We start from the raw sequence: 274750 nt of genomic DNA on the forward strand, positions 1-274750 counted from the left end.
TGCTGAATAGTGTATTGGCCAAAAAAAATCAGTTTTGGAATATCAAACTATTTGAGTTTAATACCTCTTCGTAAACGAAATGATCAGATAAGGATTTTCCATTCTGCAGTTTGTATCCCACAATTTTGCTACACATAAGATGTAGGGAAAGATAAGAGAACAGACAGAAGGAAAAAGGGAAAAACCCTCCCTTTTACAGAATTGCTCAAAAGGCAAGGTGGTATTACTGGATAATCTCATACAGCAGCTTTCTGTGGAAGGAGACCTCTGTGGAAGACAAAGTCCAATAAAGTGTCTGATAAAGGTTTTAGCCAGTGATCATGTTGCTACTTTGCAGATCTCTGTGGTGGAAGTACATATTCTTTTGACCCACAAGGTCACCATGGATCTTGTGGAGTGTGCCTTGATTCCTTCTGGGACAGGAGTGTGCCCTCAACCATAGTCTGATCTATATAGCAAAAAAGAGCTTGGAGATGGAGTCCTTGACACTTCAGATGGAAGAAGACAAAGAGGGCACCTGACCTCCTTGTAGATCCTGTGTGCTTGATGTAAATCTTCAGTGTTCTTCTGACATCTAGTGTGTGCCACACTTTCTTGATCAGGTGCTGTGGCTTTGGATAGAATGAAGAGAGGACTGTCTCTTGCGAGACATGGAAAGGAGAATTCACCATTGGCAACAATGTTCTGGAGTCCTTAGCACTACCGTGTCAACCGAAACTGGGAGTAAGGTTCCTGCAGAGAGAACTCTGACAGTTCTAAAACTCATCTGGCAGATGTAATGGCCACCAGAAAACAGGTTGGATGGAGTGGTAAAATGGTGATACAGAAGTCAGGCTTTCTAATAAAGGATTAGTGCTTAGGGCTTTCAGCATGAGTGGTAGATCCTATTTAGGGAAGATGACTACTGATCGGGCCAGTCTGACTTCTCTGAGGCATCTGGATACCAGAAGGTTCTCAACCAGGACCTCACCAGTAGCTGCAAAGGTGGTTTCAGCTATAGTTCTGTCAGGTAAGAGAGACTGTCTTTTTGGCCGGTGCAGAGTTAACACTATCACTTTTTTTGCTTCCTCTCACCCTTTTTTGGATCATTTTCCTTCCGAGGAAAGGGTGGCAATGCATATAGCAGGACTTCTGACCATCTGTTTGACAAAACATTTGCCCCCATAACTTGTGGTCTGCTTCCCTGGTGAAGTATTTTGATGGCTTTGTATTCTTGTGATTGGGAAATGGATGGACTGATAGAGGACTGAACATCTGCAAGATCAGGTTGAAGACTTTCTGGTTTAGGTACTATGCTGAGTTGCTGATGTTGCACTGGCTAAGCCAGTCTGCCTTTTGGTTCAGTTCTCCTTTTATGTGGATTGCCTTTGGGGAGAGTTGTTTCTGCCTATTACATTATTTCCATTGTTCCTCCATGTAGAGCTGTGCTCCTTATCCCTCCATGGTTGTTTATGTATGCAGCCATTGTCCTGACATTTTCTTTTAGGGGGCTCTGGAATCTTGGAAGAGCTTGTTTGGCTGCCCTAAGTTCCAAGAGATCAATGCTGTGGTCCCTTTTCCCCCGGGCTCCAGATGCCCTGTACCGTTTTGGGATCCAGGTATGCTTCCCATCAGGCTGGAATCGGTGAGAACCCTGAGTTCCAGAAAGCATATAGAAAGACCCCTATGGCTAATTTTCCAGACTGTCCACTATCTCAGTGAGTTAAGAACCTGTTTCGGGATATGTACCTGAAGTTGCCTGCACTCCAGGGAGTGGTCCCATATTTTCACAAGAAAAACCTAAAGGCACCTGATGTGGAATCTCACCCTTGGAGTGACCCCTGTGCATGAGACCAGGAGGCCCAGCAATGAGCAATGGTTGGGATCCTGCGCTTGACCAGCATGGATATCAAATTCTGAATCTTCTGGAAGCTGTCTACTGAGGGATCGATATGTCTCTCTAAACCCAGGTGCATGATCCTTGTCGAGGGGTTCAAGGAACTATTCTTTGTGTTTATTATGAATTGTGCATTTACAGGAGCTCCACATTCCAAGTCTTGGGGCCATGCCCTACAGCCTGGGATAAGGCTCTGATTAAGGTGTTGTCCAAAAAAGGATACAGGTAAATGCCCTGGGACCGGAGTCTGGCTGGGATCATCACCAGCATTTTCAGAATGAGAGGCGAGGGCGATGAGACAGAATGGGAGAGTTGAGTACTGATAGCGATTCATGCTGTAAACTAATCTCAGAAGCTTGCGGTAGCAGGCGAACACTGGAATGTGACAAATGTCTCTTCCAAGATCACTGAGGTAAGGAAGTCCCCTTGAGACTGGGATGTCATTACTGAACGTAGGATATCCAACCGGAACTTTGTTTTCTTCATCCATTTGTTCAACCCTTGGAGGTGGAGAACTTCTCCAGTGCACTTCTGAACAATGAAGATGGAGTAAAACACTGAAAAATTCTCTTCTGGGGGAACTCCTGTTGTTCCCATGTGGGAGATCTCGTCCTGGAATAGCTTGTACTTGGTGAGATCGGTGGTGACTGAAGATGACTGGATGGAGGAGGAGCGTGGTGAAGCCCTTGGATCGAGAGTATCCCTGACATGCTGACTCTCGCACCCACCCTATCTGTGGTTGAAGCAAACCATTCATCCAGAAAAAAAGAAATCCTGCCTCCCAGGCTCTGGTCCTGGCGAAAGCATATTCATTCATCATAAAGAGCTTTTGGAAGTTGCATGATCTTCTAGGTTTTCTAATTGCTGCTCGCTTCCAAGGTTTTTCCTTGACATGTGATCTTTCCTCTAGAACTTCGGTGGGGAAAATAGTTGAAAGGAGCATCTCTGTCAAAGTGAGTTTGTATTCCCTTCTTAGCTCGCTAAGTGGATCAGGGAGGGATTGTTTGGTTTAAGCCTAACTTTCAGCCACAATCTTATCCAGTTTTTCTCCGAAGAGGAGAGATCCTGTTAATTTAGAGGAGCACAGGACCTCTTTGAAGTGAGTATCAACTTTATAGGGATTAAGCCATGTGTGTCTCCTGGCAACGGAGCTGGATGCCCTTGAAGCATTTGCCATGAATGCTGTTGCTAGGGTGATTTTCTTAAACATAGACTTAATTGGTTTGGTTTCTACCTTAAGGGCTTTAAGGTTCTCCACCCATGTCATTGGGCTCAAACAAGGCAAGTGGCTGCCATGACTTGATGCTGTCTCAGCCACTCTGAGCAAAGTCCCTTCTGAGGGTGTCTTCCACCTTCCTATCTGATGGACACTTGGGAAAGAAGTCTCCTTTGGGTGGAATAACCATATCCCTTGCTAGAGATGCTACTGCAGCATTGACCGTAGCCACATCAGTGATGGCATTTCTTGTCTTCTGGAGTTTGTAGAATTTGAGCGTGCTTGTTACTGTATTTGCCTTTTTCAGGAGGTTCCCTCTTCTCCCGATTATCTCAGAGGATAGGTGAAGGGGAATTGCTGCCTCAAAGGTATTTGCTTTGAGGGTTGTCCTCAGGGGCCTGCTCAGGTTGGAGCTGTATAAGGGATAGTCTTTTTTCAAGTGGTTTCAAACATCTCAGGGGGCATTTTGTCTGTGTCCTGCTCAGAATCAGAGTCTAATTACACTCCTGGAGGGGGAGGGGTCGATCAAAGGATGAACCCTTTTGGACCCTTTTTTTTTGGGGGGGGGGAAGACACTTTGCAGGTGTGGCTACCTAGCTATGCTCTGGGTGGTGTCTTTTGCAGTTTGCCTTGTGCAGGGCTTTGAGCCCTAGGTACATTTTCCTCAAGGTCATCCCTTATAGACTCCCACTCCCCAGCTCAGGGTATGGGAACTCACCGCCAGAGTTGCATGACTCAAGCTTGGAGAAAGGGGGGTTCATTGTGAGCCCTGCTGCTTTCCCCAGAGACCCTAAGTCCTCAAATGAAGTCCCTAGGAATGATCCTTCCCTCAGCCCGTGAGTGGCCTGAGGAATTACCTCTTGGGTCAACTGAATGAAGTCGTCCTCACGCTTAGAGCCGCTCCCGGTTCTGTTCTGTCTCCTTGTTAAGCTTTTCGGTGGTAGAGTCACAGCTTCTTGAGGGGCGGGGGGTGGTATATGAGACCCAGCATGCCTGTCTGTTTCAGTGCTCTGTGCCCTAAGCAGTGCTAGGGTCAGGCTGGCTGAGAACAGGCAGAGCATAATTTCCCCTCTGTGGAGCCTGTTTAAAGTTGCCTTGCAGCCGGTGCACTGTTTGGGCTTAGCCCTGTGCTCGTGTGGCTGCTCTGCCATCCTGAAAGGAGACTGAAGAGCTCAGTGGGGAGGAAGTGGAGTGGGGAAGCTGTGGCATCAGCCTCTGTAGTGCTGAATACTCGGTCCCAGAGAAGAAAAGGGAAGCTGCTTGCTACTATCCCCCCATGAGCAAAACAAAAAAGGCAAAGGAAAGGGCGTGAGAAAAGAGAACCACAACTGACTACTGTCACAGAAGCTGGCGACCCAGAGGTAAGCTGGAGAAAAGGGGCCTTGCCAGTGTGAGCCGTGTGTCAGCTTTGATCCACCTCTGGAACTGCGTGAACACGATTGTGGGTGACACTGGGCTTCAGAAAAAGCTCTGCTTCATCAGAAACCGAGTCTGTGTGGTTCTCAGAGTCCCCAGTAAGGAACTAGGACATGTAAGATGCCTTCTCATACCCAGATTAGTGACCTGGTTATGAGGATAAATTATTCACTGAGCTCCTGGTAACTGACCTCAGCAGAAACAATCACTGACATTTTTAGCTACATAATACATGGACTGTGATGGTATGGTGGGTGAGCAAAAGGGAAGAGCTGGGATAAAGGTTAATGTGTAATTCATATGGGAACAACACAAGACAATGTGGGAGAGGTGGTAATATAAGGTACAAAAGCTGAGAGCATAAGGATTAGTTTAAAAAACCAATCCTTTCTTTACTTCCCCTTCTGAGCATGTTTGAGATTGTAAATTCTTGGGAGGTGGCAGTTCACTGTGGGTGACGATAGCAGTGTTTTCCTGCACTGGAAATGTAGCCAGCGTGAGCTGGGTAAAAAAAGCCCTATGCCCAAATGGGGATAGTGACAGTTGGTACTTTAAAGAGTTTCTAATGTTTGGGGGGGAGGTTAAACTGTAACTGTTTTACAGAGTGATATATTCTTAGTTTTAAGCTGTTTTAATGGTGCTTGCTTTCCAAAGGAATATCTGAGTGTGTAAAACTAGCTACTAGCAAGTATAAATTGGGCAACTTGTCCCACCCCATTTGGAAAATTCATCTTGCAACTCTATGTGGTAGTAATGACCACAAAACTTTTCTGGTGTGATTTTATGTAGAACACTGTCCTCCTGAGGACTAACTTGAGACTCACCCTGAATAAATTAAAAATATAGTGACCCACTGCTTTCAATTGTAAAAATTAATGGAACTGTAACTACTTGAAAGTCCAAGCAAAGAATTCCTGTCTGGCACTAAGCTACATTACCCCTGTCAGAAGGAATAGTCAGTCTTCTGAAACAGGTCCTGTCCCGGCCCACAGCAAACTTTTACTCCTCCATGCTGAAGGTGCTGGTTAACGCTGTTTAGATTTTCAAAGAAGGTAATTTTAGAGTACAGGAACTACAACAAATGGCTTAACTGAATCAACGTCCCCATATCCTACCAGTTTTAGCACTATGCAACACAATCACTACCAAGCCTGAAAGATTATGGCATTTTTGGAAGAGAGTGCTCTGCTCAGATACTGTAAGTTATTGACGGCACAACAGCTCAATAGCCGTGAATTTAAGATTATATTAAAAAGGTAGTCTAACAGGGACATCTTGTAGTCAAAATTTAAATACCCATCCTGTTACACAACAAATCTAAAGAAAATGCAGTCTCTTGAATGGCAATTTAATATGTTCATCAAATTTAATGAAAGCACATCATAAACATATTGTAACCACAACTGCAGACAAGTTCAGTTAATAAACAATAAAATGTGAGGTAGACGGACTAGTGAAGCTAAATTCACCATGTTTTGGTTAAGAAAATTTTACACTAAGAAAGCAACATTTTAACCCCCTTCCAAAAGTCACAAAAAGCAATTGCATAAATTACAGCAAGATGCATCTGAATATGATTTTCATTCAAATCTTAGTTTACATTCAGTATTAACCTGTGAACTGTCAATCATGTCCAGATTTCACATTTCAACAGGTAAAATATTATGCTGGCCTATTTAATACATTCATAAGAATGGCCTTGATGATGAGGCTTAAAACCAAAACAGAACAGTTGTACTCTTGATGTCGAAGTATGGTCTCCTTCTCATCTCTTCAAGGACTATGAGCTATAGTTTACTTAAAAGAATCCAGGGTCAGTCTGCTTGAAAAGATTTATAGTGATAGAGTCTTCAAAAGAAAGTGTTGCCAAAAACCTTCCCTCTCCCCTGGAGAATAAAGTGTTATAGAAACCAATTGCTTGTTTGATAATGGAAGGCAGATACACTAGCTTTCTGATTTAGTTCTCAACCATCAGGACAATTTCGCACCACTTTACCACAGGGCTAAATAATCATCAAAATAGTCTTAGCACCTGGAATTTTAAGAACTTAGTGCAAACATCAAGTACACAAACATAAAGGAACCCACTTGTGAACATTTTAAATCCTCTGACTTACAGAATACCGGTAACGTTTCTAAAATTTTGACCCCAAACTAAAATTCAAAAGTTATTCCAGCAGCCTTGAGCCCATCAAACCAGAAGTATTGAAATGCATTCAGGTGTAACAAAAAGCTTCAGAGTATACCTGCATAGCCCCACACCTGCTAAATTAAAATGAAGATATATTTTAAAACATAAGGCTGTATGAAGGACAATTAAACAATTTAAATCTAGAGAAAAAGAAAAGGGTTGTTCATTTGAAATATGTTACATTGACATCCTCACAGTTGAGCTACATTAAAATCAACAGATCTGCAAACCATTATTTTCCTTTTTAGCTTCAGTCTAATATATTATGTTTTTCATTATCTGTAAACATTCGTCTTTTCACAAGGTAAAAAAGCTGCTTGATTAACACTTTGTTCAAAATGCAGTTTTGGCAGGCCCTTCTCAGGTGACTTGCAGGTCACATATAAAGGATGTGTTAAGAACTTCATAAAAACACAATGCAGGGAATATTATTGATTTTTACCAGCTTGCAAAGGAGGTTGCATTTTTTTTTTTTCAACGAAGGAGGTGGAGAGAGGAGAATGTGTGGGGGAAGGGTCTCTTTTATAAAATACGGAAATCTCAATTGAGTAACCAATATAAAACCGTGAATACTTCTAAAAATGTTAACTGCACTAGTAAGACTGGTGAACACCTCTAACCCTGAAACCAAGTGCTTGTGCACCAGGTTAATTCTATAACAGAACAGCAATTATTTTAAGAGAACACAGTAATGTGTTTTAAACCAGAACAACGCATAATCACTACAGCCCGTATTTACAAAAGTTTAATATTCAAAATGAAAGGACCAACCTGTTCTAGGTACTGTATTTAAACAGACCTTTTTGATTATGGGCAGATTCTCTTGGGATTGATTCAAGCTCACTTGTGAAGTGATTTTCAGTGGGCTACGGAAAAGCCCCAAACCATTGTGCCTCACCCCATTTTAGCTCACTTTAGATATATCAAATTCAGTTCATAGCGGCTGCCACATTCTTGAACGTTGTCTTTCTACTTTATGATTCACTTCTGGGCAGGGTACCTAAGTTTTCAAAAGCAGCAGCAACAACAAAAATCTCACCTCAGGACTCTACGCACTATTGCAGGTGAATGAGGAAGGATACTTGGAGCAAACTGCATTCAATCAAACCTACACTTAAAGTTTTTGATGTACAAGTAAATTGTACCCGCTAAAAGGTGATGTTTCACAATTTTTAAAACCTTTGACGGCTATAACAATCTGAAGTCATTTTGCTGGTGGTTAACTGCTCTAACTGAAGGGACAGTGTGCATAAGAAATCTTTTTCTCTTCTTTATGCTGGCCAGCCAGTTACTCTTTAATTGCGGAGCAGAATTTTTGTTAAAGAGAGTGAAAGAATGTTACTAGGAGAACCTGCGTGCTCCATGCCTGCCAAGCATTTACTGATTTGTTCAGGTTTAAGTAGTAAACTTCTAACTCCTGTGGAAATTTTGCCAAAGACACAGTTTCAATACATATACAATTACAAGTTTTAAAGTAACACTGCACAGAGAGAGAACAAGACTACTTTTAATACAAATATCTAAGTTACTTTGTAATTTCAAACCCCTGAGTATTACTGTACCAAAGTACAGATCTGAAGAGAAACGGAGGAGTTTCCTCAGCATATTATCTTCAATGGTGTGAGTCTGGTGTTATGCATTCAGGCTAGTGGATGCTGAAGTTAGTTTCGTCCCCTAGCTTAGCATAGTACAAAAAAACCCAAGAGAACTCTTCATCAACCAAAATATGTCCTCCTCCCACTTCACAGGAGACAGGTGGTAGGCTGTGGTGTTAGTTTCATTTACTGTGACTAACGTGGAATTCACTTGAATCCAAGCTCCTGTAATCATAACTGAAGTGATAAACATATGCCTAAAAACAAAGCCTACTTCAGAATTTTGGGGAATCCTTTAGAGTAGACTAGATAAATATTGGTTGCACTTTGCTCCACAGTGATTGTACTTTGGTTGTTTCTTCTCTTCATTCCCCCCCCCCCCTTCCCCCAAAAGCCAACCAAACAAAAAAACCTCTCAAGTTCTCTTCTTTTCCTTTGTTATTTGATCTCCTATTAAGTTTATATGTGGCGTCCAGTGAGAAAATAGAGTGGTTTGTCGTCAATGCAGTTGGCAGTCTGAAACTCATCTCGGAGACGAAACTGCCACTCGTCTTCCAGCTCTAAACGGACTATTGTTTGACGTAAAGAGCTTCTGTCTTGGCAGATGACACACAAGGTGGCACCTTAAATTAAAAACAAGATACAGCTTTAGATAACATGTAAGACTTCAATTTTTTGCCTCATTTCCAAAAAGACAAAAACAATAAAAACTACTACTTAGAGGCCTTCCCCACACAAAACCGTCATAAGCTCCCAAGTGTCCGTTAAGGTGTCTGACATGAACAGAGTACCCAGTATGATCAGTCTCAGATATGGAAAGTAAGCCCTGAGAGAGTGGACAAACATCTCTACAAAAATGACTGAAAAGAATACAGGTGTGTGTGAACAGTGGGAAGAAACTATTGCAAAATGTGTTTGACATTCAGCAGTCTCAAGTGAAATAGGGATTTGGGAGGAGGGGGGAAAGAAGTCTCTCTCTCTCTACAGTCCAAGCCTGAAATCATGCACAAGATGTCTGACAAAGCCACTTCAAATGAATGAGGATTCATGGCAGGACTAAGGGGGCATTATTTATTTATTTATATTGCAGATGCTCCTAGGGCACTAGACAGGGCTCAGAGCCCCACTGTGCATATATCTACACTGCAGAAAATGGTAACTAGGTTATCTAACTTGGGTTAAAATAGCAGTGAAGACATGGCAATTTGGCATTTAACCTGTTAGCAGTTAAAGCCTACAAGGGAACCTGGGGTTGAACTTGAGTTGCTGTGTTGGGGTGTCTTCACTGCTATTTTAACTCAAGTTAAGAACTTTTTTTTCTTTTGCAATGTAACTATATACCCTGTGCTAGGCCCCTTACAAACGTGAGTCCATGACTCAGCAAAGGTTTCCACTCATGCAAGTGTGGGTCACCCATTCATCCACTCCATAGTCAGAACTCCTGGGATTTGCTTCCTCCCTCACCCCACTCAAAAAATTAAAGTATGCCCTTTTCTAAGTGGCTGGGCCTGTATACAACCTGGCAATGATTTTAGAATAGTGGACAATTTGCTGATGTAAATATGGGTTATGATGATTAACCTGGACTTTCAAAAAGCCTTTCCTAAAGTCCCACACAAAAGGCTGTTAAGGAAACTAAATATTCATGTGCTGAGAGGCAAAGTACTGTCACGGATTAAGTAATGACTAAGAGAAAGACAATAGATTAGGAACAAATGTTTTATTTTTGAAATAGCAAGAGGCTAACAAGGGGATGCCCCAAGATTGGTGCTGTTTGATATTGTTTCTTGTCATGCCCATGACATGGTAGATGCTATCCAGCCTTAGCAAAAACAAACACACACCACATGACTGCCACTCTTAAAGAAAAGTCACAAAATGTGCAGACGATGCAAAATTACTGAGGTGAATCAACAATAGAGAAACCTGTTAGGAACTTCAGAGGAGACTAAACAAAGCTAGGTGCAGTGGCAGCATGATGAGAGAGGAAATTCAATGCTGACAAAAGCAAATTTAACCTACTTATACACATTACTGGGTTCTGAGTTAAACTGTGATCACTCAGGAAGAGAGACCTGCATGTCATTGTGGACAGGTCAATAAAGATCACTGCTTAAAAATACAAAAAAAAAAAAAAAAAATCAGGATATAAAAGAACGGGACAGGAAATAATACTTTGAGGGGTAAAGCTGCATGCTAAGTATCCTTTTTGTGCTCAAATCTAGGAGGCACAATCCAGCCACTGAAAATATACCATATGAATTGATGGTACACCTCACCTGTAATCCTGTGGTTCAGTTCTGGTCTCACAGGAATATAGCAGAAATAGAAGGTATGCAGAGAGTAGGCAATGAAAATGTTTAAAGGCATGGAAAGACATCCAAATGAGGAGAGACTGAAAAGAGTAGGACTGTTTAGAAATGAATAAAATGAGGTACTTAAAATAATGAATTTTATTGGGGGGGGAGGAGTCAAACCCTCCTTGTCACTCTCTCTCATAACCCAAGAACAAGTGCACATTCAATGAAACTGAAAGGCAATACATTAATAACTGATGAAAGGAAATACTTTTCTACATAATGCACATTTAGCCCTCAGAACTCATTGCTGCAAGATATCACTGAGGCCAACAGGTTAGAAAAGTGAGACTTTCTATGGACATCATCATCATCCACAATTGCATTAGACCAGGTTTTTTTCCCCCCTCTTTTACACAAAATTAGTAGTAAAACCCCTCAGTATTGGGGCATAAGACAACCACTAACAGAGGGAGGAAGAAACTTCCTCAATGAGCAGGTTACTCTGTTATTGTTCACTGCAGGATTTCTTGCACCTTATTCAGAGCACTGGATATTCACTATCATCAAAGACAGTTTTGGAATGGATGAACTGCTTGTCCCATCCATTATGGCAATGTCTATGTTCTGAACTCTATTTCCAAATCATATGTTAGTGCTGCATGCTGCACTGACTGAATTCCACATATACCATACCTATTTCCATTTGATGCCACTGTTAATGCTATTTATCAAGGCTTTTCTTCACTATAGCCTTGCTATTAAGATGGTGGGAGCTCTACACAAATCGAAAGAGCAAACAGAACGCATTCCTTGTTGGAGCAACACGAGCACCGATTATGAAGATGGAGAAATGTAGGGATTCATTTCTTCCTCTATATTTCATTTTGCTTGTGAGCCATTACTTTGTACTGAATGCAACAGGAGAAATTATTACCTTTCAGGAATTTGAACTTCTTAAGAAGGTCTGCACCTACGAAAGAGTCACAGAGATACAACAGGAGTCCACTGAAATACACCCCCTCACAGTTGACATTGATGGAGTGTGGGCGGGAGCTGACATAGCAGATCGCCACCTGAAACCAAAAAGCAAAACAGAAAATATGTTTTGTTTTAAGAAAACATCCCAGAGGGACCTAATATGGAGGTTGAACATAAAATAACTACAAGAGGCCAGAGTTATTTGATGTGAGTTTAAAAAAACAAAAATATCCACAAACTTGGATACAGTTTGCACATTTGGGGGTTCTATTAGGCAATCTTCCTGACTGAAGTCTAATTACAGTCACAGAAAGTCCTTAGCTCATTTGTTACCTTTTCAAGTTCCTAGCCAGAAAATCTCTGCTGTGAATCTTACTCATTCTCTCCTTTTAATCCCTTCCCTTTACTAAAAAAGCTTTATACGGTAATAGGATTTTTCTGTATTTTAATTCAAAAGATTCATCTGCAATGCAAATAAAATGGTGCATAGACTAGCACTGGCATTCAATCCTAGGTGGGATGATCTTCTGATACTAAATCTTCTGATGGGATGATTTCCAGAAGAAAAGTGATGCCTGCAGCTAAGGTGAGATTAAAAACTATTGCATCAGACTCATCTGAACACTAGCAAATAGATTCACCCTCCTGAATGGGCCCACTGTAGTCTAATTTAACCCCATGCTTCTCCATTACTTTGTTGACTTGATCTAAACCTCTGTGGTCTGTGCTTGTGTAATAATCATACAGTGACTGTAATATCATTTCATTTGTTCCAATGACATGGCATTTGAAGTATATCCTATTAAGAAGGAAAATGCAAAGGTGGTGTAGAGAGGGGTACATTAAAGAGGAGGATAATTACACCGTGCTTTGTTGGAGTGAGCAATCAGGCTAGTGCAGCAGTGTAATATCAGAAACTAGCTAAGCAAGAACAAAGTTGCAACAAATGTGAATCAGAAACACATGACAAAAAGTAGTAAAGATTTGGGGGATGCATGTCTTAAAAAGTATATGGATGAATATCAGGGTCTGTATAGATAGCTAAATGGCAAACAGGCACCCAAGAATAAGGGCTTTCACTACAGACAAATTCTTACATTATTATATGTGATAGATTACAAAAAGATTAAGGATGACTATCTTAACCTAATAACAAAAGCTGGGGGAGGGAGGGAGGGAGAGAAGAGGGATGACATGAACACTCAGTGAGCACAAAATCCAGATACTGAGAACAAAAATCAATCAATCAACGAAAGGACACGAAGAGAAGAAACACTTCGATAGCCTCTACACCAGGGATTCTCAAACTTTTGTACTGGTGACCCCTTTCACATAGCAAGCCTCTGCGTGCAACCCCCCCACCTATAAATTAAAAACACTTTTTAATATTTTAACACCATTATAGATGCTGGAGGCAAAGTGGGGTTTAGGGTGGAGGCTGATAGCTTGCGACCCCCCATGACCCCCTGAGGGGTCCCCACCCCCAGTTTGAGAACCCCTGCGCTACATCAATGCTAGGAGCCAGGGTAATAAACAAAAGGAGCTGGAATTGCTCACTTATTAGCATAAATTCAATCTAGTTGGTATTATTTAAACTTGGTGGGATGATTCCTATGATTGGAATGTTAAAATCAATGGTTCTAACCTATTTAGGGAGTATCAAGTGGGCAAATGGGAATACAGTGTGGCACTATCAAAAATGGTATTACCTGTTTCCAAGTCACTGATAACTTGGAAGAACATGATCTTGAATGCTTATGGATCAATATCCTAACAGGCAAAGCATAAGACGGGACATTAGTTGCCTCAAACCACCAAATCACACTAGGGAACAGGATGTCTGCTCCATTACACACCTATCTATAATGTGTATGGACAAAAACTGTGTGATCATGGGAACTTCAATTTGAGTATTATATGCTGGACTTTCTAAACATTATGGATGAGAATCTCATAACTCAAAAAGTGTTGCATCCAACACGAGGAAATTCTATATTAGGCCTTGTCTTGACAGATGAAGAGGATCTGATCACAGAACTAAAAATTAATGGCAGCTTAGGTACAAGTGATCATGACTTAATCACATTTATATTGTGCAAACAGAATAAAGTCCAGACCAGTGATCTATATATACTTGGTACTTTGAAAGGGCCAGTTTCACAAAGCTGAACACAATTATGAGCCAAATCAGCTGAGAGAAAGAATTTATTCAGAAAAATGTGAAATGATAATTGGGACTTGTTTAAGAACAAGTTACTAGAAGCCCAAAAAGCCACAATCCCACAATTGAGGAGAAACAGCTGTACTGTTTAAAAAACAGACCTAGCTTACGGGGGAAGTGAAGGCCGCTGTTAAAAATAAATATATATATATATATGAAAGAAAGGGAAAGTTGATAGTAATGAATATAAACCAGAATCTAGGAATTGTAGAAAATTGATAGGGGAAGCAAACAGACATAAGCAGAAATCTATGGCCAGCAGAATTATGGACAATAAGATTGTTTAAAGTATATCAGGAACATAAAGAATCTTAACAATGGTATGAGTCTACTACTAGATGGGAATGGTAAAATCATCAATAATAATGCAGAAAAGGCAGAAGTGTTCAATAAATACTTCTATTCTGTCTTTGGGATAAAAGAGATGATGTAGTCATATCATATAACAACACTCTTCCCATTTCACTAGTATCTCAGGAAGATGCTAAACAGTATCTACTAAAGTTAAACATTGTTAAATCATGAGATCAAGATAACTTGCATCCAAAAGTTTTACAAAATCTGTCTGAGGAGCTTGCTGGACTGCTAATAATGGTTTTCAATGAGTCTTGGAACATCAGGGAAATTCCAGAAGACTAGAAGAAAGTTAATGTTGTGCCAATATGTAAAGAGGGTAAATGGGATGACTCAGATAATTATAGAACTGTCAGACTGACATCATTCACAGGCAAGATAACAGAGTGGCTCATATGGGACTTGATTAATAAAGAATTAAAGGAGAGTAATCCAATTAATGCCAATCAACATGGGTTTATGGAAAATATATCCTGTCAAATTAACTTGATTTTTTTTTATGAGATCACAGGTTTGTTGATAAAGGTAATAGTGTTAATGTAATATATTTAGAGTTCTGTAAGTCATTTGACTTGGTACTACATGACATTTTGGAAAAAAAATTATAATATAAAATTATAGTGGCGCACATTAAATGAATTAAAAACTGGATAACTGATAGGTCTCAAATGTATTGTACATGTAAACAGGGAATCATCATTGACCGGGTGTGTTTCTAGTGGGGTCCTGGAGGGATTGGTTCTTGGCCCTAAACCAGCGTTTCTCAAACCGGGGTCCACAGATTGCTGGGGGTCTGTGAGAGTACTCCAGGAAGTCCGTGGGCCCCACTGATCAACTCCTCCCCCTCTCTCCCAGCACCTCCTGCACGCAGGGGAAAAAATGGTTACTTACCATCTTGTAACTCTTGTTCTTCGACATGTGTCACTCATGTCAATTCCAATAGGTGTGTGTGCGCGCGTGCCACGTGCACGGTCGTTGGAAGGTTCTACCCTCGCGGTACCCATCGGGTCAGCTATGGAGCCCCCTGGAGTGGCACCTTCATGGCCGTGTATATGGTCCCCTGCCGACTCGCCACCTGCTCAGTTCCTTCTTGTCGGAATACTCCGACATAGGGGAGGCGGGCGGGATTTGGAATGGATATGAGCAACACATCTCGAAGAACAACAGTAATGAGATAGTAACCATTTTTTCGTCTTCAAATGCTTGCTCATGTCCATTCCAAGAGGTGACTCCCAAGCAGTTTCTATGGAGGAAGGGTCGGAGTTCACCAAGTTGCTGACTGAGGTACTGCCCTGCTGAAGGCCACATCGTCTCTCGCTTGTTGAGTGATGGCATAGTGCAGCATGAAGGTGTGGATGGAAGACCATGTTGTTGCCTTGCATATGTCCTGAATAGGGACTGGCGTGAGGAATGCGGGGAAGAAGCCTGCACTCTTGTGGAGTGCGCCATCAGTGTCAGGGCTGGAATCTTAGCCAAGTCATAGCACGTTCTGATTCAGGATGCGATCCACAACGAAATGCATGGAGATGAGATGGAAAGCCCTTTCATCCTTTCAGCGATTGCAATAAAGAGTTGTGGTGACTTACGAAATGGCTGTGTGCGTTCAATGGAGAAGGCTAGGGCATGCCTGACATCCAGAGAATGGAGTACTTGCTATCTGTTGCTGGCATGAGGTTTAGGAAAGAATACCACTAGAAATAATGGAAGTGGGAGACTTTACATGGAAGTGGGAGACTACCTTGGGTAGGAACTCTGGGTGAGGGCATAGCTGCACCTTGTCTTTATAAAGACCCATGTAGGGGGGCTCGGAAGTCAGCGCTCTGAGTTCAGAGACTCATCTGGCTGAGGTTATGGCCACCGGAAAAAAACACCTTCTAGAACAGGTAGCATATGGGGCAGGTTGCCATGGGCTCAAAGGGGGACCGCATAAGTCTGGAGAGAACCAGGTTGAGATCCCACTGGGGAACGGGCTGCCACACCTGCGGATAAAGCCTATCCAAGCCCTTGAGAAAATGACCAACCATGGGATGTCCAAAGACCGACCTACCCACCACAGCTAGGTGGAAGGCCAAGATGGCAGCCAGGTGCACCTTAAAAGATGATACTGCCAACCCCTGTTGTTTCAGGTAGAGAAGGTAGTCTAGCACAACGGGAATAGGGGCTTGCTGAAATATGTTTCTGTAGGGACCAAATGAAGAAATGCTTCCACTTTGCCAGGTATGTTGTGCGAGTGGAGGGTTTCCTGCTCCCCAGTAGGACTTCCCTAACAGGTCCCGAGCACTGCAGTTCAAGCTAGTTGAGCCATGGAGTTTCCACACCATGAGGTGGAGGGACTCCAGGTTGGGGTGCTGTAGTTGACTGTGGTCCTGTGTGATGAGGTCCGGGAGCATAGGAAGGGCTACTGGCCTGTCCACTGATAGGTTCAGCAGCGTGGTGAACCAGTGCTGTTGGGGCGACGCTGGTGCTATGAGGATCACTGAAGCCCTGTCCTGCCGAACCTTGAGGAGGACCTTGTGTATGAGGGGGAAAGGCGGGAACGCATATAGCAGGTGACCCGTCCACAGTAGGTGAAAAGCATCCGCTCTGGAGCCTTGGCTGTGGTTCTGAAAGGAGCTGAACAGCTGACACTTTCTGTTGCTCTGTGTCATGAACAGGTCCACGTAGGGATAGCCCCACCTCTGGAAGATCGAAAGGGCAATGCCCGCTCTGAGTGACCACTCGTGAGTACTGAACGAGTGGCTGAGGTGGTCCGCTAGTTAGTTCTCTGCTCCCAGCAGATATGAGGCCTGTAGCTGGATGGAGTGTGCGACGCAGAAGTCCCACAGTTGGAGAGCTTCCAGGCACAGGGGAGAGGAGCGAGCACCACCCTGTTTGTTTATATAGAACATCACTGTGGTGTTGTCCATCATCACTGAGACACACTTGCCCTGAAGATGGGCCTGGAACGTCTGGCAAGCCAGTCAAATGGCTCTCAGCTCCCTGACGTTGATATGCAACGATAGTTCTAGTGACCACAGGCCTTGAGTTCTGATACTGCCCAAGTGTATTCCCCAGCCCATCTCCGATGTGTCCATGACCAGCAACAGTGAGGGCTGAGGCTTAGCAAAGGGTACTCCAGCACAGACCACCCAAGGTTGTAGCCACCAGCTTAGGGGACTTGAGAATCGGGGTGGGAGGGTAACGAGTCTGTCCAGAGGGTCCCGGCTGGGTCTGTATACCCTCGCCAACCAAGCCTGGAGGGGGCAAAGGAGCAATCTGGTGTGTTGTACTATGTACGTGCAGGCCACCATATGTCCCAGAGCTTCATGCAGTTTCTGGCTGTAATTTTAAGGAAACTGGCAGAGGCTCTCTGATGCTTTGGAACCGGGACTTCGGCAGGGAAGCTCTCGCTCGAGTGGAGTCCAGGAGAGCCCCAATAAATTCTATTTTTTGGGTTGGGGCTAGGGTAGACTTGGGCCTGTTCAGAATGAGCCCTAGCCTCCTGAAAGTGGCATGTGCCAATGCCACGTGCTCTTGCAATTGTACTCAAGAATTGCCCCTGATGAGCCAGTCATCCAGGTACGGAAAAACCTGTACCCTGCCTTCGCAGAGGAAGGCTGCTACAACTGCTATGCACTTTGTGAACACACAAGGGGCCATTGAAAGCCCGAACGGGAGCACAGTGAACTGACAGTGTTGGCTGCTGACCACAACACTCAGGAATCATCTGTGCACTGGAATAATTCATAATGGAAGTACACATCCTTGAGGTCAAGGGCAGCATACCAGTCCCCCAGATCCAGAGAAGGAATGACAGTGGCCAGAGAGATCATATGAAACTTCAATTTTCTTATAAATATGTTGAGGTTTCGCAGATCCAGGATAGGCCTGAGCCCCTCTTTGGCCTTAGGGATGAGGAAATATTGGGAACAGAATCCCCTGCCCCTGAAGTCCTGAGGAACCTCCTATATCACCCCTGTAGAAAGAGTTGCTCGTGAGGGGTCTCTGAATAGGGACAGGGAAGGTGCGTGGTAGAGCACAGAACTGGATAGAATATCCCACCCCCACCATGCTCAGGACCCAGCGATCTGAAGTAATCTGGGCCTAGGCATGGGAGAAGTGGGACAGACGATTCACAAAGGGAGGGAAAGGATCTGAGACTTGGGCTGGTGCTCCGTCCTTGGGCGCACTTTCAAAAGTTTGGCTTTGAGCCGAGGGACTGCTTGGAGGAGCCCTGGCCGGAGAAGGACTGTAGAGGACGCTTTCTGTTGTTTCTGCCCCTCCGTTGACTATTGGGTCTTAGTCCTCCACAACCTCCACAGTTTACATGTTGAGGTTCTGGGCCACCCTCCTAAGAAGGCCCTGGTGGGCTTTTACGTCCATTGCCGGGAGGGATGTAGTAGTGCCAGCTACTGCCTCGTCTGTTGAGGAAGAAGATGAGGCTCAAGGTGGGACAGGGTCTTTCTGCTCCTCTGGTTCCCTGGTGACATGCTCAGGGACATCCACCACTGCTGCGACTGGGAGCTGCGGGCGTTAGTGGCTCTGACAATGCACCCGATCCGGGATGCCCAGGGTGTGGACCCCGAGGTGGGTCCTCAGGAGCCCTGGAAGTGTCGGGGGCGACCAACATTGCGGGGCGGGGGGAGAGGGGCACCACAGGCAACGGAAACTACTGATGCCGCCCTGGAACTATGCCCTTGAGCCTGGTGATAGGTCCAAGGTGTCCAAAAGGGCCATTGTGCTTGGCCCTGCCACTGGGGTGGCCAGGATACCATTGGTACTGAGGGATTCTCCGCTCTATGGTGCGAAGACCAGTGCCGGGATCTTGAGTGGTACTGGCTGTGTCAGGACACAAATGACTCCACCTCTGACTCAGAGGAATAGTCCAAGCCCGACCAGGGAGGAGTGGACCCCGAGAATGCTGGGAAGCGGTACCGAGGCGATGGGGAACGGCGCCGCATCATGGTGCTCTTGCCCTTGTGCCACATAGGTGGTGCCGCCGTCGGTGCCCCACGTGGTGTCTGCACCTGAACCAGTGCCTGGGAATGCAAAGTGGAGGACTGTGCCATCATGGCCATCAAGTTCCATGCTGCCTCAGAAGCATCTGGTGTGGAGGGAAGGTCCAGGTCCTCCTCCAACACCTTCCGGACTGGGGAGTCCACCGACACCAGACTCGATGGACCTCCTCTCGAGGCCGGAGTCGACCGTGTCAGGACTGATTTGGTGTCCCAGCATGGGACGCACCATACTGGTGTCCTGTGTGCTTTTCTTGGTGGAGGAACGGTCCCCTCTCTGCCTTTTTCTTTTTATGCAGCCCCAGGGATTGTGATGGGTGTTGCACTGATAAGCCTGCCTTCTGCACCAGGGACCAGTGCCCATGCTCCTTATGCAAGTCCTTCCTTGGTGCCCCTCACCGAGGCTGGTGCTGCCTCTTGTGCCAGTTGAGGCAGGAGAGCGGACTCCATTAAAAGGAATTTCAAATGATAGTCTCTCTGTCTTTTGGTTCTGGGCTTGAAGCCTCTGCAAATACTACATCTGTCCTGCAAATATCCCTCTCCCAGGCACTTCAGACAAGCAGCGTGTGGATCCCCTTTGGGCATAGGCTTACCAGACCTATCACATGGCTTGAACCCCTGAGGCTGCAGCATGCCCCAGGTGGGGAAAATCTTAGCTGAGGGAGGGGGAACCTCCCAACTTAAACTTACTCACTCACTAACTACTATGAGAACGATTAACAACTATGTACAGGAAAAAACCACTAGGAAAGCACTTGCTAAAGCAAGAGACAAGTTGTTCCAATGACGATCACTGGCGGTAACAAGGAATTGAGCAGGCGGTGGGTCAGCAGGGGACTATCTACATCGCCATGAGGGCGCCACTTCAGAGGGCTCCACAGCCGACCCAATGGGTACTGCTAGGATAAAACCTTCTGACGATCATGCACGTGGCATGCGCACACACCTACTGGAATATACATGAGCAAGCACTCGAAGAAGAACAGCTGTTCAGCGACATGCAGGAGGCACTGGGAGGGAGGGGGAGAAGCGGGGATGGGATGCACTCGGGGGAGGGAGTGGAAAGAGGCAGGGAAGAGGAGGGGCAGGAATAGAGTGGGGGCAGGAAGGGGGGACGGGGCCTGGGGTTGAACTGGGGGTCTGCAAAAAATTTTAAATCAAAATGGGGGTCCTTGGGTTGTTAAAGTTTGAGAACCACTGCCCTAAACTATTTACATTTTTATCAATGACCTGGAAAAAAAAGTCATCACTGATAATGTTTGCAGTTGACATAAAAACTGGGGGAGTGGTAAATAATAAAGAGAGTTGATACAGAGCAATTTGGATTATTTGGTCAGCTGGGCACAAGCAAACAATGTGTGTTTTAATGTGGCTAAATGTATATATCTAGGAACAGGGAATGTAGGCCATACTTACATGATGGGGGGGCGGGGGGGAGAGGGACTCTATCCTGGGAAGCAGTGACTGAAAAAGATTTGGGGTCATAGTGGATAATCAGCTGTACATGAGCTCCCAGCGTGATGCTCTGGTCAAAAAGGCTAATACAATCCTTGGATGCATTAACAGGGGAATCTCGAATAGAAGTAGAGAGGTTATTTCACCTCTGTATTTGGCATTGTCGTGACCATTGCTGGAATACTGTGTCTACTTCTGGTGCCCACAATTCAAGAAAGACGTTGATAAACTGGAGAGGGTTCAGAGAAGAGCCACAAGAACGATTAATGGATTAGAAATCCTCCCTTATAGTGGTAGACTCAAGGAACTCCATCTATTTTGCTCAACAACGAGAAGGTTAAGGGATATCTTGATTACAGTCTCTAAGTACCTACATGGGAAACACATATTTAAAAATGGACTCTTCAGTCTAGCAGAGAAAGGTACATGTTCCAATGGCTGGAAGCTGAAGCTAGACAAATTCGGACTGTAAATGAGGCATACATTTTTAATAGTGAGAGTAATTAACCACTGGAACAATTTGCCAAAGGCTGCAGTGGATTCTCCATCACTGAAAACTTTTAAATCAAGGCTGGACTTTAAAAAATAAAATAAAATAAATAATGCTCTAGGAATTATTTTGGGGAAATTCTATGGCCTCTCTTATACAGGAGGTCACTCTAGATTATCACAACGGTCCCTTCTGGCCTTGAAATTTCTTAATCTATTAGCACAGTATGGATCTTCGGACCCCACACTCCCAATTTTCCAGGCAACATAAGAGGTTTGCTGCTACTCCTTCTAAGCTAATAGAATTAGCCCTTTAGTTTGAGTAATAGAGAGTCATGGTTTTAAATCAAAGTCCTGGGTTCAATACCCACCCCGATGATTGTAAGGAGTCATCATACAAAAAGAAAGTTTTAAAAAATTAGAAGTAAGAAATACAACAATTTGTATTTGCTAGAGAGCCCATTTCCCCCTAGAATTATTTTGTACCTCAGGTCCAATGTTCAGGTAGCAGTCAATGGCCAGTACAGGGTTCTTGAAGTTATGGATGGCCTTTGGAAAGAGTTTGTATGTTGCATGCTGAAGGAATTTCTCCAGAAGGAACTGAGCTGGGGCTGCCAGCAGTGTGTGTTCACTGTCTGGGGCACAGACATACTGAAGAGGTATTATTGGGGCCACGCTCTCTGATACCTACAATGAAAATGATGGAACCTCTTTCAGTCAACACTCTGTAGGTTGTATCTTCACTGAATGTACAGTTTGCCTTCTTGTGGCTATGTTACTGTAATTCCCACTTGGTAAATAAGCTGCAAAACCCTAGAACATGCAACCCAGTGGTACCACATGGAAATAGCAGAAACTGTGATTTTTTTGTTCTTTGATTGTTAAGCACGTTTGTGAATATCTCAATGCATAAGGACAGAAAATAAAAATACAAATAATTTAAATTCAAAAGCAACACTATTTACTACAATGCCCCTCATTCACCCTACACCACCCACACAACCTCATAGATTCAACTCTCCCCTTATGGCCCATTAGGCAAAAGACTTTATATACAGAATGTCACACAGTACAATTAGTCAACTAGTTCCAACTCTGTTGGATGCACAGAGAATAATTAGCCACTACCCCCTAAGCATTCAAATCTGGGGGGAGTTAGCGTCAGTGTCCCATCTGATCTGAACTACAGGACTAGGTATGAACAGTAGCAAGAGAGAGTTTAAAGGAGTCAGGAAACCAGACCAAGATAGGATTTCAAGATTCAAACCAAACACCTTGAATTATACCTCATCTGAAAGCTGATACAGTTCATCGAGCACAGGTAAAACGAACTGTGCATGAAACACCATTTAGTAGCAAGCAGCACATTCTGCAATAGCCAGAGTCTGCAGGTGGATTTCCAGAGTACTTTGAAATTTCAAAGCCTGTGTAATATGTTTCTTCTTATCAACAACAGCAATGACTGAAGATCACCATAAACCACTAGAGACTGGAAATGACTACATATATTTATCTATCCCACATGAATTTAGAAAACCTTTAATCTTGAGTTTAGAAAAATTTATCCACTTCGGATTAGAATTTAGATTTGAGAGTTCCTAATTCAAGCCTTACTCAGCCAAAGAAATCCGTGAATTAACTAGTAATTATTTAATCAGCTTTCAAATCCCAGTTTGTTCTTGGTGTCTCCATTATAATGGAGGAGTTGTGACAGACTCCCAGGATTACTGCTAGTGATAGAGAAATTATTAATATTTATTACTACTTGCATTGAGATAGTACATAGCAGGTCCAGCCATAGCACTAGACGCTGTTCAAACACAGAACAGACTTTCTCTGACACACTAAGTAAACATCCAAATCTTGACCTTCATGGAAACAATGGCAAAGTACCAGTTTTGTCTCCTGCACATAGCTCGTTTTCAAACATGCAAAACTCACCATGATTTTTGGTTTAATGGCAAAGTCCTTTTGCCCTCCCACCTGGATGTGTTTCTTCATGAGACTGAAGTTGTTAAAGCGGCAGATGAGAAGGCCACTGCTATTTGTTCTCAGGTTAAAATCTACATCTTCACAGAAGTACCTAGATATTAAACACAGATTCACTAAAATGATTGTAAAAAGAAAAGGAGTACTTGTGGCACCTTAGAGACTAACCAATTTATTTGAGCATAAGCTTTCGTGAGCTACAGCTCACTTGACTGTGAGGTTAGGAATAAGGGAAGTGTTGGTCACTATGGCATTAGGAAACTTCACAGTCTTTCACTGGATCACATAATTCCATTGTATAATTTCAGTATGGGACATTTCCTCTAGCATTATACCTGTAGGGGTGATTTAACTTTCTAATTCCAATCTCTTCATGGAGTGCTGAGTGAAAAAATGTCCTGCAATGAAACATACCTAACAAATTACAGCACGACAGTTTGTGTATAACACGACAGGCCCCTGTATTTCATAGCTGTGTGCTGCTTGCTGTAACAGCAAGGGAACATACTGTATATTTTAAAAGCCAAATAAATCTTAGGCACAGGGTTACTTGGACAAAAATCAGGAAAGGGACTCTTCCTGTTAAGATTGGTTATTTCTTTGCCAATCAGTTAGCAACCAAGATTTTCCAGTATTATGAAGCATGGCTAGTGTAGCTCTCAGATCACTGGGAAATCCTGATTGGCCAGTGAGGTTTGTTTTCATACAGGTTTGATGTTCCATTCTAGCACTTGTTAAAGAAAAACTGTACCCCAAAACTGGAATGATTTATAATGAATTAATTTATCCCTGGGGTGGAGGAGAGAAAGGAGTGTTCTCTGTTATGGTACAAGAGGAGCAGCTGACCAAGGTTGTGAACGTTTGTCAACATTCTTCCTATTCTCCATTGTGATGTGCCCTTGCATAGTGCTGGTGCAATTCAATAGGACTTAGCATTGCGCGCAGGGAAAGAAAAACAGTCAGTGCATTTTCTGCCTCTCCTTTTCTGATTTCTTCTTGGTTCTCTCTTGTATTTTAGGTCTTCTCTGTGTGTGGTTTTTTTTTAAAACTCCTGTAGCTTCAATCTGGCCTTTTCTCTCCTTCGTCACCCACCCACCCACTGTCTGTCTTTCCATCTTAACCCTGGTGCTCACTATCCTGACTCCATTTTTCCAGTCTTCACTCAGATGAGTCCTTACGTGGTATAAAAACAGCACCTGGTGGGGAGGTGGAAGCCCTGCATCTAGATTCCATGCACTGACTGTTTTTCTTTCCCTGCGCGCAATGCTAAGTCCTATTGAATTGCACCAGCACTATGCAAGGGCACATCACAATGGAGAATAGGAAGAATGTTGACAAACGTTCACAACCTTGGTCAGCTGCTCCTCTTGTACCATAACAGAGAACACTCCTTTCTCTCCTCCACCCCAGGGATAAATTAATTCATTATAAATCATTCCAGTTTTGGGGTACAGTTTTTCTTTAACAAGTGCTAGAATGGAACATCAAACCTGTATGAAAACAAACCTCACTGGCCAATCAGGATTTCCCAGTGATCTGAGAGCTACACTAGCCATGCTTCATAATACTGGAAAATCTTGGTTGCTAACTGATTGGCAAAGAAATAACCAATCTTAACAGGAAGAGTCCCTTTCCTGATTTTTGTCCAAGTAACCCTGTGCCTAAGATTTATTTGGCTTTTAAAATATACAGTATGTTCCCTTGCTGTTACAGCAAGCAGCACACAGCTATGAAATACAGGGGCCTGTCGTGTTATACACAAACTGTCGTGCTGTAATTTGTTAGGTATGTTTCATTGCAGGACATTTTTTCACTCAGCACTCCATGAAGAGATTGGAATTAGAAAGTTAAATCACCCCTACAGGTATAATGCTAGAGGAAATGTCCCATACTGAAATTATACAATGGAATTATGTGATCCAGTGAAAGACTGTGAAGTTTCCTAATGCCATAGTGACCAACACTTCCCTTATTCCTAACCCCACAGTCAATGAATAGGTGCTGATAACAAACAGAGAACTGGGAGATAAAAGAACTCCTGCAATACCACACCCAATATGCACACCCATTACAGTGCAGTAGCTTTGCAGCTGTGGGTTACCATGATGTTATCAGAACTGCTTGATATGTTTCTTTTAGCCTTTTAATACAGACTCTCTTTCTGGGTGACCACTCTTTCACAATGTAGTAGTAGGTTTGTGCATGGATGTTTTGTGATGGCAACATAACACTGTTACTCATAATCTGTATTTTTAGATTTTTGTGGTTTTATTTCTTGAAATCACATACGACTGGTTTTTGTTAAAATCATATACAAAACATCCATTTGTTCCCTATGCATGCTTCTTTTTTGTATGCAGTTCCTATGTCATAGAGAGAAGGGGGGCTAACCCTCACTTTGAACAGCTCATTTTGATGCAACACGAATGTGACATCAGAAGTAACTCAACCAATCATACAGTTGACTTTAGTTTGTTTGGATACTGCAGTCTTATTACAATGCTGAGCACATCATTCTGTGTTTTTTTTAAAGTAGTATTTTGTGGCCATGACCTCACAGCCATGAAAGTACCACTCTCTGTTTTTACTATGGCTATGAAACATGACTATTAGCTGGCAGGGAGATTTTTTACTGTATTTGTTAAATCACTTTTGCATACCTGTTTAGATCATATTGCACGTTCTGAGTCAGGTCTACGTTGAGCAGTATGAAGTCATGCACATGGCACCTGGAGAATGGAGGTTTTGATCCCCTGGAATTCAACTTGCTGTTCCATTTCTGAATACCCAGTATTGCATAATGAACAATTTTTGGTGTGGCTTCAATGTGCTGTAGAACACTCTTCAAAGACACATTCTTACTGGTACTCCCTGGCTCCATGGACTGGCTATGAAATGTAATCATGTATCACATATGTGTTTTAGATCTCTGCTACTATATTATTGTGCAATGTTTAGATAAGGATCCTTTTTTGCTAGGTGCTGTACAAATACATAATTGTATATTCATGCACACACATAGAAGGAACATTTACATTATTATAAATAGCTAATGTAAGTGCCACCCTCACCTCTACCCCTCAATCCAGTCATTGTAAGCATACAGACTTTCCAAGAGTGGTGGGTATTACTGGTGAGATATATGGAGAGGCAGAAGGAAGTAGCTTTATGAATCAATTCAGGAAAGGCATTTCCTAAATAAAGTGCAGTGTGGGAGAAGGTAAAAAGAATCGAGTGGCATGGCATAATGCCTTCTAGAAAATTAAGACTCCCAAATAAAGAATTTTAATTGAGAAACAAAAAACCCCCAGAATAGTCAAGCCGATAAAAAACAAACAACCAAAATGTTCTTTCCCACTGGCAAGTCAAGTGATAGAAAGGCTTAGGTAAACTCTATGTCAAAAACTGATCCGTTTTACAAGAGAGCAGAGAAAGTGATCGAGTCAATCACAACACTAGCTAATGGACAGAAAACACTAATTGAGATGAAATAATTGGAGATAAAATGTCTGCAAAATGACATGCAACTGTTAATTGTGAAGCTATCTGAAATGTCATGCACACAACAGTAACAGCTTTGAATCATTACTTATGTCTACACTGCAATCGGAGGTGTGCCTGCAGCATCTGTAGACATTCCTGAGCTAACTTTAACCTGCTTAGCTCAAATAACAATCGCTGCGGCACCTGGATTAGCTGCTTGAGTACCTGCCCAGCAGTCCTGGGTGGGTTTGTACAGCACTTCACTGCTATTATCTGAGCTAGCTAGACCACAACTAATTCGGGCATGTCTACATATGCTGCAGTCACATCTCTGATGGCAGTGTAGACATATCCTAAGTGATAAGCAGAGTATAATTTTTAAATTCTGCTTTGACTATTTTAAGCAGCCATTTCTTTTATTTATCACCAATTGCTAGAGATGGGTGCAAGCTACAAAGTGTGCATTCAGATTGGAATACTGCAAAAGTTTGGGGTGGGCTGTGGCTTTGGCTGGGACCCATCTGACTGTTCCATTGTTCGTGAAAAGTTAATTTACCTGGACTGTTCTTGGACACTGTGAATGTTCCATAAGACACAAGAGTCATCCATGACAACAATGAACGGCCAGACACACTGACGTTTGACTCCTAGTTCTTCCAAGCGGTTTCTCTCTAGTTCTAGATTGTGGTAGGAAAGTTCCTTAATAAGGAATCTGGCAGCACCTGGGAGAATACATGGCACAGAACAACTTCTGTAGGACACTAATGAGAACTTTACTGCAGCTACTGTTTTCATGCAAAAAAAGATATAATATTAAAAAAGAAAGCCACCAATATTATACAGCACAGCACCTTGAAAGTTACAAGGTCAGAAACACATCTTAGCATGTGTACATTTTCAAATGAATTTACCAATCCAGGCCCACCTAGGAGGGGTAAGTGGCATCTTCAAATATTATTTATCAGTTTGGCACTGCATAATCTACAGAAAGAAAGATTATATGCTCTTTGGGATAGGGACTATGTAAAAGACAGATATAGGGAAGGTAGAACACACTGGAAAACCAGAGAGGATGATTTAGTGTTGTTGATTTTTCTATTTTTATTACACATGTGGACATCAAGAAAAATGGGGCATTTTAAGAGTACTTAGAACCAAGAGAGGATAGTGGCTTGACCATAGGCGGCGCATGAGTCTTCCGTTTGGGAAGGCTTACGCATGAGCGCCGGAAGCTCCCTAGAATTGGGGGGCCACTGGAGACCGGACCGTGGCCCTGCCCCCACTCTACCTCTTCCCCTGATGCCCCGCCCTTGCGCTACCTCTTCCCACCCCCTGCTTCACCCCCTCCCCAATGCCCCCTGCCCACTGCTCGCTCCTCTCTGCTTCTTCCTCCAAGCTCCCCCCACCCAGTGCTCACTGCTCTGTGCCCCCAGCACCTGCTCCTCTGTGCCTCTTCCCCCGAGGCCTGCCCGCTCCTCTCCATGGTGCGCCTCAGGGCACGAGGCAGAACAGGGGCGGAGTCACAGTCCGGGCACCGGTGGGCCTCTACTTCTAGGGAGCTTCACTTCTAGTGCTCCAAAGGCAGGGGGCCAGCGAGTCTCCACAGGGAGGTGACCCACATCGCATCCATGGCATTTGCCCACCTGCATGGCCAGCCTCTTTTTGGGTAGCCTCCCCCAGCCTCTTATACACACCCCCATGGACTTCACCTTGTGTGAGTTGAGGGAACTCAATCCCTTGTGGGAAGAGTTTAACCTCGAATAGGATTGGACCCAAAGTTCAACTATAATTGACCCTCCTGAACCTACAGCTGCAGTTTCATCTTGTTAAATAGCGACATCACTTGTAAAGTGACTGGACTAGGCATTCAGGCTGCAGTGCTGAAAAGATGAATGCAATTTGCCTACAAATCAGCAGTTCTCTAACTGTGATTTCAAAAGCTGTTGATTAATAGGAAACTGAATCACTGGTGGAACAGGAGCTGCTGGCAGGTTAAGAATGACCATGTAAGAAGGCAACCGGACAGAGGGTTCTGTGGAGTATGGAGGGAATATGACGGAACAGCAGGGAAATGTGCAGGGGCAACGAAAAAAAACAGGCCACAGGAAAAAATATAAAGACATAGGTTGAGAAAGGGCCCAGGGAGCACAGAAGCAAGTGCCAGGAGCAAACAGAGAGAGGAGAACAGAGAAGGGTGTGACTGGGGAGAGAAGAAATGAAGAGCAGAAGCAGATAGCTAGATTAACTGTGTTCAAAAAGGATAAAACAATTATCACATTAAAGGGAGTTAAAAGATATTAAATACTGCACTAATATCCCTTTCTAAACAATCATATGTACGTGACTACTGTAGTTATCACGTTTTATGCGATCATGACCAGGAGAGGCAGGTGTTCAGGGCCAGTGCAACGATGTTTCGCGCCCTAGGCGAAACTTCCACCTTGCGCCCGCGCCCCCTGCCCCAAGCCCTGTAGCGGCTCCCCGAGGCGCCCCCCCCGCGGCAGCTCCCTGCCGCCGCCCCTCCCCTCTCCTCTCCCTCGGCCCAGAGAGCCGTGCGGCAACTCCCCGCCGCCCCCTCCCTCTCCTGGGCCCGGGGAGCCATGCGGCAGCTCCCCACCCCAGCTCACCTCTGCTCTGACTCCTCCCCAAGCAGGCTGCCGCCACTCCATTTCTCCCGCCTCCCAGGCTTGCGGCACCAATCAGCTGTTTGGCGCCACAAGCCTGGGAGGGAGAGAAGCAGAGCGGGGCAGCGTGCTCAGGGGAGGAGGCGGAGCAGAGGTGAGCTGGGGCGGGAAGTGGTTCCCTTGCACAGCGCTGCCGCCCCCCCCCCCGTTACTTGCTCCAGGCAGCCCTCCCCGCGCCCCCCCTACCCCAGCTCACCTCCACTCCACTGCCTCTCCAGAGCACACTTTTGGCCGCCCCCAACCACTTGGCGCCCTAGGCGACCACCTAGTTCGCCTAGTTGTTGCACCTACCCTGCAGGTGTTGAGCTCTGAGTTAGAGAAATCCTGCTTTCAACGTAACACATCGTTAGTGCCTCTTACCAACTCCAGCATTGTTGAACATGCCTGGCAGGACCAGCATGATGTGGTTGGGCCAGTATTTACGGTACAGTGGCATTTCATACTCCTTGACCACTAGGAGGTGAAGGTGACTGATGCCTTCCATAGCATGATAAAGGTTCAAGAGGCCATGCTCATGGCGGCCACTTGAAGGAGTGAAGATAGGACTCTTTACTGCATTCAAATTCTGCTGAAAGATCAAACAGGAAATGGTTAAACTCTAGAAAGACCGTTCGGTCCTGATTGACTCTTTCCATCAGAAGAAACAGAATAGCTCAAGTAACATTTATTTTTATTATTATTTACACCTATGACATGCTAGTTGCTTTCTAGATAGTCAAGATGGGATGGTCCTTGCCCCAAGCAGCTCACAGTCTCAGGAGAGTCCAACACAAAGGTCACGAGAAGACATCAGACAAATAGGAATTTTTTTCAGACAAGCCAACTAGATTCATGGTAGGCAGCCAGAAGGAGGATGTAAGAGGCATACACCCACCTTGTCCGACACAAGAGGGAGACGCATGCTTTCCAGGTGCTTTCCCTGCTTGCTGAAGACAAAGTGGTTCTCCTTGGACTTGGGGATTATAAAATGAAGCTGAACCTCTTCTCCTAACATTGAGGAGGAGAACGTAAATGCATGCAGGGTGGAGTCAGTCATCTGTATTGAAGAGAACAACAGGAGAAAATGGTCAACGCACTAATCAGATAAAGAGGCCACACACCAACACAAACATGTGGCACAGCAATTTCAACTGCATTTTGAAATGATGGAAGCAGCTGGAAACAAATGGAAAATATATTTTCCGATGGTAACTGAAGGTGGCTTTGTTATAGTCACATTTTCCCCTTATCCAGCAGAATTAATTAGGTATGCAGCTTGTCAGTCTAATAATATAATCACCTTCCTGTGGCCCAATTGTGCTCCTGCTGAAGTCAGCGTTAGAAATTGCTCACAAATGTACACAGAGCACTGGAAAATGAGTCAGGAAACAACCTACCCTATCAAAGTCTGCCCAGGACATTCAAAAACATATACACACATACATATATGAGAGAGAGAGAGAGAGAGAGAGAGAGAGAGAGTGTGTGTGAATGGCACAGGCCTATAAATGCTTCTTATAAACATATACCCTACAGAACATGTTTCTATCACAAAATATGTAAAAGGCCAAGCTTTCAGAAAATCTTTGGGATTCACATTACACAGGTATGTAAAATAGATTACCTTTAAATTACTGCCAGTTTCACAATATGATGAAACTTCAGAAAATCACAACAGGTCAGTATTGTAAACACCCCAACAGAACACATTATAATTTATATACAATATATCCACATATTCCAAGCTAGTCAGGGTGCAGTCAAGGGAACCCTTCCTACCTTGTAATCAACTAAAAATAATGAACTACATCAGTCTGCTACAAGTTGTCTGAAAAGCAAAGGAGTAAACCTAAAAGCACTTTCTGCAGAAAAGGCTTGGTGAGCTTCTTCCATTTTAAATTATGCCTCCCTGTTTAGCAATTGATGGCTTTAACTCATTCCTTAAACTGTTAGTCAGAACTGTTACAATAAAATGATCATCCGCATGAGTTAATATCCTTTTCATTCTTCATTTTAAATTCTCCATAAGTGTTTCACTTTCTCTCACGTTTCATTCAGCAAAGCACTTGAACATTTATTGAACTTTAAGTATGGGCTTAAGTCTCTCTGAAGTCCATGGGACTTAACCAATGCTTAATCATGTGCATACACTTTAAGCACATACTTAAGTGCTTTGCCAAATCAGGGCTGAAGTGAGGCCAGCTGAATGACTTCTCTTTATTGTGTGCCTAGTTTTGTGTGTGTAATTATCACAACAACTATATGTGCAATTCAGGCATGCACAAACTGGCATTTAGGTGCATGAATTTTATTTGCATAAGCAAATACCTGACTGAGCATACAGCTGCTTTGACTGCAGGCACACAGCAGGTGGCATGACTTAGGTAAATTAGACAGGCACGTAGACCTTTTGTTGTATCAATAATGTTTTTTCTCTTCTCATATGGTTTATTCCTACTGTTATGATTAACCAATATTTTGTTTTGAAAAGGCTGTCTGGTCACTCTATTCACCACAGACTCCCACAGGGAAGAACTGTAAGTGCCAAGCTCAGATACATCTGTTGAATAACTTCAGTTGATCCACAGGGGGCTGTAACCTAGGGCCTGGTCTGAAAGCAGGAGAATCACATGATTCTACTGCAGGAAAGGTTAAGGCCCAAGGCTTAATACCTGTGGGAGTGCACTCTGAAAGACCACAGAGGGGTTAAAGGTGCAGCTAGTCCCATCACTGAGACACTAACCTGTGCTGCAGGATTAATATCCATGTACTGATGGCACTGCTCACAGTGGTGAAATGTATTATAAGCTGAATATTTGGTCAACATCATGGACACTGTCTCTCTTTTTCTGGGCTCCTCAACTTTGGTTTCTTTGCTTGCTTCTGTGTACAAAGAAGATAAATGACATGAATTTTAAAACAGCCAACAAACATGCAGATAAAATGTAATTCTGTAATCACTTTAGAGAAAAACTGAGCACATCTATAGTGTTTTGTAGGTTAGGCCTTTCCTGAGCATTATGCCCAGTCAAGCCAATGTAAAATCTCTTGTTCTAAGCAGGAAAATGGAACGAACTTTACTGACCTTGTTTTACTCTTGACAATTGTTCTGTGTACACTGGACTCATAGAACCATACTTGGTATCATGAACACTCAGGTCAAAAGTTATTTTACTGAAGATCTCAACGTCAGGCCAGTGGTCATTGCTAGACTGGGTGATCTCACTACTTTCTGTAGAATCTGGAATACATTTTGGGTAAGCAATGGAAGAGAGCATGTGAAATGTGTTTCTTTGATGTCTGTATGTTTGTGCAATTGAACAGGGATTCAAAAATGGAAGAAGTTTCTATGTCAAACATACAAACAAAAACTAAAATATTAACTCAGACTAAGCCATTTCAAAAAAATGAAAATTCCTTGGAAACTAAGCAGGTCTGAATCTCAATGTCAAAGCTTTCATTCCTTTCACCCACCAGAATTTCTAAAGTACCTATCCCTACGGCATCTAGGTTTTGAATAAGGATGACAAAAATGAAGAGTGGTCTCTGTCCAAGAGATATAGTTAATTCTCCAGCCTCTCTTTGATTTAGTCATCAGCTTCTATCTTTCCTTCTCATGTAATCAGGGGACAACCATGCCCCAAAATCTCCAAACCATTGGGCATTACAATTTTTTTTAAACTCAATTATACCAGTTTCTGAGCAGAATCAAACCTTACTCTGTTGAGTGGTTAGTAGAGAACTACACTTTTGAGTGCTGGTACATTGGTGTTAAGGCTTACACGTCAGGAGACACCCAAGGGGATGTCCCATAACCACAACTTTGTTTGTTATTCACTACATAAATTAATATCCTAAATAGAACTTGTTTCTTTAAATAGGTTCATACTTCCGCAGTCTAGTTCCTACAATATGAAAATTATTAATGGATTTGTGTCACCTGATAGTCAACAGAAATTACCATTTTTTCCCCCAACACAAAACTTGTAAACTCATGACGTTACGCAACCTCTCCTAGGAATTTGGTATCTAATTTATAACAAAATCCATCAACAATAGCAAAGTTGCAGAGGAAAAAGCTGCATTATTTAATTGAGCTTGATTGCTTAAAAGAAAACAAAGACAGAGAATGAAGGAAAGAAAGAAAAATACTTTAAAAAACAGTAGGTATAGACATAATAGACAGATCCAGCCTCTTCATGACTTTGATCTATTTTGCCTTTGCAATGTTGTCCAGATGTAGCTTTTCTACATAAAGAAGTGTTCAGCTGATCCATTTAAAATTATATCTAGCATAATAAAAGAGAAGAGTATGTTTAGAGACCTGCCGGAAATCTAGCTACATATTAACATACAAGTTAAAATGACACACCAGTAACACGGTAATGCCAGTTTTAATGTACAAAATGCCTTTATGCTCCCAAGAAACTGTAGTTTTATTTTATGCAGTGTTGTCGTAGCCATTACATTGGTCCTGGGATATTAGAGAGATAAGGTAGGTGAAGCAGTACCTTTTATTGAACCATCTTCTGCTGACCTAAAGAAGAGCTCTGTGTAAGCCTGAAAACTTGTCTCTCTCACCAACAGGAGCTGGTCCAATAAAAGATATTACCTCACCCACCATGTCTCTCTAATTTTCTTTTCATAGAATTGTAGAACTGTGGAACTGGAAGGGATCTCTAGAGATCCAGTCCCCTACAATCAAGGCAGAACTAAGTATTCTCTAGACCATCCGTGACAGGTGTTTGTCTACTCGAACCTGCTCTTTAAAATCTCCAATGACAGAGATTCCACAACTTCCCTAGGCAATTTATTCCAGTGCTTAACTATCCTGACAGTTAGGAAGTTTTTCCTAATGTCCAGTCTAAACCGCCCTTGCTACAATTTAAGCCCATTGCTTCCGTCCTATCCTCAGAGGTTAAGAAGAACAATTTTTCTCCCTCCTCCTTTTAACAACCTTTTATGTACACGAAAACTGTTATGTCCCCTCTCAGTCTTCTCTTCTCCAAACTAAACAAACAATTTTTTCAATCTTTCCTCATAGGCCATGTTTTCTAGACCTTTAATCATTTTTGTTGCTCCTCTTTGAACTTTTTCCAGTTGATCCATATCTTTCCTAAAATGTGGTGCCCAGAACTGGACACAATACTCCATTTGAAGCTTAATCAGCATGAAGTAGAGCAGAAGAAATACTTCTTTTGTCTTGTTTACAACACTTCTGCTAACACAGTGGTCATCAACCGGTAGATCGTGATCTCCGGCCGCTAAAAGTCCAGCAGCACAGCGGGTTTAAGGCAGGCTCCCTGCCTGCCCCAGCCCCACACTGCTCCCAGAAGCAGCTAGCACACCCAAGGCCCCTGGATGGGGCAGCAGGGATCTCCACACCCTGCCACTGCCTGCAAGCACTGCCCCTGCAGTTCCCACTGGCTGGGAACAGAGAACTGAACGAGGGTAGAGAGAGCGAGTGACGGAGGGAGGGGGGATGGAGTAAGCTGGGCAGGGCCTCGGGGAAAGGGTGGGGTAGGTCCTGGGTTGCACTTAAATTCAAAAAGTTATCTAGTGCGTAAAAAGGTTGGAGATCACTGTGCTAACACATCCCAGAATGATGTTTGGGTTTTTTGCAATAGTGTTACACTGTTGACTGATCCCTGAGAGACCCCACTTGATATGCCCTTCTAGCTTGACTGTGAACCACTGATAACTACTCTCTGGGAATGGTTTTCCAACCAGTTATGCACCCACCTTATAGCAGCTCCATTCTATTTTATTAAAGAGAATTTATGCACATGAGGTACTGAGAACTACTACTTAGTACTTACTAGCATTAATCTCTTCTTCATCATACACATCTACCTCCAGTAATCTGATCAGCATGCGAAAGAGAATCCTAAGGAACTGCAAATAAGAGCCAGTTTTTCCCACCTGAAGCAAAAATACAAAACAAAACAAAACCAACCCTCAGAAAATTTAGTATTAAAGCTGGGTTACATTTTAGACAGATGTGTGTTGGGTTTTTTCCTCCTGTTTTGCTATTCCAGTCCTGGGCCAATTCTGATAAGACACTGCCAAACAGGAATACATGCCAACCTATAGCATTAATACACCATCAACAGTGGGACAAATTCTCCTCTCATTTACACTGTCGCAATCCCGCTGACTTCAATGGGATAGCAGTTAACCATTTCTCTATTTGATCCTTTTAACGTAGCTTTATGCCAGCCATGGCTTGTGAGCAGATATGAAAGCATCTTTTAGAGGATAATTCCAAATGCATGCCCTGGAAAGCAGTCTTGGGAACCACTGCTGCTTGTGTCTTGACTTTTAAAGACTAAAACAATGTCCTCGGTTTCTAGCTAACTTTGGCTCTCTTCACCTTCCCTAAAACTCTATACTAACATGACTAGCTAAGATGGGGACAGCTCTCTTACCTGTGGGGGTCCTGTCAGAAGCAGCCGTCGCGGGTGAAAACTCCTTAAGCCTGCACTTTCGCTCTGATTGTTGTAATCTACATGGTGTTGCCTGGCTGTGGTCCATTGCCTGTAGTACAGAGACTGCTCCTCACCGTTCATGTCTTTGGGAAGCAAAGGTCTCAAAGAGCTCAACCAAGACACATCAGCATGAGGCAGAAGAGAAGACGAGGAAGGCAAGTGCCCACTTTTCTGTGAGCCAAGGAGACAATAGGCAGCTTTAGACATGATGACAATGCGTGGCAATGCTGCATGCAGGGTCTTGCACTCCTTGACAGACTGGCTGGGCCACCGGAATGTCCGGGCTACAGATGAAGATGATAATTTAGAAGTGGTGCTGCTTGCCATCTGGTTACCCAGAGAGTCGCACTCTTGTTTTAAGGTCTCTCCAGCAGTGGATCTTGGATAAGTACCTTCATCGACTGAACTAACTGCCACATTCTGAAAGTTAAGGGACACTGGTTGCTTCTGAGATTTGTCTACAGCACTGGAGGAGCTCACGCCATTTTCAGCTATTGAACCTGGTGGAATAAAGCAGGAAATAAACAAACAAACAAACAACCCATTGAGACTGCTTAGCAAATACAAACTAAGGTGTGAATGCTGTCTGATGCAACTTTAAGATTGCAAATATTTCTGTTCAGCAAACGCTACGGTGCCTAGAAATCCTCTACCGGTTGAAGTTCATGTAACTCTACTGAAGTCAATAGAATTACAGGGTTATGCCTCAGCTGAAGGATCTGGACCTATATATCTTCACCATAACCAAGGGAAAAAAAACCTTCTACCAAGTCAAAGGTATCAGTAGCACTGCCTTCTTAACACCAGAATACATTCTCTCCTATGGGCCGTGTTCACATTTTGGGACTAGAAAAGGTAAGTCAGCCTTAAAGTTAGCATATGTGGGGAAGACAATAGTTGGCAAAGGCCCCACTCAACAGACTAAAGGCAGGAAAACTGATAGGGAGAGGGAGGGAGAAGGGGATGACAGTAGAAGGACACATGGTAGGGAGGGTTGAGATTTTGCCCTGGGAAAAGTTTCTAAATTTCACCCAGTAAAACGATTCTTTGGAGTGCCTCCCCTAGCTGGGTTGAGGCCTCTGGCCACACCCAGTTACCTCCACAGGGTTGGCCCAGTTCAGGCCTGAGCCTCTTAGTCCTTGGAGTGGGCGTCACCCTTACCTACTTTGTTAAGGGTGGGTAAAAGCAAAAGTTCAGACTCAGAACAAGTCCCTCCTGGGATCAACGAAAAGCAAAAACGGCTATTGGAGCTTTACTGGAGTCTTTACGGGCAGGTAGCCAGGTCAGTTTCTCCCTAACCGGGCTTACCTCTGGGTTCATTGGACTCCTCACAGAGCTCAGGAATCTCTAGCATGGAAGTTCCTTTTTCTGCTTCAGGAGCCACTCCCTTCTCAGGGCTTCCCTCTTGCTGACTGCACCTTCCTCCTTTTAAAGCCTTGTTCCCTACCATGCATGATTTGGTAGGGCCAGAGGGGTGGGGTTACCTTAGCACAGAGCCTGCCTAGCCCCTTGCCTGTCAGTGCAGGGTTTATACTCAGCATCACATATCCATCACCCAAACTGTAAGAGGGAAGGATCCCTGTACCTTATGCCTATATTCAGGGCCAGCTCTAAATGTTCTGATGCTCTAAACAAGCAAATGTCCATCCTTTGTAGCACACAGCTACTTCCTCAGAGTTATTGAACACTGTGATATTCCTAATATTGTACACTGGTAATTTTATTTATTTGGATGTTTAAGATCTTCAGATTCCCCCAAAGCTCAAGGTGTAGTGACAAGTAAAATTATACTTAAAATAATCACAACTGGCTCACAAGGCTACATTAACTGAACTTCCCAACCTAGTCCCTTCCCCTCACCCTAGTCAGGGAAAGCCTGGGAGAACAGAGAGGGGCCTTTCAGTGTGATGTGGCATGAGACTTGAAATTCTCAGGTATGTAAGATGTTGCAAACCATGTCTTTATTCTCTAATCTGAAATCAAACATAGCTAATCGCTGACATTTTACTTGATGCTTCAATGTTTGTGTTCAAATTCTTACAAAATGTAGGTCAAGCATTATGCTCCAGAGCAACTCTAAAAGCAATGACTGACCTGAGGTTCCAGTGACCGCACTGCTGTTACTCTGAGGTCTCTCCAAGTCTATCAACAGTTCATCAGAGTCATTCTCACTAATATTAGCCTTCTCGTGCTCCTTCTCACTCAGGTCAAGAGCTACAATAGACCCTCGAATTGCCCCCTTTGAGACATAGCAGCATGCCAGACCTACTTCTTGCTCTAAGGCAGTGCGAGTTAAATAGCTTGAGTCAATAAGTCGGAGGTCGCAGTATTTCAATGACCTAGAGAAACAAACCCAAGAAAGATGATGTTTTATATTTTCTGGCCTTCGAAGAGTCACTCTCAGTATTAATTGTAAACAGCTTATACAATGTCTATTTGCAATTCCATTAATCACTGGAAATATAATTAGTTTAAAATACTCAGCACATGAGCTGTGTTCCTTGATACTTAGTACAGCTATTCAGTTCATTATACAATGTAGAACCTCCCACTAGTACTTTATCTTTCACAAAGCCATTTTTTCTTTTCACCAAGGAAAAACTTTACCAAAAAGAAAGTCTTCTAAAACAGCATCTTTCATGCAACATTAACAGCAAGATTGTTATTTCCAGTCAGAAGCTGAAAGTTTTACATTTGTTCTTACAAACATGTGACTGTTTTTCAGACATTTGCACTGTACAACAGTTCAAACAGTACCTAGGGAAAGTTTCTCCTAGGGTGTCCTTGCCAGTCAGGATAACAATACAAGGCAGGCCTTCTAAATCCTGATAGGTACGAGGGACCCAATCCTCCTGTTCATTTCCCCTCCAAGCCTGCAAAAAGAGAATATTAAATCAAGTCTGGGTTCCATTTTTTAAACTTTAATTTTAACTCAGTACTGTGGGTCCTATTTTTGTTCTCTGCACATTATTCATTATATCAACATCCAACAGGGGGGACAATCTAAGAGCAATTGTGAATTTTGCATAGTAGCCAACTGCCAGCAAAACAATAAAAGCATAACCAAGGGCATGTTACTGAGTTAGTAAAGTATACCTGGGTGTGGCATCTGTCCTAGATTTCTTTTTTGAACAGACACAAGATGTCTGAAAGCAGTTTATGGCCAAGGGGAATAATTTCCCCTATTGTATGAAAAAGGATTCAGAACTACTTCAATTTTTGCTTTACTCTTCTACTTAAGGGAACAGAAGTACACTGAAGGCTTGTCTATACAAACAAACACTACAGTGTTACAGCTGCAGCCACTGTGCTGCTTTAGCATGGACACTACCTATGCTGATGGGAGGGGTTCTCCCATCAGCGTAAGTAATCCACCTCTCCAAGATATGGGATGCAGGTCGACAAAAATTATTCTGTCAACCTAGCACTGTCTACACTCGGTCAGCATTTTCTTTTATACACCCCTAAGAGACGTAGCTATGCCAATATAAGTTCCCCTAAGGGGTAAATCTTAGATTTTATGCATGGACTCCGGGGCAAAGAATCCTCACATGTGGATCACTTCATGGCTGAGCCTTCTGGGCTTCACACTCTCCCCTCCACAGAGTGAAATGGCTGGTAGTTTCAGCCCCAGCTCCGCCCATCCCCCAATCCCTGTGTGAAATGGGGCACAATGATCCCCGCAGAGCATAGCTCTGTTATGTGTATTGGGTGCAGCCTCCCAGGATCTCGCTTCACATCATGCAGCAGAAGCTTGTTGGTTCTGCTGCATACTGTGTGCCCTGAACCTCTTGAGAATGGAGGCCAGATGTGGCCATATAGGCTTTACAACTTTAAAGCAACGGTTTAAATGGAAGCCAGGCCAAAAGTAAAACCTAGCATAAAGTTTTTATAATCTAGTGGGTGTATATTGTCTGGATAGTAACTAGTTATTGTTTATAGAGAGAGGTGGAGAAAATCCACTGTGTCACCACCAAAGAAGGTTCTACAACAGAAGGGTTTTTTTAAGGTTCTACAACAGAAGTTTACAGATATTAGTTCTCAAGCTGTATTTCCACAAGTGATGCTGTTTGCTCATGTACAGAGCCATCTTGGTATAAGGTGCACTGATATATAAAGGATGAAATCGCTGTATTAAAATAAAAAGAAAAACATATACAAGGCATACTAATTTCAGCATCTATTATTTATTACAAGTCAAAGGCAACTGCTTTAACGGGAAGAGAAAAAGAACTATTCTGCCTCTGCAAATGCTGAAATCACAGTATAACATTTAAGTGCAAAAGTGAAGGCTAAAATCTAGCTCCTATTGCCAATATGCTATGGGTACCATTTGAGAAAATTGATAACTTAGATCAGTTAGATCACTGGTCAGTCAGACAAGGTTATCAGCTAGGAACCTCTGCACCAGTGTGTCTTCTCTTCATAAACACTAGCTGGAGACTCAAAATGTTCTTTTCTGGATGATTTTAAAGATGAAGGTCTTTCTCACTGTGGAAGGACAAATGAAAATTAAGCCTTGATGCTTTGGAATCAATACTTATTAATACTGCAGAATATTATTAAAGCGTTTCCTGCATCTTCTTAATGATGGATGAAGAATCAACTCTGAATGAGATATTTATAACTTGGCCTTGCAAATCTTCATGGAAATTTACCAGCTGAGGCACAAAATCTGCTTTGCTGACTGAACCAGGAATACGATTAAAAAAACCCAAAAAACAAAAATCAAACCAGTAATATTGTAATTGCTCATAAAAAAAAGGATTCTACTCCTGGAACTAGGGGGCTGGCAGAAATCTGCAAGGCTGATATTAATTTACATAGATGTATCTTAAGAGGGCACCTAGTTATACGCAAGCTCTGTGGAACAAGGAGGATGTTCTGTATAGCAAGGAGGAACTTTTCAATGACATTTTCCACCCAGCTTTTCTCTATTCTCCTTCTGTATATGATATTTGCTCTCTCTCTTCCTTCACAAATGTCATGTATTATGAGTAATTTCTTCTCAGGCAAAAAGAACAGGCTTAAAAAGGAAACACTCTATAGTAGATCAATGACTCAGTATGGTGTCCTGCTTTTTAAAATTTTCCACTGTGTAAAACCTATGATTAATGTTTTTCCCCTCAGGGTTAGGAGTAGCACATCTCTTCTACTCTAGTTCTATTTACTTTCCCTATCCCATCAGCCTGCTGCTTTTGGCACCCTCTGTGCACCATATTTTTGGGAACAATACAAATTGTTCTGACTACTTACCCACCTCTCTGTATTAGCTCAGTTAGCAGGTTCAATGGCAGAAATGTACTGTCCTATTCAGCAGGATTCAAAGATGTACAGAGCAAGGTGATGTATTTACCCTGTAGCACATAACCAACTTTGGAGGTTTCTGAGAAAGTGCAGGAAAGAACACTGGAAAAACTGGGACCAGAGGAAGGAAAGCAACACCATCTGGATCAAAAACCTCACCGACAAGATCAAATCCAGTGGGTTTATGTCTTTGGGCTTTGTTTGTTTTGTTTCCTTCCAAGGTGAGGAATCAAAGAGCAGACCAAGTCACTGAGGCTAGGACTGAAAAGTCATATAAGTAGTAACTAGAGTAGCACCAGATCATCAGCACACAGCTACTGCCAATCCTGTGCTGCGCTGCTAAGCACTGGTACCTTGATGCTTAGGGGAAGGACAGAGTTAACTCCAAGCTGGTGCCACTAAAAGATACTCCACAAATTGGTCCTTCCTGGTCCCATTGAAGTCAATGGCAAAGCTCATATTGATTTTGATGAAGCCAGGATTTCACTCATAGTTCTTAAAAGAGGAAACTCAATATCCCAAAGCTGCTCTCTCATTCATCCAAAAAAAGATAAGAAAAAGGGGAGGTTACTTAACTGTTCTGTAACCAGAGATCTTCAAGATGCATGGTCCCTATCTATATTCCACTCTGGGTACACATGTGCACCATGTGCCTGAGATCAGTTTTCAGCAGTGTTCATTGGTCCACACCTGCGCCACTCACCTCTTCATGTTCTGATTTGAGGGCATAAAGAACAACATGAACCAATCACCTCTCCAGTTCCTACCGCAAATCAAGTCATGATCTCAAGCAGAGGGGAAGGAGGGCAGGTAGTGCAATACAGATAAGGACCACAATCTCAAAGAACTCTGGTTACAGAACAGGTAAATAACATCCCTTTCTTCTTCAAGCGCTGGTCCCTGTATGGGTTTTACTCTGGGTGTCTGATGAACAGTATCTATTGTTAGGTTTCAGAGTAGCAGCCGTGTTAGTCTATATCTGCAAAAAGAAAAGGTACTTGTGGCACCTTAGAGACTAACAAATTTATTTGAGCATAAGCTTTCGTAAGCTACAGCTCACTTCATCGAATGCATTCAGTGTTTATATACACAGAGAACATGAAACAATGGGTGTTACCATACACACTGTAACTAGAGTGATCCGGTAAGGTGAGCTATTATCAGCAGGAGAGCCGGGGGGAGGGGGGCGGAGGGTTGGGGAGGAGGGGAGAAAACCTTTTGTAGTGATAATCAAGGTGGGCCATTTCCAGCAGTTGACAAGAATGTCTGAGGAACAGTGGGGGAAGGGGGAGAATAAACATGGGGAAATGGTTTTACTTTGTGTAATGACCCATTCTCTCCCAGTTTTTATTCAAGCCTAAGTTAATTGTATCCAGTTTGCAAATTAATTCCAATTCAGCAGTCTCTCATTGGAGTCTGTTTTTTTGTTGAAGAGTTGCCACTTTTAGGTCTGTAATCGAGTAACCAAAGAGACTGAAGTGTCCTCTGACTGGTTTTTTAATGTTATAATTCTTAACGTCTGATTTGTGTCCATTTATTCTTTTACGTAGAGACTGTCCAGTTTGACCAATGTACATGGCAGAGGGCCATTGCTGACACATGATGGCATATATCACATTGGTAGATGTGCAGGTGAACGAGCCTCTGATAGTGTGGCTGATGTGATTAGGCCCTATGTTGGTGTCCCCTGAATAGATATGTAGACACAGTTGGCAATGGGCTTTGTTGCAAGGATAGGTTCCTGGGTTAGTGGTTCTGTTGTGTGGTTGCTGATGAATATGGAAGTCAGTGCGAGCACAAGTTGGAAACAGACAATTAGAGCGGTACCCAGACAAGCGTCCGCTGCCGAGGCCTGAACTATGGCATAACATCTGGAAAAGGTATGCATCAAGTTCCATGCAACAGTTTTGCAGATTTTGCCAACAGGAACATCTTTCAACGAGGCTATTAGAGCTCACTCCACCAGAGCCCAGACAGCTTGCACACCTTGTGGTGGTCTAGTATTGGCTGCAATCTCGCAGCACAGCAAGATGCATCCAGAGATCCATTTAGAGAGCTTTTGGGATGATACCGCTACCATTCTCATCCATTCTGCTAACAAATAACCTCAGTAATTATCTGAATGATTTTGCTCTATGCAGACAGAAAGCCACTGCTCTGCAGACATCTGTCTTAATTAGAAGTGTGTAGTTTTAGAAAGAAGGTAGGTAAGTTAATGGTTTGAGTGAGGAGAATGTCCAAAATGGCTCTGAGTATAAATTTAGGATGCAGTCTCAATGTGATGCTATCTTTGTGTAAGACCATGTATGGTTGATCTGCCATAAGAGCTCCTAGTTCTCCACCAAAAGACAAACTTTTATGGAGAGATGGCATAGTAAGCAGGTTGCCAATGGTTCAAAGAGAGCTTTTGTAAGCACTGATAAAACAAAATTAAAGGTCCCACATTGGAGTTGGTTTTGCTTACAGATGGAAATGTCTGAAGGAAGCCTTTGTGAAAGTGGATCATTACAGGATGGGCAAAAATGGAGCAGTTATCAATCAGGGTTGATAGCTGACAAGAAAACATGTATTGAGAGTCCTGTGGTCTTCAGGGATAGAAAGTAGTCCAGGATACCAAATATGTCTGATTCTGCTGGAAAAGGGTGGTGATTATGAGCCCAGATAAAAAATCATTTCCACTTGACTGCACAACGTTTTCTAGTAGACTCCTTTCTACTATTGTTGAGAATAGCCAAGATATCTCTCCAACATGCACTCTCGAGACTTGATGCCCATCCAAATAGGCTGACAGCTATAATAAGCCTGGACTGAATTGACTGATTCTGCCTTTGTGCTGTGTCAAAAGGTCTGGGAAGATCTGGAAGGTGATGTTTGGATGAGCCGACAACTGAGGAGACTCGGAAACCAACAGTACCTGGGCCACTTGGGAGCGATCTGTATCATGCATGCCTTGTCCTGCCAGATTTTCCTCAGGACTTCAAGTAATAAGGGGATGGTGGAAAGGTGTACATTGATTGCCTAATCAGGAAAACAGAAGCACATCTCCCATGGAGTTCAGACCCAAGGCCCTCCTAGAGCAGTAGTTCACACATTGTGTTCTTGTGGGACACCAACGATGGAATACTGTCTGTATCGCTGAGTTATGAAGCTCTTGAGAGAAGCATCTTTTGAAGCTCTCCCTTGGGGCACTGTGTACTCCCAGAATGTGACAGAGTTATCTTATGTTTAATACACCAGTTCCAGAGTTTTACATCTTCTACACAGAGAGGGGTGGATTGCTCCGCCCTGTTTGGTTATATAGAATACTGTGGCGAGAATGTATGAAGGGGAGAAACTGTCTGGAAGCCGCCCGGACTGCTCTCAGTTTGAGCTGGTTTATGTTCATTTTGGTTTCTTTTCTGACCATATCCCTTGCCTCAAGTGTTCACCCAGGTGTGCACCCCATCCAAACATGGAGGCATCTATGATGAGAGCCTTCTGTAGTAAAGTTGGAGAGAATGGGACTCTGTCACACCCTGTGCCCCACGTTCACCACTTTTATATGGTTATGATATAGTTTGTATATAGCATGCCTTGTGAGGTATCATTTGAAACTCAATCTTCTGAATATCATTGTCCTGTATCAACATTGCACATGGAGCTATTTGACATTTTACTATATGATTGTTACTGAAATATGCTCTAGTTCTGGGTGAGTAGACTGAGGGAAGCCAGACCTGTAGACAGTGAAGATGCAGTCTCGCGAATGGGGTTACATAAGTACATGACACCACGTGACCCAGGAAGATGAGAGGAGCAGATCTGCATCTGAGAGCTCTGTCTGAGTTGTGCAGCAAGTTGTTTGATAGCCTGGAAAGTGTCCTGTGGGAGGAATGCCTTGGTTGTGTTCGAGTCCACCGTCTCTCCTATAAAATCTGTGGACTAGACTGGCATCAAAGTGGACTTTTCAGTGTTTGTGCACACTCCTAGCAACTGCAGGAGGTTGATCAGGCCCTTTGTTGCTGACAGCGTCTCTTGGTAGAAATCCCCTGTTAGTAACTAGTTTTATGGGTAGAGGAAGACTGAAAACGGAAATAAGCTGCCACACCCAATGATCTAAAACGATATTTACAAGTTGAAAGAGAAGAAGAATCTTCAAGAACCCTGGAGAATTTCCATCTCAGATCACGCAGTGGTATGAAGGAACTGGAGAGGGGGTCGCTCTGCACCAGACTGCCCCATATGCCCTCAGATCAGAACAGGAGGAGGCAAATGGCGCAGGCATGGATCAGTGGACACTGCTGAAAAAATTTCCAGTCTCAGGTGCATGTGCGCATGTTTCCCCACAGGGGAATTCACATAGGGATCAGCACACTAAGAAGAACTGACAGCTCTTACTAGGGGCAGCCCCACAAGCAGCTGTCCCCACCACAAAATAAAGAAAAAAATGAACAGTGAGGAAACTAAAACAGACTTTAACCGCAATTTTGCTGCCCCAAGTATAAAACATAAAGGGGAAGGGTAGATCCACAGAGCCGTGCCCTAGGAATACTAGGCATTACATTTGCTAGTTATCCAACATATCTGCACAGCTGATCACCACCAGAGGGAAGATGAGTGGTGTGAGACAGCACTTATGCTGATGCCAGGAAGGTGACCCACCTTAACCCCTGCACATACAGTTCTCCTCAAGGATGGAGTAAAGAAAGCACTAGTCTCCACTGTGACCTGAGGCCTCCCAAGAGACAGGATCCTCTCCCTACCCCTTCCCCCCCCCCAACAGAAATGAGTGAGATATTGTGAAAGCACGGATATACATACCCTAGGGAACTTTCTTCAATCTCTGTTCTCCCTTTTCTTGCCTCCCCCCACTGCACAAACACCAGGGAAGCCAGAGTCTGGTGGGGGTGGGGGGAATAGAGACAACCATCAGAGTGGAGGACAAAGGGAGGAAAGAGAAGGTAACTGCTTCTTTTCGTTTCTTTATTAATCCTTCCCTTTTCTCCGTATGAAAATTTTAAGAGCAAAGTACCAAATATGAAGAGAGAAACAAAATGAAGTTGGAGAGAGGAAAAGTCAGCAAAGAACAAGAGAACTGAAGAGAAAAGAATGGTATTAGAAAGAAAAGGTATAAAATAATGATATTAAATATAGAAAAACAGAAAATGGGAAAACAGATACTGAAGAAGGCACATGAAAGATACACCAAGATGTAAAGGAGAAGGGGACAAGTGATGCTCCATTTGAAGAGACTGTGATATCAAAATGGCTAAAAGACTCATATGTGTTTGATTTTACATCAGTTGCAACAATGGACAAATTAGTGTAGGAGGAAAGTGGGGGAGGGGCAGCAACGCTTGGCTGTGAATGGGATGTGCTCCGGAGCTCTGCATTTATACACGTGGGGGAGACAGGGAAACACCCTCCATTTCTTATATCCCCAGCCAGGATAGGATATGTCTACATAGCAACTAGACACCTGAGACTGGCCCATGCCAGCTGACTTGGGCTGTGAGGCTGTTTCATTGCCCTGTAGATGTCTGGGTTCAGGCTGGAGCCCCGGCTCTAGGACCCTGTGAAGAGGGAAGGTCCCAGAGCTTGGGCTCCAGCCCAGGCCTGGAAGTCTGCACAGCAATGAAACAACTCCACAGCCCAAACCCCATAAGCCTGAGTCAGCTAGGATGGGCCAGCACCAGGTTTGTCTTTGCTGTGTAGACATATCCTTAAAGTTTGGAATGAATTAGAATTCGTGATTTGGAAGCAAAGGGAGGGAGTGCATGTTTACTGCCCGTATGCACGTTTCAGCGCTGGTATTGGGTTTTTCCAAGCACCTGACATGAAATAAGAAAACAAATTTGAGGCCCTGAAGTTTTGTTGGCTTCCAAAAACATTTCGTCTTCCACCATGTGGGAGAGGAGTGAGAAAGTCATTTGGAGGTTCTCAAGCCTGGTCTTTTCGTTCTCCACTTGACTGTGGTTCTCCACTCAGTTTAATACAACTACAAGGATTCCCTTAAGCATCAGCTGCCACATTAGCAGTTTTGATCTTGATTCCTACTGAGGCCCATGCGCTGCTGTGGCACACAGGGGCTACAAATGGCAACAGGCCAATGGAGAATTCGCATGACACAGGTTGTGTAGGATCGCTATTACAGGGTTTTAAAGGGGTGGAACCAGCCTCTAGGAAATACTCCTGGCATAAGGGTGTTCCCTGGGTGGCACTGAGCTACTGAAGCAGCTTTACATTGTCCCCATTGCAGCTTCTGGGAATGTATTGTGAAAGGTTAGGGTTGCAACCAGCATGAACTGCACTTCTGCTAATTTTTTCTCCGGAACAGTCCTTCAAGGAGGCTGTTGCAGCCAGGCCTAGGTTAAAGCAATCTCAGTGTTTAAAGTGCTCTTCCTGTGCCAAGAGCAACTTGGCTAGAATGGCAAATGTCGCCCTTAGGATCCAATTGTATATGGCTGTATATCACTGAATGTCTTGCAAAGTAAAACAAGTCAGAAGAAGAACCTTTGAGCTTAAAGCAGGGACTTGGACCAGATAACCCAGGAAATTCCTTTCCACTTTAATATCTACAATTCTATAAAAGGTAGTCACTCTCCAGTAGTTTCAATATGGGTGGTAAAGTCAGTGTGGGAGATAGACTTTGCTACTAGCATCATGCACTTGTAAATACGGAGTAGCTAAACAGTGTCATGCACTTACAAATACATACTAGCTAAAGAAATCAAGGTCCTAACCAATGTTTTTCGTGTAGTGCACATCAAGTTGCAAAGAGGCGGCCTTTGCCATGCAATGGACTGAGAAAAGAATTAATTCTATGTCTATCAGAATACTTTACCAGCTATAGGCAGGGTAGACAATGGTTGTAAGGACAGAGTTGTTGACAGATAAATGGACAGAACAGAATTAGTTCATTTGGTGGGATTTAAGCTTGGCTCTCAGAGAGTCAAGGAAGTAACCAATCTGGTTTTTAATGAAGATTGTTTCATACTGTTTGTTATTCAACTTGGAAAAGTTAGATAACATGCTATCTTTTACTTCTAGGACCAACAACAACTTAGTATTTTTTCCTGCACCTTAAAATGGTTATGATGACCGAAAGTAGACTACACCCACACAGAAAGAACTATACTAAATATGCCCCTTTTCCATGTAAGATCTAACACATATGTCCATAAATGTGTAGGTACACACAAGATTTTTACTAGAGCCCTGCAGTGGGACTGGGATCCCACGGGTCCTGTAGGACCAGCTGTCATAGTAGCGGAAGTGGGATAAAAATTCAACAAACTATGTGGGAGAGGGTGGGAGAAGATATTAAGTGGTGAGATGGGATTAAAAATTAGTCCCTTACAGGGCTACAACATCATTTACACAAGTTACAGTCTTGCACAGAAACATTTAATTCCTACTAACCTTTAATCGTGTCACAAAGTGCTTAGCAACAGTAAATTCTGAAGCTGGGTTCCCAAGAAGGATCTCAAAACGATACTGCAGACCTAATTTGTCTCTCACTTCTTGTAACCTCTCTCTCGCCAGCATTGCTAACTGCACGGAGGGAACTCTAATGATAAGCATATGGCCGCAACCATTCCTATTCTTTCCTGGTGCAGTGATGAGGTCATCCATTATGCTGAGTGTCTCAGGGGTGCTGTGGTCTCTGAGGGAGGCCATGGTTGTGAGAGCCATCAGAGCTTCAGAATACTGCTGAATAAGAAGGTAGCAGCGAATCACCATGCTGTGCAGCCTGGGGTACCTTCAAAGGATTACAGTTATATGTTGGTCAATAAATATGTTCAATAAAATCATTACACGAAAGTCACCTCAGACACAAGCAGGCCTGGATGGCAAGAAAAAGGAGCTCATTTTATGTGTAGTACATAAATACAGAAATCCTCAACCTCTATTAACAATTATGAGCTATAAGTGCATCATATTATTTTTATAGGCATATATGGCACGTACAACTATGGAAGAAGGTACAGTCTAATTCAAACACTGTTAATATCAGTACAAACACATATAGCACAGGCTGATGATCCAGTCTCACTTAATTGTCCACTTTTTTCCCCCCCTTTTATCAAGTTTTGTAGAAGAAGGGAGTTTTGGGGTGGGGTGGGGCAGATATAAACTTACACCACTCATCCAATTCATGAAAAGACTAGACTTGCCTATGTGGTAGTGCAGGAGCACACTTTGTTGGATCTCAGCCACGGGCAAACTAAGAGTTTGGCTTTCAAGCAAGACGGTAACAGTCTTTTTCTCATGTTGGAGCTAAATTCAGTGACTATAAATCCAAACAAGTAGGACCAAATACTAAGAAAAAGTGAAAACCTACGGAACTAAGTGAAAACCATCCTATGTCTAGTCATTTTAACAATCTACTACTATATTTAATAAACATGGAAATATAATAGGAGTAAAAGTTGGTTTGAACAATCACAAATGACAACATATACAGACAGCATGCTGCATGGATGAGATCAGCAGTGTTGAAAATGATAGTACTGCCTTATTTCCTGTGATTAGCTTTTCTTGTCTATATGTGACAACACATCCAGCCTCGACTCTGTGGAACTGGATTGCTTTGCTGCCTATAAGGGGATATGGAGCCATTGTGAGTTATAGTCAGGTCCTGGTCAGCACACACCAAAAGTTGTCACTGTAAAGAGGCTGTTCTGTGACCCACATGAAATTTGTTGAAATTCTCAGTTCATTTGCTAGTGGATGGTGTCCACATCTGGCAAACTTCTTTTCACTCTCTGCAGAGAAGCCACAGCATAGAAAATGAATTACCCACTCAGCCTTCTAGGTCAGGACTAAGGCAAAATGGTAAAACAGAATGGGCAAGCCTGGACCGCCACTGCTTATGCCGTATTGATTACTTGGATAAGCAGAGGACTTCAGTTTGTAAGGCTATCAATCTGACACCTTACATCATCATTAAATTCATTATGAAATTAAAAAATGGAACAAACCCCTGGAATTCCAGTATCAAGGGGCTGTCCAAATTCCAAAAGCACCATGTTTAAGCCTAAATAGACTGGTGCATTTTTGGAACTCTGTAACTGAAATGCCAAAAAAGTTGTAACATCTACATTTGGTTTATTCCAGGTTGTGCACATGTAAGAGTTGTGAGACAATGCTAACTTGAAGCAGGATCCATTATTCTAACTTCCTAGAGGATTACACTAGATAAAATTGAAAAATATGAAGAAAATATCTGTGTGAACGTTGACCCTTCTACCAAATACCTAGTGTTGCATATTGATCCGATTCCATTTATGACAGAGTAACTGAATGCCAACTATAAGTAGTACATGTTTGGACCAAATTTTCAATATTGGCCAGCTAAATTGCACTCACATTTGCATCTGTAAATTTTTGAGGCAAGAGGCAAAAGTGAGGCAGCCAGTTTTTAATATATGGCACTTAAAAGATACCCAGTTAACAAATTAAAGTGTTTGTTCAGAATGCTACCTAACCATTTCCTGACAACCAGGAGTGGTAGCCATGTTAGTCTGTATCAGCAAAAAGAACGAGGAATACCTGTGGCACCTTAGAGGCTAACAAATTTATTTGGGCATAAGCTTTCGTGGGCTAAAGCCCACTTCATCAGATGCATGCAGTGGAAAATACAGTAGGAAAATATATATACACACACACACACACACACGAAAAAATTGGTGTTACCATACCAACTCTAACGAGACTAATCAGTTAAGATGGGTTATTATCAACAGGAAAAAAAAACTTTTGTAGTGATAATCAGGATGGCCCATTTCCAACAGTTGGAAGAAGGTATGAGCAACAGTAGGGGAAAAATTAGCATGGGGAAATAGTTTTTACTTTGTGTAATGACCCATCCACTCCCAGTCTTTATTCAAGCCTAATTTAATGGTATCCAGTTTACAAATTAATTCCAATTCCAATTCTGCAGTTTCTTGTTGGAGTCTGTTTTTGAAGTTTTTTTGTTGGAGAATTGCGACATTTAGGTCTGTAATTGAGTGACCAGGAAGGTTGAAGTGTCCTCCGACTGGTTTTTGAATGTTATAATTCTTGACGTCTGATTTGTGTCCTTTTATTCTTTTGCGTAGAGAGTGTCTGGTTTGGCCAATGTACATGGCAGAGAAGCATTGCTGGCACATGACGACATATATCACATTGGTAGATGTGCAGGTGAATGAACCTCTTATGGTGTGGCAGATGTGATTCAGCCCTATGATGGTGTTCCTTCAATAGATATGGGGACAGAGTTGGCAATGGGCTTTGTTGCAAGGATAGGTTCCTGGATTAGTGTTTTTGTTGTGTGGTTGCTGGTATTTGCTTCAAGCTGGGGGGCTCGCTGTAAGCGAGGACTGGCCTGTCTCCCAAGATCTGTGATAGGTTGTACATCCTTGATGATGCGTTGGAGAGGTTTTAGTTGGGGGCTGAAGGCGACGGCTAGTGGCGTTCTGTTACTTTCTTTGTTGGGCCTGTCCTGTTGTAGGTGACTTCTGGGTACTCTTCTGGCTCTGTCAATCTGTTTTTTCACTTCAGCAGGTGTGTATTGTAGTTTTAAGAATGCTTGATAGAGATCTTGTAGGTGTTCGTCTCTGTCTGAGGGATTGGAGCAAATGCAGTTGTATCTTAGAGCTTGGCTGTAGACAATGGATCATGTGTTGTATCCTGGATGGAAGCTGGAGGCATGTAGGTAAGTATAGCAGTCAGCAGGTTTCCGGTATAGGGTGGTGTTTATGTGACCATCGCTTATTAGCACTGTAGTGTCCAGGAAATGGACCACTTGTGTGGATTGGTCTAAGCTGAGGTTGATGGTGGGATGGAAATTGTTGAAATCATGGTGGAATTCCTCAAGGGCTTCTTTTCCATGGGTCCAGATGATGAAGATGCCACCAATGTAGTGCAAGTAAAGTAGGGGCATTAGGAGACAAGAGCTAAGGAAGTGTTGTTCTAAGTCAGCCATAAAAATGTCAGCATACTGTGGGGCTATGCGGGTACCCATAGCAGTGCCGCTGACTTGTATATATTGTCCCCAAATGTGAAATAGTTGTGGGTGAGGACAAAGTCACAAAGTTCAGCCACCAGGTTTGCCGTGACATTATTGGGGACACTGTTCCTGATGGCTTGTAGTCCATCTTTGTGTGGAATGTTGGTGTAGAGGGCTTCTACATCCATAGTGGCCGGGATGGTGTTTTCTGGAACGCCACTGATGAATTGTAGTTTCCTCAGGAAGTCAGTGGTGTCTCGAAGATAGGTAGGAGTGCTGGTAGTGTAGGGCCTGAGGAGAGAGTCTACACAGCCAGACAATCCTGCTGTCAGGATGCCAATGCCTGAGATGATGGGGCATCCAGGATTTCCATGGATCTTGGGTAACAGATAAAATACCCCTGGTTGGAGTTCTAGGGGTGTGTCTGTGCAGATTTGTTCCTGTGCTTTTTCAGGGAGTTTCTTGAGCAAATGCTGTAGTTTCTTTTGGTAACTCTCAGTGGGATCAGAGGGTAATGGCTTGTAGAAAGTGGTGTTGGAGAGCTCTCTAGCAGCCTCTTGTTCATATTCCAACCTATTCATGATGACGACAGCACCTCCTTTGTCAGCCTTTTTGATTATGATGTCAGAGTTGTTCCTGAGGCCGTGGATGGCATTGTGATCTGCACGGCTGAGGTTATGGGGCAAGTGATGCTGCTTTTCCACAATTTCAGCCCGTGCATGTCAGCAGAAGCACTCTATGTAGAAGTCCAGTCTGTTGTTTCGACCTTTAGGAGGGGTCCACACAGATTCCTTCTTTTTGTAGTGTTGGTAGTTGCTAATTTTTCCCCTACCATTACTCACACCTTCTTGTCAACTGTTTGAAATGGGCCATCCTGATTATCATTACAAAAGTTTTTTTTCTCCTGCTGATAATAGCCCACCTATCCATCTTCCTACTGTATTTTCCACTGCATGCATCTGATGAAGTGGGCTTTAGCCCACAAAAGCTTATGCCCAAATAAATTTGTTAGTCTCTAAGGTACCACAAGTACTCCTCGTTCTTTTTGTAGTTACACTGTGACATTGTCTCTGTCCATTTATTATATGGCATGTAACCTTGGATCATGGTTAGGAACAATTCAAAACTCTTATTATTTACCTTTCTAAGAGTGTGTTCACCATTTTTTCAAAGTTTTCATCACATCTCAGCAGAGGACTTGTGATTCCCCATTGTAGAGATTTGCTGTATTCATTCAAGCCAAAATACAACTTCTCCTCACTGCCCATTTCCTCCTGTTCCAAACAAAGATACCACAAACATAATGAAAGTTAAAGACAATTTACATTTCTCCTGTATTATGAAACAAAGTATTTTTCCTGAGAAAATATCTTTGATTTTCATTCTTCCGAGTAATGACTTCTTCCATTGAAAACAAGATGTTAAATATTTGCTGCTAATTTAACATTTGATTAAGTTTGTTAGAGAGAGAGAGAGAGAGACACACACACACACAAATTTTTCCAGCACATTATTCCTAGTCTTAGCAGCAAACACTTGGGATTTAATATTATGGATTAAAAGAATATTCAGAATTATCATAATTAATGCTAATACAAATTTTGGAGGTGACATTAACCCTCATGAACAGGGCGTAAGCCAGTATTTATTAGAGGTCAGGATAAGACGAAATGAAGGGGAAGGTTATCCCACCTATATCTACTGGGGGAGTTCTTACACCTTCTCTGAAGGATCTGGTGCTGGCCAGTGTTAGAGACAGGATAATGGACTAGATGGGCCCTGGGCCTGATCCTGTATGGAAATTCCTGTGTTCCTATGGGATATGGGATGATTTACCTATTACAAAACAAGCTTAATCATGGGCTGCTGTCTTTTGTATTTCCCCCACCCCCCTTAAGGTGCTTTTAGTTTTAATTCTGGATGCAGTTCCTCCCAGTAGAGCTAATGTCAGGAAGTCTCCCTGATATAAGCATTAGTTACTAGCATTATGGTGATTGCCTGCATACAAGGGCAGGATACTAGGATGACATTAATAGTAAGTGCTAGCACCATAGTACCAAGACTATAGACTGGTTATGGGCAAAATCAGTTTGCTTTAAACTCACTCTATCATTGGCCTACTGATATTCAGGTCTAATAACTAAGGGCTTGCCTTCACGTACAGTGCTACAGATGCACCAGTGCAGCTGCACCACTCTAGGGCTTTACGAAGACACAACAACACTGCCAGGAAAGCTCCTCCAGTCAGCATAGTCAATCCACCTCCCGGAGAGGCGATAGCTATGTAGACAGGAGCTCTCCCATTGACATAGTACTGTCTACACTGAGGTTTAGGTTGGTTTTCTCACACCCCTAAGTGATGTATTTATACCAATATACGACCTGGCCTAAGAAATACATATTCTTAGCTTATATAGGTCTGTAATATTGGTGTTTTTCAAGTGACAGAATTATGTAATGAGTATACATGGAGCACTTACTGATGTAAATGCACTGCAGTTATTTCTCGTGCAATGCAGGTACAGTGTAATTAATGTATGGGAATTTGTCATTATGTACATGGATTCAGAAGAATAATAAAAGGGTACAGTGCAGTACACCTATAGTGTATAAGGCTCATCAAAATATTCATTCTTTTTATACCTAAAATTAGTTCAGGAGGTTCAACAAATTTCAAACTCGGAGTTTGCTCATCCCTGTAATAGACAAAGCTTTATCCGGTCAAAGGAAAACGTGCTATTTCTAAGTCTAAATGTCAGTGCCACCTCAGCCTCCAATGGTCCCAAGGAGAAAAGGGCTGGGATTCCACTGTAACTTCAGGTAGTCAACAATTTCCAGTGTGGAAAAGAGATTTCTCCACCGGTTTCTGTTTATACATCTGGGTTGCGCATTCTAGAATGTGGCAAATATAAGAGTACACTACAGCTCTCAGCTGAACAGTTACACACTCACCATATTGTCAAATTGTATCCAATGTACCTCGTTGCTAGAGCTTATTCTGGACTGCTGTGTTTGCAGGGCATAGGGGAAAGAGCTGACTTGAAGGACCAGGAGATTGAAAGCTTCAGTGACTTCTCTGCAGTTAATAACTCTATCAGCCAGTCCATGACTGGGTTCACCATGTGATAGAGAACTTGAGATGGCACTGTGGAAATAAAAACACACAGAAAGGCTTTATTGTCGCCTTCAGATTCAACTGGTAACATTAAAATCTCTAGATTTACAGAGAATCAAAAGCCCCAGGTCATCAGACTTTCTGAAAAGGAACAAGAGATGGTAAAACCAGCAAGGTGCTTTGCATAGAGAAGTCCAAGAGTGTGGGAGAAATAATGGAGCGAAGTCCCACACTGGGAAGCAACTAAATCAGCCTGCCAATTTAAAGGATCAGAACATAGAAAAAAGTTTAAAACAGGCTAAAAAGAGAAGAAAGCGTATCAGCTGGACTGGGCTGTTACATGAATGGGGAGAGGGGAGAGATGGGGGAGCAGGCACAAAAATTAACTGGATTGCTCAACCAGAAGCAGTCCTTATATAGGGGACTTTGAGGGCATAACATTTGTTTGATTTCCTGTCTCCACTTGCTGGTAGGTGGACATAACACTCACTTGTCTCAATAAACCTACAGGATACAGGAGAATTCCATATTTGGCACCACAATAAAACCATAATACTAATTTGGTTTTGAGAAAACAATAACAAGAATGCATTTTGTTTACTAAAATTCGACAGTCCAAATGTGTCCCAAAACCATACAAACGGTACCTGAATACTTGAGCAGTGAAACAAGGAGGAATATATTTTGGTTTCATGGGTCAAATTATCTCTGTCTTTACGTAAGTAAGAATTTTTGCTGATTCTTGCATGGAGCAAGGCAGTATAATGTATAGCCTTCATTTTCCAAAAGACGTGTGATGATGGGACTTCACATGGAGAGAAAGTCTCTGTGTTTTGTGCCACTCAGATTAAACATTGACACTTACCTTCCATGCTCATGATGCTTTATCACTATTTCGAATGTAAGTAACCACGGTTGTATTTAAAGGAAGAGAAAACAAATGACTCTCGTTATCTCTCTGTAGCAAATAGTTATTTTTTCTGTACTACTCAAATAAAAACAAAACAAAAATACTCAGGCTTAAACAACCTGACTAACTGGGAAGATCACAGTAAACTATTGTGCTTGCTAACACGGGGAAGGTTTGGGTATGTCAGGACCTTGGTATTGAACCCAGGCTCACTAGGTCCTTAAGCAGCAGCCTTAGCTGCTATACCACAGCGATGCCCTAAACAGGCTCCCACGACCAACAGCCTTCATACCAGAGGCCTACAGGAGTCACATCCCAAACCTCTGATTGGATGGACAGGCAGCACTCTCATTGTGTACCTGGACTATACAAAGGAAGACGAAGCTGTCTGAGCAATAGACTAGTGCCAACTGGTTGCTCACCAGACCACCTTGCCTTGTTTCACTTCCCCTGCTGCCTCAACACGTCATCTGATCTCACCTTCCCAGCACACTGACCCAGTCCCTTGGATTGTATTTTCCAGCTGCTGACCTGTCCAAGAACTCTGACCATTGCCCCACACTTCTTCTAATACAGATTGACCTGCTGGCTACCTGACCACCCATGCACACTGGACTACTGCTCTGGATTGCCCCCTAAACGTGCCGTGGCCACCGGGCATTACAGTAAGTGGTTTGTTTGTGCAGTGATGTACAGGTAGAAGAATGGAGACCAGTTTCCTCCCTGATGATCTCATTCGGTAGGGGGGAAAAAAAAACCTTGCCCTTTCCTTTGTTCTAGAGTACTGGTTTGTGGCTACAGGTGGGATCGGGGGAAGGAAGATTATCATTTTCTCTTCTACTCTGCTCAGTTACAGATGGGAAAGAAATGGGACTGGGAAAGACATGAGAAGTTGGATGAGAATGGCTATGCAGAGGAAAGGGAGAAGGATGAAAGAGGGAACCCTAGGAGCATTCTTGCTAGGGATTGAAAAGTCTAAAGTTGACCTCACCGTAAATCTTAAAATGAATCTGAATTATAGTTTTAAGAAATATCTAGGACGGACAAAGATGATGACTTCTGTTATGAATTTTTAAATGCCTGGGGCATAAGGAGACATCAGGCTGAGATCATAATTTTGATTTATTAAAAATCCTGAGTAATAATATATAGTAGAATAAATTTTGCCTTGTTATGGTGAAGCACTTACCTTGTTAAATCAATGTGGGCATTGTCGTGAACCAGCACAAACAAGGTGTATGGATTCTGCTTCACCCGTCTCATAAAAACTTCAAACTTAGTTTGGATCTCATTATCTAGCCGTACTACATATTTCTCAGCTCTTTGATAGGCTGTCCCATTCTCTTCTAGGCCCAAGTCAACAAGAACACCTTCCAAAAAGAAAAAAAGGAAAATTCCTTTGCCTTTATCTACAAATAAGGCCTTGTCTACACTACAAAGTTTTGTCAAAAAAGTTGCCTTTTGTCAACAGAAGAGTGGAGATATGTACACACTACAGTGCTACTTTTGCCAACAAAACTCTCCTGTTTTGCCGACAATATAAAACCACCTTGACGAGAGGCATAGAGCTTTTTGTGGGAAAGTCATATTGACCTACTGGCAGATTTCCCATGGGTTTTGTGAGAAGAGCTACAAACAGGACATGGTGCAATGCTGAGCAAAGATAAAAGAGCTGAAGCAGACGTACTAGAAGGCAAGAGAGGCAAACCATCACTCCGGTGCTGCGCCCAAGAGCTGCCACTTTTATCAGGAGCTGGACGCCATCCTCGGTGGTGATCCTACATCCACCACAAAGGACACTTCAGAGAGGCTGGAGGCTGCGGACAGTGGACCTAACCCCGAGGACAAAGTTGTGGATGAGGAGGTGGAGTTGGAGGACATTGTGGAGCCCACGAAAGGGTCATGCAGTCTTGTGGTGAGTCAGGAACTCTTTTCCACTCCGGAGGGGTCTAGCCCACCCCAGCACTACATATCCGGTCAGCATGATGCAGGAGAGGAGACCCCTGGTAAGTGATCTTTTTGAGTTGATGCTGCTTCATTATAGGATATACAGCTGTCCTTTGTGCTGTATACTGTAGAAGCGGGTAAAGGGACAGCAGCAAGGAGCACTTCAAACATAGGCTGAGAAGGTGCAGAATGACTGTGAATTGTGCGTTTGGCAGATTAAAAAATCTGAATGAAGAAAACATTCCCATTGTCATAGTAGCCTGTTGCATGCTCCAAAATCTTTGTAAGGCTATGAATGAAAAGTTTCCCCAGGGTGGAGCACTGAGGAAGATCGCCTGGTTGCTGATTTTGTACAGCCAGATACCAGAGCTATTAAAGGGGCATAATAGGGGGCAATTCAAATCAGGGAGGCGTTGAGGCAACATTTTGATAATGAGCTCCAGTAATGCATATTTCTATAAAGCAATCTGCATAAATTTCTTCATAAATTTCTGTTATCTTATTTTGCCTAAAACTTGTGATGATTCCAGAGTGTGATTTGTAGTAAGCGAATTATTAAAATGCACGTATGTTTTACTACCAGCAGCAATCACTACGTGTAGGACACAAATAAAGATTGGTTATCTTTCAGAGAGTTTGTTTTTATTAAACACCAGTTAACAAACATAAAAGAGTTGAAGCAGGGAGATAACAGGATTGGGCAGGGCAGGCTGTCATAGCTGTGCGTAAATCCAGCTATCGTTTTGGAAGCTGTCCTAAGGGGTGAATGGGATACCGAGATTTCCAGGAAGTTACAAGGAATGTGCGGGAGGCGTTTGGGGAGGACATGGGAAACAGTTCTTTATTGGCTGCAAGAGGGGGCAAGCATGCATTTGTTCTGCCTGCAGTGTGATTAGGGACTTCAACATCTCTGTTTGCTCCTCCATCACTTTTATCATCTGCTCCTGAGCCTTCAGAATGTGCTCCACACTGTCCTTTCTGTCCCACCTTTCCATTTGTCTTAACTCCCTGTGTTCTCTTTTTTCTGACTCAGGAGGATTGGATCACCTCTCGGAACATGTCCTCCTTGCTCTGCCTTGGTCGCTTTCTCATCTGGTAGAGGCACTTCTCCGGTTTGTAGGGGGTTCCCCTGAAGGCCACATCTACAGTAACACAAGAAACAATACATAGAAGCATGATTGTTAGTTCACGCACAGCATTGAATCATTATAGTAAAATACACCTCTTAACATACTAATCACTTTCTCACTGTCCCTTGGCATGCACACATCTCAGTGAACACCCTAAACATGGGGAGTTTGGCCCAGGTGAGGGGTGGGTGTTCAAGATGGGGCAAAGGATATAGGTGATGTTTTCAGAGGATCAGTGAAGGCGACAGGACAATATTGTAAATTCTACCACCATTTTCCACAGACAGCGGTCATTGAAGCCATCTCACTCCTGAGGGTCAGCAAGGATGAAAGGATGCATCGCCTGCATGCATGCAGCTTCAGACCTGGTCCCTATGCTGCTCGCCTGTGTGCCGCTTTGGTCCCTGCACAAGTTTCTGAGTGCTTCCAGGAAAGTTTTCTAAAGATTTCTCTGGAGGAGTCCCGTGAAATTTCGGTGTGCATCAACACCCTGTTCTGTGCAGCTAAGTAGGGCAGCAGAGGAATGTGAAGCACACTGAAACACAGCTAGTGTTATACATTTCTCTCCCTTCACCCACTTCTACAGTATACAGAGCAAAGGACAGCTGTACATCCTATAACGAAGCAGCATCAACCCAAAAAGATCACTTACCAGGGGTCTCCTCTCCTGCGTTATGCTCACCGGACATGGAGTGCTGGGATGGACTAGACCCCTCCGGAGTGGAAAAGAGTTCCTGACTTGCCACACCACACGACCCTTTCACGGGTTCCACAACATCCTCCAACTCCACCTCCTCATCCACAACTTTGTTCTCGGGGTTAGGTCCACTGTCCGCTGCCTCCAGCCCCTCCAAAGTGTCCCTGGTGGTGCAGGTGGGATCACTGCAAAGGATGGCATCCAGCTCCTGAGAGAAGCAGCAGCTCTTGGGCACAGCACCAGAGCCATGGTTTGCCTCTCTTGCCTTCTGGTATGCCTGCCTCTGCTCCTTTATCTTCGCTCAGCACTGCACCGTGTCCCATTCGTAGCCCTTCTCATAAAACCCAAGGGAAATCTGCCAGTAGGTATCGAAGTTCCTATAACTGGAGCAAAGCTAGGACTGGACAGCCTAGTCTCCCCATATACTCGGCAGATCCAACTGCTTCACAGTGGTCCAAGAGGGAGAGTGTTTGTTGCATGGAGCCGCCATGGTTAGCTGGGAAGATGCGATGTGAGTGCTCCACGCTGAGCAAACAGGAAGTGGAATTTCAAAAAGTCCCAGGGCTTTAAAGGGGGAAGGGGAAGGGTCGTCCACCTGATGCTTGTTTACCTGGCTGCAGGGCAGTGGAGTTTGAACTGCTGATCAGAGTGGTCAGGATGGGCATTGTGAGACACCTCCTGGAGACCATTTACTGTGACAAAACCAAGCGCGGTGTCTACACTGACACTTTGGCATTACTGGGATAGATTTACTTTCACCGTGGTGGGTGAAAATCATTTCCTCACTTCTAGATTTCCTCCAAGGGGATGGATTTATAAGCAGACTGGAGACTCATAACATTACTAGAAAAAAATAATTTAGATCTATATAAGAATCTTCAATATGGCATTGAGTTGGGTCAGACTCAATGACAATAAGTTTAGTTTCCCTGTACTTGGCTAATACATTCTTCCCACTAGATGGATACCTGAGGAAAAAATACTTGTGAATCCCCTTCAAAAATTCATAAGTTTACATATGCCTCTTCCCAATATTGGGTCAATCTTTTCTATTCCCCTCAAACAAAACTAAAATTACTGCCATATTCCTCCAGCCTACTCCAATGGGAAGGAAGTACAGTAGCAGCTTGCCTGCAATCCCTGTAAGCTGTCTTGGAAATTATTATATTCAACCTGAGCATAAAGAACAGCTGAGAGAGAACCTCTTCTCAGTGCACAGGAGCAGCAAAATAGGAAACCTAGTGTTAGACTGTATGAGGAATGGAAGAGAAAATAATAATGCCATTATATAAATCAATGAGGCACCCTCTTTTCAAATAATGTGTTAAGTTGTTGTCACCTTATGTCAAAAATAATATCAAAGCAGAAAGAGAAGGGATTCAGAGATGGACAACCAAATACATTAGATGTATAGGAGGCTTTCTTTATCAGGAGTCACTGAAAAGACTGGTTTCAGAGTAACAGCCGTGTTAGTCTGTATTTGCAAAAAGAAAAGGAGTACTTGTGGCACCTTAGAGACTAACCAATTTATTTGAGCATGAGCTTTCGTGAGCTACAGCTCACTTCATCGGATGCATACCGTGGAAACTGCAGCAGACTTTATATACACACAGAGAATATGAAAAAATACCTCCTCCCACCCCACTGTCCAGCGACACTGTGGGGTGGGAGGAGGTATTTTTTCATATTCTCTGTGTGTATATAAAGTCTGCTGCAGTTTCCACAGTATGCATCCGATGAAGTGAGCTGTAGCTCACGAAAGCTCATGCTCAAATAAATTGGTTAGTCTCTAAGGTGCCACAAGTACTCCTTTTCTTACTGAAAAGACTGCGACTGTTTTAGTTTTTATGGGGAAAATAAACGAGAAGACTTGATTTCAGGAACGCATGACACAGTTCCACATGATAGTCTCATAAGCAAACTAGGGAAATGTGGTCTAGATGAAATTCTATAAAGTGGGTGCACAACTAGTTAAAAAAAAAACAGTAGTTCTCATGATTCGCTGTCAAACTGGGAGGACATATCCAGAGGGTTCCCACAAGGCTCTGTGCTGGGTCTGGTACTAGTCAATACTTTCATTAACGACCTGGACAATGGAACGGAGAGCGTGCTTATACATTCTGGAGATGACACCAAGCTGGGAGAGGTTGCTAGAGCACTTTGGAGGACAGGATTAGAATTCAAAATGACCTTGATAAATTGGAGAATTGATCTGAAATCCACAAGATGAAATTCAAAAGACAAATGCAAAGTGTTATGCTTGAAGGAAAAATCAAATGCACTACTACAAAATGGGAAATGGTTAGGCTGTAGCACTGTAGAAAAGGATCTAGACGTTACAATGTATCACAGATTTAATAGGAGGCAACAATATGATGCAGTGGCAAAAAAAGCAAAGTATTCTGGGGTGTATTAACAGCAGTGCTGTATGTAAGACACAGAAGGTAACCTCCCACTTTACTCGGCACCGGTAAGGCCTCAGTTACAGTGTTTTGGGGCACCACACTTTAAGGAAGATATGGACATACTGAAAAGAGTCCAGAGGAGAGCAACAAAAATGAAAAAAGGTTTAGAAAATTTGACCTGTGAGGAAAGGTTAAAAAAATTGGTCATGTTTAGTCCTGAGAAAAGGAGAGGACGACAACAACTTGAAAACAATCTTCGAATATGTCAAGGGCTGTTATAAACAGGACTATGATCAATTGTTCTCCATGTCCCCTGAAGGTAGGACAAGAAGTAATGGGCTTAATCTGTAGCAAGGGAGATTTAGGTTAGATATTAGGAAAAACTCTAACCATACGGATGGTTAAGTACTGGAATAAGTTACCAAGGGATATTGTGAAATCCCCATCACTGGAGGTTTTTAAGAACAGGTTAGACAAACACCTGTCAGGGATGATCTAGGTATACTTGATCCAGCCTCAGCGTGGGGGGGGAACTGGACTAGATGACCCCTCAAGGTCCTTTCCAGTCCTACATATTTCGATGATTCTGTGGTAGGCATATAAAAAAATGTATAGAGAAGTTGCATTGGAAATCCCTCTTTACCTTTTCATTATATGAGAGCAAGAGCAAGGAAATATCAAATTAATTAAAAGACAACATGTTTAAAATTGATAAAAACTTTTTTTTTTTTAACAGAATGCATAATTATCCCATGGAACTCATTGCAACAAGACAGAGGCCGAGAGCTTAATAAGATTAAAAAATTATTAGCCATTTATATAAATAATCCATAGTTATACTAAATATGACAATTTTTAAAAACGATATAAACCCTCATGCTTCAGAGCATAAGCCAACCACTAACGGATAGGGGGAGGAAGAAACTTCAATAGGCAGGTTATTCCATTAATTATCCACTAAGGGGTTTCTTGCACCTTTCTCTGAAACATCGGCTATTGGCAATTGCCAGACACAGGACACTGGAGTAGAGAGACCACTACTTGACTTAGTATGGCAATGCCTGTGTTCCTATGAATATACTATTGTGGGGAAAAAATGAAAAGCCATTTGTTCATCCCAGTTCTCTCATTTCAACTGCTAGATGTTATAGCTCAGGTCATAGCTCTTTCAGTCTTTAGGTAAATATGGCAATGCCTATTGCCACCTACACAGTAAATGCAGTTGGCCCAATCTTTAGAACTTACATGTGACACTAAATAACTGAACAAAGCTGGGACCTCCAGAATAATTTTTTTTAACAGTTTACTCTAGCACTATATAACAGGGATACATACATACCCAGGTTTGATTTAATACACTGCTTTCCTCCCCATCCCATTACCTGATTGTCGAATCCGTTGAAGGGTCTGCTGCACCAGAACCTCTGAACGAGGGACTATAACGATGAAGTCTACTTTGCTGAAGTGGCCCAGATCCAGGCTTTGATTGCCACTGTCTGCTATAGCACATACCTGGGACAAAAGCTTTCTGGCAACTGTAAGCTGTGGCTGATAAATTTGGAAGGTGGCAATATCCAAATCTAGTAAAAAAAAAAAAGGCATCAAAATTTAAATTATTTTACATTGAACAGCAGCCTTCAAAATACTCTGGTTTACATCATCAAATAGATGTACATCAAACAGAATAAATCCTAGATTTATGGTGAAACTGGTGTACATCACCACCACAGAATCTACTTTTCAGATCAAAATTTGGTTACATACAAGATACTCTCAGCAGGGTAGTGGCCATTTTTTCATTGCATGTAGTGATTTGAAGCTTTACAAGGCTGCAACTCAGTGAAACCTCAGTGCCTAACCTCAATGCCTGAATTGCAACCATTAAGGGAAGCAATGCATGTAGTTCTAACCTTCTCTTGCCACATACAGTTCCTTGAACATGCCAACACATGTGGAGCAACCATACGCTGCTGAGACTGCTGTGCTCAGGCCCCATTGAATGACATCTACTGCTCTGCTGTGCCGACATTGAAACAATTCTCATTTACTGGGTGGCAAGCCAATTAGTGAGAACTTACCTGAAAAGTCAAACCATCATAGTTTCTACCTTCTCGGTTGTGTGACCATGACAGCATCAGACTGGCCACTTGTTTATGGAAATGGACTGGAATGAAAGGTTGAGTGAGAGACCAAAGACCCTCAATCAAGAGGTGGAGCAGAAGTCCTGATTTTAAGGCAGCTTAGTCATGGATGTACATGGAAACCTTAAGGAAGGAGTTGCGTCAAAGCTAGCTACGAAAACTTTGGGGCCTGGAATTATATCATTTAGAGAAATGTTTTCTCTAAGCATGTGTCAATGTTCACATCTGCCAAAGAGCAGGTACAGTCCTAAACTTAAAAATAGTTAGTGGGTATATTCTATGCACTTTTATATACACTTCGCTAGTCCTGAATAATTTAAACTCTTAACGTACTACTACCAAATTTTACCTTGTAGTAACATTTTAGTTATGGCTCTGTCTGTTTTCCTATTACAAAAACCAGTGCGGATGGATGGAAAACTTGGCTCAAAGATGTGCCTGGGAGAAAATTATTTAAAAAAACAAAAATAAAACCATTTAAAAAGATAATATATAGTAATAGTTTGTTTATTTTAAGCAATATACAACTAACATCTTTGTATTTTAAGTAACAATTTGAAGATATTTTGGTCCAAATGTTGAGTGCCAATTCTGCCATGCTTATGTTATTGATTTCCATGCAGCTACTTGTGGAGTAAGGCATTACACAACGTACGTAAGTGGGGCAGACTGGCCTCTCAGGTTTTATTCAGTCTTTACTAAATGAATTCTTTGTATCAGTATTCACTGCAGAGGATGTGAGGGAGATTCCCACACCTGAGCCATTCTTTTTAGGTGACAAATCTCAGAACTGTTCCAGATTGAAGTGTCAGAGGAGGCTTGGGAACAAATTGATAACCTGAACAGTAATAAGTCACCAGGACCAGATGGTGTTCACCCAAGAGTTCAGAAGGAACTCAAATATGAAATTGCAAATTTATTAATTGTGGTATGCAACACTATCACTTAAATAAGTCTGTCTACCAGATGACTGGAGGATAGCTAATGTAATGCTGATTTTTAAAGAAGGCTCCCGAGGCAATACTGGCCAATTATCCTAACTTTAACACCAGGCAAATTAGCTGAAACTATAGTAAAGAACAGAATTATCAAATACACATGAATATGATGTGTTGGGGAAGGGTCAACATAGCTTATGTAAAGGAAAATCATGCCTCACCAATCTATTAGAATTCTTTGAGGGAGTTAACAAGCAGGTGGACGAGGCTGATCCAGTTGAGTTAAGTCCAAAGCTGACTGCAAAGTGTTAAAAAAGGGATCTCACAAAACTGGGTGTCCGGGCAAGAAAACAGCAGATTAAATTCAATGTTGATCAGTGCAAAGTAATGCACATTGGAAAACAATCTCAACTATACATACAAAACTATGGGGTCTAAATTAGCTGTTACCACTCAAGAAAGATCCTGGAGTCATCATGCATAGTTCTCGAAAAAACCTGTTCTATGTGTGGTGGCAGTCAAAAAAGCAAACACACTATTAGCAACCATTAGGAAAGGGATATATAATAAGACAGAAAAAATCATAATGCCACTATATAAATCCATGGTATGCCCACACCTGGAATACTGCGTGCAGTTCTAGTCACCCCATCTCAAAAAAAAATATAATAATTGGAAAAGGTACAGAGAAGAGCAACAAAAATTATTAGGGGGTGGTACAGCTTCCTTATGAAGACAGATTAAAAAGACTGGGACTGTTCATCTTGGAAAAGAGCTTACCAATAAGAGATATGATAGAGATCTATAAAATCATGAATAGTGTAGAGAAAAAGTGTTATTTATTCCTTTACATAACACAAGAACCAGTGGTCACCCAATGAAATTAATAGGCAGCAATCTTAAAAACAAACATAAGGAAGTACTTTTTCACACAACACACAGTCAACCTGTGGAACTTGTAGCAAGGGGATGTTATCCCTAAACCTCTCACTTCCAGAAGCTGGGACTAGACAAGAAGGGATGGATCACTTGATAATTGCACTGTGAAGAGTCTGGTACAGGCTACTGTTGGAAGTCAGGACACTGGGCTAGACAGACCATTCGTCTGACTCAGTATGGCCATTCTTATGTTCCTATATACTCAGGCAAATTCCCACTGCCTTCATTAAGAGTTCTGCCTGAGTAAAGGCTGAGTAAAAACTGAGAAAGAATTTGGCCCTAAATGTACAATTTAAAACTCAAAAATAAACTCTGAACAGTTAGAAACAATCAGTTAACTAAATACTGAGATTTTAAAGTGGGAGGGGGGAAGAGGACCCCAGGTCCCACTTTCCACTGTTTACCCTTCTTTTCTCCCTCAGTTGGCGGCCCTTCGGGAGCTCTCTGAGAGCACCTGCCTGCGGGAAGGAGGTTTACTACTCCTCTTCCCTTTCCCTTGCAATAGAGGAGGATCTGGTTGACACAGCTGTCTCCTCCTCAGCTGGACTACCTCTGTTACCAGCAGTCACTGGGTGCGGCAGCCTTCTTCCTGTTCACCGCCCCTTCCTGGGGTAAATTCCCCCCTTTTAAGATCCTCTCCCTCTAGGCTGAACAAGCCTTGCAGGTGCATCTCATTAGTTTCGAACTGGCCCAGAGGAGCTTGTTAGTCTCCTCCATACAATGTGAGGGTGTGTCCCTTCACCCATCCCACCCCTCAAGACAGAAAGGCTGTTCAGGGGTGGGTTGTCTCCATCCCTAATCTCCCATGAAAAGAAATCAGTGTTTGTATGGTCCTTTCCCGCCTGGTGTTGTACTTGGAAACTATAAGGTTATAGTGCAAGGTACCACTTCATTATATAGGGGTTCATATCCCTCGTGGTCTGGATCCAGTGTAGGGGTGTGTGATCAATGATCAGGGAAAAGGGTCTACCCAAAAGGTAATAGCTGTGGGCATCTACCATCCATTTGATAGCTAATGCTGCCTTTTCAATAATGGGGTATGACTTTCCCTAGCAGATAGCTTCCTGCTTAGGTATAGAACTGGGTGTTCTTCCCCTTGGAAGTCTTGCGAGAGGACGGTGCAGATGTCAGAAGCATCTGTGCATAATATAAATTCCAAAGAAAAATCATGGCTGAAGAGCATGGGTGCCTGGCAGAGTCATGTTTTCAGTTCCCTGAACACTTCCTCATACTTCTTATCCCAAGGGATCTTCTTAGGGTTGCTGTTTTCTATGAGGTTCATTGGCGCAGGGGAGGCAGGGATTGAGGCAAAGCTGCGGATAAACCACCAGTAATATCCTGCCAGGCCAAGAAAACATCCAACTGCCTCTGTCTGGTGGACAGGACATGCTTTGAAGGCCTGCATCTTACTGACCACCAGCTCCACCACGTTACCTCCTATGTGGCACCCCAAATAGGTTACTTTACTCATAGCCACCTTACATTTTGCTGAGTTGGCCAGAATTTCTGCCTCCTGTAGCGCTTTTAAACTCTGCTCTTAAATGCTGAAAGTGATCTTCCCCGGGAGGGACTGTAGACGACAATATCATCAATGTAGGCCACCGCATACTGATGGTAGGAGCTGGGGATCTTATTCATAAGTCATTGCAAGGTAGCGGCAGCTCCACGGAGGCCAAAAGGCATGGTCTTAAATTGGAAGTGCCCAAAATGGGTGGAGAAAGCAGTTTTCTCTTGCAAGGAAGGGGATAAGGGGATCAACAGTGCTCAGGTGCTTCGCCGGTCCCAGACATTCTACTAACTCGTCCATCCTTGGCATTGGGTAGGTGTTGAATTTTGTGATAGTACTGACCTTCCTGAAGTTGATGCTGAACTGAACCATACTGTCTGATTTGGGAACGAGAACTATGGGGCCCCTCCATTCACTTCTGGATTCTATAATCATCCCCATCTCCAGCATCGCTTGAACTTCCTCTCAGACCATATCTACATCTTTTGTGGCAATGGTCAAGGGTTCTCTCAAACTACCTGGCCTGCGGTAGTCTCTAGGTGATGTTGGACCAATCACATTCTCCATGGACAGTTGGAGAACACTGTTGCAAAGTCCCCGATTAATTGGAGGAGTTGTTTCCTTTGTGCAGGGGACAGCAATTCACCCCCAGTATTGCTCCTGGAGCTTCATCACTGGGCACCTGGGGCCTCAATTCTGGCTCTGCTACAATAGGAGTTATCAGCAGGGCCTGCTGCGCCCTCCAAGGTTTGAGAAGGTTCACGTGGTAGACCTTGGTTTCCTTCCTCCACTCAGATAGTCTGATCTCAGTCTACAGGCCTTACCTACCTGACCACTTTGAATGGACCCTGCCATCAGGCTATTAATTTGGACTCAGATGTGGGCAGAAGTAGTAGAACATGGTCACCCACCCGTAGCCATGCCTTCCTATTGTAATTTTGTTCCTAGGTGTGCTAGGCCTTCCTCAAATTCTCCCTGGCGACCCCCCCTACCCCACCTATGTTTCCGAGTTGCACCCTTAACTGCAAGATATATTGGGTCGTACTTAAGGCCCCCATGTCGTCTTCTTCCAGCCTTCTCACAGCAAGTCCAAGATGCACCATGGTTGGCAACCATCGAGCAGTTCAAATGGGGAGAACCCCGTAGAGGCTTGTGGGACCTCCCTTATAGCAAACAGGAGTATTGGGAGTAGCCGGTCCCACTGCTTGGGGTTGTCATTGACAAAGCACTTCAACATCCCTTTCAGTGTCTTATTAAGCCACTCTATTAAACCATTGGTCTGTGGTGGTACACTGAGGTCTCCAAGGACTTGACCTTTAGGAAGGAGCATAATTCTTGTATCAGTTGGGAAGTGAATTTAGACCCTTGGTCTGTTAATATTTTGCAGGGAAACCCTATGTGTGAGCAGAGCTTTGAGAGCTGTGGAGCTATGGCTGTCACTTTTGGGTAGTGGAGAGGAACAGCTTCCAGATACCTGGTTGCATCACAAGTATGTACAGATGCCCTGCTGCAGTTTTTTTCTAGAGGTCCGACCATGTCCACCCCTATCCTTTCCAAGGGGGTCTCAATCAAGGGCAGAAGGACTAAGGGCGCCTTAGGGATCCCCCTGCTGCTGATTAGCTGACCTTCTGGGTAGGAGGAACAGCATTCTCTCACCTCATAGTGTGCACTTGGCCAATAGCATTGGGCTAATATGCAAGCCAACGTATTTTCTCATCCCAAGGGTCCTGCACAAGGGATATCATGCTCCAGCTGTACCACGGCCTGGTTGTACTGGCATGGTACTAGCAGCTGGTTCCTCACCAACCCAGTTTGCTGAATCTTCTCGATTCGATACAAGCACCCCTTCTTGAGTGCAAAGTGTGGGTATCGTTCACCTCCCTGAGACTCTGTCACTTCTCCATTTATGGGGTCCAGTTGCTCACATGCACAGTTTAATATAGAGTTGTTCCTGTGTTCTAACAAAAAATTCCTGTCCCATAGGAGAGCTTCCAGGTCCTGATGGCCTGCCTCTTCCTCCCCTGTGGGGGTCTGTGGCTGTGTTGCTCAGGACATCCCTTCCCCGGGGTTGTCAGCGTCTCTAAGACTTTCCAAGCTCTGGGGAGCTGGTATCCCCACTTGACCCCTGTTCTTGTTTGCACCTGAGAGCTGGGTATTAATGACCTGCCAAAAAAAAAAAAAAGCACCCATCTCAGCCTGTGATCACAGCATAAGCCAACTTTTCTGCTACAGTTACGGTGGTGACCGCAGTATGGGCTCCCACCATCAGCTGTAGCTGCTGGCTGAGATAGGACTTGACATCGCCACAGATACATTGAAGGTGAATCATGTTCTTAGGAGTAGTGTCACTTCCCACCATGAAGGTCTGGACCACCATCTGGCTGCAGTCAGAGTCCAAAAATCCTTGAATCAGCTTCCCGTTGACTAGGACAGGTACCATCAACTTAGGGGGAGTTTTTTTTCCAGGCTTAGGCATATTCACATTCCATCAGCATTCACTCCCTCTTAATGTACCTTGTCTGTCCACAAGAATAGAATGTTAATGGGCTGGGTTGCCAGCCTGTTTCCTAGGTTTAGGGAAGCCTGCCTGCAGAGTGCTGGTTGGACCTCCATCTGTGAGCCATGCTTCAGTAGTCTAGGGTACCCCGTGATCCCTCTGGCAGCATTGCATTTGCACTCTGCCTCCTTTTCCCCAGGGCTGCCTTGGGCCTAAGTGGCAGTCTGTCCATCTGAGAGGATACCATTAGGACTGACTCCCTGTGGTAGACAGCTGTGGGCTCTGGCTCACCTCCCTCCCACGTCCCTTGCCCTGCTGATGTCCAGCTTGATTCTGCCTTTAGTGACCCTTCAGCTTCTACGAAGTCCTTCATTAACCTGACTGCTTTTGATAGCGTCCCTAAGTGACGCTGTAGTACCCATGCCCTGTCCCCCATGAGCAATAATCTTTATAAACTCTTGCGTTACAATGGCCTCAGCTACTTAGGTCCCTGAGTATTCCTCTGGGTGGAGCCACTTCCAGCAGTGTTCTTTCAGCTGTTGTGCTACTATTCAGGATCACGCCCCCTTGGGGTATCTCTTGTCCATAAACCACTGGCAGTGGGTCTCTTCTGAAATATCCAAATAGTCCAAGATGGTGGACTTCACTTGCTTGTTATCTTTCACCCACTCCAAATCCAGATTACAGGAGGTGGACTGTGCCAGACCCATCAAGTAAGGGGCCAGGATTGGAGCAGATCGTTTTAGAGGCCACTGGGCTTCCAGTGCCACCCTCTCAAACGTGACTAAAAAGGCTTCAAGGTCATCTTCCATCCCCATTTTGGTGAGCTTTTCTGGTGCAGGTGAAAGAACCCCTTCAGTGGAAGCGTGACGCTCCCGTCTCCCCTTGTGGGCATAGGGTTGGTACTATCTGCTGTAACATTTCCTTTGGGAACTCTTGCTGCTGGGTCATCAGTTGCCTCAGCAGGTATTGTTTTGGGTGGCTTTAACCTGCTGCTGGGCGATCCACTGTTGAAGCAACTGCTGTTGTTGGGTACCTTGCTACTGCCTCTCCGCTACCCACTTATACTATGCTCCAGTTCCAATGTGTGTGGAGCAGCTGAGCTCAAACACCTCAAAGCTCCCCCCTTTTTTTTGACCCCTTGTATCAGGCATAGTTTACCCATGTTCTCCCCCCCAGGTCTCACTGTCGTTTGTTCACCCTCTCTTCTCCCCCAGTTGGCGACCCTTGGGGAAGCTGTCTGAGGGCAACTGCCCACGGGCAGGGGATTGGCTCCTCCTCTTCCCTTCCTCTTGCAAGAGGAGGAGGATCTGGCTGGCATGAGGACCAGTCTTTCAAGCAGCCCCTAGAGATACAGGGGTAAGGGCTCAGTCTCTCAGAGTTTATTGCCCCTTTGTGGGGTTTACCTTCTTCCCCTCTTCCTAGGGCATATTGCTTTGTTAGTGCATCTCATGGCTGTCTCTGTGGTACATCTCATGACTGTCTTCTCCTCAGCTAAACTATCTCTGTTACCAGCAGTTTCTGGGTGGAGGAGCCTTCTTCCTGTGGTAAGTTTCCCCCCTTTTAAGCTCCTCCCTCTCCAGGCTGAACAACCCTTGCAGGTGCATCTTATTAGCTTGAAACAGGCCCAGAGGAGCTCGCTAGCTTCCTCCATACCAGTGTAAGGGTGTGTCCTTCACAAAAAGCAAGTTACTGCACACGAACAGTAACCACAAATAAGAATTGGCCCAAAACTTTGTTCATTCTTCAAATAAAACCCAAGCTGAACTTTTAAGGTATTGTCTTCACTAGACAGCCTACTTTTTAACTTGAACTGCTGTCCTCTGCTCAGGCTACAAACTGCTTTGTCTTCAGTAGGATTTTACCTTGTTAGCTTGCTTGAGTTACGAACACACGCTTTTTTCCCAGTGAAGGCAAGACCTCACCAAGGTTTCAAATTTATCCATCACTTGCCTTATTACTGGCCCCAAAGGAATCTCAGAACTCATAGAAAATCAGTTTTACTTATTTTGCCAATACTATTATATAAAAACGAATGTTGAATGGTAATGTTCTGAAAAGGTAAGAGGTAATTAAATTCAACATTAAGACAGGGAGTCCATCCTCAGCTCATCCATTGTGACTGTATATTACATATCACACTGAACAATATAATTAAATAATAGTGGTATTTGTACTTCTAGAGCACTTTTGATACAAGAAACTTAAAGCACTTTCAAACACTGATTAAGCCGCATAGCACCTGTGTGTGGTAGGTATAATCAGCATTTTACACGTATGGAAACTGAGGTGTATCATGGCTAAGTTGGCTAAGACACTTGCACAAGGTCACATAAGCAGTCTAGACACAATCAGAAACAGAACACAGATCTCTTGTGCTTTAAGCTCAAGACCATACTTCCTCTCCAGGCGTAACAGGGTGCGATCAGTCCAGAGAGTCAGCCATAAATGGCAATTTCTGTATGCTCCAGTTAGTTTGTAGCACAAACTTAGAGCAAAAATATTTCAGCTTGAGAACTGTCAAAGGTAGAAAGAGGAAGCTTTTTGTGCTGTAGTAAAGTTATTATGAAAGAACCTTGGCCAAGATTATTGCTGCTGTTTTCTTTTTGTTTTCAGCCTGTGATATTAACAATTTTGGCCTGGCTGAACAGTGTCCTCAGACTACTTTGTGGCACATGCATTTTGTGAAATCCAGCAAAGAAAAACATTACCCGAGTCTTGTGCTGAAACCATGGTAGCTGCCTCCTGAGATGACACACATTCACTAACATCTCCATTAAAAGGGATTACAACATTGTCCCCTCGTTGCTGCTGCATTTTCTCTAGCAATTTGTCCAAATCATCACCTATTTAAGAATTAAAAAAATAAAATATGTCTGGAAGGAATTAAAGATAAGTGATGAAAATCTTTATAACACATGTTCCAATATGTCACATTGACTATCCTCAGTTTTTCTAGTGACTGGGCATTTGTATAAAGTTCAACACCAAAAGAAAACCACAGTTGGATGTTTCATATTTGCTCCTTTACAGCCTGCAGTAAAATTTGATGATCGCAAAGGAACAAATACCCTGAAAATATGTTGACTGATTAGCACACAGAAGCCGCAAGCAACTATGGATGCCCCACAATCAGATTCAGCCTATGAAGTGGTTAAAATAGATTGTAACAGGATGGGGAGCTCTCGCTGCCCAGCCGAGGAAGAGAGAAAGAACATGCCTTCATGCTCACTACACCAAGGCAGTGAGAGAAGGAGAGCTCTTCCTCGGCTTTTAATAGAGGATGGGGAGCTGCATTTTGCTCCCTGCACCTTACATTAACCCCTGAATAGAAGAAGATGCACAAAAGAATCAGGAGATTCATCCGTTAGTAGAAACTTCAGATCCTTAAACTCACTCACCCAAAGACGTGTTTTTGAAATGTGATGCCAAGAAACTAACTTTTCCTGTGATGAGCTCATAACTGATCTCTTTTAAAAACTCACTGGTTGTCAGCATGCCTTCTGCTAGTGCTCTAGACTGATACTGACCTAGAGAACAGAAAGGACAGATCGAGGTTAAATACAGTGCATTCTCATAATAAACTCCCCAGTACATAATGGCCTTATGGAAGTGACGTGCTCTACTAATTTTCAGCGTTGGGTCTCTCCTGCCTTTTGCAGAAGAGATTGGGGGGTATCAACAAGAAACACAGTCAAGTCTTCTCTGATAGGAGAATATATTCTGTCATTTTAGCACATTCTTTGCAAGCTACTGTTCACAGACATGTGGGTCCATGAGCTATTCTGTACCAAAAGGAGGTATACAGTATAAGAACTTGCTCCTCAGAAGGGATGGAAAATTCTGGTAAAATATGAAGAGGAAGTTGTCCACCAGAGTGAAAAAAATGGGACAAGACTAATTTGTTTACATAAGAAAGGGAGGAGTGTAGTCACAAATTCATCTTTCAGGCACACACATACACATGTGCACACAACTTTATTATAAAAGCCTGTTGTGGAAAAAACAGCCTGGCAGAAACAGTGCCCTATATTTTATATTCTTATGCAAAATAATTGTAGTCTAGTCATTTGGATCAGGTGGTCAGCATTGCAATGTAAAAATAGTATAGTTGCCAATGTAAACTAGGGAAAGATATGCACACTATTTTGCATAAGGGACACTTTGGGCCCATTCCCCAAGGCAGCCATGCAGAAGAGCAAGGTTTCAGGTATCCCAAGCGCAAGGACCCTGTAAGGCTAGTGAATCTGCTTCAGGGAGGAGCTGCTGGAAATCATGCAGCTATTCTTCCCTCGCCAACCAATGTCCCTGTAGACACTACTACACAAAGTCCTAGTGGAATAAAAGGAGAAAGAGAAATATTATTGCACAAGTGTAAAAGGGGAACAAAAACTATTAAGGAGAGGTTAAAGATGAACCACTTGATCAAAATGCATAATGCGACTGCACATGTAACTGCATCATATTGTAAAGTTACTCACCTAAGACTACTACACAGAACTCATTTCCTCTATTCTTTGATGCACAGATTGCAACAACATAATCTGGTAGCCTTTGCTGATGTTTCATTTCATTGAGAGATCTCAGAGTTTCTGAAATGCCTTCAGCCAGAGAATTCTGGGTAACAACCACATGCACCAGGTCCTGAGATACACTGGTGATTAACCTAGCAAGCCAAGGGAGTTGACCTGGTGACACTGAGATACACTGACCACTCATTTGCAAGGATCGCTCTCTCAGTGTGAACTCCTGCATAGCTTTCAGCATGATCTGTTCAAATTCCTCCCTGAGAGGTATCTGGTCAGGACCTACATTAAAAAATAACATCATCTGTCATCAAAAAGTTGTCACACCAAGATCAATCATTTGCTCATCTAGTTAGGACATTCTTTTAACATTATATAGCATTTTTCACATTTTTTAAATGGATACTTACCAGCGTAAGCATATTCTCCTCTCTTCATTGTAGAAGCCATTTTGTTTTTTAGATAACAAATATGGCATCTCCTCCCCAGCTTCTTTGCCCTCAATAATCAGAAAACTGTAAACTAGATACATCTAGCCTCCAGGCATTCAGAGATCAAAAATCTCAGTGCTCACTCTCAAACCTTAATCATGACTATGCAACTTGCCAAAGATACCAGAAAGTCCAGCATTCTGCTTTTTCCCCAGTATTTCTACAAGTAAACTGACCATGTATACTTGATTCTGATTTTTTCAATAATGTAATGTAACAAAACTTCAGACTTCTAATCTTAAGAGCTGTATATATAATGCTGGAACTTGTCTGTTGGACTTTCAAAATCTATGTCATGAATTTGAACTGCTGAGTTTGAGGTATAAGGCTTTATATCTCAGTATTGATCCCTAGAGTTACCCACTTTTATTAACATTTGCCTTACTAAAATAAATCTAATGAGCACTTTCCAAGGACATAGAATCATAGAATATCAGGGTTGGAAGGGATCTCAGGAGGTCATCTAGTCCAACCCCCTGCTCAAAGCAGGACCAATCCCCATCTAAATCATCCCAGCCAGGGCTTTGTCAAGACTGACCTTAAAAACCTCTAAGGAGGGAGATTCCACCACCTCCCTAGATAACCCATTCCACTACTTCACCACCCTCCAAGTGAACAGGTTTTTCCTAATATCCAACCTAAACCTCTCCCACTGCAACTTGAGACCACTACTCCTTGTTCTGTCACCTGCTACCACTGAGAACAGTCTAGATCCATCCTCTCTGGAACCCGCTTTCAGGTAATTGAAAGCAGCTATAAAATCCCCCCTCATTCTTCTCTTCTGCGGACTAAATAATCCCAGTTCCCTCAGCCTCTCCTCATAAGGCATGTGTTCCAGACCACTAATCATTTTTGTTGCCCTCCACTGGACTCTTTCCAATTTTTCCACATCCTTCTTGCAGTGTGGGGCCCAAAAGTGGACACAGTCCTCCATATGAGACCTCACCAATGACGAATAGAGGGGAAGGATCATGTCCCTCAATCTGCTGGCAATGCTCCTACTTATACAGCCCAAAATGCCATTAGCCTTCTTGGCAACAAAGGCACACTGTTGACAACAAGGGCACACTCATATCCAGCTTCTCAACCACTGTAACCCCTAGAATTGGCAAATATCCTAGAACTGGCAAAACAATATTCATAAATGTAGAACAAGAAATAGCCATACTGTGCCACAATTCCTCCCCAGTGCCACAGGAGTGAGATTCACAGATATAGATTTGGTATTTCATCATTTTGACCTTCAATACTAAAGAGCAGCCATTAGACAACAAAAATATATAAAATGTCGAATTTCACTTTATGGTTATTTGAAGGCAAAAAATCCTCGGGTGAGGTGGGGAGAGGAAAGGAAATGGAATGTTTTTCTGAGAAGTGGAGAAAGGAATTGTTAAGAGACAATTGCAAAAATCTGGAAACAGTTTTTCATGACAAAAGCCTACAACCAGTCTACTATCATCCGATGAAGTGAGCTGCAGCTGTAGCTCACGAAAGCTTATGCTCAAATAAATTAGTTAGTCTCTAAGGTGCCACAAGTACTCCTTTTCTTTCTACCATCACTGCTATCCAATACATATATGTGCACACCACATTAATATTGTATTATATCCAGCATGTAGGCAGTTATATTAACTGAGTTATCTTCTGTATTCCCCCTTTTGGTAGATCTATGTTTATACCTTCCCTTCAGAACTGACTCAATTTCTGAGATATACCAAAGTATTACATCTCAGATCTTTGAAGAGCTGGTTTAGGGGGAAATAACTGGTAATGATCTGCTGAAAAAATTGTTGAACTGGCAGGGGGGAAGAAGAAAGGGAATGATCACCATAACAACTCCTGGGGGAATTCTGCACCAAAAAATTAAAAATTCTGCACACAATATTTTAAAATTCTGCAATATTCTGCATATTTTATTTGTAAAAATAATGCAATATAATTACTCGTTTCAATTATTTCAGTAATTTATTTAAACTACAATACAATGGATGGAGAATGGGAGTAGAGAGCACTGGAGGAAATCCCCAAACCCTCTTGCCTAATAGAAACGTAGCTAGGTTTGACCCTTTATTTCTAGTTATTAGTCAACAAATATATGCAGCCATATGCTCAGTGTTACATCATAGGCAACTGAAGACCAAATGAGGGTTTGGGAATCACACACTCAATTTATATTGGCTACTGACCATCTCCAGAAAGGTCAGTAGGAAACAGTTCATGGCACACATTTTCATAGGAATTTTTTTTCAGTCCAAAATTTTAGACCAGTTCTAATCACTAAAGCACCGTAAGCATTTATAAGGCCATACTGTCCTTTACACCACTCTGGCAGTGTAAAGGAGTCTTAAAACTTTTACACCTGTTTTATACTCCTGGGGGAATTCACAAAGACAATAGGAACAATTCACTAAGCAGGCAGGCTGCTACATTCTGCTCTGAGGGAAACAGAGCCTGCCCTATGCTTACCTCCTCAGAAACATTCAAAACCCTTCCCCTCCATGGAAAGTTGCCACAAAAGTGAGTAATAGGGTTAGAACGTATGTCTTTCTCTGTTACATGACTGCCCAGCCTCACCCGCCCCCTCACAGTTATTTACATCTCTACCAGCTGCTCCAGGTGCCCAAACAAACCTGCCTGCACTGCCGGGGATCTTCGCGTGCCTTTTCCTTTGCTTCCCTGTCAGAAGTCATTTTTCTGTGAGGAAGCAATGAAATCTGTGGGGTACATGAATTCTGTGCAAGTGTAGTGACACAGAATTCCCTCAGGAGTACATAATGAGAGACTACATAACATCTGCAACATACTACAGAAAAAAACCTAAAACTATCCAGATACAAAAGCAAGACAGGCTGAAGGAGATCAGTTAGGTAGGACACAAACTTTGGAGGGCAAAGGAGTTCAAGCAAACCCAAGAAAGGTGGAAATAATTATATAAATGGAAAGACCCCAAAGTAAGGAGGCCTTACTGAGATTCGAAGTGATGTTAATATACCCTATCAAATTCATCCCCAATTTGCCACATGTTAAGTATTCCACTTAGAATGCTGCTTAAGAACAAGACAGAACTGCACTTGAAAGATTAAGAGAAAAACTTTTCAGAATTAAATACATTGTCAAAGAGGCACCAATATGGAAATATTTGCAGATTAACAAAGAGCCTGTTATCACAACTGATGTGTGATCACATGGTCTCTAGGCCATATTTCTTCATGGTGATAATCTAGTGGCACATACTTCCAAAGCACTGATCAATATTCAACAGAACTATGATCAGATGGAAAAACAAATGTTAGATATTGATTTTGTTTGTGAACATCTTTATGAATATGTTTGTGCATAAAAAATTGTCAAGGTAAAAACAGATGAGAGGTTGGAAGCCTCAGTACAGAAACCACTGTGCAAGACACCATTTAAACTTCAGAAAATGATAATGAAATTTTAAAAATGCACGTTAATTGTGAAATTCAAATTTGGTTAGGAGCTTCTTAATGTGGACATGCTTTCAAGAGTACCCGTAACTGAAGAAAGCAGGGAGCAGCAGAAAGAGGGATTTGAAGTAAATTGATTCAAGTGCTACCAATTTCTGAAACAAGTTTGGCAAGCACAGGTGAGAAACACAAAACAATTGAACCAAACAGCTTGAGAGAATAATTCTAAACATGTGGCCAACAAAAAAAAGCCAGGTATATCTCCTAGAATTAAAAAAAACCCACACACAATTTATTGGGATTAAAGAGATTAAATTGCTACATATGGTGAGATTCTGTTCAAAGGGCATTGTATCATACCACCACAAAACATGAGGTTGGAAATAGTATGTAAGTATAACCCACAGTGCCCATCTGGGTATTCTATGGTGTAATAAAAGAGTTCAAGGTGCCCCACACTTGTCACCCATGAATGCTGACATCAAAGACAAGGTATCCAAATGTGAAGTCTGTAATATATACTTCAAAAAGAATGCAAAGGAACCACTGAAACCACACAGGTTTCCTGATCACTTTTGGTCTGGAAAGATTACAACTTCTTAACAGATTACTGCTCAGTTTTTTTTTAAATTGAGGTATTGCACAATTGCATATATATTGCAATATAACAACTCACTGTAAATTTCAGTTTTCTATAGATGAAACAACAACTGAAACTGTCCCACAACCACAAATGGATTAGTTTTGCAATACTCTTTGTGGTATCAGTTCAGGCACATTATATAAAGCCTTTCCTATGCACAGTCAAATGAGTTAGCAGAAAAATCAGCATAAAGAGCAAATAACTTGATTAAAAAAACCCTGAGGAGTCCAGCAGGCCGCAGCATATTACCACACAACTCACAATATTCTTTTTGGGTCCCCCATTCAGAGAGATTCATAGGCAATAGGGCAAAAACCATAGTGACAATGCCTAACAAGTTTCTTGAGCCAAAGGCAATTAATTCTGAAGTAATAATAGAAGAGTTACTGGAACAGAAGAAATGTTATGATAAGAATGTCAAACAATTAACCACCAACGCTAATAAGAGAGACTGTTAGATGGCAACCTGCCAAAGTACCATCTGCACCAAGGTAATGAACCATAAATCACCCCAAGCATCAATAAAGAGGAACAGGAACCCTAAACAAAACCACGGGAGACACTGGCTCTGTTTTTTCTAAGGACATCAAAAATGCTAAGACAGTACTCCTGTGCTGATCCAAGAAACACATGCCTGCCGAGTTACTGACAATGAAAAACACCAGGAGTAGTAAACACAAGAGAGGTTATTTTACTTCTTTATTTGGCACTAGTGTAACTGCTGCTGGAATAGCGTGTTCAGTTCTGGTGTCTACAATTCAAGAAGGATGTTGATAAATTAGAGCAGGTTCAGAGAAGAGCCACAATGATAAAAGGGTTAGAAAGCATGCCTTATAGTGACAGATTCAAGGAGCTCAATCTATTTAGCTTAACAAAGAGAAAGTTAAGAGGTGGACTTCATAACAGCCTACACGTACCTACATGGGAAACAAATATTCAATAATGGGCTCTTCAGTCTAGCGGAGACTGGTACAACATAATTCAATGGCTGGAAGTTGAAGCTAGACAAATTCAGACTGGAAATAAGGCGTAAATTTTTAAGTGAGAGTAATTAACAGTCCAAGTCAACATATCCATAAATGATCTGGAAAAAAGGGTAAACAGTGAAGTGGCAAAATTTGCACTTGATACAAAACTACTCATGAATAGTTAAGTCCCAGGCAGACTGTGAAGAGCTACATTAGAATCTCTCAAAACTGGGTGACTGGGCAACAAAATGGCAGATGAAATTCAATGTTGATAAATGCAAAGTAATGCACATTGGAAAACATAATCCCAACTATACATATAAAATGATGGGGTCTAAAATAGCTGTTACCACTCAGGAAAGAGATCTTGTGGACCGTTGTGGATAGTTCTCGGAAAACTATCAAAAAACAGTCAAAAAACTAACAGAATGTTGGGAATCATTAAGAAAGGGATAAATAAGACAGAAAATATATTGTCTCTATATAAATCCATGGTACACCCACATCTTAAATACTGCGTGCAGATGCAGTTGCCCCATCTCAAAAAAGATTTATTGGAATTGGAAAAGGTTAAAAAAAAGAGCAACACAAATGATTAGGGGTATGGAATGACTGTCATATGAGGAGAGATAAATAAGACTGGGACTTTTCATCTCGGAAAAGAGACGAGTAAGGGGTGATATGATAGAGGTCTATAAAATCACGACTGGTGTGGAGAAAGTAAATAAGGAAGTGTTATTTACTCCTTCTCGTAACACAAGAACTTGAGGTCACCAAATGCCATTAATAGGTAGCAGGTTTAAAAGAAACAAAAGGAAGTATTTTTTCACACAACACACAGTCAACCTGTGGAACTCCTTGCCAGAGGATGTTGTGAAGTCCAAGACTATAACAGGGTTCAAAAAAGAATTAGATAAATACATGGAGGATAGGTCGATCAATGGATATTAGCCAGAATGGGCAGGGATGGTGTCCCTAGCCTCTGTTTGCCAGAAGCTGGGTTTGGGCAACCAGGGATGGATCACTTGATGATTACCTGTTCTGTTCATTGCCTCTGGGGCACCTGGCATTGGCCACAGTCAGAAGACAGGATACTGGACTAGATGGATCTTTTGGTCTGACCCAGTATGGCCATTCTTATGTTCTTAATTAATCATTGGAAGAACTTACCAAGTAGATTCTAAAAGATCTGCTCTAGGAATTATTCTGGGGAAGTTCTATGGCCTGTGCTATACAGGAAGTCAGACTAGATGATCACAATGGTCCCTTCTGGCCTTGGAATCTATGACTCTATGAAAGCTCCAGGTGGTGGATCCTGGGTAAGTATTCTAAGAATAAGAAGTGGCAATGTGATCAGAAATCCATCAAGATTCAGAGATAGTTGTTAGCAGTAGAATTGCGCAAAAAACGTTCTGTACCAATAACAAGCCAATACAACTAAGGCAGTCTCTGGATGTAGCATTCTTCTATCTACTTCCCAAACCTCTCTGCTTCTTACTCTTTTGAAATCAATTTGCTCTAGATGAAACTATGAACATTCTCAATGAAATCATCTTTTTTTGAACACTTTTCAAGGACCCAGTTAAAAAAAAAATGATTTTACCAGTGGTCCAAAATTTTCCTTATCGTTAATTCCTGATATCAAAAAAGGGAAAATTCCACATGACTTTTTATAGGAAAATCCTACAGAATTTAGAAGGGAAGCATCCAATAGAGCTGTAAGAAAATTATGCTAAAAGTATCCATAATTTAATTGAAAACAATAGTCTTTTTTTGTATAGCAGTGAGAGAATTTTCTATCAAGCTCTATAAGATGGTTCAAAACATCTATGGAAAGGTTATCTTTTTCTACTGGATTTTTGGATAAGGAAAGAAGCCCCAGGAAGAGGCATGCTGGGGGAAACATTTATCTAGTGTAGAAAATGCAATGCATCTCTTACAAAATCACCATGCATCTCACTGTGATTGGTGTCTCTGTTCAAGGGTGACCAAGGACTAAAATGAAAGGGAAGATGCAGGTCAAGACTGACACAGCTGTGGGAGAAGGCTTACACAGCACTTGCCCACACTATTCTCTATGCCTTTAATATCTTACGTTTATGTTCACTACATTTTACACTAATGTAGGGAAAGTGGCTATCCACAAAGGCTTAGAAAATCTGCAACTCACTTGACTACCCTAAATTCTGTCTAGAGCACATATTAAATACATTTAAGAAAACAAGAATTTGTTGTGTACTAAATAAATTGCTTTAGTTTGCACAACAGAAGTAGTTTTCATGCAAATGTTGCAGTCCCCAAAACAATGGTGACAACACATCTGTAAGCATCTGTCATGAAACTCTGAATGAAAAAAGGACTGGGTGCTCTTAGAAACGGTTGTGAAAACAGGTGGTTTGATTCCCTAAGCAAATGAAGTATTTGCAATGCAGAATTATATTTGATTTTCACAAAGGTGACCTTGGTCACAGGGAGGACAGAGAACAATATCACCCTTCAAATTCACCTCCTTTTCAAGCAGATTTACAAAATAGCACTGGCACTGACTCTAGATAGAGACTAGTCATCTCTTCGATCTGCTAGACAGACAGAAAACTGGCTACCAGCAAGAGGTAGGACACACTGGAGATGAAGGGAGAAAACAAAAGTCGTAAACAATAAAAACTGGAATGAATATGAGAAATGGCTTACCTAATCGGACAAGATACTGTATCGTTAAAAGAATCATGTTCTCTACACTTAGTAACTGACCGCCAGTCAATCCCAAAAGATCCAAATCCTTGTTCTCCAGCTGTGGAATCTTGTAGCAATTCACCAGCAAGGGACTTACTACAATATCACCAACATTGCCATAGAAATAGGGTAAAGTGCCATAACCTTCAAAAACAAAAATAAAAATACTCAAAACAAACTATTACACAAAATCTTGCAACAGTTATGTTCCCTTACTTCTGCCTAATGCTACATGGCAAAAGATGGGAGGACAGTGACCAAACTGACATTATTACTGTCTACAGAAGAAATCAAGTATGCCAATAGTGTATTACCCCGTATATGTCAATATCGATTTACCAAAAGTTACTGTGATGGTCTGCCCAGCAGCAAGATAGTAATTATTTATTCAAAGACAAATATCAAAGTAATCCGTTCAGTTATTACCATGACCTTTAAATGCATAAAGCTCACATTACCAATAATTTAGCGTGCAAAATCTGCAGAACTGCAGTACAGAAATCTTAACCTGATAAAAGCAGCACAAACTGAATCAAATGTGCTTCAGACACTGCTGTACTGTGTACTGTTTTGATGAGCATCTTAAAATTTAAACGCAGATAGAAAGTTTTATTTTCATGAATGGTTTCACTAAGACATCAATTAATAACAGAATCTTTCTGGTAAGGATAAGAATGACAGAGATAGAAACAGACTACTTTTTTCTCATGTAATTTTTTCAAGTACATCTGGTACTATACTACCAATAGGACACTTTTTCTCCAGGGACACGAACATTGGGCCCACCGGAGGACTGCACTGCCAACTTGCCAGGACCCTCATCTTTCATAAGGAAATGCAGTTATGGAAATTATAGAACTGTATGCTAAGGCCTAGGCTTTCTCTAGGCTGAACTTCCATAAAATAAAAAAAAATACAAATTAAGTGTAATCCTAACCTTGCAATCTTTATTCACGTAGGTAGCCCCATTAACTCGAGAGGAACTATGTATAAAAACCAGCTGTGTGAGTAGGGATTTAGAGCAATTTTCCACTACTTAATTTATGATAATTAATTCCAGGGGTCATATGGGTAAAAATGGTTCCCTAATACGCAGGGTGCTTTATAAAAAGGGGTAATATTGCACTGAATTGAACAATGATGGAATTACCCCTTCAAATAGTGGCACAACTCCCCAATTTGAGTAATTTTCTTTAATTATTATTATTTTGCAGTAACACACCTCAAAGGGACACTTTCACATTAAAAGTCATATTTTTAATGTAACAGCAATGTCCTTACACATAGTATATTACTAACACCACACTGTATACAGGTGAAATATTTTAATATTCTAATTTATATTTTATTATTCATGCTGGCTGCTTACTTTTTCCATTTCTCCTTGTTTAGACACGGGGGGGGGGTTGTGGGAGGGGAAAGCTAGTCAGTTTTGATTGGTCAGTTCAACATCAATTTCACTTTCTCGGTTTCAGGCAGTAGCACAGGGCTATAAGGTTTGATTGTAAACACAGTAGAGGAATGTTTATTTGTCTTGGAAAACTGTTTGTATTGGAAAGTTGTTTTAATTCCAAGGAAATAAGTCTATTCTTAGATTTTATACAAGCCTTGTTTATACAAAACCCAAATTTGAGGTCTAATCTGATCTGGCCAGGACCCTTTTGTATGTCAGGTCTTGGCAAAAATCACCCAACTTCTCATCGTAAATATTGCACAATTAACACAAGAGGCTGCTGAAAGTCTTACAAAATACAGTGACCTTCAGTTGTGCTTACGGGCTGATCACAAAAGTGAATTTCATTACCTCAAAAAACCTCAAATCTTTTGAACATGCAGTTATTCAAGAGGTACAGTGTTGCTTATCACAATGTGAAGCTTACCTATAAGAATCACTGGTCTGATTCCTGAGTTATTCAGCAGGTTTTCAGGAACTATTACAGTCTCCCCTGCAGGGATGGGCTGAGGCTGTAAAATTCCAGTTAACATGGATTGAGGAACTGGGACTGACAAAAGGGGCTCTATAAAATAAAGAAAGAAAAACTTTCATTACCAAAAGGCTCATACTGTGATTTGGCCCTATGAACAAATAAACACTCCTGCAAATCACTAACTGCAATAAAATTCAAAATACCTTTGCATTTCCTATTACAGTTTTAAGGAATTTAAATTAAGACCCAATATCCTTCCCTGGCCCCACCACTAAAATAAAGCTTTTCTTTAACTACTGTATTGTTTCGGTGAGAGGGAGAGGAAAAATCCAGGTTTGAATATGCATCTTCTAACAAAGCCAAGTACTAGGAAAAGTGTTCACACAGGTCACTTTTCAATGCTACCTGTCAGCACAAAGAAGGAAGAGACCTCCCTAACTTCTGACCTACACTATGTAGACTAAAATCTCAAAGCTGTTTGCATACCACTTTATACTATTCTGAAGCTATAGAAAGATGAAAACTACACTTCAGTCATGAAGGAGCAACAGCAGCTTTGAAAACAGGAAAAGAAAGCACAATGCCTCAGTATTATAATCTGTCAGTATAATACATACTTCATAGGGATATTATGAGACTTCCTTAAATTGTTCATAAAGAATTTTGCAATCTTCTGATGAAAGGTGTTAAAGAAATTCAACTTATTAATTGTGGGAACTTATTAATTGTGGGAACAATTAATTAATTGTTATTAATTGTGGGAACTTTTCCGTTTCTAGAAGTTTGTTTAATTCAGAACTTTCTCTCTGGAATGCAACATGGGCATGCAATAGATCTATGCAAGTAAACGGACAACAACAACAACAAAAGAGAAGATGGCTTCTGACCCCACATGCAACTGGTTTGAAAACTTCCATGTTTAAATGATAATTTAAAAATGTTGTTCAAGTGTTTTGTCAGTAAAAGTGTATTCACAGTTACCACAAAAGGACGGAGTGGTCGAGCGAGAGGGCATGAGTCTGAGAGTCAAGAGATCAGGGTTCTAACTTTCTGTATTACCTTCAGCAAGTCATTTAAGACAAGGTCTTCGGAAGTGGCTACTGATTTTGAGTGCATGTAGACACACAGAGGGCCACGCTTTCAGAGTGCTGAGCTCTCCCCCTGTGGATGCTTAACCTCTCTGAAAGTCAGGCCCAAGGTATCCCAAACTGAACACCCAGAAATTGAGGCATCTAAAAGTCATTGGCAGTTCTAAAAATGTGGGGCTTAACTTCTTGTCTCAGTTTCCCTTTCTGTAAAATGGGGATAAATGATGCTTACTTTGCTTTGCAAAACACCTTGACTGCTATAGCTTAAAAGTATTATTGCGGTAAGTAGTTATATGATTTAAATTACCACTTTAGAATATATAAGTTGTTAATATACCTTTTTATTTAACCCTAACTCTTATCTCAATATGGATGCCAACATTACATGGTCTTGATGGAGTCCTAAGGATTCTCAATCCCCTCACTTTCAATGCCCAATATCATTGTCATCATCCTTTGAGAGCTAAGGATGACTTGATGGGATTTTCATCAATGCCATTTTGTTCTGAGTGGCCAAAGTTAAGCTATGCAAGATCCTCCCTCCCGTGCAGGAGCGGAGCATCCGCATCATGCTCTCCCAGTCTGGGAAGTTCAATCTCAAGCTGAGAGCCAATGGAAATTACATCTATTTATTTTTATATTTGTATATACAACATACCTATACAAACAATTTTGGAAGCACCAAGTTATGGATGGTTAATCATGTGTTTGTATTACTACTATCCTCACTTCTCCCCCTCCCCATTAACTGTCATGCTCTCATACTGCCTCATTTTAAATTAGATTGTAAGTTATCTGGGGCAGGGACCATATCATCATACATGTTTATAGAGTGCCTAGCAAAACCAGGCCCCAACCCGAGTAAGACCTGAGGTCATTACTTTCCACAGAAGTAATCATATGTCCTGCACAATGGTTCAGAGAAGCACTACCATGCTACTGAGCTGGAGGAGCAGAAGTTTTAGTCATGAAAATTCACATAATTATTCAAGTTTTACCTGTTCTTGTAAGAGGCCGAATTGTCGGAACAGGTACAACTAAACCAGGAGGTGGGACTGGTGACCCAGGAGACCATCCCCGGTGTCGTTTCTTTGGTGGCCCAGAACTAGACATTGATGCTGAGGAGAAATAAATAAAAAGATCATTCAAAATACTCTTCTTCCCACATCCCTTTTACATTCAGATACACAAACTCTGGGCTGGATTTTGACCTCACACCGTTTTTATGTTGGCATAGCTCTACTGAGTTTAGAGTTACTCTCAATTTACATCAGGCCACATTCTGATCTGAGAAACACTAATATCTATAATGAGGTGTGTATCATTATCATCAACACTCAAGCCAGCAACACACTACATCTCAGGGAAGAGTTGTGGAAACAGCTACGGTGGAAAAGAAAACAAATCTACAGTTTTCAGGCTCAACAGTATATACAGTAAAGAGTTTAAAATAAAATAATAAAAACACAGATTTTCTTTTACCTTGATCTACCGAAAAACAGGCAGGGCTGGGGGAAGTTGAGTGTGGCATGGGCCGAGAGAATGTAGAGCTCAACACATTATTTCTTCCTCCACTACTGTTTCCATTTGCAACATCGCAGTTACGCAGTGTAAGTGGAGCTGAATACAACAAAATACACAGAGAAAGCCGCTTTAGACAATCTTTAAAACAAAATAAATCATATTTCAGAACGTAAAGCAAGAACAGAACAAGACTGGTGACTGAGTCAACTTTCGTCCTGGGGCATCCACTGGAGAATAACTCAGGCACTGGCAGCAAAATTATGATCTTTAATTAGGGCTTCTGTATTTCGGGGGGGGAAACAGAAAAAAACAAAGCCAAAAACACAACCATAAAATCTAGTAAGAATTTTGAAGCATCCTTATTGAAAACTGGAAATGAGAAATGTGTGTGTCATTAATTTAGTTTCTAGGAGATCTGTGGCCTCTTTATACATCTTTTACCTCACTTCTTAGGCTAAAAGTGATGAGAGATACAAATTTTTCCAATAGGCAGCATGGGGAGATTTACGTTTAGCTTGGTAAATTTTAGATTTCTTCTTCTGACTCTTATAATTTTTGGAATGTTTACCACAGAGTTTCATCGTATTAGTGGGCAGTGAGGGTGGGAGCAATTCAATTTAAATTTATATTATTCTGCAATAAAAGGGGGCCTTACTTTACCTACAGAGTCCTATCTTCAACCATAGTCACCCAACAGGACATCATAATCCTGCACAAGTGTCTTAAAATTGGCAATTCTCAAATCTGGAACCAGTATTAATACCTAGTTTATATGCCTGATTACTGATTTCATTGTCCAAATGAGGTGTCTAGATATCCCACTGAGATTAAGGATTCACAATTCAAGCAATGAAAGAATACTAACACTAGCCCTCCTTTAAAGGAAGGTAAGTTTCATGCAACATCTCTGAAAAGGCTACATAAGTCATTCATGGAGAACAACATGTAGACAGATTAGGATTCTTACCTCTTTTACTGAGAGCTATTTAAAGGTGCCATGTCACCCAAGGTTGAATCCATGGGGTTGTCGTCTCTCTTATGGAGCTCAGCCAGGGAAATAATTGGTCCCCTTTAAAGTATAGTGACCAAACTGTCAGGTTTGAGAACCAGGACACTATCCAGGGTGGGAATACCAATGGTAGTGCAAGATGTGCATGCGCAGAGTATTGAAGTGGTACACAAATTTGGGGTATGGATAACAAATGTACCCACTACTAGACAGACAGCTCATTATCCCACTTGGCTTTCTGTAAAGTAAATTATTACCTGTGGCAAATGTCTTTCCTACAAGCTGCACAGACAAAGCCAGTGGTTTCACTATGTTCTTGTTCCGGGATAGGTCTTGAGTTCCACTTATATTAACAGCAGAAGATGATTTTGCTGGACTGAATACTGAGGAGTCTGACAAAAAAATTTGCTTGATTAAACAACTATCTGAAATTATCTATAGACATACACCCCTAAGAAGTCATCATATAAGGACTTATCTTACAAATAACTAGTACTACCTTAAATTTATATACTGTTTTTCATCCAATGATAGAAAGTAAGAACGAGTGAAAGCGAGAGCAAAAGCAAGAGAGTTGAGATTTTGTTTATCACATTAGCAAAGAGCAACAAACAGTTAATCATTTACTATACATGGATGATCTGATACCGTATGGACTGTCACAAAGGAAGATACAGCAGTTGATGACACATGTAGAAAATTTTGATGAACATATAAAGCTACAGGTTGGTTTGGCTAAATGTGTGCCGACATCTGTAAAGAGGACAAAATGGGTACAATCAAATGGCACACAAGTTAAAGAAGGTTCTATCCAAGATCTCTCTCAGCATGATGCCTACAAACAAGTGAGGACAGAATACTACAGATGAATAAGAACTAATTTCCGAACAAAACTCAACTTGAAGAATTTGATCCAATCCATTAATATGCAGGCAAAACCAGCAGTATGGTACACTGCCAGAATGATAAAATGGAATCAAGAGAAGAAAAAATTTAACATCCAAACAAAAAAAGCTCCTAGGGATGCACAAAGAGATGAACATCAGTCAAGACATGGGCAGAATGTATGTTCAATGATGTGATAGTGGAAAAGGTTTTCTATCTGTGGAGGAGGACAGTGACAATGAATGACGACATCAAAATATATGAGGAGTCAGTCGCAGTAAAAGATCATCTGGTCATGATAATAAGCTGAGGCTAAGTGTGCATCCCAATTCAAGAAAGAAAGGAAAAAACAAATGGTCAAAGAATGACTTGAAAGATTTACATAGCAATCATTGCATGGACAGTGGCAGAGAACAAGCAAATCCATTAGCGATAGAAGATCAACAAGCCATGAGTTTGTTAAAGGATACCTGAAAAGAGAGACAGGAAGCCTCATTATGAGCACACAAGAGGAGTCCTTAAGGCTTAATTATGTTCTAAACAAAATTCACCAATAGAACTGCATACCAAACTGCAGAATATGTTCTGAAAAGGAAAAGATGATGGAGCATGTGCTGAGCATCTGCAGGAGCCTGGCTGCGAGAGAATATATGAACAAACACAATGAGGTCACCAAGTGTCTGCACTGGAAACTCTGTGGCAAGTATGGAATTAAACAAACCATGTGGTATTATGACCATCGAATCAAAAGTGCTCTAGAGAATGAAGAAGCTAGATTTTATGGGATCTGGCAATTGTCACAGACCAAACAGTGCAGGAAAACAGGCTGGACATAGCTGTAGAGAAGAAGACAAGCAAGGCCATGTTAATTGATATTGCCATACCAGCAGACAGAAATATTAAAAAGGAAGATGTGACGTATGAAGAATTGAGCCACAAAGTGGAATGATTATGGAAAACTAGATGATCCCAGCAATAATTGGAGCTCTTGGAGTGGTCCCTAAGGGCATGAATGAGTACCTCAAGAATGCGTTAGTAGTGCAAGACATCACGACCAGTGCTTTTAGGCACTGTGAGAATTTTAAAGAAAGTTAAAGAAGAAGGAGTACATTCTGAGCACCTAAAACACACGAATTCTGTGGAGGGTTTAACAAAACTCCTGACTACCCAAACCTACAAAGTTGGATCATAGTCAGGATTTATAGGTGACTCGTGGTAAATTTTAGACAGTGTCTTTTTCCTTTTTATGCTTACAGTTCTTGTATGTTGTGAAGGCTATTTGCATAAAAAAAATCCCCATGATGTAATACTGAGGGATGATGATACTACTACTACTAAAAACAACTCTTCATCATGCTTAACATTTACATAATCTACATAGCATTTTTCACATTCAAAATGCTTTTGAAATATTATCTAACTGTTCTTCATAATAGTTCAATGGGATAGGCAAGTAAACATCATTGTCCCCTTTTATAGACTGGGAAGCTGAAGCAGAGAGGTTAAGTGACTTGCGCACACAACAGAAAGAGTCTGTATCAGAGCTGGGATCAGAATTCAAGGGTTCCTGATGCCACGTCTTGTGTTCAAACTACTAGAACACACTTCCCTCAAAGCACTTCACAAAGGTGGATAAGTATTCCCATTTTATAGGTGGGGAAACCGTAGAACAGAGTTTAAATGAATTATATAACAAATCAGATATTAGATTATATAACAAATCAGCAGCAGAATCAGGAGCAGAACCCAGATCTCCTGACTTCAAGTCCCCTGCTCTAACCATTAAACATTTAATACCTGCAACTTTATTCAGATCAAATTCTACACTTTGGATGTTGTCACACAGGCAGCTCTAAATTCTTACAACATAAGGATGAATTTTTCTGAAAGAACGTTAACTGGATTTCACTGGATAAATTAATCTGTAAAAAGTAAGCAGTTTATGTGAGGTTCCACCTACACATCTCCATACTCAAACAGAAAGAAAACAGAAGGCAAGGATATTACCAGCCTGATCTGCCAAACTGATATACCTTGAAACAACACACCACTCCGGGAACAATGGGAGGAGGAGAGAGACTATTTTGCCAGCTGGAATAATCAAGGTTGAGAGTGGTCACAGGATCTCTGACTCCACTCCAGCAGAATGACTTGTCCCATTTTCACAAGAAATATGCCAAATGGCTGATCAGTAACACAAGGTCAGAGGCTCTGGTGAAACCTGATAGTCTATTATTAAATACACTGTGGCAAATGCATCTGCCAATGCCTCCTTCAAGTGGGCAGTGTACGAGCATATGGAAGTTGTGTCTCTCTAATTAATATTAATATATGTATAGTCTATAACCTATATACACACAATTGTGTATTTGTGTGTATTTTCATATGCACTCACACAAAACACAAAAGTGTATTGTATACAGGGCTGGTAGCAACACCTGTTAAGGTTGCCCTACACTTACCATTTTAAGACCCTATAGTCAGTTGCTTATAACTTTATGAAACTCACTGCTTGGGTTGAAATTTTCCATGCTGGGTGTCTGCCTCTGGTTTTGGTAACTTTCAGAAAAAACAGTTCAGCCATTTCCAAGAACAAAACGAGGGGAAAATACATTTTTCCCATATTAAAAAATTCCTGAGACCTTCTCTGCAAAATGCTAGCATCCCTATGCTTTGAAGAAGTGTCCTGAAATTTGGCAGGAGAGTGTCCTTTGTGTCAACGATGTGCTTTTTCCCATCCCTATGAAAATTCTCCCAAATTTGGCCCAGTTATACCTGTATGAAAAACTGCAGTTCGCACATGCTTATTAGAGACTTCTTGAATATTTGCAGCTAAAATCTCCAAAATTCTAACCTCACTGAGCATGCTCCATCCCCTCCCAACCCCTAGTGCTGACTGGATCTATGCAAGTACCATCCCCACACAGCGAATGTGCATGCTCTATCCACTCATAGCTCATCCATGTTGACAGGACGGTGCATACGCTATCCCTACAGAGTGACTGAAAATTGTTCAGGATCAGGCTAGAAGAGCTTATTTGGACTTTCCCTGTAACAGCTGTTATGAGGTACTGTAGGCCAGGGTGGGCTGGGCTGGGCACTGGAGCTGAGAGCAAGGAGCTTATCTGTCCTGTCCACTCCGTGACAACCCAGGCAGCATGGAGGAGGAAGCCATCTGCTTTTAATGCAGAGAGGGCAAAAGATGGACTGGAGGGAAGGGAGAGAAGTAGACTGAAACAAGGAGTCTGATGAGACTGGGACTGGAAGGGTTGGAGAGAAACAGAGACTAGGAGATAGAGGGGGAGACTGAGACTGGCTAGACTAGGAGATTGGTATTTGGCACCAGGGGAGGAGAGGCTGGGACTGGTTGGGCAAGAAGGCTGAACTGAAAGCCAATTGGGGCAGGGAGTGAGAATGGGGTAAACACAGAGATCTGGTAAGGAGCTGGGGAGAAGGACTAGGAACCAATGGTGTGGGAAGAGGAGACAGAGATGGCAAGGAGTTGGGGTGTGGTGGAAGAACTAGAACTGGCTGGGCAAAGACTCTGGGACAAGAAGAAAGTGGAGGGGGAGCCAGATTGGATGAGGAGCAAGACTAGGATTAAGAGCCAGCAGGGAGAAGGAATAGGGACTCAGCCAGTGAGCCTGGAGTAGGGAGACTTGGACTGGCTAGACCAGGAGACTGGGTTAAGACGAGAAGCCTGGGGAGTGGAGACTGGGACTCTGTGTGTAAGGAGAATGGAACTGGGACAAGGAGCCCTGGATGGAGAAGAAACAGGACTGGGACAGTGACAGGTTGGAAAAAACAGAGCTTGGGGGGGAATAACAAGCGGAAGAGTCTATTCCTACTAGAGAACCTGCTTTCCATAGCCTGCTGTCCACTGCTGTCAGCACATATATGGAAAAGCCAGTGGCAGAGGGTGCATATCAAGCAGCACACATCTGTCTGGTCCATCTAAAGGGTCAAACCCTGCTGATGAACCACAAGGGTGACCATATGTCATCACATAATGGAGTTTCTGGTTTTTTCAGTTTGCTTTCATAAAAATCCAGAGAATTACTCAAAATTATATCAAATAGAAAATTATTAAGGTTGCAGACTCAAACACTAAAGTTAGGAAATGCCAGAATTAAGGTTGCTTGTCTAACCTTAATTTGGGCCCCTGTGTGTAAGCATTATGATATAATATTTAATTACATGATCACATACTGATTTTGCCACAAGACTCTTGCCTCTCTCAGTGCACAGGATGGACCTGCTCTGGGGATGAATCAGGGCTGTGTAGTGAAAAGAGGCTGTTGTCTATAGAACTTCTGTCTCATCTGTTGTAGGTTTGAAGGTGCGTAATGAACAAGGCAGAGGACTATATGAAGAGAAAGTTGGTCGCACGGAACACTTCCCTGGAGAACTGTATTCGGTCTCTGAGATTCTATCCATGTTTTGGCAACAGGGTCCCTTTGTGATGTTGGGCAAGTCACTTAATCCAAACTTCTCACAGGAGGTCGCTAATTGTGCATTCCTCATTTTCTGCATGCCCAACTTCAGATTGTAGGGCTTGATCTGCAGAAGTGCTGAGCACTCACACCTGCAAATGAAGTCAATGGAAGCAGTGCTTCACTATATAAAGTGCTACATAATACTAAGTACTGTGAAAAAAATCAGGTCCTACACATCTCAAATTCAAATATTGACCGCAGCCTCTCTGTGCCTCAACTGTCCATCTGTAAATTGGGGACAATACCACCCCTTCACATCACAAGGGTTTTGTTGAGACAAATTAATTACTATTTGTGAAGCACTTGGATATTCTTGTGATGGGTATCACAGAAAATTTCCCATGAGGAAATTAATAATTGTATCCTCATAGATGAGTTTGAATAGTGTGCAGTAAATAAGGTCTGGGGGCACCCAGTGAACAATGAGGAGAAAAAAAATATTGGATAGCTGCTCATTGAGCACAGTCCAGCCTGTACACTCAGTGAGGAAGTGGTCCTGTGGAAAAAACAGTATGTGCTTATATAATTAAAGACTTATCATAATTAATCTTTGAAGAATTAGATTTTATTGATAAATGGCGGTAAATGTCAATTTCCCCATGCACACACAAATCAATGAAAAGGTATTTCCATGGATAATAATCAAAATTTACAGACAGGTAAAGAAAGAAAAATGTTGCTTGAGAATTTATTAGAGTTTGATTTAAGGATATTTACTTTGTATACTTTGACATATGATGTTGACAATTTGTGTTTTAACAGTTATAAAGCTTTACATTTTTAAATCTCAATGTCTCCTGTCATGAAATAATTATTGCTTGACCAGCTCCATAATTTCCCACAACTATGAAAATTTAACTGGATAAAAACTGAAAAAATGCTTACAAATAAGCATTGATATGTCAAAAATATAAAAATATACAATTCCACTTATTGTAATCATAATGCATACACACAATGGGCCCATACTAAGGTTGCACAGGCAACCTCAACTCTGGCATTTCCTACCTTTGAAGTGCTTGACTTTGCAACCTTGATGTTCTTTTAACATGTGTATATAGCTATTTGTATAATAGTTATATAACTTCTAAGGTAGCTAGGGCCTTGTACTTTAGTTACAAAGCTAGACAGAGGGAAGTACTCAAGTCCATACCTTAGGAAAGAAAAATGGTGATAAAAGGAACATATTTTCAGAAAGCAACCCAGTTTCATTACACCTACCTGAAAGCAACAGAGAAAAGTAGTTCACCTCAGTGTATGACTAGCTATGGAGACTTCCAGGGAGAAACCTGAACTTTCATCACAGGTGGTTTGCAACAGTACTTATACATTACAAACAAATATGGTGGGACTTTTTCCCCCTTGTCAAGTGGAATTTGTATTATGAATGTGGCACTATCTTCACTGGAAGGTAACAATGGTGGGAGATAAAAGGGTTTGATAACTGTGACCTGAGAGAACAAATAGTGATACAAAAGGACAAGAAGAAAGAAAATCATGGTGAGTTGATAAGGAGAAAGCAGTCTATAAAAGGTGTATCTATTAACTTGTCAGCAGCAACCCAGACAAAGCTGTGTAAATATTAGATTACTTGTTATGCCAAATAAAGAGAGATTCTCATGTGCCTGCATATTTTTCATGCAAGGACCTGGAGGCCAAGACACCACAACATTCTCATTCCAGATTAGAAATATAGTCTCTTAAGTAGGAATAAAATCCAACACCTCCGGCAACGTGTCCCTGAACATGCTGACTAACATTTGCAACACCAATAGGAATGCTAATATTCCATTTTTATTGTTCATTTATTTTCAGCATCCCTTGTAAGCAAAAGAATTATTGAAACAAGTTTTTTTTTTAAATTTTGCACTTCAGATCCCTCCATATAAGCTTATATTCTAAAATATATGTGGCCAATTAAAATTCCTGGATAACTGAGATTTTCAGACATGACAAATCCTGTTCTGTTTTTACATCATTCAGAGACGGCAGAGATGTGCACTCCATTCAATCATAGCTCAGCTGAATAAAAACTTTTTGTTTCTAAAATCTATCAAATAAACAAAAGAACATGAACTGCAATAAATCAACTTCAAAAATTGTATCAACCTACAAAGCACACCAAAGAAAAATCACCTTTTGAGTCCAGAAGGAAAGCCCTTCTAGGTGAAACTGTTATGGTTATTAGAAAACGTCTTTATTTCTACTTAAATCAATGCACAACTCCACGAGATAATAATTTCAAAGCTTTGGAAATATGGCTATGATGTGTCTTAGCTCACTTAGAAAACCACTGCAGTTTATCACTACTTTTACCACACTTCAATAGTGGGAGTCAAACATCAAAAACAAAAGGCTGCTTTTTCTCCAGTGAGGAAAAACATGTCAATTCAAGGTACCCATTCTGTTTAGGATGTTCACTATAAAGGAGTATTTCACAACATCAGCAAAAATAATATAATAAATAAATAAAATGGATTTTTAAAAAAACTAACACTTTTCAAGCTACTATTAAGAGCTAAACTTATCCCAGTCTCATCAGGTCCTTAATACTGACAGAATAAATTTTGAAATATGTTTTCTATCTTTAAGTTGTAAATGATGCATGCTAAAAATCTACTTGGCAATCCTATGGAACATGTGAGGTACTTTATCTCCCCCAGTGGTCATTTCTACAGCATGCAGCACTTTCAGCCCCTACCTGTCTGAGTGAACCCTGATTTGTATCCATTAGCTCTTCCGCTCTCTGGGGCCGTGGATGGTGACACTGAAGAATTTGGTTTAGCAGAATGGCTAGCAGCAGATGATTGTCTGCTTCTACATTCTGGAAGTGAAGCAGCTACAGTACATATTAACAAGGCCTGGCTTTCAGTGCAACAGTTTAGTGCAACGGTGTTAAACATTGACAAATGTTAAAAGCACATACGGTATGACATGCAACAAATAGCAAAGTTCAGCTAAAACATCTCTCAGGATTTAACCAACCTAATTTAATTATTTAGTTACAAAAACCCTCCCCATAACATTCATATCAAGGGGCCTTCAACTTAAAGCTGAAGATATTCACCCTAGGTGCACCCAGGGTGCAAAACAAGAGAGCAAAACCTGAGTACGTGATCCCTCTTTCCATTCCCCTGAGATCAGCGTCCCCAGCTTTTATCTTAGAGTGCAGTTTGCGGAGTTAGTTTTTCTATGCTAGCATGAATTTATAAGTGCTAGCATGAATTTATAAGTGATTAGATTGGCAGAGCAGTCCAGGAATTGTGGCTGGAGAATAGGCTGAGAGCCACTCTGCCAGATCCCGGAAGAAAACACCCAGACATAGGAGGCGATTATCGGGCTGATGGACCGCTTTATTTCTGCGGAAGGGGGGATTTGAGGCCTCCTCTGGGGATGTGGTGAGGAGGGGATAGAAGAGAGATGGATGAGAAACTCTCCTTTTACCTAAATCTTTAGCCTCTTGGGTGAAATCCTGGCCCTACTGAAAGCAGTGAAAGTTTTGCCATTGAGTTCAATGAAGCCAGGATTTCACCCCCTAGCTTTTTAAATACTTAAACCCAAAACTTTTAAGGTTCACCCAACACTACATAAAAATTTTCTAAAATCTGTAAACATGCTTCTAGCAAATGGGTTATTCTTTACCTTTCCAGCAGATAAGGGGTCCCTTTGACAGTACACCTTGGGAGCTTCTTACCAGGTAGTACTTTAAGTGCTTCTGCTTCTTTGGCTGAGTGGTTAGTTTCAAGTTAATGTGGTTGGAAAATTCCGTGAAGTATCGAAATCCCCTTTCTCCACAGCCTATACAATTCCCAGAAAACCCTGCAGGAAAGGGTGGGGGAAAAGGTACACAAACAAAATAAATTCCTTTTGAAATATACTGGGAATTAGGCCATTTTAGCCTTACCTGAATCTACTACAGTAACTGGGTAAGCTTCACACATAGCATAGGAATGACAGGAAGACAGACAAACAACAGAGACAGACTTTTGCTGCCTCACACCACTTTGTTTGAAAATGCCCTCTCTCTAGCTGTTACTAAGTTAGGCCCAAAAACTATCCCCCAATCTTCCACACTGTACAGTTCCTCAGAAGGGAGCAAATTCTCAGAAGAAAGCACAATAGGTACATGAAGACTGAGAAAGTTATTCACAGGATGATCCAACACCCTCCATGTCAGTACCTTTCACCCCTGCTCCTAGCACAGAGTGGAGGACCGGCTCCAAGAAGCATGCTTCCTTTCCCAAACCTGACTGATCCACAGTTTTGTGTATAAAGTTAATGCTGCCTAAGGCAGCCTTAACTCCCGGGGCACTGTGAAATTCCCCTTTGGTCTTCCTGAAGAAGGAGCCTTCAAAAAGCAGGGAAGCGGGGGGCTAAGTAATACCTTTGCATTATTAAGTTCTCAAATGTAAAAGTGTAACACACGTCCTGATTACTTTCTTATGACTTATGATTTTCCCCCTTATTAGGGTCTTAAAAGGACACAAATAAGAAATCACTTAATCCAAAATCCTTAGTTCTACTGAGACAGAAATTTAGAGCTTTTATTAAATTTAACAGATTAGGAATACAGCCAAAAACTGGGTAGAAGACCATTTGATAGTAGAGACACTAAAATTATTTTGTGGAGAGAGCTGAATTACATCTTTGCACTAGGGTTTGTATGGTAGGACAACAGAATTAGGGCTATGTAATTTTCACTGAGGCCAATGAGAATTGTGCACTAGAAGAATTGGCTTCTGAGTAAGAGATGGGGAAGACTAAGTTTATTCCTAACCATATGCCCTTGCATTTGGCTTTATTAAAACACGCATTTGAATAATCCCAGTTTACCAATCCATCAAGATTGTTCTGTACAACTGACATCCTTATTATTTGCCAATCCACTAATTTTTGCATCATCTGCAGATTTTACCATCAACTCATTTAAATCACTGAAAAAGATATTGAAGGGCAAGTGGCCAAGAACAGGTCCCTGTAAGCAGAGGTGCTGGAACTAGGGGTGCTGCTGCTGCACACCCTAGCTTGAAGTGGTTTCCATTATATACAGGGTTTACAGTTTGGTTCAATGGCTCTCAGCACCTCGACTATACAAATTGTTCCAGCACCCCTGCCTCCATTAGAAGCATCTCTATTTGATGATGATTCCCCATTAACAATTACTTTTTGAGAGCTATCTATCCATTTAATAGGTGCTACACTGATTTTTGCAGTGCTAATTTTTATAATCAGAGTGTCATGAGGTACTGTGTCAAATACTGTACAGACGTCTACATCAAAAGTTAACTTTATCAACCAAACTTGTAATCTCATCAAAAAACAATATCCAGTTTCTTTGACAAGACCTATTTTCCATAAAACCATGTTGATTGGCATTAAATTATATTGCCATCTTTTAATTCTTTACTGATTACTTCCCATGATTTTGCCCAGTCAAGCTAACTTTCCTATTAGTTACCTGGATCATCCTATTTACCTTTTTAAATACTGCACAATATTATTTCTTTACCCCAGTGTTCCATGATTTATTAAAAATCAATAACAGGGGCTCAGAGAGCTCCTGAGACAACTATTTTAAACTGCTTGTGTATATTATTACCCAGTCCCATACACTTTTACATTTTTAATTTTAGTAGCTCACCGGCAGAGCACAGATGAGCTGTTGGCTCATTACCAAATAAGATGACAGGCAAGAAGAGGCTAAACTATGAAGGTAAGGTCTTAAAAGGAAAGACAATTTGTAACATGGAAGTGGAAAAGGTGGAGCGAGTGGAGGGATACAATGAGGGGAAGGGCAGGTAGGATAATGTGATTGGACCAATGAGGCAAGATAATGAAATTGGCAGTAGCATTTGAATGGATTACGGGCGACAATATGGCATTTGTCAAGGACAAAAATGAGGAAGCTGCAATAGTTAGGATGTAAGATAATGATGGCCTGGACTAGAGTTTTAGCTAAATAAATCCATTAAAGCTTTAGCGAAATTTCTTGTCTATTGAAAAGTCCACCTCAATGTATTCTAGGCACCACAGGAACAGGGAAGAGAGAGAGGAAATTCAAGATGGAGATTGATGGTGCCAAAAAACCAACAACCTTACATCACTTTTATTGGTCTGTTCACCCAGCAGTCATAGGCCAAGAGGGCAAAACAGGTGTGCAGATGCATGTCTCCAATTAGCAAGAAACATTACTGTGTTATTTCATATTTTAATTATTATAAATATAATCTGTGTCTGCTAATTCATGTTTCTTATTCATGAAATGAAATTTTTACACACTGACTGGAGGTTAAAAATTGACTACGTTTCACATTTATGCCCCAGTGCTGCAACAGACTTTGTGTGGGTGGACTCCTGTACCTATGTACGGCCATATTTTAAACAGGCTTTTCAAGAAGTTCAGTTATAGATTTAGTTTCATAAATACGGAACTCTCTTCAACATACCATGAAGAAAAATTCATTTCTTGAATCAACTTTAAACCAACCTTTTAGTTATCAATTGTTGTAACAAGAATAATAATGAAAACCATTTACCTAAAAGTGCATTTTTTCCATGATCATCTGGCAAAAACCGCTTGTCAACAGCACAGACTAAAATATGCTCAGGAAGATTTGGAGACTTGGCTCCTACCAGCAGGAAGCCTGCTGGGATATCAATTTGTTCCACACACAGCGATATTAACCGCAAATCCTTGCCTGCTTGACAAAAACCTGAAAAGAAAAGATGTGTGATTAAACTTTTACGAGTGGTTTGCTGTCACTTTCTCTTTTGTTTGTTTCAGCTATGCAAAGCAGCCAAGGAAGATGTTTCCCATTATTATCTAATTTAAATTCTTTTTTTTTTAGAAAATACATACATTGTGTAAATGTATCATCATTTAGGGTCTAATCCAAAGACCACTAACGTCTTTGGAAAGACTTCAACTAAGCTCAGCGTGGGTTTTGGATCAGGTCCTTAATAAGGATACAGATCCACTGGCAGGGGGCATCAGCGAAAATAAATAGCCATTATTTACCTAAAAGGCTTCTGATTGGAGAAAGTAAGTAAAACTCTGGAGATCAGAAATCAAATGGCTAAGAAGCAGATACCTTTTCCACTATTCAAGTCCAGTTTTAAATAGAAGAAACGCTAAAACACTCAAACGTATGAAAAAGCCCTACAGTGCAAAACTCATCCTGTGTTTCCTTTCCATCTATACCACGTCACTTGAAACTAAACAAAAAAAGTTATGAGTTCATAAAAACAAAACAAACAAACCTCTTAAATTATTCCCAAGTTCTATCTTCTCTGCATCTCTCTTTAGATTGTAAGCTTTATAAAGGGGACAGTCTTTAACTTTGTGACTTGGTGCTAAACAAACATATTAATAATAAAAAAGACTGCTACATATCCAGTGTTTACTAAGAAAAAAACACTAAAAAACCCATCAGTAGTTTATGAAATTTGACCCTAAGTTATACCTACACCAACTCTTTATGCTCAGGAACACTGAAATAAAAGAAATTTCAGTGATATATTATTCAAATAGAAGTTTTTTGGGGTGCTCCAGCTTTTATTTTCCATCTGTGTATTACATTGTCTAATATATATAACTGTTACTGTTTATGTGATGCAATCCATTTTTCAGAGGTTTATACGTTTTCTTTGAAGAAAAAGATGCATTTAAAAACTCAGTTCAGCAGTGGGGCTTTCAGAAGACTGTTGCTTTTTGTTTGCCCCTACCCTCATAAAAAACTAAACTCAGCCATATGAGACTTAAAATCATTTTTCAAAATTCACAACTTGTTTGTTTAGGCATTTTCAAAATTTCCAATTTTAAAAAAAATTTAAAAGCAATTTCTGAGTTAAGAACAAATCAGAAAGAGATGGAATTTATGTTATCATTGGTTCATAATGTAGGTTGACATTTGAGTTTTGAAGTTGAGTTTTGTGCGTTTGCGTTTAACTTTAAAAATAGAAAACCCATTCGTGGGCCAGTCAACCAGCATCTGTATTGGATTTATGGGGATCAAAATGACTGGCCACATTCTCTGCTGGCATAAGTCAGGGCAGCTCCATTATTGATCCCAAACTATTTACAACAGAACAAAATCTTGCCCTACTTTCTCCCTGATTTACTTCTAGTTCCACTTTGAAGACTGAGATGACAGACACCAGAGGGAGCCATCTTTATTTCTTGTCCTCCTCCACCGGAAGGGATATAGTGACAAGGGACCTTTTGGTCTCTCTTTTCATAGGCAATGAAACTGTTAGTGGAAGCATTATAAAGCCAGGTTTATAAATGGTTCATGCGAACACAATTTCAGCACAGGTAGCCTGGCTAATGTACAGCACACACAATAACTTCATAAGCCATTTTGCTAACCTGGCTCTATGATAGTATGTCCCTACCTAATTTCCACTTCTACAGGTGCAGGAAAGCTCGCCCATCTGTCAGCTGCAGCAGGAGGTGGTAAGTAGATTTGTTTCAGGGCATTAGCAAATATGGGGTTGGCAGGTGACAGGACACTCCACTATTGGTTGACAGGGAGTATGGTCTTTACTTCAATGCACACCAGGAAGGTTCTGCTACTGTGGCAGAGGAAACCTGAAAATCCTTTTTCAGTGCCTATTTGTGCATATACAGTATAGTTTACCAAAGAACAGCTTCAAAAGGCTCTACTGTATCGGTTGTAGCAAACTATTATAAACCTTCATTATTAATTCAATTTTAACAGCCACATCCAAGGCATTACCATCTATGTACTTTAATACTGTACACCCTGATCCTGTAAAAATTCATGCATCTACATAACTTTACCCTTGTAAGTAGTGCCCTTAACATCAATTTGAGTCATGCCGCATGGAGGATGCCATTTTGAAAATGGCATCCTTCATACAGTGTTAACTCACATACGTGCACAAGTTCACACAGGTGAAGGCATTCCAGTAACATACAGCCTATTCAGTACTACTACACCATCACTTGAAGGAAAGTCCTATTTTGCTCAATCTAACGGAAGACACGTAATATTTTCACATAAACGAGTTTAGTGTAATCAGGGGCGTTATCAATGTAGACATCATACAGGTGGGGATGTAACCCGGTTCTAGATAAAAGGAGCTCTTCTGGGTAGATTGTATTTTACTCAAAATGTAAATTGCCTGCTTACCCAGTTGTGGGTGGTACATACCACTGAGATATTATGGCTAAAATTTTCAAAGAAGCCTTACTTCATTAGATACTCAAATCCCATTGACATTCAATGGAAGTAGTGTGCCTAACTCTCTTTGGCTCCTTTGATAATACCAGCCTATACCTCGGTCTAAAATGGCAAAATTACCCACTGATACAACAGGGGTCAGCAATGAAAAATTTTGCTATTATACACAAGGCTTATGATACAAAAGATGTGATTGTTTTAACAATTACTCTTTAGTACGGTCTTAACTAGGAAATTTTATAAAAATGTTCCCAACTCCACTAACACTGACTGTTGGAGCTTTATGCTAAAATGTGTTATTGTTAGCAACACTAGGAGATCTAGAGTACCCAGGGTTTTGGCAGTCAACAGTTTTCAGCACTGTTGTAATCTGACCTGCCAAAATAGCTAGGTGTCACTGTGCTAAAAATCCTGTTAGCAGCTAAAACCCCACCTACAGCAGGTCTACTAATGTTCTAACACTAATTCCACTGAACTCAGGTTAGCACTGGTAGGAATTTTTGGATAAAATTCCATAGCATGCACACCACCCTGATTGAGACAGGCCTAGCAAATCACGTTGAAAAGGTGTTAGTAGGAACACAATTTAAGCTGTGTTTAAGACAGATTCATACCATCAGTTCTGATGAGGTCTCAGTGTGAAGGACAGAACAGGAGATCCTCAAAGCCCTAGAAGGAGCCCCAAGAGGAAAAAGCAACCAGGAATAGTTCATAACATTTTAACAGTCATCTGAGCATGTACCTTCTGAGCTTGTACCACTGCACCAAGGCACATCTGTGTTACACCATAATACCTTAGCACAGAGGTCCCCAAACTGTGGCGTGTGCCCCACTTTGGGGGGCATGGAGGACCATCTGGGGGCGGGGGCATGGCAGACCCTGGGCCAACCCCATGGGGGGCGGGGAGGGAGCACTACCCAGCCCCTCTCCTGCTCCGGTCCCCAGCCTCAGCCACTGGCTATGTCTCCGTTCCTGGCCTGGGGCCGAGGCTAGGGGCAAAACCAGAGTAGAGCCACACCTGACCAAGGCCTGGCTGCCAGCCCCCACTGCAGTCCAGCCACTGCCCTGCTCCTGGCCCCAGACTCACCCCCAACTGCAGCCCCAGCCTCTGCCCCCTTACCCTGTGTCCATGTCCCCCACCAACTCCTGAGCCACAGCCCTGTTCCCGGCCCTGGTGGGGCAGAGGGGGCGCTGACAGGGGTAAGGAGGAGCAGGATCCTCAAAAGTTTGGGGACCACTGTCTTAGCAGTACAACTAGCCTATGTATCAGAGGCTGATACTATAGAGTCTAGACAATAGTATCCTCTTATCTGAGAGGCTGTTTTATCTGCATAAATTTCATGCTCCCTATTCAATTAGGATAAATACATTCTATTATACAAATGCTGTACATACACAGCCTGTAATGGTACATACTACAACGTAGATACGTCTTTTAATATTTACCCAAGATAATAGATGAGAAGCTGCCATTACTATATACAAGATACTCACAAATTCCACAGTAAACTGCAAACACTTCTTATACCTTTATAATTGTTCTCTTGTATTATCTTTTGTTTACACTACTAAAAAAATAGCTCCACAAATGCAAAAACCAAAAAGATCTTTGAACATAAAACTAACGTTTAAACAAGATTTACCATCTAGCTTAAAAGTTTAAAAAGCCATGGAAAAACAAAGCTGATGTTAAAAATTTGTCTTTGGCTCACCCTCAGCATAGACAGGAGGCTGAAGAAATGACAGCAATGGGTTGCACTCAGGACTGATTTTCAGTTTTGTTTTATGCATTTAATTCACACGCTTTAAGGCTGAACTTTTAAAGGGATCCATAGTTGGCTTCCATTTGTACGAGAAGCTTTAATTGATAGCTGTTCGAGACATGTCAAATAAAAAATATTTTCTTTACAAAGACTTTAGGGGATTTTGTGTTTACACATCAACAGCCAAATCAGAAAGAGTAGATTAATAATTTTGGCCAGGTACCTCTGTGTTAGCTTAAAGTAAGAGATTATCAGAGAATACGTATCTGCTTCTATGAAGAAAAATCTTTAATTTTCTTCCCAAAATAATGTAGACAGTATCCAAGAGCCATCCATTCTTCTTCTTTTCCACCCATGTAAGGATCATTTCTTTAGCAACAAAATGAATCATTTGTATAGAGTATTTTTGTTAATTGTTTTCTCAAAAAGTTCCAGTCATAACATTTTATTTTTCTGGCTTACCAGAAGTTCAGAGTGCTAATTTTTTTTCCTACATGATTTTGTGTTGATAATTAAATATCAGATAGATACGACTATATCCATGTAAACATCAATAAGGCACACATTTTCAAAAATTGACCTCTAATTTATGCTAGTGTAATCTGCACGCATAATTTTTTTTAGATTCGGTTCATATCAAGTGTATTTGCACTATATACATGCTCATTTATATAGGTATTTATACATAAAAATTCTGTCAAGTGACAGTATGTACAAGTTGTTTACACAAGTGATTGCAATTTGTACTATAAAAATGATGCATTCACCAATACAAGCCAGATTTGGAAATTTAACCCTTTACTGTTATTTGCATGGATACAGGTATCTCCTGATGTATAGTTACACATGAAGAGGGGGTAAAAGCTAGGGCTGTCAAGTGATTAAAAATATTCATCGTGACTAATCACACTGTTAAACAATATTAGAATACCATTTTATTTTAATTTTTGGGATGTTTTCTACTTTATCAAATGTATTGCTTTCAGTTACAACACAGATCACGAAGTGTACATTGCTCACTTTATATTTATTTTTGATTACAAATATTACTGCTATAAAAACAAAAGAAATTGTATTAAAGTACTTGTATGAGGTGAATTGAAAAATACTCTCTCTTTATCATGAAAGTTGATCATACAAATGTAGAATTATATAAAAAAAATAACTCATTCAAAAATAAAACAATGGGCTTGTGGCTGAAGCATGAAAAGGCATACAAATGTTTAGCATATCTGGCACGTAAAATACCTTGCAATACCGGCTACAAAAGTGCCATGCCAACGCTTGTTCTCACTTTCAGGTAACATTGTAAATAAGACGCCAGCAGCATTATCTCCCATAAATGTAAACAAACTTGTTTGTCTTAGTGATTGGCTGAACAAGTAGTAGTACTGAGTGGACTTGTAGGCTCCGAAGTTTTACATTGTTTTGTTTTTCAGTGCAGTTACGTAACAAAAAAAAAATCTACATTTGTAAATTGCACTTTCACGTTAAAGAGATTGCATTACGGTATTGTATGAGGTGAACTGGAAAATACAGTTTCTTTTGTTTATCATTTTTACAGTGCAAATATTTGTAATAAAATAACAATATAAAGTGAGCACTGTATACATTGTATTCTGTGTTGTAACTAACATCAATATATTTGAAAATGTAGAAAAACATCAAAAATATTTAATACATTTCAATTGGTATTCTATTGTTTAACAGTGCTATTAATCGCAATTAATTTTTTTGAGTTAATCGCATGAGTTAACTGTGATTAATCGACAGCCCTAACCCCCTCAACCCCATTTTAGCTGTCATTTGGCCAACAAAAATCAACCACTATAATCCTTACAATGTTTAGAAAATATTAAAAAAATAAAAGTATACAAATGAGCTCTTTGATTCACTCCCCGCTCAAAAAAAAAAAAAATTTACCATGGGATCCTCAGCTTTGTTTTAAAAAGAGAGCAGGCACTTAAATCCTGATTAGTAATTTGCGAAGTGCCAAAAGCAACGGGAAAGAAGAATAATGAATAGCTCTTAGGGACATCATCTGCATTTCTTTGGAAGAAAATTCAAATGTTTTCCTTCACACAAGCATGTTTGCATTCCACAATCATCTTAATTTAAACTAGCACAGGCCTGTCTGCCCAATAAGGAATAGTCTTGTCCGCACAGCTGTGGAAATACAAGCAAAAGGGCTAAAATCTTTTGAAAGCAAAGATTTTCTATTTTGTTTTCTTTTTTCACCTAAAGGTACCAAACAACACCCTTAGTATGGGGTACAAACTTGTATCTGTACTGCAAAAAATATATTTGCATAAGAAATTAGCTTCTAGGAATTACATATGAATTGCAGTTCACTGTCACTCACTATTGTAACTTCACAGCAACTGATCAGGTGTTAAGTACCTGCTTACTTAATTGCCTCTGAAATTACTTTTGACCTCCTTTAGACCTCAGGTAAATTGAGGATTTACTAACAAAAGGAAGGTGCTACTATTGTGTTTCACACATATCTTGCATATAATGCCATTCCACAAATTAAGACAAGCATGCTTTAAAGGCATGGCAATGAAGAGGTTAAGAACTGTTTACTGTATTATCTAGTTGTACATTTGAGGTCATTATGCTAAAAGCTGTCAGTATTTCCATTGGTTTTAGAGTAGCAGCCGTGTTAGTCTGTATCCGCAAAAAACCTTCACAGAAGTTTATAACTGGGCTATAAAAATCCATTTGGAGCTAAAACTTCTGCCAAAAACCAAAAAGAAACACTTATGCTTATTGCTTAAAAAGGCTTTATTTTTACAAACAGAATAATTATGTGGACTTGTCACCCTATAATGGTCTTCCAACAAGAAGGATAAAGGACCTCCTGCTACTGCCAAGTTAGGAAGAATGTTCAGCAAAAATGTTACTTGTGTTTTATTCATTATCAAAGGCAATACAAACCAGTTCATGCATTTCTGACTGATTTATGACTCAGCCATGTGAATTTGGGGAATTATGTGATTTTTTAATAAAAATTAGGATGTTATATGGAATATGAAATGACCATGAGTGAAATCCTGGCCCCACTGAAATCAACAACACAACTACCATTGACTTCAACAGGACCAGGATTTCACCCCACATAAGGTACAACCCTTGAGACATTTAACCTAAAGTATCTGTATAATCAGCAAAACTTATGAATTGCAGACTCAGGAACCAAGGACCCAATCCAGTACATGTTCAGGTTGGAGCACCCTGAGCAGCCCCACTGACTTCAACTTTTAATTTTTTATCTATTATTTTGAATTCAATCCTAATATTACTTTTCTTTGTAAGCAACTGCTGAGTTGCTTCAGGGACGTCATGCAATGGAAAATGGAAGGTTAGGTGATCTGTATGATCACATATAGGAGGAAAGGTGGTCACTGAGTCAATTTCTTTGTTTAGACATGGTGTAGAACATGAACATATTTGGGTACCCATGCACTTACAACAATACATATAATTATACACAATCTATCAATTGGCGTGGGTTCACAGAAGAGCCAAGAGAATAATTAGAAAACATGCCTTATGGTGATAGGCTCAAGCCTAAAGGACAGTTAAGGGGTGACTCGATCATAGTTTATAAGTATGTACATGGGGAACAAATATTTACTAATGGGCTCTTCAATCTAGCAGACAAGATCCAATGGCCAGAAGATGAAGCTGGGCAAATTCAGACTGGAAATAAGGCATACATTTTTAACAGTGAGGGTAATTAACCATGGGAACCATTTACCAATGGTCTTGGTGGAGTCTCCATCACCGACAATTTTTACTTCGACTGGATTAAAAAAAAAAAAGATATGCTCTAGTTTAAATGGAATTATTTTGGGGATTCTATGGCCTGTGTTATACAGAAGGTGAAACTAGAACAGGGATCAGCAACTTTTGGCATGAGGCCCACCAGGGTAAGCCCCCTGGCAGGCGGCACCAGTTTGTTTACTTGTTGCGTCCACAGGTTCGGTCGTGGACTGAGGGATGTGCTGGCTGTCGCTTCCCACAGCCCCATTGGCCTGGAACTGTGAATCACAGCCAGTGAGAGCTGCGATCGGCCGAACCTGCAGACACAGCAGGTAAACAATCCAGCCCGGCCCGCCAGGGGGCTTATGCTGGCGGGCCGCAGGCCAAAAGGTTGCCGATCCCTGGACTAGAAGATCACTATGGTTCCTTCTGGCCTCAGAATCAATGAATCTGTCAGTCTACAGCTACTCTGATGAAACGTCAGCAATGTTTTAAAATTTCTTCCCTCTCCTTTTCCAACAATCAAAAAATAAAATCCCTCCCCACCAACCCAGCATCTTCAGGAAAACCCTTAATAGGAACATGAACTGAAAGGGACCCCCTGGGTCATTGAGTCTAATCCTCTGCTATTCTGAACAACTCTGTGATATCATCCCATTCATAAATTCAACACAATCCATTTTAAAACTAGTTAGGTTGTCTGCCTCCACTGCTCCTATTGGAAGGCTGTTCCAGAGCCTCACTCCTTTGATGTTTAGAAACTTTCTTCTAATTTCCAGCCTAAATTTATCCATGGCCAATTTATACCCAGTAGTTCTTGTGCCAACATTGCCATTTAGCTTAATTAGCTCTTCTCCCACCCTGTCTTTTACCCCCTTAATGTATTTATGGGGTATGTCTACACAGCTTCTGGGAGCGAGCCTCCCACCACTGGTTCACACACCTGTGCTGCTAGCACTTGCGCTAATGTTTTTAAAATAGCTGTATGGATGATGCTTTTACATTATGGTTCAGGCTGGAGTTTGGGCTCTGAAGCCCACCCCATACCCTGGAGCCCAAGCTCGAGCTTCCACCTGAGCCAAATATCCACATTGCTATTTCTAGTGCACTAACATGAACTCTGCCACCACAAGACTGTCAACCCAGGCTGTGAGATACACTCCCAAGAGCTGTTTAGAAATACCATAGACAGCAAAAATATTCCCCTCTCAGCCTTCATTTCGCCGGGTTAACAAGCCAAGCTCTTTTAGTCTCCTTTCAAAAAAAATAGACTCTCCATTCCCCGATCATCCTAGTAGCCGTTCTATGCACCTGTTCCTGTTTGAATTCAGCTTTCTTGAACATGGGTGCCCAGAACTGTACGCATTCCAGACAAGATTTTACTAGTGCTTTGTACACCGGCATTAGTACTTCCCTATCTCTACCGGAAATACATCCTAGGATCAACATTTGCCTTTTTCATGATCACATCACACTGGAGGCACAGTCATTCTGTGATCGACTAATAAATCCAGCTCTCTCTTCCTCTGTCATTTCCAATTGATGAGCTCCCATACAGAAAAGCTTTGCAGCCACCCAATATCATTATACTTGTGGTTTCAGAGTAACAGCCGTGTTAGTCTGTATTCACAAAAAGAAAAGGAGTACTTGTGGCACCTTAGAGACTAAACAATTTATTTGAGCATAAGCTTTCGTGAGCTACAGCTCACTTCGGAAGAGCTGTTTGGAAACGTCTTTCCCCCCAAAATACTTCCCAAAACCTTGCACCCCACTTCCTGGACAAGATTTGGTAAAAAGCCTCACCAATATGCCTAGGTGACTACAGACCCAGACCCTTGGATCTTAAGAACAATGAACAATCCTCCCAACACTTGCACCCCCCTTTCCTGGGAAATGTTGCATAAAAAGCCTCACCAATTTGCATAGGTGACCAGAGACCCAAACCCTTGGATCTGAGAACAATGAAAAAGCATTCAGTTTTCTTACAAGAAGACTTTTAATAGAAATAGAAGTAAAGAAATCACCTCTGTAAAATCAGGATGGTAGATAACTTACAGGGTAATTAGATTCAAAACACAGAGAACCCCTCTAGGCAAAACCTTAAGTTACAAAAGAGATAGACAGAAATAGTTATTCTATTCAGCACAATTCTTTTCTCAGCCATTTAAAGAAATCATAATCTAACACATACCTAGCTAGATTACTTGTTAAAAGTTCTAAGACTCCATTCCTGGTCTATCCCCGGCAGAAACAGCATATAGACTGCTCTGTCAGACCAAAGAGAAAGAATTCCAGAGTCAAGAGCCCTCCACTGAAACCACACCTCCCTCGACCTCTTCCAGAAACAGACATCTAGGAACTTGCCATCTTCAACACCTCAGCTTATCTCAATTGTCAATTCTGAGTCCGAATATAAGGTAACCAGGACCCAAAATCTAAGTGAGCTTTGTAAGTCAAAGCCAACAAACAGAATTGCATGCACAAATGAATTCAAAGGCAGTACAAACTAAAGAACATGGATGTAAAATGCTCCATGTGTGAAACCCTACTAAGTACAATATGCAGGGATACTGCAGATGTTTATATCACACTCAGCACCCTGGCATCTGAGCACCTACCTGCACTAAAAGTACCCCCAAGTCTTCAAGTGTAGCTCCAAAGAGTAATCCAGACTGGAGGTGAGAAAGGCATGGATGATTGTGGCACAGTTTGTATATGAAAAGAAAGCCAAAGATGGAAAGGAACACTCTTGACAACTGTTGCTGTCTGGACAGCTAGAAGCAGCCAGGGATCCAGTAGGTTCCCAAGGTTGTGCAACTTAGCAACCGAAGGCAGACACACTCCACACCTGAAGGGACCAAAATCACTTCCATCATCGGCTCAGGTTGTTTCTCACAATCTACAACTGTCACTTTATGGCTTTAACTGGGTGTACTTCTACCAGCTAGCTGTCATTCAAGCCCTGACCTTGGTCAGTCACTAGAAATGCAAGCAACCACTCCCATGAAATAGAGGCACAGAACTAATTTCCATCAACATTCTGAGGACACTTCACCCCAAAGAGCCTCACATGCATACCCTGAACAGGAAGAAAAATAAAACCCCGGAGTACTCCAATGAGAGAACCTAGGAGCAGGGAAGCAATTGCTCAAAGGCTATCAGAGTCCACTTGGAGAAAAAACAACAAAGCCACTGTATCCATCCCTGCCAAGTTACACAGACATGTCAGTGCTGTATCAGGATAAATGACATCCTATGCTGTGACAAATCTAAGTGAATCAACACAAGCACTTGATCTTGGTCTGTTGCTACAAGACCATCAACCAGTGAGACCAACTTAGTTTCTGTGTCATTCCCAGGTCTAAAATCTGAAAATAGTCCAAAAAAAATATAAATAAATAAACCCTCTGAACACACCAGCCAATGTGAATACTATATCACAACAAACCTCTCTCAATAACTTTCCCCAATTTCTGATAACAGCCCAGTGTTTTTGGAGTCAAGGCTTTTGGGGTTCCTTTGTTTTGGAGGACAGACATGCCCATCTAAGACAGACGGATCCAGAAGGGACCAATACATAAGATTTTTTTTTTAAAAAAAGTGAACATTTGCCACCAATTACCACAGAAATTTTCTGTTCTAATTTGGGGAGAAAACTGGTAATTACAGATACCAATCTGTATAGTAGCTGTTGGCAAACAATGACTATTTAATAACAACTATTGCAAAAAGGCCAACAAACCAGCAGAAATTTAACATTAACATAAATAAGTTTATATAACAGTTATGATTAAGTTATTTTCTTCAAGGAATTTTTAGGTCTGTAGGATATCAAACCAATAAGAATGTAAACCCGTTATTTAATATTTACTCCTAACAGCTTTCTCCCTAACCATTCTATCCACACAATATCCAACATCATTGCCTTCCTGCTCATATTTTCAATAACTAGCATGGTCAACAAGTCTGTTTATCCTTTTAAAAAGCTTAGGTGTGACTCTGAACCTGTTACACTGGTAAGCAGCTACTCATGCAAGCACCCCTTTATGGCTATGGTAATACTCACCTGAGTAAATATTCACTAATGTAAGGAAAATGTTCGCTGTTTGGCTCTTAGTAATTAATTAGGGCCATAATGAGCCTTAGCCACTTCTAACAAATAATACAGACTTTTTTATACACTGTATCAAACCCCCTTATTTGAATATTTCCCCCATAACTGTTAGCTACATTTTTAAACAGCTATTTTAAAATCTTTTGGAATTCTACAAAGTCATATAAAAGGTTGGGGCTGACTGTCTATGTTAGTTACTCATGCAAGTCAACTAGTATAATTTTTATAGACTTTAAAAATGTTTAAAAATAGTTTGAATGCTTTAAAAAGCCTCTTGTTAAATTTATGTTTGAAAATGTTACATTACATTCTATTCTGGGCCATATTTGAAAATGTAGTCTCAGTCCAAAGCCAAAATTTGATCACAGTTCCAAATTTCTGAGCAGAACTATTCATGCGACTAAGGGTACACTCCTGATACCTTTGTAAAAATCACTTCCTTGGTCACCAGGCAATATCACAATTCAGCATATTCATTTGATCAGTTTTCATTATTACTAGTTTCTAACCTTAAACACTACAGATTACAGTGAGAACTGATTTAAGCACAGGAATGAGAACTAACCATCGGTAGTGCAAGACCCTTCTGGGGCAGGTTTTTGTGAATATGGGATTGGTGGACTACTTGAATCTGACATGTCTTCATCCTCCTCCTCGTCTTCCATTTCATTAACAGTTTGGTTATTAGAAAAATCCAGACTACCGTTCTGTGTGTAACGATGTACCAACTCTTTGTCCAATTCTTCCACCTTTGGTTTTACATCTGAAAAGAATACAAAAACAGAATCATCTCTACATCCACAGCAGTTCAAACCAATACTATGCTTGGAAACAAAATACCACAACCCTCTTTCTTTTAAGAGGCACAAAAGATGGATTTTATGTCATATGGATAAGCATATGGATTTTATGTCAAAGAATGAATTGAACTGTAATATTTTATAACCACAGTCCCCCGATACTTGAGGGCCTCTTTTTGAAAAAAAAAATGACAAACTGAAGTGTGCCATACTTGCATAGTTACCTTCTGGCAAGAAAGGAGGTTGGTCTGGGTCCAGGTAGAGTTGAGAGAAGATTGGCCGTGGGACAACACTACTGCATCTCAGAGAGGCTTCTATAGAGTTGTGAAGAGCTTCTTCAAAACGGGCGGATTTCAGTTGCCCTGCATATGAATTCCCCATGATCTACCAAATTTAAAAAAAAGGGGGTTGGCTGTTAAGGGAATAGGGAAATATATACACAGATACCATGTGTTCAAAACGATCATTTATGAATCAATAAATAGCCCATATAGTACCCATGAAAGATCAACATTAGCAGTAGCATTTAGTAGTTAATGCAAAATGCAGTGAAAAAAAAACTTGAAATAGTACAGTTTGTTACTGTTTGGGTTTGGAAGCCTCCATTATTTCCTTGTTTCTGCAGTTAGCCCATCTCAAATACATTGGTTATACACCAATTCCCCTTAAGTTTTACCTCAACTTCAAGAGTCTACCTGATGCAGAATTTAATGGAGGGCAGATAAAATCATCTAAAATGATGTGAATTGACTTTTAGTACACAAGGTATATAATCCTGCTTTTATTCTCTTTACCTGTATCTTCTGGGATTTGAGAGGGTTGGTTGAGATAGAGAATACAGGAATATGCAGAATTTACAAATTAGCTTATTTCAGTAACTGTCCAGTTATGTGGCTGCATGACTATATTTATGGAAAAGTTATGTTTGCAGAACAATTGTACGCACAGGCATCTTATTGAGTCTGTTGCCACTGCCGATATCAAGTTAAAGTATCTGAAAGGCCAGTATTTTCATTCTAAAGATTCTTGACCTTTTTTCATAAAGGATGCAAGGTTAATACACTGCAAGTGGTGGAGTTTATAGTATTTCTGTACTTATCACCATTGTTATCAATATAATTACGACTAGACAATCTGAACCCTACAACTAATGATATAACAAGTTTTCATCAAACAATGAATACAAACAACGTCAGCACAGTATACAGGCAAAGCTGTGAAATGTTTTTATTTTAAGCTATACATTACATTTTTCACTAGTACACATTTAACCAATCAAATTTCTCAAGAGTTAATTTTCCCGCTCATTTATTTGATAGTGAATGTATTAAAATATATGAAGTTAGTCAAGGACAAACCGCACTTTAAACCATAACTTGTTCTGCACTCTTAGGTGCTAGTTTGCAGCTGTGATCCACTGCACTGCTGTCTCTAATGGTGCTGAATACTCTTTCAGATTTAAACATTACGTAGTGGAGCAGCCAAGTAAGATTTTACAGCGAAGTGAGGAAAAAACATACCAAATCATAATTCTATCATTTGATTGCGTCTTCACAGCACACAGTATGTATTCCAGAGACACAATGACAACTCAGCATCCACTAATAATAGGCAATCCTGGTGACTGAATTACTGTAAAATTTTATTCCAACTAAGTTAACTTTTAGCTATTTATTTAATCAGAAAGTGCAAAACAAGCTACCACTTGACCTTATTCCTTTCCCACCTTCCTGGCATCACCTCGTTCTATGACTAGGGAAGCAGTGTGGCCTATTGGATACAGCACTGGACTGGGACTGAGGAGACCTGGGTTCTATTTCTAGCTTGGCCACTGGCCTGCTAGGTAACCACTTAACCTCTCTGGCCTAAGTTTCTTCATCTTTAAAATGAGTATAATGATGGGACCTCCTTTGTAAAGCACTATTTAAAGTATTAATTATGTCAGGAAGCACATTTAGACAGGGAAGATGGTCCTGCGCTAAGGTGCTAGCCTAGAACTTGGGAGACCTGGGTTCAAGTCTCTGCTCTAGCACAGACTTCCTGTGTGACCTTGGGCTAGTCACTCAGTCCCTCTGTGCCTCAGCTCCCCACCTGTAAAATATGGATAACAGCAATTCCCTACCTCACAGGAATGTTGTGAGGGTCAATACATTAAAAATATTGTGAGGTGTTTTGAGACCATGGGGCCGGACGAATTGCATCCGAGAGTGCTGAAGGAATTGGCGGCTGTGATTGCAGAGCCATTGGCCATTATCTTTGAAAACTCGTGGCGAACCGGGGAAGTCCCGGATGACTGGAAAAAGGCTAATGTAGTGCCAATCTTTAAAAAAGGGAAGAAGGAGGATCCTGGGAACTACAGGCCAGTCAGCCTCACCTCAGTCCCTAGAAAAATCATGGAGCAGGTCCTCAAAGAATCAATTCTGAAGCACTTGCATGAGAGGAAAGTGATCAGGAACAGCCAGCATGGATTCACCAAGGGAAGGTCATGCCTGACTAATCTAATCGCCTTTTATGATGAGATTACTGGTTCTGTGGATGAAGGGAAAGCAGTGGATGTATTGTTTCTTGACTTTAGCAAAGCTTTTGACACGGTCTCCCACAGTATTCTTGTCAGCAAGTTAAGGAAGTATGGGCTGGATGAATGCACTATAAGGTGGGTAGAAAGCTGGCTGGATTGTCGGGCTCAACGGGTAGTGATCAATGGCTCCATGTCTAGTTGGCAGCCGGTATCAAGTGGAGTGTCCCAAGGGTCGGTCCTGGGGCCGGTTTTGTTCAATATCTTCATAAATGATCTGGAGGATGGTGTGGATTGCACTCTCAGCAAATTTGCGGATGATACTAAACTGGGAGCAGTGGTAGATACGCTGGAGGGCAGGGATAGGATACAGAAGGACCTAGACAAATTGGAGGATTGGGCCAAAAGAAATCTGATGAGGTTCAATAAGGATAAGTGCAGGGTCCTGCACTTAGGACGGAAGAACCCAATGCACAGCTACAGACTAGGGACCGAATGGCTAGGCAGCAGTTCTGCGGAAAAGGACCTAGGGGTGACAGTGGACGAGAAGCTGGATAGGAGTCAGCAGTGTGCCCTTGTTGCCAAGAAGGCCGATGGCATTTTGGGATGTATAAGTAGGGGCATAGCGAGCAGATCGAGGGATGTGATCGTTCCCCTCTATTTGACATTGGTGAGACCTCATCTGGAGTACTGTGTCCAGTTTTGGGCCCCACACTACAAGAAGGATGTGGATAAATTGGAGAGAGTCCAGCGAAGGGCAACAAAAATGATTAGGGGTCTGGAACACATGACTTATGAGGAGAGGCTGAGGGAGCTGGGATTGTTTAGTTTGCAGAAGAGAAGAATGAGGGGGGATTTGATAGCTGCTTTCAACTACCTGAAAGGGGGTTCCAAAGAGGATGGCTCTAGACTGTTCTCAATGGTAGCAGATGACAGAACGAGGAGTAATGGTCTCAAGTTGCAGTGGGGGAGGTTTAGATTGGATATTAGGAAAAACTTTTTCACTAAGAGGGTGGTGAAACACTGGAATGCGTTACCTAGGGAGGTGGTAGAATCTCCTTCCTTAGAGGTTTTTAAGGTCAGGCTTGACAAAGCCCTGGCTGGGATGATTTAACTGGGAATTGGTCCTGCTTCGAGCAGGGGGTTGGACTAGATGACCTTCTGGGGTCCCTTCCAACCCTGATATTCTATGATTCTATGATTCTATGACTGTGATATGGGGTCCACATAAGTACCAAGACGGACTGCTGTCTTCATTCTAGTTGTAAAGTGCCATGCATACATACAGTGATGGTAAAACATTGTTAGGGAGGTCGGGTGGGGAAGGAGGTACTGGAAAGTTGACTTCCTTACTGGAGCAGAACTAAGGTTATTATGACCTATCTGTGGCATATATTTGTACGTGTGGTGGGTGAAATCTTGACTCCATTGGAGTCAATAGCAAAACTCCATTGACTTCAACGGGGGCAGGATTTCACCTAGTATGTACAGTTAAGTTGATTAATATTTCATTTCTTTGCTTCCAAAATGTGTGGCATCATCTTTGACTCATACAATATTTATGTATCTATATAATTTCAACAAAAATAACTATTAGAATGCCATATTAAAAAAACTGAACTTCTGAAAGTCTCAAAATTCAGAAGTAAGTTTCCAAAAAACAGCTTTAAAGCTTAATCCTGCCCATGCTCCCAACCACACTTATACTATGCTAAATATGGATCTATGATAAGCATCATGACTATTTTCAAATTCTGGAAATTATTAATAATCAAGTAATGCACTTTATACATAGGACAACTCTCCTCTACCTGTAACAGTCATAGTCTGTTTAAGCTATTGTGGAAAATGAGGTACAGTAGGGTCTGCATAAATAGCTTTGTTGGTGGATGGTGATGATGTCATAGAACTACACCGTGAGACTGATTAATATAAGTAAAGCAGCATTTCTAGTTTGCTGAGAGAAAGTAGGTAAGACAGATTGGGCACTGTGGTTTATAGCGGAATGGTGGATAAAGGATGGTGTTTGTGAACTGCAAGATGTAAAAACGTTGCTCTGGTCATTGCAAGACAGTGAGTTAGGAGAGAGACTTGTTTTCAATTTTTTCTGGCAGGTGGACAGTATATAGGGCTTCCCAGCCCAAATGGGGTGCCCACTGACAATTCTTGGCCTAACAGCACTAATAAAGGAGGAGCCTGGCTGAACTGAGCAGGGTAGTTTCTGCTGTGATAGAAGGGGAAAGCTAGCTCCCAAGGAGTTAATCCCTTAGAGCAGGAAAGATATAACAAGGCAGCTGACTTCTTAAAGCCTGAGGCAATTAGGACAGCTGGGCCTTGTTTGGAGTTCAAGGGAACTTTAAAAGGGCAGGGCTCCTCAGAAAAGAAGAAGTAGGAAAGCCTCTGCAAGGAATGGGAGTCTGGGTAGGTCCTAACGTTCAGCACCCTGCACAACAAGCCATTGTCTAAATTAGTTTGCCTAATTTAGATTATTTGTTTGAGCTCCCTCCAAAAAACTATGGCATCTTAAGTGATTCAGAAGATTAGTAACCTTTGTGTTTCTTCTACTGAACATACTAATAGAGGCATGGTTCTATTGGGAATTTTATTTTCTTCCCCTTAAATTGGGTAATTCACGGGGCTGACAGCGGGTCATTCACAAGGACTGAACCACAACACTGCCAGAGACAACAGTAATAATAATGGTAATAATAATAATAATCAATACTTAAAATAGTTTACCTCTTCTAAAGCACAGTACAAACACAAGCAGGGCTGTTGTCACATGCCTAAATTCTGCAGAGGAGCAGAGAATGAGTAGCGACTGTCAGCATTCTTTTAAGGGTTGCTCTTCTCTATCAGCAGGAGGTGATGGCAGCTCCCCCATATCTCTCCCTCCCTTATGCTCAAGCACCCAACACATGTTGGCAAGCCTGAGGGAGAAATACAGATTTATGAAACATCAGGTGAGGATGGCCTTAGCTCACCTCTTTTGGCAGGAGAAGAAGAGAGGAGAAAATGATGCTGAAGGGTTATAGGAGTACTAGCTTGCTAGGTGTGGAGAAGGAAAACCAGAGCACAGTACAGAACTAGCAAATATTTGGAATCTGCCTGGAGTGAATTTGAGGTGCTTGCTTCAGAGTGAAAAAAAGCAAGAGGACTAAGAGGGAAAAGATCAGACTGTAACAGGGGAATTAAAAAATAATTAAGATTTGCCATATGGGTTCCAGATACACTACAGCCAGGGTGGTGCAGTAAAGAGACTGGGGAAAAGGATAAAATAACAGGATTTGACAGAGTGAAGAGGGAAAGCAACAAGAAAGGTCTGGTTTTAAGGACACATACCTGATGTGCCTGATTTAAAATGCTGCTGCAGAGACATAACCCCACCCCGAAGCCTACCAAGGGGTTGTTGATAGTTTCACTTGGACCTGTACAGTCCTGGCTACAGCCCTGGACAAGAAGCAAGATGCTGGAATACTGGTTCTTACAGGAGAAATGAAATGGAGAAGAATGGTGGGTAGGTGGCCCAAAATGAGGATGATTTACACATTAGCACGGCAAGAATGCACAGTATGAGTAAGGGTTAGGGAAAAGTGTCTCTACCATTGTAAATATAAAACTTAGACACCTTTACATCATGTCTCTGAGATACAGGAAACTGCTGCAGAATTCACCTTTTGCCAGAGAACTGAGATCTAGAATCTCAGTTGTCATTTTAAAAAATATTATGCAGTTGGTACTCCTCACAAAATCATGAATTTTACACTACTATTTATACAGCCAGTCAGTTCAGTCAAGCTCCTGTTAGGGCCACTAGACCAGCATTTCCCGCATGCGGCCACCGTGGCCACATACAGTCACCAGCAGATTTTTCTGGGCCTTAACAACCTCCTGGGTGGAGATGGGGTGGTGGGGGGGCATGGCAAAGCAGTGGCCCCTCCCTGCAGCCCCTAGCTGTTGCTCCTGGATGCACTGCCTTGGAGTTTGCTTGGATCGGCCCCCTGCACTGCGCAGCCTCCTGGAGCCTTCAGGCAGCAACTCTGCAGACATGTGGGGCTGCTGTATGCAGTGGGGGAGGAACCTTGGACTCTGCACCTGACCCACCTTCCTCCCCTTCCCCCGGGGTTCCGGTGGTGGGGCTCCGGCAGGGCTGGCCTTACAGGTGAGCGACCACACAGCACACTGTAGTCAAAGGGCAAGGAGCAGGGTGAGCCTGGGGTGCAAGGGCGCAGAAGAGAGCTCTGGGTTACGGATGGACATAGCAGGCAATGGGGGTGGGGAGATGTTTCTATTGTGTTTAGGTCCAGTAAAGAATAGAGATAACTGTACATTATTTTTATTATTGAGTCTGCATAAAAAACAAATAAATTGCAATGATTTGGACATGTATATATGCATATTTGTTTTTCCTAAAGTTAAATTAAGTATTTTAAGAAAAACTGTCAGAGTGGCCACCAGCAAGAGTTGGTGGCCACACTCTGAGGCCACCAAAAATTTTATTGAGAGCCCCTCCTCTAGACCAAGGATCATCATTGTGCGAGGACAACTCCTTATGGGCCTGGAAGCTAACACACTATTTAGCCCATGGAAAAAATGCCAGTGAAGCCAAAGATTTTGTAGAAATGTTTTTTTTTTTGTGCTTTAGTTGCCTCAAATCTTATCCCCACTGCCTGTAGTAAGACTCCGTCATAAAAGTGCTGAATTTCCTTGCATCCTCTAAAGTCTGCGTTCATCTTCACCTCCCAAACTCTGTCATTCTTGAGAGTACTTCTTTGCAAATAAAATGTTTTTTGCTTCTGCCCCATCATCACTATCTGCCAGGCAATGATTATGTCCATCACTATCACACCTTTTCAGAGGAGGGCTATAGAGTTTCCTTCCAGTTGTCATTTTCAGTTCTATCCCACTGAATAAAAGGATGAATTGAGGCAGTAGCTGGAATGAAAGGGAGACCAGGAAGAGGGAAAATCATCTGTCCTTTCAGTCACCCTGTGCAAGATCTTATTATAGCTTTATATCAGTGGATTTTGACCTGGAAAGGGCAAAAAAATATTGCATATGAAAAACAGCTTAGGAAAATATAATTTGGTAAAAAGAGACTGATAGACAAGCCAAGGGCCAGAGATGAGAGAAGACGAAAGAGTGCTATTGCTCATTATGGGACGTTATGGAAGTTAAGGTGGGAGACTGAAATTTGAGAACAAAATGAGTAACTGGTCAAACAAGAGCTCACAGATGGTTTTCTTTAAAGTGGTTTGGTGAATTGAAGAGAATTTCTGAAGAAAAATAAAAGGTCCTCATATACCTCTACGATTTCCAGGAAGAGCAAATTCGCCTCCTGTAACCTGAAAGTTAATATATCCCTGTAAGATAAAATTTCAGCAGAAATCCATTCTTTAAGAGGAGTAGTGCATACAAGTCAAGTTCATCCATTGTTTGCTGAAATTCCTCTCTCCCTCAGACACATTTTACACCGAGAATGAGAATATATGGCTATGGCTTTGGAGCTCCAGGTCCTACAGCATCATGACTATGTTGTGCTGTCTGTTGAACAGGGGAGGTCTTGGGACCCTGCCAGCACTGGAGAGTGCAAAAGCACAACAGAATGGAACCAATCTCTCACATGTAATAGTGATATTCAATAGCTGAAAACTTCACTGTATAGCATTTACAGGCAGCAGGAAGATTTCCTTAATTCCTGCACCAACAGACCAGGAGAGCTGGATGGGGTCTTTGAGCTCACACCACAGATCTAGATACTGAGGTCCTGTAACAGAACAGAGAAGCAGACATGTTTGAGATTCCCATCACCTGCTCCCTAACGAGGAAACTTTTTAATGCCAGGAGTCATTGACAGTGCAACATTGATTTACTCATGGGGACAACCCATGATTTGCAGCAGTCTTCATCATTCCAGCTTCCTTGTCTTTCATTAAGGGGGAAAATTAGAGCTAACAACATTTAACATTTAAAAAGGATTCATTTTCTAGGGCTGTATCTCAAACTGTCCAGTGAAGAACACATCAAAATATGTAGTGGCTTGCTCACCATGACTGCAGACCAGCTTCCTTTCAACTCTTAGAAGAGCCTTGTCGTTTAAAGCAAGGATCTCAACTGCATGGTCTGTGCAGTCCCACTGCTTTCAACTGGCTCGCACAGTTGTAAGACATTGGAATTTAGTAGCTAACATCATTGCTGATGCATACAGAGGAACAGAACCTCGTTCTCTCATAGTGCTACAGTATTGGCTCTGCAGTGCCAGCAGGAGTAAAAAGCAGTTAAAAGATTATTTTAGTCAGAAAAGCAGGCAGGCATACCTCTGAACACACATACAATAAGATTTGTTGAATAGGAAAGTGTGTTGTTACTAAGTAACTTTTCAGGGTAAAACCATGCATTAAGTGAAGGCCCTGCTAAGGAATAAATCAGGTCATCGGTATAAACTAGATATACACACCAGTTGGCCTCTGGGTGGGTCATGACCTCAAAGGCTATGAAGAGGAATTGAGGTGGGGTTTTTGATGAAGTTAGGGGTGGTTGTTTTTTAAGCAATTTTACAATTGCCCTGATAACAAATGCAAAGTCTGATGCAAACACCCTACTCTAGCTTGGATATATCAAAGTTCTTACCTGGTTTTTAGCCTAATAATGTAACAGAGTTCTCTAAAATGCATAATCTGAGGATCTGATCTAGTCTAACCCTGAGGAAAAATTTTCTTTCAAAAGAAAAGAAGTTTTGTTGGCAAAAGCACTGAGCTACTCCTGGGTCTATTTACGGCTTTTATACCTCAAAGGGAAGCTCATAGGGAAAGGAAGACCAAAAACTGTTTATACTGTAACATATTATTTGGAATTTTCTGTTTAGCTTATATCTAGTAATTTGTATGGTTTCACCCATACAGTACCATCCCTTTTACTTGATGTTCTGGATGGGGTTTTGTTTTTAAAACATTTTCTTTTCCTACAGTAGGGTACCATTAGGTTCTCTCTCTTTATTTGTACCATGCAAACACATAAAGCAGAGGTGACAACAGTTAGCAAATAGTTTGACCTTGTCAGAGTTAAAAGTGGAGGTTTTTAAGTCTAAAGGAGGTAACCAGCCTTGTCCCTAGCAATTGGAAAAAAGGCTTGCTTACTAAGGAAACAGGTCAGGAGGACCACTCAAATTTGGGAGTATTCTCATTACCAGAATTTTTTCTTACCTCACTAACATTTGAAGAGTCTTTTTCAGTGTGGTTTTGGTCAAAAGTCAGTAGATTCTCACCTAATCATAATACATGGGGTCATACAGAGTCCAATATAGCAGAGAATAATCTACACCCCTGTCCTATGATAAGCAACAAAGGCAAAGAATTCAATAGCAAAGTCTTGTCCAGCAAAATCATTCACAGTAGTGGACAACACAGTAAGATCCAGCTTGTTTTCATTTTGTATTTTGAAAATGTGTCACTATGCTCCGTAGTAATTTTATGTAGTTTAGGTAGTCCCATATAGAGCTTTGTGTACAAAATCAGATGTAGTTCATAATCTTATCTACACTGCTTGAGTCTTCAAAACTGAGCTGGGAATCTTCTAGTGTGACGTCTGTACTTTCCACTTCCTGGCCAGGAAATATTACAAGATGAGAATTTTTGCTGATATTTCAGGACTTCAGGTTATGATCTCAGTCAAACCAGGGGTCACATCCTTGGGCCCATTCCAACCCCTTTGTGTTGCTCTTGCGGCAGAAAGGGACAGGAAAGCTGGTGTAACCAACCAGCTGGTTATTCTGAGGGATCGGACATCCCTGGATGGCACAGAGATGATTTAGGAATGAAGCACATTGCAAGATTCATGGAATGCAGTTTTCCTTAGTAAATAGGCACAACAACAATAGAAGGAAGGAAAAGAAAAACATTAACTCCACCAGTTTATTTATGTGTACACTCAACATAAGCTATCATAGAGCAAAAAAACACTAGGCATGGTTTGTGTGAAGGATGGTACTTGTGTCTGCACAGAAGTGATGTGGTGCTAAAAGAACTTAAGACACACATACATACAGAGTACTTTCCGATTTAAAGTCAAATTAAATTTATAACATTGGACCAAATTCTGTTGTCCTTAAAAGAGCAAAACAGTCATTGAAGTGATTCCTGAGTTTTGCTCAATTTTAATGCAAATATTTTGACTATGAAATGAATGAATAACTTTAAATATTGTAACATGAAAGTACATGTTATGTGCATACTATATTTTATACAGAATCATAGAAATGACCTCAAGAGGTCATCTAGCCTTTCCCCCCTGTGTTGAGGCAGGACCAGCATACCTAGACCATCCCTGACAGGCATTTGTCTAACCTGTTCTTAAAAACTTCCAAATGACAGGGATTTCACAATCTCCTTAGTTAGTCTGTTCCAGTGTTTAATTCTCCTTATATGCAGAAAGTTTCCCCAGCCCCAATAGCTAACCTAAATCTCCCTAGTTGCAAACTAAGACAATTACACTCTGGTCTAAGGGCTGCTCAAACGGTACGTCTACACTCCTTGCAAAGATTTGGTAGAATACATACACGTCACATACCCCTAGTAGTGTAGACGATGAAGCACTGCTCAGGTAAGTAAAGACATGCCAGAATCTTACAGTATTTCCCTTACACGGCTCTCTACGTGACCAAGCAGTGCCTCCCTGTCTATACCGTAGTATAACATTGTGTTGTTTCCCCACTGGCGGAGTCCTTTTCCTCTGAAGCGAAAGGCTCCGGTAGCAAGGAAAGGCTCTGATGGAGAGGAGACAGTAGGGAAAGGCTCCTGCAGCTGCGTGTTGGTGGAGCCTTTCCCTGCTGCTGTGAGGAACAGTTCTGACAGGAGGGAGCTGCCAGAGCCTTTCCCTACCGACTCCTCTGCCAGAGCCTTTCACTGCCCACATGCAGCTACACACCACATGTGGATGCAGCTCACTTTTCACTGCGGCTTGTAGCTTACACAGACCCTCAGGGGTTCTCACAACATAATTATGGTGGCCTCAGAATGTGGCCACGAACTCTTGCTGGTGGCTGCTCTCAGACTTTTTCCTAAAATATTTAATTAACCTTAGAAAAAACAAATAAATATGCACATATACAGGTCCAATCAGTGTAATTTATTTATGTGGCTTTTTTTGCAGACCTAATAATAAAAATAATGTACAGTTGTATGTATTCTTTACTGGATCTAAACAGAATACAAACACAAATAAGGTGCTTTGCTTGTTCCTGTCTTTTGTTCTTGGTTGGTTGGTTGTTTTTTGCTTTTTCGGTTGCTCTTTTTATGAGTTGCTAGCTAGTAAGTCTGCTTCTGTGAAGAGTGATATTTGTATGTTTGCTAATATCACTTTTCACAGCAGCAGACCTGATAGCTAGAAGATAGTGTAAAGTGATATTAACAAACATACAAATACCACTTTTCACAACAGACTTACTCAGGCCTGGTAAGCCAGAGGACAAATTAAGCCTTGAATGGGGAGGTGGGTAGGGAGGCAGCAAGAGGTCAGGGGAGGCAGCCGGATCCAGGGACGATGGGGTGGTGAGCCCAGGGCTAGGACCAGAGGCCGTAGCCGTAGGATGGAGGCTACTGCTGTGTGGCCGGAGGACAGAGCCTGCCACCCCAGAGCTGAAGCCAGAAGCCTGAGCCCCACCATCCCTGGGAAGGTGGGGAACTCACACTGGCTGCCTGCTCCTCTGGTGTTTGTGGCTTCGCTGCTCGCCCCCCCCAAATCACTGCCCAAGAGGCTGTGGCCATAAGAAAAGCCCCTGGTGGCCGCATTTGAGAAATGCTGCATATATGCTACAGCCAATGGCATACAGTGTAGACCGGGGTCCCCAACGCGGTGCCCGCTGGCGCCATGGCACCCACCGGGGCATTTTTGTGTGCCCGCAGGACACCCCGCTGCTGAAATGCCGCCGAGAAGCGTTGCAGTTTCTCAGCGGCATTTTGGTGGTGGGGTGTGGGGTGCCCACCACAGTCTTCTGGGAATAGCAATATGCTATTTCCACAAGAAAGTTTGGGGACCACTGGTGTAGACATACCTTATGTTAGAGACTTTGGCTGGTCTGTAATAGACAGAAAGGACTGAAAATGCAGCCCAAGATCAGTCTTTCAACTACACTCATTCTTTTCTAAGCACACGCGCTTTATCATACTATGCTGGCAGCAGGTAGGGTGTGGGGCACATGAGCTCCTGCATCAGGCTTTATGCCACTTCAGCATTTTCCTTACACTGGTGTTTATTTATTCTTCCAAGAAGAATTAGACAAATTTTGTGGCCAAAATGGGCCAGAAGTGAGGTGTGGCACAAACTGGCCATATTGCATGTAACGATCTGATACATTGTATCTTACACCTCCTTTTCATCTACTAATTGTGTAATTCTACCGAAAACACGATCAAGGTTTGTTCTCTCATGTTCCCCCTCTAAAAATAAATTTGAAAACAAACAAACAAAAAATCCATAAAGTAATTCTTAAAAAAATAAATAAATAAATAAAAATTCAAACAACTCAGAGAAATCAAATTGCCACGTCTAACAGGCTTGGATAAAGTAAGCAAATTTATTAGCAATTCCTTACAGCCTTGTGTAAAAACAATGCAATGCTAATAAATACTTTTCTCCTTGTTTTTAATCAGGCTTCAAAAAAGTATCACTGAAGGAGTTAGAAAACACATCTTTGACTTAGTGTTTGTGCCAGACTACTTATAAATTCAGTTCTGACTGGATCCTCAACTGCTTATAAATAAGAATTGTTCAGAAACAATTCTCTTCAAATGCATAAACGTCATCTTTCTCCAAAATTCTTCGTTAAAAAAATGAACAGAACAAAAGTACATTTTGTCCTTTACTTTTAGTATGTGATACTCCACTACAGTCTTCTGCAGTCAACAGGCATATTAACAAATCACACTTCTTTTAAGCATGTTCAGCCATTGCTCCAAACAACAAAATAAAATTATTGAACATCTGTTTTCAGGGCCATTTCTTTGCCAAAAACAGTGCGCTAATAAAGCGAACAAAGAAAATATGGGTATACAGAGATCTTAAAAACCACAAAACTCAAAACTATGTCAAGGTTAATGCTGGATGAGCAATTTTCTGTGAAACAGCCTTACACTGTTGAGTAATAGTGGCCACATGGTTCATTTCATTTCTATTAAATAAATCCTTCTCTCTCATTACTTTCTGGTGGAAATGATCAGAAAATGCAGAATGTTTTGTGGATTTCTTCCTAATGGCTTTTTCGTATTTATTCTTCTATGTAACATGCATTTATTGTGTGTCAAGGTTGAGTCTTTACTTTCTCTTTTCCCAGAAATACCAGAAATTCTTCTGTAGAATAAACAAATCGGTCAAGAATATCTGGAACTACCAGAGGCTGTGAGAGATCAAAGATGCAAATCATTAGTAGGCACCATGCGATGTTCCAAGGTGTCACAGGAGACCAGTTTTTCTGACACAGAAGCAACCCAACAGAACAAAACTAAAACAGTAAATACAGGGAAGCTTCTTAAAAAGTATAGCCATCTGCATTTGTGCTACCTCTCTCAGCTAAGACCACCTCAGCAATCCCAAGACAAACAATTATTTTCAGGATTTATATTTGTTTTCTAAACTATAAAATGTCATGCAATGGTTCATGATAGGAAAAAAAACCCAGTTTTTAGCTAAAAAATTACACCAAACAAATTTATGTAATATAGGAATGAATACACAATCTCAAATGCTCGTATTGTTCCTGTTACAGTCATCATTCACTATGCTAACTAGTGCATTTGGGTTTTGCAGATGAGAGGAAGAAGAAATTATACAGGACTAAATTATTTACTTTAGACATTTTGCTGTGCAACTTCTACTCATTTTTCCCCAAAATAAAATTTCTTAATGGTATTTACAATCTAGACATAATGTAGCTGCCACACAACCATCACTTAGTCATAATTCCCACATATAGGCTCCATTCACCCTTTTATTCATTAAGATAAAACTCCATTAAATGTCAGCATCCAATAGGAAGAAAATATACCTCACCATACTTTACCTTGCATATTTACACAATAGAATATAAATGCTAACTGTAAAACTTTCTTTCTAGCAGGTCAAACTCCATTAAAAAAAACTAATACCTTATATGGTACTTATGGAGCACTTTTCATCAGTGGATGGCTAAGTACTTTACAGAGGTCTATATGATCTCCATTTTATATATGTTAAGTGTCATTGTTACAAACAATATTAAAGATCGTAGCACAACTTCTGGTTCAGTCTAATCTATGCCTTTTCTAATATGTACGTGAACTTGGATGGATACAAGTTCCTATATATGTATTTGTAAGAATCTAGCTTTGTATTTAGAGACAGTGGTAGTCTGTTGCAAGCCTGGAGAAGTCAGGTCCATCCAGTTTCTATGATAAAATCCAGCCCACTCTCTTGGGTAAATAACATTTTTTTATCTTTTACTATAGACTAGTTTATCATTATTTTGTTGTACAGAAATTCAACACTAATTGGTGGAGGCCTGGAAAATCAAAGTGAAGGCTGACATTTCAACTTGCTGTGCCTCCTCCATGCACACTCCTCAGACATATGCCTCATCCTAAACTCATCAGGAGACAATGGGGTATCAAGAAAATTTAATAGCGTGTGCCAGTTTTGAAGCAAACTTAAGTGTTATTTAAACAGGGATTGTGTTTAATAGGCAATTTGCATTTTAGTAGGTTACCCTTTTCCAAGATATTTGTTTAAAGTTGCCTTAACCTTGATATAAATCGTGCCAAGCATCTGTATACATTACTTTTAAAGGTGTAATAATTAAACCTTTTGGACAACCGTGCTTCACAAAAAAGACAAGCATTTCTTTTTTCTATATGAAACTATATATATTTGATTCCTATTCTTTCATAGCTACACAGATTATTTCATTGCCACGCTTTCTGGTGTATTCTTGTAAAGATCAAGACAGTGCAGTTGTTACAATAACAATACCATCACCTCCTGTCTTCTGAACACCTATTTCTTCCTACTGTGACTATGATTGCTTGTATAAGATGGTAGGGTCAAAATCTGAGACCTTGGTTCTGAGCTGCGGCAAAACTCTTTTCTACCACACGCATATACTCTTTCCTCCACCCCCTTCCCTGTAAAGAGGGCAACCTTTACTACATTTTCTTTTCTTATATTTTACAAGATCTTGACTCTGACATTGGTTTCCTATCTGCTTCAGTGAAAAGTGTTGAGAATTAATTACTTGTGGATAATAAAAAAAGATAATGCCAAATAAATTATAGGCATTCCTTAGTCAAAAACTATTTTTCTCTTTCATTCAAGTACACAGAACAAATTATATAAACAAATAAAAGCTTAGTTTAACAAGTTTAAACATTCACTGAACAAGTATTAATGGATTAAAATCAGCTACAGTTTAGACTGGACTATATGCTGGTAAATTAAGATTTTCCTCTTACAAGAAACACACAGAGAATCTACAGAAGCTAAGAAGCCTCCCTAAGGAATAGAAATCTTTAATTTATAAATAAAAAATTTTCTTTCAGCTTTTTCAAATATTTTGCTCACTGTGTTAACGTTGATATCAAAGGAGAAAAGCTCAGAAAATAAACAGTTCAGAATTCTTTTCAAACAGAGAAACATTACAATGATATTCATTTGGGAAGCTGAAGTATGCTTAAACGGTCCTTTCAGACCTGTAATGACTGCACTATGATAGCTGACAACATTTGGTAAGGATTATCCTTTCATTTAGACAAAAGCAAGCATTCTGTAGATAAATCAGCACTTTTTGCCATCAGACTCATAAAACCTTTTCACAACATAGATTTTCAAGAGAATCCTTTAAGGTTTTAGGATGCTGCTCCTTTTACTAAGTAACAAAATACACCCCATGGTGTCTCATTGACCCCACTCAGCTGTCCTTTGACCTCTTCAATTGTTGTCGCCTAACTTCAGGGGCCACAGAATTTGCCTCCCGTATCAAAAAGTCTAATATTGCTTCCTCCTAGCACCTGGTGAAACAAAATGCAAGAGGCTTTTTTTCCCCTCTCAGACTACTACTATGTTCCAGATGTTCCCAGCTACAATGTTACAGAGAGCAGGTTTTGGTATCTGTGTGGTAACCATGAAGCAACAATTAGGACCTGGACTGTGGCAATGACCCTCTTGCTCTATTGGGCCTCAGTGCAGCCCCTGCCCCAAGGATATAACAGGTCATAAAACAGGAATAGATCTTTGGCCTCCTGGAAATGCTGGGTCATTTAAATACAACAAGAAACTATAGGAGTCCAATGTACTATTTTGAATAAGTCAAGCCTCTCCCAATCAGAAAATACTACTGTGAAGCTCTCAATTGGAAGTGCACATCTATTTTTATAAACTGTAAAATTCAACTAGAGAACTCAAATTCTCCACCCAAATTGTTTTAACTCTTCTGAGATTGCAAAAAAAAAACAAAACATACAGCATGTGTGTGTGTGTAGTATATACATATATGCACACAACTTCCTAAGCATTCATTTGGCTAGCAGAGTTTGGAAACTTGCAGAGTTATGAGGTCAAACATCAAGTAAAGGATGGCAGTGAAATCAAACAATTATAACAAAATAATAAAGTTGAGGCTATTTCTGATATGTAGAAAAGAACGTATTTGGCAATACTGATAAGCCTTTTCTAGCGAACCTCTTTTAATTAAGTGAATCGATTAACGTTTTGAGGGGGTTTTTTTTTGGGGGGGGGGGAGATTGGAATAAGTGCATCACAATAGTACCAAAATAGAACAGCTTTTCACAGTTCCTATTTCTCAAAACACAGATTTAAAAAAGTGGACGTTGAAGACAAAGAGATATAAAAACAAACATCACATATTCTGTATAATGCATGAGGTAAGTACAGTACCTTCTTGTATTCTTTTAACCTTTTTGAAATGCATTCATGATTAAGGGTTGTAGCTAAGAGTTTAGGGTAACCCGCTGCCACGTTATCTAGGTCGTTTAAAGTTCTTAAACACCTGCAAAATAATGAGGAGGGAAAAAAACAAAATAATTGATGGCAGTTCAGATCCAACATATTATACAGTTAGCAACAAGACATTAAAACCTGCCTCAACAGGACATTAAAACCAGCCTATCAAAGTTCACATATGGCAAAACTGGTCAGTACAGAGATTTTCTCAGATAGATCCTGTTCCTAATTATATGTTTACAGACCCTACAGCACTTTCTTCACTTTACGCACGAGCTGACAAAAAGAAGAAAAATGTTTTGGTTTTTTTAAATAGCCATATAATCTATATGGCACTTTCTGCAGTATGTCTGTGGCTCCTTCTATGCCATTAAACAACGAAGGACAATCCTCCAACAAAATCCGTTCCTTCTGCAGAGTAAGGATCTGATCCATCACTACTGAGGTCAAATGGAACTTTGCTACTCACTGCAATGGTAACAGGATTAGGACCTAGTACTGCAAAAAATAATCACTTAAAGGAAAAATTCTCCAAGCAGAGAACAATCAGTACTTGGTGATAACCTAAGGAGATTACTTTTCAGACATATTGCTTTTAATAATATATCTTTATGTCTGTTTAGGGTATACAGTAATGACCAAAAATTATTTCCAGACAAAAATTAAGTCAAAAGATGGATTGCTGATTTCTCCCCTCCCCCACACGCAAACTGCTTCTGTAAAGATAATTTAAGCAAAAATTCTATTTAATACAAGATAAATATACTTAAAATGCCCAAGAGGATGGCAACAGGGCTGTGGCAAACAGCAAGTAAAAATGTCAAGTTCTAAAACATGTATTTAGGGGAGGGATAGCTCAGTGGTTTGAGCATTGGCCTGCTAAACCCAGGGTTGTGAGTTCAATCCTTGAGGGGGCCATTTAGGGATCTGGGGCAAAAATTGGGTATTGGTCCTGCTTTGAGCAGGGGGTTGGACTAGATGACCTCCTGAGGTCCCTTCCAACCCTGATATTCTATGATACTTTGCATTTATTCTATTACTATACATAAGATTTGTTATCAGAAGAGAAAACCTTAAATAGACTTCTTGTTGAGTGGGTTATATCTCCACACAAGCGCCTCCTAGTCACTCCAGTCAATTCATTTTCTTTACAATAATGGGCCACACTGCAGGCAGATTTTAAAGGAGAACTTTCCTAACTGGTTGCAAGTGGGATATTCTGCTTAAAGCTGATGGCACAACTTGACCCAATATTGTCAGATAACGTATAAAATAATTTTAGAAAGCACATTAATAATACAAAAACATGTCTCTGAAATGAAATAAAAAATTTTCCCAACAATATAATTGAGTTTCTTCTTCTTTTCCACAATCTTAAAAAAGGAATGGGTTGTTAAAGATTGAAACTCTGTTCCTTATATTTCTTATTTTAGTCAGGAGAAATGTGTTTCACTGTAACACAAAAAAAGCCTACACATTCCCCTGGACTCTAGTTCTTACTCTGAGCTGCACTACCTCACCATGCTACAAACAGGAAGTCTATCACAGATGGTCAATAAGATTAAACCACATCATTTCTGACCAAACCATAAGACTCCGCAAAGAATTTCATGATTTTTAACAGTCCCGTAATCCAATTCGAACAGCTCTCGGGTCTGAAATTGCTATGTTTTGGCCACGTGCTGAACATTTCACCTGCTAGTAATGACATTTTTGTATTTTCTTCTAATTACACCCAAAGCTAAGACCTTTGGCCCTAGGCCACAGACCTCTATTCAGGCTGCACACATCCTCTTAAATGCCCTGATCCTTTGTTGTCACTCTTAGTCTTTCATCTATTATTTACACCCATTGAGAAGAGAGATACTCCACCATTTGTGAAGCTTTAAACCTTCTAATCATCTTAATTTCTTTGCCTTTCAACCCGTGCTTCCCCTCGTGGACTAACGCCAAACAATGTGACAAAATAATTTTTCAAGCCAACATCCGCCTAGATCCCTCCCCACCCCTCGTCATATATTGGCTCCTCTGTAAGTAAAAACTCATTTTGTCCTTATCTGACTGGATCTGCAAACTGGGACCTTCCCAGCTTTAAAAAAAATTTTTTTTTCCATTTTCAGTTCAGAATGTCAAACCGAATTAGTCCAACTAAGTCAGAGAACTTGTATTAGAACTGTTTCCTTTTTACATTAAACACTATGAGATGCACTCTGTTCATTAAACAGCTTCATTTGCATCTCCAAAAGCAGAATTATTGATAGTCTCGGTTTTCGATTACTGCTGTTGCACAAAACGAAATTAGCATTCAATATAACAGAATGGGGGGAGGGCACCCGGCTGACATGTAAGCACATCCAGTATAGACAGACACACCAAAATAAACAAAATAGTGTTACCAGCATGTGCTGGATTTTTTTGGAGGAGAGAGGGTTTTTTGTTTTGAATATTGCAAAATTTAAATTTCTCCTGAAGTTAGAATGAAACCTATAATACAAAGCACAATTTCTTCCTCATAATCCACCACACTGTTCTGACAATCCCTCATGTCCAAATAAAATATAAAAGCCAAGCAAATAAATTTTTACCATGATTTAGAAAACTTCCTCAGATCATTACAGCCATAGAAGAATCTTAGTTTCCAAGACACTTAGAATATGACAACATGTGATCAATCTTGATTCTTTCTTCTAGTATTGCTTGGCTTACTCTTGATTTTTAACAGTGTTTCCTTGTTGTCTGTCCTCTCTGATCTCTGAAGGCCCCCAACCCCCTTGTCTTTTCTTATTTTCACCATTTGCTTCAGCCAGCAGTTCACTTGAGACCCATCCATCTTATAATGCCTCAAGTGACAGATGCTCTTAGGAATGACCATACTGCTGAGTGAACAAAAGATAACATCACCTCTACGAACTCAAGAGAGAAATACAACTGCAACTTTAAGATGGGGTTGTGACGGACACTGCACCATAAACCCCTCTCAAGTGAAAAAAGAAAATGACTGCAAAGAAACAGAATCTGACACAATCAAAGCCACAAAAGAGTGCTTCTCCCCACCCCCTGTTGTTGTTGCCGATGGTCTTTTCACTATTTACTCTTATGGAAGAGTCCTGTAACATTTAACCGGGATGAAACCAATAGGTTTAAAAAGTAACTAGATAGGATTCCATATAAATTGCTCTAAAAGCTATACAAAATTCAATAGAGAATGATGGCTTTTCTATACAATTTTAAAATCTGTAGAACTCATGCTATTGAGTTCTATAGCAAGAACACAATTATTTGGTAATTAAATTTTACAGGATGGTTTAAAATTTCTACAGACAAGTCATCTATGAATTAAATTCTGTGGGACTTTTCCATAAAGATAAACTTGTGTTCTGGGGGAAATTCACAGGCACAGGAAGCACACACATGTGTGAGAGAGATTGAGCTGCTTCTTCAAGTAACTATTTTAATCCCAGAAGTATTAAATCTGTGGCTCACAAATAAATATTGTTTACTACAGTTCAACACCACAGCTCAACAAAATTTTAACTCAGTTTTCCTGCACATTTTAGCACAGATTTTTCAATTAAAATAGCAAAGAATAATTATTTTAAGAGCTATTTCCTAACATCGACTGTAACGTACCATGCAATTTCAATTTGGAATATAAACATTTGACTCATAAAATAAACACAGCATTCACTACACAAACTATAATTCAGGAGAAAAAATAAAAACAATTCTGAGGGGTGCTATAAATCTCTTCTGGAACAACAACAACAACAAGGTTACATTAACATCTTCCAGCCACAAACTAATGAGAGAGATGACATGAACACTCAATCTTTCCTCTCTGATGAAAGGGATGGTGTGGAGGCAAGGAAATCTTCTCCTTCCTTGCCATCAAGGTTTTAAAAAGCATCTTATATTCAGTTTTCACCCAATAATGGCAAATAACCTTGACTGCAGAATACAAAATTGCTGAGGTCACATGAGCATTACAGACAAAAACCATATAGAAACACAGAACAAAGGTCAAAACAGGGGACCAATTAACCCAACATCTTGTGATCTAATTTTTTCTCATGAGTTACTATTGACGTGATCACAACATTCACTTCTTTACCATATTTATTAGTTGCATGGCAATTTACAATTGGTATGCTGTCTGTAATGAGAAAACAAAATAAAAAAGCTGAACACAACACTGCCATAAATTCAATGGCCATATGCAATTTGCTTCATGATAAACATTGCTCAATTTTTTTGAAATGAGCAGAAAAAACAAGATTTTATAAAACATACCATCAGACGCATCCTCCCCAATTTGTTGGGAGACTTTTTTTGTTGTTATTTTTTTATATAAATACTGGAGTAATGCTTGGGAAATTGTACACTCTTAGGCCAGGCCTACACTATAAATTTATATTGATATAACTATGTCGCTCAGGGGTGTGAAAAATCAACCCCCCTGAGCAACATAATTCTAATCGACCTAACCCCCGCTGGTGACAGCACTATGTTGATATGTTCTCCTGTCAACATGCCTCTCGCGGAGGTGGATTAACTATGCCGACAGGAGATGCTCTCCTGTCAGCATAGTAGTGTCTTCACCGAAGTGCTACAGCAGCACAGCTGCTGGTGCAGGGTTTTAAGTATAGACCTGCCCTTAGGCTCTGACCCTGCATCAAGATCCCCTAGCACAGCCCCCTACACTTACACAGCATCCCTTTGACTTCAGCAGATGCAAAGGTCCACATTAGCAGATCCTGATACGGGACTGGGCCCTCGGTACCCAAGCTCTAATATAATCATTTCTACATAGAGTGCCATGTAATATGGTTTCATTTCCTCATATTAAGAGCATCCAAAGTGTAGAGAGTTAAATAAAAAAGGACCAGAATGTCTCTTTCTTCAGTAAAAACCGTGGCCCAGAACCCCAAAGAGCAGGAAGACCCAATGATTATCACCTCACAGAATTCCTCCCAAGTAGGTCCATTGAGGGTGGGGTTTGCCTTCCCACATGCTCTCCAAGATCCCTGTTCCCTCCACCACCCGGGTTGTGCCATTTAGCCATGTTGCCAAGGCTTCCACTGTTAGCCAATGCCTCACTTGCAACTGAGTGCTCCCTTCTAAGGAGGAACTTTGCAAAAAAACTTCATTTTGCTGGGGGGGGGGGCCCTGTGTGGAATAAGCCATGCAGTTGTCTTCAGCGCTCTGGCCTGCCCAAGCTACACCACAGCCCATCCAGATCTTGATCCAGGCAGAGCTCTTGGCAGGGGAGGGGAAGAGGAGTGTCACAGGTATGCGGAAGATATGGAGAGAAAATAGTACAGTGGAGGAGCAACCCCTCTCTGAACTGGGATCCAATTTTGCCATTTATCACAATTTTGTCAGAAGCCTCATAATATGTGGGTTATTTTATTTTAAAGCCTCTTCTCCTGGTGGCATGTGAATAGGTGAGAAAGCTCAGCTTTCTTTAAAAAAGGTTCCAGCCTACATAATTATGAAGTAAAACTTGAACCCTAAAAGATTTTTAAAAAACAACAAACAAAAACAACACAGGAGACAAATTAAACCACCAAAATGGATAACTTAATAAAATCTTATCATTCTAAAATCAGTCTCAGGATTTGGGGGTGCCTGATTCATGATTTTTTGGATTGGCAATACTGTGAATCTCTGGGTAGGATCTGGGCCAAAACTGAACCAAAGATTATCTATTTTCGATTAGACAAGGCAGAATATCATACTAGTGACCACTCGTACATCTTGAAGTTATCAGTTCAATTGTTAAGAACATTGAAAGAGAAAGTATTTGTAGTTCTTAAGCCATCCATTTTTTCCAAATGACATATTTTAAAGACTGTGTAAAATGAGACAGATGGTCATAAATAACAGAAATAGACCTGAACCAAAAACCCTGGCTGTGAACCCTGCAGACATTTTATCTGGAAGGAGGAGACTAGAATGTGGGAATCCAAAACTGTGGATGGCAGGTCAAACCAAATATCTGGATCCAAACACCACTGAATATTGGGGTGTGTGAAATCCAAATCTGAATTTTGCAGCTCACATCCACCTTGACAAAATAAACATTGGGACAAACCTATTGCAAAAAAAACCAAACAGATTTTATGACCATATTGGTTCTGTGAAAGAAAACAGAACATGGGGGATGGGAGTAGTTTGTCATAATTTATTTCAATGGCTTTATGGCCAATGAGCCACTTATAAAACTTCAAATTATTTTTCATTCCAGTGCATGTGTGCGCATGCTTGTATTATACACACACTCACAATTTTTAGAATATTTTACTTGGCAACCTATTTAGTAACAAAGAACTAGTTATATTTTATAAGTTTGAATTTTACACATCATATAGGTAAAATGTATTAGTTGGGGGAAATAATCAATTATATATTAAGAGCCACTGAGTAAGTTGTCCTTCATTAGCTCAAATGAAACTGATGGAAGGCACAGACAGTTTGCACTTTTGGGTAACTTCTCTTCAAATATACATTTCATATTAAAACACATCTGAGTTAAAAAAAGGGGGTTAGATATGTTTCCCTAGTTGTACTGCAAAATCTCAATTGTAAAATGAATAATGTGCTCTACAACAATACCTGACTTCAGCCAATACCGCTGAAAGGATACCTTGAAAACAATCAAGACAGTCTTAATCTCTAACTTGATGACAGAGCACCATTTTTATTCACACTGAACATTTAAAAAATGCATATATTTAGAACCTGATCTCACCCTAATTAGCCCAACAACCTAATAAGTAGTAAGTGTAACAGCTAACAACATTTCACTTACAGGTAACTTTTGTCATTAATACTAATTACTGACACTAAAGCATGACCTTGAAATGACAGCTCCATTAATGCAAGTCTTATTGGGGGGGGGTTTCAAAAAGCCTTGATTAAATTAACTACTTTTAAACACAATAGGATCAATATGCATGCAGAGAATGTACGCCCCCATGGCAAGTTCTTCTTGCTTGATTGATCAAAAACAAAACAAAAAAAAAACCCTGGCCTTCCCAGATCACAGCCGGTGCCAGAAATCCACACAGAAAAAAAAAATCCATCAAAATGAAACTCTGAAAAGGTTTACCCTTCACCAACCCATTTGCACTTCAAAAACTCCTTAAGTCCTTCAGCTAAACCCCAGGGTTGAACCATTTCAAAAATGAGAGAGGGGGCCAGTTGTGATTTATCTTCCTTTTGGCCTCTGGACTGTCTGCCAATGTAAGAAAAAGAAATCCTGTAGCCTTGGATATATACCATTTTATAAACAACTCTTTGACACAAGCTCTTACTTGCATAATTTGTCTCTTTCAGTCAGATGCACGAACGACTTATAAAGCAAAATTTTGGGTTCAACTCCTTGGCACACAAGTTCATAAAATAAAGTCAAAAAGCAATCAAGCATCAACCACCATGTTTGAAGTTTATATTATTTTAGCATGCTGTTTGACTACAAATATAATGGTCCTTAGTCTGATCTCACACATGTGAGAATCGGTTGTTGCTTCACTGAAGTCAATGGAATTACACTAGTGTAACACCTATGTGAAGTCAGAATCCAGCCCCACCATAATTTCAACTAGCATAAACATACTTTCAACTTAATATTCATATCCCAATTATAATTTTACTTGACACTTCAGGCCATGCAATATGTAACTTTCAAAGCTTTTCTCAAACTTCTGCATTTCAATATAGATTACCAATTCCAAGGAAAGTGGGAATTTCATGGGTCACAAACCTCTAGGTCACAAGGACCTTCTATGCAGCTGTCAGGCCACTATGACTCAATCGATTTATTCTTAGTTTATATGTTCTACCCTCATTATTAAATACATCCTGTAACTGCATTCTTTACACAGTAACATTTTTCTTCAGTAAAACAAATACTAAATAATGTTGCTGCTATTCTTTGATCAGAAATTCCAGCTCCTGTCATCAATTGTGATGCATAAAAAATATGGCAAACTATCAAGGACAAATTCTGTGTGTTATGAATGACACTTCCCCAACCCTTATTTTTTCCAATATATTCGTCCATTGTAGAAACCAAATCTTATACCTACTAAAGTCAATGGCAAAACTGTCACTGATTTAAATGGTACAGAACTGGCCTGTCAGAGAACATAAACTCCTATTTTTATTGTCCATTATTGTATTATTTTGTTCCTTGAGTGACAAAGGGCCGTTAGTTTGCACAAAATTTTGGTTTTGAGGGTGGTTTTTTTAATAGCTACCTAAAATTTTCCAACTTAAAAAGACACAAACAGAAAGAAAAACAAACAAAACCTGTTAGTTGCTCTCTCCACCATGGCTCAAGATTTAAGTTAGGCTAGTGGGAAGTTTTATTGCCACTTTACTATTGAATTTATATTCCCACATATACTAAGTCTTTCACAAGAAAGATTCCATAACAGGGGTGGCCAAACTTACTGACCCTCCACATACAATAATCTTCAGAAGTTTGAGAGTCACAAGACATGCACAAACTTCCTCACAGAGTGGCGCCCGCTGGGGCACTGGGGTTCTGCCCTGATGCCTCCCTGCGGGGCTAAAGCCCTGAGACTCCCCCACTCCCTCCAGGTCCGAAGCTCCTAGCCCCACAACCCTGCTGCAGGGCAGAAGCCCCAAGCTCCCGCCCCCAGTCTGGTAGGTAGAGAATGGGGGATGGGTGGGAGACTCAGCAAGCCACATTAACTGTACAAGAGCCACATGAGGCTCACGAGCTGCAATTTGGCCACGCCTGTTCTATACCCTTTATGCAGTTCACTCAGTTATGCTCAGTCTTTAATCATGAAAAAGTTTAAAGTTCTGTGTTCAGAAAAAACCTTAAATATGATACCATATATTGAAAGAAAAATTAAAATGATTAAGGTGGCAGTTAAAACTATACACATCGTGCTCAGAATGTACTTTGGAATCATGTGCTAGCCTCTACATACTTGTAGGACTACTCCTGAAGACTCCTGATCACTCTAGTAGCTTCATTCAAATCAATGGAACTGAGTGAGGGTTTGTAAGCCCAGACCCCATGTTGGCTTCAGCATCTGACCTTCTTCCAAATGTAACACCTAAGGCTATATCTATCTACAAGTTCTATAGAGGCACAGCTGTAGTGATTTTTCCATTGCTAGAGTAAATCCACCCCCTTGAGAGGCAGTGGATAGGTCAATGGAAGAATTCTTACACTGACCAAGCAGTTTCTACATGAGGGCTAAGGTCAGCTTAACTGCATCTCTCAGCTACCTAGTGACATAGCTAGGTTGACCTAAGTTTTTGGTATAGACCAGGCCTAAGCATTTGAGAGCCTGTTGTCTTCCCTAATGTGAAAAAGAGGGGAATGGGGGAGTTACTAACATTACGTAATGCACAACTGCTATGGTATTTGATATATGAAATCTCAGGTGTTACGTTCAATCCCGTTCTCTTTTCAAATTAAACAAACCACAAAGAAAATCACAAGTAATTTCCCCATACTATTAGAACAAACAGCTTAGTACTTTTGCCCATTGTTACCCAACTGTACTTGTGTTTACCCTCAGCTGTTTTCTTTTGTCTATGGTGGTTCAAGATCACAACCCAGCTCAACAATATAAATGTGAGCTTTACTCTTTCCTGAATTGTGCTTATGGAATGATAAGACTTCAGTTGCAACCTAATTATTAAAACACTTCCATTTCCCTATGTATTATAGGGATTCACTTTTCTAGTCTAGATATACAACATTTTTTTAAAAATGATCAATCTCCCAGTATTATAATCAGATATCCAAAAGTATGAGGGATATTTATTGTTAAAACAAATGATAGTTATAAAGAAACTCTGAAGATCTAAAAGTGGCAATATATCTTTCTGTATATATTTATAAGCCTTGAACCAAAAGTAAATGGCTCCATAAGAAATGGAATTTACTAAGTTTCTTACAACACAGCTGGTAAATCTACTCTAAAAGTTAAAGTCCAAAGCAATGAGGAGACTATAAAAACACAAACAGAATATAGTTTGTCTTTTAAAAGAAAGTTGGAAAAGCAAAACAAAAACAGACTACCCTGTGGATTCATTAGCAACCAGGGTGGCAGGCCATAGTCTAATTCCCATATAAAACCTCATGACTACCTGCAGAGCGTGAGAGTGCAAATCACATTAGTGGAGACACCAGATGACCAAAGAAAGCATTTGAGGCCTGGTAAAACCAGTAAACAAAAGGCAGCATTCCAGATGAATGCCATTGCTAGAATCAGCATTGTCAGATCCCAGGATCTGATAACCCAAACGCAGATTAGCTGCAGGCAACAAAAGAGTAAGATGAGAAACAAAGGGGTCATTCTGACACATGAAGAAATCATCTTCATTAAGCCATCCTGTCTTTTATGTGTAGTTATAAAAACTACTCTTACTTTAAGTGACATTTGAGGCAATGAAGCCACGACCGTGCAGAGACTTAGACAAGCTACTGAAGGTAACACGTTCTTGACTGCAGCTAATTTACCAGGCAAATTGGCCACCTTCCCTTTGAATCTTTGTGACATTTTAAAGACCTATAATGATTTTAAGGATTTGTTGTACAGATCATTTCAGTTTACTGTCTGACTCAGATTGCGGAGTTTGATAAGCAAAATAATTCATTACATAGAAGTACAACTAGAGGTCTCCCTCAAAGTACACAACTATTCTTTGACAGAATATTTGTGTAAACAGAGGTTCCCTTCCTATAACATATACACTCTCCACACAGGTACAGACAATACAAATGATAAAGGTTTGGAGGCTAAAATGTAGGAAAAAGCCTGCAACAACACAACACATACTAAGGAACTCTCTCCATCCAAAAGCAAGCACAGACCTTTCAGTTTGTTCCCAAGAGAACAGCACTGCTATGAAACAGCTGTGGGATGGAAGGGAATTTTGGGTAATAACATGCAAAGAAGTAAACTACTCAGTTGGCTTTAGATACCCTATCTATATTAAGTAAAGGTTAGCAGTACTGCTAGAAATTCCAAAGCAGAGTGGGGTACCTGGACCTTGTCTACCCTAGTGAATTTCATACTAGTTTTTGAGCGGTGGTGCTACGAACACTGTAGACTCAGTGCATGGGATTTCACTACTGTATCATCTAAAACTGCCTATGCCCACTCTACCACAGAGTTTATACCATTGGTTGCACTGGTACAGCGGTGTTCAAATATTGGTAAGACATTTACAGTATAGATATATCCCAAGTGTGTTTAATTAAGGTTGGATCCTGGAGCTCAGCTGATTTACAGTGGACTTGGCAGGATGTCAGTAAAGGGGCAAGGTGGAGACGGAAGGAGAGAGGACCATCCAGATCTTCATTCAGTTAGGGAGGTATGAGGTAGAACAAGAAAAAGAAAATGGAAAGACCTGAAGTGTAAGAGACAGGCCTGAATTCTCATTTACATTATGTGCCCTTTTACACTGCTTTAAAGTAGGTGCAAATTGAATGTTGTCCCGCTTTAAGACTCCTATACACTGTCAGTCCAATGTAAGAAGGCCCTTAATGTAACTCAGATTCAGGCTCTCAAACTCCAAGCTAACTGGAACAGAGGGGGAATACAGAGGGTTAATAGGTCTTTAGAGCACAATCTATGCTGTGGATATTTGTACCAAAGTTGTTACACCAGGGCAAATCCCAAGTTAGGTGTGCTGCATTAGTGTAAAATGGGCCTGGCCCCAGTGTAACTTACTCTAGTTTCAAAACATTTCTACCTTGGGGTTTGACCATTGTGGCACTCCAGTATTAGTAGCTCCAGTACACCCAGGCCCTCTGCTGAAGAATGGATAGATGGAAATTCTGGTAGAGAGATCTGGCTGAGAGCCTGTCTACACATGGAGCTATTCCAAAATAGCTATTCATTTACTCCACTTTGAAAGTGGATTAAGCTAAACAGGAATAAATGAGTCTTATTATAGAATAAGAGTGCCCATACACAGTTGTTCATGAATTACTGCTGCACTTTAAATTCACACCCTATCTTAATCCAAATTAATTTTCAAGTGTAGACAAACCCTCAGTTGAGAGGAAGGGCAGGAAGTATGGCGCGTTAAGAAATGCTGGAGAGAAGGAAACTATTTGGGAGGGGAGTATCAAATGGTAAGGGATATGACTTAACTTATGTTCTAAAAAATAAGGAAAAATACAACACAGCTATTTGATATTTTTATATTCTTATTTAAAAAGAAATCATAAATACATAACTATATGGCTTCAGTCCCAAGTCAGAGACTGAGAGAACTGACTGTTCTCATCTGGAGAAGCAACGTTTGTAAACCCAGAACCTTGTTTACAGTAACTTACACTGATTCAATAGACATCAAAACTCTGAGCAACAAGCTGACTGTTGCTAACTCATAGAACTAGTGACAATTATGCCAGAAACAAAAAAGGTAACAATATTTACTGACTTTTATGAGCTTTTATTCCAAAATTTTAGGTACTATCCACCATCTCAGAAGTCTGAAACAGAACCTATTATATTTTCAAACTGTTTTAAGGGATACATTTAACCTAATGCCATACTGAAATCAGAAACCGATACTCCACTGTCAATGTGCTGTACAAACACATTCCCAGCCCTGTGTTGAAAAACATACCTGATACTTGGTGACCCGGGTACAAATAGATTTGTAAGATCATGATCTTCAGTGTAGTTAGTTCTTATATTCCATAGAGAAAATGAGGTGATCTCTGGATGGGTGTGGGTTATTGTCTTCTTAAACCCACAAGTGACCTTTGTACTGAGGCATCTCACAGCACTCTAAACAAAGAGGCAAACTGACTGACCTGTGATATAAGAAATCATCTTCAGAAGCTTCATTTCAAGCAGGCCCCACATTCAGCCTCAAAAGCTTTTCTAAACAAGTTACTTCAAGTATCTGTTCTTTGGAGTGTTCTGGGTTTCCTCATTAGAAAGATATTCAAGCAGAACAGATCTCTGTCAGGACTTACCGCTTAACTATTGTACACTTGTGCAGAAATACATGACAGCAGCAGATCTGGCTAAAAATACTAATATTAATCACCTTTACTTGTTTCAGGTATTCTAGGTATTTTGACATGAAAACAACTCCTTGATTCGCATTTGCAACTTTTCCCTTTTGGCTGGGACTGTCACAATCCAGTCCTAGTTAACTGGTTGAACTGATGGGGGGAGGGAGTGAGGAGGGGAGGACATTGACCTCCAGTTGCTAGGGTTACTCAGCAGTGCAGGCAGGAGGCCTCCAGCTGAAGATGTATGTACACTGGAGAACTGATCAATTCCTAATTGAACTAGGGGGCTAGAACTGGATAAACACAACCAGGCCAGTGTGCCAACACTAGTCATGTTGATTTATGTTCTCAGCTATTGCAGTTTTGCCCCACATCTTCACTAGAATGATTCTAACCCATCTGAGTGGCAAAGCCCTGGGAGTGCCACTTGCACAGTTCCCTGCAGAGCTACCAGGAGCAGTGGAACGGAGGAGGCTTCAAGAAGGCCACACACGTACTATGAGGAAGCATTAGCACTACTGGAACTCTTTGTCCCATTATGCCAGCAACCACCACATACACTTACACCAAAGTGGTTCAGAGTGAAACAGGGTCCGGAATGTCTGGAGCGCTTTCGAGTTCAGCCACAAAGCTGAGCTACAGGAACCAAACTGTTCTCTACAGGTGAGAATTTTACTGTACAAAGATGATCTCATGGCCTGTGTACACAAACATTTACGTTTGCAGCAACCTGGGGTGCAAATCTACCCCATACCAGCCTGCCATCCACTAACTCTTTGGGTGGACCCTGCTGACACAGACTAACAGTTACTTTGTGCGCTTTAATCAAAAACTAGTAAAACAGAACTAGATGGAAGTACCTTAAGGACCTGTTAGTGCATGGCAGCAAGAGCCACGTGGGCAGTAACTGGATGGCAGGTTAGCGCCGGGTAGATTTACACCCCAGCTTACACACAGTGAACACGCAGACAAGCCCTAAATGGCAGAGGCAGGGTTGGGAAGGGGGAACATTCTGTCAGAGGGTTCCTGCAGGTACAGTACTGCACACTAGCCCACGCATCATTCTCCCACATCTCCAAAGCTCTAGGAGTTAGGGAAGAGAGGAGACCCACACATTGGGAGGGAGAAGGAAAGGGGAACAACACAACACTCAGATGGGATAAGAGAGAATAAATGGAGAGGGGGGATCTCAGGAGAAAAAGAAAAGGGGAAAAAAAAATCAGGGCTTTGGAGCAGAGCCCACTGAGTAGCTCCGGAGCAGTGGAGCTGCAGGTTTTTGCCTGGAGCTGGAGCGGAGCCGGAGCACAGCTCCAAAGCCCTGAAAAAAACACTCTTCTGTACCAAAGAGAGAGGGGGTCCACCTGAAGGTTCAGAGGGAAGGAATTCTCCCTTTAAGGGGCAGAGGGAGAAAACAGGCTGTCCTCCATTTAAACATAACCAAGGTGGCTTCTCCCAAGAACACAATCGCAGCTAAGGGTAGGACTTAACATGAATTTCAGGCTGTGATTTTCTTAGATTGTAAACTCCTCAGGACAGAGATTCTACTTCCCCATTAAATATATATCGATGAAGTCCAAGTACTTTGCACCTTCTTTTTGACCGCGTCTTCTCTAGTTACCACTGCAATACATATAAATCCAAAGAAAATAAAGCAATTATATAGGGTCATTCATATGTTTGGATAAAGATATCTATCCATGCTCATGGTTATTTAACCACAACACAAATGTTATTAGACACTGAATAAATAAGACATTTGATTAAAATAGTGTCACCAAAATGTACACTAACCACTCTGCAGGTTTACTGAGTCACTGGCTTACTCGGAGAATTGTCTGTCAGGGAAAAAAAATGTCAAAGGTTGTTAACTATGTTGATATGAAGACTGTGTTATGCACACTAAGCTATAGAGCATGCAGTTTTGATAAACTAGAATGCCTTGGACCAAATTCAAAGGAGAAATATTTATTTTCTCCACCTAGTATATTGGCACTACATAGCTGGCAAGTGAGGATGGGTTGTGTCAGAGCTAGGTAAGGGGGACAAACTGGAAATTCAGGGCTGGCAGGCAATGAAACCAATCTTGAGCAATGAGCTGTGCTCCCCTTCCACAGCTTGCACACTTCTGGTGTCCTCCAAACAGCCCTTTTATCTGATGCCAGGTGGAGACTCATGCTGCAAGTCCCTTCTGAGTGTTGGGGACTGAAAATGCCCCAAATGCAGCAGCAAGTGAGAAATGGAATTGGGATGGTGGCTGCTTTGAGAAGGGAAGGGAGCTCACTCTTCAGGGTTGGATTGTCTGCCTGCTGTAAGGTCATGAACCACACACACACACACTTACTTTCCATATCTGTGTGTGTGCGCGCGCACACACACGCCCGTCCACAATCCCTAGCCAGAGAGAGGGGTAGACAAAGATACAGCACAGGGAGAGGGACGAGTATGTCACTCTCTAAAGCTGTGGCTTCTCCTTGGCCTGTTTCTGGCTGCCGCTTTGTTTGAAGCGGCAGCAATTGTTGTGTTCTCTCTCCCAACAGCCTTTACTGCCTCTTTAGTGCTAGTAAAGCTGGCCCTGCCCCCAGCTAATGACACAGTGCCCAGCTGTCAGCAGGGAGTGGGGGCCCATGGGAGCTCTGACAACTACCAAAAAAAAAAAGAAAAAAAAAAAGAGAGATTGGCGATTTATTCATCATACTCCTCTCTGAAAAATAATGATCCCTGCCGTGCTTTTTTTTGTTTGTTTGTTTAAAGAGAGGAAGGGCAGTTGTTTCTTCATGCTCACAGCTGCACAGGTAATGACCTCTGTCTCTAGCTCTCCAAAAGCTAACAGTGCTGGTTACTGCACTCTTCCAGTGTGATCTGGAAAGAATCCAGTGCACGACTGATTACATTTCATCCACAGTTAGTTTAACCTTTGAAACGTGTCAATCAATGGAACAGGCCACTAGGTAAGGTCAGTGCAACCTTGCCAGTCCAAGTATTCTCTCACTATTTACACAGAAAACAACTGTGTGTTCAGGGACTCTTCCCCAATAAATACAAAATGCACCATGAAGACCGCAATGAACCACTAATATTATTTTAAGATGCAATAGCCACCCATGACTATCCACCAAAAAAAAAAAGATATTAACTCTGCAAAAATAAACTCTCTTTCAGAGCAGTGCTTACATAAACAAAAAAAATTATTTTCCCTACTTAGGAACAACAAAGAACACCATATTTTTCTTTATCCAATCATCTAGGCATTGTTTGATTTAAATGTCACACATTAGGCACAACATTTCATATTACTCACTCCCTCAGAATACTGGAAAAAAAGTTATAAATTCAATTTTAAAATTTCCAAATGAGAGAAAAAAAGTCCACACATGGTGTTCAGAAATGAAGTTTAAAATATTACAGCAATTGTGTCAGCACTGACCACTAGAATTCAGGTTGCAAAATATTTCCCATTACAGTAGAACCTCAGCGTTACGAACACCAGAGTTACGAACTGACCAATCAACTACATACTTCATTACTGGAAGTACACAATCAAGCAGCAGCAGAGATGAAAAAAAAAAAAGAGCAAGTACAGTAGAGTACTGTGTTAAACAAACTATTGAGAAAAAGGGAAAGCAGCATCTTTCTTCTGCAACATAGTAAAGTTTCAAAGCTCTATTAAGTCAATGTTCAGTTATAAACTTTTGAAAGAATCACCATCACATTTTGTTCAGAGTTACAAACATTTCAGAGTTAAAAACAACCTACATTCCTGAGGTGTTCATAACTTTCAGGTTCTACTGTATATAACCTCCTATTCTGAAACTCAGAATACTCCTGCTTAACAGCCCAATTCTCAAAGATGTCGAGTGCTCTCAACTCCCACTGAACTCTGTTGGAGGGCAGGGCCCTCAGCACCTGACAGGATCATGCTCTTCATTCCTGTCCAAAATATTTTTTGGAAAGTTTTGAGTGAAATTCTAGAAGGGGAAAAAAAATAATTTCCCCACTTCAAACGTTCTAGCTTCTCTTCATTTTTAGTTTAGGTTTGTATAGAGCTAGGTCACGGAGGTATAAAGCTTTAGAGCTCAGAGTTGGACTGGAGAGTGTGTCCATAATAAGGACCAATGCCAGGCATGGAAAAAAATGGTCTTGACATAATCAGAGTTATGTGGATTGTAATTTATTTATTTATTTTTAGCACTAGGCTAAGCATGTCCAGTTAGGGTTTTCTCAGACAATGTGCTTGTGTGCACAGCTCAGGGTGTAAATGCTTTTCAGAAAAGGGCAAGAGGTTTCTATTAGTTTCTCAGAGAGACGCTGTGCTATTGCTGAGCTCTTTAATCCTGCTGGAAAAGAATAATAAAAACAACATTATAGTCTATGACTGATTTTGGCAATTTTCTAAAATACTTTCCATTATAGTACAATTTCTCCATGTTACATTCACATTCCCACACACTTACCACATCCCATTCTTACACACTTACCAATTGGGACGGGGGTGGGGTACGGTAATAGGAGCCTATATAAGAAAAAGACCCAAAAAATCGGGACTGTCCCTATAAAATCAGGACATCTGGTCACCCTACATTCTTCCAAGGAGCAATTGTTCTCCCAAGATTGGAGTTCTGTTGTTGCATCATGCCTGAGGCCTAGCTCCATCTCCAGTATTATCAAACCAAACTGCTGCATATCTTCATGACGGGCATGAACCCAAAACCTTGCCTACATGTTCATCGTGACAAAAGAAACAGGGTCTCTAGAGCAATGTGAGCCATTTTATACTACCGACACAATTTGGATCTATTTCCAGAGTAGCAGCCGTGTTAGTCTGTATCCACAAAAACAACAGGAGTACTTGTGGCACCTTAGAGACTAACACATTTATTTGAGCATAAGCTGTGGATCTAGCCACACAAACAAATATAACTCAATTCCCAGAGACACTAACTTCCAAAGTTGTCTACAACTCTGACTCCTACAGGTGAAAAAACATTATTGTAAGTGCTAAAAAATACTACTACTATTGAAGTTTATAAACAATCTTTTTGAAAGGAACGCCTTTCAAATTTTGTGTTTAATTTTGAATTCTTCCAAAGGCCGTATGGTGGGAAGATAAAAATCTCACAAAAGTTTATGAAACACATATGCAAAGTATATTTTACTATAATCATCATCTGTATTATCATAGAAGGCACACGCCCTAGTTATGCAAGGCACTGTACAAACACAGAACAAAAAAAGATGATCCATGCCCCAAAGAGCTTACAACTTAAGTATAAGAAATGGATACAGTGAGATGGGAGAGTACAAGGAAGTAATGTGAAAATATTGCTCACTATGGTACCAGAATACCAGCAGCCTAACCATTTTCAATTATTTTGTAGGCATCACTGCAAAGAAGAATTTTAAGGAGGGATTTAAAGGAGGATAATGACATAGCTTTTCAGAGGTTTACGGGGAGCTCCTCCCAAGCATGACGGGTAGCATGAGAAAAAGCACAAAAGGTGCCTGTTTGAAAATTTAACAAGTGGATGATGAAAGGTGGCATCATTGACTGACTGGAGGCAGAACTCAACATTTCAATAGTGAATGAGAGATGATAGGTACAGTGGGAATAAGCCATGAAGGGCCTGGAAAGTGAAGACAAATAGCTTATATTTGTTGCAATAGAGAAGGGGAAGCCAGTGGAAGGATGCAAAGAGAGGGGTGATGTGGTCGAAGCAACAGTCTGGAAGAATGATCTTTGCAGCAGTGTTCTGAATAAATATGAGTGGGCAAGACTGCATTTGTCAAGACCAGAGAACAGGATGTTGTAGTAATTAAGACATGAATGGACCAGAACCTGGATGAGAGTTTTAGCTGTGTGGATGGATAGGCAAGGCTGTTTCTTAAGAGATGTTACAAGGAAAGAATCTGAAAAATTTAGACATAGCCTGCAAGTGAGGATCCAGACAGAGGTCCAAGTTGAAGATGACACCCAGGTTACAGACTTGAGCGACAGGCATCATCCTGTTGTTGGCGACAGTAATCACGAAAGGAGCTTGAGGAGGGCTTGGGGGAAAGATTAAGAGCTCTGGGCTTGAGCCGACAGCTAGACATCCACAAAGAGATGTCAGAGAGACCAGCCGAGATTTTAGTTTGGAGAGGAGGAGACAGACTATTCACTTTACAGCCTGTTAGTACTTCTCACAGAGGTTTGCACAGGAAGAAAAATGTCATCTCCAAATGAATTCGTGAAGCATGCAGGTCCTTTGTTTCCAGTCATTGTAGGGTCAAAAGATAAACTTTCATTTTTAAATGGAAACACGTGGGAGTCCAATCAGACCAAATACATACTGATACAAGCGATCTTTACTCATGCAAGTAGCTCAGCTGATTTCAGCGGGACAGTATGCTGGAGGACTGCTTAGGTGAGCCTTAGAGTCCAATCCAGCAAAGCAACCAAGCACATCTCATTAAAAATGTCCACATGCTTGAAGTTATGTATGTGCTTAAATGCTTTACTGGATCAGTGACTTAATTAGCAAATTACTTTCTTCATTATTAAATATCCTTTCATATTGACATAGATATGATTTGATTTAAAAATATGTTCTATGTCCTCCTATTCCCAAGTGTCAACCTGTAGTTCTGTTTTCTTTTATCAGCTAACTAAAAGTAGGAAATGTATATGTATGTGTTTCTGCAAAGTAACTTTTAAGTTTAAAAATAGTCAAATTATTAGAGCCTGATCTAAAGTGGAAAGACTCCCAATGACCCCTGTGGGCTTTGGATCATGCCCTTAACGAGTAATTATACTCAGCCAATACAAAGGTAACTGGAACAGCACACAAGTGCAAATGATTACTACCATCACCACCACCCAAAATAGCCATATAATAGATGCCTTCAAAAGTATTTTGAAAATATTTATTTAACTATCTCTAACTACTAAAATAGTCATGATGAGGTTGTTCCCAGAGCTGAAGATGTTTGCAGCAATTTATCGTCAGGCAAAAGTCTTGATTCACAAGCTAATACACAAGCCATCAGTCGGATAATGTGGCTTGTGAGCCAATATTTTGTAATTTTACAAGTTTCTTTTTGTCCAGTCTAAATAAATTGTTTCTCATACTTTTCTTTCATGAACTTATGAGTACTACCAAGGTTTATAGCTATGTAAAATGAAATTTCAAGATGAAAATAAATTTTCTATACACCAAAATAGCATATGATATTGGATATTCATTATTCTAGATGTATTAGAGCAATGAACAGATACAAAGAAAAACATATGACTTTAACACCATTGAACTGAGACTTTGCAACACTGAAGAATACTTTTAGATAAAGATCTGATGAAATGTTGGTAAAAGAATGAGTGTAAAAGAAGTGTTGCTTTGTAGCATCAAAGCTTATCCTACAGAGAATTACACATAAGACATTTGGAAAAAGAGGGGTAATTTAATAGCATTTGGTTCTATCAGCTGACATTTCATGTTTTAGGTGTCTGGTTTTGTTCCAATTCTTCAGTTATAAGTGGTTATAATTCATCACAACTTAAAATGACGCCAGTTTGCGAGCTTTTTACCATTTGCTTAAAAGCTCCACACAGTTCCAAAAACCCACTGCACTATTCATGAGAATTGATTAATATATATCTAATAATGTAAACATTAAAGAAAAGAGTGTCATCTGAAATCACAGTCAAGACATACCAAGTCATAGAAGGAAGACAGCTCCATACATCTAATGTGTCACACTAAATACAATTGAAATAGTACACTAAATTTCAAACCTTACAAGAAAAAAAGCGTAAGCCAACAAGCTGCAAAAAATTTATCTATCACATTTATTTTTGTACAATGATCTTTACTACAGGGCTGCGTCAAAGGGCTGCTTGCAAACTTAATTAAAGAAAAGACTGCTTCAAAAATAGGATTCAATTAAAAAAGTAAAACACAAAATTTTTTGTTATGCATCCCAAGTCCTAATTAATGCTGGCCAAAAATTTTGACCTTTCAAAATTTCCATTAAAAATGTGTCATAATTTTCATCTAATTCCAGTCTTAATCTTCCAACAGAAGGCATTATAGTGATATCAGCAACATGGTATCAGCAACAGTGATAAAACAACCTTTAGTTTTAAAAAGATTTTTATTGTCCTTTTCTACTTAGAACTAGCCTATTATGAACACTAGAAATTCACTTTTAGATCATTTACCAGAAGATTCTTGCAAAATGTAAGATCATTTAATTTTTAGCACTATATTTCATTGTTTAATTAAATCAAAAACCTGAAAGGATAAAGGATAAAACAAAATAATATTACAATTGCAGTCTTACTCAACTGAAATAAAAAAAAAAACCATAGAAACTTACTAATTTGTTTGTTTTCAAGCTGAGGGATCATACACAGTAAAGGGAGCATCCTCTCATTTTCAAAATCACAGTCATGCTGATTCTGAAGGGGGACTGTTTGAAAAAGGTTTTCTACATCTCTTGCTCATTTAAAACCTGATCCTTAGATACGCTGAGCACCTGAAACTCATGCTGCTTCAACAGGAACCCCAGGTCTCAGGATCACGTCCTTACTGCACTTGAAACAAAAACTGAGATCAATTAATTACTGGCTGAACCTCACAATGTCATGGATGTAATTCCAAAGAGGTTGAAGAATACTTAGAAGACAACAATGTAACGGTATTGAAATCTTTTAATCCTCTTTCTTTGCAAATTCTGCGTCACAGATCAGAAGAATGACATCCTATTCTAACAAAATGGAAAAAAAGTTGCTCTCACATGAGCATGAATAATCTTCTGACACCTTGACAAAGAAATTCTTTGATAGACTGAGAAAGGGGTTTTCTGATTTCCTCCCAAGACAGGAGATTGTCTTCATCCATCATCCCCTCTTCCTGATCCCTTCTTCCCAAATATCCACATCAGCACAACTGTCTATCAGACTAGACAGCAGGAGGGAAAGGTCTGAATGACTGATAGGGCACCAGCACTCTACAGTGCTATTTAAGTGAAGCAATCTATTGTTAGAAACTTGCTTTACAGCAGTTAACCAAATATAATGGTAACCAATTCAACCATTGTACAGCTTGACTCAACCCAAACTAATAAGAGAAATTTAACTAAATTACATGATTTTAAAACCAGATAAGTTTTACTGACAGATTCAGTTTGGATACATATTTAAAGACATGAAGTGTTAAAAGAAAAAGTTCCTCACACAAGTGCATTGTTCCATGCTCGCCAACCTCTGCATGGAATCCTGGCCCTACTGAAGTTAGTAGCAAAAATCCCATTGACTTCAATAAGGTCATGATTACACTTGAAACTTGCTATGGTTTTTTGCATCCATGTTAAGTGAGCCAGAACAAGTATTGTGCAAGCAATGCATAAAACACTGCATTGTTTTCCTACAAGTAAGGTAGTTTTGCTTCATATCATATGTTGCCACACAGCACAGTGATGTTGAAAACATCTGGTCAGACCTCACATGGTGCATTGCTCTGCTGCTATGATGCTATATGCATTCAGAGATTTTTTGCACTGCGCATGTGGGACAACTACTGGAAGGCAACCGAATTCCTGAGCTTGGGGTCAAGGTAAATAAATAATTCCCAGGATTCCTCTCCTTTCATGCTATCATCCATCTAAGTTTTGCAATCCAGGGCCATTTTCAGAGCATGGTCATGCAGCCTGGAGGAAGCATTGGTGAACGTTATGATCCTCATGGTGATGAATATAAATAATCTGTTACAAGCATATCTAGATTTGTGCGGTAACTTCAGATCCAGGGCGATAACAGCCCCCTGAGAAGGAGGAGGAGGCTGAAATCAAGCAGACACTTTCCTAGACCTTTTCCTGGAGCAGCTTCACTCAGTGGAGCACCACTTTTGGGCTCAGCCAGCTATCAATGACTGTTGTGACAGGACAGCAGGGCAAATCTGGGATGACCATCTGTGATGGCAGAACTTCAAGACGTCATAAGCCTTTTTCTTAGAAATCTGTGCAAAGCTCACCCAAGAGTTGCAGTGGCTGAACACCGAAATGAAAACTCCCCTCAGCAGGGAGAAGCATATGGCCATCGCCTTGTGGAAGCTTGCCACCCCAACTGCTACTGGTCAGTAGCTAGCCAGAGCGGTTTTGGTAGATCAGCCACTGGGGAAATTGTGATGGAGATATTTGCTGCAATCAAGAAGGTGCTTCCCACCGAGTCATCAGGCTGGGCAATGCATAGGAGGTTATAAGTGCACAGTTGGGATTCCTAAACTGTATTGGGGCCAATGATGGGACCCATGTGCCTAACGTTTAACCCCCATGCCAGACCCACGAGTTCATCAACAGAAACATTGCTCTATGGCGCTACTCGGTCTATTTGAGCACTGTGGTCAGTTCACCAATATTTACATAGCATAATCTGGAAAGATCCATGACTCCAGGATCTTTAAAATGCTGGACTGTTTTCTAGAATGAAAAATGGAACTTCTGCTCCTATGGTCTCTATGGATATTTGATGGCATTGCCATTCTTCCAGTCACTCTGGGAGATCCAGCCTACTCTCTTCTTCTCTAGCTTAGGAAACCTTTTACTGGGCAACTGGATGGGCAAAAGGAACTGTTTGACTATGCCCTCTACTGTGCAGAATGACAGTAAAATATGCACTTGGGAGACTGAAAGGCAGATGGAGGAGTCTGATGTCGAAGCTGGAGGCTACTGAGAAGTATCTGCCTCTTAGGACAGCTGCTTGCTGTGCTTTGCACAGCCACTATGAAAGCAAGAGGGAGACCCTGGAAGATGGGAGTAGGTTGGCAGACTTGCTAAACATTTTGAATAGACAGAGAAGATGCCACGACGACATGTGGAGGCAACTCAGGGGCCACCTGTGATCAGTGTGTATGCATTTTTATAAGGCTTAAATCAGAATTATTGCACTTATATGAGTATGTACATGCAATGAAGCAAAGCTTTCTTCATATCACATATGGATAGGTTTCAGAGTAGCAGCCGTGTTAGTCTGTATCCACAAAAAGAACAGGAGTACTTGTGGCACCTTAGAGACTAACCAATTTATTAGAGCATACGCTTTCGTGGGCTACAGCCCACTTCATCGGATGCATAGAATGGAACATATAGTACGAGGATATACATACATATATATATATATATATATATATACATATATATATATACACACACACACTTATACAGAGAATGTGGACGTTGCCATACAAACTGTAAGAAGCTAATTAATTAAGATGAGCTATTATCAGCAAGAGAAAAAAAAAACTTTTGTAGTGATAATCAAGATGGCCCATTTAGACAGTTGACAAGAAGGTGTGAGGATACTTAACTTAGGGAAATAGATTCAATATGTGTAATGACCCAGTCACTCCCAGTCTCTATTCAAACCCATGTTAATGGTATCTAGTTTGCATATTAATTCAAGCTCAGCAGTTTCTCGCTGGAGTCTGTTTTTGAAGCTTTTCTGTTGCAAAATTGCCACCCTTAAATCTTTTACTGAGTGGCCAGAGAGGCTGAAGAGTTCTCCTACCGGTTTTTGAATGTTATGATTCGTGATGTCAGATTTGTGTCCATTTATTCTTTTGCATAGAGACTGTCTGGTTTCACCAATGTACATGGCAGAGGAGCATTGCTGGCACATGATGGCATATATCACATTGGTAGATGTGCAGGTGAACGAGCCTGATAGTGTGGCTAATGTGATTAGGTCCTGTGATGGTGTCACTTGAATAAATATGCGGACAAAGTTGGCATCGGGCTTTGTTGCAAGGATAGGTTCCTAGATTAGTGTTTTTGTTGTGTGGTTGCTGGTGAGTATTTGCTTCAGGTTGGGGGGCTGTCTGTAAGTGAGGACTGGCCTGTCTCCCAAGATCTGTGAGAGTAAGGGATCATTTTTCAGGATAGGATGTAAATCTTCGATAATGCGCTGGAGAGGTTTTAGTTGGGGGCTGAAGGTGAAGGCTAGTGGCGTTATTTTCTTTGTTGGGCCTGTCCTGTAGTAGGTGACTTCTGGGTACTCTTCTGGCTCTGTCAATCTGTTTTTTCACTTATCAGATGGGTATTGTGGTTTTAAGAATGCTTGATAGAGATTTTGTAGGTGTTTCTCCCTGTCTGAGGGATTGGAGCAAATACGGTTGTATCTTAGAGCTTGGCTGTAGACAATGGATCATGTGTTGTGTCCTGGATGGAAGCTGGAGGCATGTAGGTAAGTACAGCAGTCAGTAGATTTCCAGAATAGGGTGGTGTTTGTGTGACCGTCGCTTATTAGCACTGTAGTGTCCAGGAAATGGACCGCTTGTGTAGATTGGTCTAGGCTGAGGTTGATGGTGGGATGGAAATTGTTGAAATCATGGTGGAATTCCTCAAGGGCTTCTTTTCCATGGGTCCAGAGGATGAAGATATCATCAATGTAGCGCAAGTAGAGTAGGGGAGTTAGGGGGACAAGAGCTAAGGAAGCGTTGTTCTAAGTCAGCCACAAAAATGTTAGCATACTGTGGAGCCATGAGGGTACCCATAGCAGTGCCGCTGACTTGAAGGCATATATTGTCCCCAAATGTGAAATAGTTGTGGGTGAGGACAAAGTCACAAAGGTCAGCCACCAGGTTTGCTGTGACATTATCGGGGATACTGTTCCTGACGGCTTGTAGTCCATCTTTGTGTGGAATGTTGGTGTAGAGGGCTTCTACATCCATAGTGGCCGGGATGGTGTTTTCTGGAAGATCACCGATGGATTGTAGTTTCCTCAGGAAATCAGTGATGTCTCGAAGATAGCTGAGAGTGCTGGTAGCGTAGGGACTGAGGAGAGAGTCTACATAGCCAGACAATCCTTCTGTTTGGGTGCCAATGCCTGAGATGATGGGGTGTCCAGGATTTCCAGGTTTATGAATCTTAGGTAGCAAATAGAATACCCCTGGTCGGGATTCTAGGCATGTGTCTGTTTTTTCAGGGAGTTTCTTGAGCAGATGGTTTAGTTTTTTTTGATAATCCTCAGTGGGATCAGAGGATAATGGCCTGTAGAATGTGGAGTTAGAGATCTGCCTTGCAGCCTCTTGTTCATATTCCAACTTATTCATGATGATGACAGCACCTCCTTTGTCAGCCTTTTTGATTATGATGTCAGAGTTGTTTCTGAGGCTGTTGATGGTGTTGTGTTCAGCATGGCTGAGGTTATAGGGCAAGTGATGCTACTTTTCCACAATTTCAGCCCGTGCACGTCGACGGAAGCAATCTATGTAGAAGTCCAGTCCATTGTTTCGACCTTCAGGAGGAGTCCACGCAGATAAGTCTCCTGTTGATAACAGCTCATCTTAATTAGCCTCTTTCAGTTTGTATGGCAACTTCCACCTTCTTACTATATGTTCCATTCTATGCATCCGATGAAGTGGTCTGTAGCCCATGAAAGCTTATGCTCTAATAAATTTGTTACTCTCTAAGGTGCCACAAGTACTTCTGTTCTTTTTACGGGAATGCTAGTATCCTTTGTGGGGATTTTAACATAGCGTATGTCTGGATGTTATTGTAGTGCATTTGAAGGTGCAGTAAAGGTGGACTGTAGCAGGGAGCTGGTGCAAAAGCACCTAATTAGCCCAGTCAGCTCCAATCAAGGGAAGCAGATTGGGGCTGACTGAAGAGGCCTGATGCCGGCCTGAGGATTGGCAACACCTTCTGGCCTGACAAGCCAGGGGCTATAAAGGCTGGGAGGGAGCCGGAAGGCAGGGGGCAGCAAGGGAGAAGTCAGTCAGGGAGGGAATTGGAGGCCTCCTAGCTGAAGGCTGACTCTGCTGTAAAGCTTGTATATAGATAGACACTGGTGGTGGGACAACCTTAAGTAAATAAAGACACGGGTATTTCACAATGCTGAAGCCTCTCTGAGCCTTACTGGGGAGAACAGGTGGGCCCCAAGAAGAGGGGTGGGTCGTGAACCTTACACAGACATTTTCATGAATTCCATAACAATTCAGTGCAGTGGACGAGTGTACTTTCTCGAATTGTTCTAGCTATAAAGCCATGACTACAAAGACATTTAGAATGTATTTTTAATAAATAATACACCAATGTAAACAATTTTGAGTAGCAAAAAGCTAAAGATACATAACACTGCACAAACAGAAAAGGAGAGATTTAAAAAAATCCTTCAGAAGTCACAAAGAATAGCATGCAGACAAGGTCCTGACCCAGGATCACAAATGTATGTACACAGGACACTCATAACTGTCCTCTGCATCTTGGGATGTGAGATAGCAGTAGAAGAGCCTCTCCCTTGCTGGTGAAGGCGTTAAGTGAATCTCCCATTTTCCACTATTTTCTTTGTTGTTCTGTGACATAGAATGCCTAGAGAAGGACCTGTTTCTGGGCACTGTTGCAGTGAATGATGCATCCCAGAAAGTGGAAGTTTCAGAGGTAGAGGCTGCAGGGGACACAGAGAATGGTGCAGTCCTTTACCAGAAAGTTACCATGTTCTCCAGGAGGACGATTTGCCTCTCCGTCATCCCCAGCAGCTGTGCTTGTGCAATCTAACTATTTCCCCACCCTTCTCTCTCTTTCCTCTGTTATGCTTCAGGAAACCTTCCATCCACTCCTTCCTCTTTTGCGATTCATACATAAAGGTCATTCAATAGGTCATTCCTTGAGCTTCTCCTTCCTCCTATGCAGATTGGGCAGCCATTCACTTAATATTAACATTCCTGTCCTAGGTCACTGCTATGGGGGAAAACTGGAAAACTAGTTATTGTCAAAACTGAAGTCTTCATGCCAACAGTGATAAAACGTTGCTTTTTCCTTCATTGTGGAATTCCATTCTCATAGGCTTTCCCCACATCTTGCATGAGCTTGGAGATAGTTAGATGTTTTCACAAGCTTCCCCATTTGTGCAGGGCCCTGGGTCTGTGCGGTCAATGCAGTGGGTGGTTGTTCTACCAACTTAGGGGAAAGAGGTAATTCACATGAAAAGCACAAGAGACATCAAGGTGGGGGCTACTTAAAGACAGTGCAGCAAACTCAAGCTAGTAATTGCATGTGTACTCCTGTAGGTAACCAGTGAGATGGAAGTTGGTAGGTAGGGAGAGAGGCACCGGCTGATGTAGGCTAATGATTACGCATGCACTTCTGTAGACTATGCTTACTTTGGCTACCCTGAAGTATGTTCCCAAAAGGCAAAAAAGGATTCTGTTCTACAAGGCAATGGGCAAAACTTGGAAAATATGCCATGCTGCCATTTGTCACAATGGTGTCTCCAGAGCTGCTGCTGGAGCAAAAAGGGAAACATGATCTACATGTGCATGTCTCCAGAGAGATGCATTGCCATGAAATCTCCATGCCAAATTAGAGCACTATTTTTAGCTTAAGTTCTCTTAGTGCCCATGGCTAAGCATAAATTGCACTGCCAAATTTGTAGAACTCTGCAATAGCTTGTGGGGGAGGAGTAGATACCCTTAAAATAACTTTCTTTTGAGAAGTGTTACATAACTGTGTTTGTCTCGGAGTTCACTGGGTTGATGAGACTGGAGATTTCATTATCACTCTCCTCCTCTTCATTTGTGCCATCAGTGGTGTCCACCAAATACAATGGTTCAGCAATGGATCTCTCACAAATATACAGTCCAGCTCATTACAAAAGATGTAGACTCTGCAAGCTCTCCCAGAGCCCTATTACTGTCCCCAACACTCTTGTAACCCAGTTGGAGCGCCTTTCCTTTACTAAGGCATTGGCTTGGGTCCCAGTTGTACCCTCTTTCCTTCATTTTTTCCAGACAGTTGTTTGTATATTTGTGCTTTGTGATGGCTAGAATCCAGGTGGGCCTGTACATGCTCCTCTCCCCAGAGAGCAATGAAGTCCAGGACCTCAGCACAAGACCATGCTGAAGCATGAGGCACAACTGTTCAACGATCAAGAGTAGAGTATGACAGGTCTGCAAACCCCGCAGCAGTTGTAATCACAAAAGACAGAATCTGGCTGCACACCAGCATTTAAATGGAGAAGTGGCATCTGGTCAGGATGACCCTGGAGCAGTAGACGACACAGATATCCATCAAAGCAGCATAGGATACCAGTGGAAGGACTTGGCAGTTATGTAATGTTGTTTCCGGATGGGGATGTAGCCACATCTAGTTTGCTGAGTGTAAACCCACATCTCAGTAACTCACTTTCCAAGTGGATTTAATAACACACGTTAAAAAGCCAGATGACTTGCAAAAAAAAAAAAAAATGGTTTGTGACCACAAGGTACTTTAATGCAAAATACCTCAAGTTAACCTGCAACAAATTTCAATTGTAGACAAGCCCTACGTCTAGGATTTCACCCTTTGTGTTTGCATACTTCCAGTTCGGACATAAAATGTTCACGTGTGAAGAAAAATATGAGACCTGCTTTTGGGGAAAATATATTTTAAATGAAGCATATTTCCCATACAATGAAGCAGATTCTGTCCTGCTACACTAGCTTTGATGAGGTTGCATCGGTATAACCCAGAACAGATGGCCCAATACATAGTGTTCTGTACACAAATACATATAGATGTTTAAAGTGCAGAAAGCCTTCTGGTTTCTCATTTGTAATGCACACTGTAGATTGATTAAAGAAATCAATAAATTGGGGCATGGTTAGGGGTGTGCTTCATTCTTTTCAACAGTCACAAACAGGAACACTAGAAATTATCTGCTTAGGGCTCCTTTTAAAACATAGTTCTTTGCTGGGTGTAGTTCATGAAACAAGCCAGCACAAGTCAGATCATAGCGGGGCACGGCTCTCTGGGAACTGCTCCCAGACAGTATAAAAGTGATCCTGGCACAGTTCTCAGTGACCTGTTTCAAGTGGAAGTCAGGCTGGAATCTGCACAGAGCTACGGCTAGCATACCCAATCAAAACAGCAAAAGGTTATAGCTGACTGAGTGTTCTTTTGTTGCGGTTGCCAAGAATAATTGCTTCATCCGAGACACTAGAACTCACGGACTCCTTATGTTTATCTGCACCACTATGACCTTGATTGCTTAGTTCTGGACTCACCCCGTAAAATATGGGACCAAAGCCGTTCTGTCATCGAACACTTCTGCAAGCGAGTCTTCGTCTGCAAGGAGGACAGAGAAACCAGATAAAGCAAAACCTGACGGAGCGTTTTCTCTTATATGCTGTAAATATAAGTCCTAGCTGAAATGTATTATTCAAAATGCAAAATAGACTTTTTCCCCAAAACCCATAAAAATTGTTGGTGATGCCAATAAAGTTGAAATCTTTTTTCAAAGCTAAAATAAAACACCGTTTTTGAAAAACCACAAACGAAAAAAGTTTTCTAGTCCTTTGTACAGCAAAAGGTTGTAGATCAAGTACTGGAACAATGCACTCTACCTCCATAAAACACTTCATAAACATTAAATGAGAGAGAGTACTAAACATTATTATTTAACTGAGAAAATTTGGGGCTTAATTCTATATTCAGTTAAATAAATGGAAAAGCTCCACTGGGCCCTTGATACAATTGTGTGAATGATTATGTGACTATTAAAGTAGTTACATAGGGGTCATCAGTCCTCTATCAGATGCACAAAGTAAACAAAATTGCTCAGCTTTCACATTCACGTATGGTTTACTAATATGCTTGCTTCCAGGTAAAAATCTGAAGCCCTTCAAAAGGCCAAGTAAGCACAGGTGGGAGAAATACAGCAGAGTCTATGTTTTATTCTTAGGAAGGAAATCAAGTGGGAAATAAAAAAAACAAGCTTTGTAACATTAGGACTATGTACTATAAAAGTAGATCTTGGTCAAAGACAGCAATAATTGAAACAGCTGCGTTAAACTTTTACTGTCTTTGCTGTGTCTCTTTTTTTAAAATCACATTAAGACAAATTTTTTAGGTAGACTATTAAGCCAATTTGTGTGGTTACTGTTACAATAAACCAGATATTTGGAATCTACCAAGGAAACCTTTCATTAATTGAACTTTTATGCAATGAAATATGTTAACATTAAATACTACAGTATTTGATTTATGTAAGATAAATTAGTATCCCCAGGCTCTTTCCAAGCATCAGATTAAAATGCTCTTTGCAAAATATCAAACAAATATTAAAAAAATTTCATGACATTTATGCCTCTGAAATATATTCTAAAAGATTTTTTAAATGTCTTTTAAAGGTACATTTAAGGTAAATTTAATGCATATCATGAGGATCATGTTTAAGTTCCAGGGAGAGAAGAAAAATGTAACCATGGAAATTACATTTTTGCTAGTGTTTTGGACCTAGCTGAGGGTTACACATCCAGCCATCTTACCATTAGTGTACTTATGGAGAGACCGTAAACAAAGCTTCAATACAGACATTCTGTTTAAGATAATACCCGTTTGCCTATTATCATTTCTGACTCATTGACATGTAGTCTTGCCTCCATCACAGACCAGAGGTCTTGAATGGATTTGTATCCTATATATATTTCCAAGCCTCTGATGCTTATGACTTTGAGGACTGCTAGAGCTGACCCCTACAAGGGAGCTCCCATATGAAGTTTGTACAAGCTGCACCACTACTGTAGTAGTCATAATATCCCAAAGCTTTTAAACCATTTAAATTATTCAAAACACTTCAGAAACATAAAATAAGATTGGAGGAAAAGACAATGGAGTCAGACACAGGATTTACATAGAGGAAATCACCAGCTATTGCAATGGGATTCTTATGCATGGGATAAATCTACGCACAAAAATATAAAGCCCAGGAATTGTTAATTATGAACTTGCCTCCATGATTAGTGTCAGATATTTTCACCCCCTCAGAAAAGCTAACCCCAGTGCCTTCTACCTACCAATGTAAAGCACCGAGGTACAGGTAGGGGTCTAGAGTAGTGGAAGCCCATCAGGGTCATTTGATTGCAGGCCGCGAGACATTTTGGTGGTGTTGACTGTCCGCAGGCATTGGGAGCTGCGGGGGGCCGTGCCTGAGGACAGTCAACGTCACCAAAATGTCTTGCGGCCCGCCATCTGGCCTAGAGCTTCCCCCCCACCCACTTATTATAAAACCCCCAGCCTGGAATATCTCTAGTGCCATGCATGATTAATGCATTTTTTTTACCTTATCCTTTGAGTTGGTTTTCACCAGCCAATCTTCCACATAGGATAGACTATAAATTCTTTTCCTTCTCAGCAAGAAGGCTGCAATTCTCTGTCATTACTTTGGGGAGGAGCACGCTGTCCTGATGCCCATCCAAGCAGGAGGGTTTTGTAATGAGAGTGCAGATTTATTACTACAATTTAGAAGCAGTGTTTAGTGAGCTGCAGCATTACATGGAGGTAAGAGACACGCATTACAGCATTGTGCAAGTAAATACCTGTAACCGGTGGTGAGCTGGAGCCGGTTCACACCGGTTCATGCGAACCGGTTGTTAAATTTTGAAGCAGTTTTAGAACCGGTTGTTAACCTGCTTCCCTGGAGGGGGTGCTGAGGCTTTGATGGGCTCCAGCCAGGAAGTGATGTAATTCCTCCTCCGGCCACCATGGGCACTGCGCTGGGGGAGCCATGTGGGCTGCCGCCTGGCCCTGGGCACAAGCCCTGTTGCTGCTGCTGCTGCTCCCCTGGCCCTGGGGCTCCCGATGCTGCCTGGTGGGTCCCTGGCTGCTCTGCTGGGGCTGGGCTGCATCCTGCTGCTCTCCCCGTGAGTACCCACCACCCTGCCCGCAGCCAGCCCCCGTCTCCAGCCACCCCCTGCCTTGCCTGCAGCCAGCCCCGCACCCCCTACCCTGCCCTGCCTCCAGCCAACCCCTGCCGCACACACCCTCTGCCCTGCCTCCAGCCAACCCCTGAACCCCTTGCCCACAGCCAGCCCCTGCCACACCCCCTGCCCTGCCTCCAGCCACCCCCACACCCCGTGCCTGCAGCCAGCCCGTCTCCAGCCACCCCCTGCCCTTCCCGCACCAACCCCTGCCGCGCCAGCCCCTGCTGCACCCCCTGCCCTGCCCGCAGCCAGCCCATGTCTCCAGCCACCCCCGCACCCTTTGCCTGCGGCCAGCCCCTGCCGCACACATCCCCTGCCCTGCCCGCAGCCAGCCCGTCTCCAGCCAGCCCTGCATCCCCCTGCCCTGCCTGCAGCCAGCCCCTACCTCCAGTCAACCCCTGCCCTGTCTCCAGCCAGCCCCACACCCCCTTGCCTCCAGCCAACCCTGCATCCTCCTGTCTCCAGCCAGCTCCGCACCCCCTGCCCTGCCCGCAGCCAGCCCTGCACCCTCTGCCTCCAGCTAGCCCTGCCCCACGCCCCTGTCTGCAGCTGGCCCCACATCCACTGGTGCCCTGCAGTTCCCAGGGCAGTAACCCTGCACACCTGCTTCAATGAGGGGGGCAGGGAGCAGCTGGGACCCACACATGTGCACAGCCTAGGGTGACCAGACAGCAAGTGTGAAAAATCAGGACACAGGGTGGGGGGGGGGGGTAATAGGAGCCTATATAAGAAAAAGACCCCAAAATCGGGACATCTGGTCACCCTACCACACCCCCAGGGAGTGGCAGGGACCCACACATGTGAAACGGAGCTCATTTCTAGTTCAGGCCCATCTTTTTAAAAAAGAACTTTCGGCAGGGTTAAAATACATCTGTATTTTCGCGGACAGGTCAGGCTTTTTGGTTCTTAAATCGCTGTCCAGGAGGAATTTTTAAATTTTAAAAATTCCTCCCGGGAAAATACAGACATATGGTAACCCCTGTTGGTACAAAAAATACATACTGGGGCACATCCTTTAAATCACAACTTTTTATAGGGAACCGGTTGTTAAGATTTTGGCAGCTCATCACTGCCTGTAACCTTTGATTCTTAGAAAATGACCTAAGATTCTGTTATGCCCTGGATGTAAATGACAATGAAATTGACAACAACAAAAAAAGTTTCATGCCCCTAATCCCACCACGCCCCCACAGGGCGGAAGCCCCAAGTCCCCCCACCCCGCCCAGTCTTGTAGGCAGAGAATGGTGGTTTGGGGGTTCCAGGAGCCACACTTTAACTGTAAAAGAGCTGCATGCAGCTCATGAGCCACAGTTTGGCCACACCTGATATATCAACAAGTGAACAGTGTTAACTGAATTCAAAATCTATCAAGCCCATGATTACTGCCTCGTGTCTTTAAATTCAGAATAGACAAGAGGATCATCTAGAAATAGGTCAAACAAAACACCAGATTGTTCTCGTCTTTCAAATATTTAATCCAAATCCTTGTTAAACATGGGGATTCAAATTCTCTTTACTGGGAGTGTCAGAATGTTAGACTCTTGGAACCTGAAATTTCTAATGGGTATAGACAAGACTGGCTTAGAGGAACAATGTTTACTCCACAGCCCTTTCTACACTACGGCTTCTGCCAGTGCTATGGGTGGTGAAGATACCCCCACCAAGACTGATCATGGGCAGCTGGTGAAGCTTCCCCTGGGGGAGGCTAGCTCCCTGCCTGCCTCTTCCACTTGAGGCCCCACCCACACTCCACCCCCACTGTGCCTCAGGCCCCGCCCCTACCATTCAGCCTCCCCAGCCCACCGCTCCCCTCCCTTGTGCGGGGGGAGGATGAGGACGGACATGGCAAGCGGCAGGCGGGGGAGCTCATGGGGGAGGGGGCATGAGGAGGGACGAGGCGAGCAGTGTGGACCTTCAGAGAGGGAGAGAGGAGGAACTCGTCAGGCAGCAGCGGGTGGTGGGGACCTTGGGGAAGGGGCGGAGCAGGAAGGGGGAAGAGGCACAGTGCAGGCAGGGCCACCATGGCCCAGGCATCCAGCAGTGGCAGCTATGCCAGGGGAAGCTTAGCCTCATTATACCCACCACCCATGGGAATGATGAATTCAAAAATCTTAGAAAACACACCTTTAAAGGCATCACCAGCTCGATCAAAATCATCACTGCCACCTGACTGATGTACAATTTTTTTTTAAACCAGGGTTTAGGAAAAAAAAAAAGTCATCTGTACATTTGATTTTGAAAACAGATACACACATTAAAAAGAAGAAAGGGGTGGGGAAAAGGCTTCGTCCCAATCTTCATCCCCTTTAATTCAGCAGCTGAGTTTTAAGATGATTCGTGCTTGTTCAGTACATGCTGTTCTCATCATAACGAACATTTACAGCAATTCTTATCTTCAAGGAGTACATTTTGTTCAGTGCTATTCAAGTGCATACTCCAAACAGTAAACTACAAACGAAAGTAGATATGCTGAAATGAATTATGATTGTTTTTTATGTAGATGTACTACAGCAGTGAAAGGCAACTGTACTATTGCTTTATTATTTCCAGTCTTTCCCTCCATGTACCTAAGTTAACAGAACAACCAGGAGAGAATGGTCCATTCCCTGCCTTTAAGCAGGATAATTATGTTGAATTTTGAAGGCTATGTTCTCAATTTGTATGTTAAATTAGAATTGCAACATACCCATTGATCCAATGCTTCAACTATTTTTCTTCACACAAATACTCATTACTCAATGCCTGTCCAATTAACAACCCCATCCAAATATAGATCATAGCCCAGTCACTAGCTGTAGTGGCTCCAATGAAGAAACCACAGTAATTGGCATGACTCTTCTATAGCACAAGATTCTATTCCACAAAGCATGGAATCCATCGCACAGAAAAGCAGCTCACCGAACAAATTTTTACTGATTTTACACTAGGTTCACTTGCAGAGTCCCCAATCCTCACAGGCAAATGTATGTTTGGCAGTAATAACTGAAAGGAGGGAAGGCAGGGGAAGTTAAGTAATACTTTACTGTAACATCAAAACCTGTGTTAATTCTGGGAGGGAACAGCTGCACAAACAGGTTTGTGCAAAATTGATTTTAGTTTGGAAAGGACTTGTGCTTTAGATGGCATCATTTCCAGAGTTAAGAGGCATTTGCCACATTTTTGGAGGAAAGTCAAAATACAGTTACGTATGAGTTGTTTTTAAGTTTGATTACACCTTATGCCTGGAGTGGGAAGTGGCTAATATGAAGTATTTTCAGCCATCCATGTTCATAGGCTGCAGTAAATATTTCACTTACAAAAGAAAGGGAAAAATGAAAACTTTATAGACTTGCAAATCTGAGGAATTTATACTTGACTTGCATTCTTTACAGTATGGTTTTAAACTACAAATCCTTTGTAAGTACATAACAATAAGACAGGAAGTAGCGAAGTCATAATCAGTAACCTTAGATCTTTTTGAAGTGCAAAGAAGCAAAGTGACAACCTGCTGAGTAAAACTAACATCACACCTCTAGAGAAGTAGGTAAGTGATGAGAGAAAATCATTAACAGCTATTCCATTGTACAGTGAGAATTTCAAAACCAATTACAAGTTCCCTGGAATGGGATACATTTACACTTAATAAGTAGATTGATTCAATGCACTTGTTTCATCATTCATTTTAGTTTTTGAAAAAGTGAAAGCCACCACTGCTGTTGGTATCCAAAAGACTTGAATGATTCCATACAGAATTGTTTTATTTTCTTCAGCATAAATGAGAAATTACCCAGGTTTATAAAACAAATGGATGGTGCATTTATTTTAAAAAAATTAGATTGCCAATATCAGCACTGAGACGTTGGACAACAAAGTCAAAATGCACTGATGAATATGCTTGTGTGTGTGTGTATGGGTATATATAAAAGAGGAATTCTATCAAATTAAAATACTAATATTTAAAGAAAAGTAAACCTCCAGTTGTATTATAATAATTCTGTTTTAATTATTCAATGAATTTGTAAATGCTAAAAGATATGTTTGCAAAATTTATATAGTCTATAATAGGACTGCTCTGTCCTGCAGTTTCTAATTTAAATAAACTCATTTCCTTTTTAAAAGGGGCACCGTCAACTTGAAATCTAGTCAATTTTTTCAAAAATAATTTCAGGTATTAAACCTGTCCCTGGGATACTCTGCCAATTTGGGTTTTGCAAACAAATTGTTTCGGACAGCAACAGAGGAAAAGAAAGACCTCCCATGAACAAGAGGGAAGACTGTTCTACTGACTGACTACAAAGGGAAAATGGTACAGACAAATAGCAGGGAAGAAAGGGGGGGAAATTCTGCCCTCTCATTGTGGATACTTTTGGAACAACAGTAGCTTAAAAACAATCAGACAGAAGTGTGATTATTTTTAAGTTGGCGTCCCTTTAAAAAAAAAAAAATCGCAAACCAGCTACTTGAGCGCAACTTTTCAACGAACTGCAGTGCAACTACACTTAATGTGCCTGACGTTTGTGAAAAAATGGACAAGGTGGACAATGTAATATTAATATATATCATGTTACCCACCTTGTCTGCTTTTTCTCAAGGACTGGCATGGCAACAGATATTCAGGAGTATGCTGAAAGCCTCTGCGGGGATGAAATCTTAGCTACTCTCCTAGGCAAAGAGCTAGGGATGCACAGGATAAATTAGGGTAATGAAAAATGCTTTTAGCTACACGGAGCCTAGAGAGCAATTAAGGGCTACGGAAGACTAGGTCATATAATTTTTTCCTGTACTACTGCAAACTTCATGTTTAGCCACTGTTCTTCCTGCTCTGTTGTTTCTGGTCAAACAGTAGGAAATCAATGAGGAAACATCATTTGAAGTGAGCTATTTATAATGCACCAAAAAGGGCAAGTACCTCATAAACCACAGTGATCTGTTTCCTATTAGCATCACACAACAGAAGGCAACATTATTCACATTAACAATTTCTACAACCTCTGTAAGTAAAGAGAATAAGGTTAGAAAGTGACTTATTTTTGTCTGCTATTAAATGTTAATTATTCATAGACAATAAACTTAAATCTGAAGTTAAAACTTTGATGTACCAATAGTTTGCAGGAGGAATGAGGGAAAGGAAGAAAGTTTACACCCCTCCCAATTGTTCTGGAAGTGAGTAATTCAACTAAGTCAAATTAAATATTTGTATAAATATTATTCACAATCTACAGAACTGGATTTTTTATACCAGTAAAGGTAGGGAAATTCACCATCACACTGTATGATTGTGTCATGACAAAGAGAGAGACAGTGGGTGAGGTAACATCTTTACCACCACCACCATGATAAAGAGCATTTTCCTACAACCCAGAGAGTAGGGAAGAAAGAGTAACTGAGAAATTGAGTCATATGTTATACAGAAGGTCAGGAATCGGCAACCTTTGGCACGTGGCCCATAAGGGAAATCCGCTGGTGGGCCAGGACAGTGTGTTTACCTGCAGTGTCCGCAGGCTCGGCTGATCGCAGCTCCCACTGGCCACAGTTTGCCGTTCCAGGACAATAGGGGCTGCGGGAAGCGGCTGCCAGCACATCCCTCGGCCCGCACCAAAGGTTGCCAATCCCTGGACTAGATGATCATAATAGTCCCTTCTGGCCTTAAAATCTATTAATACAAACGGCAGACCTTAAAAAAGGACACTCAGCAAACACAATGGGTGGAAGCCAAGGGAATAAGAACCTGGAAGATTAAAAAGGTTTACACATAGCTAAGCACCAATCATGCCAGAAGGGTGAAGTTGTATATTTTATTCTTTCAGTCATTGCTGGTATGATATACCATTATTTGCATGAGGCTACTCATTTTTTAAAAAAAAATTCTCTAAAGTAACTATATGTATGTAACCAAACTACATGCTTTTTAGGTTTATCTTATGCCCCAGAGATACTTACCTTAACAAAATAAAATATATGCAATCTCATGCTATGCTAGAATATTTAAGTGGTAGGTTCAAACACTATCTATTTCTTTGCAACAATGCTCTATAAGAAACTCCAGCACGGGGTCTCAAAATTTAACGAAAACAGTTAAACAGTTGGACATCTAAAACAGTGATCAAATATTCAGAGATCCCAGTTGCTAAACATTAGCAAGTTACTACTGATAATGTGCAAACTGCAATTTTTCAAAGGCTTACATCTTGGGAAAAATTGGGTGGATTTTCAGAGTGATGGCAAAAGACATATTCCTGACACAAGGGCCACATACCTGCCAAATTTCAAGTCCCTGCTCCAAATAATGAGGGCACTGCAACATTTCAAAGTCAGTCACTAGAAAATTGTAACATGGGCAAAAGAACATTTTTTCCCTAGCATCATTCTCCACAGTGGAATTATTTTGGTTGAAATGTTCCAAACAAATTCAAACAGAGGCCAGCACCTAGAATGTAAAATTTCAGCCCAAAACGGTTAAAGTTTGGCAAAGTTATAAAGCAACTGAAAACAGGGCCTTATAATGGGAAGTGTCAGGCAACCTTAATAATAGGTGGTGCTACCAGCCCTGAGTATAATTAAATAAAAAGCACTTTGTACAACCAAAAATATTGGTTTCCTCTTGTTTATTTATGAAAGTCATTACACTCTATGGTTGCCTATTGTAACTTCAGCTGCTTTTTTCCACATAACCTAAAAGGTTCAACATGAAGGCTTTTCATTTCAGCAATTTGACAGATGCAGTTGATCTGGTTTTAGAGCAATTTTTGATTAACATTTGTAGTTAGAATTATAAATTCTATTTCTTAGAGTGATTTCTTAGACTGAACAATTTCCAATCTCTTTTGAAAGCAAAATTCTCATCTTGCCATAAAGTGAAATAATACTGTAATTAGTTTACTGGTGGGCGGGGGGGATAAAAGAGCAGTAAATACAGCAATGCATTTGTAAGGTTGATACAGGTCAGTTTTAACACCATATTCACACAAGAGTTCATAGATTTTGAATATCTGTCAACTATCTGCCTGAGGCAGACTCAAATTTATGGTCTTCTATATATTATGAGCCTTTCACTACAAAATGAAAGATTGCCAAGATCTATCCTAATGAAAGATCCCAGGTTTTCTAATTTCTAGGGAAATAAAACCTCAACAGCAGACACTGAAGATTGAAGAGAGATATTAGGTCATCTAGTCCATCTTGTCATTTCAGGATTGTGATCAAATATATTTTCTAGTATTGTGTCTGGCCTAGTTTTGGTTCAGTGAGGAGACTCCCACCATCACTCTTGGAATACTATTCCATAGTCAAATACAGCAGTTTTCAGAGAGTGGTCTATGGAGAACTGTTTGGTAACATGGTGTGGGCTCTTTTTTCCATTTTACCCTTTTAAACTGCATTAAAGGCCAGCTAAAATACAGATTTTCAGACAATAAAATAAACTCCAGATTTTCAGTAAAGCTCAGCATCCAAGAGATCCCATTTAGGCATCTAAATAACTGGCGAGATTTTCAAAATATTTTCAGCAGCCCCGTTATTTTCCACTTTAAGAATCTGCCCTCCTGTTCTCCCTAGTTGTGAGTGCTGATCACTTCTGAAAATCTAACCCTAAATATTTTCCTATTGTTAATTTTCAACAAAAGCAATACTTCACAAAAAGGGGAGGAGTTGGTCCATGCAAATGCAAATGGAAGAGTTAACTGTCTACAAAACACTATTAAAAGACGATCCATGCTACAACAAGGTTTGAGAATCCCTGTCAGAATGAAGAAGCTTGACTTGATAGTCACCTTGCATCAGGGGTTCTCAAACTGGGGGTCAGGACACCTGAGGGGGTTGCGAAATTATTACATGGGGGGGGGTTGTGAGCTGTCAGCCTCCACCCCCACACCCACTTTGCCGCCAACATTTATAAATAGTATTAAATATATTAAAAAGTGTTTTTAATTTATGGGGGGGGGGTCACACTCAAAGAGGCTTGCTGTGTGAAAGGGGTCACCAGTACAAAAGTTTGAGAATCACTACCTTACATCTTCTTAATTTCATCATATTGCTCCTACTAATAGCCCAAGTACAAACACCCAATAGTACAAGGGTACCACCATAAACAAGCTTGCTACCTCCCCAATGTTTACATACTGCTAATACTTAGGAGACAGTAACATTCCTACCAATCTGGTTTTAGTAATTAGTTAGTTAACTATATATGTTTTTATTCTTCTGCTAGAAGACAGCCCAACAAACCCTTAAGTAGATTTTTTTTCTTCTCTGAAGTCCCTCTAATTTTGCCTACATGGGGACTAGTGAATACCAAATGGTGTGGTATCAGCAAGATTACAAAGTGAGTCTGGTGCTGTTTTTTGATGCCCCTGCATATGTAATTTTCCCAGCCATGTCATCCTCACTGGACAAAATATGTATATTTCACTTGTAAACTCATCTTATTTTCAATACAATTTACAAACTCTCTCTCTCTCTCTGATGAAATTCACCAGTTGATAGAAATTTGCACTTGGAAGGTACATGTTAGAAGAAGTTTCTATCTAGGAGCTAAAATTTGTACTTTAAACCAGTCCTATAATATAAATACAGTGCCAGCTTTTCCCTGCCAGTATCAAAATCAGATTTGTTGTTAAAATTCTGAGTAATCTACAAAAAGCCATAAAAGAAAATAATGAATTAACAGTGATGAACAGCAAGTGTTAAAACATTAACTAGGGTCCAGGGCAAGTAACTGATCTCAATTTCCATTTTTAGTTTTTACTGCCAGAATTTTTCATCGTGCAGAGAAAAGGAACAGGCTTCATATTTCATGTTAGGGAACAAGAAATAAAAAATGAGACACTTAATTCACAGCTGAAAACATTTTTTGGTTCCCAGGAACAGACTTAAAAAATAAATAGTGAACCCTTTCTGGAGGGGTGAAAAATAGGATAATTATTAAATATAGCAACCTTGATATAGGTCCAAAACCAGATGCCATATTCATGTTTTCAATTTAACCAGGTGAAAGGTTGGGTTGGGTTATTTTCAAATCTCAGAGAATCATAGTACAGCAATAGTTGTGTCATGCCATATTTTATGGAACATAATGAATGAGCCACTGAAAAGCTTGGTAATACCTGGATTTCATTAGGAAAGTTAAGATATAATGTAAAAATTAAGATAGCTATGGAATTTTGGACAACATGAAAAAACCATGATGAATCACTGTATAGATATTCTTACTTAACCTGTCACATAGTCCATTGCATACATCACTATATGCATTAATACCTTAGCTCCAGATTCAATCCAAAAATGCACAGACATTTGTATGAGCTTTTGGCTGCTTTGCCTACCAATTTTTCCTAAACCTATTTGTCCGAGCTCACAAACATTTTTATTTCAGAAAATACATGACATTGCCAACAGTCCAGACACAAACAAACAAGCACTTCACCACGATGAATAAAAGCATATATGTTCTTTAAAGCACAAAACAACTGAGAAGTACAAGCTGTACATTAGAAGGAAAAGAATATCGCTTCAAGCACAAAACATATCGCAGTTAACAATACTTATAATTTTTCCCTACAACATGGTCATGGTACTAGTAATGTGACTGTAGTTAAAAAGAATAAAGCTTGCATGAACATATGGTTCCCTATCTTATTTTCCATGGATAATCATCCTCAAAATTTCTAAGTCCAAAACCCACATAACATTTGCATTACATAAAAGCCAAGCAGCTGTGTAGAAACCATCCACACTCAAAAGCAAGGAAGATAAGTCAATAAGCTGACCCTTTAAGATCTGTCTAGTTCAGTAATTGTTGTCAGTATGCAGCTGGCATTAAAGTACTCATGATCATGACCTTTGCATTTCTACAGACATTAGCTATTGTCATGAGGAAGACCTCTTTGGCCTCATACTTCAGATGCTGTTAACAACCAGCAAGAACACAGCATGTTGTGTCAGTAAGCAAATAATGTAAGAAAAATTAGGCACCACACACACACCCTCTGCCTCGGGTGTATATACACCCAAGTTGCATTTAACATTTTAGAACGTTCAACATAAATCTATATTCTCAACAGTGATTAAAAGCTTCTTTTCTTTTTTTTTTTAAGCAAACACTTGGGTTTTATCCACTAACTTATGAGCAAAAACAGGGAAACCAGACAAGCTGCATGTTTTCAGGCATCGTACAAAAATTATTTTATTGGTTCATTATGTTCTACACAATGGCTCATCTCTATCTTCCTCACAGTTTCCACAATAAAGGCTATATTATGTCTTTATGAGCCTACAGCTGGGGTGTGTGAAAAAGGACATCACACTGATATCAACCTGGAAGCATTCTGCCTACATAGAAATCAAGGTGCTAGAATGCCTCTGGGTTAGCATAATGAGGAAGTGGCCCCACACCTCCTTTCGGAAAAGGCACTGTGCATTCCCCTTACTGCTAAAGCTAGTCTGCAAGTCAGTACCAAAGAGGGTGTGGCCATGGGCATCTAGCACAACAATTCCTCACAACTTGCCATGAAGGAGGGCAAGGACACGGTTACGGTTCTCCCTTGTGCAGGTTCCCTCATCCCACTTGTGTAGCTTTACGAAGGGGACAGATTCTGATCATAAAAAGTAAGTCAGCCCAAGATCTCTCAAAACTCAGTATAGATTATCAGAAGGGTTTCTGAACCTCAACAAACCTTTGGGAGAACCAGGCCTGAAGTTTATAACAAAACATGTTACTTTTACTTATTTGCTGGTTTGCCCCTTTGATCCCAAACCAGGACATTTTCACCTGGTATCAGGTTTCATTATAGAAATTTCACAGTGGCATTGAGAGGTTTAAATGTCAAAAGGAGTCTCAAATCCTAAAGTAATTCTTCACCTAGACATATGATAAATACACGGTTTAAAACTTCTTGCTGTTTTTATTCTACTCATCATTTCGATACTGATTTGAGAAAAACATACGCAGCAAGATAAACACAACGTGTTTTAACCCTCAGTCAGCCCTACAATTTGTACCAGTTTCTTGAAGAATATCTGCTGGCTTTTGAGCAATTTGAAAATGAAGCTCATTTTGTGTGTGTCTAATCATTTAGGATAAACTGCTGTATGCTGAATTGTCAAAGATTCCACACACACAAAAAAGAGCTGAGTGCACAGGACATGAATTTTATTTTTAAGCTGAACTCTGGAAAAGATTAGTGAAATTAAGCACCATCCAAGACAAGCAGTTTGGCCATTGAAGTCATGTCATCTGGTGACCCAACTTGCCATTATTAAACCCAGGATAAAGGGCAAGGACATCTTTCTTTCTTTTTTCTAGATGTCCTTGCCTCTTCAGCATAGACCACTGCAACTCCCTATGCCTCTTCAGTCACAGTTTTTATCATTTGTTATAAACACTTTTTGCAGTAAGCAGCAACCAATCTTCCATTCTTGACTGGTCTTTATATTGAATGCAACACCTTGATCACTTTAGGCAATTGTCACTGCACAGGCAGTTACACAGTACTCCCAGAACAGTATACATAGTTTCCCAATATACAAATACATACAGGACTTTACCTAGGGTGACCAGATAGCAAATGGGAAAAATCAGGATGGGGGTGGGCGGTAATAGGAGCCCATGTAAAAAAAAGTCCCAAATATCAGGACTGTCCATATAAAATCAGGACATCTGGTAACCCTAACTTTACCAAAATAATAAATAACCACCATAATAATGAATATATACAAAGTATATAACTGGATATTCTGAAGGTATGAGCCATCAGTCTAGAACCCTTCTGTACTATTCAGAGTTGAAGGTCATGCCATAAATCACTCAAAAGACAATTTACCTCAGATTTACAACAGGTCTTGGATTTGGTCTATGGCCTCTATGTCAAGATTTGAATACTCTCCATGCAGGTAATATATGATCAAACGGGTGACCTTCTTGCAAAGGCTAGTTAGAATTGTAGTACTTCACAAGGACAAATTGATTTACACTGAAAATAGTCATTCCATAGATATATAGGACCATTAATAAATGCTAAGAGTCAGACCAACTGTGTAGTAGCAGTACATCATTATCAAGCAAGAAATCCAAGTTCACAACTTGCAGGAGCACTGCAGAAACAACACATTCAGGCCATGCTTATTGTATGACACAGTTTATGGTCAGTTGAGGATTGACCATTATGTGGCTCCAATGGACCACAACTAGCATTCCTTTGTCCAGTGGAGTTGCAAGTGTTATAACTAAGGGCAGAATTTTTCTTTTCTGTGTAAGTGAGCTAAAGTTACCTTTATATAGAATAAATGCACTATCTCTGTGCTTCCAGAAGGTATGAACTGCCAGTTGAAGACCTGTATTTAGTTTCTGGATCTCAGTTCCTTGTTGCTGTGGCTGGGAATTCTATAAAGGCAATATATTCAGCTTATGGAAAGGCAAGAAAAGGAACTGTAAGTACCTTGAACTATTCACTACTGACCCTCTGATCAACTAATTGGTTTTAAAGGAATACCCAGTGCCATCCAGTCACCCACTGAGTGGGAAGATTGTGTCCACTACATGCAGGGTGGATAAAAAAATCGGATTTTTTTCTTAAACTAAATTCAAGTTTGTTTAAAAAAAGCTATTTCAAATTAAATTTGAAATTGACAACCTATATTAAGGCCTATACTTACTGTAATGTATTGAATCATTTAATTAAATAACAAATAGTATTAAGTTTTAAAGAAAGTCAAACCATTGAACTGGTGGAAGTCACTGCCTAAGCACCTAGAACTAGAAGTTTGTTAAAAGTGCTAAACCCACTTCTAAGAGTGGTAGCCTCTTCCGCAGGTACAGAGAGAATATTTTCTTCATTTCAGTTTATTCAGCTAGTTCAGTTCAATGAAATGTTCATTCAAAGTTGAGACACTGACTGGGAACTAAAAAAACCATGAATGCTTATTTTCCTCTTCCTATCTCTGAATAAAATAAAATAAAATAAAATAGAAGAAGAGGGGGAGGGGGAGGGAGAGAGGGAAAGGGGAAGAGGGAGAGGGAGATCTACGAGCTCTGAAGTCCTGAAGGACATGGTGACCAGAAACAATCAATCAGTTCAATTAATTAACTAGACATAAAACACCTGGTTTAATAATTCAGTTAAGTTTGAAATGCAAAACTTGTTTCGATAAACTTTGATGAATTTTTTTTAAATGTACCCAGCACTTTCAAGGTAGTTTTTATTTAATTAAAAACACCTTGTAATGCTGTTTTTGTGCATTTTAATTTATTCTGAATTTCTATTCAAATAAAGCTTGACACAAATCACAAACATAAAATTATTCATCTAGTAAGTGAGAAATGAACCATTCACCATTTTCTAAAAATAAAAAAATGTAAAAATTAAGAATCTGAATTTGTTATGCTATTTTAAATAAATGCATATAGATATAGTATAGTCTCCTGATTTGCAAAAAGAATCACCAAATTTAGCGTAAAGGCTATATTTAGTTTCAAATTAACACATTTTAATGCTTACTAACCAAGGAGAAATAACCTTCTTTAGAAAACTAACTAAAGTACAAAATCAATTATTTAAAATCAAGGTTTTCTGCTTGCTAATTTAAATCATGAGTAAAACAGATCATTTACATCACTTTGATGTACATGGTCCTTCAAAAGGGATGTAATGTGGAGAAAAACTTTGTGGCTGCCTGACATTCTCCTCAACCTCCTCTCCTAAAAAATAATAAATAATAATAATAATAATATACTCCACCAAAACTACCAGAAAACCCGTATGTCTTCCATCTATCTATCTCAGGCAGGCTGAAAGGAAACAAACAGTGTTTGTCAGTGAAATACCATGAATTCTTTTTAAAAGTTTACCAATGGGCTAACATCAATGTTATAGACTGATCCTGCAAACTCTTACATTTGTTAGTAATCTTAGTTAGTCTCAAATCTCAGTCTTACAACCCTTACTCATCGGAGTGGCCTCATTCAGATCAAGAGGTCTAATTTCAAGAGTAAATACTATTAAGAGGGAACATTTTCCCAGTCTGGGATTCAGACTGTTTATATTATTACTACTTTAAATATGAAAAATGCACAGAACATAGATTTTAACTTTAGATCTACTAAAATATTAGAATATTTCTCCCATCGAATAAAAATTATTCTCAGGATAAATTCTGTGGGCAGGATTAATTAGGAGAGTTGATAGTTGAAGACAAAAAAAAATCGAGTATTTTAATTGTCACAGAAATTTGCATTGTGTGTGCATGTGACTATATATAATTGAAGGCAAATGATTCTTCCAATTAAATCCTATAAAATGTTGAACACACAGACAAATTTGCTGTGTAACAGATGGCATGCTTACAGGATTCATGCTGAGCACTGTTTGTAAATCATCAGAAACTGTTAGCAATATATATTTAGTCCAAATGGCAGTACAGACGGCATAGCTAAACATCTGTACTAAGAATCAAACAGATCCCACTCTGTAGTTCTTTAGAACAATGTGCAGAAACTCTTGCACTGATAAACATACAAATGGGATTGATCTTAAAGAACTAAAGTAATTACAAAGTAAATAAGGTCCAAAAGGCCAGGAGTAAAGACATTCCATGAGCAGCCAAACTATGTGAAGAAGCCAAAGGCAATTCCAGACTTGCCATTAGAATGCCATACAAATCCAGCTGCCATCTACAATGTAAAATCATCTCCAGGCTAGTGTCTGGATCTTTTTGTGGGCAATCACGTTCTATCCAAAGTGATAAGTGTTGCAGAGCCCACTTCTTAAAGATATGTGGAGACAAAACGGGAAGAAAGCCTTATGATTTAGCATCTGAAGTGTTAGAACTTCTTCCAATATAATTTTGAATTCTTTTAATAGAAACATTACTGCAAACTCGCAAAGTTCTACTCAGATCATTTCACCAGAGGGAGCAGATTTGTTTGTTTCTAAGACAGGTGAGTGTAAAAAAAAAAAAAAAAAATCTAGCAGTCGTCCCTCCAGACCCCACCCCATTACTGATCATTTTTGGAAAAGGAGGATGAGTAAATTTAATGCCTGGGCTGGTACATTTTCATGATAACTTTGCTTGGCTGAATGAAAAAAACAAATACTTAAAATATTTGGAAAATGTGAACTGAATTTGTGCTTTGGGGAAGATAATTACTCCTGCAGTTACGCTGAATTGTACTTCAGTTGGTTAAAATTTTGGGGATTTATAAAAATATCATCATCACTACTCCAATAACCGCATTGGTCATTGGGGCACCATCATGGATGAGCAATGAACTAATTGTCTTTATCCCTGACTATTGTGTGTCAGTGCTTGAGTCTCCGTGAAGTCCATTCCTGTCCACTCTTTTATGTTGTCAATCCATCTCTTCTTCTGCCTACCTCTTCTTCTCTTCCTCTGTACTGTTCCTTGGAGGATGATCTTGGATAGGCCAGATGATCTTGTTACATGGCTGTACCACTTCAGTTTGCGCTTCTTCATGGTCATCAGGAGGTCTTCATATGACCCAGTGGGTTGGGTGATGATGTTGCGGACCTCTTCATTAGTGACGTGGTCAAAGCAGGAGATGCCCAGGTTTGACAGAAGTATCTCATCTCTACTACCTGTATTTTCTGTTCAAGTTCTGCCGTAAGGGTCCATGTCTCGCATACATACAGAAAAATGGAGATGACCAGTGCATGCAGCAGTTTCAGTTTGGATTCCAGGGAGATGTTCTTGTTCCTCAAAATTGGCTTTAGCTTTGCCACCATTGCTGTTTGCACATTTCTTGCCAGAATTTCTGTCTTTGATCCTTCATCAGTGATGACTGCCCCCAAACACTTGAACTATTTCACTGTCTCCAGCTCTTGTCCACCAACAGTGATATCTGAGGTGATCTTATCATGTTTGTCTATCAGCTTGGTTTTCTCTGCACGGATTTCCATGCCATATTTTGCAGAGGTTTCACCCAATCATTTCACAAGGTTGGCAAGTTCATCGTCGCTACCTGCCAGGCCATAAATGTCATCAGCAAACCAAAGATTTGAGATTGTTTGCAACTCCCACCCCCAATGATGACTGTGCACATGTAATCTTTTAGGGCATCAGTCATTATGTGCTCCAAGTAGATGTTCAACAGTATGGGCAAAAGAAGGCAGCCTTGCTGGACTCCATCAGTGGTGCAAAACCACTCTCCTATTGTGCCACTGAAGAGAACTGCACTGCTGGCCTTGGCATACAGTTGTTTAATGGTAAGAATAAGCTTACAACCAACATTGTACTCCTTCATGGCTGCCCAGAGAGCTTTGTGCCATACTCTGTCAAACACCCTGAAGTCAACAAAGACGAGCTAGATATCTTGCTGGTGGTGTAAGTAATTCTCACATAGGACATGGAGATTGAAAATGTGTTCTGTGGTACTTCTTCCAGCACGAAAGCCAGCCCGTTCTTCAGCGATATTCTCCGCTTGCGGCTTCAATCTGTTCCAAATGACTTTCAATATCAGCTTGCTGGGATGGCTAATTAATCTTATGGTCTGGTAATTTTGACACAATTGCAAGTTGCCTTTCTTTGGCAGAGTGATGATTACTGACTGTGTCCACATCGAGGGCCACTCACCGGTCTGCCAGATCTTGTTGAGTACATCTATTACTATTTATCCTCCGAATTTCATCAGTTCAGCTGGGATGTTGTCAATACCTATAGTCTTTCCAACAATTTCAGCGCTGTAATGAACGAGGCAGCAATGGACATCCCTGAGAAACATCATAAGATGACAAAACCTTGGGTCACAAATGAAATACTAAAAATGTGTGACATTAGAAGAGAACTCAAGAGACATAAGAACAGCACTGAGGGAGCTAATAAATACAGAGCAAGTGGCAGAAAGATCAAGAAAAGAATGAAGGTAGCCAAGGAGATATGGATCGAAAAACAATGCTCTAAAATTGAAGAAGGCATCAATAATAAAAATAGCAAATGAGCCTTCCAGATCGTAAAAGATCTGACAAAGGAAATATGGACCAAAGCTAAAGCAATTCAAGCTAAAGAAGGGAACAGTCTTACAGAAGAAAAGGACATCATCAACAGGTGGACAAATTACTGCTCTGATCTATACAACCACCAGACAAATGGAGATCCTAGTATCCTAGACAGCCCAGATTCAACAGAGGAGGAGGACTTTCCAATACTGCGCGAAGAAGTGGAGACAAATGTAAAATCACTGAAGAACGGAAAGACAAAAAAAATTCCTTTAAAAGATACATATCAGATGAATCAAAGAATCATAGACTATCAGGGTTGGAAGGGACCTCAGGAGGTCATCTAGTCCAACCCCAGCTCAAAACAGGACCAATCCCCAACTAAATCATCCCAGCCAGGGCTTTGTCAAGACTGACCTTGAAGACCTCTAAGGAAGGAGATTCCACCACCTCCCTAGGTAACCCATTCCAGTGCTTCACTACCCTCCAAGTGAAAAAGTATTTCCTAACATCCAACCTAAACCTCCCCCACTGCAACTTGAGACCATTACTCCTTGTTCTGTCACCTGCTACCACTGAAAACAGTCTAGATCCATCCTCTTTGGAACCCCCTTTCAGGTAGTTGAAAGCAGCTATCAAATCCCCCCTCATTCTTCTCTTCTGCAGACTAAACAATCCCAGTTCCCTCAGCCTCTCCTCATAAGGCATGTGCTCCAGCCACTTAATCATTTTTGTTGCCCTCCACTGGACGCTTTCCAATTTTTCCACATCCTTCTTGTAGTGTGGGGCCCAAAACTGGACACGGTACTCCAGATGAGACCTCACCAATGTCGAATAGAAGGGAAGGATCATGTCCCTCTATCTGCTGGCAATGCCTCTACTTATACAGCACAAAATGCCATTAAACCATCTTGGCAACAAGGGCACACTGTTGACACTCTTAATGTGGGTATCATGGAAAAGGTAAGTTTTCAGGAGGTATTGAAATTAACAGATAATGAAGGCTTAATTACTACAGTAGGGAGTGCATTCCATGTATACTGGGTGTGTCATTCCTACTGTATTCTTCTTCCAGGGTGCCAGTAAATAAATCTATTACTCTGATCCCCACAAACATAAGGATACCTAATATTATTCCTTTGGATTACCTAATATTATACCTACCACTGAATTGCAACAAAACAAACATCTCTTTTTAAAACTTCCAAGTATACATTTTCGTTAACTAAATCTAATAAATGACAGATTTGAAACTGGTATGCTGTTGCCTAGGAACTACTTCAGTTTCCATTATTCAGTTTCAAATTCCCTGTAAATTTCCATATATTTATTGCAAAAATGGGACCAGCTAAAGAAATCTGGGGGAGGGAGTGTGGGGAGACACAGAAGGATCAATTTTTTTAGTTAGCCACATATAAATATCATCTAGAACTGCATCCAGAATTTTTTTGCTTAGAATAGGGGACTTTAATGACAAGACTGGGAGTGATTAGACAGACTGGGTGGAACATCATGGGAAAAGAAGGAATGGGATTAAGAAATGAGAGAGGCTACAGATTACTTCAATTCTGCTCTATCAACAACTTGTTTGTAACGAACCCAGTATTTCAGCATAGGCGAATCCATTAAAAAAAAAAAAAAGCCATGGTACTACAAAAAACATGATCAACTTGATCTTAGTAAGACAGGTAAAACAAGTATACTACACTGCAGGGTGTACAGAAGCTTACACGCAGACTCAGCCCATCGGGCAATGATCACTACAGTTAGGACCAAGCTTAATACTCTAAAATTTAAAGAGGAAAAAGTTTTTAGTGTGGAAGCTCTGGAAAAAAAATACGGACACTATGGTCACCCTTCAGAACACCATCAGTGGCCGCTTCGCCCCCTCTTAGATTTGGGGGGGGCACAACAGCAGAACAACTCTTGGTGGAGGTGAAAGCCATCACTTATACGATGGATAAGGAGGTTTTAGGGATAAAGCTGTACCCAAAAGGGAAAGACTGGTTAACACCAGAGACTGAAAACCTATCAAGAAGAAAAAAGGAAGTGTATCAAGACCATGTGAAAGCTGAATATTGATTGCATTGAGCAGAAAACCAGATACAAACCACTCACCAACAATCCAAAAAGAATGGTTAAAAAGGCTAAGAAAGACTGCTCGAGAGAAGGCAAAGAGCTTGGACAACACTTGCAAAAAAGGTAATGCAAGAGGGCTTTTTCAGGAAGTCCGATTACTACCCAAGAAGTTAACACCTGTAGAAGAGGTGGGTGGGTAGGGGTTCACTTCTGCCCCCCGCAGACCCCGCTGCAAGTTGTTTACACAGTTCTTCCCTCCAGTTCATAGCACATGAGGTGTTCTCTAAATAAAACAGACAAAAGAAAGATCCTCTCCCCCCTCTCTCTCTCTTATGAGAGAGGGGAATCTGAGTGAAAACAAAGACAGACAAAGGTGGCCTGTCTCTCAGGCAGTCTTTCTGGATTCAGCTCTTGGAGATTGGTTTATCAGGTTCTTTTGTCCCTTAGGCCTGGTCTACACTACAAGTTTAGGTTGTATTTAGCAGCGTTATCTTGATTTAACCCTGCACCTGTCCACACGACGAAGCCCTTTTTTTCGACTTAAAGGGCTCTTAAAATCGATTTCTTTACTCTACCCCCGATGAGGGGATTAGCGCTGAAATCAGCCTTGCCGGGTCTAATTTGGGGTACTGTGGATGCAATTCGATGGTATTGGCCTCCGGGAGCTACCCTACAGTGCTCAGTTGTGACCGCTCTGGACAGCGCTCTCAACTCAGATACACTGGCCAGGTATACAGGAAAAGGACCGCGAACTTTTGAATCTCATTTCCTGTTTGGCCAGCGTTGCGAGCTTACCTGCACAGGTCACCATGCAGAGCTCATCACCACAGGAGACCATGCAGTCCCAGAATCGCTGAAGAGCTCCAGCATGGACCTAACGGGGGGTACGGGATCTGATCGCTGTATGGGGAGATGAATCCGTGCTGGCAGAACTCCATTCAGAAAGACAAAATGCCAAAATATTTAAAAAAATCTCCAATGGCATGAAGGACAGAGGCTATAACAGGGACAAGCAGCAGTGCCGAGTGAAAATTAAGGAGCTCAGGCAAGCCTACCAAAAAAACAGAGGCAATCGTCCACTCCGGTTCAGAGCCCCAGACATGCCGCTTCTATGATGAACTGCATGCCATTCTAGGGGGTGCAGCCACCACTACCCCAACCCTGTGCTTTGACTCCGTCCAAGGAGTGGGAGGCAACACATAAGTGGGTTTTGGGGGTGAGGAAGATGAGGAGGAGGAGGTTGTAGATAGCTCACAGCAAGGAAACGGAGAAACCGGTTTCCCCAACAGCCAGGATCTGTTTCTCACCCTGGACCTGGAGCCAGTACCCCCCGAACCCACCCAAGGTGGGCTCCCAGACCCTGAAAGCAGAGAAGGGACTGCTGGTGAGTGTACCTTTGTAAATATTATACATGATTTAAAAGCAAGCGTGTTTAATGATTAATTTGCCCTTTCATTCGCGGCCAGTACAGCTACTGGAAAAGCCTGTTAATGTGTCTGGGGATGGAGCGGAAATCCTCCAGGGACATCTCCATAAAGCTCTCCTGGATGTACTCCCAAAGCCTGTGCAAAAGGTTTCTGGGGAGGGCAGCCTTATTCCATCCTCCATGGTAGGATGCTTTACCACGCCAGGCCAGTAGCACATAGTCGGGAATCATTGCAGAACAAAGCATTGCAGCGTATGGTCCCGGTGTTTGCTGGCATTCAAACAACATCCGTTCTTTATCTCTCTGTGTTACCCTCAGGAGAGGGATATCATTCATGGTCACCTGGTTGAAATAGGGTGGTTTTAGTAAGCAGACATTCAAAGGTGCCCATTCCTGCTTAGCTGTTTGCCTGTGGCTGACCAGAAATCTTCCCTGCTGTTAGCCACACGGTGCGGGGAGGGGTGAAGCCATAATCCCAGAGAATTGTGTGTGTGTAGCGGGGAGGGTGTTAAGTTGGGTTTCTGCTGCACGTGAACCCGGAAACCACAGCCCCTCCTTTTAAATTGCCAACCCATTTTTAATGGCCAACCCAACGGCTACTTCATATGAGAAATGAGGGCGCTGCTGTTTGAAACCATTCCCACATGTTATGAAGGTTAAAAAAAGCCAAAAGACTGGGGCTTACCATGGCTGCCTGCAAGCCGAATTCTGCTTCCCAGCCCTGCATGAGTGATCTCTCACACCAAATCGGCATACCCTCAATAAGAGGCAAAATGCGACCTTGTAATGAAAGCACATGTGCGATGTAATGTTAACAGCAAGGTTTACCGAGAAAGAGTGTACCCATTGTTCTATAAAATCTGTCTTTTTAAACTACCACTCTCCCTTTTTTTTTTCCCTCCACCAGCTGCATATGTTTCTCCTTCCCAGAGGCTAGCGAAGATTAGAAGGCGAAAAAAACGCACTCGTGATGAAATGTTCTCTGATCTCATGCTGTCTTCCCACACTGACAGAGCCCAGCAAAATATGTGGAGGCAGACAATCTCAGAGTGCAGGAAAACACAATATGACCGCGAAGAGAGGTGGCGAGCTGAAGATGGTAGGTGGCATCAGCTTGCTGAAAGAAGGCAGGAGTCAATGCTCAGGCTGCTGGAGGATCAAACTCATATACTCCAGCGTATGGCTCAGCTGCAGGAAAGGCAGCAGGAGCACCGACCACCGCTACAGCCCCTGTGTAACCAACCGCCCTCGAACCCAAGTTCCATAGCCTCCTCACCCAGATGCCCAAGAATGGGATGGGGGGGGCCTCCAGCCACCCAGCCACTCCACCCCAGAGGATTGCCCAAGCAACAGAAGGCTGGCATTCAATAAGTTTTAAAGTTTTGAAGTGCTGTGTGGCCTTCTCCTTCCCTCCTCCACCACCCCACCCGGTGCTTCCCTCCTCCACCACCCCTCCCGAGCTACCTTGGCAGTTATCCCCCTATTTGTGTGATGAATGAATGAATGAATAAAGAATGCATGAATGTCAAGCAACAATGACTTTATTGCCTCTGCAAGCGGTGATCAAAGGGGGGAGGGGAGGGTGCTTAGCTTACAGGAAAGTAGAGTGAAACCGGTGGGGGGGGAGGGGAGGGGTATCCATCAAGGAGAAACAAACAGAACTTTCACACCATTGCCTGGCCATTCCTGGAACTGGTTTTCAAAGCTTCTCTGATGCGCACCACGCCCCTCCTGTACTCTTCTAACCACCCTGGTGTCTGGCTGTGCATAATCAGCGGCCAAGTGATTTGCCTCAACCTCCCACCCTGCCATAAACGTCTCCCCCTTACTCACACAGAGATTGTGGAGTGCACAGCAAGCAGTAATAACAATGGGAATATTGGTTTTGCTGAGGTCTAACTGAGTCAGTAAACTGCACCAGCGCACTTTTGAACACCCAAATGCACATTCTACCACCATTCTGCACTTGCTCAGCCTAAAGTTGAACAGCTCCTGACTACTGTCCAGGATGCCTGTGTATGGCTTCATGAGCCATGGCATTAAGGGGTAGGCTGGGTCCCCAAGGATAACTATAGGCATTTCAACATCCCCAACGGTTATTTTCTGGTCTGGAAAGTAAGTCTCTTACTGCAGCTGTTGAAACAGACCAGCGTTCCAGAAGATATGAGCATCATGTACCTTTCCCAGCCATCCACGTTGATATTGGTGAAACATCCCTTGTGATCCACCAGAGCTTGCAGCACCACTGAAAAGTACCCCTTGCGGTTTATGTACTCGCTGCCTTGGTGCTCCAGTGCCAAGATAGGGATATGGGTTTTGTCTATCGCCGCACCACAGTTAGGGAATCCCATGGCAGCAAAGCCATCCACTATAACCTGCACATTTCCCAGAGTCACTACCCTTGATATCAGCAGCTCAGTGATAGCGTTGGCTACTTGCATCACATCAGCCCCCACAGTAGATTTGGTCACTCCAAATTGATTCCTGACTGACCGGTAGCTGTCTGGCGCTGCAGGCTTCCACAGAGCTATCGTCACTCGCTTCTCAACTGTGAGGGCTGCTCTTATCTTGATATTCTTGCACTTCAGGGCAGGGGAAAGCAAGTCACAAAATTCCATGAAAGTGCCCTTACACATGCGAAAGTTTTGCAGCCACTGGGAATCGTGCAACACTATGCGGTCCCACCACTCTGTGCTTTAGAGACTAACAAATTTATTTGAGCATAAGCTTTCGTCAGCTAACTTCACTGAATGCATCCGATGAAGTGAGCTCACGAAAGCTTATGCTCAAATAAATTTGTTAGTCTCTAAGGTGCCACGAGTACTCCTTTTCTTTTTGTGAATACAGACGAACATGGCTGCTACCCTAAAACCTGTCACTGTGCTTGTTTCCCAGCCTAGAATCGGCGTTCCACACCATGAACCTGCCCAACTGACACTATGATGTGCACATTGCAGGGGCCCATACTTTGTGAGAAGTCTATGTCCATGTCCTCATTACTCTCATCACTGTGCTGCAGTCACCTCCTCCTCGCCCGGTTTTGCTTTTCTTGCAGGTTATGGTTCTCTATATCCTGCTGGATAACGCGCACGGTGTTTATAGTGCTCATAATTGCCATGGTAATCCGAGTGGGCTCCATGTTCCCAGTGCTATGGCATCTGCGCTGAAAAAAGGCACGAAACGATTGTCTGCCATTGCTCTGATGGAGGGAGGGGCAACTGACAACATGGCTTACAGGGTTGGCTTACAGGGAATTAAAATCAGCAAAGGAGGTGGCTTTGCATCAAGGAAAAACGAAATGGCCCCCTCAAGAATAGAACTCAAAACCCTGGGTTTGGCAGGCCATTGATTTCATGGAGGGAAAAAGGGAAGAGAAAATGAATACACAACAAATCTGGTCTATTTCTTGTTTTGATCCACTTCATCTATCTTTATACATCTTGCTGGCAGCAGACGGTGCAGTAGGACTGCTGGCCATCGTCATCTCCTGGGTGCTCGGCAGAAGATGGTGCAGTATGACTGCTGGCCATCATTGTCTCCTGGCTGGTCATTAGAAGATGGTGCAGTAGGACTGCTGGCAGGACTGAATCGCCATGAGACGAAACTTAAAAAGGAAATGACCTGGCTGAGTCACTCCCATGTTTGCCCAGGCACCCCTGACCAACCTCACTGAGGTCGGCTAAAAGAGCACCCTGGAGTACAGCGACGATGGCTACCAGTCATACTGCACTGTCTGCTGCCAAAAGGCAATGAGCTGCTGCTGTGTAGCAATGCAGTACCGCATCTGCCAGCGCCCAGGAGACATACGATGACAGTGAGCTGAGCGGGCTCCATGCTTGCCGTGGTATGGCGTCTGCACGGGTAACCCAGGAAAAAAGGCGCAAAACAATTGTCTGCTGTTGCTTTCACGGCGGGAGGGAGGGAGGGAGGGAAGGGGGTGTCTGATGATATGTACCCAGAACCACTCGCGACAATGTTTTTGCCCCATCAGGCACTGAGATTTCTACCCAGAATTCAAATGGGCGGCGAAGACTGCGGGAACTGTGGGATAGCTACCCACAGTGCAATGCTCCGGAAGTCGATGGTTGCCTCGGTACTGTGGACGCACTCCGCCGACTAAATGCCGACTAAATGCACTTAGAGCATTTGTGTGGGGACACACACAATCGACTGTATAAAAATGCTTTCTACGAAACCGACTTCTATAAATTCAACCTAATTTCATAGTGTAGACATAGCTTTAGTGGGGTCCACTTCTTTGCAGCTGCTCCATACAGCGGTGAGGCCTGCAACTGTCTCCCTCTCAGCTGACCTGTCTCTGTTGCAGCACTCTCTGTGGCAGAGCTTTCCCTCCTCTTATTCACCACCCCTTCCAGTGGTAGGTTTTCCCTTTTTAAGCTACCCCGACTCCAGGCAGGACAAGTCTTACAGGTGCACCTAATTAGTGCTGAACAAGCCCACCAGAGTGAGGGTGTGCCCCTTCACCAGTCAACTAGGCAATGCTCAGGTGAGCTATATAGTAGATAAAGATCCAAAGCTTAAAACGTGAAAAGAACATTTTCACTGGCTATTGAACTTGAATAGTCAAGATGACCCAGCTAACCTTGAGACTATCAGCTGCAAAGGCAACAACGAAGAAGGACAGGTATTGCAAGCAGAAATTGAATCCACAGTCAGGTCCCTGAGAAACAAGGCAGTTGGTTCAGATGGTATAACACATGAAGTGTTAGAACACAGCAGAAGAGACTTTGTCATGCTCCTTTGCAAACTAACCTCATTTGGAAGAGTGAAGTCCCTGAAGACTGGCAATACTCAATTATTGTACCTCTCTTTTAGAGCAATGATCTCACAGACTGCGATAATTACATAGGAATAAGTCTTATAAGCATTTGTAGCAAGGTGTTCTGCAGAGTGATTCTGAGCCAAATGAAAGAGAGCCGAGGAAATCTTACCATAGATCAGAGATTTGTTTTTAGTCAAATCTTAGAGAGAGACAGAGGTCAACAAACCCATTTTGCACATTTGTAGACTTTAAGAAAGCATTCAACTCTGTTAGCAAGGAGGCTTTGTGGAAAGTACCCAAGTGATATGATTTTAGCATCAAGTTGATTCAAATTCTGCAGAGACTGGACAGCATAGCTTGGCATGCAGCGTGAGTCAGCAGTGAGCTGGAAGAGTGGTTTGTAGTGAAAAACTATCTCAAATAGTCCATACTCAGTCCAATCCTTTTTTCTCTATATATACACACTTAGAAAACATCTTGTCCAACTCCCTTAGTAAAACTGGTGGAGGCTGCAGGACATCAGGGCAAATTATCTATCACTTTGACTTTGCAAACCATATCATAATAATAATTTTATGAAGGAATACAACAAAGAAGCAGCAACTAACCTGTACACAACAGCCAGAAAATGGGGAGTAGAAATAAATGAACAAAAGACCAACTCAAGGGAACATGTTTAAAAAAAAAAAACTCACCTTGAAACGGGCTAAACTTTTCAATAACGATTTGGACCAGGGCTTCTCATACTTCATTGCACCGCGGTCCCCTTCTGACAACAAAAATTGCTACAGAACCCTAGGAGGGGGGACCGAAGCCTGAGCCCACGCAAGCCCTGCCACCCCGGGGGAGGGGGAAGAGCCACAGGCCCCACCTCCCCAGGCAGGGGACCTGTAACGTGAGCTCTGCCACTCAGGACTGAAGCCCTCAGGCTTGGGCTTTGGCCCTGGGCCCCAGGAAGACTAAGCCAGCCCTAGTGACCCCATTAAAATGGGGTCCTGACCCACTCTGGGGTCCCGAACCAAAGTTTGAGAACCACTGGTTTAGACATTGAACATACAGACTGTTTCTGTTACTTGGGTACATCGTAACATAAGAGCCACTATGAAGATGACTTTGACAAGTGACATCAGTAGAAAACAAAGTGCAGCACATGACTACAGTCATCAAAAGACACCAACCAATCCGGTTTAGCCATGTTGCTAAAATGACTCCAAGCCAACTGCCTAAAATTGTTCTCTATGGAAGAGTGCATGGAGAGAGAGACCTTGGATGTCCAAAGAGAAACCATCCAGACAAACACCCTAACAGGCTCAAATATTCGCTCAAAACAGATGTGGATGGAATCTGCTCATAGCTTCAACCCTATGCAAACTTGTCATTGGAAAAGGAGATTGACGATGAATATCATGAAAATTATAGATAAAGCAATAATATATTAAATGCACTGATCAATGGATGCAATGTAATATCTGGTCTAAAAGAGAACAGCCATTCTTGAGATACTTAGATGGTTACACTTGATTTGTCAATTTAATAGAAGACTTCACTCCAAGCTGAAGTTTGGCAAATAACCTTTCAACACAAGAAGTGTTTGTCACCAATTTTCTAAATAATAATCATTGCCCACATCCCCCCCACTGCACCCCCAACCCAGCGGGGCTGGCCGGGAGCCCCAGACCCCTACTGCTCGAGACCAGGCAGCTGCCCGGGAGTTTGCGGGACTGGCCAGCCTTGACTCCAGACCCTCGCCACATGGACCCCATCGGGCCAGTCAGCCAGGAACCAGTCGACCTTTAGCACACAGCTGAGCTGGGCCATAGCTGTGGGCTAATTGAGCCACTGGTTGAGAACCACTGATCTAGCCGCTTCAGAGGGAGCAAACAGAACAGGGCAATTAGAAAGTGATTCACCCCCTGTCATCCAGCTTCTGGCAGTCAGAGGTTTCAGGACACCTGGAAAATGGCTTTGCAGTCCTGATCGTTTTGGCTAATAGCCACTGATGGATCTATCCTCCATGAACTTACCTAATTCTTTTTTGAACCCAGTTATACTTTTGGCCTTCACAATATCCCATGGTAATGAGCTCCACAGGTTGACTGTATGTTGTGTGAAGAAGTACTTCCTTTAGTTTGTTTTAAACCTTCTGCCTACTAATTTCATCAGGTGACCCCTAGTTCTTATATTATGTGAAGGAATAAACACTTCCCGATTCACTTTCTCCACACCATTCATGATTTTATAGACCTCTATCATATTGCCCACTAGTCATCTCTGTTCTAAGCAGAACAGTCCCAGTCTTTTTAATGTCTCCTCACAGACAGCTGTAGCGGACAGGAGCTAGTGAGCAGAGCTGTAAACAGGGGAGTTTCAGTGGGAGTTTGTATTGTGGTGCTTGTTTGGGGTTTGTTTTTCCTGTGGGTGGTGGTGTTTTGGTTTGGTTTGTGTTTCCCAGGATTAACAGGATTTAGGTGGGAAGGCTATGACAGATAAGGAGGCAACAGTGGGAATGACCAATGTAGTGGAAGACACAATGAAGATGACTGGATGTGGAAGCTGTGGCATGTACACGATCCTGGAGGGGGTACCAGGTAAGAGTTTTGTGTGCACGAAATGCTGTCTGATTCAGCTGATGGGGAAAAGATCTGAGGTTTGGAGATGCAGGTGGAAAGACTGGTTGAGTTTAGAAAGTGGTTCGAGCAGCTTATGGAGCAAAGACATGAGATATCTGAAGGGAAAAGCTCAGACTTGCAGATGGAAGCAGGACTGAGGAATTCTGAGGGGAGACTGGGTGAGGAAAGTGGTCAGTGGAAGCATGTGACTAAAAGAACCAGGCAGAGGAGAAGATCGGCTAGTGAAGGGGAAATAGAGCTTAAGAACACGTTTGCAGAGCTGGAAAATGAAGAAGGGGCTCAGCAGGCAGTCACTGAAGGTGGAAGGACAAGGAAGAAGAGAAGAGCGGCTAGTCCGATAGGAAAAGGGGAAGAGTCAATGGAGACTACACCAAATGAGAGCCCCAGGAGATTACAGGATGGGTTGAAGAGGATTACAATAGGAATGGAAAGAACTTGCAGCCAGAGGGAACAGGGGATAGACTGGAGAATAGCACCGTCACCAAGAAAACGCAGGTCTATGGGATCGGAGACTCTTTACTGAGAGGAATAGACAGGCCTGTAACCAGAGCTGATCCAGAGAATAGAAGGGTGTGCTGTCTTCCAGGTGCTAAGATACAGGATGTAGACCGGAGGTTGAAAAGGATTCTAAAGGGAGCGGGAGAGAATCCCCTAATTATCCTTCATGTGGGAACAAATTACATGGCTAGATTCTCACTGGAACGTATGAAGGGAGACTATACTCGGCTGGGGAAGCCACTTAAGGAAATCGAGGCTCAGGTGATCTTTAGTGGGATTCTGCCTGTTCCTGGAGAAGGGCAACAAAGGTGTGACAAGATTATGACTATCAACAGATGGCTTAGGCAGTGGTGCTATAAGGAGGCCTTTGGGATGTATCGCCACTGGGAGGCATTCATGGACAGAGGACAGTTCTCTCGGAATGGATTTCATCTGAGTAGGGAAAGAAATAGACTTCTAGGATGGACACTGGCACAACTGATTAAGAGAGCTTTAAACTAGGAATCTGGGGGAGATGGTTGGGAGATGTCCAGGTAATCTCCACGCCAGATTTTAGCATTGAGAAGGAAGAAAACCAAGAAAGAAAGGATACAGCCGTGGGTAGGAGAATGTATATAAGGAAGAAGGACACTGTGGATACCAGTCTAATAGGTTATACTGGCTGTAGAATGACTGTGCCTAATAGGGTACAGAATGCGAGAGAGGCCAAACAGCAAAAATTAAGATGTTTGTACACCAATGCGAGGAGCCTAGGTAACAAAATGGAGGAACTAGAGCTACTGGTGCAGGAAGTGAAACCAGATATTATAAGGATAACAGAAACATGGTGGAATGGTAGTCATGACTGGACTACAGCTATTGAAGGGTATGTGCTGTTTAGGAAAGACAAAAATAAAGGTAAAGGTGGTGGAGTAGCATTGTATATCAATGATGAGGTAGAATGTAAAGAAATAAGAAGCGATGGAATGGATAAGACAGAGTCCGTCTGGGCAAAAATTACATCGGGGAAAAAAACTATGAGAGCCTCCCCTGTGATAGTGCTTGGGATGTGCTATAGACCGCCGGGATCTAAATTGGATATGGATAGAGCCCTCTTTAATGTTTTTAATGAAGTAAATACTAATGGAAACTGCATGATCATGGGAGAATTTAACTTCCCAGATATAGACTGGAGGACAAGTGCTAGTAATAATAAAAGGGCTCAGATTTTCCTAGATGCGATAGCTGATGGATTCCTTCACCAAGTAGTTGCTGAACCGACAAGAGGGGATGCCATTTTAGATTTGGTTTTGGTGAGTAGTGAGGACCTCATAGAAGAAATGGTTGTAGGGAACAATCTTGGTTCAAGTGATCATGAGCTAATTCAGTTCAAACTGAACGGAATGATTTACAAAAATAAATCTGCAACTAGGGTTTTTGATTTCAAAAGGGCTGACTTTCAAAAATTAAGGAAATTAGTTAGGGAAGTGGATCGGACTGAAGAACTTATGGATCTAATGGCGAAGGCCTGGGGATTACTTTAAAATCAAAGCTGCAGAAGCTATTGGAAGCCTGCATCCCAGAAAGGGGAAAAAACTCATAGGCAGGAGTTGTAGACCAAGCTGGATAAGCAAGCATCTCAAAGAGGTGATTAAGACCTGCTGCTCACAAACCGGGAAGAATTAGTAGGGGAAGCAAAAGTGGATGGGAATCTGGGAGGCAGTGACCATGAGTTGGTTGAGTTCAGGATCCTGACACAGGGAAGAAAGGTAAGTGGCAGGATACGGACCCTGGACTTCAGGAAAGCAGACTTCGACTCCCTCAGGGAACGGATGGGTAGGATCCCCTGGGGGACTAACATGAAGGGGAAAGGAGTCCAGGAGAGCTGGCTGTATTTCAAGGAATCCCTGTTGAGGTTACAGGGACAAACCATCCCAATGTGTCGAAAGAATAGTAAATATGGCAGGCGACCAGCTTGGCTTAACGGTGAAATCCTAGCGGATCTTAAGCATAAAAAAGAAGCTTACAAGAAGTGGAAGGTTGGACATATGACCAGGGAAGAGTATAAAAATATTGATCGGGCATGTAGGAATGAAATTAGGAGGGCCAAATCGCACCTGGAGCTGCAGCTAGCGAGAGATGTTAAGAGTAACAAGAAGGGTTTCTTCAGGTATGTTGGCAACAAGAAGAAAGCCAAGGAAAGTGTGGGCCCCTTAATGAATGAGGGAGGCAACCTAGTGACAGAGAATGTGGAAAAAGCTAATGTACTCAATGCTTTTTTTGCCTCTGTCTTCACGAACAAGGTCAGCTCCCAGACTGCTGCGCTGGGCATCACAACATGGGGAATAGATTGCCAGCCCTCTGTGGAGATAGAGGTGGTTAGGGACTATTTAGAAAAGCTGGACGTGCACAAGTCCATGGGGCCGGACAAGTTGCATCCGAGAGTGCTAAAGGAACTGGCGGCTGTGATTGCGGAGCCATTGCCCATTATCTTTGAAAACTCGTGGCGAACGGGGGAAGTCCCGGATGACTGGAAAAAGGCTAATGTAGTGCCAATCTTTAAAAAAGGAAAGAAGGAGGATCCTGGGAACTACAGGCCAGTCAGCCTCACTTCAGTCCCCGGAAAAATCATGGAGCAGGTCCTCAAAGAATCAATCCTGAAGCACTTACATGAGAGGAAAGTGATCAAGAACAGGCAGCATGGATTCACCAAGGGAAGGTCATGCCTGACTAATCTAATCGCCTTTTATGATGAGATTACTGGTTCTGTGGATGAAGGGAAAGCAGTGGATGTATTGTATCTTGACTTTAGCAAAGCTTTTGACCCAGTCTCCCACAGTATTCTTGTCAGCAAGTTAAAGAAGTATGGGCTGGATGAATGCACTATAAGGTGGGTAGAAAGTTGGCTAAATTGTCGGGCTCAATGGGTAGTGATCAATGGCTCCATGTCTAGTTGGCAGCCGGTGTCAAGTGGAGTGCCCCAGGGGTCGGTCCTGGGGCCGGTTTTGTTCAATATCTTCATAAATGATCTGGAGGATGGTGTGGATTGCACTCGCAGCAAATTTGCGGATGATACTAAACTGGGAGCAGTGGTAGATACGCTGGAGGGCAGGGATAGGATACAGAGGGACCTAGACAAATTGGAGGATTGGGCCAAAAGAAATCTGATGAGGTTCAATAAGGATAAGTGCAGGGTCCTGCACTTAGGACGGAAGAACCCAATGCACAGCTACAGACTAGGGACCGAATGGCTAGGCAGCAGTTCTGCGGAAAAGGACCTAGGGGTGACAGTGGACGAGAAGCTGGATAGGAGTCAGCAGTGTGCCCTTGTTGCCAAGAAGGCCAATGGCATTTTGGGATGTATAAGTAGGGGCATAGTGAGCAGATCGAGGGACGTGATCGTCCCCCTCTATCCGACATTGGTGAGGCCTCATCTGGAGTACTGTGTCCAGTTTTGGGCCCCACACTACAAGAAGGATGTGGATAAATTGGAAAGAGTCCAGCGAAGGGCAACAAAAATGATTAGGGGTCTGGAACACATGACTTATGAGGAGAGGCTGAGGGAACTGGGATTGTTTAGTCTGCGGAAGAGAAGAATGAGGGGGGATTTGATAGCTGCTTTCAACTACCTGAGAGGTGGTTCCAGAGAGGATGGTTCTAGACTATTCTCAGTGGTGGAAGAGGACAGGACAAGGAGTAATGGTCTCAAGTTGCAGTGGGGGAGGTTTAGGTTGGATATTAGGAAAAACTTTTTCACTAGGATGGTGGTGAAACACTGGAATGCATTGCCTAGGGAGGTGGTGGAATCTCCTTCCTTAGAAGTTTTTAAGGTGAGGCTTGACAAAGCCCTGGCTGGGATGATTTAATTGGGGATTGGTCCTGCTTTTGAGCAGGGGGTTGGACTAGATGACCTACTGAGGTCCCTTCCAACCTTGATATTCTATGATTCTAAGAAAAAGCAGAAAGCATACAGGGAGTGGAAGATGGGAGGGATCAGCAAGGAAAGCTACCTTATTGAGGTCAGAACATGTAGGGATAAAGTGAGACAGGCTAAAAGTCAAGTGGAGTTGGAATTAAAGCCAATAGTAAGAGATTCTTATAGCCATACAAATAAGAAGAAAACAAAGAAAGAAGAAGTGGGACCGCTGAACACTGAGGATGGAGTGGAGATCAAGGATAATCTAGGCATGGCCCAATATCTAAACAAATACTTTGCCTCAGTCTTTAATAAGGCTAAAGAGGATCTTAGAGATAATGGTAGCATGACGAATGGGAATGAGGATATGGAGGTAGATATTACCATATCTGAGGTAGAAGCGAAACTCGAACAGCTTAACGGGACTAAATCGGGGGGCCCAGATAATCTTCATCCAAGAATATTAGAGGAATTGGCACATGAAATTGCAAGTCCATTAGCAAGCATTTTTAATGAATCTGTAAACTCAGGGGTTGTACCGTATGACTGGAGAATTGCTAACATAGTTCTTATTTTTAAGAAATGAAAAAAAACGTGATCTGGGTAACTACAGGCCTGTTAGTTTGACACCTGTAGTATGCAAGGTCTTGGAAAAAATTTTGAAGGAGAAAGTAGTTATGGACACTGAGGTCAATGGTAAATGGAACAAAATACAACATGGTTTTACAAAAGGTAGATTGTGCCAAACCAACCTGATCTCCTTCTTTGAGAAAGTAACAGATTTTTTAGACAAAGGAAACACAGTGGATCTAATTTACCTAGATTTCAGTAAAGGCGTTTGATACGGTGCCACATAGGGAATTGTTAGTTAAATTGGAAAAGATGGGGATCAATATGAAAATTGAAAGGTGGATAAGGAATTGGTTAAAAGGGAGACTACAGCAGGTCCTACTGAAAGGTGAACTGTCAGGCTGGAGGGAGGTTACCAGTGGAGTTCCTCAGGGATCAGTTTGGGGACCAATCTTTTTATTACTGACCTCAGCACAAAAAATGGGAGCGTGCTAATAAAGTTTGCGGATGATTGAAAGCTGAGAGGTATTGCCAATTTAGAGAGAGACTGGGATATCATACAGGAAGATTTGGATGACCTTGTAAACTGGAGTAATAGTAATAGGATGAAATTTAATAGTGAGAAGTGTAAGGTTATGCATTTGGGGATTAATAACAAGAATTTTAGTTATAAGCTGGGGACACATCAATTAGAAGTAACGGAGGAGGAGAAGGATCTTGGAGTATTGGTTGATCATAGGATGACTATGAGCTGCCAATGTGATATGGCCATGAAAAAAGCTAATGTGGTCTTGGGATGCATCAGGCAAGGTATTTCCGGTAGAGATAAGGAGGTGTTAGTACCATTATACAAGGCGCTGGTGAGACCTCACCTGGAATAGTGTGTGCAGTTCTGGTCTCCCATGTTTAAGAAGGATGAATTCAAACTGGAACAGGTACAGAGAAGGGCTACTAGGATGATCCGAGGAATGGAAAACCTGTTTTATGAAAGGAGACTCAAGGAGCTTGGCTTGTTTACCCTAACTAAAAGAAGGTTGAGGGGAGATATGATTGCTCTCTATAAATATATCAGAGGGATAAATACCGGAGAGGGAGAGGAATTATTTAAGCTCAATACCAATGGGGACACAAGAACAAATGGATATAAACTGGTCTTTGGGAAGTTTAGACTTGAAATTAGACAAAGGTTTCTAACCATCAGAGGAGTGAAGTTTTGGAATAGCCTTCCAAGGGAAGCAGTGGGGGCAAAAGACCTAGCTGGCTTCAAGATTAGACTCGATAAGTTTATGGAGGAGATGGTATGATGGGATAACATGATTTTGGCATTTAATTGATCTTTAAATATTCATGGTAAATAGGCCCAATGGCCTATGATGGGATGTTCGATGGGGTGGGATCTGAGTTACGACAGAAAATTCTTTCCCGAGTATCTGACTGGTGAATCTCGCCCATATGCTCAGGGTTTAACTGATCACCATATTTGGGGTCGGGAAGGAATTTTCCTCCAGGGCAGATTGGAAGAGGCCCTGGAGGTTTTTCGCCTTCCTCTGTAGCATGGGGCACGGGTCACTTGCTGGAGGATTCTCTGCTCCTTGGAGTCTTTAAACCACGATTTGAGGACTTCAATAGCTCAGACATAGGTGAGAGGTTTTTTGCAGGAGTGGGTGGGTGAGATTCTGTGCCCTGCATTGTGCAGGAGGTTGGACTAGATGATCATAATGGTCCCTTCTGACCTTAATATCTATGAATCTATATGGAAGCTGTTCCATACCCCAATCATTTTCACTGTCCTTTTCTGCACCTTTTCCAAGTAGAATACATTTTTTTTAGATGAAATGACCAAGAATTGCATGAATTATTCAAGGTGTAGGCATACCACAGATTTATATAGTGGCATTATGATATTTTCCATTTTATCATCTATCCCTTCTTTCCTAATGGTTCCTAACATTCTGCTAGCTTTCTTGTCTGAAGCTGAACATTGAGCAGACGTTTTCAGAGAACTATCCATGACTCCAAGATCTTTCTAGAGTGATAACAGCTAATTTAGACCCCATCATTTTGTATGTATAGTAGGGAGTAGGTTTTCCAATGTGCATCATTTTGCACATACCAACATTAGACTAGATGAGAGAATGCAGGTGAAATTTAGTTTTGTGAGATACCTTTGTAATTCTTTATAGTCAGCTCTGGACTTAACTATCTTGAGTAATTTTGTATCATCAGCAAATTTTGCCACCTTACTGTCCATCCCCTTTTCCAGATCATTTCTGAATACGGTGAAGAGCATAGGTCCTAGTGCAGATCCTTGTGGGGCCCTGCTACTTACCGCTCTTCATTGTGAAAACTGACCATTTATTACTATCCTTTGTTTCCTATCTTGCAACCAATTACTGATCCATAAGAGGACCTTCCCTCTTATCCCATGACTGCTTACTTTGTGCAAGAGCCTTTGGTGAGGGACCTTGTCAAAGGCTTTATAAAAGTCTAAGTACACTATATCCACCGGATCACCCTTGTCCACATGCTCATTCACTCCCTCAAAGAATTCTAAGAGACATGATTTCCTTTTACAAAAGCTGAGTTGACTCTTCCTCAAACTATCATGTTCACCTATGTGTCTGATCATTCTGTTTTTTACTATAGTTTCAATCCATTTGGCTGGTATGGAAGTGACGCTTACTAGCCTGTAATTGCCAGGATCACCCCTGGAGCCTTTTTTAAAAATAGGCTTTACATTAGCTATCCAGAAGCTGATTTAATGGATAGGTTACATGCCATAGTTAGTAGTTTCATGTTTGAGTTCCTTCAGAACTCTGGAGTGAACACCATCTGATCCTGGTGACTTATTACTGTTTAATCAATTTCTTCCCAAGTCTCCTCTATTAGAATAGAATCACAGAATATCAGGGTTGGAAGGGACCTCAGGAGATCATCTAGTCCAACCCCCTGCTTAAAACAGGACCAGTCCCCATTTTTGCCCCAGATCAACTAAATGGCCCCCTCAAGGATTGAACTCACAACCCTGGGTTTAGCAGGCCAATGCTCAAACCACTGAGCTATCCCTCCCCCCAATAAAACCTCAATCTGGGACAGTTCCTCAGATTTGTCAATCAAAACGAATGGCTCAGGTGTGGGAATATTACCCCACAACCTCTGTAGTGAAGACCACTGCAAATAATTAATTTAGCTTCTCCACAACAGCCTTGTCTTCCTTGAGTGCTCCTTTAGAATCTTGATCTTGCAGTGGCCCGCTGACTGTTTGGCAGGATTTGTATGAGTATGTGTCCCCTTAGGAAGTTGCTCTTCAAATTTTTTCTTGATCTCCCTTACGATACTTTTACATTTGACTTTCCAATATTTATGCTCCTTTCTATTTTCCTCAGTAGGATTTGCTAAAGGATGCCTTTTTTATTTCAATCATCTCTTTTACTCTGCTGTTTAGCCATGGTGGAATTTTTTTTATTTTTATTTTTATTTTTTTGGTCCTCTTACCTTTTTTTTTTTTATTTGCAGTTTACATTTAGTTTGAGCCTCTATTGTGGTGTTTTTAATAAGTCTCCACACAGTGTGCAGGTATTTCATACTTGGGACTATTCCTTTTAATTTACGTTTAAGTATCTTCCTCATTTATGTGTAGCTCAGTTCCCCTTTTTGGAGTTAAATGCTACTGTGATGGGATTCTTTGCCACTTTCCCCCTACAATAACATGAAATTTAATTAGATTATAGTGATTATTACTGAGTAGTTCATCTATATTCACCTCTTGGACCAGAGCTTGTATTCTATGTAGAACTAAATCAAGAATTGCCTCTCTCTTTCTGGGTTCCAGATTAGCTGTTTCAAGAAGCAGTCATTTAAAGTGTCTAGAAATTTTTTCTCAGCATCCGTTCCTGAGGTGACCTACACCCAGTCAATGAGGATAAATTGAAATACCCCATTATTATTGTTTTCTGCCTTTGTCGCCCCACTGATCTTCCTGAGCATTTCATAGTCACTGACATTTTCCTAGTCAGGGGTCAATAATATATTCCATCCTTTTATTGTTCAAGCATGGAATTTCTATCCATAGAGATTCCGTGGTACAGTTCGATTCATTTAAGATTTCTACTTTATTTGACTCTACTCTTTCTTTCACATATTGTGCCACTCCCCCACCAATTCGAATTACTCTGTCAATACTATTCATTTTGTACCCTAGTATTACCACACCCCATCGATTATCCCCATTCCACCAAGTTTCTGAGATGCCTTTTATATCAATATCTTTTTTTAACGCCAGGCACTCTAATTTACCCATCTTAGTATTTAGATTTCTAGCATTTGTATATAAGCACTTGTACATTTTGTCAATATTCAGCTGCTTGCCTTCAAGTGTTATAGTTAACTGTCCCTCACTAGCTCCTACTTATACTTTACCAACTTTTTTCCATAGGTGCCGGAATTAGGGGTGCTCTTGCCCCCCTGGCTTGAAGTTGTTTCCATTACGTACAGGGTTTATAGTTTGCTTCAGTAGCTCTCAACACTCCCACTATACAAATTGTTCCAGCACCCCTGCTTCTTTCCTACCTTCTTTATTAGGATACAGAGTTCCCCCTTTAATAAATTCATCCCCAAGGGATGTCTTTGCCTGAAATGTGTGGTCCTCTGCACCTTTCAGTCCTTAATTTAAAAAAGAAAAGGAGTACTTGTGGCACCTTAGAGACTAACCAATTTATTTGAGCATAAGCTTTCGTGAGCTACAGCTCACTTCATGCTCAAATATATTGGTTAGCCTCTAAGGTGCCACAAGTACTCCTTTTCTTTTTGCGAATACAGACTAACACGGCTGTTACTCTGAAACCTATAATTTAAAAAAATCCTCTACATCCTTTTTGATTTTACATGCCAGCAGTTCAGTTCAATTTTGGGTTAGGTCCCTTCCTGTATATGCCCCTCCTTTGCCCAAAAGGTTCCTCTCTTCCTTATGAATCTAAACCCCTCCTCCCTGCACCATCGTTTCACCCACACATTGAGACCCTGCAGTTCAGCCTGTGTTCCTGGCCCTGCATGTGGAACTTAAAGCATTTCAGAGAATGCTACCATGGAACAGATGCAATGGATTGGCAGAAAACAAAATGGCTGTTGCTACAGACTCAGTACGTGTCAAAAGTTTTAGGGAGGATTTACAAACTGCTCTCTGCTCCAACACCAATCCACTCTGCTTCAACTCCTTCCCTTGTCAGATTGAAGCAGGGGGGTTTTATCAGGTGACTGGCTTCAGGTGCTCTAATTAATCTATAGCAAACTTTCTTCTCTCTACAGGGAATAAGGCTCCCTTCTAACACTCTCCTGCTGCCCTCTGGCCATGCTGTATCACAGGTAATAATATTTAATTAACTGCATTGACTTATTTTGTTTAGGAGAATCCATCCTCAACGTACAGGATTATGAAGACTATCCATCTTCAAGATCACCATCATTTTCTCTAGTTTGTTTCAGTCACATCATGTATGTCACATAGCCACAGTATATCACCTGTAGCAAAAAGAAAAAAAAAATCTCCATCATCCAGAAACAACCATAGATAAGTTTGTGATAAGAACCAGCAGATTACAAAAAGAGGTAATTGATGAAAAAATTTGTTTATGCAACAAACTCTCCTTTCCGTATTATTGAGAACCCACACTTCATTAACATGGTTCAGTCATTAAGACCAGGATACAGTCCAGCCAACAGAGCAGATGTCTCAGGCAAATTGCTGGATAAAGTGTATGAAAGAGAAATTGAGCAGTGTACAAAAGGTCTAGAGGGTAAAATTGTTAATCTGAGTCTTGATGGGTGGAGCAATGTTCACAATGATCCTGTTATATGTGCTTGTGTGACAACAGAAGAAGGGAATGTCTTCCTTACAGGAACAAATGGATACATCAGGAAATGTATTGATACATCAGGAAATTCACACAGCAGAATACTTACAAGAAAGTAACAGTAAAAGCCATAACAAACTGTGAAAAAAAATTCAAATGTCTAGTATGCAGCTTGGACACAGACAATGCTGCAAACGTATCCAAGATAAGAAGAAATTATTTAGAAGAGAGTCCCAAGCGAATAACATATGGTTGCAGTGCTCATTTGATGCACCTCCTACCCAAAGATTTCAGTGTTCCAGAAATAAAGGCTAATGTTGTTGCAATTGCAAAATACTTCCATAACAACCACTTTGCAGCAGCTGCTCTGAAAAAAGCGGGAGGAACCAAGCTAACTCTCCCACAAGAGGTGCAATGGAACTCAGCAGTGGACTGTTTTGAGCACTATATCAAGAACTGGCCTAATCAGATGACAGTTTGTGAACAAAATCATGAAAAAAAAAATAGACGACACTGTCACAGACAAAGTTCTCAACATTGGGCTGAAGAGAAATGCTGAACAAATGACGAGTACCCTGAAGCCTATTTCTGTAGCCTTGAACAAAATGCAGGGAAACAGCTGTTTTATTATTGACGCTGTTGAAATTTGGAAAGAACTGAGTGAGAGCTTAAAAAGAGAAATCTGCAATGACAGAATTAATTAAAAAAAACGAATGGGGCAAGCACTATCTCCAGCTCATTTTCTTGCAAATATTCTCAATACTCGGTACCAGGGTCAAACCTTTAACTGTTGAAGAACAGGAGTTGGCTATGACATGGACATCCAGCAATCATGCCTCCATAATGCCAACTATAATAAACTTCATAGCGAAGGGTGAACCATTCAAGAAATATATGTTTGCTGATGAAATTTTAAAGAAAGTCTCACGAGCGAACTGGTGGAAGTCACTTAAACACTTGGATTCAGAGACTGTTGAAGTGATAATCTCACTTTTAACAGCAGTAGCTTCTTCTGCCAATGTAGGAAGAATATTTTTTTTCCTTTGGACTAACTCATTCCAAATTGAGAAATCGTTTGGGACCCGAAAAAGCAGGAAAGCTCATTTTTCTTTTCCAGATTATGAACAAACAAGAAAATGAAGGTGAAGACAACTGAATTAGCTGCAGAAGCCAATATTTTAAGTTTCTCAGTAGGCATATTACTGGCTGACATAGTCTAATTTTTGTTTTTGTTTTTTAAAAATTTCATTTAACTATTTTAGTTAAACAATTTTAACAAAAACAAACCTGATTTTAAAAAACTAGAATGTTTAACTAAATTCAAAAATTCATATGCTTGTTTTGTTAAAATACTGTATGTTTGCTGTTGAAGAAAAAAATCCAATACATAACGTTGTTGTTTTAGTTAAACAAAGCAATTTAAATGTCTGTCTAGTGATGTTCTCCTCCTAATACAGTATGGCAAGAAAATCCTCCAAATATTAATGATTAACCTGTTGAAATGGAGATATTTATGAAATCATTGGGAGGTGAACTATCTGCTTCAATTACCTTTGGTAAATGAAATAACCAAACAATCATTCATTTTCTGATATAGCTGTAAAACTAATCTGAAAAGTTGTCAAAATAAATCACTTGAAAAATGTAAAGTGTGTACCTTCTAAAAATGAAACCTACATCTCTCTCTGAGTTGTGAAGAATATGTATTAAGGTTATAACAACTAACAAGAATGCACTTTTATGTAGAAATCCATGATTAAATCAAGTCTTCCTGATCAGTGATTTAAATCAATTTGATTTAAATCAAATCCACCCTGGTTACTACTGATTCCCCAAGCCTGTGCACTGCTTCTGAGCGCTGCAGGACATTTCTGTATTGTAGTTTACATGAATTATTATTCAAAGTTCTGTATTAATATGCCTACTAAGGAATCTATTTGTCAAAAAACATTTCTTGAATTTTTTTTTATTGTCTGTATCAGGGCTTTGGAGCTGTGCTCTGGCTCCACTCCAGCTCCATGCAAAAACAAGGAGCTCCGCGGGCTCCACCCCAAAGCCCTGGTCTGTATTGTTACAGGCATACTTGCCAACAGGTATTTTGAAATAAATTATCAAAATAATTGAAACTGGTATGATTATATTGTTGTTTTGACAAATAAAATATGAAGAATTTTAAAAATATCATGTGCTGAATTTTTAATTTTTGGCACAAAATTCTCCCAGAAGTAAGAGATTTCCCTTTAGGATCAAAATTTTCCATGTGATGTCTTTGTGTGATGGATTATTTTAAAGAGTTGGAGCAAAATATCCAGGCCACTTTTGAAGTGTAAGAATTAAAACAAATTTATATTGTAAAAAAGGTATTCTGTTGATTTCAAAAATTGATAGGGACTACAATAAAAATGGCTGATGTTTGAAAATTGGCATTGACGCAGGGCTCACTGAATACAAGACATTCTTTCAGGGGAGAGGAATAAGTAGGGGGTGTCATTCACAGAGCGCAAGGATTCCCTGAGGTCCACTTGGATTGTGGGGGCTCAGCGGGTTGTCCTGCGTCTCCCACAAGAGCTCCTGTGTGTCTTGCCCACTTGCAACACCCTAACAGCTCTGCAAGTACTCTTCCCTGTGTACTGCCACCTCTGAAATGCTCTCTTCTCCCTCCCAGGAGGTCACCATGGAATGAAAGGGACTTAATATAGCCCCAGGCTGTATTAAATTGCAAGTATTCTTCCTGGATTGGTAGAAGAGTGATGGGGACCCCCCACTTTCAATAGACAAGTTCATGTGGTACCCTCTGCAGATCTGTGGTCATAAATATGACACCTTAGTGATTGATTTTAGAACTAAGGAATTTACAAGCTCCCCTGGTAAAATTTACAACTGCCGCCTGCTGAATACTGCTATCATTGGGGCTTACAAATTCCAGAAGCGTAATAGATGAGTATTTTCTCTCGCCCTCTCATCCCTTCTTTATACAACACTCAGGAAATTAAATAAAGAATAATCCACAGACGTGTGACATTATGGTTACACAGCTAAGAGTAACAAAGAAAAAAATTAAGATTCCATCAGCAACATTAATTCTGTTGCATTGCACATATATAGGATTTTCTTTTCCTGGTTTTGATTAACCGTACAGATTATTACTGTACATTATCATGTACGATATTTCATAAAACATCCGAGATGTACAACCACCAATTTGGAATTATGATTGGAACCTTACAGAAACTTATGCATTTCCTACCTTTAGTATTGTTTTTTGTATTTATATACAGACTCTAAAGTGCCTGTAATGGGGTCTTCAGTGTGCTGAGGAGCCCAGTGGTTAGCGTCCTGCCCACTCCACCAAGCTCTGACCCAGGGCTCTAGGAAGGTCAGCAGCATTTGGCCACTGGGAGGGGTCCTCTGAGCTACCTTCCCTGGGTCACTTACCACTGCTTCCTTCCCTCAGCTTCCAGTCCCAGATAACAGAAAAGGAAATCAAACTGCTAGCCCCAGCTGGGTTCCGCATACAGTCTTGTTCCTTCAGGGAGCCTTATCCAGCCCCTTTTGGCAGCGGCTTTCAGGGTAGGTCTACACTCCTTCCTAGCCTCCCTCTTCTGAGCTGGGTTGCTCCCTTTTCAACCCTGTCTCCAGCTGGACCATGCTCTGCAAGATTCAAGGGACAAGGCTAGGTTGGCCCAGTATAGCCCTTTAACCCCTTCTATCCTAGTGGGGGGGGGGTGTTGTATACCCCATATAGTGAGGCAGGGTGGCCCTCCGAGGCCCCGGGGTGGGGAGGCCCCCAAACTGAGCCCTGGTGGGCGGAACCAGGGCCTAGTTGTCCCTCCCCCAGGAAGTGGGTGGGAGGGGCAGGAAATATAAAAGGCAGCCCAGAAAGCTCAGTAGGGAGGTAATCACCAGAGAGACCAGATGCCTTCTGTGGCCTGCTGAGCTGGGAAGCGACTGAGGGTGCCAAGGGAGCAGAGGACTGGCCTGGGCCACCAGCTCATTCAAACCTGGAGGAAGCAGACAACCGGCACAGACCATTGTTAGACCTGACCCCGGAGGGAGAAGATGACTGGCCCGGACCCACCAATAGACCAGACCCCTGGAGACTTGCTCGCAGTCTTGGAAGCAGCCATCAACCTCGACCCCTCCTCACAGCAACAGGTACACCAAGAAGGGGAGTATGGAAGTGGCCCAGGGGTAGCAGACCCTTATCTGGCTGCAACGCTGACAGAGGGTGAGTCAGCGTGTTGCAGCATGGATCCCCGCTGACCCAGTGACAAAGCACTTTGTCAACGCTAGGGCCCTGGGCTGGGACGCAGTAGAGTGGGTGGGCCTGCGTCCCCCTGCCACCCCTACCTAGAGGTGGCAGTCTCCCCTTCCCCAGGCCAGAAGCCTGAGCCTCAGACTCTTTGCTGTTCTGCCTGGATCCAGGGCCTGGGCTAATTGACTGTTCATTTGTTTGTTAGCCTGCACACAGGCCTGGGCCCCAGCTGTGAGCGGAGACCACTTCGTTCCCCATGGCGGTCGACGTATCAGTGACGTGGTGAGGTGGGGTGGCCTCCCGAGGACCCGGAGTGGGAGGGTCTCTGCACTGAGCCATTACACCCCATCACAATGCCTATATGACACTGATTGGGTACATTACAAATACATACATAGGTTCATTAAGGGCCTGACCTAAACAAATGAATCACAGCAAATTCAGAAAAACGGACAAGCCACATTCAGTGGACTTCATTTTTTCATGTTACACATACTTTTTGAAAAGTTACAATTTGTGTAAAATGCTTGGTGAGTACATTCCATATCCTTGATTACAGGGAGTAATGCAACCTCCATTCTGCATCCTGCCTCACCTCTCTGATCTCAACCTCCCATCTGTCAACCCTTTTTGCTGGGATTATGTGCTCCATAGTCACAGTATTTGTTAATCAACCTCCTAAGCTTTGTCTATAGCAGGAAAGTTATGCATTTCTGACCATGCATATCAGCAACTGATGTAGACCATGGTTTGACTGCAAGCATACCAAGAACAAACTGTATTCAGCACAATTTATGATATTGGTAAAATGGTGCTGAGTTTATTCTGGTCTACACTATCAGTTAAACCAAATCCATCATCAGTTCAGCTGTACCCATTAACAGCAATGGGCAATTTTTCTAATGTAGTCTAACAAATGTATCCTGAAGGGATATACTCTGAATAAAATTCTGGTCCCAATGAAGCCAATGGGAATTTCGCCACAGAACTTGATAGAGCTAGGTTTTGCCCCACAATATATACCTGTTCATGGATCTGTCCAATATACTGCCCATGGTTACAGGTGGATCATTTACTCTGGAGACTTTAAGAGAGACTGCACTATCTTGGCGGGGGGGGGGGGGGTGGTCCTCAAAAGTCCCTTGGGATCCTTCGGAATAACACACTAAATAACTACCAGATAGTGTACATCAAAAAGTCTTAGCTAAGTGTAGAAAGGTATCATTGCATAGGTCTTATTTTTGTTGTATACATTTAATTTTGAACACACTGACTGGATTAAAACATGGATTGTGACTGCTACAGGTAAAATTACAAAACAAATTCATTCCAAAGTCCATTTCAGATATTCAGAGTTTCAGGAAACATTAATCTTTGGCTGTTGATGAATACTTTTGGAGAATGGCATTGTTCTAGAAATAAGAGGGTACAAAAACATTTCTCATAACAATCTGATTACTTTTTATTTGTAGGAGTAATTCTTCAAAGTAAAGAGTCAAGCTTGACATGTAAATGATACTAAATGAGTAATTTAGCTGTGCTAAATTTGAAAAAGAAGGTTTTAAAATAAAATGACCTTTTAAAGAAGAAAGATTTAATATGCATTGTACACAACTGCATTAAGATGAATTCAGGGTGTATACATGATCAGATACTAAACTGCACAGGTACTAGATTAAATTATATTAACATTCAACCACAGAGGTGGGAAGAGATTAGAAATCTTAAGTGATTTATCAGCTTTGGAGCAATAACTTTTGAACCATATTAGCTTCTAAAATTTCCCCAGCTTCTTCAACTCCAGTTTACAGCATTCTTCTAGCTCTGAGCCAATTAGCTCTGGAGCAAGGAGCAAACAAGCTCTGCTAGCAAAACCCACAGAGCTTTTAAACTGCACCAGCCAAACAGTACCAAATTGATTTCTGCTTTTTTTCCCCTTACAAAAAACAAGGGAATTAAATGTAAAAATCTATTAATCCAGCATCAAGGCTACAAGTTAATGGAGCAATTGTGGAAGTTAAGATTTAACACACAACCATAATACTGCTCCTCTGTGAACAAGTGTTATTTTACAGAATGTATCATGTTATCTTACAAATACTTATACATACAAGGTTAATTTTAAAAATGTTTTAGAGAAACAGTACGATCATAGCATTCAAATTTATAATAATTCATATAAGAAGCGGAAATAAGACTGCAAGTTCAAACTTCAGCTTTTGCCTTTTTTGGTTTGAATGTATAACATCTACCATCCAAGGTTCTCAAAGCACTTCACAAATATTCCCTAACTTATCTTCCAAGCAGGTAGTTAAGAATTATCTGCATTTCACAGAAGGGAAAACGACAACACAAAGATTAAATGACTTACCCAATGTTAAACAGCAAGTCATTGGCAGACATGAGATCAGAATTCAGTTACTGAAATACATCACCAGTTTTAGAGCCTTTCAGGAGCCAAAATTTGTACTAGTTTTTGAAATACAGTTTTCTTAACTCAGGTTGTGACAATGCATCTTTTAAAGTTGCTACAGGTCCACAGGAAGCCAAACCAATAAAATGGTTTCTGTTCTAAGCATTTTCAAGTCTGTTTCCTCCATGTCCCAATTTTCAGCAGCTTCTAAGAGCTAGTAGTAAGAATAAGCATGTTTCTGCTTGGAAAAGCTGGTTTCCAAATAGTATCTACGGCTTTTATGCCACTACAAAGTTCTGTATTTAAAAATAAAACAAAGGTAGAAAAAATATTAAATCATAAATAAAAAGGCAATCTTTTCCTATAGATATTAATAGAAACGTAGTGTGACTAACAAGCTTCAGGTAATTGTTTTAACTGTATAATAATTAGAAATGAATCTGAGACACAACATTCAGATGCAGATCTGGATCCAAACTCCACCAAAGTTCTTTTGGTTGGTAAGAGTAGGCGTTTCAGATATACTGCTCTGGTTCTCTCATCTATGAAAATAAAATATACCTAATTCCCATGTTAAGGGCCACAGTAAATCATAACTATAATAGGCAGCAGAAATTACTGAGAGCAGTTAAGTCAATATTATTGCAGTAATAAAAATATTTCTTCCATTCAGATCACTAATAGTGGGGACAAATCAAAATGTATTTTTCTTTATAAAAGTTGACTTCATTACTAGGTATAGTAACTTTCATGGTGACCTCCCAAAATCCTTTGTGAATTAAAAATGTAATTTCATAGTACTTACTGGAAATATACATTGCTGTAATTGGAAATACAGTTTTGCTAACAATGTGAAATTCAAAGGTCTTCAAAATTAGCACTTTCCCACTCAAATCAGTCAACTAAAATGTAGTTTGAGACAAATATTTAGATCCAGACCCTGAAACGTAGCACTGAAGATTTGAGACAAGGTAAACGGATTCATGACATTATTTCCACTATATCCCTTTTTTGTATTTTTTAAACCTCCTTTTAAAAGGCATTATCTGAATTGCCCTAATCTGAAAACAGCAACAATAAGTGTAGCAAATACTTGACAATGAAGATGTAAAGCCTCTAAAAACCTGTTACCTTAGTAACCATGAGAATGTAGATGAATAAGAATACACAGACTATCTGGACATCATTTCAGATTCCATGGGGTTTGGGTTGAAATACAGTCAGCTTTCATTAGCTTTTTGTTTTTCCCAGTAGGTCCTTGGACTTTGAAACAAAACCTGAATGACTGCTATGAGCAATTCTAGCCTCACTCCTGATTAGCCATGCCAAACAGAACAGCTCTCTCCAGTGTAAACTTCCCAGGCATTTGCACCCAGCATGTCCTGAAATGAACATGATTTGAGTTCCTCTACCATAAATTATATCACTAAAATACAGTGTCTTTAAATTAGAAGAAAACAAGGCCACGCTCTGCTGGGATTTACAACAAGTTCACTTTTAATTCATAATTCTAGTCACATACATTCACAAATTTTATATATAGGTGTGTGTGTGTATATATACACACACACCCCTATAGCCATCCAAAACAATTTTTCAATCTAAACTAAGTTTTCATCTAGAAAGATGACTATTAAAAAAAAAGTTAAAACTAAAAGGTAGCAGCAATTGTAGGGAAAAACATACCCTTTTACCAGAGACCAATTCTGATGCCAGGCACAAGGTGACTCATTAGATAATCTTTCCATATAATGGACCTGGAAAAGCCCTGATGTTAAGGAATCTGTAACGGAGCAGAGCAGCAAAGACAAGTGAGACATCAGCTTCACCTCTCCCTACATTCACCTCAACATAGTCTTCCAGATCTTGGGTCTGATTGTCTGCTTAGTTATACATTCTGCAGTCTTATACCTGTGCAAAGTGAATACAAAGTGGACATAAAATTCTGCCAAATCAAGTTTCCACTCATTGGTGATACCATTTTACACCACTTTGCACTCTAAGACAGATTCTCCTCTTGTAGCGGTGTAACCTTATTGACTTAATAAAGTACCCCTAATCTACATTATCAGGCCCACTTTGAACAGGTATCAATGACCACACAAGGTGCAAGGCAAAAAAGAATCCAGCCTCTTTCTTCTTAGAAGATATTTCACCAAATAAGCTCTGACCTTTGCAAATTCTGAGTGGGATCCATAATGGAAAGTGTCACCCATCACCAAGTTAGTTTTCTTAATTAATTAAATGTGGCAGAGTTGAAATTGTGAATTTTCCATTCACAAACGTGTTATAGCTATAGGTAAGGGAGTACTTGTAACATTTGTTCAGAAGTATGCTCTTACAGTATGGCACCTGCATATGTACAACAGAACATACTATTGGACACACAATGTCCAGCCATTTACAAAGTAAATCAAGACTATATGGAGGAAGGACATCTTGTGTTGAAGACAGTGGTTTGAGACTCAGAAGATCTGGGTTGAATTTCCAGTTGAGCCATAGACTTTGACCTTGAGCAAGTCATGTAAACTCTCTGTGCCTCAGTTCTTGGTTTTTAAAAGAGGGCTAACACTACTTTCCTATATCACAGTGGTGTTATCAGGATAAATCCATAAATTCTTGATGGGCACACAGACTACAGTGAGGGGGACAATATAAGAACCTACATAGATATGCATATGAATGTTAAATATAAATTTACAATTAAAGACAGAATAGTGTCCATACTTAAAGGATACTAGTCATTTGAATGCATCAAGTTTGCATAGGCTTCCATGGTGCATAATCTGAAACTAACAAACACCTATACATATACAAAGATTTGCCTGGGATTTAGCATTGCAATTCCTGCTTTGATAGAAGTTGTGTGAGCCATTTTAGCTATGCAATTTTAAACATGTAAGGGCAACTGCTTTAAAAAGTTACAGTAACTCTAAAAGATTAAATGCTTCCATGTGATCAGATTGAATTAAAGGCCTGATATAACTTCCACTAAAGTCAATGACAGTTCTGCCATTGATTTCAAATTGAACTGCATCAGGACCAAACTTAGGACAGCATTAAAAAAAAAAAAAAAATACTGGGCCAGATCACCTCAACCATGGGAAACACTGAGTAGGAGAGAAAATAAAGGAAAAAACACAGATTTTTCCCCACCCTTCATCTAATGAGCAAGGGTTCTGCCCAACCCCCAGAGATCTGCAAGAGGCCAAAGCTATCTGCACTAGCCCTGGGGCCTTCTACCAACCCCTGACTCCAGGGCAGAGAGGCCCACTGGAATAGCCCATGAAGGGGAGTTTCAATGCTTTGGGGAGGCATGAAACAGTTACTGAAGCCTGAGTCTGCATTAACGTTTTTGCAAAATCCCCACACACCGAGAAGTAGGAAAGAAGAAAAAGGGAACATGTATTCCCTGGCCTTCCCCCTTGGTGCATTCCTGGAAGCAAGAAGCTCCCCCTTTGGAGGTCTTGGACTGGGGAAGGGACACAGGGAGAAGGAACACACACGCGCACGCAAACACCTTTCCGTTGTAGCCAGAGTCCCCTTCAGGCCCAGCGCTAGGGGCACAATCTGGCCCTTTGTGATAAAAATAAGGTATTTTAAAATAACCCAATCAGAGTTCAGATCTACCCAGAACAACACCTTCAAACAAACAGTTGAGATAATCAAGGAGAGAGATTTTTTGATAATGCTACATAAGTGCACAGGCAAACGTTTCAACTATCCTTAAGAACTTCTATTTATTTGAAAACATAGTGGAGCGAAACATTCTTCAATACTAAATGCAATCGACTTGTCATATCCCATTTTTGTATTGATCTTAGCCATTCCCCAAATTTAAAAAGAATCAGCAATTTGGCTAAATTTAAAAAAAAGAGGCCAGCGATAGTGACCTCAAAAGAACAAAAAACATTTAGTGGGTCTGTTTTGTGCTGCCACAAACCAGTGCAATGTCACCAACAGTACCCTTATCTGTAAAGGGTAACAATCAATTGTTTGACAGAAACAAAGGACAGCTCAACAGGAAATCAACCAACACAAGACAGATGGTCACTGATTCAAGTTTCACCCCTCCCCACTCCAAAAATAGGCTTAAGAGGCATTTTCTGTTACCAAGCAACAGTCCAAAGGAAGGCATAAATCTTTTACTACGTGTTATTCCTCCTCCCACCTCCAATATACATAGATTAATCTATTAGAATATATATGTACCAAAAGTATTTTTTAAATGGATAAGTAGCAGGCTTCCTTTTTTTGTTATTTTAAATGAGATCAAGCTGATGTGCATCCCCTAGCCAGTCAAGTATTTCCTACATTACTAGACAAGCATCCTACTACCAAAGTATCTTTGAATTACAAAATTCTTAAGTGATATACTAAATACAATGTTAGTAAGTGAACTGCATTGTGGTCAACTACTGTTTTAATAAAATCCTAATGGTTTCAGGAGTATCGGTCATTTTATGTATGACTTGACATGACTGATCCCACACTTATAGGACCCTCATTCATCTTTCCTCTCCCCCCAAAAAAGTCAAAGATGACATTTGTTTATAAAGACTTGCTAAAAATTACATTAATCCACAACTCCGCACCAGCAATTTTGTCCTTACAATATAAAAACAGTGTTTTACTTGATTCAAAGTATAGTTGATATGTCTTAGAAATCATCTATTTTCACTGAACTCAAACAGAAAACCGGAAATAAGCACTACTTATAAAGCTTTCACATTTACAATTTATTCCATTTGGATGTAAGGCAAATGGCTCCTATATGTCTGCAACCTGCAATGATCCAAAACACAGATATTTTTCAGGGGGAAAGCAGAAGGGAGTTTGAAAAATACCAACATCACTTCTCTGCTCAGCCTCAGGAAAAAAAAAAAAATGAAGGGACCAAGTGTGTTTCTGAGAGGAGAGACTGGAGGAGGGCAGAGGATTGGGGAGGGAGGCTGGGGTGTAAAAAACAATGGCTCTGAAATTCAGATTAAGATCAAGAAAGAACAAACCAGTTTGTTTGACCCCATATCATACAAACTGGTAATGAAAGGGCTAGCCACAAAAGAGATGTAGTTAAATTTAAGCATACAAAGAGTAATCTGCAATAAAAGATTTACAATTATGGCCCTCACAAAAATTAAAAGGAAAAATACCAGTTTGCCAACTGGGTAATCATCCTTTAAAAGTGTGGACCTCTGGATTACCATTGACACATACTTAGACTACTAAAACATATGGCCACATAAAAAAACAGGGCCGGGGGTGGGGAAGAGAGGTTGTGACAACATGTGGTCTGCAAATGCTTTATTTACTTGCTCATCAACTGCTGCTTGCCTGCCAAACCATTTCTGAAGACCTGATGCTGGAAACAATACATCTTATTTTCAGAACGGATTTAATAAAATCTCTTAAAAATGAGCTAGATACTTGTAGAGCAACAAATGTAGGTAAACAGAGTCAGAGATATGTGCTATTTGACAACAGCCTGTGAAGAGCCTCGGACATTAAATCCATTTTACTGAGAAAGTATGTTGGTCAAAACATTGGATGGGCTCTATTTTTCAACTACTGCAACACTATCTCTGAAAGAAACTAGAGACAGCACAACAGATACATATTTAGATCCCTTTAAAATTAATGGGAGTTTTGGATGGACAGGATCAATCCCCTTAAGGCCAAATTTACTGTCCTGAATGGGACTACATGGATTTGACTCTGTCTCATTCAAAGTTCAGGAGCTTAAGAGTGCAGCACCACAGCATCTGCACTAACCCAAGTCCAGGGTCCTGAAGGGAGGCTGGAAACAAGAACTCTGAAGCTCAGTGATAAGAATAATAATATCTAGCTCATACTTCGCACTTCTCATGTGTGATTCTAAAATCAGTTTACGTAGAAGGTCAGTATCATTATCCCCGTTTTACAGATCTGAGACACAAGGAGATGAAGTGACTTGCCCATCCATTGTCACAAAGCACGCTCACAGCTGCATCAGGAACACAACCCAAGTCTCCCAAGCGCCAGTCGGGTGCTCTCACCGCTAGGCCACACTGTCTACCCAAAGTGAATCAAATTGGTAAGGAATGTAGATCAACGAAGGACATGACCAACACATTCATAACCTTGATTTTATTTCTTTACGGTTTTTAATAATCTTAAAAAGAAAAGGAGGACTAGTGGCACCTTAGAGACTAACCAATTTATTTGAGCCTGAGCTTTCGTGAGCTACAGCTCACTTCATCGGAAGTACTAGTACTACCGCTAGTCCTCCTTTTCTTTTTGCGAATACAGAGTAACACGGCTGCTACTCTGAAACCTTTAATAATCTTGTAATTGAAGGCTGTTTCTTTACTGACATTCCTCTCTCCATCATGCAGACATTCGTTATTCACAAACACAAGGATGTATACACTGGCTTTTTTTAAAATGTAAAAAGAACAAATACTAGACAAGTTATTAATGTTTGCACAATTTAACTAAGTTAAATTATAGGCATATTAACTTCAACGATTTATTTTAACACCAATGTAATTCAATAGTTTGAAATGTATTCCTGAAACCTGATTGTCACCAGTGCATCTGTTCCCTTCATATCCTGCTGTGTAAACCATAACATGAAATAATTACATTTTAAGTTAGTTTTACTTGTGCTTTTACTGTAGATCTGAAACAGGGAAACAGTAAATGGAAAAAAAATAGCTATTCCTAGAATTTTTTCACTTTAGCATGTCAAAGCTATTTACTTCTATATACCTAGGACAAACAGAAAATGACTTGGTCCAAATGAAAATCCACTGTCTCTGAGCAAAAAGTCTCCAGATACATTTACATTTAAATGTATCACACACAAAGTAGCAGTAGTATCATAAAGCCACACAATTTTCCAAACTACATTTACTCCAAATCCCCATCTATGCTGGCACTGAAACAATGTTTCCAAACAGTTTAAAAAAAAAAAAGTTCCTGTTAGCAAGGATTAAACAGTTTGCTCGTTTGGTCTAGATCATACATAACTATTTTAAAAACCCAGGTCCCTTGACCTGGTTTAAGGTATTTGGCATCATTTGACCTTCTACCCTAAACTAGGAAATTCTTCAGGGAAATAAACTGAAACCCTGAATTGATCCAAACTGATCCTAGCCAGATTCCCATCCTGATTGCCAAACAGTAGATCATCATCCAACCAAGCCTAGAACACAAGATTGTGAATTGGTGTTATCTTGTCTACTCTGGCGAGCTGAACCATTTTTAAATTGTTACCTTAAAAAATAGCTCCACTGAAAATGTTTCAGCCATAGCAGAGATGGAGTCTAAATGTCAGCCTGAAGTGCAAAATTCAAGACCCTGAAGAGTTCCAAGGTATTAAGCAATCAAGAAAAGGTCATGTTTAAAAAAAAGAGATAGGGGAGAAGAGGCAAAAAAAGGGGGAATTGTGCTCATTATTTAAAAATTCTATTAAGTAAAAATGCAAATGTCTACAAAAAAGTATAGAAAAGATTACTAAATATCTTGTCTATATCTGGAATTCAGCTATAGGTAGCCAATAACCAAGGTAGTGTACTGGTGCAAACCCCAAATATTGGCAAGGAAAGCCATGTCAGTTAAACCTCACTAGGACACAAACATATTGTTTCCAATATCCTCTAAAAAGGAGAGATCTGCCTGAGCTCTTTCCTAATCTGTTTGTTGCCAGCCTATTCCCAGAAAGGGCAGTTCTTTGTATTTCTCCACATTTATTTCTTTTTCTCTGGCATTTATTATTATAATATCAGAACAGCAATATTAATGAATTTATTCTCATATCCCTGCAAGACGGAGAACAGAAGTACAGAGAGATTAAGTGATTTGCCTAAGGTGACACAGGCAGTCTGTACCAGAACCGGGAACAGAACCCAAGTTCCAATCAAGTGTCTTTACTGAAAGTCTATCCTTCTCATGAGCAACATGACCACCTCACAGTGTAGGTGGCATATAGGAGTAAGGAGCATTAAGGGTAGGAGCATTTTCATGAGAGCATCCTTGTGGAGTGCCTGTCCCCTCCATGCACTTTCCCAGACCACACTTTTCTTGCCCATTTCAGGTGGGGTTACAGCTGTAACAGTTCTTCTTAATGCATTATTAACTTGCCAGGGAACTTCCCAAAACAGAGAGTTTCTCAGTGAACATGGCATCTAGTATTGCTGATTTCTGATTCTTCCTTCTCTGTCTGGCCACATATGCCAATTTTTCATGGAGACTCAACCACATGTTGTTCATGAAGAGGATTATTTACTCATTTGGAGCAAGGGGAAAAGTATACCGTATAAACTTCACCCCTCCTTTCACAACAGGAGATTTTAAAAAATCCATCAACATTTGCCCATTTTCCTACCAGGTGTACAGCATCTTATTACAGCACAAGCAGAAGCTAGAGCTAAATTGCCACCCACACATCACATCACCACATGAGCAAACCATATAAATATATACTGAAGATGAAAATCAAGCATACACATACAATTCAGTCATTAGAAGTGTATACTGATGTATGTAGTCTAGGTTATATAGGATACAAGAGGAAAGACTGCATAAACATTTTTCTAATATTTAGATTTGTACAAGTCATCTTTAGCCAAGCAGTACTGCAAGCTGCATATCAGAGTTCTTTCAAGGAATTCTCTCATGTTACAATTTCCTTATCACTTTGTTTTATTAAAGAAAAAAATCCCTTGACCTACTAAGACACACAGATGCCTATACTGAGTAACAATGTAATCTTATTTCTGTAACTCACGTTCCTCCTTCCCAGTCTAGATGTATACATCAGCCTCACTTGTTTGTCAAGTACACCATGTAGATTGTTTGCTCTGGAGCAGGGAACCATCTGTGTTTACTGTACAATGCACAGTACACCTCTGGGCACTTTAAATTATGAAATAATAAATTACTGCAGAGTTTATGTTCCAAAATATGGGATTTTTCTTTTTGAATCACTAGGAACAGGACTGCAGCTGGACAACCTCCTGCCACAGAAGTAATTAACCACGGGGTTAGGGTAGATTCTTCATCACTGGCAATTTTTAACCAAGATTGGATGTGTGTCTAAAATACATGTTCTAAGGGTTATTTTGGGGGTGTCAAATGGCCTATGTTGTACAGGAGGTCAAACTAGATGACCACAATGATGGCTATCAAACCTTTAATCTTTGTGCAGCAGAAGATCCCTTTTAGTTGGAGCAATATCCAGAAACAAAGGTGCAGCAGCCTCTAAACACTATACCACCAGCTCCCAAAACTGGTAGCTGGAAGGGAACTTTAGGACCTTGATGGTATCACCAGAGCTAGTCTCACAGTTGTACAGTAATTATATTTATGTAAAAACTATACCTATTAAGTTACCAAACAAGAACAACTTCCTCTCCCTAAAATTAATTACATAGCTAAACCATCAGCCCTCAGCCTCTAGGAAAAGATGGATCTTCTATCATACCCTAAAGGTCAACAGACTCCAGGTTCTATCAGGAGAAATTCCAAAGTTGACGACAGTCCATCAGAAATGCCCTACCACAAGGCCTTCAAATATACACAGTGCTAGAGAATGCCTCAGCCACCCCTGAGTAACAAACATACAGGCAGAGAAGTCATCTCTTAAGAAGCCAAAACCAAATCCTATAGGTCTTTATAAAAATAAATATTAACAGCCTGAATCACACTCAGAATCCATTAGGAAGCTGGTGCCATCCTTGGAGACCTGGTGTAATAGGTGTAAAAAGGTATACAAGGTTCAAAAGGTGCCACCTTTGGAGAACTGGTGTAATAAGTTTCAGGTGACTGGCACTGCCAAGGAACCCACATATGAATTCTGAGCAAAAAGACACAGAAAGCACTAACAAAATGTTCCATTACAACTTATATAGCTAAACTAATTTAAAATAGCCATCCATATAAGTGACTTTTTTACAACTTTCACACTGTTCATTCTAGCTAAAGCCTAATCTTTAAGAGCAATAAGATCTACAGCTCAGCTTTTGTTATTAAAAAGTAAACAACATCCTCTCAATGCATTTCACACCACAGTTACATTGAAGAATTAAATTTCACTTCACATCAAAGGGCCCTGATCATATATACTACTCACACAATTGTTCTTAAAGAAAACCACTAAAGGTGAAGCACATGCTACAGTTGGGGGTTGAATCTGAGTGTCTTTATTCAACATCCTTACAGAGCTAAAGTCACTGAAAGCTTGTTCATGGAACCACTATGACTGATGTCTAATATGCTCTCATGTAACAGTATTTTAAGTCTACCCACACTGTTTTGCTGTTGATTTTATATCTGCTTCCAAAAACTCTAATGGCTCTACAATGGCTGACATGGAGAATATTAAATGAAGGCTTTTGTCACATCTTGTCACAGTGACTCAGAAAAATCCCTAAAAATCCTAGCACTGTTGATTTATTTTCACAATATATAGAGCTTAAAATCTTGTGTCTTTCACAACAGTAGCCATTTATCATAAGTTTAAATATGCCAAATGATTGAATGAACAGTGTTTAAAATACCTACATAGTATCTAAGCCCTTGAGAGCAGGCACAAATTCTATTAAATCTTTATGAACTGCCATGAAAAGTTTGGGTGCTATATATTAGTTGAGAATATATTTAAAACAAAAAATCCACTTACCTGATCCCTTATGATCCAGCATGTCCCAAAAAGAGTTTCATGGAAGCCAGGACATCACAGCATTACACAATAAAACAGGAACCAGCTGCCATGACTTCAGGAGATATCCAAAACAATAACTACATTTTAGAATCACTTATTATATAATGAACCATCTTCCTTTTCACATACCATGTAAAAATCCTTCATCCTTGCAGATCTTAAAAAATTAAGAATGTATTTGGACCAGGAGATCCTTAAAGCTGAGTAATAAAAGCTTCAAGTTCTTTGAAAAGGGAAGAGACATTGTAGCGGGGGTTAAAACTGGAAGAGTGGGTTTCTACTGACACTAGAATTATGAAGAACCTAATGCCTTCATTAGTTTGATGATGGTACATTTTATGCAAAAGTCACATTTTATACACACAAACACAAACATTAAATGTGATAAAAGTCTTAATTGAGAACTTTATAGCTTCCTAATAAAGCAACATTCTTTTCTGCATGATTAACTCTTAATATAAAGGTTTCCTGAATTGATAAAAGATATTTGTTGTAACCACCCCTTCTTCATATATTTTCAAGACACAGATGATTATCTAGTCTCACCTCTTGCATAACAAGTGACACAGAAACTTGTCCAAAAATTTCTGCATCAACCCCATAACTTCTATTTAAATTATGGTATATATTTTAGAAAGGCATCCAGTCTTAGAGACTTCAAGGTGAGGGAGAATTCCCCACACCCCTAGATAATTAACCACTGGAACAATTTATTGCTATGTTTAAAAAAGTCCTGTATTTCTAGTCTGAATTTGTCTAGCTGCAACCACTGGACCTCATTATGCCTTTTTTTCTGCTACACTGAGGAACCATCTACTATCAGAAATCTCTTCCCCATGTAGGTACTTGTAGACTATGACCAAGACACTTTAATCTTCTCTTGGATAAATAGATTGAGCTTCTGAAGTCTCTCACAGTAAGGCACATTTTCCAGACTTCAAATCATTTTTGCAGATCTTTCTTAACCTTCTCCAATTTCTCAACATCTTTTTTAAGGGTGAACATCACAACTAGACACAGTATTCCAGTAATGGTTCCACTAATGCCAAATTCAGAGGTAACACCACCTCCATAACTTGGAAACTTGGTATTTCCCTGTTTATACATTCAACAATCGCACTAAACAGGACAGAATGCCCAGAATGATGCTGTAGTTATCTACCATTACCTTAAGATCTTTTCAGTGTTGCTGCACTCTAGGATATTGTCACCCATTTTGTAAGTGTAACCGACATCCTTTATTCTTACATGTGTGACCTTCCATTTGCCCATATTAAAATGCATGTTATTCAAATGAATCCACCTTACCAAGCCATCCAGATTGTTCTGTATAACAGATGTGTCCCCATCATTTTTGACACCTCATCAATTTGTATCATCTGCAGATTTTATCAATAATGATTTTAATATTTTCTTCATTGATAAAGATATTGAATAGCATTGGGTCAAGAACACCAGAAACAACACTATAGAACTAATCTCCATTTAGAGTCAGTTTTTGCAATCAGTTAACGAGTTTTTAATCCACTTAATATGGGCGACACAGACTTTGTATAAAGCTATGAATGCATCCTTGTTCGAATCACATTTTGTTCACTGAAATCTACTGTATTTATATTTTATTATGGCACCAAAAATAACCCCAAAATTTTCCCACCTGGAAAATCTATATGAACTTCTTACAATATCAGCATTAAATTATTTGTGTTTATTCCATCAGTATTTCTCTCATTAGTTTACGATCCTGTTCAGTGGAGTTTGGGGTGTGTTAAGAGTGTTGAAGTCAAGAGGAGTTTGGGGTGCGCAAAAATGTATATTAAGGGCCTGAACTTGCATGTAAAATACAGTATTAACTATTACCATTTTTCTCTCTCAAAAAAGCTGTCTTTAACAAAGGTTATACTAGGCATGTATTGTTATTCATACAAGAGGCATTCTTTTCAGAGCATTTGTAAAGGAAAGTTCTGAGAAAATAAGATTTTTCAAAACCTGCACTGCACAAATACAATTGTTCCATTTTACTGAGACAGTGAAAGTTTGTTCTCATTTTACCTTTGTTAATGTAACATGACTATACAAATGACTTCAGAATATTAGAACTATTTTAATTGCTTGTTAATATCTAATAAGGTGAAGTTCACAGCACTAAGCCCACAAAGGATATCCTTGTCAACATGTGAAGGCCTACTCCTGTCTCTCCATTTGTTAGCTGTACTTCACAAACAGTTCTCTTTTCCAGGCTTATCTTCTATAAACAACTGAAAATGTCTCTTCTAAACTCAACCACCTATTATGTAAGAGAGAGCTGGTGCAAGAGTATGCAAAATTGTAAGTCCTGAAGGGGCCATATCTTCTAAAGTCAACCACCTAATACATAAGAGAGATGATGGTGCAAAAGTATGCAAAATTTGTTCAAAGTCTTGAAGGGGCTATATAGTTTAAGGTGTAAAACCAAAGCTCTGATACACTTTCAGATTAAAGATTTCATGACACTTTTCACAGGAGTAAAGATGTGAATTCCTGGCATCTTGCCCAAGTTCCAGGTTTTGTCAATTACCTATCCAAATGCCCCCTGTTGTTTCAATTAGACATGGTATTCTTCTTCACTTCCCATCTTGAATTACTGTGGACTGTTGCTAAGCCTGGTTAACAGCTGCCACATTTCACCCAGAGTTGGCTGCATTTCAGTGGTTGGTGAAACAATTAGAAACAGAACATACACATAGAACATAAAAGAACTTTAGCATCTTTTGGAATGAAAGATGCTACACAAAAGAAAGGCACACTACTCAAACTTAAATTTTTATTTTCATCCAGGTTAGATAACAAAGGTCCTTGTACCGTATTAAAGTGTCCTGAAAATATGTAACGGAATTATGGGGAAAGACCCATTAGATTCTCTTGTTTATCCCACTACTAATTGGTGAACTGTTTCCTACAGTTTATCCTTGAGTTCTATTTCAGTCTAGTTTTAGATGACTCAGCAACTGTGTGCACAGTATTACAGTTGTCTCAACAAGAAATCTCCCCCCACACACACATATATATTTAGCCTAAAAAAATATTTTGCTCACTGTTATCCCATAACTCCTAGACATAGCTGTTTGAATTATGCTAAACAATTCCTCTCCTTCCTTGTGTTTACAAAGTGCAGCAACCCTGAACTTTCAAGGACCAGGGCTAATATTTATGGTCTTAAGAGAACTTTGAACTAGCCCCGATTTGGGGTGTGTTTTGAATTTATGCAAACATTTCACATAGCTATACTATCATTCCTTTCTTCCATCATATAAGGCCTCTGCACACGATAAGAAATATCATAATACAAGCTCAACATTCAACTTGTCCATTATCTCCCAGCTCTCTCAATATTCCCTCTTGCAACACAGCATACACATACTGCACTTGCAATTTACACCTGGGCTAGATTCACAAAGGAACTTAGGCGTGGTTACCTGCCATGCCTTTTAGGTGCCTAGAAAAATCAGTGGGATGCACAGTCCTGGGCTAGGCATCTAGCCTCCCTATATAATGAATGGAGAGGGACAAAGGCCTCAAAATGGGATTCACATAAGCCAGCATCTTAGGCAACTCCTCACCAAAACTAGCCAATGGGAGGTGCCAAACTGAGGGGCTTGTGCTAAACCCTTCCTCTCTCTCTGAAATAGGTACCAAAATCCAAGCTGCAGAGAGGCACCTTCTTCTGCTTGGGATTCTTATCTGAAAACCGTGTCTTGGCATTGGGCACCTATCTAGTTTCAGCATGAAGCCAGGAGCAAAGGAGGAAACCACCTCCCTTATAACTTTTAGCCCAGTGGTTAGGGTAGTCACCTGGGATGTGGGAGACCTCCAGTTCAAGTCCACCCTTAAGCCAAAGAGGAGAAGGGATATGAACAGGGATCTGCCACCTCTCAGGTGAGTGCCCTAATCACCAGGTTATGGGATATTGTGACATGGGGTTCCCCCAGTTTCTCCTATTGAAGCTGTTCCATGGTGGGTAAATAGTTAAGAAAAGTCATTGGAGCCAGGGGACTGGACCCTGGATCTCCCACCTCCCAAGTGACTGATCTAACCACCAAGTTATATAGTCATTCTTATGCTTGCTCACACTCGCTGCTCTCTGGCATAATGATTCTTTCACTGTTTATTCACAATGCAACCCCTTCAGACACATCAAAAGATCCCATATCCCAGTTAGGGCACTCACCTGAGAGGTAACAAATCCCTTCCCCCTCTTATGTAGGTCTCAGCAGTCTCCCACATGAGTACCCTAACCACTGGGCTAAAAGCTGTGAGTGTGCTATTCCTCCATTTTGTGCAAGCCCACATATAAGGACCCAATCCAGTAGGCAAGCTCAGAGCAAACCGACTGGACTGGGCCTCACAGGCAAGTCAGGCAGACAAACCCTTATTTTTCCCCCATTTGTGCAACCGTCTGGGGCTTAGGTGGCCAGATGCCCAGCAGGGGTTGAAACATGCATGCTCAGAGGCAAAAGTTTACCTGAAAAATTGAGGTGCCAAGTGAGTTTACATGCCTACAATGCTGGGCAGCAGTGGTGTGGAGGTTTTTTAGATCTCAGTGAAACCTGATTCTGGGATTTAGGCACATAAAATGGCAGCTAGGCACCTAAGTCCTTTTGCAAATCTAGTCCTACTGCCTTATTGCCTACTCCCAATATTTCTGGTTGGCTGTAATACTGTAATAAACTGGGGTGACAAAAATGTGCAGAAACACGCAAAGTATTTTATACTAATATTTATTTTATTAAACACAATTCAAATACATGCTTTGCAAGCACTGTGAAATTTTAAGGCTATACAGCATATTTGTTAACCTATCTGAATAGTTGTATTTGTACTTTCAGGTATGAAACCAAACCCTGTTCACAGTTAAGCATGCACTTAATTGTACTCATGAGAATAGTCCACAGTTTCAGTAGGACTACTTATACAAGTAAAATTATGCATATGTTTAGGTTCCAAGTCTGAAAGCATTACATGATTTTGCTAAACTTATTATCTCCTAAAAGGCTGAGATTTTTATACAGAGATTTTTTCTTCCCTTGCAAACAAAATAAAATCAAAATGCACCAATTCCATAGCTTTTTGTTTTGTTTTTAAAAAGAACTTGACTAGCAATTTCTCTTGGATAAGGGTTTATTAATGTCTTCAGAGAAAATAAAGTCTCTATACCCCACTAATTCCATCATGGGGAAGTAACATTGAATTATGTTCACATAATAGGCTTGGCAATCAATACAAGGCCTTCACGTTTATTTATAGGTCAAATACCAAACAACAGAGGAAAAATAAAGCAGGCTATACTGTATACTTAGGCCTTTCAGATGAAAAACTGCTGAAATCCTTCTACCAGTCCTTCAGCCTGGTAGGGCTTTGTGAGGGGCCACCCAAACTCTCTCTTATCAGGTCAAGTGCAAGAAACTATTATCAACAGGAGTTAATACCTATTGAGTCTATTACCTCTAAATAATTTTAAAAAATCCTTCATTTGTGACTTCCACTAACTTCAACTTATGCAAGACTATTGTTCTCGTCTTTAACATATTTTTATTTAGAATTTTAAATAGTTTTAATTATATTTCATTTGAATTGTGTCACGTGTGTGGGAAAAAATAAAATTAAGTAATATATTTTCCGAAAAACATTTCTTTCATGAGGAAGCCACCACAGTCACTAATTCTGGGAAACCAAAAGGCATGTTTTGATCTCACACTTTCAAGGTATTTGCCAAAGACAGTAAACATTTATGGTCCTGATCCTACAAACACATATGTGCTGAACTTTGAGTATGTGACATAATGTGCTTAAAGTTCAGCATATGCATTAGTGTTTGCAGGTTTGGGGCCTAAGTGAGCTGAGGCAATTAGTCTACCCTCCAAAATACTTTCGGGTTCAAACACTTCTCCATATAATTAAAGAAAATATGATGGGTTAAAGTGTTGTTCTTAGAGATATTTCAAAATAATAAAAGGAAATTATTTATAAAAGGGTGAAACTTTCAGATTACCCAGATGCTTTTTGAAAACTGCATCCTAATTCACTTCAGAACCAGTTTCCCAAACTTGTTTTACACGAGCAAAGAAGCCAGGCAAGTGAGAGAATGTGACAATGAAGGAAATCACTAAAAAGAAAGCCAGGTTGTACTTCAAAGTGACAAGAAGTACCCTGTAGTTTAGCAGACATATTATGATCAAAAGCATTTGCCTTTTTTTTAAAATCATGTGGAACTTCTTAAACTAAGCATCGCTAGACAATCCATGCAAATAAAGACTAAAGCCAAAATAAATCAAACAACAGCAGCATTAGGAAAATACTACGCAGCCATCCTCCCACTATTTATATATCCCTTGCCTCGTGTCTCAGAGTAAAACTACGGTCACCTCCAACTGTCAACACATCAGTGCGGATTTTGCACACAGCAAATAATCTCAAAACCATACAGCAAAAGAGCAAAGCCCAAGTGCGCCTTCATTGTCAACATGAGCAAAATGCGAGCTCGGACGTTTCGGGAAACGTTCATCAACAAACCCCACCCCAGGACGGACCTGATCCACCCCCCCCCTTCCCTGACACTAGTTTATTAATCGAGCTATACCGGCATCTCGCTAACAGCAACGCAACTGAGCCGCCTATTGGCGAGCCTTTGGCCTAGTAACTTTTGGGGAGGGAGAAGCTGCAGAAGAACCAACCACCTGCAACCCCCCCGGCCGAATCCCTCCCACGCCCAGGGGCGCCTCCGCGCCACCTTCCCTCCCGAGGGGTTCACACGCCGCTCCACGCGCGCAGCTGAGCGTGCCCCGCTGGGCCCGTGCCGGCCAGCGCGCTCCTGCCCCGAGCGCAGCGCGGTAACAAAGGGCCGGAGCCCCGGAGGGCTGATGCGCAGCCAGGGTAAAGAGGCGTTACGCTGACAGAGCTCAAAGAGCCGAGAGCCGCCCCCCGGCCGCTGCAGCCCGCTCCGCGCTGCCGGGGTGACTGACAGAGCGAGCGAGCGAGCAGCGGACCCCGCTCCCTGCCTCTCCTCCGCTAGCTTTGTGTCCTCCCCAGCGGGGCCAGGAAAGGCGAGCCAGGGACCCCGACCCGCAGGGCCCGGCCCGCCCCTTACCGTGAGGGGCGGAGAGACGGGTCCGGCGCGCTCCGAGCCCCCCAAAGCCCCCTTTTCCCCGCACGCCGAGAGACTGCGCTGCGAAGCCCCTTCCTGCGCCAGCGCCGCTGGTTTCTCCCGCTGGGTCTCGGGCGCTCCGGCTGGAGGAGGGGAGTGGAGGGGAGGAGACGGGGGCGGACCCCGCAGGTGCCGCCCCTCCTGCTCTGACAGCAGGGGAACCGACTCAGCTGGGGGGCAGGAGAGATGGGGGGTGGTCGGGGCGGGAGCGCGAGAAAGGTGGAGCGGGGGGGGGGAGCGCGGCAGTGGTGGAGCTGGGGTTGGTCAGGGCCTGGGGGGGGAGGTGAGAAGTAGAGCTGGGTTGGTCAGGGCCGGGGGGAGGGGAGGGGAGAGGTAGGGCTGGTGAGAGGGAGAGGTGGGGCCGGGGTTGGTCAGGGCTGGTGGCGGGGGGGGGAAGGTGAGACGTGGAGCTGGGGTTGGTCAGGGCCTGTCGGGGGGGGGGGGGGTGAGAGGTGGGGCCCGGGTTGGTCGGGGCGGGGGGGGGGAGAGTGAGAGTTGGGGCCCGGGTCGGTCAGGGCCGGTCCCTGGGGGAGGAGGTGAGAGGTGCAGCTGGGGTTGGTCAGGGCCGGTCCGGGGGTGGGGGGGGAAGGTGAGAGGTGGAGCTGGGGTTGGTCAGGGCCCCTCTGGGGAGGTGAGAGGTGGAGCTGGGGTTGGTCAGGGCCTGTTGGCGGCGGCGGGGGGGGGGCAAGGTGAGAGGTGGAACTGGGGTAGGATGACCAGGTGTCTGGTTTCTGACCAGAACACCCAATCAAAAAGGAATCCTGGCGGGTCCGATCAGCACAGTGACCAGGCTGTTGAATGTCCGGTTTGCAGCACCACAGCAAGACTGGCAGGCTCCCTGTTAGCGCCGCAGCTCCTAGGTCACGAAGCAGCGGGCATGTCTGGCTCCTAGCCTTAGGAGCTGCCAGGGTGGGGTGGTCCACATGCTGCCCTGCCCACACACAAAGGACACAGCTGCGTAGGGCACCAGGAAATTTGGGGCACCAAATTTCCTGGTGCCCTGCACAGCTGCATGTTGCTCCTGCCCCTGCTCTGTCCGTGCCCCGCCTCTTCCTGCCCCTGCTCCAATTCAGCCCTGTCCCCACTCACCTGAGGAGTGCGGGCAGGGCTGGGCCTGCGCTCACTGGCAGCGGGAAGTGCAGTGGCCTGGCCCCAGCCATGCCGCTGGTGAGTGCTCGGGGGAGGTTCCCCGCCACACACATCCCACGGGGTGGGGGCTGCGTAGGGCCCCAGAATAGCTAGGGACAGGACTGCCTGCAGACATAGCTCCCATTGGCTGGGTCAGGGTAGGGGAGGAACTAGCGCCATTTGCGAGCGCTCAGCAGGCAGCTGTTCAGGGATCGCATGGCGCACGCTTCTTCTGTTGCTGCCTGGCCCTCTTCTCCTGGTGTGGCTGGGCTCAAGCTGCAGCGCGTGCCCTGCTGTGAACCACGCGATCTGTCGCCCCATTGCCAGCACCCAGGAGTTGGAGGTATGTGTATCCCCGTCTCTGAATGCTGGGAATGGGGGCTGGACCCCCATCCCCTTCACTGCATACGTCCCCACCCCCCACACTCCCATCCCCCTCATTGCATCCCTCCCCATCGCAACCCCCCCACACTCCTATCCCCTTGTCATTGCATCCCTCCCCTGTCCCATCCCATCCTGACCCCCACATCTACCCATCCCAGCCCTGTACCCCTTAGAGTGCTCTCCCACCCATTCTCTCCACCTCCCAGAGCCACCATCCCCATGACCATCACCCCCAACACTCCTGCATTCCCATCCACCCCACATACCCCCCGATACCACCTCCTCTCTCCTTCACTGCCCCCTCTCACCCCCATCCTGCTCTTGTCCTTCGCCTTTTCCCATCCCCATCCTCTCTCCTCCACCCCCACCTTTTCCCCTCCAGCCCACCCTCCTCCCTTTCCTGCTGGGTGATTTAGGCAGCCCCTAGAAAAGTGTAGGAAAAACTGTCTCTGTGTGGGCAACTGTGCGCATGCATGCATTCATTGTATGTGTGTAAGAAACCGTGTGTCTTTGTGTAGGAAGATACATGTATTGCCACATGTGTGTGTACCTGTGTGAATAAAATTAGCAGCCAAACTTTGACTTTTATTCCTTTTGCTGGCTTGCACACACAAAAATTGATGACATAAAATGTGTGTGTATTCATTTCATAACAAGTTTTTAAAAGAGAAAGGAATTCTAAAAGAAATGTATTATTTCTTAAAAGGTGACTGTTGTTGGCTAGTAATTGCAGAAGAGCCAATGTATCATACGTTTCTCCCCACCTTTGTCTAGCTACGTACAGGGTTGGGGGTGGGGGAAGAAAGTTGGAGCTTGGGGTGGGGGTGGTGGTGACAGGTGGAACTGGGTTTAGTCAGGGACTGTCTGGGGAGGCAGGTGAAAGGTGGAGCTGGGGTTGGTCAGGGCTGAGAAGAAAGGTGGAGCTTGGGTTGGTCAGGGCCTGTCATGGGGCAGGGGGTGAGAGGTGCAGCTGGGGTTGGTCAGGGCCTGTCGGGTGGGAGGGGGAAAGGTGAGAGGTGAAGCGGGGGGTGGTCAAGGCAGCTGAAGAAATTCAGACATCTACACACAGATTGCAAAGCGGATGCTAAGCCTGGGGCACAGCGGTGCTGGATGAAAGAAAAGGAACATTGGCAGGCATATCAGAAGGCAAGGGAAGACGACAAAGCTGAGGCCACCCCACAGACCTGCCACTTCTATAATTAATAGCATGCCACACTTGGTGGGGATAATGCCAGCCCCCCAAATGTAACTGTGGACACTTTGCATGAGCCAGGTACAGGGAGCCCTGCAGTACGCAGTGGGGCTAGGAGGACAGGACACCAAAGAAGATGCAAACCATGCCTGCCAGGTGAGCACAGCAGATGAAAGGGATGGGATCTCAGTAAGTGTATGGATGCGTTATTCCTTATAACCCTGTTTCCCTTTTCAGTGGCCAAAACCTACTCCCTTCCTTCCGCCTCCTTTCTTTTATTTTTAAAAATGGTGCCCATCCATGCATCTAGCAAGCAAAGGCATAAACCTTTGATTCCCCAATTTATTTGTAAAATGTTTGAAAATAAATTAAAAAACAGTCCACATCTGATCATGGTTGTGTTTTTCTAATCAGCAGCCTTTGGCAAAGTGACCTTGAAAGGTGCCCCTTCCACACCAGTTGAAAGTCTGACCGACATCAGGCAAAAAAAGAAGTAAACTAGGAAGGATATCCTCTGTGAGATCCTCCAGTCTTTTACAGCTGTGAACAGAGACTGGAGGGGCTGAATGTACAAGACCAGGGAGGACTAAGAACTGCTGGAAGAGAGTCAAATAGACTGAGAGGTGCAGCAGGAAGTGCACTATGATATTATGGCTTTGATCAGGTAACAAACACAAATGTTACAGAATATTACTAAGTTACATGTCCAAAGATCCCAAACACAGTAGCCCGTGAAATCCATGAAAGTGTTCCCTGCACTCCCTGTAATAGAATGCAGCATGGCATCAACCCTTACCCCCTACCACTCCACACCAAAGGAAAACTAGGAGAACCATGACTACACTACACTCCACAGGATCATTTGCAAAACAGCCACAGGATCATTTGCAAAACACACCACACTACCTATGTGTTTTTAATATGTAAACATGTAAGCCAGAGGTCTGAATGAGCTCTCTCCTGCCATCTATTGATGAACTGGAGGAAAAGACCTCACGAACAGACCTTATTTGCATAGACCCACCTGCTCTGCCAAGATGATCGCTTGACATACCTGCTTTTCCAAAGTGATGGATTTTGGCTGTTTTAGGTTAAAATTCACACAAGTCATAAAAGCAGCTGTAATTAAATGTTGTTACCTCTATTGTATGACTAAAAGACAGCAGAACTGTATTTAATATGCCCCAATTGAGGGGGTTACCATAACTAACTTCACTTGCTAAGCATAGGGTAATAAGCCACATCCAACTGCAAGACAAATATCCCTACCTGGTGTTCGAGGGTTCTAGCTCCCATTTGATGAGTCTTTTTTAGTGTTTTAAGGTAGAGCTCATTAGAATCAATTCAGAAACTTCTTTCTTAATAACTACGAGAGCTGATATGCTGATTTAGGAACTGGGCCTTAGGCCTGGTATGAGGACAGTGTTGTGGTGAAAGAAATGCAGAAGAGGTAGTAGTAGTGAGGTTCTCTACTACCCAGTGAACTCACTAAGGTCTGAAACAACTAAGAACTGGACTAGGTGGTGGAACATCAGAATGCAGTATTACAGCTAAAGGCGGCATGGTGAAAGATGTAGCAGTAGCATCGAAGGCACCCTTTACTCAGCAAATCCTAAAGTTGTGATTACTGATAGCTGGGCTAGGTGGTTATGGTGCTGTAGGACAGGACCAAGGACATTGCAGAGGAATAAGAAGTGTCAAAGACAGTGGCAGCAAAGCAACAGCAGTGGAGGCAGCTGGAGGTCAACCCATCTGAATGCACCCCTGGACTCAGGGATTTTGCTCACCTTGGACAACCACCATGATTGGGGTACAGCAGAGGGAAAGGGGGAGTGGTGCATTAAAGAGATATTTGTCCATTGTTATATGCAGTGTTGCTGTAGCTGTGTCGGTCCCAGGATATTTGGGAGACAAGGTGAGTGAGGTAATATCTTTTATTTGGGCCAATAAAAGATCTCACCCACCTTGTCTATTTGTCCATTGGACTTTCACCCCGCAAGGTAGGACACTGAGGCAAAGGACTACTGCCAAAGGTAATGTGGGATGTGTATTTACTTATTGTTTGCATACTTAATCATTGTTGCTGTGTTCCCTCTCCCATTAAAAAGTCTTTTTTGTTGTTGTTGTTGTACACAGACTCAGTGCTTGCAGGTGGGGAAGTATTGCCAGTGAGAGGTGCCAAGTGCTTTTCCCAGATATCTGAGTGGGAGTTGAAGCCTGTTTTGTAAGAGGAATCCCTAGACATTGACCGCAGCCCTTGTTGCTGCTGACACCATCTGGCAGAAGGGTTATACAGTTTTTTTTTATCTTGGTTTTTATAAGTACCCTATTATAGTGCTGCTGAAATATTTTTAACTTTGTGTAGTTGAACTTTAACTTTGTCTCCTGTTTATTTGCACACAATAAAATTACATTTTGTGAAATAAGGTATATTAATTAGTTAACACCAAGCATAAATGCCACATTACAAAAAGTAGGGGTTTTAATGAATCACAAATTGAGTCAACACTGTGATTCAGTTGTGAAAAGGGCTAATATCATTTTTGGGTGTATTAATAGGAGTGTCGTATGTAAGATGAAGGAGATAATCGTCCCACTCTACTTGGCTCTGGTGGAGCCTCAGCTGGAGTACAGTGTCCAATTCTGGGTGCCACAGTTTAGATGTGGACAAATTGGAGAGTCCAGAGGAGATCAAACAAAAATGAAAAAGGGTTTAGAAAACTTGACTATGAGGAAAGGTTAAAAAAACTAGGCATGTTTAGACTTGAGAAAAGAGAACTGATGAGGGACCTGCCAACCATCTTCAAATATGTTAAGGGCTGTTACAAAGAGGGTAGTGGTGATCAATTGTTCTCCATGTCCACTGAAGATAGGACAAGAAGTAATCTGCTTCATCTGCAGCAAGGGTAGTTAGTACTCAGTTTAGTAAGCCCTACGTTTCTTTGCTATGGATGAAAACAAGTGTTTGTCCTAATCAAAGTTACTCCACATACTCTTAGGGTACAAGATGAATTTTCTGGAAAGTTACAAGTAAATATCTTCATTAGCTCTGCACAAATTGTTAGGACCCTCATGCCATTGAGCACTTTATGCCCATGGCGTTATTGGTATTCTGTAAAGTATAATTAATTGGTATCAGTGTTGGTCTCTGGAGATAATGTCGTAACGTGAAATCAGATAGAAAGACATTTAGATAATTAAAATATTACAACAAATTACATTGCTTAACAATGCATAGAAATCAAAAAGTGATCAAGGTGTAGGCATAGAGTATGTGCTATTCAAAGCTGGGTTATTCTAATCTAAAATACTTGCAATATGTTTAACTCGGTTACTGTGTGTGTATACTGAAGCACAATTTTTCCTCTATCAACAATGCAAATTGTTTAATATCACTGAACAGTATTTACTATACTAGTTAGAATGTTCCGATGTTACTCAGAATTACTTTTTTTTTTTTTGGAGTTGTTCTTGTTTTGCTATTTTGGAAAGAAGATTCGGTTTTCGTTCACCATAAGTTTTTTCCTCCACATAACTACTTCCTATTTCATCCTGCCCCCAAATTGATGGACACTTCCTATAACTACACTGTCCAGGGTTTAGAATGGAGAGGAGAGAAATGTCACATCTGAAGTATTGTAGCTTCATGACTGGATATTTTTTGCTCCCTCTTTAAATTTCTCCTCACTTTCTCTGTTTCATTCATACCAGCCTAGGATTTGTAAATCAACAGGAACCAGATCCCTTCCAAGCACTACTTTCCACAAAAATTGGCCAACAGGAGGCAAGCAGGATAAAAATAAAAAGCACTCCCCTTCCTCTGTGGAGCTGTGTGTGTGAACTGCACATTTCCCAATCTTGCTGGCCTCTGAACTGAAATACTTTGATCAGGAGTTCAGCTCAGAACCCTCTCTTGGCTAGAGCTTACATTTATATCTCAACTAGAGATGATGCAAACATTCACTGATAACTGGATTCATCTGTACTCAGAGGGGGTAGGTTAGGTGTTGCAGTCCTATTAAAATATTAGTCTCTGCTATGCTTTGCTTGCTGCATATGAACTAAAACTCTAGATTTCCATACTAAAAAATCTAGGCATGCTAATGTTTCACTTTGGTTCTCCTTTCGAACTAATCTACCAAAATCTGAATATTTAATGCAGGTAAAGGTTAATATTAATATTCCATGGGCCTGATCTTGCATCTGTTTGAAGTCAGTGTCAAAGTTCTCAGTTACCTCATTTGGTACATGATCAAGCTCCATAGGGATCAATACTTCTTTGTATGATGCATCTAAACAAATGTTGTGGATCTGCATGAATCTTAGCACTCTGTATTTACTATTTGTTGTATATACTCTTAATATTAATAGTACTGCAGTATCTTTGAGAGGCACCTCTATGTCAAAATGCATAAGGGATGTTCCTTGCCCCAAAGAGCCTATATTCTATGTAGACAAACCAGATAAAGGAGAGGGGGGGAAAGTACTGTAGTAGAATTAATCAGATTTCATAGATGGGGAACTGAGGCACATACAGATTATGTGATTTGCCCACGGTCATGCTAGATGTCTATGACAGAACTAGGAAAACAATGTAGATCTCCTAAGTCCCAATCCAATGCCTTAACTACAAGGTCATTCTTTCTCAGCTTTTCTGTGCTTACTGCATTATTGAAAATCCTCTAAAAATAAACACTTTTTTTAAAAGCATCAAGGTTTCTGGCATTAGTATTCAACACTGCTGCCACAGAGAGAAGAAATAGACACGAGATAAGACACATGAAGATGAGAGAATGTTAACATACTTCCTTTATCTCTCCTTCCACTGAATCACTCTCGCAATAGAGCCTAAATTGAGCAACTAGCCTGTAAGATGTTTTGCTGCTGGTTTTGCAGTGGCACAGAGTCAGTTAAGCTATCTGTTTTAGACACACAGAATGTGTGTTCTATATTTGCTGCTAGCCAGCCAGTAGATAGATTTTGTAGAATGGACAAAGTTAATGGGACAACTATTTCAAAGAAAGAAAAATGTCACATCATTTTCCATAACTATGAGAGAGCCAGTCCCTACTCTCCCAATGGACTATTGCCCCTAACTATTTCCCAGTCCTTCTAACTCTAGAGATTACTTTCAGATTCTTCCATTTTTTACAGCTAGCTAATCAATAGTTTGGACTGTAATGACAGCTCTTTTTTCTCAAGTTGGCAACTGGCATCTCTGTCTTGCAAAAGAGAGATTTTTGATAGTGAATATGCTGGTGAATATACCAGTAGCAGCAGAAAAGATGTTAGCATGCCTACCTCAAGGTTGGTGGTTGAACCAGAAGAACCTGTAGAACGTGTGAGATTGGGTTCACAGGAGAGTTGATGATCAAATCTCTTTTCTGGACTTTTTCCTTTTCTCCATTATGTTTGATATTTTTGAAGGACTATTTTTAGGACTATTTTATAGACTATTAGGTAGAGCTCTGAAGTATTGGCTCTGAAAATGAAAACACTTAATTTGCCCCTTTTTTATATGTAGAGCTACTGTGAATAAAAGGAGCAGTTTGTGCAAAAGAATGTTGTGTTAGTTAAAACTTGTCAAAGTTGAGCATGAAGTTGACACTTTTTGTGTAAATTTTGCATAAGATTTTCACAGTGCATTTTTGAGATTTCTACCTAACCAATCTAGTGCTCCTGTCATTACAGGGTCTAATCTAGATGTGACTTTTGAGTATGGTTGATTGAAACTGGTCACATGGTTTAATTCATATAGTTCTGGTTCTCTGATTGTCAGAGCCTATCTCTGGAGAATTAGCAGAAGCCATTTTGACTTCTCTTAGAGAGAAGATGTAATGCTCCACTCTGTAATACTCAGCAAGATGTTGTTTGTACATTTTGTTAATTAAAATTAAAATGATAAAAGTTGGGAACTGATTTTCAGTTTACCGGAGAAACTTGTTGTTCAAGTTTAAATAATTCATAAATCTCATGTGTTTTGATTATCTATTAAAATATGACAAAGGTAACCTAACAGTAGTTTTCTGCATGTGCCATGCTGCTTCATCCTAGCTGTGAGGGATTTCCACAAATCAGCAAAAACATGGACAGGACAATCACTATCATGAAGTCCTGTAAGATCTTAGCCACTTTAGCTACTTCTCAGGCTCTGGTACTTGGCATAGTATTTTCTTAAGAAGATCCAGATGCAAGGTGGCATTCCTAGCCACCAGAAGAAGCAGGAACTGGTGATACAGAGGAATTCTGCACTATATGTGTCAGAAGTACTTTATGAATAGCACGTTGTGAAACAAGAGTTTGTAATACTCTCTATCCAGGTTCAGGAGAACACCAGTTTTCACCTGGTATCTGCAAAGTTGTTTCTTATGCAGAGTATGTGTGCTATCTTATAGGCATTTGATGATAGCATAAACCTGGTGAGTGGTGATTATGCTGGTATCAGCAAAGTTATACTACCCTTCTTCCTAGTGGAGAAAAAGATTTTCTCTGTGATTCAGCAATATGAGTAGGCAGATGACAAAACAGTGCTATCGCTATTGAAGGAAATGTAGTACATGCTACAGAATAATTGAGAAAACAGCAACATGCAGAAAGTACTATATCATTTCTGTCTACCTTGATCTACAATTTTAAAACACCATGACAAATTGTGGAGGGCAGACAGGAAATATGATGTCTGAGAAGATGAGTGAGATGGATAAACATGCAGGTGTGAGAGGGAAGATGATTGTTGAAAGAAAAGGGGGCAAAAATGTGCCGCTGACAGAGGGGAAAGAGAGAAGAGAAGGGCAGGGCAAGTGTTAAGAGAGGTGGCCAAAGTATAGTAGAAAATATACATGGAAAGATAGAGTGGAAATTGAATACAGAAGATTAATAGATTTTTAAAACCACAAGGGAGAAACTTTTAGAAGATATGCATGGATTACAAAAATAATCCAGTTAATCACTTTCAATTTAATTAATGAAATGAGGTGTCATTTTATGTGCTTTGAAAAAGTGCTCAAACATGTTTTGGACATTTCCCCTCCATGTTGTGTCTGGCAAGGATTGGTTACAAACTTTTGGAAAACTATTTCAAACCTAATTATGAGCCTCAGTATAGACACGGCCTGGCACAGAATACAGACTTGTGAGGTAGGAAGGAAAGCGTTTAGTTTTTTATGTGAAAGCACTCACCATGATGAATCTGCAGTAAGAGCCCTTCTGAGATTAGTTTAGGTTTCAGCCACCCTCAAGATCAAAGGTTGGCAAACTTTTTGAGCTGAGGGCCACATCTGGGTGGGGAAATCATATGCACGGCCGGGGCAGGGGGTTGGTGTGCGGGAGGGAGTGCGGGGTTGCGGTGTGCAGGAATGGGCTCAGGGCAAGGGATTGGGGCAGAGGAGGGGTGTGGGGTGTATGGGGTCTCAGGGAAGGGGGTTAGGGTGCAGGAGGGGTGCGGAGTGTAGGAGTGGGCTCAGGGCAGGGGTGCAGGAGGGGTGCGGAGTGCAGGAGGGGGCTCAGGGCAGGGAGTTGGGGTGCAGGAGGGGTGTGAGGTGCAGGCAGGGGGCTTAGGAAAGGGAGTTGGGGGCATGGTGCAGGAGGGGTTTGGGCTCCAGCCCAGTGCTGCTTACCTAAAGCAGCTCTGGAGTGGCAGTGGCATGCACCGGGGCCAGGGCAGGCTCCCTGCCTGCCCGCCCGCCTGCCTGCCCACCCTGGCCCCACGTGGCGCCACTCCGGGAAGCGGCCGGAACCATGTATCTGCATGGCCTCTGGGGGCAGGAGGAGGCACAGGGCTCTGCAGACTGCCCTTGCCATGCCTCCAGGTACCTCCCCGGAAACTCCCATTAGCTGTGGTTCCCTGTTCCTGGCCAATGGGAGCTGCGGGGGGCAGTGCCTGGAGGCAAGGGCAACACATGGAGCCCTCTGTGCCTTCCCTGGGCCCCAGGGATGTGGTTCCAGCCACTTCTGAGAGCTGCGGGGGGCCTGCAACACCACGGGGGGCAATAGTTTGCACACCCTGGCTCAAGATCCTTCTGCCTTCCACCAGCTGAAGAAGAAAAGAGAGATTATTTACACTGTAAGCTCCTTGGGACAGGGCCTGATTTACACCTTATGCGCCCCTAGGCACAGCATCTGCAGCACTCCCCCTGCCTACAGCTGACCTTCGTATTGCACACAGTTTTAGAGAGGTAAAGCACCCAGAACACCGGTGCCCATAGGCATGTCCTTACTGTGCCTAAATGGAAATCCAGCCCTGGATAGGGACTGTCTTTTTCTAGTGTCTGTACAGCATCACGCACAATGGAGTGCTGGTCTATGACTAGAGATTCTGGTTGCTACAGTAATACAGATTTATAATAAATTAATAACACAGCATGGCATTTCTTCACGTGGCTCAATTAACTAGGCACCAGATAACCTTGATAACCACCAGGATCTGTTTGTTGTCTATATACTGTCAGTATAGCTAGTCAAACTATTATGCAAAGTGAAACATAAGTGAACTAATAATATTATGAACAAACTCAGCTCATCAAAAAGTGATTATGTGTATTACAAAAATAAAAAGCAAGTACCATGAAATGTACATGGCAAACTAAAACTTCATAATTTTATTGCTGTAAACCTCATCCTCCCTTCCTCCACATAGTACCAATGAGTCACTGTCTTATGTCTAGATTTAATATACAAGGTTTTAGGGGCAAGGAGTGTGGCTTTGCTTTTTCTGTAAAGCACCTTCTATATTTTGGTGGTGTAGTGGGGCAGTTGCCCCACTCCTGCAGAACAGGGGATAAAAGCATCACTGGAGTGAGAAGGGCTGCAGCTGTGAAAGGCTAGGCTGATTGGAGAAGTCAGGCCACAGCTGGCCCTATAAGAGGGCTGTGGGCTAGAAGCAGAGAAGTCTCTAACAGTTGAGGGAGAAGAGGGTACCTGGAGGGGAGCAAGGTTGGGGAAAGGCCAGAGGAGCTGGGGTACTCCAGCCTGGCAACTCCCTAGGCTGAGGCTTGGCTAAAGGCCTATGCAGGTACTGGGGCTGGGAGGTGCAGTCCAGAGATAGGCAGAGGCACCAGGTCCAAACCCCACTTCCCAGTGATGAGTGGTTTAGACTGCAGTCTGCCCCAGTGAGCAGGGGCTAGATGATGACTGGCAGTAGCCACTGAGGCAAGATGGCGATAGAGGGTTGGGAGTTCCCCTGGGAGGGGAGACCCAGAGTATGGGGATACTTCACCCCAAGGTAAAAGGGCACTGAGGTCCGGGAGGGACATAGGGGGCCAGTGGCAGGCGAGACACTGGCCTGCAGAGGGCACACTTTATGCTGGAGAGCTAATTCCCAGGATGACCAGCAGGAGGTGCCACACCAGTGAGTTGTTGCATCGCTACAGGTGGTAGGTAACAATAAATGCTAGATTGAGTTCAGAAAATTGAGCAGGAGAAACCATTGGAACTGAATTTTGAATCCAGAGGGCCTCATTCTTCTCTTATCTGTTATAATTGCTTTTGCACTACCATCTTTTCTCCTCACAAGCTCACATGTAGATTTCAACTCTTGTCTGCAAGGGAGGCATAGAGCAGAGGCTAGGCAGATACACCACACACATCATCTCACCGCACCCCCAGCAGAATTTCCAAGGAAAAATGATAAAAATGGCCTAAGGCTGTATTATAAGATCAAGCAGCTTGACTGGCTTGTTTTAAAAAATGCTTCAGGCTAACAGAATTAAATGTATATGAATTATTAACACTCACAAAAAGAAGGCAGAGGATAGAATTCAAACAAAAGAAATATGGGAACTATGTTTTTGTTACTTGTTCCAAGATAATATTCTTTTATAGTCCTCTCTTTTATGAGTTTCTTTCTGGGATAAATCTTTCTTTATACACTGTGGAACAGCTTCAACTATAGAGGCTGAGGAAGCCCCACATCAGGATATCCTGTACCATATTGCTTAGAGACTCTCATGACCCCTCCTCAAATCTCTTTTCCCCTCCTCAGGCAAAGGCAGGAATTGATCCTGGGTCTCCTATGTCTCAGGTGAGTACACCAACTACCGGGCTAAAAGTTACAAGATCAACAGTGGTAGTGGCTCCACCACTGGCTAGATTTTGATTTGGACTTGATCATGTAGGTAGCCTCTGAGCACCCTTACTGGATTAGGACTCGCATGCGAGACAGGTGGTGAATGACGGTCTTCCCCCAGTTCATGGATCTCATTGGGGCATAGGCAGGAAATAGGTGCCCAGATGCCTTGAGTGAGGCAGCAGTGCACATGCCCAAAGCCAGAAACTTAGGCGCTAAAGGAAATCTTAGCGCAATAATTTTGAGTTGAGTGAGTTTAGGTGCCTCCAGTACTAGGCAGCAGCTGAGTGGGAGTTTTGTGGATGACAGTGAGCCTAAAATGGGGACTTAGGTGCCTAAATATTTTTTTGATCTGGGCCACAGTCCCTACCTCATGACGTGTAATCTAAATCTGCTGGATTGTTTTCTATGCCTGCTTTTGATCTCACCCTTCTGCTGTGGCCCCCTTCACACTAGATTAGCAGCCCTAAAGTACCCACAACTGGCTTAAATCCCTACTGTGCTCTGGGGATTATCTTTGGGATGGGAGCTTCTTTGGGCACCGTGAGACTGATGGAATGGGTATGAGCAGGTATGTCCTTTAGCTCTTCTGGGGTGGCCGAGCATCCATAGGGAAGTGTTCAGAGCTGCCATAAATTAGAGTAACTCAAGCAGTGCTTTAATGTACGGAATCTGTCACAACTCCAGCTGGGCTCAGAATTCAGAAGGCATAAAGATGGCTTAAAGTAACCTTTCCCCACTCCACTTTACTGTGCTGCTTGAGCCATTATCACTAAATCATATGACTGTATCAGCAAGTACCTAATCTAAAGAAGCCCCATTTTATGGTCTAAGAATGAAATAACAATTTATAATTGACCTTTTTGTGACACCTGTGATCATTTACCACAGAGATATAAAATAATGCCCTTTGCTGATGCCTATTTGCCAGACATAATAAAACTACTCACTTATGTTGCAAGGAGGCCTATCATGTGGCTTATGTTTTCCATAGACTGGAAAACAGCAAGAGGTAATTTAAATAAGTGTCTAATATTAAAAGTTCCTAGTTCCTCAGCCAGGAGGCTAAGGAAGATTTAATATAAGAGAAGAAAGCTCCAAAGAAAACAAAATTAAACAAATGAGTTTTTGAAAGTCTTCAACTATTATCACTGTCAGATAAAACCAGTGAATCTTCATATGTAAATATATCAATACTGGCAGTTTTTTGTTGGGATGTTTATCTTGAGCCTAACAGGTTGTGGAAGTGGAGAAAGGGATAAAGGGAATTTGAGTGCAGACATCTTAGTTTCCTTAGGAATAGAACAAGTCAGGCTAACTCTAATAACGCGAGACTTTAAGGCAGGGTCATGTTATATTTGAAACTCCTCTATTGTGCATTTTAAAACGGAAAAATAGAGATCCCAAATTACCTCGGTAGTATTTCAGCACTCATGGTCATAGTTCAAAGGTTACAAATAGACCATTTTTTACCATCTTAAAAATGGCTTTGTTTTCTCACTCTTTATAACTAGAAACACACTGTTTTGTTCCTGTATGTTGAACTGATAGCATTGGTTTGGGTTTGTTTTTCACTAAAAGCATTTTTAAATTAATAAAACATATGGTCAAACTTTCAAAATGTGGCTTTCAATTTTGTATGTGTATTTGCATCTCCAGTTATTTTATGCACACAAATAAATATTAGTACATGTAAATGAGGTAGCTGGGGTCTAATTCCTCCATATGCCTTAAAATCCCTTAGTAAAAAATTTTTATACACAAATGTGGCAATTGTAAATATTTGTCATAATTCTTCCTCTCCATTTCTCCTATTTCTCTCTCTCTCTCTCTCCATCTAGCTTTGTTGAATGGGTATTTTAGATTAATGCCTTATAAAAATCTTGTTTTGAGTGATTCTAGTAGGTGTTAAATGCACCATGATAATTCCCTGGCTTGCATTTAGGGTTGCCAACTTTCTAATCACACACAACTGAACACCCCTGCCCCACCCCTTCTCCAAGGCCCCACCCCTGGTTGCTCCATCCCCCTCCCTCCATTGTTCACTCTCCCCCACCCTCGCTCACTTTCACTGGGCTAGGGCAGGGGGGTGAGTGCTCCAGCTGGGGATGTGGGTTCTGGGGTGGGGCTGGGTATGAGGTATTGGAGAGGGTTCCAGGCTGGTGCAGGGGGGTTGAGAACATAAGAATGTCCATACTGGGTTAGACCAAAGGTCCATCCAGCCCAGTATCCTGTCTACCAATAGTGGCCAATGCCAGGTGCCCCAGAGGGAGTGAACCTAACAGGTAATGAATGATCAAGTGATCTCTCTCCTGCCATCCATCTTCACCCTCTGACAAACCGAGTCTAGGGACACCATTCCTTACCCATCCTGGCTAATAGCCATTAATGGACTTAACCTCCATGAATTTATTTAGGGAATTTATCTGAGGACTCCAGCTGGGGGTGCAGGCTCTGAGGTGGAGCCGGGGCTGAGGGGTTTGGGCTGCAGATGTTGGTGATTTTATATACAAGTGATTCTAAATGTTTAGTATAAGGTTTTTATATGGTTTCCCCTCATCAATTTGGACTTTGGCATTTTTCAAAATGGAGTCAAATCTCCATTTTGTCCCCAAAGGCGGGAAAATTCAGGCGCCAAAGCTGTGGCGCGAGAGTTGGTTCAAACCAGTTGGGACTGGCTTCTAACTGCCAGCCCCTCAGAACTTTCCCGCCACTCCTTCTTTGTAAGGAACTGTGCCACGTCGTCATGGGGCTGTCCGTCCAGGAGACAGCCGTGTGCGGTCGGGCTTTTGTGCGGGTCTCCGGATCAAGAGCTGTGAACGATCCTGTGACACCATCAATTTACCTGCCATCCAGGATCCTGTGGTCCCCCATCCAGCAGCTTTGGTCCACCCGCTTGTCACCATCCAGCAGCCGAGGTCCAGTGTTCCTCCCCAAAGGCCAGCGTTTGACCGAAGGGTAGAAGGTCCTGGACCCACCACTCACTCCCATCTGACCTGCCCATAGATGACCTCAGATTAGCAGTAGGCTATACAGGGGATTTGATTTGATTTGTTGCTGGGGGGGGGGGTCTATTGGGCCTGAGCCTCAAGCTCCTTTGTTGCAGTCCACTGTTTGCTGGGTTTTTATGTTTGCTTGTGGTTGTCCCCTTGCCCCTTTCATATAACCAACCCTTAATACGTTTACCTGTTTCAAACATAATTTTTGTGTCTCCTCTTCTTTCTTACACCACACTTTGGGAGGGAGGGTGGGACACAGGAGCTGCTTCCTCAGGTGATAGACCCTGATAGCAAGTCCAAGAACCTGTACCTGTAAAAGGGAAAGAAAGGCATATTGGGGTTCTTTTAGTTTTGATTTTTCCCTGGTTACACAGGAGGGGGCTCTGGGCTGGGGCAGGGAGTTGAGGTGCGGGGGAGGTGAGGACTCTGGCTGGGGGTGTGGGCTCTGGGATGGGGCCAGGGATGAGAGGTTTGGGGTGAAGGAGGGGGCTCCAGGTTGGGGTGTGGGAGGGGGTGCAGGATCCTGGCGGCATTTACCACGGCTCCCAGGAAGCGGCAGGCAGGTCCCTGCAGCCCCTAGGCGCATGGGTGACCAGGGAGGCTCTGTGCACTGCCCCCCGCAGCTCCCATTGTTGTCCCACAGTTCCTGGCCAATGGGAGCTGCAGTGCCAGCACTAGGGGGCAGGGGTGGCACATGAAGCTGCCCTGGCCACCCATGCTCCTAAGGGCCACAAAGGAGCCTGCCTTAACCCCGGGCCCACACTACACTGCCAACCAGACTTTTAACAGCCCAGTCGGCAGTGCTGGCCGGAGCAGCCAGGGTCCCTTTTCGACCAGGTGTTCCGGTCAAAAACCAGATGCCTGGCAACCCTAATTGCATTAAATCAGGCAAAGTTCAAGCAGACTGTGCTCTACCGTGTGTATTGGAGTACTAATCTTTTAACAATGCTTCCTATGTTACTCCTGGATCTCTGTTGGACCACTATAACTTGTGCCAAATTGTATGGCTCTGTAACATGTATGTTAACTAGAATAAGAATGCTAAATGTCCTTTCAGTAGTGACCTGAGCTAGGATTTGAGCTCAGGCCTATCCAGGGGGAAGACTAAGGCACTAATCCACTATATTACCTATCAGAAGCTGTGGTAGTGGATAGCTAATCCTCAGACATGTCTGACTGTTTGATCCTGATGGCTGCAACATGAGGTTTCAGATAACATTTTATTTATATGATGTTTCTTGTGCCAGTTGCTCAGTACCTCCTCCCAGCTGAAAATACAGGACTATTATTATTGTCTGGAGGGAAGAAAACCTTCTATTTGTACTGCTGGCTAGAAATATTTCTGAGAGCAGCTGCAGTTGTGTCCAAGATGGAAAAAGAAGGGGGGAAAATATCAGTAATATAAAAGCTGCAATACTGTGGATTTTTTTATTTAACAAAAAATATTAATTCACCGGCAAACTAATCTTAAATCTGTTCCTTTTTTTAAAATTATTTTTCAATTATGCTAAAACCAAGATCTGAGCAGCTGGAGAGAAAGGATGTCCAGGCTAAGCAAAACAATCTCCCTGGGTTTTCTAGTTTTACACCTTTTTTTTTTGTTCAATTGAAATTACACAAACCAGCAAAATCTCTGGCTGCATTCCCTTTGTACCATTTAACAATCTGTAAAGTCCTTCTGCTAGGTTCGCTCCCTCTCAGGTACATGGTATTGGCCACTGTCAGCAGGATACTGGGCTGGATGGACCTTTGGTCTGACCCAGTATGGCCATTCTTATTTTCTTAAATTTCTCCCTACTTAATCTATGGGCATAATGTTTTTCTTCCTTAGCTGTTTGTTCTATTGTGTGTTTTCTTTCCAGTGTAGAAAACAAGAGAGTCAGTTACAGAAAAAACAAAATATAAGTAATTATTACTCATTCCTAAATAAACAGCAGTCAGTCCTAAAACTTGGATCAATGAGTTAATCTGAGAATTTATTCACAAAGACCTACTTTTATAATAAGTCCATTAAACTTGGTCCATGCTCTCATTTCTCAATCAGGGATGAAGCCAAAATGTATAGTAGTCAGGACCAGATATTAAAGCAGGGCCTACCTGTAGCCCAGCCTCCCTGTAGCTGCCTAATCTCCCATGGACTGCCTCTGTTTCCCTTTCTTTCTACCCACCATTGGTGATCACCTAGCCAGACAATCACCCTCTGCCAGGAACACACACAGACACACTTACATTTACACTTAGCCATCCAAGCACCCACACTCAAACTGACCAGTTCTCATCCAGGCACTCAGATTACCATGATGATGAACACAGTATAAGAACCTGTACTGAATAAAGAACTCGTCTACATCCTGGGGCTTTCCCTCTCAAACGTCCATCATTCTAGTCCCAAAGGTGCATGTGTTCTACACAAATTTCATGCCCCCTTTCTCTTAATGCTTGAAAATTATTTACATCAGAAATAAAATACCATAAAACTGAGCTCACAGTTAATTACAGTAAGGGAGTGAATCTCCCTTCATTTTAATTTTCCTGCTTGAATTAGAGGCACCAGCTTTCTAATGTGCAACCCCCAGCTCTGCCCCTGGCCCCATCCCCACTCCATCCCTTTCCCCAAGGCCCCACCCCACCCCTGCACTGTTCTGCCCCATCTCTCGAGTGAGCCCGGTCCTCACTCCTTCCCCTCTGCCCCCCCAGCACCTCCTGCATGCTGCAGAATAGCTTATCGTGGCTGTTGGGGAGGTACTGGGAGGGATGGGGAGGTGCTGATCGGCAGGGCCACCAGCAGGGGGAAGGCACTGGGGAAGGGGGAGGAGCTGATCAGGTGACCTTTTCAAAATATAATTATATTTAATAATCAAAATATCCTGCACTCAATGAAAAACAAACTATACTCTTATCAACATGAAATTTCAGAAGCATGTAGCTCTTGACTAGGAAATGCATTCTTACAACTTTTTATTATTCAGTGTTAATTATAAGGAAAAAGTAATTCTTAAGAATGTTTCTGTTGTGTTTAAAAAAAATAAATAAAGGGGAACCTTCCCTCTTCTCCCCTTCCCCCATCCATGGCAGATGTAATGCCTATGATATAAATTTTCATGATATTAATCTACTTGCTGGAGGCTGTTCAGTCCCTAATCCTGTAGGGGGTTCAAAAGATGTGTGCTCTACTCAGCCATCTTTCCTGAAACAGATGCACATTTTAAGTGTCCAGAGTGTCTGGGAGAGGCTAATGCCGTATCCCAGTGCACAACTAAATGCTTCACTTCTCAGATGATGAAGGACAGAGAGGTAAGATTGCAGGTGCACTTAGTTCCTTAAGCCTTCACTGGATCATTCTAACACTCCTTTGGAAGTTTGGAGGCCAGCCTCTGTGCCAAGGCTGTCTTCTGTAAAGAGATCTGAGACGCACCCTGCCATGCTAGCCTTGGAACCACCCTTGATGTCAGGACCAGGATTGAGCTCCCTGAGGCAAACATCTGCTGGGACAGAGCTTTCTACTCACTGTCTGGCCACACAGACTCCATCAAAACAGACTGTTCTGGCAGTATGGTCTATGTTGGCACCATCACTGGCACAAGAAACTCCTCTAGTGCTGTTAGAGTTGACACCAGTTCATGATGGAAGTGAGAGACTTCCAGATCTCCTCATGACCCTGTTCCAGGGAAGAGGAAAGCAAAGTGGAAGGATTCTGGTTCACAAAAGGAGCCTAAGGAGAAAAAGAAGGGGGACATTGTTCTCCTCCCAGATGCATGTCACCTTTGGCAACTTCTTGTTGGTGTTGCAGCTGTCCTTGGCAGACACACCAGCATACATTCCTCTGACTCTATTTCCCTTCTTGTGACTGGGGACTTAAGAAAGTTTTGGAGAGTCCTTCACTCTGTGCAGCAATATTTGTCATTGGTATCAATCCAGAACATCCTTGAAGAGCACGGGATTCCCTCAGAACCAACCATGCTGAGCCTACTAGGCTTCCCTTGACAAAAGCTCCATCTGCCTGGAAAGACCTTATGCTAGTCCCCCTGCAACTGTTAATATATCCTTACATTCAGGACTCATTAGAGTCTTTGTACAATGTCTCCAAAATCAGACATAGACTTTGACACCAGGAATACCATTATCACCGAAGCTCCACTGATACTGGAGGTACCTCCATCCATACTGAGAGCTTTCCAGGCACCATCCTCATCTCAGGCACTGCTGCCTTCAAGGGAACCCATGTTTCAATCAGCACAGATACAACTGGCACTCAATCCCAGCACTGGTCCAGTTGCCTTCTCAAAAGGAGTGGCACATCTATGATGACTGGCAGGAGAGTCCTTCAGAGGAAATGGAGCAGTCAGTCTTGAGGAATATACCAGTGGTATGTCCCTTGAGGATCAAATTGGGACTTCGTCTGTCTCCCCTTCTGGTGAACAAAAGCAATTTCAGGAGCTGATGGGGAGAATGGCTGACACCCTATAGTCTCTCACCCCACAGCTTCCAGGCTTTTTAGAAGAATAACTAATGCCTTTCCCTCTATTAGACTACCTCCCCCCAGCATGGGACTTGAACCTGGTGTTAACTATGTTGATAGGTCTGCCTTAAGCCTCCCAGTCTCAAGCTTTCTGAGAACACCTTTTTATAAAAATGGCATTTTTAATAGCGATTACATCTGCTAGGAGGGTTAGCAAGCTCAGTGCCTTGATGGCCTTTCCGCCATATACAGTAGTACACAGTTAGGAGATCTCATCCCAGCTTTATGCCTAAACTGATCTCAGATTTCCATCAGTCAGAGTATATCTCCCTCCCAGTTTTCTTCCGCAGACCTCATGCTCATCCAGGGAAGTCCCCCTTGCACTCCTTAGATGTAAAATGAGTCCTGTGCTATTACCTAGAGAGGACTAAGTCTTTAAAAAAATCACACTGATTACTTGCTGCATATGGGGAGATGTGTAAGAGGGAACCTCTTAATAAACAAACGCTTTCCCACTGGACTGAGAGATGTATCAAGTATTGTTACTCTTAAGCCACAAAACCAGTATCTCTTTGCTTAAAGACACACCCTACTAGGGTCACAGTTTCCTCTGTAGCTTACCCGGGACAGGTTCCTATTGTAGAAGTTTGCAAACCAGCAATGTGAAGTTCCATTCATGCTTTTGTTAAATATTACTCATTTGACTCAGCATCGTGCGCCAACACTTATTTTGGGAAGGCGGTGTATAGCGGGGTGACTACCCCACTCCTGCTCTGAAGGGGTTAAAGCAGCCCAGAAGAGGGCTGTGAATGGGAAAAGCAGGTTGGTTGGGAAAGCAGCCACAGCTGTGGCCAGCTTAATCAGGGTCCAGCTGGCCCTTATAAGGGGGCTGTGGGCCAGAAGTGAAAAAAGACACTCTCTCTAGCTTCCTAGAGAGAGAAGGATCTGACTGTCTGGGAAGCTAAGAAGGGTACCTAGGGTGGAGCAGTGCTGGGGAAGGGCAGAGGGAGCTGGAGAGCTCTAGCTGAGCAACCCCCAAGGCTGCAGGCCTAGTTAAGGACACATAAAAGGTACTAGCAGGGTACCTGAAGTGGAGCAGTGCTGGGGAAGGGCAGACGGAGCTGGGCAGCTCCAGCCTAGCAAAGCCCCAGTCTGCAGGCCTAGTGAAAGCCCTATGAAAGGGTACTGGGGCTGCAGAGGGGCAGCCCAGAGATAGGCAGAGGCAGCTGGTCCAACCACCCTTGCCAATGATGAGTGGTTCATAGACTGCAGTTTGCCGTAGGGAGCGGGGGTTAGATGGTGACTGGCAGTGGCCACTGAGGCAAGGTGGGGATAGAGGGTTGGGAGATCCCGTGGGTGGGGAGACTTGGATTGTGGGTTACTGCTGGGGCGGAACCCTGATGAGGAGGGCACTGGGGTCTGGGAGGGACACAGGGGCCAGCAGTAGGCGAGACACTGGCCTGCAGAGGGTGCTCCTGGCCAAAAGCGCTAATTCCCAGGTCGACCGACAGGAGGTGCTGCACTGGTGAGTCGTCACCCTGCGACAAGGTGCAATACTCCATTTTTGCGTACAACTCCTTGCCCACCATCCTCTGCTCAGGGCGTTACTTGATCATCTCTTATAAATAGGAGCACACAGAAGTCCTTGAAGATGGAAGAATTACTTATTAATAATTCCTGTTCTCCAAGAGTTGTCTCAGTGCTTTCCCCTCTGCTGCAGAGTTCTTGTGAGGAATCCGCAGCTGAATCCAGACCCAGCTCATTGCCCTCAGCTGATTCAGCTAAGGAACCTGGCCTCCTGATTGGCTGAAGACTCCATCAGGCACATTCTTAAACTCTGCAGCAGGCCTGGAGCTACTTAGTAGAGTTCTAGATCCACAGCTCCCTTTCTGTTCTTGCTCTCAGCTCCTTGTTCTTGGCCCTTTGCTCTAGAAATTCTGTCTCTGAAGCTTGGTGTCTGAGTCCTGGCTTTCAGCTCTGGCTCGCTCCCTGGACTTGGTATTTGGCTTCTGACCATGGCTCTGATACTTGGCTCCTAATTCCTGGCTCTTGGCTCTGACTTATTTCCTGGACTTGGTAACTTGGCTCCTGGTTTGGGCTCTGGCCCTTAGAGCTGGTTACATCTGTTCTAGGCATTAGGCCAACCTCCTTCCGTGACCATGAGGCAAGATTGCCCATGGCCTGGTCCCAAACATTTCTTTCTATTTCAGGATTTTGCAGACTAAAGAGAAGGAACTGAGGTGGTCAGGCTTATGTAGAGGGATCTGTAATGTCATCCTTATGTGAAAGAGCTCCTGCACTCCCCCAGCAGATAGGGCTTTTTTAATAGAGTTCTGCAGCTCAATGCTAGAGGCCTTAGATTCTCATAAGTGGATTTGCAGGGGCAACTCTCAAACAACAATTACTAGTAAATAACCCTTCTTTTTCTAACATGTCTGGTTTTTATAGATGTTACAGCCCTGTATAGCCACAATGTTTCTTCCAAAAAGTTTTTGATCATAGATTGTCAACTGTTAAAGTATCTAATAGGCTGCAAACACACCTAAATATAGGATGACAGTGACACCTAGTGTTGCTCAACCATATTGTATTTGGCCTTGTCCATTTTAATGTCGGATTTATTGCTGTTGATGTAGAGTGGGAATAGGGCTGGGGTAACACTGTGGCCTGGTCTACACTGAGGGGGGCAGGATTGATCTAAGTTACGCAACTTCAGCTACGTGTATAAAGTAGCTGAAGTCGACTTACTTAGACCTACTCATCATGGCGTCTTCACTAGGATGAATCGACTGCTTCCACTCCCCCGTCGACTCTGCCTGCGCCTTTTGTGGTGCTGGAGTACAACAGTCGATGGAAGAGCACTGGGGAGTCAATTTATCGTGTCTAGACTAGATGTGATAAATCAGCCCCCTCTGGATCGATCGCTGCCCACCGATACAGCGGGTAGTGTAGACATACCCTGTGTCTGCAACAATGGTGTGCTTTCTTACTGGAGAAAGAGGGTAAATAACATACCTGTGTACTGATTTCTAGAGAAGCTTGTTGTAATTAATTGATTACTACCAACACAACTTCCTACAAGACATGAAGTTTTCTTTACATGCTTTTCATGTAACTAGTAGCCTAACCTTGCTTAGATTATACACTGGAGTGATCATGGCTTAATGTTTATTTCAGAAACTGTGATCCATGTAGAATACATCTGCAATCTATTAAACATTATAACGTTTTACACCTCATACTATTTGGTCAGAGCAGTGAGGGTCCTTATCATGCCAAAACTGCATTTGTGACCAGACTTCTCTTTTAAAGCAAAAACATAATTTAAAAATGTAGAAATCTTTAAAATGCTAAAAGAAAAATCAATAGACACATTTTCTTGTATCTTTTGGCAGGCCATACAAGCTAGTATCACTTTTTATCTAAAGGGAACAAAAAAGAGTTTTTATTAACAGATAGCCCTGGCTCTCGAATTTCTGAAGATTGTCATATGTGACTCAGAGGGTCAATGATTCTGGCCATCCCTGGTTTAGAGGTTACATGTGCTCAGTGCTGTGGAAGTTAAAGTATGAGTAAGTCCAATCATTTATTTATATGGGATTTATTATGGCAGCACATTTCTCAATGACTAAGGAAGCTTCAAAAACCATGCCTGAGCCACTCAAAGGGTTTGAGACTAAAATTTACTCACTTCTAATGTAAAGAAGTCTGGCCTACCCACTGATCAACAGCTGCCCCATGCCATAAGCCTAGGAACCCATTTCCCAAAGAAGACTTTGCTACATCATTGCAGTATTTTTGACTTGTCAAGTCATTTCCTGCAAAACAAATGAGATTAAAGGACTCTTAAGTGTAAAATATTTACAGTATTCCCCATATCTAATCCAAATAACATGTTTCTCTGCAATGTGAAGATGGCTTAGTTGTGGGGCAGTCTAACAGCAGGACTTGGGATCAGACTCACTGCTGGTACTGCAGAATAATTAGTGATGGGGCTTTACTGTTACAATTGCTGTCCTAAACTGGAATTCCTTGTCCGTCAGTGAAATTATCTATCCCAAAGCAAATGTAAGTACAGACAAGGGATATATCTAGTGTTTTCAAAGACTGACTCTCCATCTCAATTTTCCGGTAAGGTATTGCGACAGGGTTGGTCCAGGTGGCTACAGGAGAGTGATAGAAGGCAGATATATTAGCCCCAGGTTAAGTAGGTCCCTTTTCCCTGGGTAAGGTAACAGGGAAGGTTTCAGAACAATCAGTAACTTTCTGGAGACAATTAAGTCAGACAGGCTGATTAGAACACCTGCAGCCAATCAAGAAGCTGCTAGAATCAATTAAGACAGGCTAATCAGGGCATCTGGGTTTAAAAAGGAGCTCACTTCAGTTTGTGGTGCACGTGTGAGGAGCTGGGAGCAAGAGGCACTAGGAGCTGAGAGTGAGAAGGCATACTACTGGAAAACTGAGAAGTAGAAGCATTATCAGACACCAGGAGGAAAGTCCTATGGTGAGGATAAAGAAGGTGTTGGGAGGAGGCCATGGGGAAGTAGCCCAGAGAGTTGTAGCTGTCACACAGCTGTTCCAGGAGGCACTCTAGACAGCTGCATTCCACAGGGCCCTGTGCTGGAACCTGGAGTAAAGGGCAGGCCCCCCAAACCTCCCAACTCCTGATCAGACACAGGAGGAGTTGACCTGGACTGTGGATTCACAAAAACGGCCAAACTGAGGGCTGCCGTGAATCTCCAGGGTGAGCAAATCGGCCAAAGCGCAAGACCCACCGAGGTAGAGGAGGAACTTTGTCACAGTATTCAAACTACAGAGGCCTTCCCAGGCCCAAATCACCATAATTGCAATAAAGTTAGAAGCAGCTTTGGCGTTTTTTTTATGCCACACTAGCAGAATAATAAAAAGAGAACAATCTTCTCTGTGATTAGACTGGCTGACAGCCAATAGCTTTTAAAGAGAGATGAGTTTAGACCCTGTTGACATCAGCAAATCTGAGCAGTGGATGATGTCTCAAGGACAGAGTTTTATTCAAAGGCCCAGCTCTACTTCTAGGTTGAATAGGGAGCAAAGGTGGTTAACTGTGTCCTGGCCAACTTTCCCTTTCTCGTCAAAATACTTTCTAATGTCCAAGGCTGTGTGTGAACTCTTGCTGAGCACATTCTAATTTTTAAATACTTGGGAGGCAATTGGATGCTATTGTGATAGGGCCCAGATAAGTGCCTAAATAAACTAGTATCTTAGGCCATGTCTCCACTATGAAAGTACTCCGATTTTACAGAAGTCGATTTTTGGGAACAGATTGTATAAAGTCGAGTGCATGTGTCCACACTACGCACATCAATTTGGCAGTGTGCATCCACAGTACTGTGGCAAGTGTTGACATCCAGAGCGGTGCACTGTGGATAGCTACCCCACAGTTTCTGCAGTCCCCGCTGCCCACTGGAATTCTGGGCTGGGTTCTCAATGCCTGATGGGGCCAAAAATTTGTCGCGGGTGGTTATGGGTAAATGTTGTCAGTCAACCCTCCTTCCCTCCATGAAAGCAACAGCAGACAATCATTTTGTGCCCTTTTCCCTGGATTACCCGAGCAGACGCCATAGCACAGCAAGCATGGAGCCCGTTCAGCTCACCGCAGCAGTTATGACCATTGTAAACATTATCGTGCAGTTTATGCAGAACCAGCACCTGAAAAACCAGGTGAGGAGGTGATGGCAGCGCGATGATGAGGACATGAACACAGATTTCTCTAAAACCGCGATCCCCAGCAATTTGGAGATCATGGTGTTACTGGGGCAGGCTCATGCTGTGGAACACCGATTCTAGGCCCAGGAAACAAGCACAAAGTAGTGGGACCACAAAGTGTTGCAGGTTTGGGATGATTCCCAGTGGCTCTGAAACTTTCGCATGCATAAGGGCACTTTCATGGAACTTTGTGACTTGCTTTCCCCTGCCCTGAAGCGCAAGAATGCCAAGATGAGAGCAGCCCTCACAGTTCACAAGCGAGTGGCAATAGCCCTGTGGAAGCTTGCAACACCAGACAGCTACTGGTCAGTTGGTAATCAATTTGGAGTGGGCAAATCTACTGTGGAGGCTGCTGTGATACAAGTAGCCAGTGCAATCATTGAGTTGCTGCTATCAAAGGTAGTGACTCTGGGAAATGTGCAGGTCATACTAGATGGCTTTGCTGCCATGGGATTCCCTAACTGTGGTGGGGCTATAGACGGAACGCATATCCCTATCTTGGGACTGGACCACCAGGGCAGCCAGTATATAAACCGCAAGGGGTACTTTTCAATGGTGCTGCAAGCACTGGTGGATCACAAGGGACTTTCACCAACATGGGATGGCTGGGAAAGGTTCATGACACTCGTGTCTTCAGGAACTCTGGTCTGTTTAAACAGCTGCAGGAAGGGATTTACTTCCCAGACCAGAAAATGTCTGTTGGGGATGTTGAAATGCCTATAGTTATCCTTGGGGACCAAGTCTACCCCTTAATGCCCTGGCTCATGAAGCCGTACACAGGCACCCTAGACAGTAGTAAGGAGCTGTTCAACTATAGGCTGAGCAAGTGCAGAATGGTGGTAGAGAGTGCATTTGGACATTTAAAGGGTTGCTGGCGCAGTTTATGACTCACTCAGACCTCAGCAAAACCAATATTCCCATTGTTATTGCTGCTTGTTGTGTGCTCCACAATCTCTGTGAGAGTAAGGGGGAGATGTTTATGGTGGGGTGGGAGGTTAAGGCAAATCTCCTGGCTGCTGAATACGCGCAGTCAGACACCAGGGCAGTTAGAAGAGCACAGCAGGAAGTGCTGCGCATCAGAGAAGCTTTGAAACCAGTTTCATGACTGGCCAGAGTACTCTGTGACACTTCTGTTTGTTTCTCCTTGATGAAAACCTGACCCCTTGGTGGCCTCTAAATTCCCTGTACGCCACCCTCCCTCTCCCCTTCAATCACAGCTTGCTTGCAAAGGAAATAAAGTCACTATCATTTAAAAATATGTATTTTTTATTAATTGATTATAAAAATAGGGAGATAACTCACAAGGTAGCCCGGGTGAGGTGTGGGAGGAGGGTAGGAGAGAAGGAAAAGGCCACTTTAAAAATCCTTGAATGACAGCCTTCTGTTGCTTGGGCTGTCCACTGGGGTGGTGTGGTTGGGTGCCTGGAGCCTCCCACGCCACATTCTTGGGCGTCTGGGTGAGGAGGCTATGGAACTTGGGGAGGAGGGAGGGCAGTTAAACAGGGTCTGCAGTGGCAGTCTGTGATCCTGCTGCCGTTCATGAACCTCCACCAGATGTCGGAGCATGTCCGTTTGATCCCGCAGTAGCCCCAGCGTTGCCTCATGCCTCCCCTGATCTTCCTGCCATCACCTCTCCTCACGTTCATCAGCCACTCTCTTCTACTCTGCTGTTCTGTCCCTCCACACATTCTGCTGAGCTCTGTCGGTGCCAGACGACTGCATGAGCTCAGAGAACATTTCATCGCACGTGCGGTTTTTTTGCCGCCTTATCTGAGATAGCCTTTGGGACGGAGGAGGGAGGCTTGAAACATTTGCAGCTGCTGGAGGAAAAAAAGGGAGTGAAGTATTTTAAAAGATACATTTTACAGAACAGTGGCTATACTCTTTCACGGTGAACAACACTATTCACATTACATAGCACATGTGATTTTGGTACAAGGTCGTATTTTGCATCTTATATTGAGTGCCTGCGGCTTTGGTGTTAGAGATCACACACGCAGCACCGGGCAACAGAATTCAGCTTGCAGGCGGCCATGGTAAGCCATAGTCTTTCGGCTTCTGCAACTTCATAACAGCAGCGCCCTCCTCTCCCATACCAAGCAAAGCACGTTGAGTTGGCCATTCAGTGCTGCGGTTTTCCTGTTAACCTGCAGCAGCAGAAACCAAATTAACCCTCCACTCCCCCCATCCAATTCTCTGGGATGATTGCTTTACACCTCACCCCACCGCGTGGCTGGTATCAAGGAAGATCCCTGCTAGCCAAACGCAAACAGCTCAGCGCCAATGGGTCCCCCCTCCCACCACATGGCTAACTGCGGGGAGGATTTCTTTTCAGCCACAGGCAAACAGCCCAGTAGGAACAGCCACCTCTGAATGTCCCCTTAATTAAATTCCCCTATTTCAACCAGGTTACCATGAACGATATCACTCTCCTGAGAATAACACAGAGAGATAAAGAATGGATGTTGCTTGAATGCCAGCAAACACCGGGACCATACACTGCCAGGCTTTGTCATGCAATGATACCAGATTACTTGCTACTAGCATGACGTGGTAAAGTGTCCGACCATGGAGGACAGAATAAGGCTGCTCTCCCCAGAAACCTTCTGCAAATGCTTTTAGAGGACCTCCAGAAGAGCTTCATGGAGATGTCCCTGGAGGATTTCCGCTCCATCCCCAGACACGTTAACAGACTTTTCCAGTAGCTGTACTGGCCACAAATGCATCCCAAGTCCTCAGAGCTACTTAATCATTAAAAAACGCTTGCTTTTATAACATGTATTATATTTAAAAAGGTACACTCACCAGAGGTCCCTTCTCCAGTTTCGTTGGGTTGGGAGGGTATTTCAGTCAGGGTGATAAAAAGATCGTGGCTGTCGGGGAGAATGGTGTGCTGTACACAGTACATCTGTACACAGTAGTCAAGATGTGGGCATACTATGGATTTATATAAGGGCAATAAGATATTCTCTGTCTTATTCTCTATCCTTTTTTTAATGATTCCTAACATCCCGTTTGCTCTCCTCAAGCTCATTCTCCTCCTCCTCATCTTCCCTGTCCACAAAATCCTCAGGCATGGCGGAGAGTACCCCATCATCGGAGTCCACGGACAGGGGTGGGGTAGTGGTGGCAGCCCCCCTAGAATTGCATGCAGCTCAGCGTAGAAGCGGCACGTCTGGGGCTCTGTCCCGGAGCATCCATTTGATTCTTTGGTTTTCTGGTATGCTTGTCTGAGCTCCTTACATTTCACGTGGCACTGTGTTGCGTCCCTGCTGTAGCCTCTGTCCCTCATGGCCTCAGAGATTTTTTGAAATGTTTTGGCATTTTGTCTTTTGGAATGTAGTTCTGATAGCACGGATTCCTCTCCCCATACAGCGATCAGATCCAGTACCTCCCGTTCGGTCCATGCTGGAGCTCTTTTTCGATTCTGGGACTGCATGGTCACCTGTGCTGATGAGCTCGCCTGGCCAAACAGGAAATGAGATTCAAAAGTTCCCGGGGCTTTTCCTGTACACCTGGCCAGTGCATCCGAGTTCAGAGTGCTGTCCAGAGCAGTCACAATGGTGCACTGTGGGATAGCTCCCGGAGGCCAATACCTTCGAATTACATCCACACCAACCCTAATTCGAAACGGCAATGTCGATTTCAGCGCTAATCCCTCGTTGGGGAGGAGTACAGAAATTGGTTTTAAGAGCCCTTTATGTTGAAAAAAATGGCTTCGTTGTGTGGACGGGTGCACAGTTAATTCGATTTAACGCTGCTAAATCCTACATAAACTCATAGTGTAGACCAGGCCTAACACATTTCTTTTTAAAGCCTTTTCAGATGTCAAGTATGAGAATCGCTATATAAAGCAGAGATCTGTTCTATTCATATTAAGTATTAGAGTCCTGTTTTTCTGGGGTGAGATTGTTCTCATATCAGAGAACACTATGTTATTAGGAAAGACTTCAGATTGCTGGAAACAAGTGGAGCTTTCTGAGTGAATGTAAGTAATGTATTTCACATGGCACAGGCCTGATTTTGCCAGGGGCTATTCAGCTGTTGCAATGTGTGGTGTGCCCTCAACTCCTATTTAGTTCCTAATGAGGGCACTTATCTCACAAGATCTGATCCTGTGGCAATGATATCCAGCAAATGCATAGCTCTGCTTTTTTGTCCTTTTTGTTTTATAATTATTATTCTCGCCCACTGCTGAAACATGAGTCTCGTATTCCTAAAAGAAAATTGTTGTTGTTTTTAAATCAAAACCAAAGTAAAGGTTAAACTTGGCTTTTAATTTATAGCCAGGCTCTTTTAAATGATATTAATATGAAGAAACTTTTTTCAATAAAAAACAAATAGTTAATTTTTCTGGCCTAGCCCAGATGACCCCTTGTTTCCACTGCCTTTGAATTTGCTGCAGTTTGCTCAGCCTGAAAAAAAATACAGCTACATAGAAAATTTTTAGTTTTCTATTTAAAAAAGAAACATGGAGCCGGGGGGGGGGCTTTTGTTTTATTTTAGTAGAAACACCAGTTTCTCTCTAACTGTGACATCTCCAGCCCAAGTATGTTGATGTAGTTTCCAAAGAAACAAGAAATGTCTTGGGTCACATTTAAGTCTAGTCAGCCAAATGTAGGATCAGTGAAAAAATTAGCTCTTCATCTGTTCTGGAATGAGGTCTGTTGTCACATTATTATTTAAAAAGATATCTTTTGTGTGGTCCAAACTAAATTTAAAGTCTCGACATAATGTACTTTTGTGTATGTTGTACACATCAGCAGTAAACTTCACTAATACTGTGCAGCATATATAATTAAGACTTTATTATCTTTGAAGCCAGTTAATGTAAGGAACTTACATAAGAATGGCCATACTGGCTTAGACCAAAGGTCCATCCAACCCAGTATCCTGTCTACTGACAGTGCCAATGCCAGGTGCCCCAGAGGGAGTGAACCTAACAGGTGGTAATCAAGTGATGTCTCTCCTGCCATCCATCTCCACCCTCTGACAAACAGAGGTTAGGGACACCATTCCTTACCCATCTTGGCTAATAGCCCTTAATGGACTTAACCTCTATGAATTTATCCAGTTCTCTTTTAAACCCTGTTATAGTCCTATCCATCACAACATCCTCAGGCAAGAAGTTCCACAAGTTGACTGTGCGCTGAGTGAAGAACTTCCTTTTATTTGTTTTAAACCTGCTGCCCATTAATTTCATTTGGTGGCTCCTAGTTCTTAAATTATGGGAACAAGTAAATAACTTTTTCTTATTCACTTTTTCCACACCACTCATGATTTTATATACCTCTATCATATCCCCCCTTAGTGTCCTCTTTTCCAAGATGAAAAGTCCTAGTCTCTTTAATCTCTCCTCATGGGACCCATTCCAAACCCCTAATCATTTTAGTTGCCCTTTTCTGAACCTTTTCTAATATCAGTATATCTTTTTTGAGGTGAGGGGACCACACAGCGTTCAAGATGTAGGCATACCATGGATTTATATAAGGGCAATAAGATATTCTCTGTCTTATTCTCTATCCTTTTTTTAATGATTCCTAACATCCCGTTTGCTTTTATGACTGCCGCTGCACAGGGTGTGGACATCTTCAGAGAATTATCAGCAATGACTCCAAGATCTTTCTCCTGAGTAGTTGTAGCTAAATTAGCCCCCATCATATTGTATGTATAGTTGGGGTTATTTTTTCCAATGTGCATTGCTTCACATTTAGCCACATAAAATTTCATTTGCCATTTTGTTGCCCAATCACTTAGTTTGGTGAGATCTTTTTGAAGTTCTTCAGTCTGCTTTGGTCTTAACTATCTTGAGCAGTTTAGTATCATCTGCAAACTTTGCCCTCTGTTTACCCCTTTCTCCAGATCATTTATGAATAAGTTGAATAGGATTGGTTCTAGGACTGACCCTTGGGGAACACCATTAGTTACCCCTCTCCATTCTGAAAATTTACCCTTTATTCCTACCCTTTGTTCCCTGTCTTTTAACAGTTCTCAACCCATGAAAGGATCTTCTCTCTTATCCCATGACAACTTCATTTACCTAAGAGCCTTTGGTGAGGGACCTTGTCAAAGGCTTTCTGGAGATCTAAGTTCACTATGTCCACTGGATCCCCCTTGTTCACATGTTTGTTGACCCCCTCAAAGAACTTTAATAATTATAATAAAATATTATTAGTAATAGATTAATATCTTCATAGCTCTGTACAGTCTCAAAAGTAATAGAATTACATGCTGCTTATACCTAGGGCCTGATTCTCCTTTCACAGCATTTCCATTGATTTCAATTAAGTTACTTCTTATTTATATCTATTTAAGTGAAAATGAAAAGAAAACGAGGCCACCTTTTTAGAATTTGATTTTTCTTCACAGCACAGCCCCACGACATGAGGAGTGCAGACACACGAAGCAGTCTCTGCTACAAACTCTTGAAGGACGAGGGGTTCTCCCCAAAACACTATGCACTGTCAATGCCACTTACTTGTGTGACAGGAAAATGGGTATATGACCTCACATCTCCATCTCAGGAGACTAGTGACACTGTTCATGGCAGCCTCAAGCAACGTTTGTCCATCATGTGTTCAAGGACTAGGACTGTGTCTAGCATGGGGTCCAAGATGGGTAGGGAATGTTTTCTGGGCTCTTCTCCATTTGTGAACCTTTGTGGGGACAGATGGAATATGTCTTAATGCAAATGGGAGAGTAAAATAGGAGGAAGTAGAGGATTTTGTGGGATCTCAATGAGATATGGAGAAAACTTGTCTTAGAATTGTTTTATTTAATAAATAAATTCCTGATTTCTAAACATCTATTTTTAGAATTAAAACTACGTCTGCATTGCCAACAAAAATTTAGCTGTTTTTAATAGGACTTGAAAACAAAATGTTCTCTTCCGTGCTAGCTCTATAGCAGCGGTTAATTAACAAAGACTGCCTCTGACTAACTGTGTCTTAGCATTGCAGTGATATCTTGATAATGATGCTGTGCAAAGATTTTTTTGTTTAGTATGCGCTATATTATTGAGGGTGTTAATTTCAGATAGAGAAGGGCTTGAAGCTAAGGGTTCAGATACAAAATCCAATCTGAACTTTCTCCAAAGTCCAGGGTTGTGTGAATCTAGCTGTTTGATACAAATTTGGACTTAAAATTTGGAACAATGGTTGGTAGTAGGGAGTTAAATCTGAGGTTTTAGTTCAGGTCAATTTCTAATCCCAGCTCCAATCAAAACATAGGGAACAAAAACGTACGCATGCTAAATGTAAGGACAAAATCAAGATGGACCCTCCCTCACCACTCCCCAATTAAATTCAGATTACAGCATGTACATTTGTTTCCAATCTTCTGTCTGGGTCATAGGTTTATAGGGCTGCTCAATTATCTCCTCACTACTGAAATCCTCACTGTCTTTTATATGGAACACAGGAATCAGAGGCAATGAAGACCATGGCTGTTAAAGGATACCAAGTGAACTACCAATATGGGGCTATGAAGTTATTCAGGCAGCAACCCCCAATGGATCTGACCGCAACAAAGTGGTCTATCTGAAAATGTTGCCTCCCACATCAGCCCCCTTTGGATAGGGTCATCTTTTCAACTTTGACCATTGCTTTCATATTGCAGTGGGCTTGCCCTTCAAGTGTTCCCAGGCATGGAGATCAGCTTTGTTTGCTTTCCCCATGTGGAAAACTAATTAACCAATCATCAGAGGGTTAGCTGTTAGTCTGGATCTGTAAAAGCGGCAAAGAGTCCTGTGGCACCTTATAGACGAACAGACGTATTGGAGCATAAGCTTTCGTGGGTGAATACCCACTTCATCAGATGCATGTAGTGGAAATTTCCAGAGGCAGGTATAAATATGCAAGCAAGAATCAGGCTAGGGATAACGAGGTTAGTTCAATCAGGGAAGATGAGGCCCTCTTCTAGCAGTTGAGGTGTGAACACCAAGGGAGGATGTTTGTTTCTTTTGTGTTTTCAGCCTTCAGATAAAGACACTAGATTAATGAATAGTGAAGATGGGGGGTAGGGGGCTGAAATGTTAGGGGGCAAGTCCAGGAATCAGTTTACATCTTTAACTTGAGTTGAATGTATTAACTGGAATTAATGGATTCAGGCCATGTAGCTATATTCAGATAAACCTTTCATATGATGATTTATTAATAGCTACTTAAAAAATATTCTGCTTCTATCAGAGGAAAATGTTTCCTTCTGCTGCTCAAAGTGGCTCCAGATGCTGGAGTTAGTGTAAAGTAACCAAACAAGACAGGAAAAACCAAGGTAATGAAGTTAACATTCATATTTCAGTATTCCTAAGGGACAGATTGTTCAGTCTGCCAGGTTACTCTGCTCCACTTATGCAGTGGCCAGTGAACTCAAACTGGCTGGAGATTCCCACAGTAGAATTCCCCCTGTGCAGAGGAAACCTCTGCTGGTATAAATCTGGCTGAAGTGGGATAGCCATCTACTACCCCAGTTGCTCACACCTATCCCACAGTCCAAGGGTGTGAGCAGGGAGTGTGCCAGGACTCTGGTGGAGTTGAGATACACTATGCCTGATCTGCCAGTGGTGCAAGCTCTATTATCAGAAGACAGAGTTATTAATTTCTTCCTAGGCTTTTCTATGGTACTCATCACCATAGTATCCGAATGCTTCACAAACATTAATTTACCTTCACAACAGCCTTGTGAGGTGAGGGGATATTATCCCTATTTTACTGATGGGGGGGCTGAAGTACAGAGACCCAAGGTAAAAAGTTTCCACTAATTTTGGGTGCCCAATTTGGGATAACTAGGACCTGATTTTTCAGAGTACTTAGCATTAAATAGCATGCTGTCTATTCAAAGCACGGCTCCCGTTGATTTCAGTTGCAGTTGCAGAGCGCTCAGCAATTCTACAAAACAGGGACTCAAGTTGGGCATTCAGAAAATGAGGAACACACAACTAGTGACCACCTGTGAAAAGTTTGGTTTGTGACTTGCACAGCATCACATAGGAACTCTGTGGCAAAGGCAGGGATAGAATCCAGTTCTCCAGGGCAGCATTCAACAGCCTTACCATGAGATCATCTTTTCTCTTCCTATAAACCCCTGTCATTCACTACAAAACTTCCTTGTACTGGAGGCTGGTCCTGGCTGAGACCACCAGACCCGGAGACTTGCTGGATTATGATTGGAAGGACTGATCAGACACCGCAGTGCTCAGCCAGTGTATGGGTTGTCTACCCTGCACATCCCCCATGTGTGATTCAGGAGGTGAGTACAGCCTTGGCTCCCGCCTCTCTCACTTTCCTTGAGCAGGCGCTACTGGAGGATGCTCCCTAATTAACCCATGGCCCTCTGGAACTCATCATCAGTTCCCTGACCCATAAGTCTTTCTGGCATCTCTGATACATAACCTGTTGTCTGAACAACATCCAGCTGCTCTGTGTCCAAACCATGCCCAGGAAACATCTCTAAACACTTGTGCTTCATGCCATCCACTTCCTCACTCTCGTGTCCCACCCCATCTCCAAGTGGCAGGACCTGCTGCCCCCTGAGAAGGGAGAGGAGCCGCAGGGAGCCTGTCTATACTCCACTCTGGTTCCACGCCTCGCTAGGGTTATTAGTTGGTGGTTCCTCTGTGGAGCTGTGAACACAGGTGTGTACCTGGTGTGGTTCATGACCTCCCCTGACACCTGTCCCTCCTTCAGCAAGAGGGAGATATTGGTGCACGTCTGTGTAAGGTGTGTAAGACTGCAGCTTCTCTTCTGGCTACTCCAGAACCTCTGACTGAGGTTCTGTCTGCACCTCTCCCTACACTTCCTCATGTATGCACACCCCATTTATGGCCACACAAAGATGCAGGATTCCTTGACAGCCTCCTCCTGGTGCTGGCCAAGATGGCCATCCATCACTCCAAGAGAAGGAAGCTGGGGGTGGGGTGCCCTGTGACTGTGGAGTCTATTTCTGATCCCTTGCAAAGTCAAATGTCTGAGCAGAGTTCCTCTGAGTGGTGCCCACTGACTCCTTAGATTTCTTTGAGGAGCAGTAGGAGCTGATGTGGTTCTCTGTTCAATGTCCCTTTCCAGTTCCCTGATTGTTTCTCTTTGACCTTCACTCCCATCCCTGTTTTTTCATTTATTCTCCCCTGTATTTATTTGTGGCCTGGGTTCAATGGCCCCTCCTCCTCGGTTGAAGAGGAGGGCCTTTAGCTGGGAACAGGCTTAGGCCCGCCATCTCCTTGCAAGCACAGTAGTTAAGCAACTTCCAACTTCTGCAACAAATGAGGCAGGTGTTCTACAGGGAAACTGTAGTTCAGATATTTCCTAATTTTTGGGTGCTTTGATTTTGTAACCTTAATAATGTTCTTTTCACATATCTTTTTGTGTGTAATTTCCTATATTTCTGAAAAAGAAAACTTGGAAATACAGACATTCCATCATTGGTCATCAGTGGAGCTGGAACATTTAGATCTGCCACTTGAACTAATGGTAGCAATAGTAAAATCTCATCCTCATTTAGATCAGTGATACTCAGACCTCAGTGGTTCAGGAGCCAAATTAGTGATCAACATTACCCAAAGAGCCACAATAGTGTGAATTCATTGTTTCATTTACTAGACTACTATTCATATTTAAACAGTATGACATTTAGTTTTTATATAAGTATTATTCTTGCAGCAAATAAGGGAATAACTTAGTGCAAATTGATAACTGGTTAATAATATACTCAAAACATCCTGATTGGTTAATAACTTAGACTGGTTAATTAAATCACACAGTGTTTTAATATCGTGCTGTGAAGAGCTACAAGACATATATTAAAGAGCCACTTGTGGCTCCCGAGCTGCAGTCTGAGCATTACTGATCTAGATCAACATGAGAAGGGAAGCGACTCACGCCTTGCCACTGGGTTTCACATATATTTGAAGAGGAATGGTGAGACTCAGAAATCTTGGGTTCCATTCCAGGTTCTGGAGAAGAGTGTGCTCAAGTGAGCATAGATTCTTTTGCCTGATCTGCTCCAAATCATCCCTATTTCAGTCCTCTCTCTTCCCCACCCCTGCCTCCTAGTCCCAGTCTCCACTCCTCAATTTTCTCATCCCAGTTCCTGTCACTTTGCCCAACCAGTCCCAATGATCACTTCCTGCCCCATCTCCTTGCCCAGCTAATCCCCTCTAAGATATTCATCCAGTTTGAATCCTTGTCCTAGTCTCCCTCCCTAGGTTCCTAATCCAATTGCAGTTCCCCCTCCACACAATCATCACCAGCTCATTGTCTCATTCTCCCCCGTTCCCTGGCTCTTTGTCCCAATCTCTTTACCCAGCCAGTCCTAGTTCTTCCTCTGTAACCCAGCTCCTTGTCAGATCTGTCTCCCATCCCTCTGCCCATACTGATTCCTAGTCTTCTTGATAAGCCAATCCTAGTCTACCTCCTTTCCCCAGCTCCTTGTCCTGTCTTAGTGTTCCTCCCCACCCAGCTAGCTGGCTCCCAGTCCTGCCCCCCATTTTCCCCACTGGGACCCAGTCTCCTTTTCCAGCCAGTTCCAAACTTCCAAGCCAAAAAGCCCCAGGTTTTCCTGCCTCCCCCCACCACCCCTGTTCCCAGTCCTAGCTTCATCTTCCACCCCAGCTCCTAGTCTCCCAACTCTGACTCCTCCAACTCCCAGTCACAATTTTTATCTCCCCAACTCTCCAGTCCCTATCTCACTAGACTCCTTGTCCCCATCTAAACTTTTCCTGACCCATGTCCAGCTTTTCTCCCCTCTACATTCAAATCAGATGGCGTCCTTTTCCATGGGGCCTGGGTCTTGGTTGGGGGATCAGCTGGCTTTCTGGGCAGGGCACAATTTCCCTCATAGCCCAGTCTGGACTAGGTTACATTGGTGCCCTCTCTCCCCTAGGAGCCAGGCTGGATTGGAAATGAACTGGCTCCAGGGGCAAGCCGCGCCCCCACTGCGTCTCCATGAGGGGAGTGAAGCCAAAGGTCAGTGCGCCAGATGAAAAATCTTGCCTGAGTCTCAATAGCCTGCACCAGCAGTCATGTCTCTGACTGCAGAACAGAGCTGCCTCCTTCCCCTGCCCCATCATTTCTCCATTGGTTGCAGGTGGAGGACAATGTGCACAGCACAGATGCTCCCAATGCTAGAGTGCAGTAAGGGGCCTTTGGTGGGCCTCCCATTACTTCCATCTCTATAGCAGACCTCTCTCCCACGATCCCTGCTCAGAATCCAGGCTGACTTCCAGAGGAAACACAGACCTATCTGGCCCATGTGGAGAGGAGGAAGAGCTTCTGAGGAACCCATCCTTGAGCCCCAGGCCATTATCTTCCTTGAGAGACACAGAAAGGGCCCATGTAGGGAAGGGGAGACAAATAGGTCCCGCTTCTTTGAAAAGAGACTGCTAGCCACTTGAAATATTTTCAAAACAATCTCTGAACCAATTTTTCCCTCCTGTGAAGCAGAATTGTGGGGTGAAACTCCCAAAGAGGAAATAAATGAACAATAAAATCAGCACTTGGTTCCCCTGCTGACTTTGAGAAGAACAGCATAGGGGATAATCATTAGTGCCAGGTTCCCCCGCTCACCCTCCCAGAGTGCAGCATGGCACCTTAATGTGGTAAAGACCATAACATATACATAGGCTGGTTCTTCGAGCCACACATACAACTCCACCACCAGCACTGGAAATTCTTCCTTCTTTAGGGGACAAAAGCCAGCATTCAAAATCAGGGTTAGAGAATCAAATACTGATTGACTTGACAGACAGCCTCAGTGTTGTGAGTTCCTTTGGAGGTCTGTGGCTGCCCTAGGTAAACTGTAGCTCACGAAAGCTCATGCTCAAAAGGAGGTATTGTTTCATGGTCTCTGTGTGTATATAATGTCTTCTGCAGTTTCCACGGTATGCATCCGATGAAGTGAGCTGTAGCTCACGAAAGCTCATGCTCAAATAAATTGGTTAGTCTCTAAGATGCCACAAGTACTCCTTTTCTTATAGCTATATAGTCTTTCTCATGCACCCTGGGAAAGTGTAATACAGGGATGGTGATTTTCTGCCACACCTAAAAGACTGAGAAAATATTGGGCTGTTGGCCTCAGCTGCTGCCATGGGTCACCATGCCCTAATATCCAGGTTATTGTTCCTAGCTTCTGTTTCAGGTTGCTGTTAAAGCTGGGAACATGATGGATTTTTTCAGTTTGCTGGCAATTCCAAAACACTGAAAAAAGTTTTGTTTTGGATCAAACCAACATGAAATTTTTCTAAAACTTTCAGTGAATCAAAAAGCGAACATGTTGAGTCAGATCAAATTTAAACATTTCATTCTGACCTGACTCGAAAAATTTTGTTTTGATTTCAGGCATTTTGACAAAAGCAAAACAAAACAAAAGAAAGGTAGCTCTGCCTCCTTTATAAGATTTAGCCCTGGGGCTAAGGTACTCAGGGTTGGCTCTAGGTTTTTTGCAGCCCCAAACAAAACAAATTTTGGCAGCCCCCCCACCCTTTTTTTTTTTTTTTTGGTCTTTTACACATGTTTGCACTTTGCAATGTTTTGTTTGGTTGGTTGGTTGGTTTTTTGACTGTTTAAAATTTAAAAAAATGAAAACAGAGAATTTGTAGTTAGTGAAATAAAACAATTTCCTACGAGTGTACTCATTTAATTTTAACAAAATCACAACTATAAACAATTTGGGTTCAACTATACACTGTAATGAAAAATGTTAGTGTCTTCCGGTGCACCCAGTTTCTCATAAATTAAAAGAATTTATATGAAGTGATTTTTTATGGTTTTTATACTTGTGTAGTCTTTTAATAATTCAGTGAAATCTAAATTTTTTGCAATGGTCCTTTCAACTGAAATTAATGCAAGTCCTGACAAACGATTTTGAAATGTGGTGGACCTCAAATAATTTTTTAGTAATTTCAGTTTTAAGAAACTGTGCTCACAAGAAGCCACCGATACTGGTAATGTTAAAAGAATGCGTAATGCTATATCAGTGTTTGGAGTGAGGTGCTTGGGGCCCCCAGCCTGATCTCAGACCCAGACCCAGACCCAGCCCCGCAGAGGGGACAGTAACCGACAGAGTGGCTGGGAGGGTGGGTCAGCCACGGGGATGGGGGCAGACCAGGGGCGCCCGCCCAGTGCCAAGCCGCCCGGGGCAGTGGGTCCCTTACTGGCCGCGGGTCCTGCCCCGATCCCAGGCTCTGCTCCACTCGGCTCCAGCTCTTCCGTTGCTTGTGACCCGTGAGGCAGGGGTGGGCGGGGGGGAGGAGCCGTATTGCCCCACTCCCCTGACAGCAGGGGGCCAAGGCAGGGACCACCCCCGGGCTGGGACCCCCATGCTGAACCCAACCCCCAACCCTACATAGGGGCTCATTGGTTGACTGAGCGGGGCCAGGGGAAAAAAAGGATGGCCGGAATGTCGCCCCTGGAAATGTGCTCCCCCAAGGACGTGCTTGCTTTGCTGGTGGCTGCAGCCGGTCCTGAAAGTACTCATCTGGAATGTAAGAGATAATAATTAAATAGTTAGGGGACCAGGTTTAGAAATTGGGTCTTACACAGCCTAGGTAACTGACTTTAGAGCCTGAGGGTTAGTGAGGCCAATCACAGTCTCTTGCCCACTGACTATTCAGCATGAATGACTATGAATTGCCACTAAGAAAGACAAGTCCCAAGATTAAATGATCTTTTAAGGCATCAACCTGATTCCAACCTCAAGATCATAGAGCACAACCTTGAACCCGCATTGTGCTCCTTACAGAACTACCAAGGTTGAACAACTAGTACCATAATATTTCCTTTCCATTAGAGTAGGCCTCCCAATGGCTCCTATCTCCCATTAGATGAGGTTTTTATTTGAAGTTGGGAGCTTTCTCTAACAAGACCCAGTACCATACTTCTAATTCAGACAGGTAGTCCTCACAACTATTCTAGTGTTCATTTAATAAGTAAATGCAAGAAATATTCCTCCTTCAACTAAGAAGCAAACTCCAGGTCCTAGGAACAATCTGACAATCTCAGAGGACCGTAATTACATCTCCTGTACTGAGATCTGCTAGACGGACATAAGTTTGTCAAATGTTGCATGAAGAGAAAAAGGAAAATGTGGTTGTGCTTGCCTGAAAGTTTCTTTTCTTCGAGTAATAAGGTCCGCAGATCCGACCCATCTTGGAGAAAAAAGGATCATCCAGAACAGAGATGGAAATTGAGTTTGGGGTTTCTTGTCATGAGGTAGAATTTACAATGCTCTGTAGTAGGATAAATTATTTTTCCTTAAAGTATATTTAAGACCATCTGTAATTTAATAAATAGATTTTAATTATCCTTCCTGTGGAAGTTATCTCAACTGGAGAGGACTTCAGGAGGTGGGGCATTCTCCTGCTGACAGTGACTGACAGGTCAGCTTTTGCCCCCAAGCTGCAAACAGGCTGAAGTACCCATTGTAATGGATCTGAGGCCTTCCACTCAAAGAAAGGAAGTTTTTAGGTAAGCATGGAAAAATTTCCTATTCTTTCAGCAAGTGCACTAAATTGCAGATAATTACAATTCAATGTAGGTTATTTATATATAACTAGGTTGCCTAACACTTTCCATTATAAAATATATTTGACATTTTGGGGGGAAGTTCCAACACCTCAATTTTTTTTTAGCAGGCATGGGCCAGATAAGTAACTTTTCTTTGTTCCATGAGTTTCAGTTCAGATTTGGCTGAAATATAAACTGTTAAAAATCACCATTTCCCTTGTCTTGCTGGTGTTCCTCAGGAAAGTTTTGGCAGCATGCTAAAATAATAAGTGTACATGAACATTTTAAAGAGCTAGGCTTTCACTGCACTGGGAAAGCCTGATTGTTGCTGCAGTTGCTTTAGTGGGGAAACAGGGGGAGCTGGAGCTGGACCATGTGCCCCCCAATCACTCCCCAGACCCAGACCTAGCTCCTGGACCCTGTGACAAACATACACTATTTAGAAATCTGTCTGTAAAATTTCTTCTGTGGGAGATTATGAGCTCTTTGTAGGTATCTTTATGAAATTACAAACTATTTTGAATGTGGGAGCTAGTTGCCTTTCCCACTGTACTTTAACCTCCATGTTGGGACGGAAGTTTCAAGGCACAGTGATACAGAGCTGACAATAGAAGGTTGTTAACTTGGGATGGTCCTCTATTAGACTACAAACAACCTAGATAATGGACTGGCTCCAAACAAGGAAAACTGATTTATCAACATGAGGGGTCACCCAGAAGAGATCTGGGATCACCTGAGGAGGCTGATGCAGTAGTCACCTTTCAGAGGGACTGAAAGGTTATAAAAGGACTCACAGGGGGAAGACACAGGGCACACATAGGAAGTTTGGGTAGAAGCTGACCTGTTGGCCATTTTTCACCAGCTCAACATGAGGGAAGCTGCTGCAGGAGCCTGATGAGGCAGAGGGAATCCTGCCTACCTGAAAGCAGATGGTCCCCAAAGGAATCCTGAGGGAAGGGTGGGCCAGAGTGAGGGGCATTGTGTTCAGGATGTTTGTTTTTTCCTAAATGATCTGTACTTCCTGTATTTATCAAGCTTAAGTGAAGAGCCGTAGTGTGTTAGAACCCTATCCAAAGTGTGTGTGGGGGGGTGGGGGGGGTATTTATACCTACCACATACCTCCTGAAGAGAGAAACCAGAAGCCTCACACCTTTTGGTGGAGGTGCATATTCATTTTGATATAGCATTTAGTCACATGATCACATACTATTTTCCTCACAGACCCCAGCCTCATTCACTGCACAGACTGGACATTCTAGTGGGCAGAATTAAGATGGCATAGCAACCTTAAATCTGGCATTTTCTAACTTTCAAGAGTTTGACTTTGCAAACCTTAAAAAATAGGAGTTTTTTGTATGTAATCATGTTTGACATATGCATAGATATAACTGTTAATGTATTGGTAAATTCAAAGTAAAAGGTAAGATTATCTGTGGAGTTTTTTAATTCCTTCAGAGCTGTTTGATCTCTGCTTGCTTGTTTTAGCAGCTGTTTGCCTGTTTTTCTTCCTATATAAACTTCACAGTCAACCAGAGTTCAAGCTCTGGATGAAGACCATATAATGAAAACAATAGTGATTAGTATATATAATGTGAAGTAGTGTCATAGGTTATAGGGTGTGGCCCACCTCTTTATACTGACTATTCTCAGGATGTGGGGTGACCCCTCAAAGCCTTGGCCAAAACATAATTCATCTCTCATTTGATCTCAATGTTTGATATAGAAATCAAGTTCTGTGCACTTGCAAATAAATGTCTTGAGGAAGAATGAAGATACAACACAATGGTGGAAATATATAAATAGATTCTTGTTAGTGTGCTGGATAAATGCTTTAGTGTTTTGTCTTATGTTGCTTGTAAAGGGGTTTTGTCCACTTTTGTTTTGTTCTGTTTCTGGCTATGGGATGTCAAAGAAAAAGAAAACTCTGGAGATGGCAGCATCCACAACAGATTAATACTGAGCATTTTATTTAATCACATGTTGTCATTGTACCAGACCTGCATACAGTTCTTGATTCCCCCTCCCACCACCGTTTTGAGGAACATCTGTCTCTGTCCTGCGCATCTGTCTTTTTGGAATCAGAGCACAGTGCTTCCCCAACAGAAAAATCATCATGGGGATGGGGTTGTAACAGTAAAAAGTGCAAGAGAGCCCATAAGCAGCCAGAATAGCCATAAAACCTGGGGAGGCTGGGCAGGGCAGGCCCACAAAATTTTGGCACCTGAGGCAGGGAGCTCAAATGACGCCCCCTCGCTTGGGCCAAAATTTTGAAAGGTCTCAATTCTGCCTTCTTCCTGTTCTACTCATCTCATGGTACTGCTCTGCTACCTTCCCCAATAAAGGAGAACTAACAACTTAAAATGCCTTCTTCAAAAATTTTAAGTAACACTTAACTTTCAGACGCCTGAACAGCAAATGTAACTTTTCTTGTCTGCATAGTAAACACTGGTATTTTTATCTGTTTGAATAATCAAAGTGGTCCTTCCCGTACCTTCTTGGTTGCAAAGATTTAAACGGCTTCCTGCTGAAGTCTACAGTCTGGGCCAGCTCATGGTCTATTGGGATGGTTTCAAGGCCGACCAACCTCTCCTGTGTCATTGTGGAGCGTAAATGTGTTTTTTATTAACTTCAGCTTGGAGAAGCTGCGTTCTCCACTGGCAACTGTTACAGGAAGTGTTAGAAGTATGCACAGAGCAACAAAAGCTTTTGAAAAGAGGGTGGTCATCTTATTTGTGCACATATTTTCCAGAACAGCCTTTGGAGTTGATCCTGCTGAAATGTATCTTGAAAGGGCTTTCAGTTCATCACCTAAATCACTCACATCAATATCGCACATGTCATCATGTGTCAACACTGTCTCTAGTGCCCTGCATTGCTGTAGGTCCTGTAGGTCTTCTTCAGGTACAGTGAGGAGTTTTGGAATATCATACAACATCCCAAATATACTGCTGTGTTCCTTGAGCTACATGAAACGTTCTTCAACTGACTGTATTGCACAATCTAGCACCTGGTTAAAGAATTCAACTTTGAATTGTTTTTGGGGTCTCTTATGGGATTATCCCATGCCTCGTAATCAAAATGTCTTCCTCTTCAGTGACCCTTGTATTCTTGAATGGGTGGGAAAATAGCTTCAGTGTGAAGTTCCTCTACCAACTTCTGTGCACTCTTCAGAACATTTTGAAATCCCTCATCTGACCGGTAAGACTGTAGGTATGACTTTGCTTTGTCCAGTTTTCTCATTGCTCCAGATATAATCAAGGTCAACACCTTGGAGTCGCTTGCCTACATTTATTTCAAACAGAATGTCATGCCACAACACTAAGCCACACAGAAATTTGAAGTTATGTATGTTTCTGGTGATTCCATTTCCCTCTGCCACTGTTCTCCCATGAACAGTTCCTGCCGTAGCATTTTCCTCCATAATGGCAACTATGGCATCATCTATCTTCCCAATTTGGTGTTTGATAGGCTTTATCACCTCCACTCAACTTTCCCATTGTGTGGCACTTAGTGGTTTCAGTGTCAGAGAGGATGTTCCCAGATGTTGCTTCAAAATTTGGCATCGATGAGTTGATGCAGAGAAAAATACATAGATGCTTTGAATTACATTTAAAAAATTCAGCAGCCTCACTAGAAGCTGATGCTGCATCACTGACCACCAAGTTCAATGAATGAGAACTGCATGGGACAAAAAAAAAAAAAAAAAAGCTTGAGGGTTTAACTCTCGGATCTGTGTCTGCACTCCTTTGTTCTTTCCTCTCATGTTGGCACTATTATCATAGCCCTGACCTCTCATGTCAGCTATCGCAATTCCTGTATCTTCCAGCTTTTTAAGAAGCACATTTGTCATACCAGCTCATGTAGTATCATCAATGTCAATAAAGTCTAGAATTTATTGTCTGTCAGAAAATTCTCTGACAGTCACCATTGCAGGGACATTTTCACTAGATTCTATTGTTGTTACAAAACGCACCATTAGTCATTTGTTCCGTATGGCTGATGTCAGGTGTGCAGTCCAGAATAACAGAGTAATATCTTGCTGACTTCAGATCTACCACAATCTTCTGTTTGACTTTTATTGCCAGTAACTGTATGATCTCATTTTGAATGGCTTTTCCAAGGTAGTGGTGTCTGTACAATTCTTGGGTGGTGACTCTTCTTAGATGCTCCTGGAGTACAGCATCAAACTCAGCCATCAGCTCCACAATTTTAAGGATGTTTGGCTGATCTGAAGTGCCACGCAGTGCTAGGTTTGGGGTAGCAAGCATTCTCACAATGGGAATGAGCCTTTTCAGAACATTTTGCTAGTAAAGAGACTCTGATGCAATCTTCTCTTGATGCTGATCATCTATGGTGGCCTTTAACCTTAGTCTCATCTCAAGCTCTTTCCACCTATGGAATGCTCTCTGGTGATTTGCTGCCTTCTCATGGCAAGCCAGATTTACCTAGCCAGATTTTTCCAGTCCTTTTTTCCTGTAGAACCCAATGTGGCTGGAACATTAGACTGGAAGAGTTTGCAACAAAAACAGTGTGCAGCATTCTGGGTTTTTGAGTACATAAGCCATGGCCTCTCTCCACGTTGTCACCATTGGGGATTTCACGCCAGTAATGTGTTGCATGGAAACTTCTATTTTCATTGTCTTTGGGAAACATGAAGTTTTTCACTTGTTCTGGTCCATGCAGTACAAGGAAGTCCCTCAGGCTACTGTTCAAGTGGGTCCACAGTCATGGATCATTTCGACTTAAGGAACTAAACTCAGCAGCAGCTGTTTCTTGCGCTTCCACCACACTCTTCTCTGATCTACACTTTTCTTCTGGAATGTGCATGGTTACATTCATTTGAGATGGAGATATGGATGCTACAGTAGCTGCCAGGTCACCTGCACTCTGACTAACTGGAAGATCAGGCATCTCCTCACCACTCACATCCTCACTGGGGCCGGAAGGCTCACCGTGAACATTTGTGTCTATGTATCTCAGGAGAGCTCCTTCCTGCTTAGATAGAAAAGCTTCCTTTGCTGCCTTTCTTTTTCTGAATGCTGCTCCGGAGGGGTGTTTTCTTCTTTTACTCATGATTGCTGTTCTGTGCCAGTTATAGTGGCTCTCAACACTCAATTGAAGGGGACAAATAAGCAGGCTGGTAGCAGGGCCTGAATCTTAAGGGCCTAACTGGCTCCTACTACTTCAGTTGACTGCCTGTTCTCAAGTGGGTTCAGGGAAGCAGCAGGAAACAGGAAGCTCCCTGAGAAGCTGGTGTTAATCAGTACAGGCTCCTGGGGTTGCTAGAGAGGTACATAAGAGGCTCCTCCTCTTCTCTCTCCCTGCAGCTCCTGCTGCTTTCTGTTATTCCCTCTCGCCTTTTTGCCTGCCTTTTTGCCTGTTATGTCTCTTTTGCCCTCCTTCCTCCACCACAGCACTCCACCATCTCTGTGCATCTAGAGCAGAGAGAATACATATGTGCCAGCAACAGACCCACTCTGGGTCCTAGTGGCACCTCCCCACAGTCTGGCACCTGAGGCGGCTGCCTCAGTTTGCCTCATGGTAAGGCCAGCTCTGAGGCTGGGAGTCACTGACTGATTCAATACATTCTCACTGCAGCCTCTGCCGGTGCAGCTCCTACAGAGGCCCAGGTAGAGATTCTGAGGAAGATTCAAAGATTCCACTTGTTTACACCAATATAATTCCAAAGTCCATTGACTGTAGTGAGTTGGAGTGGCCTCTCTCATAGCCTGAAGGGGAGAGACCCCCTTTACCCCCTGGTGGGTAGAGCTGGGTTGGGCTGTAGGGTGACCAGATGTCCCAATTTTATAGGGAAAGTCCTGATATTTGGGGCTTTTTCTTATATAGGTGCCATTTACGCCCCCCCCCACTCCCTGTCCCAATTTTTCACACTTGCTATCTGGTCACCTTACTGGGCCCACCCCAGCACCGAGGGTTGTCAACCCTCCTGGACTGGCCAGAAGTCTCCCAGAATCAGGCTAAATCTCCTGGATGCTACTGAAGCCAATCCAGGAGATTTTAGGCTGCTAAAAGTTTGGATGCGCAGTGGAGCTAAGGCAGGCTCCCTACCTGCCCTGGCTCCACATCGCTCCCGAAAGTGGCCAGCATGTCTGGCAGCAGCTCCTAGGCAGAGGCGCAGCCAGGGGATCTCTGTATGCTGCCCCCACCCCAAGCACCAACTCTACAGCTCTCATTGGCTCGGAATGGGGAACTGTGGCCAATGGGAGCTGCAGGGGCAGTGCCTGCAGGCAGGGATAGC

The 274750-nt window shown here is 42.0% G+C and overlaps 1 protein-coding gene and 2 long non-coding RNA genes across 3 annotated transcripts; 1 reads left to right on the forward strand and 2 right to left on the reverse strand.

The window, feature by feature from the left end:
* Positions 1-5888: 5888 nt before the first annotated feature.
* Positions 5889-227075, reverse strand: GREB1L (GREB1 like retinoic acid receptor coactivator). Its single transcript, XM_084619690.1, has 35 exons — positions 226971-227075; positions 161126-161186; positions 131015-131126; positions 113808-113967; positions 113349-113546; positions 100469-100645; positions 97575-97751; positions 96634-96771; positions 88809-88943; positions 87501-87638; positions 87017-87136; positions 84883-85020; positions 82961-83146; positions 74695-75021; positions 73615-73743; positions 72925-73059; positions 63574-63771; positions 57202-57382; positions 54940-55132; positions 53128-53261; positions 48417-48756; positions 38466-38581; positions 37803-38047; positions 35649-36208; positions 35040-35142; positions 32306-32461; positions 31964-32103; positions 30116-30277; positions 29602-29809; positions 27114-27279; positions 25735-25962; positions 23027-23168; positions 21572-21772; positions 11529-11667; positions 5889-8917 (listed from the first exon to the last, which is right to left on the reverse strand). The coding sequence occupies exons 4-35, from the start codon at positions 113962-113964 to the stop codon at positions 8754-8756; spliced, it is 5931 nt and encodes a 1976-aa protein (XP_084475816.1). The 5' UTR covers positions 113965-113967; positions 131015-131126; positions 161126-161186; positions 226971-227075; the 3' UTR covers positions 5889-8753.
* Positions 58580-60610, reverse strand: LOC311516060. The gene is made up of 2 exons (XR_014710310.1): positions 59742-60610; positions 58580-59101 (listed from the first exon to the last, which is right to left on the reverse strand). It is a non-coding gene; the product is annotated as an uncharacterized lncRNA (long non-coding RNA).
* A 1252-nt stretch (positions 227076-228327) lies between the features above and the next one.
* LOC311515343 lies at positions 228328-232042 on the forward strand. The gene is made up of 4 exons (XR_014710112.1): positions 228328-228498; positions 229609-229887; positions 230146-230395; positions 231868-232042. It is a non-coding gene; the product is annotated as an uncharacterized lncRNA (long non-coding RNA).
* The last annotated feature ends 42708 nt before the right edge of the window (positions 232043-274750 follow it).

Source organism: Lepidochelys olivacea (genome assembly GCF_965140295.1).
Source record: "Lepidochelys olivacea isolate rLepOli2 genome assembly, chromosome: 2".
Lineage (NCBI taxonomy): Eukaryota > Metazoa > Chordata > Testudines > Cheloniidae > Lepidochelys > Lepidochelys olivacea.

What these genes read in the sequence shown, in the direction of transcription:
- GREB1L (XM_084619690.1), bottom strand. Translation starts at nt 113,964, where the DNA reads ATGGGGAATTCATATGCAGGGCAACTGAAATCCGCCCGTTTTGAAGAA. An exon ending in CTGTTTTTCGGTAGATCAAG is followed by an intron (nt 87,137 to 87,500) that starts GTAAAAGAAAAT and finishes ATTTCTCCTCAG; the next exon opens with CATCAATGTCTAGTTCTGGG. An exon ending in CAGACCAGTGATTCTTATAG is followed by an intron (nt 83,147 to 84,882) that starts GTAAGCTTCACA and finishes TTGTTTTTGAAG; the next exon opens with GTTATGGCACTTTACCCTAT.